The sequence below is a fragment of the Tetrao urogallus genome (assembly GCF_951394365.1).
Source record: "Tetrao urogallus genome assembly, chromosome: 11".
Taxonomy (NCBI): domain Eukaryota; kingdom Metazoa; phylum Chordata; class Aves; order Galliformes; family Phasianidae; genus Tetrao; species Tetrao urogallus.
This window is the reverse complement of record NC_136824.1, coordinates 2036050-2292803: the sequence shown is the minus strand read 5'-3', so window position 1 is coordinate 2292803 and position 256754 is coordinate 2036050. Positions and strand designations below refer to the sequence as shown.

The 256754-nt window shown below is 41.7% G+C and overlaps 2 protein-coding genes across 3 annotated transcripts; one reads left to right on the top strand and one right to left on the bottom strand.

Annotated features, from left to right (window-relative positions):
* Positions 1–18369: 18369 nt before the first annotated feature.
* RAB11A (RAB11A, member RAS oncogene family) lies at positions 18370–32855 on the top strand (the record flags this gene model as incomplete). Its single annotated transcript, XM_079540653.1, has 5 exons — positions 18370–18409; positions 25192–25387; positions 26310–26503; positions 27463–27543; positions 32716–32855. The coding sequence occupies 5 exons, from the start codon at positions 18370–18372 to the stop codon at positions 32853–32855; spliced, it is 651 nt and encodes a 216-aa protein (XP_079396779.1).
* Positions 32856–38979: 6124 nt separating this feature from the next.
* MEGF11 (multiple EGF like domains 11) lies at positions 38980–226491 on the bottom strand (the record flags this gene model as incomplete). 2 transcript variants are annotated; one of them, XM_079540713.1, is made up of 24 exons in its annotated part: positions 38980–39140; positions 39232–39438; positions 43915–43971; positions 48777–48843; positions 54438–54556; positions 60515–60748; positions 60892–61020; positions 63377–63505; positions 64215–64343; positions 66604–66732; positions 69913–70047; positions 72615–72761; positions 85844–85946; positions 86352–86515; positions 87943–88063; positions 107586–107760; positions 114377–114589; positions 120205–120341; positions 124790–124910; positions 126230–126476; positions 203999–204091; positions 222824–222924; positions 223824–223925; positions 226376–226491. In XM_079540713.1, 24 exons carry the CDS (start codon positions 226489–226491, stop codon positions 38980–38982), a joined length of 3336 nt encoding a protein of 1111 aa, XP_079396839.1. The 2 variants fall into 2 exon arrangements, with proteins under 2 accessions (XP_079396839.1, XP_079396840.1); XM_079540714.1 differs by lacking the exons at positions 48777–48843; positions 54438–54556.
* Positions 226492–256754: the final 30263 nt, after the last annotated feature.

Genomic DNA, 256754 nt, shown 5'->3' with positions numbered 1-256754 from the left:
AGCCAACCGCTGCCGAGGAGTTATTAAATACTCCCGCTCCTCGGCCAACAACCCCGCTGCGTGCAGACATCATGACGGGACAGAACTGAAATGTCAGGGCTGATGTCCAGCGTGCCACGTTAATCCAGCTGGAAGTCAGCCGCGTTCTGCGAGCCGAGGATAAACTTACAACAAAAACACGACCGAGCGGCACCTGCCCGAGCCACGCGGGAGCCCTACCTGGAGCCGCGCGCCTCAGGACAAGGCAGCTCCCGGCCGTAACGTGGCAGCGCGAGGGGATCCCGCCTCACCGCGGCCGAGCGGCGCGGCCCGAGGCCCGCAGGCCGGGCCGGGGGCTCCGCTGGGCCCCAGATCGCCTTGGGGGTCGGGAGGGAGAGGAGAAAGTTTTCCTCCCTCTCGCCGCAGCCCGACGGAAAGTTACCGAGGCGCGGAAGGAGAGGGGGCGCGAAGAGCAGCCCGCCCCTCAGCCCCCCCGCCCCCCGCCTCCCGCCTCCCGCCGCAGCCCCGCGCGAGGGGCGGCCCCGAGCTCGCGCTGCTCGGCGCGGCCCACGCGGGGCCCCTCATCCCGCCGAACCCTGCGGAACTCCTTCCCCGCCGCCCCGGCCCCAAATATCTGCTCGGAGAATCCCCCCCCCCGTCCCCGCACCCCCCGCGCCCACAGCTCGGCGCTCCCCCCGGCCCTCACCTCACACGGGGCCGCGCTCCTGGGGGCAGGGGAACGGCCGCCGGCGCTTCCCGCCCCCCAGCGCCAAGCAGCGGGCGGGGAAGGGGAAAAGCGCTCGGTCCCCGCGCCCTTATCTCATCCTAGCGGAGCCCGGCTCGCCTCCGCCGCCTCCCGCCGTGTGGGCGGCTCAGGCGGGATCCCCCCTCCCCTCCGCGCCGCCTCCTGGCGCCGCCATCTTGGCTGTCACGGGGGCGGGGGGAGGCGGGCGCCGGCTCGTGATCGCGGGAGGAGGTCGGTTCCCCCTACTCGGCACCGCCCGCCGCCCCTCGGGCGGGCACGGCGCCGGGGCCGAGCCGGGAGGTTCGGCTCGCCTCGGGACCGCCGCGGAGGAGGGCGGCTCCGTGTGACGGAGCGGGCCCGCAGCCGGGCGCCTCGTCTCGGCTGTCCGCGCTACCCTAATTTCAACCCCCGCTCCTTCCCTGAGCTGTGGGGGTCCACAGGAACCGCGGATGGGCGGAACCCCTCCAGCACAGCCCGAAATACGACGCACCGTTTGCGCAGAGCTCTCCTCCCCACTCGGTCCCACAGCTTCTCCCTCTCCGGCGCCTTTAAATTAACCAGAAACCCATCTGTGGCCCAAAGAACCCAGCCTCGCTCACCTGTGGTGCCCGCCGGCGGGGCGGGGGTACCTGGAAAAAACAGGACGGGTTCTGTGGATTCCCCGCAGGCCTGATGTAACCCACACCACGTTGTTGCATCAAAGGCTGTGAAAGAACCTGAGACAAAAATAACCTTTGAAGAAGGCGCAGCTCAGATTAGTGCAGCGCGTCAAGATGTTGCTGAGCACAACAAAAAGCCCTCTGCCTGCACTGGAACACGGGGGTGCTGCTTTCCTGGCATCCGAGACGGGCTGTGCTCTTGTTTCCAAATGTTGCACCGATGTGCTATTTTTGCAGTGATGTTTAGGGATAGGCTCCAACCGTGCAATTTTGGCTTGGAGTTCAAGCTTCCCTCAGTTAGGGATATTTGGCTCAGAGGGTTTTGATGTGGCTTGTTACAAAGTCAGATACAGTTCTGAATTCGGGCTGCAAGTGCTGAAGTGTGTTCAAACTTACTGTATAGATCTAACTCATCCCTCTTGAAAATCTGGCTGGAAAGGAGAACACGAAAATTAAGAAGTGCAAAACATTAATTTTTTCCCCCTACTTTTTAACTAATATGACCTTTTATAGCAGCAATGCTGCTCCTCCTACGCGCCGTGTAGGAAACGGAGTGGCTGACACGACCCAGGCAGAGGCACCCGTGTGCGAGCCTGCACACGCAGACACAGCTTTTGTGCTGCCAGGTTTGATTTTTGTGTGCTGAGTCTGACTCTTGTTTGATCAACAGCGCACTGCCTGAGGATTGTGGCAACCTCTCTCCCAGGCTGGGACTGCAAGAACACTGCCCGTTTCTTGTACTGCTTCATAAAATGCATTTATTGCCACACTCATGGACATTTTATCTCTCAACGATATTCGGTGGAGTAAATAAAGAAAATAAGTACGTAGTACCTGGGTATTTGCAGCAAGCTGGGCTGTATTTTGAAAAGAATCCTTGAATTCTGCAGCCATCTGTTAGAAAAATTTCTACATCCTATGATCATTTTGGATGGATTCTAATCCTGGAAGTGCTTTCAAATAATTAGCAATAATAAAGTCCATCTTTTAGCTTGTGTCAGTAACTTTGATATTTAGCATATTTTGTGCTCTTTTCCCTTGTTTATTTTTCAAACAGGTGTAATGTTTAGATCTTTGGTGTTTAGATTCAAGGATGGATTTTATCTTCCATTCTAAGGTAGGAACAGACCCACCAGAGCATTTTTTCAGCTCTTAAGTATTGTTTCAGCTGCCTGTAAACTGACACAAAGTCACTGCACTGACCGTGAATAGTTCAAATAGTTTTGGAGTTTAGGTTCCATGAGAATACTCTTGTCAGATGCTAACGGAAACTTTAATTTTACAGAAGTACCATTCTTAAACTTACCGTGTCAGTTTTTACACTTTTCAGATCACATAATAGGTAACTTTTATGTATGTATCTTTGATTTCCAGTTAATTTATGGCCCAACCTGTTTATTTCCTTCCACCAATTCTGTACTCTAGGGACTTATCTATATTTAATTATATTTTGTGCCAGCGTCAGCAAATTGGAGCCAGGGATGCAGACCTTACCTTGCAACTCCTGATACAAACACCAAACAAAATAGTTTCTCCCAGTCCCACCATCACAGCTACCCACACTGCTTATCTCTGTCCTGTCCTTCTTGTTCTTCCATCTCCTTCTCCCCTGGTTCCACCAACCCTCTTTTGCTTTCTACCTGCTCTCTCTCTCTGTTGGCTGTGGCACACTTTCATCCCCAGGTCCCCACCAGCACATGTAATTGTAGTGCTCCATTTCATTACTGGCTTGTCACTACCTCTATCAAGCCACGTCTCCTATCTTATATCTAACTGCAAAGCTTTCCTCCATAGCTTGTCATCAGTTGTCCACATCAAGACTCAAGTAATGCCACGTGTGAAAGGGTCTGTGAGCAATAATGACTGTAGTGCTGTATTTGCTTCTGAATAAAGAGCAACATCAGTGAATAGTGTTACTGTACAGGCAGAGACATTCACTGCATGCGCAGTTCCTGCAGGCTCGCTGCACAGAAATGGGTCTATATGTTAGTCAAACAAAGCCTTTCTCTAAAATATTGTTCATGGGAACACTGGGGATCTCAAGGCAGAGATCTCTGCACACACATGGAGACTGACCCAGAGATCATTAAGTCAGTAGAAGCGTTCCTATTAATTGCAGTCAGTGTTGGATCAGATTCTTAGCATGCATTGGAAGTCAATTGAATGAGTCAACCACCATGTGTATTGCAGGTGGGCAGCACTGTGATGCTCAACATGGTGTCCTCTCAAGTATGGGGTGAAGAGCTGTCAGTTGGATTTAGCTTCCCCAGGGGGACTTGCAGGGCTTCTGTGGACTGGCAACCACAGAGCCATTTTTTCCCATGTTGCAACCCCCAAATTTCTAGCTTGTAGTAATGAAGTTATTTTCAAAGCCTGGTTTTGTTTATTTTAAGTGCTTTTTACACATGGGTAAACTGAAGCAAGGCAGAGGACAAGCGACAGATGGTCAGAGACAGTGCCAGGAATGGAATCGAGAATTTCTCTGTCCTAGGACATGGTTTTAACAGACTTTGTCTTGGGACTGTGAGATCTGACTGCTTATAATTCATGAGGCTTCAAGAGTGCTCAGAAAAAAAAAATAATTAAAAGCTATTATTATTCCACTATTTCCTGGCAGAAACTGGCTTCCATAGGCAAAACTATTTCAGCTACTTAAGTAAGCAATCCAGGACTTAATTTGCCCGTTTTCTTACCAATTTTATTCATTTTGAATTCATTTGGCTGTGCTGTGTGCTCTGCTCACTCACATCTTCATGGAGGAAGAATGAGACTCCAAAAGAACCCAAGAGAATGTCCTCCAAAAAGACATGGCACATCTGTAGCATTGGCAAAAATAACTATAAATGTAATGATAGTGGGTAAGTATAAACCATGTAACTGGCAAAGCAACAGTCTGCATTTCAGAGGATGGATTGTCTTACCCTGTCCAGTAACCCACTTTATGACACAGTAATAGATCTACATCCAGAGGCTTATGCAATGAAATGGAGCCTTTGGCAAGCTGGAATCACACTGGAAGCAGCATTTTTTATCTATTTATTATTATTTTTTTTTAATATATGCTTATTTGAAAATCTGGATTCTATCCCTTCTGACATAGAGAGACTGTCCCTGCCTGCAATGATTAAGCTCTAGGACAGATTATGAAATAATAATGTATTTAAATGTTATGATGCAGCACTACAATGGTGCAGTTATCCTTCCTTTTACTGCTTCAAGTATAGTCCTTCCGAAAAGCTTTTGCACTCCAGGGAAACTAATGGTTATAAATTATAAAAGAGGCAATAGAATATCATGCATGTATGCAAAAAAGAAGACTCAGACCCTTCTCTAGATAAAGTACTTAGTGAAGCAGATAGAAATATGGGGAAATGAAGCAAACACGGGGCCTGATCCAGCGGCCACTGAGCTCAGCAGAAGCACTGCAGGGGGGTTCCTTAGGAATCAGAATCAATGTGTGTCATGAACTGCAATTCGCAAAATGCAAACAGAGAATTTTGTCGTATATGAGCAAGGATAAAGTCTAACTGCAGTGTGTAGGCATTCCACCTGGATAAAACAAGCAGATTTTTTTCTCCAGCAGGTAGATTTTCTCAGCAAGGGTTTATTGCCCACTGTTTATGTGAGAATTTGCATTCCCAAAAGCTCAGAAATGCTGGGAAGCAAAAAGGAAAGAAAACTTTCCCAAAGAGGAGACCCAAATGTTTCTAAATACTTTCCATATATTAAAAAAAAAAAAAAAAGAAAAAAAAAAGATGCAAACTCATCATCTTTTCAGTTTTCAGTGGTGCTTTTCTTCCTCAGAATTTCAAAGCGTGCATCTGAAGATGTAGGACTGTGCATCATAAAGCAGTTAACATCAAGCTTTGCTGTGTTGCTGCGTGTTGGGTATCAAGCAAGTGATGCCACACCTCCTCTCCTGTAATTAGTAGGCAAATAAATATGTACAGCTGGAGTGTATTTTTGGAGTGGCTCTTCCTGTAGACAACAGAAGCTCTTAAACAAATATTTGCAGCAGATTTTTAAAGAATAGAACAGCAGAAATGTTGCTTGAGGATGGCCCGAGTCCTAATGCACATCCCTACAACAACCTGTTGTCCAGTGCAGCACTAAGTATCGCTCTCATCATTAAAGCACGGTAACAAAAGCTTCTCTTTGTGGAGTAATAGCAGGAAGGAAATTATGCGTGCAGATTTGCCAGCAAAAATAACAGTCTCAGGCTGTAAACAAACGCACTAATATTGCTGTTTTGTTGCTATTTTCAGCAGCTCCTGTACCTCAGGAGTGAGAGTAAAGACCCGACAGTTATCACTGCTGTTCATGCATCAGCCTTAGAGGTTTCCCTTGGACTCGTGCTCCTTGGCCCAGCTGGAGGCAATTTCTACAAATAGCAGTCTTTTCCCTGAATCAGTCCGATTCATCTCCCAGAGTCATTCCACACGATGCTGTGATGCTGTGGGTACCTCCTCTTACACTGGATTTAAAACCACTTTTGATTACTCCCCATCTCAGCTCCTTATCTTTTTTTTGCATTTAGGTTTACTTTCAAGTCTAGACCAAGCAATTGCATTCCATGCACCCAAAGAGGCCCCGCTGCCTACTTCAGGCCCTCATGTAGTCCTGCTGTTTAAATTTTTAGTGTTCTGTTCTAAGGATCAGTCATAGCATGATGGTTTAAGTGAAGTATATCTGCCAGTTAGCCACTTCTCAGGGGTACAATTAGCCTTAATTAATATTTGTAGAGATTCTTGAGAGAAACAGCTACAGAAGTGCAAAGTATTATAATTAACTTAAAACCATTTCATCTTTGAGTAACGGACTAACAACATGTAAGATGAGATTCTGCAAGAACTACTGATTTATTTGCTTCACAGACAAATGTTCTGAAATCTCAGATTCCATTTGCTACTTCCTGTGCATGATGCATGTTGAATTTTATTACTCTTCCATATCCTTTGATACATTGAAGCACGTAGTTTCCTTTGGTAGAGGAAACACTGTCTGACATATGGAAGTCACGTTAAAATAAACCAAACCACCAAAATTACAAAGTTAATAAACTCAGAAACAATCCACATCAGCATTTGCCTTTAATTTGTTAAGTATTTAAGCCATAAGACCCGTAATTAATGTTATGGAATCATTTCCATATTCATTTATAAGGCATCTCAATTACATAAATACTTATTATCTGGAAATTAATCCAGATCATTAAAATTCAGAAAGCTGACAAGTCAGATTGACATCTGTCAAGATGCACTCAGGAGAGATTTTGTATCCTCTATCTGACACTGTTCCATGAGAAAAGCTTTGCTCCTGACCAGGCTTCAACAGTACTCCACTTTGGAAATAAGAGCAGTGCTTCATTCAAACAACATCAGCAAACAGAGCAGTTCGTTTGTGCACTGAGCAAACATCAGGTCACTCTTTCACTAACTGCCATGCAGAGTTTCCAGGAAAATGCATCAGATACAGCTGCAACTGAAAATCTGGCCCAAATTAAAGCTGATGTTCTTGTAGCACAGCTCTGCTGCTTTTCTGAAACTCTACAGCCCTTCAAAATGCTTCTATCAAAGTACCTAAAATTCTTTCAGTGCTTTCAATACTTTCAAAATGGTGCACCTACTCAGAAAACACCTTATGCAGAATGAAGGAAAAAGTAGCACTTCAGCATTTCATTTGCAAGCTAGAGCCATCATTGCTGAATTATTAGCTAGAGAGTCATGGGTATTTAAAAAATGTGTCCTGATTGACTGAAAGAATGCATCTTAGGCCGTGCTGTCAGTGAATTTGTCATACAAGACAGAGAGCTTTCATTATTAGACTTTTTTCTAGGTAGAAATAAAACCAATTTTTCAAAAGCTACAGCTAGTTCAGAACATACCAAATAATATTGCAACTGCGCTAGTCATTCAGACCTGTCTCTTTTTCAGCAGAAGATGCCTTGAAGGCTAAGTGCAAGCCCACCAGACGAAGGAGTTACGCCATAATCTACTCTATCTGGATGACTGTATGACAAATTCCCAGAGTGGAAGTTGGCTCAAGTACTGACTCATGAGGGTTTCATCTCAGTACAGATATTTTTAGTGTCTGTTATTTCACCTTGGGTACTTTTAAAATCTGTATCACTGTCCAACACCTCTCCTAATTATCTGAAATTCTTTTCTTCTGTAACTGCTTTGGAATGTTCCCATATATTAGTACAACTACTGACCCTGTTCTGTTGGGCTCTAATTATACTCATCTACCCATTCAATTAGGTAAGCATGTACTTGCTCAAAATGTGAGCAACTGCTCAGAAACAGAGGTAAACAGAGAAAAACAATGAATCTTAGCGATGACTCACCGAGGATACAGGTCACATCGTGCTTCTGCCCTTTTCTGAGTTCGCCCAGGGTTTGGTCCAGCACACCCAGTTTACCCTCAGCAGACCCCTCATGCATGCAGAACTCTTGAGTCCTCCTGTTTGAATCCATCTGCCATAATAGCTCTGCCACCTTCAGCACGAACAGCCTGGAGCTAACAAAAGACATGAGAGAGACCACAAATTAAAGTACCTTGACAAAAAAAACCCAAACAAACAGAACTTCTTTGCTTAATCCACACTACTCCAACTCATCTGCTTACATCTCCAAATCGATCTGCTAACAGCCGAGGAGTGCGAGTGACACATCTGATCCATATCCTTCATACTGCGTGGAGCTCTGCATGACAGCGCCAGCAGAGGGAATTGAGGATTCATTAGTGACTGCTTAATCACCCCCTCCAAAAAGTATGGCCAAATGTTGATGCAATGTAAATAATTCACTTAACCATGTTTGAGTTTGACTCACAGTGGCAGCATTAAACTATCTTAATACATGGCAAATTCTTTAAATCACTGCCTGTTTTGTAATATAAAAAAGAATACTTCTAGTATAAATAATGGGTTGGAGGAAATGTCCTTGGCAAGTCAATTTGTTCCATGCTGCTGATGGTTCCTGTTAGTGACAAGGATTATTTCAAGAAGGAGACAATGGAAAACAGATGCGAAAGCGTTTACCAGAAGGACAGGGAATGGCAGCTCTTCCAAAATGTCAAGCGTGCAGGCTAGAGTCAATTTAAAAGAGAATTAATTATTTAAACTGAATTAATTTGACCACAATGAAGCGCTGTTAAGCCATCTCATCTATCCACTTTTCCACTATGTCATCCTTTACAGTCTAATTCTAAACATTGCTCCTTATTTTTGAATGCTTCACCTGAAAATTCCCTTACCCAGTCACAGAAGCAATATCTAGCTTTTTGAGTATGTTTACTGCATCCAATCCCAGAACTCACCCTAAGAACTGTGCTCACCTCCAAGTGATACTGACAGGATATGCTGCTCTTCTTTCTTGTGTACTGGGAAGAACCAGCAAAACATGAACGTGCTGAGGCCAAACTAATGTCTTCACTCAGCTGTCATATAAGGCACCACAGAAATGTATCCCAGCAGATCCTAGACAGTCTAGTTGGAAGGTCCCTTCCAACCCTAAGGATTCCTTGATTCTATGATACTAATTTACTTTTGTTTTAAAGTAAAGACTACAAACACCATCAAGCATGGCACACAACTACAGTTCAGCTGGTGTAACCCTCCCAGCTGGAAGGGCAGGGCTGAATGAGGAGCAACAATTCAGTAATAATATTTAATGATTCCTTACGGAGCAGCAATAATGTACTATTTCTTTAATTATTTTGTGCACTGCCGCTTTCTTTTGAGAGGGCTGTGATGACTGTGTGTGCAGAAAACTTTGAGGCAGTTCTTAGAAACCATAATTTTTTGCTTGATCATTCATAACCAGATACGTAAAGAGCCATTCACGTTATCGCTCTTGCGCAGCTTGTATTAGCTCTCCATAGTTACACTTGGCACAACAAGCACAAAGAAGAAGTGTCTTTGCAGGGCTGATAAGCAGACAGGAAATAAGGGAACATCTGCTACAGCTTTCGATGGTTTTGCCTTTAGCTACTGCTGAAAAACTTCAGGCTCTGCATTCCATGTCCTTCTCCCTTGGCCTTTGACACCAGCAGCTGCTGAACAGAAGATATAAATTGCAATACCTACAGAACGGGAAGGACATTATTTTCCAAAGGGCTACTGGGATACTTAAGGGATGTTTCTCTTTCCACGTTGTGATCACAGGGAGCACTGGATAGCAAAACTGCAGATGAAGTTTTCTCCTTATGGTCAACCACTTCCTAATTTGCCATTTTTTTTTTTCCTAATGCTGTGTTTTCCTTTGCAAAACTGCTTTGTTTTGCTCTGTTTTAAACACCAAAAACAATTGCACCATATACTAAATAGTAATTATAATCATCATCAGCACTGTAAGAAAACCATGTGCTTCCCTGAATCAGAAGTGGAGTTGCCAGCCCAGGCAATCTGTCTTCTTGTGGAAGAACAGCATTTCTATAGCACGAGCAGACCAGGAACAGAGTTACACAAAAATAAATATCAAACAACTGACAGCCAGCTATTCCTTTGTTTAAAGAAAGAGCTGCTGAACAGTGTTTTCTAAAAATGGGCTCAGCCATACACTGCAGATTCCCCACTTGTGCTCCAGATAGTTCAGCAGTTCCACCTACATCATAGTTTTGTTTGCGTGGAAAACTACAAACAGAACGACTGACAGCATGACATCTCTTAGAGCACCTACGCCCATGTACTGTAGATCATCTTTGGTACTTCCTCAGAAATTGTACGTTTCCCTAGGAAATTACAACAGCTGTGATGAAATCACTTTCATCTGTATATGGCAGAAGCTTTGGGTCTGACACGAGGAAATGAGAATGGGTAATGAGTAACAACCAGAAAGATGAAGACACTACTCCAGAGTTCCGTAAGTGTGACCAGGAGGAAAATTTTGCCCAGAAACTCTACGTTCTGTGCTTTGGATTTATATGCAGTTTTAACATGCTCTATTCTTAAACTGCAGATGGATGCTGCTTTGCCAGAAAATAAATGATGTACTGGGATGGCTTCAACCATTTTCAGGAACCATGCTGACACTCACAATAAAGAAACATCAAGTAACTTTCCTAGTGAGATCATAAAAGCTGTGACACTGATCAAAGCACCAGAATGCAAGGTGGTTACTTCATCCCCAGCACAAGATGCTGCCTCATATCTGGGACCAGGAGCTCACTTAGCAGAGATATTCAAACAGTCTGCAAGTAGAGCATATCACGTAGTATATTGAAATAGTTAAACATGGAAAAATCCACGAAGAGAGTCAATTTAAACCCTTGAGGCTGGTAAATGACTGGGTTATTATTGCTTAACAGTAATAGTGGTAGCTTGTTTTATTACAGCCCTACCATAATCCTATCCACTCCACGCACACAGAACAGCAGATTGCACTTCTTCTGAAAAGTGTACCCTCGAATTAATAGGAAAAAAACAAAATGAAAACTACACAATTAATTGGTACTAGTGGCAAATATCTTCATAACTGTGATTTTGGAGGGGTTGGTTGTGTTAAAACAGCAACAAAAAACGTAGCTGGACACGGAATAAACCTGTATAAAAAAGGAATGGCTATTCTATTTGCCTGATCATAATGCTATAGTTTTCTATATTTCACAGAGCACAATTTTTTCAACTGTATTCCTATCAGAATAATTAAATATCTGTCTTGAGCTGTGTGCACATTGCAGCTAACCAGCTTGGAAACATGCCAAACTGTGGAGTAATCTTTAGAAGAATTGCAGAATCAATACATCAATTCCCATTAATTCAGTGTCAGAGGAAACAAATGTGTACCTCTCTGAAGCGTGTGTGTTCCCCACAGAGGCTTTCTAAAATAGGCATCTTCTGTCTGCCTGCCTTCCCTGTGCCCTCCAAACATCAGAAAGCAGAGTCACAAGAGGGGGAAAATTGGTCTGGCTCCAAAATCCAATTAAGGCAGTTTTAGTAACCCTGTCTCCTGACCAAGTTGTGCACAAACTCTTGCCCAAATCCAAGTCATCCCAAACTACCCCTCCACTGCTCTGGGTTCCCTGTTGCACCCCATGGCTGAGAACATCTAGGCCAGCTGTGAAGGACTTCCTGTCAAAGCCATAAGGCATAATTTTGCACAGTGATGAGAATAGTCATATTAATGAATAATCATAATTGATAGCGCATTTTAAACCAGTTCCATAAAACTTGCTGTGCTCCAAACAATCATTTTGCACAGTTTGCTTTCTGCACAGCTGGCTAGTGAGAAAAATTTTGTCCCAGAAGGTTTGCAGAAGCACATGAAACACAATGTCAGGATCCCAAAGGTGCATGTACTCACAGAGCTGAGAGTGCAACTGTCTGACAGCAGCTATCCAAAGAACAGGATCCAAAGAGCAGGAAAGAGGCAGTGGGTGATGAGATCAGCCCCTGTGGAAGGAGACTCCTGCTTGGAATATCAACACATCTTTTCAGTCTCTCTTATTTTGTCTATTTGTGCTTTTATCAAATTTTCAGTTTGCTTCTTCAGCTACGGGACCAGATGGCTTCCATGCATAATGCACTGAATCATGGCAAGGCTTGAGGCATTTGTTATGTATAACAGCAAACACACGCGCTGGGCCAGGTTACTCTCTTTCACAGTCAGCATATGGTGCAGGCTGCCTATGGATGGCATTGCAGCAGGTAGCTATATATACAGGCAGTCAGAAGATTGGAGTATCTCTTCTTCTTGCAGGTTGTCAGGAAAATGACTGTCAGACCTTCGAAACAAATAGCAAGAAATAGAGGCAGTCATGCAGCACATGGCATAGGACAGATGCTCAGCACTTCCCGTGATGTGCAATGCCTGATGGCAAGGAATCCTGATGGGCCAAGGACACGAGGCTGTTCCTCCCCTCTGATTTCCCCTTTCAGCCTGTGATTAAGCTGCTGCTGACACTTGTCTGGTGTCTATTTGCAAAGCCAATCGCTGTGGGCAGTATTTCTGTAAAGAAGATTAAACTCATTGTTTGAGAACGTCTTTGTCCCTGGCATTTTTTGAATGGAAAACAAACCTGATTTTCTCTTCACATACCTCATGTAGATTTGAAGTAAATTGAAGATGCGGCACCACTCTGAACCTAGAGTGAATTAGAGGGGAATTTGCAAATATGGCAAGCAGTGGTTGGCAGACAGCAAGCCTATGGGGTTTACACAGCCAGTGTATGATCTGTGCTTCAGTGACAAGTCTGAGAAAATCAGCTTGTAGTCATCCCTCACTGATACATTGCAAATACCCATTTCTGAGGACTGAAAGAAGTGCAATGAATGATGCTTTCTATATAGCTACAGAGATGACTGCTTCAGAGAAGTCGAGATTGCTGTGCTGAGGTGCAAGCACCAGATCTCAAGGTGGCTGAGGGAAGTCCCGAACAGCACAACCTGGTACACTGCATGTGCTGCAGGTTGCACAACAGAGAAACAGCTTTACAATGCGCTCCACCCCAAGTATTTCTGGGATGAGAAAACTATCCTTTGGCTGCCTTACAGCTTGCTTTTCTTGGTATATATCTGCCATGCCCTCTGTGTTGGAAGTGCCAGGACACCTCGTGAGCGGGTGCTGTGCTGGCCTTCACAGCCAGGCGCGAGTGCTGGCAGGCAGCAGGACTCATCAGGGACTGGAACGGTGACCAGGAATGTCAAAATTGCAGCCTGTGCAGAGCGGCTCTGATTAAGGACACATTTTGCCATCACCTTTAAGGTCAGAGTTGGGCTCACTTTAGCAATCCTATAAATAGCAGCCCAAGGTTGATCTAGGAGAGGCTCGGATAGATCTTGGTTAGCATTCCCAGGAGAGGAAGGTAGATTCTTTTCCTATTTCTTTGCAGCCTATAACCTTGAGCTGGTCTCTGTGGGAAACATCGGCAGCATTTGCCAAAAGTGCTACTGCTGTGTGCCAGATGCCCTGCTGTCACACGACCCATACGTGTGCATTGCTTCAACCTGGAAACCCAGACCTAATTTCACTAAAGACTCAAGCTAATTTCTCACTGGCAAAATCAGGACAAAAATAAATAAATAAATAGACAGATAGCTAGATAAATAAATAAATAGAAGTTGAGCCTAATTACTTGTAAGCAGTAGGACACCTAGTGGATTTGTAGGGAATATCTCTGGGATTCTGTGCAACGCTTTGTCATTTTCTTGGCAAAATCAGTTACGAACATATTTATGGAGGAATCACTGAAATATTCAGACTTCTGTTTAATAAATTAATCTATCTAGCTTTATGGTCTTCAGTTTGCTCGCAGAAATTATTGCGCCCTATGAAAAAACAATGAGTGTTGTGTGAATGGCTTGAAAAAAAAATAATTATGGGGAACTGGACGGTTCCCAAGATAGGGGAGCAGGAGGACGGGTGTTTTGCCAGATCAAAGCCATCCCAGTTGTTCCATCTGACAGCTCTCTAATGATCTCAATGAGCAAAGTTTTAGAGCCGCAGCCTGGCTCCCTGGATAATTGCAGAGCTTCACAACAAACATTGCCATGCTGAGCACAGCCAGCCTGCTCTGCTGGTGCTTTCAGCAGTGAATGGACCAGTCACAGAAGTCAAGCTGCCTCCTTCCTTCTCTGGGGCTGACTGTTTGAATCAGAATTAGAAAATGATGAGCAATGCGATGATGACACTGTGTTTATCTGGTAGCGATGCGCCTGTTAAATATATCATCAGCAGGTAGATTTTGGCCTTTGATAAGGAATAAAATCCTGTGCAGGTCTAGTAAGAGTAAGATTTTGAGCGTGTCTCAGAAATTATATCTTGGCTAGCAGTTATCCTGGGGCTGCCAGTACTATCTTGCTAATTTGTCTCTGGAGACAGACATAGACTAGGAGATGTGTGCTGAGTCCAAAATGAATGCAGGAAACTGATGACTTCATTTTCAAAGTCATCATAAGAAACACCAAGTCATCGAGTCTGTTGCACTCAATTTCTCTTCTCAAAGGCTGCAGGAGATATTCTGTTCTGCTTATTGTAATATTGGCCTAACAAAAATGCTGCCAGAAGATAGTTAATTTTTCTAGAAGTGCTCCATTCCCACTCTTTTTTCAGTGCGATGCAGATCTCTGGAACCAGGATGAGGTTTGACTCTGGATATGTCCATGCTTAGCTCAAGATCCTTTGTTATTCCATCTCCAGGGCTAGGAAAAAGAAAAGACTGATACAGAGGTTTTTGATTGGGCCCATTTCTTCTTATTCAAGCTGTAGAACTACAAAAAAGAATAGAATATATGCTGGAATTCAAGTGAATAATCATCAGAAAAATCGACTCCATGCATTTTTATTGTTACTTCATCTATCATGCAATTACCTGAGAAACTGAACTCCTTGCACATCATAAACCGCTTAATTTGGTTGAGGGTCTTAAAAAGAGGGGCTTTTTAAAATTATTTCTGTTGATATGTTTTATACTTGAAGCTTTTTCTTCTGACATGTCAAGCTAAGGGTAGTGAGTGCTAAGAGTTTGCTTTCCTCTAATTCAGCAGCTGGATTGGAAAGCTTGAATTATCTTTGCATAATTGCAATGATTTGTGGCTTGTTAGAAAATGGCAAAGTATTGATTGGATTTTCCCCTCAGGAAATATTTCTCCTCTGATAGAACAGAGGAGGTTGTGGGGCTTCGCTTTTGTCCTTCCTGTGTTCTGCCCAGGGAAACTGGTGGCTCCTTCCATCTGGAAAATGGGAATTTTGGTCAAAACAGCCCTTCAAGGACAAGCTTGAGATCTTTCACTGCACTCTACAAAGCGATGGACTTTGCAAACTGCACATGGGAAAGAATGAGGCAGAAGACTGCGACCACATTACATCCATCCTTTTTTCCTTCTCCTTTCATGTCAAATCCAACTGCAGAAAGACCTGGACTTTGTGGGAACGCTACAAACATTGAATACAGTGGTAAAATTTCTCTTGATTTTTTTTCACCCAGGATTTCTCTTGGGGTCTGACGAACTGATGATAAGCAAGAAAAGGGAGGATGAAGGGAGGGTGTGAGGAAAGAATCAGATGCACGGTGCCTGGAGCTCAGCCACTGTGAGCTGAGAGCCCAACATACATTGGTACTGCCAAGGCAAGATCTGGGGCTTTTTTTGGCAGCTGCTCCATGAATTTCCAGAATAGAGCCATAAATATGCAGTTATGAGCATGACCTCTTCTTCTTTGCTATATTGAACGTCCAAGGGCCAGCTGAGTATCATTCTTTGTCTCTGCTCCAGTTGCTTGGAACGTGCTGCCTCCACAAATGGTTGCATCCAAGCACAAACTGAAGAATTATGAAAGAGCATTAATTCAAGGTTAGCAATGAATTTAGTGTTCCCGCAAGGATGACACTAATGGCAATTAATGCAGCAGAAATGTGAGAAAAGTCATTCAGCACCGACATTAAAAGCTGTCAGGCCCAGAGCACACAGTCCACTGTTATTTCAGGCCTGACCTCTGCCTTTGGCCATGTTTCAGTGGTGCAGGAGGTATCCCAGGCTATCCCATAACTGCAGCAGCATGTTCTGGGAGGGGGCACAAGGGAGAAGTAGAGCAGCCAAGACTGTCTTCACTGACAGTGACGTTTCCTGAGGGTTTGTAGAGTCTCATCCTCAGCTTGCCTAAACAGGAACAAAATTAACCCAGGACTGAAAAGAATATAAGACTTAAATCCTCATACATTGCTGTCAGCTGACTCCTGTTTAGATCCGTAGCTCTTTCTGCTGTTTCAGTTTTGCCTCTCAGCACCACGAAGAATGCATTTAATCAAAACAATCAAATGCATTTAAACTGGCTTAGCTGGAAAACAACTCCTACTGCTGCTCATATACCTGTCAATCCGTGGGAATTCGTGTTACATGATGGGAAAAAATGCCTTTTGCTTCTTAATGTCTCTTTGAAGTTCAACAAGTGATAACAGTGCAGTGGTGTAAGGATGGTGATTTTTGGCCCAGCCAGAAGGGGTGTTTTCCTTGCCTTGTGCCCCATTATCTTACACAGGGCGAGCTGGATCCAGCAGAGGAGCATCTGCAATTTGGTGCAAGAGGAAGTAACACACGTATGAAAAACATAAGTAAAGGCTGTTCCCAAGCTGCTAGCTGACAAACAAAACCCAAAACACAGAAACGAGAACAGCTCTTACAGAGGGATAACTAAAAATACTTAACCTGTGTTATTTTTAATTTTTTGAAGCCAGTAGCATCTCTGGGGTGTGAAACTAGGCCTGAGGAACATCGTGTCAAAATTAACATTTTTTTTAATGACAAGGTTCAAAGGAGGACTGCAAATAGGATGTGAGATAGAAGCCTTAACAACGCAGCTATAAATACAGCCAAGCCCCCACGTGTAGAGTATTCATTATTAATCTTAATGCACTACTCAGCACGGTAGATCAGCTTCTGAAAGGGGCAGAAGAGAGAGCAGCACTTACAGACTCCACATCTTGGGTGTTTTGAGTTCATCTGCAGACAAAAAGGGTCAGTCCAGAGGTGCAGGCTGAGCCCAGACCCTGATGCTCCAGCCTACCTTGTCCACTGTGCTGGTGGGGATTCGGTTCCACCCCACGGCCCTTTGTTATTAGCATTTTGTTTTCTTCTCTTGGAAGCTCTGAGGCAGCAGGAAGCATTTGAAAGCGGAAAGGATCAGGTTATGGCTCATTTTCCTCCCAGCAGACAGTCACTGATGCTGTGGGTGCCTGGGGGTTTCTCTCCTCACACAGAAATCATCGCATGGCTGCTGAGTACTGAGATGGCCAACATACTGAGAGCAGAGCGAGGCTTAAGGGCCTTGGTTTCAGCATCTGGGCACCAGGGCTATTTTTATGCTTTTCAAGCTAGGACTGCAGCCCTGGTGCAGGGGAAAGGAGAAGGCCTGGGGCCTGAGGGTGGCAGCAGGGCCGTGGCGGGTGAGGCCTGCGGAGCCCTGCTGTTGTCCTGTACAAACCCTGAGGGCACAAACCCTCCTGGGGCTGCACTCGTCTGCTTCACAGCTTTAAGTTCCCCTTTGGCAGGTCTCATTTCCCTCCAGATGACCTCAACTAAATGCAAATACGTACAGATGCATGTTTTTAGCTGCTTCTGCTTCCATACCCCTCATTCTGAGGGTAGCTTTGCTTTTTCCATACTCTCCTTTGACTCTACTGCAGACAAATGCTCCAGTCTTTTCCCTTCCCCTCAGCTGTTACAGCTTTGCACCTGATGGTCCCAGAGGCCATTTTGTGCCTCATGAGCTCAAATATTTCGCTGCTATCTCCTGCAAGAGCAGTGCCATCCCACCATGTTGACCACCATTACAGAATCTCACAGAATCATAGGCTCGAATACTGCTCATGTCCTGGGTTGTGGGCAGATCTGTGGGACCCGGGTGGCATTCTATAACCCACTCCAAACTGAGACCACCCTGTGGAAGCAATCCCTTGTTTTGCACCATTGTGAGAAGGATGCCCATGGGAAAAAATGCAGCCAAGAGAATACAAGGGGCGTTACACTGTGTACGCGAGGGAACCTCAGAAGGGAAGGGAGGCAGGAATACTTTGAGCCATAGTTAGAATAACTATAACGTATAGAAGGAAAAAAAAAAACGGACAGGAAAAACAAAAATCCTAGGTTCCACCGAGATTTGAACTCGGATCGCTGGATTCAGAGTCCAGAGTGCTAACCATTACACCATGGAACCGCGGTAGCAGAGGCTTTACCCGGCCGCCTCTAGTCCTTACTCCGCAGCACTTCGCGCTCCCACCGCAGCCGGTCCTGGAGCTGTGACCACTCGGTGGGACCAGCGGTGCCCGGGAGGACTCGGCTGTACCGGGCCGAGCTCGCAGCCCGTCCTACCGGCAGCACCGTCCCTTTAAGGCCGGGCGGGGCGGGAGGACGGAAGCAGCTCTGCGGCGCTGCCCCGGAAGGACCCGGCCGTGGGCGGGCAGAGTGCGGAAGCGTTGAGGCGGCTGTAGGGAGGGGTCCGGCACCCGCTCCCGTCCCCGGCCCCGTCCTCGGCCTCCGCCGCGCCTCGCACCATGGGCAACCGCGACGACGAGTACGATTATCTCTTCAAAGGTAACGCCCGCGTCCCCGCGCTGCCCGCGGGTCACCTTCGTGGCTCCGGACCTCACGGCCTCCGAACGGCGGGTGGGGAGCGCGGCGCGGGCTGACGGCCCCGGGCGGGCTGAGGGCCGCGGCCTTCCTCGGGATCCGAGCGGGCGGAGCGGCGCCCCGCTGGGTGCTGTGGAGCCCGGAGCCGGGGGCTGAGCTGTCCGGCCGTCTCACGTCGGGGGATGATGCAGCTAATTTAACGCGGGGCGCGGGTTGCGTCCCGCTGCGTTACAGCCCCGCGGTGCTGAAGCTGCGGGCAGCGGCCGGGCGCCGCGAGGCTGCGGTGCTGCCGTTCCTGTGCTGCTTTTGTGGTGAGGTTCAGGAATTGGGTCTTTGAGGCACAGTGGAAATAGTCGCTTATGGCAGGGAAGCGGGGTGTCGGGTTTGGAACGTCGCTCGCTATCTTATAATGGTGAGAGACTGTAAGCTTGCCGTGGTGAAGCTTGGGTGTCTTGAAGGAAAGCTGTATTCCAATCTGTACCCTTAAGCTCCCGTAATAACTTCGAGGAATTACAGTTTCCGTTGTCTGTTTTGTCCAGATTTGATTAGAAGACCTTGGCCTGTAAGTCAGTTGCTTGCACTGTTAAAGGTGAAGCCAGGAAGCATGAAGTAGTGCCTGCTTGCCCAGCTGACCGCCAGCGTCATCGCCGTCAGCAGTTTGTTTTGGAGCCTGAGGTGTACAGGTTATTGATCGCGTTTTCTTACCTGTACTGGCAGAACTGTGTAAATAAACTTATAATTAATGCTTTGATAGTGATGGGAGTGTCAGCGACACAGAGCTTTGTGGGAGAGGTGTTGCCTTTCCTTAAGCCTGCTTCTTGATAACTGTGAAATAATACAGTCGGGATTCATTTGTGTAGCGGGGGAAAAAAATCAAAGCTAAGTTAATTGATGGCCATTCCTAAAGCTTTTCCTGTTAGACTAACGTGTGGAAGCTGCTGCAGGGAATGCTAGGAAAACGGTCTTGTGGAGATGAGTGATTCAAGTCCTCCAAAGGTAAAGCAGATCACAGGAACTCCATGCAGAGTCGCATAGCTGGGATTAATGTGGCATCTGAAACAACGTATCCAAAAATGTAGAATAACAAAAATTGTGGAAACAGTTCTGAGGACCCAGAGGAGGAGGTGTTGCCGAGCAGTTACCGCTCTGGAATGAGCTGGGAATTACTGAGCGCTTGTCGGAAATCGCTGTCTTGTTACCAGGCACTGCCCCAAAAGACAAATAGTAAAAGTCCTTGGAAGAGGAAATGAGAACGTGGGTATCATTCCATCAGTGAGCATGAGACATGAGTCCTCTGGGGACTGCAGGGACGTGTGGGCAGCACAGGTGTACCGGTTTTGAAAGGAACATTGTAGAACTAAAAAAATGCAGGACATCAAAACAATCAGTAGAGTGACCCAAACTGAAGTGATGCTTAACTTTATCAAAACTAAAAGCAAAGAGCAACGTTGGCAAATAGGGAAAGAATATCTATTGTTTGTCATAATGTCTCTGAATATTTTTACTGCTGCTTTTATTGAGCAGAGGCCTAAAATAAAAGGATATAAAGTCTCCCAGTCTGCATGCGAACTTTGGAGTGGTTCGTTGCTGTAGGCAAAAAGCATGCATGGATTTGAAAGGCTGCAAAAACTCCCAGAGGAAGAACATGCTGTGTACCTGGGTGAACTGCTTACAGTGTTGTGTCTGGGGTCACTGCTGCTTGAAGATGGGGGCTTGCTACACAGAGGTTGGCCTGTTTGTTCTTTTACTCCCTGCTTCTCAGACATCTCTTCTTGCTGTCAGACTGGTCTATCAGGATGCTCAATCCAGGCAGGCAGTTCTTTGAGGTTCATAGGCTTGAAGGGATATTGTTGCTGGGACTAACTTCAGGTTTTGATGTGCTATGAAAGAATCCAGGCATATTCTCTAGTCTAGCTGTCTCTTACTGCTCTTGAATTAAACTGCTTTTAGTGTGTTTGTGTGAGGCCTGTTCTTGTGTTCTCTGTTCTTGTGCTGTCAGCCACTGACAGCAGCTCCATGGCGAGATCCAGCTGCTGGTGGTGTTAATGGGAGCCCAAACCTGTGCAGCTGCAGTTTAATCCCAGTAGCTGTCATGCTGCCCCTTGCCTGGCTCCACTGCAGCAGCACAGTGTGTGCCCAAACCTAATAGGTCTGGCTTAAGTCAATTTTTGGTAACTTCTTTGTGTCCAGCTATACACGTCTGTGTGTCTTTCCGTGCTAAACCAGTTGGTTTCGTGGAGAGCTGTGTCTGCTAGCACCACGTTTTAGAAAACCCAGGTCTGTGAAGCTGACTCCATAAAATTCTTGCTCCAATTTTAACGGGAAGAAAAAATAGTGTTGACAGGAGGCTTAAATTATTGAGTAATATCCTTACTGAAGTGCTGCAACTTTTAACTCTTTTTGATTAATGTATTTACAGTTAATGAGTAGATACCAAAGCAACCCTCGCTCCTGGAATATGTCTTCTGTGTTTTTCACAGACAAAGCTCAGGAGGATTAGATTTGTACCCTGACCATCTGGAACTTTGGATTTGAGGTCAGCCTTCTTGTTTCCGAATGCAGACCTGGCTTGCAGTGGCATTCAGCTGATTGGTGGAAAAACTCCTGTTTCAGCTATCTGCTTCCTTGTTTGCGTCATGTTTATTACTCCAGCCTTTTCCTTTGCTGAAGGAAACTAAATCAGTATAGAGTTGTTGTTTTAGACTTCGGACAATGCGTTTTTTTTTTTTTTTCTTGAGTGTTTTTGTCTGCAGGGAAGCGCAGTTGCATGGCAGATAGTGATTTTTCCAATGGTAGTGAACCCTGTACCTTCACTCTTAGATGTGGAGGCATTTTGGGGCTGAACAGACCTTGCGTTGCTGTTATGCTGTGCTTGTGTTTTGGGTGGTGTGTAGTATTTGTGGGTAATAGATGACCCCTACCCTAAGGTGCCCTTGAAGCATATGACGTTGCTCTTTGAGACAGGAGCTGGATGATTACAGGTGAGGAGGAGACTGATGTAAGATATGATCACATTAGCTTTGTCACCAGCTGGCTGGAAGATGTAGAATCGGGTCATCTAATTCTCATTCCCTTTAAACCCCCATTTAAGCGGGCTGGAAGAGCTGTTCAGCAGGGTCTTGTGGGTGTCATAACATGTGTCCAGGCTCTTTGTTTATCTGCCTCTTAGTAGCAGAGCTTGGTGCAGACAGAAGTGTTTTCAGACATTGTAATCCCTGACGTGTTTGAAATGGTGTAATATGCCACTTGTGTAATAACCTTACTGCATCCAGAAGAAGCTAGCAGTGCTGGACTTTCTATTTTCAACCTGATTAGGTTGTCAATAGTGTATTTTATGAGCTAGTTGAAATTCTTAGAAAATAAGCTTCAATTAGAGGTTTAACAGAAATAAAAATTGAGTGAGAGTTGGAATGTTGGTGAAAAATTAATACGTCTCTAAATGGCTTTTCAAGCAAGGAAATTGAATTCTTATTTTGGTCTTCTACAGAAATAAAACTGGAATTACAGGATGAAATTCATACATTTGCATGGACTGCCTCATTCTTTTTGTCCACCAAATACTTTGTCTTAAACAGTTGCAGTGCTAAGTGCTGTAGGTAGTAAAAGCATCATTTCCAAAAGCTCGTGGTTGCTCACAGTGAGCTGCCACATCACTAAAGCAGCAACAAGGAGCTGCCTGGCAGTAGTCAGCTGGGGTGGGGGATCCCTTCTGCTGCCTCTTGGGTTATTCCCAGGCTGTGCCAGTACTGGTGCAAAGAAGGTTGTGATGGAGTTTCTCAAGGCTGAACTTGTTTAAATGTTTCCCATAAACTTTAGTCCTTCCAGTGCCGAGGGAGTTGAGGAATTTGCTGACGGTGTGAAGGTGAGTGGTGCAGAAGATCTTCCAATACTACTCTGACTTCCTGTGTGGTGATGAGGATGACAGCTCTCTGAATGAAGCAGGATTTGGAATGCTAGGCTTGGGGGCTTGCAGGAATTCACTGAAGTAAGAGCTGACAGACAGAAAGTTTGGGCAGCTCGGTCTGATGGGCAGAGCCACTGTGGTGGTGTGGTCAGGAACAGACCATTTCAGCACAGGCCATTTCTAGTAGAGATGGCAGGATTAAAATCCCTGTGTACGTCACCACTGAGGTCTCACCTGGGACGATGCATGTGGTTGCTCTCACTGCTTGGAAGAGAACTTGTAGGGAAGATGTTTGGGGAAATGCACCATCTGTTTATAAGGATATATTTGATAAGTTGGCTTATTGAGGTGGTAGAATGAAGCTGAGAAGATGCAGCTGCTTTTTGTAAATATGTGAAACAGCATAAACACCGCTGGGAGAAGAAACTAATAAGCTAATGGGCAGTGCTGGCACACAAACACTGCTACCAGCTGACCGCTAATTTCTTCTGAAAATTAGAAGGCAATTTCTAACCATTAAGAGTGAATTTCTGGAAGAGAAGCCCAGTAAAAGTGTATGTGCAGGAACAATTAGCTTTGATGTGGAATTAGATATCATCATTTCTTTCTCGAACTGTTCGCCTGTGATAGTTAGGCTCAGGCATTCAGGGTCATTCCTGCTGCATTTCTCTGCTGAGAATATAATATATGGGAACGTTGAGGTGGTTTGATAAGGAAAGCAAAATAAAAATTAATGTAATCTGAGTGATGGTTAATGCTGTTTTAGTTCATCGTTGCATTCAAAGAATGATAGCTCAGGCTGGTGGAAATACAGAACGTGTGAGGAACCTTAGGTACCACTGACACTGCAAGCTGTTCCTGTGGCTGTGCTCAATGCAAGCTGCAGTGGCCCAATTAAGTAGAGGAAATAGCTGGCTTCAAGGAGGAAAGTCAAATATTTCCCCTTTTAATTGAGACACGTTAATCTGGCACTGGAGAGCACTCAGGCATAAGCAGTGTGATACTTAGACAAGGTGAGGAAAAAACGTGGCAGGGGGAACTGCCCGAGCTGTCTTTGGAAATGTGCACTGACCAAGAGAAACATTTGTGAGGGCAGGAGGTAGCAGGGATGGGATACAGCTTCTGCAACACAGTGATGTGTGTGGAGACTGCTTTCCTCATCTGGAGAAGTTTTCAGCCCAGTTGTCCCAGTGTACACAAACATGATGTCATCCAAAACTCTGGTCTAAACCTGCTGAAAGAGTATTGAAGATCTCATTTGCCAATGGAGAAGGAAACCTGTGGCAATTTGCCTGGTGGTGATGATGTAATTAGGTACCCTGACCTCTGCACTAACTTTATTACCCTTTGGCATCCTCTGTGCCAGGAAAGCTGCTCAGCTGTGTCAGGGCAGCTGACACTGAACCCTGCTGACCTGTCATGTGGGAAAACAGATCCTGTTTGCATTCAATGTACGTGCATGCCACTTGCATGCACTGTGGGTCCTCCTAAGAGAAGTGTTAAAGCTGCTCTGTGCTTTCTGCAGCCTCAGAAGCATGGCAGGCTGCTCGCTGAGTCAGCTGCCAGAGGGGGCTGCAACGTAAGACTACTGGAAGCTGGTGTTTGCTGCAATGCTCACTCTATGGAGAGAACTTAGTAGCTGCTTCTCAGCTCATACAGTCAGGGAAAACCCCGTTTGTCAGAACTGTGCGTTATGTAAATAGGGAACAGTGTCCAGAACTCTGCTGTGTGATGCAGCAAACAGTGGGAGGTTTTATGCTGCTAGACTGTCTCACTCCAGAGCTCAGTGGACTCATTCGTCTGTTGTACCACACAGCATATTTAACGCTGTGTTGCAACTTCTTAAAGCTGAAATGATGTCTATTACTGTGCAAACACTTGCTTTTTTTTTTGTTTTTTTTTCTCAAAACAAGTAGAGCCATGCTGTTTTCTTTGTCACCCATGGCTCTTCTGCTTGTATGGGCTTTGAAGCGCAGCCTTTCTTCTCAAGGATCTTATTCCTCCTTTTCCTTCTGTTATCTGTTCTTATGATCAGGGCAGAGGAGCATCCCAAGGGGCTGCTGTGTGATGTGACTCAGGTGGCCTTGCGTTACACCCAGCAAATGAACTTCCTGCACCTTTGCAGCCAGTTCCCTCTGCACTGGTGTGGCAGTGGGGTGGGCTGGGAAGGGCAGCAGATGGTGCCTGTAGTCCTGAGCCACAGCCGTACCCCAGAGCAGCACTGTGGAGCAGCGTTGATCTGAGCCTCAGCAGCAATGAGCGACTGCTGAGGAGTGTGCTGTGCCCAGGCAGCCTTTCAAGCTGTCCATCATGGTGACAGTGGTCTTGTGACTTCTGTATGTTCTGATTTCTTTTTTTCTTTTTTCTTTTTCTGTGCTAGTGGGGAACCTTCTTCCTGCAAGGGTGTGAGGGGTGTAGAGTGAAGGCAGCCTGCTGCCTGCTCTGTGTGCTGGAGTTATGCTTCAGCACAACACTTGCATGGTTTTTCATTTGTTTTAGTTGTAGCGTTGTCGCAAGGATGTGAAATCCAAATTGTCTCTGAGTTTTGTGCTTTGCCATGTGTGTTTTTCCTGGAGGAGGAATGTGATTCAGTGCAAAGCAAAGGAGACTGAATTGTAACTGCTAAAAACCAAGTCTGAAGTCTGTTTGAAATGCTGGTGAGTGTGACAGCTCTGGTCCTCTGGAAATCTCAAGGCTTGGAAACAGACCCCTGACACGAGGGGTGGTTTTGCTATTCTTTTTCTCTGGTTTTATTCTGGAAATCAAATATATTCATTGCAGGTGGTTGTCAGTAGATAATCTATATCTGGGATGTGATTCCAATGTCATTTCTGTCTTCTAGTTGTCCTTATTGGAGACTCTGGAGTAGGCAAGAGTAACCTCCTGTCTCGATTCACTCGCAATGAGTTTAACTTGGAAAGCAAAAGCACCATTGGAGTAGAATTTGCAACAAGAAGCATTCAAGTTGATGGGAAGACAATAAAGGCTCAGATATGGGACACAGCAGGGCAGGAGCGATACCGAGCTATAACATCAGCGTAAGTGGCAGCTTATATGGCTGGAGAGAAGCTTTGGCTGAGGAGGGTGAGCTTGGGGCCCTTCTGATTCCTCAAACTGCAAGCAGGATGGATTTTCTCTTATAATGTCCACATACAATATGGGGGAAGGAAGCTCAAATGTTATTCTGTCCTGAAGCTTGACACAGTATGAACAGATTTACTTCTCAGTGCTCTCATGATATGTAACTGGAGGCGTTTCTGAGCTGTGAGAGACTTATTTAAATGCAAGCCATTGATGAAATAACAACGGTACTGATGGAGGTTTTATCAGTGGTAACCTACGACCAGAACGCCTCCTGTATCAGTAGGGAGGCACTGCTCACTTTGTGTGTTTGTTTAATTGAAAAAGCAGCACAGCAAAAGCTAGATTTGAGTAAAACTGGAGGTAATTGTGGGGTGGGAAAGCACAACTGAATGTTTTTTTCTTTTTGAATATGTAACCGTGCCTCTCCCTGGTCTGACAGTAAACCAATTAGGGCATTTCACAAAGAGAACAGATCAAGTTATTATTTTTTTTTTTTCAAATGATCCAATGAGTCATTGCAAAGTCTTCCTGCTGCTCTGGGCTGTGCCCGTGCTGCACCCACAGTGGTGGGTGGGGAGCCTTTCAGGAGTGGGTCAGAGGCTGAAGGTGACAGAAGCTTCCCATAGACTACAGTGCTTCATTTTTGAGGTGCAGGGTGACCCACCAGACCCTGGATGCTGTTGTTGTCATGGATTAACCCTGGTCTGGATGCTGTATTTCAGCTTCTTCAAGTCCCATGTGTCATGCTTTGTATTATTATTATTATTATTTTTAATATAACTGTCTTTGCAGTAGTGGGAAACAGCTATTACTCAGTATCTTGTCACTTTCAATTGTGTTTCTTGCTGGTTCTCTAACACATCTCTTCACCCACAGGTACTATCGAGGTGCTGTAGGGGCATTGCTGGTTTATGACATTGCTAAGCACCTTACTTATGAGAATGTAGAGAGATGGTTGAAAGAGCTGAGAGACCACGCAGACAGCAATATTGTAATCATGCTTGTGGGAAACAAGAGTGACTTGCGCCACCTGAGAGCAGTCCCTACAGATGAGGCCAGAGCTTTTGCAGGTTGGTGAACTCAAAATAATTGCCTAATGCAAACTGTCCAGACTTTGCCTACCTGATGTGAAATACATGAGTGTACAGGTAGGAGGGAAAAGACTTAGTGCCACGTACTGCTTTATGCCTTTCTTCATTCAGTTAAAAATGTTCTGCAGAACCTGCATGCTGATAGACTCTCAAGAATCTGCCAGGGGCACTTGAAGACAGTTTTAAACCAGATTTAGTTCCATGCCTATGCATTGCTTTTCTTGTAGAAGCTGTGCTGGTGGGTTTAAGTTTCATGCATGGTGGCAGCCTTGTGTCTGTGTAATATCTGAACTATATCAGCTGAGCTGGAGCCCCATACAGATGCTGGTATCTGAACAGATGTACATTAAGCGACCTTCTTGGCTCTTAATACATAATTAAGATATGTGAAAAGTAATTCTAGAGATTATTCTGTTTGTGTATATCTTGCCTTGTTTTAGGACAGATTTCTTTAATTGTGGAGGGAAGCTGGGTTTTGTTCTTTAAGGCTTGCTGTAGCTGCTTGTGCAGAGTGAGGATACCTGCCTGCAGGTAAAGGACTGCTGTTCCCTCATAAGGCTTGCCCTGTTAGACAAGCTGCCATGTCCTATTGGGAGGTGGAAAAACTTGACAAGGTAAAAAAAAAAGTCCAGGAAGTTTCCTTTCACATTTCTTGAGAGTGCAAGAAATTCTCACTTTCAGTGATGCTCAGTGTAACACAGGTAACACAGCACTGTCCTCATCCCTGTGCCTGATAATAACTCTAAATTGCATTGCTGCTGTTAGCTGGCCTTGCTTTCAGATCATAAAGGGGAAAATCCTACAACTTCTAATGTGTTTTCTTAGCACTAATGCATCTATCTCATCAGCAGCACCACATACTTTGTCTGGTACAAAAGTTCTTCTGGATGGGAGATAAACTTTATACACCTCTAATTATGGTATTTCTGTCCATGCAGAGAAGAATGGTTTGTCATTTATCGAGACATCTGCTTTAGACTCTACAAATGTGGAAGCAGCTTTCCAGACTATTCTGACAGGTGAGTCACCTAATACTTGGTTTGGAGGAGGAAGGGCAGAATGCTGCTCTGATACACAGCGAATAGGCATTTATTTGCCTATAAAGTTTGTAAAAGTTAGCAATTTAATCATTCCTCACAGCTGTAGTACTCAGACACTGCTTTTGAAGTGTCATAGTTGATAGACCAGCATAGGACTCAGGAATGAGTCTTACTCACTTTGCTCTACCCTGGGTTTCCAGTCAGCCTGGTTTATGTGCTTCACTTTCCCATTTGTGGAACTGGGAGTGCCTGTGAGAAGAGAATTGTCCCATGTCCACCTCCAGACAAAATGGCTGTTGTCAGATGAGAAGGCAATCTAGCTTGTTTCCATCAGTAATGGTGAGCATAACACTGCCAAGAGAAAAGTGCCAAAAGAATGAAGCAGTGCTGGTAGTCTGAGAGACAGCAACTCCTGAGTGCAGGTTGGTTGCTGTCAGTGCATGTAATAGCCCTGGCTGGACTTCTGGACTTTGAGGCACGTGACAGCAGTGACTGCTGCAGTTTTTATGCTCAGTTGATGAGGAACTTCCTTTTTGTTTAACTCCTTTGATAAGTGTAACTTCTCACTTGTGACACTGGCAAGTAGTTAGATTAGATTTTTTTCTTTTTGGCAAGTAATGGATACTTTCTTTCACAAACACATAAAGGACACCTTAGCCATATTGCGGTGGAGGAGGTAGCTAGGAAACTATTACTGTAATAAATAAAACTTCTGGAGCGTTTTCTTCAGTTGTTTTGAAATGTGTTATGAATACCCTTGCAGTAGGGGGTGGGGAGAGAGATCTAACTGCCCTCAGCCCCTTCTTGGACCACTGTGTGCCTTAGCAGCAATGGCTGGTGTGCTGCATGCTGTGGGCTGCTGCCTTATTTCTGCAGGTCTGTGTGATGCTCAGATACAATAAACTGCTGTTGCCATGGGGAAGCAGTTTTCCTGTTGGGCACACACTAGGCTGTTTCCTTCTCTCTCTGCTTGCATGCTTTCAACAGCACTTTTTATTCCAGAAGTTATCTTGGATTCTAGTTAGTGGAGGTTTGATTTTTCTGGTTTTATTTCTCTGTGAAGGAGAGCAGTCTGTAATGGGAGAACAAGTGATTAAGATTAACCCTCAGTGGACTCTGACAGATTGTTGGGGCTGTTGCTTTCTCACAAACATCAGAGCACCCTGTGTTGCTGTGACAGTGTTTTGGGTAAAGAACTCTTGGGTGTGTGGACAGAATTCTTGCTGAGGAATGGCTGGTTCAGCTGAGCTAGAAGAAACACTTCTGATTAGTGGGCACGTGGCTTTCTCCAGACGTAGACTCCTGTTTCAGGGAGATAAAGATGAAGTAAATAATGCATTAGCAGCAGGTTACCTCCATCTCTGCAGTAACTGGCATGCAAAGGATCAATGTTCTGCTGATAAACTTCTTGATAACACTTCACAGCTGGCTATTTGTGTTAATGATTTGCTTTTAAAGGAAGAGGTGAGCAGCCATCTGAGGAATGTGGTTTTCAGAGTGACCTTGCAGAATCATGGATAGTCTGTATGTGTGTGGCTAGGTTGCTTCCAAACGTAATACTAGAGGGAGTAATACTGGCTGTCATTTGAAGAAGAAGGTTGATAAAGCCAACAGGCTTTGCCACAGGCTGTGTGTGGAGGAGGCTGTCAGAAGGGGCAGGGCATGCTGCTGCACCAGCTCAGCTAGTATTTTCCATGCTGGGAGGAGTCCTGCAAAGCCATCTCAGGCTGCTCTCAGTGGCTCTCAGCTGCTTAAATCTTTCCTGGACAGGGAACTGTCTTGACTGAGATCTGGAGCAAAACTCCTTTCTCAGCCTTTCTCAGTCCTGCTGAAGGTAATCTGGTTGGGACAGTGATGGAAACTCCGAAGAGTGCTTTCAGTTGGAGTTATACCAGGTTGATGTTAAGCTTATTCACACCTAGATTCTCAGATGAAGCCACCTTGAGTAGATGGCTTTGGGTGTAGGAAATATGAATCTGTTATAGTTAGCACAGTGTTAAGTGAGTGTGTGGTCTGCTGTTGTTACAGGTGGTAGCAGAGAGAGAGAGCTTTCCTTTTGTCTGGCTGTATTATAATTTCCCAGAGAAGGGCAGTGGGAGGGAGGAATTAAATCTTAAATCTAATAGGCTTCCTCTCCTGTTGTCTGTACCAGGTAAGTTCTGGGGAGCTTTTCCTTCTGTGGCTTAGAATAATGGTCCTTATCCAAGCTCCTCAGTTGTAAGATGTCTAGACTTCAAGGGCTAATTCCTGTGCACACAAAGCTGCTTTGTATTATTTGGCAAATATGAGAGACTGGTGTTTTAATCCTATCCCCTGTGAGCATTCACAGCAGGATAAAGCATCCTTAAAGTAAACTGGAGTCAGCCTCCACTCCCTGCCTCATTCAGTGCTGTCTCTGTTCCTGTTCTGCATTCTTCTGTGGTTTCATCTCTAAGGAATCCCATCTCCAAGGCAACAACATCACAGAGTACAGACATTAAGAACATTTCATAAGAAGAGGGATTTCCTCTTTTTGTTAGTTTTGTACACCTGGAAGTGAATGAAACAGTAGCCCTGGTTGAGCAGACAAGGACTGGGCAAATAGACAGCAGTTGTTTTTTTTTTTTTTTCTTTTTCCCCAGCTCTTATAGCACAAGGCCAGTCTCACATGGTTACCAATTATGCAGAGAAGCATTCTGCTGAATGTGCTCTTAGTTAGGTCTCATTCAGTTACTGAGCAGAGCATGAAGTGTAGCATCTTCATTAAAAAGTACACATCTTCATTAGCTGGGCATTCCTCAGTACAGACCAGTTTCAGTGTAGGCTTTGCCTCTGGGCATTTTGCTGCAGGAAGAGCAGGTTTAAGCTGTTCCCACCTCCTCCATCACACCAACACAACTATGTGTGGTGAAGGAGTGCAGCTGTAGTGTAGGGCAAAGTAGTTTTTAACCATTTAGGCTTTGATCTAGAGCAGTATCCTGTGTCTGTACAAAGGCTTGCATAGCAGAGGAGGAAGAAGTGGCAATGAGCAGAAGTGGAGCTGCTACGAGTTGACTAAGCAGCACTGCTGCTAGATGTTCTAGCAGGGCAGGGAGTGAGGATCAGTTGGAAATGCACTCCCCACAGCCGGAAGAGAGAGACCCTTATCAGCAAAAAAAAATCAGCAATGTTGTTTTTAAGACTGTTAAACAACCCTGAAGATCTTTGAGTGCTTTGAAATGAGGGTGTTATGCAGAGGACACTGCATGTGGGGTAGGGGTGGAGGAATTGTGTGACAGCTCATGTTAGACAACGGTATGAACTTATTCAGGAACTTCCATGGAAAACAATTGCTGCTTCTAAGTGTATGAGCAGGTATGTGGAGCAGAGAACTCGTCCTGAAGAATGCAGTGCAGATCTCTTCCAGCTGTGCTCCCTCCACCTCTGCACGTGTGCCCTGTGCTGAGCATTGCTGCCTGGCCTGCCATGGGGCAAAGCTGGTCTTTATTTACAGATCCCCATGTGAGCCCTCAGGTAGCTTTAAAGGTCTGTTGTACATTTTCCTCAAACTTGTGAAATTGTTCATATGTCATGGAAAGAATAGGGAACTTCACAACTGGTGAAATCAGAAAATCCTGCTTTGTGTCTACAGTTTGTTTGGTTGCATCAGTGACCTGATCCTAACTGAATGCATACGTAAGGTCCAGCTTTCTGAGCAGTCTATCCCTATCTGAGTTTGAGCCCTCTCTTTAAGGCCCAAGAAATAGATTCTTTTACAGTGCAGCTTGCAAAGGGTGAACTTCCTTCTATAGACAATAGATACAGCACAGTATCTGTGAGAAATTACCACTTGGTCAGCAGTTACATAGATGTGTGCAGCCCTGCTCTCACTCCTTCTGGGGAGCACTCAGGCATTTGTGTTGGCAGCTTAAATCAACTCAAGCTTGTTGCATCAAGGGCAAGATTTGCAGGCCTTGTTTATCAGGAACCCTTTTTAGCTCCTCAGTACCATCAGTTCTCACCATAAAAGCAGGCACAGAGCTGTGTGACCAGCCCTTGGCAGCAAATAGGACTTCTCTACACGAGGTTACTCAGTTTCCAGTACTGAAATGATGTCAGGATGTGCACCCAGCAGCAGCTCATTAAATTCTGAACAAAGGCTACTCAGTAACGATGAATCTCTGGTGGGAAAGATGCAACTTGGTCTGGGGTCAGACGAGGTGCTTGGACCATCATTTTCCAGGGACTTTAGACCTACAAAAGAATTTGAACCTTTGTTGTGTTTCACCCAAGTTATTTGTGAGCAGCGTTCTGCTCTGCTCTGCTCTGCAGACACCCTCTTCTCGTGTGACCTGAGCTTATCTGGAGAGCCCCAGCAGGCCATGCTGCAGCATGCAAATGGTGTGGGCAGTGCTGCGTGCTTGGTGCCAGCACACCGTTCTGTTGTGTAAAGCAGATGGGATGTTGTCATTTCAGGGTAGGCTTTTTGCTGAAGCTGGAACGCTTTTAATTGTTTTGTTAATGAGGCTTAGCAGGTATTTATTATTTTTTTCAGTGGTTTATAACTTGAATTTGCAAGTGAGCTCCCAGTATTCTATTTTTGGTGTCCTTTATTTCCTTCCTGGGTGAAGTGCTGCACGTCACACTTCTGTGCGCATGCTGAAGGGAGTGGCTTTGTACCTGCTCTCAGTGTGTGTACAGCAGGTACTGTTGGCCACAAATCCCAGGAACCTGGCAGAGCTTTCAGTGCAGGTGTGCACCTGGTGGTGGTAGGAAAGGCAGAGCAGTTTATCCTGTGCTCTCTGATTTCTGCTGGGTTCTTTGTTTGTAATGAGTCTTCTCTGAAGTCCTGAAGCTGATCTGCACTAACACACTGTTCTGAGAGCCACGAGAACAATCAGAAGGAATTGATGGCATACACAGTAGATCCTGCATCTTTACTGAGAGTCAGGAACTATTTTTTTTTTTATTGCTTTTGGTAAAGCAGTTGTGAAGAAATGTGTTTTGTGAAGATGGTTCATATTTTAATTTATAAATACAGAAGATCTCATTGAACTTCTTGTGAAAGCTGCTGTGCTTATCATTGCAGAAGTATGGGAAATCTTTGCTTTCTGCAGTTTTTGGCTTCCCCAGTGTTTGCTTTCTGATGATGCTCTGCATGCACGTAACGATGGGCTCTTTCTCATCTTCCAGAGATCTATCGTATTGTTTCCCAGAAGCAAATGTCCGACAGACGTGAGAATGATATGTCTCCAAGCAACAACGTGGTTCCCATTCATGTCCCTCCAACCACTGAAAACAAACCAAAGATGCAGTGCTGTCAGAATATATAAGAATTGTTCATTCTTTCCTAAAAGGCTGTGTATATTCCCCAGGTCCAAGATTTAAATATATTTGTAATTCTTGTGGTTACTTTCTTGTGTTCAGTTATTGCTTATTCCTTCTGAATTTCTCCATGTCTTAAACATCTTGATTTCTGTGTTTATAATCTCTTGCTTCTCTGTGGCTGCAGTATTTTCCCAACGCTGACTTGTCAGTTTTGGTTCAGTAAATTGTTTGGAGCTGAACTGATCTCTTTGCAGCGTGATGCCCGCTAGTCAGAACACAGACACATTTAGTGAGCACTTGAAGATATAATTCTGCTCCTTGCAAAACAATTATTGTTGGGTTAACTAGGAGAATATCTCTGGGCAGGATAATCTGTCTTTGTCTTAAGGTGTTGTATACTGCATCTAAAGCTTGATAGAATGCCTGTTGCTCTGAAGTGCAATTTTAATGTAAAGTTAAATGTCTTTGGCTACATCTTCAGATTGCCAAGAGGAGATCTTGCTATAGAATATTCTGGGGGAGGTGGGGGGTGAGAATTTCTCACAAACAAGCAGCAGGGTTCTTGCTACCGGTGAATGAGCTTTTGTGGTTTGGCACCTGCTGCAGGGGGCTGCGGTGCAGGCAGGGCTGCTGCAGGTGCTGGTGGGACTCACGTGAGCTGCCTTCGTGAAGGAGGCAGAAGGAGAAGCAGCGTGTGTCACTGAGGGTCACTGGAACATGCAGTGTGTTTTTGTGCTGCCCGAGGCTCAGCCTCCACAGTGCCAGTGCTGTCAGGGCTTGAGGATGCCTTTTTTCTTACATGATGCACAGACTTGAAGGATGTTGTCACACATTGCCTATCACATACCAATACATGCCACACATGCTAAGATACTCAGATGCTCAATTTGATCAGCAACTGCTACAACCTGGTCTTAGTCTTCAGTTCTGTTTCATCCAGTATTTTTAAACGATTCCAGTGGTTTGGTACATGTTCTGTAACAAGAACATATGGAGTATTTACTGGATGCAATCATTCAGTGGTTGTCACTCAGCACAACTCATCAGTTCAATTAGTTAGTTCAGGGATACATGAACTGTGCCTTCTGTCGCTGTACTCTGAAACCACTGCATATCACACAGCACGTGCTATCCCCAGCCATGCCATTAATGTTGAGATGTGGGGGCTATCAGCACTGAATTTCTACTGGATTTAAAAGAACTGTTTGTATAAATGCCAGCAGTTATCTGTACAATTAGAGGAAGTAATTGTCTGTAGGGGACATTTCTCAAACTCTGATATGACCCACCTAGAACATCTGGATTTGGGTAGGCACTACCAGCTGCATTTCTTACCCAACCTTTCTGTCTTGCGGTGCTCATGATGTGTAAGGCACACGGAAGGCATTGCTGTAGTTGGTCACTTTTTTTTTTTTTTCCCTTAAATCCATTTTCTCCTCCTAATATTAGTTCTGAAGATGCTATTTTGATCTGTTTGTAAATTACTTTGTATTTTATGCATGTACTGTAACTTGATTCATTATTTTTTTAGATTGATTTAAAATATATTCATCCATGATTCTAATAAAGAATTACAGGGGACAACTCAATATGGTGTTGGGTGCACTTTTTGGGAGAAGCGGGATTTGACTTTAATGTTTTTACTTGCTAGTAAATTTCTTGGAACTGAGAGGAGACACCAAAGTGGAAGTACTTCCAGAAGAGGAACTGAAAGGGCCACATACTGGGACCAGCTCTGCAGCTTCTAGGGGCTGATGCAGTTCGTGGCAATTTGTCTGCTTTGGAAAGCTTTTATGGTGTGAAAAATGAGGACTCTTTCTTGTCAAATCCCTGAATAGCTTTTACAAACCTCATTTTTTCCACATTACAACCAGTAAGAAAATCGTGTGGAATGACAGACTGCTGCCACCTACAGCAAATTACTTCAGCTGTTTGATCCCACCTTGTTGCCTTCTGCTGAAGGAGTGGTGCCATAGGAGCCAGCCTGCTGAGCATTGCGAGTTCTGGAAGTCATGCCAAGAGCACGTGGCAGCACTGAATCCTTCTGTCTGAAGCAGCCTTTAGGGCCTTGGCATTGCCAGAGTCAGAAGGTATAAAACGGGGACCATCTTCTCTTTTCTGTTCTCAGAGCACTGTGGCCAGGCACCAGTGTATTTTACAATTGCATTCATTACTGTGGCAGCCAAGCCATAAATCTGCCAGCTGGAAATGCAGGGTGAGTTTCGCTTTGCTTCCTTTTCTGATTCACTTAGCCTGACTCAGCTGTCACGTCAAGCTTGGATTTCTTATGGCTTTATGCAAGAAGCTTCCTTCTGCAGTAAATCTGAATGCAGCAGAGTCTGCTGGAATGCAAGCCCCAGCTCTGCCCCGTGCAAAGTCAGTGTGGGCACGCACTTCCTCCTCCACTGTGTAACAAGCAGCATTGCGTTGTGGTCCTGGGCAGCTGTGCAATGGCTGTGTGCTCTTAGGCAATGTAAAAACTTATTTTCATCAGGACTTTACAAGCAGTAATCACAAAACAGGCCTTAGACAGAAATGCCTTGCAAAAACTGATTTTGTAATTATGAACTGCTGCAATAGGGAATCCAGAATTTTCATGCAATAGTTTGTAATGGCTTTGCAAGCTATACTGCCTTCTACAGCAAAATCACATGGTATGTGTACAGGGCTGTAACTTCTTAGCCACTAAAGCCTTTGCCTGCTGTCCTGTGCTTTGGTAAACCTTTTCCTAATGGCTGTAGGGCTGTGGCTGGTGCTGAGCTGTGAGACACGGCTGGGCTCAGGGAAAAGCTCACAGGGAACTTCTGGAGAGACAGCACAAAGCATTGGTCTGGATGCTGACCTAATGGTATTGTTCTCACTCAGCTGCTGGTTAATCATCTCTGCTGTAATTGGTGTTCCTTCTGTGCTGAAGTGTCTCTTCTCTGCTAATAGGAGGTGACTGATCATAATAGATACAGCTTTTGAGCCCTGAAATGAGCTGTCTGAGTTTGTGGGATCTCCTGCATAATGCTGCAAAATTGGATTTTCTCACCAAGAGCTTTTGCTCTCATTTACATATCTGAAAGTCCTGACCTTAACAATTCTGAAGCTGTTTGGTGGGAATCTGTGGTTCCTGTGTGATGGCAGTTGAAATTCTGACACTGGAGCAGAAAGTACGTGGCAGTGCTCTGATGTAAAGACATTTTTATTAAGCCGGAATTACTCATTCCATCAGTTCAAACCTGATGAGTTTCCAGACTTAAATAGCTTATTGAGTGTGGTTTGTCAAATAAGAGGATTACATGCTGGGCTTTAGTTAACAGGATCTTTAGAAATATGAAGCACAAATATTGAAAAAGCTTCAATAAGTATGTAGCTGTCTGCTGCATTGCCCCAGCGTCATCAATTCCAAAGGTGTTTCTGCTGCAAATTTGTGCTTGTGATTTATTGATTGGCTCCTCGGGAACAGTCGGATGCTGAGATGGCTTTGGTTTGCCTGGTCCTGGGGTCGCTGCTGCCCTGTGTCCTCCTGTGCCCACCAAAAGCACTGCAACCTGCTGGCGTCACTGCGTGCCACTGGGACACGGCTGAGAGGCACTGCGTAAACAGCAGAGAGACGTGGAGCTGTCATCGCCTTGTTTCTGCCTCACTGAGGTCTTCCTCAGACCTGCAAAGGTTCAGCTGCTGCAGACAGGAGCTACGGGAAGAGCTGTACAAAAGATGCGTACCGTGCCTGCTGCATTTGTTTTAAAGCTGGGCTTTACTCAAAGCGAGCTCAAAATTTCAGTCTGAATTATGTCATTATCTTATTTTGAGAAGTTCTGCAACAGAAAAACAGCTTCTGGCTTGCAAGGTGCCTCTGAGGTTTTCCATGAAGACATGGTGAGCCCCTCTGTAACCAGCAGTGTCGCATGGAGCGCTCAACCTGAGCGTGGGCTGGGAGTTTTGGTCTGCCAATGAGTAAGTTTGAGAAAGACACACTGAGAGAAATTGGATTTATTTTGTACAAGGTGGAATACCTTTGCACAGTGAACAAATATATTACAAATCTGTCTTGCCTTAAAAAAGTATTGCCATTTTGATGCCTATTTCCTAAGCTAATGCTAATAATATACAGAAGGTACTTCCTTTGTTGTTTTTTCTTTTTCTTTTTTTTTTCCTGTTAAGCTCTATGCACATCGTTGCATTTGAATTGAAAATCCAGCTTTGAAAAAAAAAACAAAAACAAAATTCTGAGCCTCATCTTTGCTCTCTCATCTCAATGTTGACAGCAACACACAGACCCTGGTCAGGCTGGCAGCTGAGACTGCTTGTGCTAGATGGCAAGATAGGTCTCTAACCAGAGGATTCCTCATCAAACTGCATTTCTCTTGGTATTTTTGAGGTAAGTCTTTCCACTCGTGTATGCAAAATATACCCTTCCTGGCCCTACAAAATAAGTGCCTAATTACATCTCATATAAGGCTTTCCTGGAAAATAAAACTACTATTGCTCATCAGTCATTGCCCCCATGCACACATGCAGCATTCATGTAAATACTTTGGAGTTATCCTGAAACATGAAAATCTGCTCTTCTGCAAGCCTGGGGGGGGATCTCTGGGCTCAGCTCAGCTGTCTGGATCTCTTGGATTGCACGTAGGGGTTCAGAGCTGGCCCTGCCATCCTGGTGCTGCCAGGGTGCTGTGGGGTACGGTGCTGCCCTAGCCGAGGTGCTCCGATGCCTCTGTCACATGGAGCTGGCTCTGAGCTGCTGGCTCTGAGCTGCTGTCTCCATGGCAGCAGGGTCCTCATACCAGTCCCCTAGGTCAGCAGCTTCCACTGGTGGTCAGATGTAGAGCAAACAGCTTGGTGTTGGCTTGGTTCTCTTCTGCTTCCATCAGGCTGGTGAATGTGCAACAGAATTTTTTTAATCTTTAAAAGGCAACTTGCTACTTCCACGTTTGCCTAGTAAAATTACATACTTAGAATCAATACTACTTCATGCTCAAAATCTACAAGGAACTGCTTAACGGCAAGTATTCTACTTTCTAGGTCAATAAAGATTACAAAAAAAAAATCATGGTGGCTTAGTCCAAAGCTTTACCATAGGTCAACCCCTTGATAACTGTTTTACAAACAGCTGCTGAAAAAAAGAAACCCATTTTCAGCTCAATGTAATGGCATGTCAGGTAAAATCATCAACAGATAAAGTTGCACTACATGGTAATGCACATCAAATTAAAGGGTGTCATGTAGGACGTGCTGCCAGGTGCATCGTGGTGACGTGGTCTGCAAGTGATGAAGCCAATGCATCCTACTGGTAGGAAACTGAACCAGGGCTGGTCTGTGCAAACCTGCAGTGTCCCAGGATGCAGGTGAAGGTGTGTCTGTTTGCACCACCCAAAAAAGCTGTGCATTTATCTAATGAAAAAGAAAGTGTACAAGGAAAATTAAAGCATAGCTGTACTGAAATATTTCGCGCTTGTTCCAAGTGCAGAGAGCTGGGTATGGGACTCATTGCTTAAACTTCAATCGTTGACAAAGATCACTGGGCATTGGCCAAAGTGTTACATTTTAAAAATGCATTGGTATTCCTGTACTCCAGGACTCTGGTACTGAATGAAAGGTGAACAGAGCATTAATTACCAAGCATGATCTGCACAGGATGCCCATGGCGATGGCAGTAAATGAGGTTTCCAGACAGTGAAACAAGCAGCTTTCCTACTCTCATTCAGAAAAATGTCCATTTCCATGACAGAGATATAAACTGTATTCCAGCGTTCCTAACATTACAAGGTTTTCTGATGCAATTGGTAGAGATGTATGCATGTCTCTAGGTCCTCCTACTCAGTGTGTTGTGTTTTATTTTACAGCAAAGCCAGGGTTAGAATACACATGGCAGAGAGCTTTTGCCTGAAGCAAGTGGACACCTTCCAGGGGCGATGCACTCCAGCGACATCTGGAGAAGGTTCTCATTAGTTCTTGTGATCCATATAAAAAAAAGTCTTTTTAAATAACATCATGCAGCAGCAGCTGGCCCAAGCTGATGTTTAGCTACGTTAGGTCCTTGCAGCCTAAAGTCACGTCAGCATCCTGCAGTGCAGAAAAGGATTGTCTTCTCTTTGCTTTCTCAGAGTTTGTGTTTGCAGCACAGTGAAGTCCATCCCTTTAAGACTGCTTGTCCCAAGATGGCCCGTGCGTTGGGCTGTGCCTTACAGGGAGGAGGTCGTAGTGACTAGGAATGTGACTGTTCCTAGGCAGGTCGTATGGACTTTGGAGGTAACTGGCACTCCGGGCACGGACATCTTGGACCACGCTGATGGTGGGCTCTGGGAAAGCAAGGGAAAGCGGTTGCAGTACCCAGCAGCACTGAGGTAAACCCCAACTGTTAACAGATGAGAGGCGGCACTTCCCACTTACCAACTTCGTAGATGTTTTTGTTGGCTGTCGATGAAGTGGGCATTTCTGAGTATGGGGAGTCCCTGTGACCAGGCGATTTCATTTCCACGTAGCTGCTCTCGGAGTGTTTGCATGTTAAGATGGGGGGATCTTTAATGGTGGCATATGGGTTTTCACTGCTGTTCAGAGAACAAGTGCTGGAGCTGCACACAGATTCCTTCATATAATCTGCAAAACAAGATGGGGGTGGGACTGTTAACTTCCTTGGGTGGGCTGCAGCTCAACCTCTGGAGGAGGGGCAGGGCGGGCAGATGGGGGCATGGGGAAGGAAGATCCTCGAAGCATCCAGCACAGACACCCAATGCTTGTGCTCTGGGTGCATCCAAACCATTGCATCCACAATTCCCTTAGCAGGAAAGAAAAACCTGCTCGAAACCAAAGGTTTTGCTGCGAAAGGTCCTAGTTGTCATTTACTGCAGTAGTTAATTTTTGGTGGCAATCTTTTCCTCCCTCTCCCATTCCTAAGGAGCTCTGCTGTAACCTGCAGCCCATGCATGCAGCTGTGGGTCGGATCCATCAGCATCTGTGTCCCAGGGGCTTTGAGTACGTCAAATGCCATCTGTTTGAAAGCAAGACATTTCCAGAAGGCGTAGAACTGCATCAGCACAGCGTATGCACTGTGTCCCCTGAGAGCTCTGTTCCTGGGGCTTCCCAGCACTAGGAGAACCTGGTTTGTTTGTATTCTCTTCTGCCATTAAGACTGGAAGGAGGCAGCTCCTGCTAGTGGGGAACACTTGGGTTTCCACAGGGGGATAAGCCTCCGTCTGAACCTTGCTTTTGCTTTTTTTTTCCCCCACTGCTGTAGTAATCTACTGGTTCTCTCCCTGGGCTGGAAGAAGGAGATGGGGATGGAGGAGCAGGGAGAGCAAGGCTGGTGCACAGTGGCACCACTGGTGTCCCCCTGTTGGTGACCCTGGCTGGGTGTGCCAGCCTGCTGCAAGGTACAGTGCCAGTCTTGCTTCACATAATAAAAAGAAACAGAACAGAGAATAAATAGGTCTTAACATTGACATTTAAGAACGTGCCATTGCTGCTGTGTGCATCCTGCTGGGCAGTGCCATTAATTTAGAATTAGAGCGATGCAATGAAAGATGAGGCATTTTCTTGTGCTGGGTTACAGTACAAAGGCAGATCCTGGTATATATGAAATACTCCCGGTGAAATAGCGGGACTTGCAAAATAGCTGCAATCCCAGTTGCCCCCGCTGTCTAGTATGGGAGACAAAAAGAGAAATTCAGGTTAAGAAATAGACAGACAACAAGATATCGCTTCTCCTATAAAAACCTCATCTCTGTGCTTCTCCTCCCCATCCTGTTAACTCACTTGCCAGTTTGCATCACCAGTGTGACCTGGAGCTGTGTCTGTACGTGTCCCTCAGTCCCCGTGGGGGCTGGTGCTGAGCAGGTTCCCTTAAGCCAGGGCTCAGGTCATGCCCTGCAGTGAGCCTCTGCATTTCTCTCCTCTGACTTCAGCAATACAAACCAATCTCTGGGCTCCTCATCTCTCAGGGTCAGGGAAGCAGCCCGGTTGGACTCATATGTGAGGGCTGGCAGAGGCCCCGACACCAGTGCAATGTTTATGGAGTAATTAAAATTTAGAAGCTTGTTGTCTGACATCAGCCTGGATGAGATCTAACAATGCCTTCACAGTAAAGCAAGCCTGGTGCATCCCAGCAACCCGCAGCCACTGGCACAAGGCTTGGCCAGCAACGTGATCCCAGTAAAGGCAGTTTGGTGAAAGCCTGACCTCTCCTTTTAGCAATGAAGCAACCCTGCAAGACCAAAGGCTTTTGTGCATGAATGATCTCAGGATTACTAGCTTTTGATACATATATGACTTAAATCAAGATGCCACGCAGTCTAGGACCCACTAGTGTTCAAAAGTGGGGAGACAGCAAAGACTAACAAATTCTATAATGAAATGAAAATCTTTAGGCTAAAAATACCTATACTATACACTGTATGTTCTGGTCCCCACGAGCTCCCCGAGGCATTGGTGCAGGCACCACCAGGACTCAGCCTGGATATGTGATCTGGTTCCATCCAGCTAGCTACTTTTATCTTCCTGAGCCAGTACTGACACCACTGCTACATCCCACGCAGACGGGACCAGCAAAACAGCACATGGGCTTGCTGCAATCACTTGGGCAGTCCTGAAATCTGCCTTTTCCCATAGGCAGCGCTGCCACGAACCGATGCCCACTGACGTAAGTGGGAGTTTTGTGTCTGTCCAGGGATTAGGCCCTTTGCTCAGATATGGTATAATTTACAGAGCACCAGAGCACATTGGGTAACACGCTGTACACCAGGGAGCCATTAACCCACAGGACATTATGCACAGGATCGCAAGGAATTTAACTCTGAAGGATATGGCAGCCTCTGACTTACTTTGTTATTGAGGTAATTTGGGGATAATTAAAAAGTCTGGCATCACTTGTCAGATTTCATTTCACAGATTAATTTAACTCGTCTCAAACGTACTGAGCCATCCCTAGTCCAGCCGCCCTGGGGCTGTGCATGGGTGCTGGACTCTGCTGTGCCCACACCATCCCCAGCTCAGCACCCTGCCTGCTGCGGGAGAAAGGGTTCCTGTGGCTTTGAGGTCCCATCTTTGGGTTGCCTGCATACCCATCACACACCTTTCAAGGAGATCTTATTCTCGTTATTCAGCATCTACATGTCCCTCCCATAGACCGGTTTACTCTGTTCTGCTCTGAATATCCTCTGGCATGCTAATGACAAGCCTCATACCTACTTTCATGTTCAAAGTGCTAAGGACATATGATGTACACAGGTAAAACATGCTCTCCTACTATTCAATCACATTTATGGCTGTTTCCATTTCCCTGGCTAACCTCACTGCTGCCAGGACAGCAACGCAGAGAGAGCTCCGCTCTGCTTCAGGCGAGCATGACACAGTTGTGTTCCCATACAACAAGCAAACAACCCGCACTAAGTGATGCCCCGAGCCTCTGCATGCATCAGTGATCCAAACTGCTGGGGTTTCACTGGGAATCGCACAAAGGGAACTTACTTCCTTAAAATGCCAGTGCCTGAGGTCACATTATCCCACCAGTGCATCAGCATTCACGATAAAATAAATAAATAAATGATTGAAAAGGAGTCGGCTGTAAAGAACAGCTGGAAATGGCAGCACTGGGCACCACACACAGGGAAGAAACTGCTCTCAAAACGCAGTGACAGCTCAGCTGCTGTCACACCACAGCACCAGGCATGGGGTGGCACGGTGGCTCCCAGCCCTTCGCTACCCCGAGGGGTCCCTGCATCCCACCAGCCTTTCTGATGTGGCTTCTGGTCCTGAGTTCTGAATTCATTAAGGAGACAGACATGGAAAGAAAACTGCTCAGATCCTGGATAATAAACACAGTATGTCACAGTAGAAATTGCATTTCACAGCTCTCTCCTGCTGTACTTTCCTCTGTCACATGGATACATCCTCTGCATCACTATGCCCTAGGTGGGATGTCTGACTGTTCAAAGCAGCTTTCTAACCTTCTAAATACAGTAATTTAGTTTAAACTAATCTCGAAATTAATAGCTCCATGTAAAGAGAACAACTAACTAGGCAATAAAAATTTTCCTTTTTTCAGAAGCAGTGAAATGAGTGGACTGAGCTGGATATACACGTATAACCCTCTTAATATTTTAAATTCGGCTTTGTCAAGAAGGACCTGCCCATGGAGCACTGGTTGCCTTCAGTGTATTGTAAAGCCCCGTTCTACCAAATATTAAATCGCCTTATTTTATAGAGAGCAGCCACAAGGCGCTCAGTGCTCCCAGGCCTGGCTGTCAGCATCCATCACTGCCCTTACCAGCTTTGTATTCAGCAGCATTGCTGTCAGTGCAGATACAGGCTTCGCCCTATGGCAGCTCAGCCCCTCGGAGCAGTGAGCTGGGCCTGGCTGAGCCCAACTGGCAGCACTGGAATCAGGCAGCCAGGCCAGGACCCAACCTGAGGCACAGGGCAGGAGCGGAGGTGCTTGCAGCCCATGCTGTGCCAAGAGTTGTAGTTCATGCACAGCTGAATGTTTTAAATGTGCAAGTCTGAAGGACAACCAAAATCTAAAGTCACTGAGCCTTTCTACATGACTCACACACGATCCCTTTTTAGAACAGCCCTAGAGTCAGAGCCCATTAATTGCTTCATGCCAGTGTGACTGGTTAATGAACTGAGTGAGGTCTTTTCTCAGGCTCTGCTATAAATCTCTGCAAAGGCCGTATAGCAGGGTCAGCTGTTTCTCTAGGCAGCTGAGAGCCTTACGGAGCTGCAACCTAGCAGACCAACACACCAATCCATCAGCAGCAACTGCCACCAGGAAGCCCTGTAGGATGGCTGCTTGGCCCTACAAGAGCTTCCCCTCCACTGGCACATCCTGTTCCCGCAGCAAACCCGCCTTGTTTCCTAAGATGCTTTGCCAGGGCAGGAGTCCCCATCCTGGGAAAGACTCACATCCATGACTCAGATCCCAGACAGCCACGTGGGCGCACGCTGTGGGTAATTGCTCTGTCCCTCTCTGCCTCTGCAGAGCCGTTCACCCGGGCGCCCAGGTCTCCTATCTCACCTCTTCTACGACACCCTTCTCAAACTCTTTGCCAGGGTGGCTGCAGGCACTGGATACCATACCTTTGAAGCTTTTTTCCATTATGTATGTGTTCTGACGTCTATCCATCCCACAAGCACCTGCATAAAAATGATATATAATGGAAAAGAAATAAATATTTATGTAAATTGGATTGCTTTGACTACTGAGCAGCATATAGTCTTTCTTCTAAATTGTACATCAAGGCCCTCGTCTAGGGAGGCTCTTAAGCACATCCTCGGCAGTAAGCACGCACTCAGCTTCAGTGGGGATTCTGTGCATGCCTAAAATTATGCATATGCTTAAGAGCTTCTCTGGAGACAGGGTACTGCTCATTACCAAGAACTGCTATCCATCAGGAGAACAGGAAAAAAACCCATATATTCATTACTGAAACACTAGGTTAGATGGATAAAGGGAGCCTAAAAGAAAGTCTTTCAAACCTGAGCCTGCAAGTCATGTTGCATTACTCTCTAATTTTTGGCTTACTTTTACTTGTACAATACATTATTTAATTCACAGTCTAAGACTCTAAGCTGTGTACCATCTTTCTAAATTATTCTATATGACTTTGTTATAAGTTTGCAAGGTTTAGCATCAGCTGTGACAACAGTTCCTAAGTGACAAGAGCAGCCTGAAAATGCAGAACTGAGTGGAGAGCTGAAAGCAAGCACTTCTGCCTTACATGATTCCACAAGAACTTGTTAGTGCTTGCAGAGGTAGAAAGGGGTGGGAACCTTCTCTGTTTTTGCTACTGACATTTATCCTGAACATCCATCAGTTCAAAAGGAAAAGCTAACATAAGCCCTTTAATTCTTTTCAACTAGAGTCCAGTATTCCTCTCTGATTAGCAAAATCAACACAAATTTGGTTGCCTTTGTGGCTGACAGAATCCCAGTCAAGCAGTGCAGTTACGCTGGTAAAAGCGTGTCCCAGAGGTCTCCCAGCTAGCTGTCCTTGGGGGATTAATGGGAAGATTCCCATGGTTAGAGCAAGGACCGTGCAGGCTGTGACTTGTCCACTCCATGTATGAGAACCACCTGATCCGAGCATCCTTGTCAGATCTTTACAGACACGTTTCCTTTGTGATCATCAAGATGCTGATGGATGGAGCCCCGGGGCAGCGAGGAAGCAGCAGTACGGTGAGGACCTGAAGGCTCAGAGAGGAAGAACTCCACCGTTAGCACATATTTCACCAACTCTGATCCACTCTGAGTCGTGCTGGAAATGGCAGGCACTGGCTGGACTTCTGCAGCAGCAGAGGTCACTGTGCTGCACACACAGATGTGAGACCCCATGAGAAGGAGGGCTGCTGCAGCAACACCGGGCTGATCTGACACAGCTGGCTTCTGGTTCAGAGCTGGGGAACAGCAGTACTTGTCTGCAGCAAGCAGCACACTGCCACACTTCAGCTCAGCTCTCATTTGCTCCAGTGCAGCAGTAGAAAATAAGCACACACTTGCTGGGAAAGGTGCACGCAGAATTGGTGCTGCGCTGCGTTGGCTGCAGGACCCCGTCAGCCCTTCTTGGCTTCTTCCCTTTACATCTGCCTGTAATCATTGCTTGTGCTTCTTGTAACCCATCTCTGCGTATTCACTGCATTCTCCCAGTGAACGATGGATACGTTATTTTGTAAACTGCAAAAGTAAGGAACGTGGAAAAGACCTAAATAAATGAGGAATCTGGAACGTAGGAAGGTTTAGGATTAAGTCTGAAGCTAAACTGTGTGCTGGGCTGAAATCAGAGTCCTGTCTGGAAATATTCTTCCACACCTCACAGCTTAGAGAAAACGCAGAGTCAGCTCTGAATCACATTGTGGCTTTGGTCCTTGGAATACATGCAGCTTGAGTCACTTCAGATGTGCAGCAAATCGCACATTCAGTGTCTGCACTGAGGGCTACTGTTAAAAAACACCACAAAAAACATTTCTGTCTGCAGCCCACTGCATCCAACACACAAGCTAATGAGCATAACAACCTTTCCTAAGCCCAGTAGATGTTTTAAGATTTTTTACTTGCTTAGAATAGGAGCTGGAAGCCTCAATTGCTTAATGCAGACTGGACTCTGGCAAGAGGAGATTTAACCGTGGGGCAAATAATTCCAGTTCTGCAACAAGAGACAGCAAAGAGAAAATGCAGACAAGCCATTCCTTGAAACTAGTAGGACTGGACTGCATTAAACAGCAGCAACACAAAGCAGAGGTGACAGAGCTGCCTCTCCTTGGCACCACTGAGTCTCCCAGCACTGAGCTCTAAGCACACAGCCACGAGAGCTGCAGGCACACAGCAAGTTAGGTCAGAAATGTGCTCATCACAAGACTCTGGCTCCACTTAACCGATAAAATTATCTCACTGAAAAAGCCTGACAAGCTGATATTTGAAGCTCATTAGCAAATGTGCCAGCAGTAAAAATACAGACTTTGGTCTGCTCCTCACATCTCCTGGCTGTAAAGGATGCAAGCCTGGTGAATGAAGCTCTGCAGAACTGAGACAGAACTTCTGCAGACTGATAAGGTCCACTGATAGGGATGCAGAGAGGATATATCTGTGCATACATATACTTATATATAGCATATATGCATAGGCTTGCATAGGCATACATAAGGCTCCTGTTTTCCTACACAATTTCTGCCTGTTGTGCTCCGTTGCTATCACAGGGAACACAGGATGACTTAGACAGGAGCAGCACTGGATCCTCAGTTGTTCCTTTGGCCCCAAGCCCACTCACTACTATCTCTCTTTTTCTCTGCAATTAAAATCTCAGGGAATGACCCCTGGCTCAGCAAAGGCCAATGATGCAAACTGAACAATCAGAGGGTGTTTTCCAAAGCTGTAAAACTGCAGCCTATAAGAGGGAAGAGAGCAGAGAGGGGTTAATTAAAGCACCCCTATCTCCTTTATCTGTGTGATCGCCCTTACACGGGCAAATGAACAGCACACAGCATTTCCAGAGAGCGCTCCTTTGGTCCTCTTACACACAGATATAGAAGCATTACTTGGAAATGAGGCATTACAGTGCACAGCATGCAGAAAAGAGCACAACAGCACCTCTCAGCTGGTCGGTAGCTGCCTGCTGCTGCTGCACCAAATGGGATCCTGGCTTCTCCTGAACAAGGTAGTGATTTCTCCTTGGGAGCAGCAATTCCTCCGGCTCTCCCTGAGCTGCAAGATCAAAGGGAAGCCCAAGCCTGGATCCAGCGTGGTACTGAGAAGCAAAGTTTTCCCCATCAGCACAGTTCCTGCGTCCTTACGTGCAGCATGAACACAGCCACGTCCTTTGGAAAGTGGTCGTACAAGGGTGCCCAAAATAAAGGTGGTGTCATTCTGGGCAGGTCGGGGCTGCACCCAGCCCTGAGCAGTGTTTGATCAGAAATGCATTTCAGAGGTAAAAAAAAGCCAAAAAAACCACAAAAAAACAAACCACCTATTTTACCCAAATTTAGCAATGCACAATGCCTGCTATTCCAAATGGAATCTGGAGCATCTGTGCAGTACAAGCTGATGGTGGGATGAGTTTTTGGTACAACTGCACAAGATGTGGCTTAAAGCTGCCAAGATCTCCTATTTGACTTCATTAGGCTTCACTTACATTTGGAATTATAAACACAGAATATAAGTTTTTCCACTTTCATCTGAAAATTGCACACAAATGGAATCTGCCATTTCTACTGCACAGAAGCAACAGTGCAAGATGAAAATGCATTATTTTACAGTTTCGTGCAAAAATGGTTTTGCTCTAAAGAAGAACTCAATGCTATGAAACATAGCATAAGCAAACAAATTCTGATACTGAAAGGGAAAAAAATTCTCGTTTTTATCAGTTAATGGAAAACAGACATTTTTGTGAAAAAAAAAATGGAAGAAAGTATATCAAAATAACATATCTGGGTTGCAAAACGCTATGGAAAAAGTTGTGACTGTTGTTTGCTGTAGATCACTTCACTATTTATCACCTCTATGTTGTTCTTAGTGCAAAAGCATTTAGCATCACATCAGCTATTGAGAAAGCACAGGGATGGAGGACAAATGCAGCACTCCGAGTGCAGGACACAGCTAGATAAAGATAAATAAAGCCAGTGAGAAAAGCAGGAAGGTGGCAAAAGAAAAACCGACTGGAGGAACATGTGGAAGTCCTCACCACCCCCAGCTCTCCATGCTACAAACAGATAAGCACAGCAGCAGTTCTGCAGACTATTAGAAAGAAGAAAACATAAATGAATGATAGCAATGGAAAAGGTTTTGCACTGAAGCTCGACAGCTTTGTGATTTTCCTGATGCAGGGAAAAGCTGCTCTTTGGGCAGGGCACAGCGCGTGGCCACGGCGCCCCGACACGATGTGATGAACTGATGTGAGTGCCTCTGCCTCGTGAGCTGAGATAGCTGGCCTTAAAAACCCCATGATACCACTTAACCCTGCGTTTTCCCTCACACTGTGCATTCCCACTAAGATATTAGCAATCAGTAAAGGAGAGGGCAAGTGCTTTTTGCCAAAGACAAACTAAAATTTCAAGGGCTCAGACAGGAAAACAAACAGCATCCAAAGCACTAATTTTACCTAGTTTTGGGGTAAGAGCTGCTGAAATCCCTGTTTGAAAGGGAGGGTAGGGAGAGCAAACTCAGGGCAATTGAACTTCACTCCTTAAAAACACATTTATAGAGCAGATAGACAGCAATTCAACCTGGGAAGGGAGATGAGAGCGAATATCGACTCTGCTTTCCCAATCCATGGTTTGTGGTAAAGAAAACAATGTTTAAATCTCAATTTTTCAGTACTGGCAATTCTGGTATTGAAATTAAAGACAACACCAGTATTTTTCATTATTGTCAACGTCCTCACAAACGGCTGATTGGGTTTGGTGTTGCTCTGAAGCCAACTACAATGATTAAATTGTTTAAAAATTACTGACCTAGTTCATTCAGATAGCTGTAGGGTCTCCAGTCTGCAGTTTCTCTGTCAAGGATTTTGTTACTCAGCTGTTCAAAAAGTATGATAATGAGTTAATGCTGAAATCAACACACAGTTCCCACCCAAGACTTCAGTGCACTGATGTCACAAATCTAAAAGGGAGATGGACGTTGCCCTGGCCTCACCATTTCAGATCCTTATCTGTATGAAGTCTGATAGTTGCTCACTAGCATTAGGGAAAATCACAAAGGAAAGTCACTTCACCAGGCAATGAACACAGCATGCTGGAAAACACGGGGCTTCCTCGGGGAGCCACAAATCACACAGGTACCCGTGCACACGGAGTGACACGTGGGCAGCCCCAGAACGACAGATGGAGATGGATGCACCAAACCACCAACACAGCATGCAGACAGGCGCTGGGACTGTAATACATCTGTGTACTCAGTTACAAGAGAAACAACAGCTAGCAGATTCCTCTCAATTCAAGGAAAATAACGGCGGCACAACGTGTGCCCAGCTGGCAGGATGGGCACGGCGAGGCGGCGCTGGCTGCAGGAGCTGCTGCAGGGCTCGGGATGTGCCAGCACAGCCTCAATTTTCCTGTAGGAAAATCCTCACTTGAGGTCATGCTTAAACACAACGCTGAGGGCACATGGTGCCTGCCTGAGGGATGGGGATTCTGCACAGCCATTAAGGCAGTCAGTGCTCCTGTGGGATCTCTGCAAGAGTACAGCGCTTCGGGTCAGCAAATCCCAGCAATGAGGGGCTGCAGAAGCTGCTGCGTTCCACCTTGAAATCTTTCCCTTGAAAGCCACCCCTGTGAAACTACAGCTCAGGAAGTGTCAATTCAAGGGCAGATCCCAGCCCTCTTCTGAAGAGCTGAAGTCACAAAGCCCTCATTGCTCTCCGCAGCATTTCATTTTTCCTGATCTCTCATTAATTTCTGCTTAGCTTTCATACTGGGCTTTAAGACCAAGGACAAAAAAAATACCGCTGATGTTTTGACATCTACTGTGAGACGAAATCCCAGCTGGCACCCAGCACCCACTGCCCCCAGAGCAAGCATCACCCACCTGCGCAGCCCTGCTTGCAGCCACCCCAGTGCAGGGCAATGTGCTGCGATGTACGAGGAGAAACGGCTGCTGTCAGCCCTGGGATTCAGGCAGTGATGTGCTGAGGACCTCCCAGTGAGTTCCTCTATCAATGCTGAGGGGCACGAGGACCAGCAGGCCCTGCTCAGCCCGACATCCATCTGTGAGGTTCTGCTGAGGATGAGCCTGCAAAGCCCTGCAGACTCTTTTATCACCAGGGAAAGCATCTGCAAATGCTGCGCTCCACCAGGAGCACTACATTTAGGACAGCAACACTTTTATGTGTGTATATATATATATATATAATATATATATATATTACAAGCTGCATACTGACATTTTGAAGCTTTTATCCCATCTCAGAAACTGGATTTCATCAGCAGAAAGATCTGTAGCAATCAGAGGCGAAAGCCTGACCTTGCTGACTGAATTCTGGATGCAGAAAGCAGCCTGATGCGTGTTCACACCACGCGTAATGCACAGCGAGTTGTGCAGGCATGGCAGAAACCACTGTACAGACACAGGAGACAGCACGGACAGATGGTGTGAATACACACACACACACACACACAGTGTTGGGTCTCTCTACAAGCAAGTGCACAGTGTGCTGGGAACTACTCAGCTGAAACTTTGCAAAACTCAGTTATATCATTTGGAAAGCACGTAGCTGTTATTTGGGAAGCACGTAGCTGTGCTCCAGGTGGGCAGGACAAAGGTTCAGGACACACAATGGGGTGAATACTCCAACCACACACACATGTATTCACACACACAAAGATGGATTCCTACCAGCCCATGGGGTCTGAACAGCGCACAGCTCAGTGCCACCCAAAGGTTCTGGCTGGCAGACATACAGCTACTGAGCCCCTGCAGTCCGTGGGACTGGAGGCACACAGTCACAGCAGGACCCTCTGAGCCCACACTCAAACCCCACTACAGTAACCTGCAGCACTGCTGGTACAATCACTGCCTGCGAGGAGCAGCAGCCCAACCTTGCTCCTGGTGCTCCCTGGCAAGGACAAAGGAACACAGACAGGAAGGCACAGACAGCAGCAGGGCACAGGGCAGGGAGCAGCACTGCCAGCCCTGTGTTTGTGTGGTGTGAAGCCCTCAGCCACAGAGCCCACGGCTGCTCCTCTTTGTTTTGTAACTTGCAGCAATCACATGAATGCCAACTTTCATTCCAGCTGCACCATTTAGATCACATTTATTAAAGTCTTCAAGTTTCTATTAAAAGCCTTGTTTGCACAGGGTTTATAAATCAGCTTGCAAACCCAGAATTTGGCATGAAGAGCTATGGGCTAGAATTGATTTTTTTTAATGAAATGATCTGGGGACACTTCTAAGTTTTTCAGAATGCGGTAATTATGAAGAAATGTGATTATAGCTGTCTCTTTGTGCTCCTATCAGTTCTTAGCACGCTATAATTTGCTAACATTTTTTCCCCAAGATGGAAGAGACTTCAATTTGTGAACCAAAATTACTTTCCTAGAGGAAAAAAAACATTTCATAGTAAATTTGCTCACTAAAAATCCAAGCATGTAACTTTAGCAACTTGGTTAAAACTACCTCATACCTTGCAAATCTTCCTTTAGATCAATGAGATACTTACAGGAATAAAGCAGGGCTGTTATCTGTGCCTCAGAGCTGGCTGGATAGATCACAGAAAGGAGCTGAGCACCACTGGTCCACACTCAGCTTTTCTAAGGAATCTACAGTAATCAAGCAACTAAATGTGGGCACCAACTCCATCGTATCCTCCCAAAAAACAGCTGGTAAGTGCTTTCCATCAGCTGCCAGCGATTGGCTGCAGGTGTCTGTGTTTCTCAGCTTTAGAGGGCCTTCCCCAGCACTGTGTTTGCAGTCTTCTTTCCCTGGATGGGCTTCAGTCAGAGCTACTTTACAATGTTTCTGGTGGCTGAGTTCATTACCAGTTGGGTGATAACCAGTAAGTCCATTTCCAGCGACCTCTGTTTTGCTATTTCTAAGTTTAGAACTTCCTTTAATAGAAGCGAATCTGCTGGCTTTAAACATTTGCTCAGGACACCTAACAGCAATTGATTTTTATGATGTCTGCAGAAGCCAGCAACACGTGGGCTCTGGCTGCGATGTTCTTCTCATTGGGTAGGGTGGAATTAAGAGCTCTGTGAAACACTGAGGTGAGCACACCCCATCTGCTCTTGGCACAGCTGTGCAGCAGCTTCCCTGCCCCGTCTGCACTGGGATGCAGGAGCCTCTCCTCCTCCTCAAGCCATGACACAGCCCAGACCCTGACTATGTGTTAGGGAACAGCTTTGATCACTGGGCACCTGAGTCTGGCTGTCTTTCACTGCAGACATCCTGGCACGTAATTACTTAGATAACACATCAAGCTCCGTTTTAACAGGTTTCTTTGTCCCCTTAGCTTTACTGGGAAGCTGTTCCAAAATCTCACTGATCTGATGTTAGAAATCTCACTCCCAGCCTCGATGCATTCATGGCCAGTTGATCCTCATTTGTTCTTGTGCCAACTCTGCTATCTAACTTAAATAGCTCTTCTCCCTCCTACTGTTTACCCCGATGCATTTATAGATGGCAATCACACTCCCTCTCAGCATTCATTTTGCTAGATAAAAGAAGTCTCTCTTCATACACTCCCCCTTATCCTCCCACCTGCTTTTGCCTGCATGTGTTCCAGCACCAGCACTCCCCTGCACACACTCCAACACCTCTGCTCCTACTTGTCTCAGCAGCTTTAAGTTTTACTGTAAGGACACGGGCAGCATCCCAAACAGTGGCCAACTGCCTGGCAGAGGGGAAATGGAGGTGAGACCCTTCCAGCCTGGAGGGGTTGTGCAGGGTGCCCTGCTGAGCAGGGTTGGGCAGCAGGATGGAAAACAGAAAGGTGGCCCTCCAAGCATAGGGAGGAGAGCACACCCAGGACTCTGCCTCAGCACTTCAGAGGATTCCTCTGACATTTTTGTTCATTTTGCATCTGCACCGCTTCCCGTGTGACCCCAGCTGGCACAGGAAAGAAATGAATCCTCCAAGCACAACTTGTGCACATTTTCCTGCAGAAAGTGGAAATGGCACCAGACAAACTGATTAGGAAATGAAACTCGTTACTGCAGCCATTAGGGGCTTTATATGCTCTTTTGTCTTACTTGGCTGGAGAACAGCAAGACAGGAGCTGCATATTTTTGGCCATCCTCCGCTACTCAGCACTGCAAAGCTTTCTCATGAATAAGTTAGATGCTGGGGGATGTAAAGGAGTAGTCAGGGCATACATTTTGATAAGTGCCCTAAAAATACCAGATCCATTTTTTTCCTTCTTTTCCAATGCCAGGACAACCTGCTGATCAACTACGAGAGGCAGCACTGCCGCAAGGCGGGCAGCTTTCACACTTGTCCAGATGTACCACTGGGTTTCATAGCTCTTTGGCAGCTAAATATTTGAAATTGCTGTGTGATCAGATAGCGCTGCGGGCTGGGAAATCAAGAGAGGTGCTTGCTTTGACCTTTTCCAACTTCACTGAAATTAGTGCAGTAGGATTAGTGGTCCAACTCCACACTCACGGTGTTCATCCTGAATCTGACATTATGAGCATTTGCACTTCCAACCTGGGGAGCAAAGCTGCACGATGCAAGGGGACCATCCACCTCAGAAAACATATTTACACATCTGTCTAAACTTTTCTCTGTGAAATCTCTAGAGCCAGCTTTGTTATTACAGTTTAATGAGATTGGTTTTTTTAGAACCCAGAAATGTCCAACAAGAGTACAAATGGAAATATTTTTGCATGCCCTGTTTCATTACATGGTGTCTTTTTGGCACCAGTTTTGTTCCCGTGGCTTCCCAGTGACCACAGCTACATTTGGATGAAGCCAATGCAGCCAGCAAGCACCATCATTTTTAAAGCTGCAGCCTTAACAAAATCAACTGCATTTCTTTTTTCTTCTGCTCCCTACCCTTCGCCTCACCTTGGCTTATTAAGTGTCCAATGGAAGAGCTGCCTTACTATTTACCACATCTCAGTCTATTGCTGAAGTGGTGAATTCAGTGTAATCCATGAGTGGCCCCAGGGAATCAATCGCACACGCAGGGATGTCCTCCTAGATGCCTGAGATTTCCAATCTGAAGAGCTCTGCTGAGAGCATGAAGGGACAGCACAGCTCTGAGCACCTCAGATGAAAACTGTGCTCACCCCCAGCACCTTCCCACATCTCTCTTGGTGCCAACAGCAAATCTGTGTGTCTGCTGATTTGGGAAATGATGATTTAGCCAAGTTAGATTCCTGACTTAATGCTTCATTGATTTGCTTTCATTATATTAATGAAGAATCACAATTATCTGGTTCTTTACCTTTCCTGAGATGCAAACATAGCCTATAGTTGCTTAGGAAGCAAGGCTTATTGACCATGGGCTGACGCTCCCATCAGAGGGCACAGAGATTACACAGACACACACAGGGAAGGCAGACCCTGTTGTGTCCATCAGAGGCACCATGCCAGCATCCAGCAGGCATTGCTTCGCTTTATTTCCTTGAACTGATAAGAACAGTACTGCAGTGGGGTGGGATCATATCTACCTTACTGGAGCTGCTCCCATCCAGATTACGGGGAAAGAAGCGCGAAGTCACACCGCATGAGAGAGTGTGGTAGCTTGGGTTGGAAAAGCAGTGCACACTGCTGCTACCTTGAGATACATCTGGGAAGAAAACAATCATCACAAATACTTTGGAAGCTGTAACGATTCTTCAGAAACTGAAAACACACGAGAGACAGTGAAGTTGAGAAACCCGATGAGCGCTGTGTCAGTGCTGTGTGCTATGCAGCATCTCCAGGTGAAACGTATTCTGCACATCATGGGGTGAAGCGTTGCAGTATTAGCATCAAGTATAAGATAAAAAAGCAACATAATTATGTGGCACAGCACTGTTCTTTTGAAGAACTTAGAGAAAGAAATAAAAATTCCTGACAATCCACCTGTGCTGTGCAGAAGGGAAGAAATGCAAAGCTCAGCGAATGGATGTTTAGTTTACAGCAGCTTCTTCCCTGGTTTAAGCACATGTAGGAGCCACTGGTGATAATAATCCTTTTAGCTATGAAGCAGAACTTTTTGTTCCAGGGTGTTATAAATCAATGTGCTATAGCTGTACCAAGAAGTCAAAAACACTTCCTATAGCTTGTTGTGCAAAGGCACAGAGAAAAAGTCGGGCAGTTACACCGTTACACACAGACCTCCTCAGCTATTTCCTTTCTTCAACTCGGCAACACGTTTACCAAACGAAGCAGTTTACCAGGAAACACATCATATCTCCACAGGTGGTTCTAAGGAAAGCATCACTGCCAGGCTGGCTTCAGCGTGACAACAGACAGACACATATTTCAAAGCTGCGCCAGAAGAAAGAGTGAAAAATCCAAACAACTCAAAACCACATCAATCACCACGCCCTGTAAGAAGTAAATACGTGGATTAGTTTTAATGAGCAGGGCTTCAACGGCAGAAGGGAGGTCAGCCCCAGAAAGGCATGCAGACGCAGAGGGCAGCTGCCAGTGGAGCTGGTGGGGAAGGGCACTGCCTGCAGGAGCCGCCTCCTCTGCCCTCTGCTCCTCTCACTCTGTACCTGCATTCCTGTGGCCGTGCACTTCGCTTTGCTGACATCTGGTGGAGATCTCGATTTAGCTTAATTTACTGCGAAATATCCCATTTCAAATAAGAGGTTTTAGCTGCAGGGTGTCTATTATGTAAGTGCTGGGGGAGGGACCTGCACGTGTGTGTGCAAATCTGACCCGGCATCTTTCTGCTGGAACATGCAGTGTGATTTTTGAGGTCACTGCAAAACCTTTTGGTCCTGGTTGTGTTCTGAGGATATTGCCAGCAAAGGCTCTCAGATCAGCACATGCTTCCGGGACTCAAACATTTTCATGTAGCTTCTTTTGGCTTGCCACCAATAACTTTCTGCCCAGCACAGCAGCTGGGGAGATGAGACAACCTGCCAGGGCTCTGCCACCTCCTCCCCCTTAACTCCATGATATGTGCAATAGTTACATACAAACAGCTGCTGCTGGGGGTCTGCAAATGAAGGCTGGGTCTGGGACCCAAAGACAGCTGCTCACACAGCCTTCAGCCTGCCCACGAGGTACTGTCTGCTCACTGGGGAGCACAGCTCCAACCCATGTTTTTCTGCTCTGCAGGTGAGTGTTCGAGCCTGAGCTCTCAGCGCTGCCTTCCCCTTCCCTTATCTGCTGTGCCCTCTCTCAGCTGCAAGGATCAGCCTGAAGAGAAGGAGGTCTGGCTCGCTGCTCTGCTGCCAGATAAGAGGTGCACACTGATGCTGCTGAGGCAGCTGACGCCTTACAAGTTCACACCCAGCTTATCTGGCCATAGCGCTTGTGCACCCGAAATGAGCTGAAGGAAAAGCCTCCCAGACTGCCCTGCTATTTAGCACTGTGCTGAATTAATGAATCTGAGCTCGTACACAAGTCTGCATCGCCAGAAATCTTGTCTTCCTTCATTGCATGCAGCCCCATATACTCAGAATTACTCCTTCTACACAGTTCCATTTGGCTGATACTTAAGTACCCACACAGGTTGATTTACCTTGATAGCACAGTCCATTTTCTACACATTTATTCATGAAGCTCTTACAACCACTGCCTGAAAATACATCAAATTCAAATCTAATGCTATCCCAGTACAAAAAAAAAAAAAAAAAAAAAAAAAAAAGAAAGAAAAACCTCTTCCCAAAGATGAGAATTTCATTCTACCCTGAATAGTGCACTGACTTAAATGGCTAAAAAGACAAAAAAAAGACAAAAAAAAAAAAAAAAAAAAAAAAGAACAATTTAAATTAAAACAAAATAAAAACAACCCCAAAGGTTATGTCAATGTTAGCATGGAGAGATCCATGCTGTGCAGGGCCCCATGGAGGCACAGTCCCACTGTGAGCCCCGGCTGCGCAGTGCTGGAAGGCACAGAGATCTGGATGGGAGCCAGAATGCTCCATCCCTTGAAGGACTGTGAGCCACGGCTGTGCGGTGACACAGAGAGCAATGATCCACATCCTGCAGTGGGAGGACAGGGGGGCATGGAAACGGGGAGTGAGCACTGCAGTAAATAGAACAGAGAGCTCGAGCTGCAAACTGGCATTGCTTTCTTCTTCCTCTCAGTTGGCTTCTTTGTGTGGATCTTCTCCACTCACTGAGTGTCAGTGGGGCAGCTGAAGGCTCAGGATGCTGTACTTGCATTGAGCTTTGCCCAGTTTTTGGCTCTCAGCATAGGAATCGCCCCTATCATAAAGTCTGTTATGACTCTGAGAAGACCTCCATCGTCACTTCAGCCCATAACCACACCTCTGTGCAAGTCCTGAGAAGAAATCTCTGCTGCTCTCCAGCACTACTGCATCATTTTCCCTTCTGTCCCTATGTCCTTGAGTTAACGATCCATGCTTTAAAATCCTCTATTGGATGCAATATATCATTCCCATGCTGGGAGCACTGTTCTGCTTTCAGGTTTATTGGGGACAGCCTGCTCTTAGATCCATGTGCAGTGGGTCAGCTTCCCAACATGGGTGGTTCTCCTTCCCACCAGTAGCTGTTAAGTGTGTTCTGCTGCCACATCCTTCATCCCCAGATACTGAATGGTCAGAGGGCTGCCCAGGGGCTTTCCTTTCCTATAATCTCCCTCACATATATGCACGCATTATCAGCATCTGCAGAGCTAAAGACACACAGACCCAAAACATCCTGCAGACACAGGTTATTGATTACAGCCTCCAGGAGCTACTGATCTGCACGTATGATACTCTATGACAGTGACACCACCACCCACACAACAGCAATGGTGGGTCAGGTTAACCACAGACCCATGTGGGGCTGGATTCTGCAATCACTGCTCAGGAGGAATTCCTGCCAAAGTCCATAGGTTTGCAAAAGATTGTATTCACTGCATGAGTGTATCTGCAGAGTATTCATTCTGTCCTTAATCCACACACGAGACTCCAGGCAAAAATCTCTGATGTATTCATTTAATGCTGCTACTCTCCTTCAGTGTCCTGCAATGCACAAATGCTCGTGCATGCCCACACATGTTGTTCTTGCCATCCAGCCGTGCTACATTCTCCATTTTTTATCTCTGATCTTGTCTCGGTTTTCATCCAGTTTTCTGATCAATGGAAGTGAAAGGCTGAAAACAGCACTGGCAAGGCCAAAGCTGGGAAGGTGCCCAATGGGTAGGAATTTTTGTAGAGCCACTGGAGCAGCATCAGAATTTGGCAAGGAGTTTGTGCAGAATCTGGAAATCTCCTCCTGAAAGATGACAACCAGAAACAGTGCTGATACCTGTAGACATGTTATAATGAGATGAAGATGCAGCATGGCTTCTAACTTCTCAGACTTCCTCTGCAAGAAACACAGCAGTTTGTCATGGGAGAGGCAGGAATGGATGGCTGACTCCTCAGCTGCGGCTTCTTGAGAGACAAAGTTTCTATTGCATGTAGCAACAGATTGCACAAAGACAAACCGAAAGGCCCAGCCTCAGCACACCCATCATTGAATGAGATGAACATGATGGAAACAGGACCAGTAGAGAACCTGGCACTTCAGCACTTTTACAAACTGAGCTGATACAGAGCAGCAATGCCAGCAAGAATTAACTGCAGTGCTGTGCCCAGAGCCCAGAAGAGGATCCCAGGTTCAGTGGAGCTGCAGGATGTGATCCCTCAAACATTTGTGATGTATCCAGGAACTCATCCGTCCCCAAGTGTTCTTTGCTTAAGTGTTGTGTGACAGCAGGAACACCTGAAAGGAATGTGAAGGACATCATACAGGAGGTTCTGTGCCTACAGAGGCATAACCAGCAGGACTGTGCTGGGCTCCAGCATCTTCAAATGTAAAGACTTTGTAGCTGAGGAGGAAAGTCATCTGTCTATCTTCAATCTGAAGGGTGAGAACTTCCTTTCACAGCATTGCCTTTCTTCAGACTTCTTGCAGAGCGTGAGACTGGGATGCCATCAGATCGACTGGGAAATCTCCATTCATGGTAAAGTACGGAGAAAAAACAAGGCTGTCTGGAAGGAGAAGCTCAGTGACTGCAGTCAGGAACTCCCAGCCTCAGCAATATGCCTTATTTGCAAATTTCTAAGTTGTGCCTCTTCAACACGCTGGGTTACACATCCATTGACTAGAAGAGCTCACAAATAAATTATGTGAAACAGGCTTTGTAAATAAAAGGATAAAGTGTCAACATGAACGAAATGGATGGCTGAAAAGTTCAGAACAATTTCCCGTGCCAACAGCTGTGATTTGCTCTCTTGGAACTTGGAGCCCTGCTGTTGCTGAGATGTGCCACGGTTCTCTTTTGCAAGTTCATGGTCTGGCTCTTCAAATGATGTAGAAATGACAAATTTCAGGCCAAATCATACTGGCAACCAGCTAAGGATCAGATGAGCCCTCTTTGGCACCGTTTTCATAAATTTCTTACCCAAATCAGCAGCTTAAGCAAGAGTCTGCAAAGCTAACATTCAAAAATAAGGCAATGAGAGGAGGTCCAAGGCTGATTTTTTTTTCCTCTCATCTTGTAGCTGTGAGAAGAAGGAATGTTCCAGTATAAACCCGAGTGATCTAAAAATGAGTTTAGGCAGCAGTGTTTGGCAGACAGTAACATCTGCTTGGTGGGAGAGCCTCCTTCCAGGTGCACCCAGGGCAGAGAGGCGCAGAATGCAGCCATGCCACTCCAGGACAGCACAGAGGGCAAACCAGGGGCAAGAGGCTGGGCCTTGTGCATCCTGACTATAAAGCAGAAAGAAAAAGGCAATGCAGAGCTGAGAAAGCAGAGGTGCTGGGTCAACTTCTGCCTGTCTCAGGAGCTGGTATTTACTAGGATTTAAAATTCCAGCCTTACAGCCATCCAAAGGGAGATGCAGCAAAGAGCAGACAGAGAACAGCAAGTGCTGAGCAGATCCTCACTGGAGACAGGCTGGAGGAAACAAGAAGGAAGCAAAACCACCTCCCACCTGGCTTCCTACCTGAGATCGGCCACTGAGGAATGAAGAATAACAGCAATGAAGTTTAGCCAATCTGTTAAGATAAACTGATCTCCAGACCAGAAACAGAAGATGGAAAGAAGTGAGAAATCAATCAGTGCAACTTTTTTTTTTTTTTTTTTTTTTTTTTTAAACTTAAATAACCTCCCCCTTCCTCGCTCCTGCTTTTATCAGCTCCAGGGAAGAAAATTGACACCAGCTGTTTCAACGGCAGGGGTTGGTCTGCACCCAGAAGGGACAACAGACAGCAGGGCTCAAATCAGAAACAGCAACACAGACAAAAGTAAAACCTTAATACTAATCCAGTCAACTCCATTCCTCACCAAAAGTCATCTGAAGGTTTCACAGAGGAAAAATAGGACTTCATATATTCCATGCAGCATATTTCACATCTAGGTCTATCCACTGTCTTGTAAGTAATGTTTCATACATGAAGCAGCTTCAGTCAATTTATGTTGTATTTGCTTTCCTGTCTCTGCTAAGTGATCATGGTATTCGGAGCAAGAATAGAAGCATCATTATTTCTGACACTCAGTAGCATGTTATACATCACAGGAGCTTGATTTCCTCAACATACAGGAATACGAGTCAGTATTCGATTAACATAAAAAGACCCTTACCAGAAAGTGAGTAATCTGTATTAGTCATCCTCATGGCTGGAGTGTAAGATACACTTGGCATGTCATGGCCCTTCTCCTTCTGTTTCCGTCGATACCACACAAACAGTGCCAGCAAGACCATAATAATTAGAAGGAGAATAATAATTCCAATGATTGCTCCCACTGAGTGCCTCTCTGATCCAAGAGCTGGACTAATTTTAGTATAGGGGTTTAATTCTTCCATCATAAGAGCCGCTGTTAAAAGTAATTCATAACACACTGTAAATTGAATCGCGCAATTCATTTCTGAGATTTTTAAGTACATCATTGTTAACAAAAACAAAACAAAGAGGGACAGAGGGAGAGAGAGAGATTTTACAGATAGAATTGCACTGTACCTTGATCACATCTGATTCCTTTGAAGCCCGGACTGCAGTAGCAAGTACCTGTGACATGGTCACATGTAGCATTATTCATGCACTCACAGAGTTGTTTGCAACCATAACCAAATGTTCCTGGTGAGCACTCTGGGAAGCCAAAGAAAAGATTGGAAAGAATCCTGACTTTCTGGAGGAAGAAGGTGAGATCCTCGCCATGGAAATTCAGCAGAAAATCACCCTTGTCTCACTAGGATAACTCCCCAAGGTTGCATTGCTACTTGAAGCAAGAGACAAATGGATGTGGTGTACAATTTGTGGTACAACGTATTAAGCTGTAACTTTCCTTCAGGAAAAGCCACACAAGACTTCTCAAGGATGAAACCAACAGCACACGCACACTTGAAAAGCCTTGATATATATTACAGGTGTATGGAATTTAACAGGGCATGATCTCAGAAGCTATAGAAAATATCTTGAAAGAGCATAGCATATGCACATTCTTTTCCTGGGGGGACTGCAAATAGAAGTTTTAATGTACTTTCACATGAACACAGCAGACTTTTACCAAACAAATTCTGCATACTTTCATATTTATCCCCAATAGTGCTAGAAGACTAATATCGCATTGGAGATGGACTTACAGAACTGAGCATCTGAATGATTCGATTTGCTCCGTTTCTGCATTAGGATTCCTAACATGGAAGGAATTTCTATCCTGTTTCTGTCAGAGACAAAATGATTGAATGTCCAACTGAGAAATTTATTCATACAATTACTATGATGGGCTATTATGATAACTCCGTAGACAGCTTACTAAATTTCTCGAGGCAACATTCAACAACAAATTGAAAGAAGCAACTTCTGTCATATCCTTGTTATTTCTGGAGGGAGGGCATCACGGAATGCATGCACACTTGCTATGATCTGGGAGAACATGTGGCTTCTTGAGTGTCACTGCCACATTTTGCACAGGGTGACAATACCTTCCCAGTGCCAGTCTGTAAGCAAATTCCAGTTACCTAACGTTAATATGAAGTGATGAACATTAGCCTGTATCTTTTTAAGGAGTATAGCCTAAATTTTTGGACTGCACCGCAGAAACGATGTTTGCACTTTGGCATTTCATCTGTAGCGTGGTGCAACTGCCCATCCAGGGATTCTGAGAAGGAAGGAGTCTTAATACAGACATATTAGACCTAATACTTTTAAATAGTAGAAAAGCAAATAACTGAATGCATTAGTAGTTTGGATAGAAAATAAAATCTCAAGCTTTGTAGAAAGGTCAAATTAGCAACGTCGTTTCTTGCATAAAACCTTGTGTTGTGATTCAGTTCTACTATGAAACTTCACACTTCCCTATTTATTCATAGGTAAAGGTGCACACGAATTCACAGTAAGTTGGCTGCTCACAGAATTACAGCGGTGCCGTCCGTAATCCCCACGAGCATGCAGATTTGATCCTGAGACACACACTTGGATGAATGTTAAGTATGTGCAAATGGAAAAGATGTTCATGAATTGAGTTATATGTCCTAATGCACTCATAAAGATCTGTGCAGTAAGCTGCAGGGAAGCTCTGAGGTAGGCCTTTGACTTGCAAAGTTAGCAGGAATGTTTAATTGCATTACCTACTGCCAAAAAAAGAAGAAAAAAATATATCTGTGGAATTAATGCCCTGGTAAGGTGAGATAGATTTCATCCTGTATTTAGAATCCAAGTTAATGCATGAAAATTTTCTTTTGATTTACTATACTGGACAAACAAGTAATTTTTCAACTGCAGCATATACAGTTTCCACAGCCCTAAATCTTTATCCTTAAAAGAAACCATTTGGCACAGTGTGCTAAATATGCCAGCGAGACGCTGACAACAATTACTGTAAGATATGCAAGCACTCTTGCAAGGTAATTGAAGTTCATTGTTAAACACTTGCTCACTATTCAAGTTAACTGCAATCCTTCCAAAAATGACAAGCAGCTTTTGTTTCCTTGATCTGTTTTCAATGTACACATGAATCTTTATTTGGTCCGCATCTACAGTGTAACAACTTTGTCATGGAAACCTCAACTTTCCTTGGAAGTCAGAGAGTGGAATGACTCTTTTTGAACTCTTCTGTCTTCCTTCATGCTTGGGGAAACCCAATGCTGTTGCACTCAATAGTGTTAGTAAGGCATGATGCAGTTTGGGGTTCCTATCAATCAGGTACAAGTAAAGTGGTTTGGGAAGGCTGCCTCCACTCAGTGCTGGCTGTGAGACAGGCTTTGATCCCACCTAACTTCATGCTGTGAGAGGAAAGGCCCAATCTGCAGTGGATTCACCGTACTTCACTGCCCTAAAACAGACCGGCTGGCTTTTCAGAGATGCCTTCCTTTCCCTACATATGATGCAAGGTGCCTGATTGAGGCTGACAGACACGCGCACCTCAGTCCACAGCTCATTTTTGCAAAGGATTCTGAACTCTTCCCCACAAGAAATGGCAAAATGAAGTCATGCTGCTACTTACTTTGCTCACACTGTTTGCCTGTGAATCCAGTCCTGCACGTGCACTGCCCAGTGACGTGGTCACAGTCTGCTCCGTTCTGACACTGACACACGTTGGCACAGTTTTTTCCATAGAAAGCAGCTGGGCAACCTTTCAGGAAGAAGAGTAAGGAAAGATGAAGAAATGAACTGAAACACAAACTCAAATATGTTAACAGCATAAAATAAATGAGCCTATAAATCTATGGATTTTCAGCCTGTGTATATCTAACAACATGTATTTGATGATCTAAATGCAGAGCTACCACAGCAGCCGATTTTCTCGCAGTAGTGTTTCTCCTGTCTTACAGAACTGCCTTTTAAGCACTTAAGAAGAATAAAAACTTCACGCATCCACACAAACTACATTTTCAAGGAGTGAAAGAAGACAGCTGGAAAGAAACTCTGTAAGAGGCCATAGATCAGTTGGTTACTTGCAAGTGGAAGAGCCCTCTCAGAAGGCTCACTGGAACGTGATCTCCCCTTCTGTGCTGATAATTTTGCGCTGGTGAGAGGAGAAATCTCACACATTTTCCTAAAGCTGACAAATGTTTTCCAGGGCTTTACAAAACACGGAAAAGAACGGTACAGATTCTGACAATGAATCAATAACCTAAATGGTCAGACCCTCATTTTTTAGCATGCTGAGGGCATAAAAAGCCTCAAGAAGCTTCAGGACACTTTCCTTGGAGTGACAAAAGTTATCCACTAGCATGAAGCAGGTGGTATAGCAGCAAGAGTGCAATACTTGGAAGAGACACGAGGTAGCAGCACACACTTTGACAGATTCCTTGACAAAATAGCACATCTGAAAGGCTTACGCTGTGTGCAGTAGAGCCCAGTCCAGCCATGAGTACATCTGCATTCTCCATCATAAGGGCTGCACATTGCTCCATTGTGGCAGTTGCATGAATGAAAGCAATCCATGCCCCAAAAACCTGGGGGGCAAGCTATGAAAATAAGAAACATTTATCAGCAGTGATATGGCTTTAGTGCTGTGGGGAACAATGGTAAAGAGAGCCTGCAAGAAGCAGCAAAGGCAGAACATCGTATCGTGGTACTTGGCATCACTGCAGCTATTCCCTCATCACAACCAGTTCTCCCATGCCAACAACTGTTCTGAAAACCCAGAATGCAAGCCTACAACCTCACCCACGCTGCCAAACCTGCATTTCTTCTCCATGTAGGTCTGCTCTGTGAGCAGAGAGTAACCCTGCAATGGGGCTGAGTGCTCCAGCAGTGCTCCCTGCCTCACTGGCACTATTTCTGAAGACAATTCAGACAGGGTTTATAAGATATGGAGGTAATTTAATTTTCTTTTTGATATTCAGAAATTCTTGCATAATAAAGCACAGCTATTCGTGGTTTACTTGTGCTATGCAATCAACTGCTAAAATTACCACATTCATTTGAAGCGCAGAGCACTGCTCAAATTATGTAAAAATGTAAAGAAAACTTCTTTCAGTATGAATTCCCATCCACAAAATCAGATTGCTTTTGTTGATGGGGCCAATATTAAATTAAAACCTCCAGGTCTGTTATATATTTCTGCAAGTACAATATTAATACATTTTCAAAAGTTATTGTAAGCCTCCCTCCAAAACCGAATGCAGTAAGTTACAGTCATTAGTGCTAGACTAAAAGATCCAAAATGATGATAACCCTTCAATATAACAACTATATTTTTGCTTTAAAAAGCACTTTCCATTGCTGCCTATTAAAGGCATGAATTCATAAGGCATGGTTCCCAGGAAACCTGAAAGTAGAGAAACGGTGCCTATTTCCACGCCTGCCACTGGCTGCAATTCTGACGATAAATGCAAGTTTCTGGCACAGGACACACACAGCCAAAGCCAGAATGAATAGCAAAAAACCTGCCGTGACGTAAATCAAACAAAAGGTCCCTGAACTCACACAATGTACAGCTGAGCAGGACTTGGCCTAAAGCGTTCGTGCTACAAGCAACCAGAAATACTTTTGAAAAGGCTTTGTAAGTTAGAGCCGTGGGTCTGCGTGCGTCTCCAGAACTGGCTCTGGAGCCAGAGCTAAAATTATCTCCTTTGTGGCTCCGTCTCTCGGTCATCCCAGGTTAGCTGCTGCGAGGGAGGATCGCTGACAGCTCAGCGCCAGGCTCCGGAGCTGCAGGCCAGGACCCCAGGAGCCGGGTGTGAGGCCAGCTCTGCGCCAGGAGGTTTGCCCTTTCTTTGCAGGAAGGTAACTGAGAAAAGCACCAGGCTCCTGCTCTGCCAGCCCAGAACACCAAGCAGCCATCCCCGCGTCCTCCTGACTCCAAACTGGCAGTTGTTGCTACTCAACTGGCCTGCCTCCCTGAGGGAGAAATCTCATCCTTTCTCAAAGTTAACAGAAACTAACAGTCATTTCTCAATTACATGGCTAAACATAATGAGGAATCTGTGCAGCTTTCTGTCTTTTTTTTTTTTCCTTTTTTTTTTTTTCTTTTGAGTGACAGCAATATTCTGCTCGTGGAAGACACACAATAAAAGTAAAATTACAGCCGTCTGTTTTTATCCAAATCCCACTTTATCACTTGAAGTTTAATATATTTTACTCTGGAATGCTGTCTAATATGCTAGTTGTATCCTGAATATGAAGTAACATTTCTGAATGATATGATATTGCTTCCCTCTGTGATCTATCTTCAATTAAGGGATGCTCTCAGGAAATGACACTTTGGGATCAACAAATGCCAATCTTCCACCTGGGCAATTTTTGAGAATAAAACCCTCCATCCCACCAAGCCCACTTTGACTTTTACAATTAAATTACATTTAATAGAAACATTTCAGTTGCCTAATTTCTCAGTTCTGTGGGCTTGATACATGAAAACATTTACTGGTTAATAATTTCTAATCTAATAAATGAAAGAAAGTGATTTCAAAAAATAAATAAAAGGGAATCCAGATAGAAATTAAAAGGGAGCGTGAAGCTTTCTTTTCTGATAAGAGCTTGTGACCTCTCTTTCCTGTAATAGAAGCCAGTGACTGCTTCTGCAAATTCCAAATGCATATAAACTAATTCAAGCCAAAGCTAACTTAGATTAATTAAAAGAAATAAGCTATAAAGAGAGTAAGGCACTGGCTGCTGTAATACTTCAGGGATTTCCCTAGAAACTGCCTTTAACTTTCCGAAAACACTAAACAGGAAAACATGTTATTCAGAGCAGAGATGGAGAATTAACACTTTGCTCACTCTGGGAGCAGTCCTTCCCTATCCAGCCTGGAAAACACTGGCACGATCCATCGATGGGGTTGCACGTCCCGTTCTCGGTGCACTGGCAGAGCTCAGCACAGTTCTTCCCATATTTTCCACTGGGACACACTGGAAATACAGAAGAGTTTAATGAAGGCTTCATAGTGAGTATTAGGAAGTCACAGGATTCAACATTTAGCAATTAGAGAGAAAAGTAATTATGACATTTTTATTTGCTGCAGACAAGAGGGCAAATTTTTTATGGAAATAAGGAAAAGGCAGAAGAAAGCATTCACATCCGCCGTGTTTGCTTGTTTCCCAGGCATAAAAGCAGTGTGAAAAAGTCATCTTGAAATCCATTTGCCTGCCAGAAAATGAATCTAATACAGCCAGAAGATTATCATTATGGAAGGATGCTGAAAGGAGCAGGTATTGGGGGAGGACGAGGAGAAAAAAGCTGTCGGTCCCCACAGCTAATTGCTGAAGTTGGAAGAAAAGAAACTCTGCTTTTCTTCCAGAATCATCATGTCGCAGCCTGTGCACGGTGACATAAAACTAACAGACAGGTATATCTTCAGCCTCCCACCGAATTATTGGAAATCTTTACCATTAAAGTTGATGGAAAGCTCTGCTCAGCAATGAATGAAATGTTTAATTTCACTGCTCTCATTGGCTGCGTTCCCTGACAAAAACAGATGTATTTTCAAAACAAGATAAAACACACCGTCCATCTCTGCAAAGAGTGTAACAAATGGAACTGGACTTCCATCCTTACAAATAACAACGATGTCAAAAAAGTGATTAAAGCACTCCCTGAATTATGCAACCAGTTTACCACTTCAGCCTCTCTCTCTCGCTCATATGCAGTCTCTGCAGGTGACCTCAATCTGCCCTGATTGCAAATCAGCTGCAGATTGAAATCCTGAGCTGTGACTCATTTGCTTTTTTACAATAGGCCACCTTCCACTCTTAATATGGCACAACCCTAGGAGTAGTGCAAAAACAACAGTGCGTGGTCCAGCTGCAGACTTATCTGTAGGAATGGATAAAATTGGCTTTCGAATGATGTGCTAAACAGAACAGTTCTCTACCTGAAAAGAGATAAAACTAAATACAATATGAAGACACAATGAACAATACACAGACACAAAAAGAAGAAGGAAAGAAAAGGCCTCATATCACAGAAAGAGCAGAAACTAAAAAGATCTGTCAGGTTTTCATATGTGCTACACAATTATTCACTTCCAGTGCTCTATACAGAGCAGTTCAATGCAATAATTTTATTGCATCTTTAAGATGGAGATAGATAACATCGCTTATAGGAAGCCTGGATTTTTTATACATACAAAAAATAGTTCTCAAAAGACTTAAAATAGGAGCTGATTTACACTGCAGTGCAGAATGCTAATGAATCAGGAAAAGATTTGTGATCCAAACATGGACGCTGACAAAGCCAACAGGTCACACTTGATAAAGAAATGCTTCAGTCTGGCACAGCGAGAGCCAGCAGAGGGGTTCCTACCACGTGAGCACCCCTTGTCCTATGAAATAGCATGCAGCCCTCCAGGGTGGCAACACAGAGGGATTACAAAGCCTATCCTGCCCCAGGGGCTGCTCTCATTAGGTGAAGTATCCCAGCCCTGGACTAACACAGGGACTCCCTTGTCAAGTTGTGAGACCCAAATACAAGCACTTCTCAAAATGCTTCAAACATTTCAAACTAAGCTGCAGAGTAAGGACTAACACTGCCTTCCTCAGGACCAATCTGATTGTACGACACAGCCAGAGATGTTAATTAGCAATAAAAGCTCTGAAGTGGGACTGCAATTCCCCGTAGAATGTCAGCTGTGCTCTAGCAGCGATAACATTGTTCTAGCAGCGATAACGTTGTTATCAATCCATCTTGCTACATGATTGGGAAATATATTCATAAAACAGCTGCTTAGTTGTGTGCTGCTTTGAATCTGTAGTACAACCATGTTACCCTGTGCAGTTTCAGAGGTTACAAAGCTCCGTGCACGCACGTGCTGCTGCTTCTGGAGTCGCATCCCTGCTGCCAGAAAAGGGACAGCACAAGGGGATGGAAATTCAGAAGTGAAATCTTTGTTTCACGTTTTTCTAATGGAAAACATTAATTAGCATTTTTCTCTCGACAAAATAAAGTTACATGCTAATTCATTATGACAAACTGCAACACAAATTGATTTTAATTAGGACATGAATATTTTAAAATTAATTTGCCGGGTAGATCAACATTTCAAAGTAAAACCAGAAGTGCTGAACATCTGAACAAAAATAAAATAGAATTTTCTTAAGAGGATAATTAGCCCTGCTTACGCTTTGAAATCTGGTTAACTTTTCATATAAAATGGACAAATTCACTGAAATATGTTCATTTTAATAAATTAATTCGTATAATGTTTAGTTGACTATATGGCATAGGGAAAAGAAAACATGGTTACATTTAATCTGTTTAATGACTTTGCCTAAGTACTGTCTGCAACTTCTAACTTCCCCAAAAGCAGGTCATTAGAAAGTGTCAGTTCAATTTTTACAGGGATGGTGACTTCACAGGGGCAGCGGCCATTAGGAATTATCTCTTTTAAATCTGCAGGCAGAAAATACCCCCAGAGGTATGCAGCAACTCAGGCTCTGCAGAACACTGGAAAGATTTTAGGATAAGACTCAACACGGAGCTTTTGGGTAGAAGTGGACTGCCTTCTAGAGGCAAAGAGTGCAGTGATGGGCACAGGGAGAGCAGAGGTTACCCTTAACCTGTGAACATGAGCTCTTTTCCACTGCCCCTTGATGTTTCTGTCTCCTTGCTCCTGCGTTTGGGTGTTGTGATTTCAGCTGTTCCCACAGTCACGCTCTAGATGTTGTTAATATTGCTGAGGCATTAACTCAGTCCTTGGGTTGGTGTACCTGAGTTGGCCTCCACCTCAAGAAACAGAGCTCCTGCTGAAAGAGCATGTGAAAGTGTCATCAACATTTAGGCTGTGACGGGCTTAGCAGAAAGGAAAATGAAACCACTGGATGGCTGATGTATTTACAGCAGGTGTCTCATTCCATATTCATCTCAACACGGAGCGGCAGACCTGTTTTATTTATGAAAGCAGGATCACATCAGATTTACAAAAGGGTGACTAAGTACCTATTTGCATTTTGCCTCTGAAATAAAGAATTTCTTGTGATCTGAACTGCTGAAACAAGAGAAAAAAGGCAGACGCATTGTGATCAGTCTTGCTACAGAGTCACAGACACAGAGACTTAGGAAAGGTGGGGGTGTGGGGGTCCCAGGCTCCATACCTTGGTTGCAGAGCGCGCCGAAGAATCCTGGCAAGCAGTCGCAGTGCCCGGACACGTGGTGACAGGGACCACTGCTGTGCACGCACTGAGGGCATGGCTGGCTGCAGTGGTGTCCATAGAAGCCAGGGGGACAAACTGAAGATAAAACAAAACAGGCTGTCTCAGGTTTTCAGAAGGTTTCTCACTGCTGAGAGCTTTAGAATTCTCTCTGTCTTGATCTCAAGTGAATAACATTTCTTCATTTCTAAAAACACAAAGTTCCATGAACAGCATAAAATAGGAAGCCTGTTGGATTATCTCATGTTGAGTCTCCCTGGCCATCTCCAGCTAAGGATGTTCACAACACATGGCAATGTAAGACATATCTGATGCCCCGTATCCCATTGGTAGACATGGTTAATACCTGGAAACATCTTCCAAAGCTTTTAACATAGGCAGGAAGAGAAACATTCACACATACACAAAGCATAGAAATCCACCTTACCATTTCCTTAGGAAATTAAGCTAAGAAGTCAAAGGAGTATTGGGAAAATCTCAATATTCTTTCTTCTAAGTAACTACATGAAAAGCTGATTGCTCATTTCTAAACAGATTAGGTGCAAGACCTGTGCTTGTGTAGGACATTCAGTTTATACATGCCATTGCAGGAGCATCTGTCAGTGATGAACAGAATCTAAAATGGTAATTATGGGAACAGCATACAAGAGTGCCTAATTTGCATCAGTAATCACACTGGTTAGCTGAGCAAACTTGTCAAGAACTATGTGCTTAGAACTTGGATTGAAATTACTGTAGAAGCTGTCCATAAGACAGCAGCAAGACTGGAGCCCAATGTCTCTTACAAACACGCACTGTTCCATGTAAGCACATGCAGACTGAAAAGGCCCTCCACTGTCCAAACGTTCACTGCTACAGATAAGAACAAAAGCCTCCATGGAGTTTCATTAGCAGTACAAGTGACTTCATGTGTTTTTCACTCCCACGATTCTCCATCACGGAGCTCTGTCTCAGTGGTTACTGTATCACGTCCACTCTATTTTTTCACCAAATGAGAATTTCCCTCTCGGTCCGTATGCTCACAGCAGGTGTCAGGTTCTTACACCGCTGCACATTCCCAGCTGGAACTCAGCTGACAGGTTTGTTGATGATGCACTTGCTATAAAACAACCTGGATCATTCCTGGAGACATTTCTGCAGGCCTAAGACCGATAAAGCATCCCGGTGTCTCCTGCAATGCTGATTGCACAGACAGAACTACCCGGAGGGGTATTGTCTACAGTGCTGCCATGTACTAAATTCTGCTTCTAAATCACTTTCCAAGAGGGAAATGGGAATGATTCTGAAAGCAAACTTAGCTGAGATGCAGGTAGTCTTGAACTCGAATCCTGCAGAAAAGCTAGCTGAACTCCCTGGCTGTGCATCTACAGAGGGGCATTTCAGCAATACAGAGAGCACAAGCATCCAGAGAAGCCCTCTGCTGTCACCCCCGAGGGATGGAGAATTTCTGCCCATTAGTTTTTCAGCAAATGTCTTCAGAGAGCAGCCTGATTATGGGAGTTTCAAGCTGGGGACGTGGTTTGCCTCTTGTAGCCTGTGTGCCATGAGCTGATAAAACTAAGCAGGCTTTTTTTTCATCTCAGAAAGGCCAGAAACTATTAACTTCTGGACGTTTTGCACTCTTAGGGTTTCAAATTTGTAAAACAATTTCTTCCCCAGTTCCCAGAAGCTCTGAGCACCACATTTCAGCCTTAGAGAGAGGTTTTACAGTTATATAGACGTGCTGAAGCACCTGGAAATTGGGGTTTATAATGGAAATGCTTATAGGCTATTAACTACAGCAGTGCTAGAGGTCATTGTTATAATGGCTTTAAATAAAAACTGTCAGCTACAAATTATTTTTAGAGATGAGTGTGTGCTAGTGTCAAGTGTAACCAGTGAAATCAGGAGGGATATATGAAGTGGGCATGGAGCATATCTTACGGGAAGAACAAGGACTGATGGAAAAAGGGAGAGAGACCCATTTCTTGTTTACATAGGAAGAAGGTTGCATCAGTTTGGATCAGTGAACACGGGTCCCTCAGGGGCAAATACAGCTTTCCAGGTAAAGTAAATGAGAGGATTTTTATCTCCTTGACACATTTTAATATGTAGCAGCAGAGCATCAGACGAGAGATATTTCTGGCTGCCGTGTTTCTTTTTCTGGCATGCAAGAAAACGTCGCCTTGTTATTTTGATAGCCAACACTCATCTACTTGTCATTATGTGATGGGCTGTAGCTGACTCTGCTTAGCAGGTATCCTACAGCTTCTAGTGCATATCTATAGAAGCTTGATTCTACCCACGTCTTGCCAAGTTTGTCATGCGAAGTTGTCGCTCCTTTTTGAAGGACATGGCTTAGTGGGTATGGTGATGGGGGTGATGGGCTGTACTGGCTGATCTTACCGGTCTTTTCCAACCTCAATGATTCTACAGTTCTACAGTTCTGTGATACTCTTAGGCCACACGTGTCCTCTTAGTACTGTGGAAGGCCAGAAGAAACAGAAGGCAACACTCTACCCAGCAGAGCCTTGTCTTCTTGGCCAAAAAGCATTTTTGGGCTAAGCCATCAGCTCACGCCACTCAGAAACCCATGGCTTTGTCTGGTGCCATAGATAACATTCTATCTGCTTTGCTTCTGTCAGCACATCCACGGGAAATCTTACTTCTTTGGCACAGGGGTCCTCTGTAGCCAGGTGCACAGTCACAGGTGCCGTCCTCCGGAGAGCAGGATCCACCATTCTCACAGCTACAGGAGATGGAGCAGTTCGGTCCCCAGCGGCCCTGGGTGCACATATTGTCACAGTGGATGCCTGAAGAACACAACGGCACTCATTAGGTTTCACACAGCTTGCTCTGCTCAAGGAAACGTTTGGGTGGATTGACACCTCGCAGTACATCACAGAGCAAACAAGCGAGTCTGGAAAAAGAAATCGCTATTCTTTTATCTGCTTCATAAAGTGAGAAGTAAGAAAATGCCAAAGAGGTGAGTTCTGTAGGTGTCAGTGAGCTCCTGTGCAATCCTTAGCATCGTTTAAGGAAGCTCTGCATGTCGTCTGAGAGATGAAGGTCAGGAACTGCTTTAAAGTCACAAAGAATCTCAAATAATTGGCCTGGAAATATGCAGTTGATTGAAATCTGATTACTTAACTGTTGTGAACTGGAAGACTGGGAAGAAAAATTTGAGGTTCTGAAAAAAAAAAGAAAAAAGAAAAAAAAAAACGTCTAGTATTTGGTTTCTTGAACATGTGCAAATTCAGTTCTGTGCTGCACATTGCTCACTTCCTGGCTCACGGCACAGTGCTCAGGGTTATTATGCACTTACTCCACATCTACCCAGAGCTCCCTGAGTTCTGTGTTAATGAACCGAGCTCTGATCTAGCAAGCGGCCATATGTGCCATAGACTGATCATCTGCATGTTAAATGGAGGCTGAGACCTGCCAATCTAGCTCCCAGTGACTCCCAGGGTTGTTGTTTGATATTTATCATTATGAAAAGCAAAGCTTGGAAACACTGAAGGAAGCAAACAGCCAGAAAGCTTAACATAAGGCTCTTGGCGTCGTTTCAGCTGGTTTTTGTTTAAACTGGTGACTTTTAAAAACAGCCCTACGCCGTGGCTTGTCACATGGATGTAAGCTCAGGATTTGATCCAGCGCACTGCCACTTGCTCAAGAGACTCCTACTCCTCCGGGATAAGGCATCACCAAACCTGCAATTAGCAGCGCTATCTGCATCATCAAGGGCTTCCTTGGATAGAAAAAATTTTGGAGGATCGTGAGCTAAAAGAGACATTAAGCAGTGCAGCTGCAGGGAGTGGCGTTAGCAGCAGCACACTGAGTTACTGATAACGACAGAAAAAATGAATCACAGACTGGCTTGAAAATTTTCCTAACAACATTAGCACACCGGGTGCTTTACAACTGCTCCACCAAGATTTGATGGCATACACATGCCCTGGCTCGACTTGCAACACGAAGATGTTCTTTATCATCCATGCACATGTCCCCGCTGCATAATGGGATAAATGCAGGCAAGGACCCTGAGAGCCCCAGCCAGAGGCTGGATTAGTGCATGGCTAAGGAGAAACACAATCCCAAGTCATTTCCTACACCTCTGATAACTTCATCTGGATGCTACAGGTAATGGACTGCGTTTGTGAAGCTGCGATCTGTATGGTCACCAAACTTTGAGGATTATTAAATCAGCTGAAAGTCATTATAAACACACTTACAGTGCAGTTTCAAGTTGGTTTTATAAATCTCTGAAGTTAATACAGTAAGAAATACTGCAGAGCCAAAATTTCCCCTTTCTGAAGATTAATCACACAATTATGATGTCCCTTCCTAGAAAATCTAACCAAGTCTAGCAAAAATACAGTTGGAAATGGGGTTTCTAGTAATACGTGGTCATAGTTTTATTTATAAAAAAGCATGGTCTGTGTTATAAAGCTTAATAAAAACCACATTAAAAGACAATAAAAACATAATACAAGCTCAATCACTTAATATTTAAGAAAAGATAACTGAGAAAAAGGAGAGCAAAAAGAGAGGAAGAACATCTGTATTAGTAAAACCAAGAAAACCAGCAGCTTTAGCACAGCCCTCCCTACTCCCTAGGAAATCCCTGCATTATGTGAACAGTAAATGCTGTGTAATACGTAATACATCTGCAGTGCTCTGTAATTAAAAATTAATACAGTAAATTGTAAGTAAATAAATGCATTTCATACTTGTGCATCTTTGTATGATCATTCACAGCTTCTAAAGGCTGATCGCAAGCTCCCAGAAACGAAATTCAGACACAAAGTGGGAAAATGTGCCTCTTTTCCTCCTGACTGCAGTATTAAGAACGCAGCTCTCTTATTGTGAATGAGCTATTTATAAATGGAGACAATTAAGCAGCATTATTTCCTGTCTCTTTCAGCAAAGTTTGGGGAAGAATGACATTGACTCCTTTCTCTGGTAAGGTAGCTGAATTAGGATGCCGTGGCTGTCCCTTGCAGCAGCAAAGTCCTTCCTTCAGTAATGGATAATGAGGGATGTCTTCCCGCTCCTAACGAAGGCAATGAGTCATTGTGGAGCTGATTGTTGTAACAAAATGTAAAGGGAGGGGAAAGGAAACCTTCTAGAAGATGCTGATACCCATTACAGATTGTATTTGTTTAATAATTTTCAGAAGACAACCGAGAAGGGGCCGCAATCAATTTTATTACTTTATATTACTCCAAGTTAATTCTCATGGAAGACTTCATTTTTGGAGGCTCCTACACGCATTGAATTGCAAATGTAAATGAGAAGTTAAAACTGCATCTGGACATGCGTGTCTTACGGAGCTGTGCTAAAAAAAAGCCCCTTAATTTTACAATTCTCAGACTTGGCAGCAGATGAAGGAGGAGTCTGTTCCTCCCTAACTACTGAACAATCGGAGGCAGCGAAGCAGCAAGCTTTCTGAACATAAAACTTTCACCTTTGCTTGGGAACTTGCTGATGAACATTTCTGATAAGCAATTAGTTTTCAATTTCCAGAAATATAAAAAATGCTGAAGTTGACACATCTCGTCTTTATCTCACGTCACATATGCAGATTCCTAACTTACGAACAAATTCCTTGTTTCAAAAGCATGATGTAGAGATTAGAAAGACAACTAGCAGAAGAATAAGCCCCCAAAGCTGCAAGAAGCAGTTCTATACATAAACTCTATTGCCTAGATACCAAGAAATTCTCTCACCGCCTGAGGCTGTGGTTCACAATTGCAGACACTAGCATGAAATTATGCTTCCAAGACCTTCTTAAACAATGTTCTGGGAGTGAAATGTAAGTGAAAATCACTTAACTTACATAAAAATCATAGTTATTCACCCTACATGGGGGCAATGGGCACCATGCAGTAAGCCAGAGCCAAGGCAAGAGCTGGATCCGCTGAGGCTTTGAATCCAGCCTGGAAACAGCAGCCACGATCCCCCCATCCCAGGGTGGACTTGGGGTGCTGCAGACACTCTCAAGCAGGATTTCCAGGTCTATCCTTTCAACTGCTCTATTCACAGAATTTACTCCCACCTGCCCACACCTTCTAACTTTGCACACAATGGGCAAGAAAATTGTACTAAGTGCCTGAATTGCTCTTGTGTATGCTGTGAAAAACACAACCTTCACCCACCACAGCAATCACAACTGCACTCTGTTAAGGAATAACCACATGGGAGAGCAGTTCCACACTGTCTGTGCCTAAAGCTATTTCAGGATAATTTATTACCAAATAAATTGGCCAGCAGTGGCCAAACCACCGCTGCCTCGGATTGGGAATATCTTTGGTGCAGGGATGGGCACCACAGGTGGCTTGTGCGGTGATCACAGAATCAATGAGGTTGGAGAAGAGATCCCCAAGTCCAACCCCAGCCCATCCCCACCATGCCCACCCACCATGTCCCTCAGTGTCACATCTCCATGGCTCTTGGACAACTCCAAGGGACAGTGACTCCACCACTTTCCCTGTTCCAATGCCTTACCACTCTGAAAATAAAATTCTCTGAATATTCCACCTGAAATGCAAAGAGGAAGATGGCATCCTGACTGGCTCTCTGTATTAAAACATACCTATGAAAGCATCAAAGCTAGCATCCACACAACCACCACAAAGAAAAGTGAGAACAAGAAAAAGGAAAAAAAAAAAGCCCACAGCCAAACCACTGGGATATACGGCATCTGCTGTAGAGAGACTTAGTATACTGCTTCCATTAATAATCCTCAATGGCTTCAATGAAAGTTTGTCAAAGTAATGCAGATTTAGTACTGCCTGTAACTATATCACACTGAAGGACTTCAGAAGGTGAATTTTTGGAAAGGCAGACAGAGCAGAATTCCCTTTCTTCCCCCTCCAGCTTACGCGTGCAATTGCTCTCAAGCTTGGGGATTACCTCCCTGGCTCTTAATAAAGCCTGCTATTGTTTGTCTGCCTTGTCTCTGGATAGTTGGAAACTAATGCTCCAAACACAATAGAAGAACAAAATTGGAAGGAATAAATGAGAACCTGTGCCCCACGTTTGACCACAGCAATTCCCATGGCAGCAGTTCCTGCAGCAGGACTGCTGCACTGCCCAGCATCACAGTGTTTTTCAGGGATGGAGGAACGTGGTAAATTACAGAATGTTGGTCCCATCCCCCCATGTACTTTCTATCTACCAGTGTACAACTGTAATTACTTCTCTGAATAAGATCTTCTGCTCTTTTTTTTTTTTTTTTCCTCTCCCCAGTAATCGCAATCTAAAGACAGATGCAGCATCAATTAGCATGACAGGAATGATCTCAGCAGACATTTGAATCCAACACAAACATTGTGCTCTCCTCCACCTGTCTTTCAACATGACATGAAGTCATAATAATCTCTTATCTCTGGCATTTGAATAGCTCTGGAAAGAGTGGATTTTATGCACAAACAGGCACTGGATTTTGGCAGTGCTGTGAGGCCTGAAGTTTGGTTTATCACACTGGCTTTGATTGGGAATGCTGAACTTACTGGTGGTCAACACAGCAATTAGGGGCACAACCTCAACTGCAGCAACACTGCTTCAATAACAGAAAATAGCTTGGCAATTAGAGAGGTGATAATGATGGCAAGGCTATTTTAATGAGGCTGGAAGCAGGGCAGCAAGCACCTGATGGCACTGAAAGGGGTATGGGAATGTATCCTGACTGGGATCTCCAGAATGGGCTGCTCCTTCATGCAGTCCCTCCTCTGTCCATCAGAAAGGTCTGTCCCTTCTGCAGACATCCTTTGGTGGCTGTGCCACACTGAGGTCCCCTGGAAGTCTTGCTTTGGTCTCCTAATTTGTACATTTATTTCTGATAGTGATTTCTGTATTTATATGTTTACCTTCTGTTTAACCTCATTCTCTTCTCTTCCCACAGTACTTACTGCTGTTACGTTTATGTTTCATCTATAAATTCTACTTAAATCAGCATTGTGTTTGAGATTAGATCAGCATGCTTTCCTAAGTGAATACTTTGCTGCTTCAGTCTATAAAAGGTAAAAGAAAATTCGATAAGAACATGAGAATAAAGCTGTCTTATTAGCTCTGGATCAGTTGTTAAGGAGGTGTTATGATAGCATCCGAACACGAGCTCGTAAAGAATCCTTGATGCTCTTCTATCATCTTTTGCATTATAATGTTTATTCCTACCTGAGGCAAACCTCGCAGCACAATTCTTGATAACTCAGCTTTTAAGGATGACGAAGAACTAGAAAATCGGTTTGGGGAGGGCAGCAGATAGAAGAAATCATAAAGGGATCTCCCATAAAATTAAATGGAAACATTAAGAATTGATGGCTGCTCATCCAGTCAGCAAATAAGCTATTTTTGTTTTTTATAGCAAAACTATTCAACAGCAGTAACAGCAGCCGCATTATCTACAAACTTCTGTGCTGTTTCCAAAATACTCTTCTAACTGTAGAAGTTCTTCCAGGCCTGTGCTGTGGAAGCCTTTCAGCCATGCTAAGCATTGCTCACCGGTGGGCTTCAATGGGGCAGCTCCTATGTGAGACACCCATCAGTCTAAAAGAAAGCTCCACAATCTGGCCCTAAATAATGAAGAATAAGCCCTTCCCTGCAGCCGGTGAAATATTCTGAATTGTCTCTTTTCTCATCATTGCATAGGCGATTTATGCACCCATTAATGTAAGTGTTTTTCTGAAAGTAATATACTTGCAGTCTAATGCACCTCTGTGGAGCACTAATCCTACCCCTGTTTTTAATTATCTAGAGAAAACTCCAGATATGAATCACCTAACTCAGGGAATTTATGCAATAAAAGCTTTTGAGGCAAGAACCTACCTCATAAGAAATGGAGTAAGTCAAAATGTTTGCTAAAATTAAGGATCATCCAGTTCCCTTTGCTACAAGATACTCTCCTGGGTGCACTGCTGCAGGAAGAAGAGCTGCCAGGAACAGAAAGGATATTGGAGGAAAAGCACTGACAGGAGGCAACCCCCACCCTGGCTGCCTTCACCTCTAGCACACGTCCTTCCTAATTCTTGCTTCTCAAACTCTGGCCATGATGTCAGGCCAGGGAGGAGCAGGAACCTGGGAAGATGCAAGCAGGCCAAGAGCAGGCGATCAGGAGGGAGCAATCTGGAAGTGGGAAGAAAATGTATTTCCTGCCTTGTAAAGGTTCAATCCCCAGGCCAGGAGGTGGGAACACAGTTTAGCAAGAGCTGTTGTACAACTGGACGTGTGCAAGGCTTCTGTGCTTAACATCATTGCATGAAAGTCCACTTTTTTGCCCTTGTGTAGGAGAAGGAAGAGATTCACTTTTATCACTGCAAACACTTTTCACCGGGAGCATCTGTACACAGCATTTCAGCTTCTTGGCTGTTTATTGAATGATCTCTCCTTTTTCTTCCTTCGCAGACTGCATGCCAGCATCCACTATTTAGTCTGCTGAAATACTCGCAAATAATTTTTTCTCTGCTTCTCGCCCACATTTATTTATAGGTGAATGCATTGTACACACAGCCAAGCTTATATATAGAATGCCTCCATATTAGCATGGAAAACAGCCGAATATCTCCAGCATCAAACTTCATTTTTCAGAACCTGTTAAATTAGTTCAACCCCGGATGCCACCCAAGCTCTATCTTCTCGTATAAATTTAAAAGCTGTCCTTTCAGAAGTGAAAATAAAACCAAAAATAAACACAAAGCTAAATGAACTTGCATCTCTTCTGTATTTCTAAGACTAATGCCGCTTATCATTTGCATGCATGCTTATGTTTAGCAGTAGGCCTGCTGCAGGTTCTAATTATAGTGTAAGGGTCTGATCCAACTCCCACTGAATGAGTGGCAAAAATCCAACTGATTTCATGGAAGGTGAAATATGCACTAAAACTGGCGCAGGACAAACACAACCAAACCCCCCTTAGATGAGAATCTGGAGCCTCCTAGATGCCTGCCAAGGAAGGCGCTGACATAATTTATGTCAGGGCATCAATGATGTCTTTGATAGAACTTCATAATTCATATTTTTGAAAATTAGCCCTCTATCAGCAGGAGCCATACTTAAAGGTTCCTGTCAAAGAGAGAATTTTTAAGCACAGCCTGACATTAAAATCTTATCAACTCACTTGAAATTAAGTCAATGAAAAATTAAAGCTAATTTCTAATAAGCTTATGTTACATTCATAGGCTAAAGGACACTTGTCGAACCCAGAGAGTAAGCACACCTTTTCATATGGAAAAGATTTTCACTTTTCAAAGCTGAGGCCAGAGGAGAGACTAAGCTGCCAGAAGAGAGACTAAACTGCATCATTTTAGACTGACTCTTAACATTTCTAGCTTTTTCTGCCTGTTTAAAGCTAATGTAAGGATACAGAATAATCACAGAAATAAATTATTAATTTAAAAATCTGGGATAAGACTGCCAAAAGTGATAAGTGCAAAATATGGTTTAGATAATGGGATTAGACATCTAGAAAATGCATGTTTAATAGGAAATTACTATTGCTCCATTCTGGTATTTTAGGCTTGGTATTACAAACCAAGGGAGCGTGAGAGAGCACGACTGAAAAGCACGACAGAGCCAACCCCCAGCATTACGGATTGGAACACACTGCAGATCTGCTCTGCTGTGAACCCGTAGGTACATCAAAATCGGTCCTCAATTTTCTCTGGTTTTAAAGGCGTGCAGAAAACTCAGCTACCAATTATAGGAGTGTGTGCTTGGAGATCTATTAATGGCAACGGAATTATTTTGGTTTCAAACTAGTTCAGCTGGGGACAGGATCCGGCTTTAAAACTGTACACTAAATACTGCTGGAAAAGTCAAATTAATATAAACAAAATGTATTTTATGGGAAACTACATAGAAGGTTTTTTTTTTTTTGGTCTTGAAAGATCACCTTCATGCAGAGAACTCAGAAAAAGTGAAGTTAAAAATACTTTAGAGCTCACCGTCAAAGTGGTCACTGTTCCTTTAAAATTCAAAAAGGCCTTCCCTTGAGTAAAGCCTTATCAGTTTTACTGAATTAATGTGTCCACAGGAGGGAAGAAACATGTTTCTGTGTTTGAGTGACAGCGCAGATGTCACTTGCAGCCTGCAAATGCAGAGGCTCATTCCTCAGAGCTCCCCTTATCTGTGACCAGCTGACGCTCCTGACCCCATAAGTCCCCTCATACAATCGTAGGTGCAAATCCCTACAACCTGAGCTTACCACAGCCACTGTGCAGTGCTCCTGGACACGATAACAGACAATTAGGGTTTATGTTGTTGGCAAAGTATGGAGGTTATTGAAGATGTAAAGGACAGTGAAAGATATATTCCCCTTTTGTGTATGCTGCAGCTGCTCTTAGGAGACGAGAGCGAAGCCTGAAGGGGAAAATACTGACATGGTAATGCGATGGATCTTCCTCTGCCACCATATTTAATTTTCACACCATCCAGATTAATTAAGGGAAACCGATGAGGAGTTCCTTTATAATTTACAGTGGGATGCACACTCCTTTACCTTCCGTCCCACATCTACACCATCGCCACATTTCCCCACGCATTCTGGCAATGCTGACCCCTCCTGAACAAACTTAGGTGTTGGGTGATCAGAAAAGCATCAGCTCAGCAGTTCAGTGGGATAACTGAGATAGCATCAGGATGACAGCTCTCCACAGAAACCAGACAGCGATACGAAACAGGAAAGACACAACCCAGGCTCAGATAAGACAGCATCACAGATTAAAGGAATTGAGATAAACAGGTTTTTAAGTGACCCCAACATTTACGGAAGCAGAACATATCCCCCCGCAGACTGCTTCTGACTTAATCCCATTCTAATATCTCAAAGGTTAACAAAACACACGCTGCCACAATTAACTTGAAGCACATCGACTTGTTTCAGGGAAGAAATGAGCTTGCTGTGAGCATTAGCCAGGCCTGAGGCTTTCCCTTCTGTAACGTCTGATGGATTGAGACGTGGGAGGTGGTACTGCGTGAACCAGCACAAAGCTACACGGTGTGAAATGGTTTTGGAATCCATCAGAATGCCATTTGTGGTAAGGATCAAATCAGATGTCATGGGAAAGTCTTCACTCAGAGGTGGTCAGGTGCTGGCACTGCTGCCCAGAGCTGTGGGTGTCCCATCCCTGTGGTGCCTGAGGCCATGGATGGGCCCTGGGCAGCCTGAGCTGGGGGGTGAGGGGTCTCTTCCAACCCAATCATGCTGTGATTCTATGATCCTATGATCAAGCCACTGCCAGCCACTAGCTGTTTAAGCAAGAGGAGCCTGGTTGAGATTTATGACCCTACTGCTGCTACTGAGCACTCTGGAAAGCAGTGAGACCAGACTCACGCCTGCCTCCCTGCTACCTGTTTGCTTCAAAGGACTCCCAGGAAATGCTCTGCCATGCAGCTTTCCTGCACTTCCACCCTTTCTGAGGATTCAGAGTGTGTGAGATCTCTAATTAACCAAATGCAATTAGCACTGAAGCACTCCGTTTTCAAGCATCTTCATTTTAACCTGAATGTACACAAAATAGCACCTCTCCTGAAAATGACTGGTAGCTTTAAGGTATGTGTGCACACATACACACAGCTGCAAGCACAAAAGGAGTATCTATCTAAAATGCATGGCAGATCTGGAGTGGAGAGACCCTTATTAATCTTTAGAAAGCAATCACTCTCATCAGTCAAGACTTGATCCTGCTGGGGGCTACACTTCTCCTCTTTAACCTAGTGATAGACACGTACAAATCTTCTTTTGATTTCAAGGGAAGTATTTATATTCACTATGTTAAGCATGTGAAAGCTGGAAATCTCCCTCACTGCAAGGCTACAGAATCTGACATCCCCTTCCTGGGTAGTAAAAGTCAGCTCTGCACTGTACCAGCAGCTGCAGATCTGAATTTGGCCAATGCTTGAACAAGTTTCACTTCACCTGCACCACACAAGAGCATCTTCCCGTGTGTGGTTTCGGTGCTGTTAGTACAGGTGCTACACTTTCCATGCTGTCTACAAGGCTCTCTGTGATACAGTGTGCCTGTGTGCCTGGCTGGGGGTTTTCAGCAATACCGACACGGTGCAACCAGCTTCAGGCCTGATCCATCTCAGAGTCTAATTTCTGCCTTCAGCTGTGCACGTGCAATTAATTCCCCACTGAACTTAATGGCCAATCTACATGCATGTGTAAGCAGCTTACTGCCAGTGTGCTTATTTTGGTGCTGAGCTGATCTGCACAGCTTTGTAACATCCTGGATGGGACATGGCAATCTCTTCATCATCTTGCACTCTGCCAGGTGTTCTCTGCTCCCAAAACTAGCTTTACTGGGCTGTTAAAACACAGAAGAGTAGGAGAGCAATGCCCTGAATAATAGACTCTGGATGAGTGGCAGTCATAACAGCAGACAAGGGTGGTAGACTGCTATTAATTTATATTGTATGTTACTCTTTTTATTCCTTTTTTTTCTTCTTTTTCCAGACTTCCTCTATGCTCCAACCATCTATCAGTCTCCCAAGGCTTATACCAGTAACATCTTGAAAACTACTTTAAAGAAAATGGGCTCAATCTTCTCCTTGATCTACACGCAGAACACCGACATCAAGGCAGGGAGTCCCACATGTGGGATGAACATACAGAATATGCTGTTTCAGATGAAGTTTTGTGGCCATTAGGATCAGAAAGCCATGTGAGTTCTCTGTCTGTGTGAGTGGGTAGGAAAACCTTCAGATGTTCCATGATGCTGAACTTTTCTGATCTTTTTCAGGCCATGCCTAATTAGTACCAAACTCCGAAAGCACAAATTTAAGCCTGAATTATTTATCACATCATATTTATAAAATATACTGCAAAACACATCATGGGCCAGTTCACAACAACTAGAAATAAGATTAATCTTTTACCAATGCCACACTCCTTCATATGAAAATATAATTATCTAGCTGAAGAGTTTCTGAAATTACATACTTTCAAAGTAGCATGAGCAGAATTTATCCTTGTGTCTCGTGCTAAGCCAAGTGGAAAAAACATTGAATGCAGAATTGGCAAAACACATGTAGGCTCTGTCTGTCTATCAGCATTTCCAGTGCACACCTTCCATGGTTCTGTCAACATCTCAGCTCCAACCTGGTCTCAAATGCTAATGTAATATTTTCCTCACAGAAACGTGATGCTAAAGAAGGGAGCTCCAGAACTGCAGGGACACACTGAAGGTTAAAGTGTTTCATTTGCAGCAAGCGGCCAGCGAGTTAATACACAGCCACCTCACCTAGTACAGAAACCAAAAGAGGGGCACGTCACAGAACTCATTCTTACCTTTAGTTGGAGTAATTTGTAACTGCACTTGAAGTACAATTACAGATATGCATGTGCTGTGAGTGTGGAGTATATGTTCCAAATGCCTTGAGAAAAAGCCAGAACTTCAGTCTGCAAAGTGTATCTGCACTTTCCTCTGAAGTGCTACATACATAAAGATGTGCAATAAACCCATACACTAAATAAATAAATATATATTAATTCTCTGTACTTTTCAAAACCATTTTTGCCCCTCTAAGAAACTCACAGTGACTACAGGAAAACCTATCAACTGTTTTTCTGGTGGTTATAAATAAAGCACAGTACAGTTTTAAAGCCTGACAGATGGATGTGATGGCAAAGAGGCTCAAGGAATGGTGAATGCAGTTCATGAGTGAAGAACACAAGCTGGGGTGGGCTGTAGTGAGCTTACAGGACGTATTTTGTAGTGGGCAGAAAGCCCTTTCCAGGGATGCATGCTCACCATCTTTGAAAAGTAACTCTGTCGTAAAAGAAATTCATATTTTTGCATTTTATTTAATTCAAAAAGGATGTTTTTCATTGTAAAGTAAAAGCTTAATTTCGTTCCTTTTGCCTCATGCTTCTAAGAGCTGGGCTGTACAGTGAGTGATGATCTGTCCATCAGAAATAGAGGAAATGAATTAGTCTAAGGCATAACTGAAGATGTGAGGTAACAGCATTCCTGCTGCTGGCTGCCTGAGCCTGCCTTGCTCCATACATTCTTCCAACTTGTGTTTGTTTGAAAAACAATTGAATTTTCCAAATGAATGCTGTTAATACCAATGCATTTTTGACTAGCAGTGCTGCTGGTGGCTCTGCAGATATAGGCAAGAATATAAGCTTATTTCCCTCTAGGGACTCTCCAGAGAGCTAGGGGGAGATTAACTCGTATTTTAGGCAGCTAAGTGTGAAATATTGGTTGGATCAATAACTTGTCCCCCTCTGCTGTTTATGTCAGCTGTCAAAAGCTAGCAAAGATCAGGATGGAGTCAAGTGCAGGGCTGCTCATACTGAGCTCTCCTACCTGGACTTTCAGACTTCACTCAAGATTTCTCTCTGCCTCTGTGTAATCAAGAGAACTCTTTATCAAACCAGCATTAATCCGCTCTCCATCGCTACCATTCTGTGCAACAGGAAGCATGGGAAAAGGGCATAAAGACAACAGTTTGTGACAAACTGGTTTGTATAATGGAGCAGCTGTAGTGACTCTCAGCATCCAGACGGCACCTATCTGCATCTCGCGTACAACGGCCACAGGATTCATTATGGCACCGAAACCCCTGTGGAAAAGGTCATTCAAGGAGAAAAACACTGCAGGATTTCCATACAATCTGCATCCCTCCCGAGCATTCTCGTTACAGAAGGCTAACATCTGGCTCCAGGTTTGGAGCCATCTTCAACTAATTTGAATACAAATTTAATAAATGCCAATTTCTGTCACCATCACGAGTGATTTTAATGCGGGTAAATTCAGCTGAGCTTGTCTCAGCCTATTACCTAAGAGTTTGCAGTCAGAAATTCAGCGCTATGACTGATGCATTAGCAATAAACAAAGAAACAAACAAACAGAAATATTCCCAAGTTTTATAGAGTTGCTCATTTTACCTGTCCAGCCAGCAAGGCAGCAGCAGTAACCGGTGACGGGATCGCACCCATCTGCGTGGTTACAGTCACAACGTTCACTGCAATTAAGACCATATGTTCCATCCTTCCAAAAATATAAATAAAAAAAAGTCTCTCAGTAATCAGTTTTTTTGCTGTAAAATGTGCAAAATCATCTATCATGTCCCTCTTAATGCTGAGTCGCATTTTTTAAATTAACATACAGAGAAAATAGAAACAACTCAGTGCCTAAAATTTCTACAGAGAACCAAATGAGGAATCACTTTAAAAAATGATGCTCCAGAAAATGCAGATAACGCTGCAATAGCTCTGATAAAATATAGTGCAAAAGGTAATACATCGACTCGATTGCTCAAACCACAATCTGTCATTTATATATGATTTCCTACAGATATCCACAGACAAAATGAGATACTGAGCCTGTGTGATTAGCAGAGCTATGTGGCCTATGGTTTAAAAGGGGATGTGAGACCATCCTGGTTACACTTACAGGGCATGGCTGGTCACAGTAGTCCCCCTGCCAGCCAGGGGAGCACAGACAGAAGCCATCGGCTGGCCTGCAGGCTGCTCCATTTGTGCAGTAACACGTCTGGTTACAGTTAAAACCCCAACTTCCACTTGAACATGGAATAGAGCAATCCACTCCTTGCCATCCTGCAGAAAGTTTGGAGAGAGAAAGATTTAGGCATGTTTGCACAGAAAAAGTAATATTTCTTTACATTACAAGATTTAAAACTCTCTGCAAAGGTGTCATGCATGTTTTCCAGGCAGATCTAGTGCCTTTTTCCTGCACAGCACAGAAAAAAGAGGCAAGAAAGGCGCCTTGTGAACTGCAGCTCTTTGATTCTAGGCGCCAGTTTCCTCCTGATCTTAGGGTAAATTAAGACACCAACCATGGGGTCAAAGATTGGCCCTTTGATTATGACCTCCCAGCTTCCTTTGCCAACATCCATAGGTGGAGAAGGGCAGTGCAGATATCTCTGTGTGGCTGTTTGCCAGGTGGCTGTGTCTGATATCTCTTCAGGAGCTGCTCAGGCAGCAAGAGAGCACAGCAACGTCTGCTGGAGACTTGCTGAATGCAAGTCACTTGCCATTCAATGCTGTTTGTTTCTTTCTTACCTCGTATTTTTTTGAGAAGGCTCTTTAATATAAAGAGGCTATTACACACACACACACACACACACACACACAAAAAGACCAAGACCATCATTTCTAACCATTAAGACTCAAGTCTTAACGACCAACCCCACAATGGCTTTCATTACACTGCAGCTGCATGTAATGGAGTTGAGCAGTAACTCATGGTTTATACGCCCTCATTAAATGGGGCTCTACAGTGATTCATTAATTCATGTTTGAAATGCCAGATTTTACTGCTGTTTGCCTCACTTCTGTTTTAGGGCTTATGCGTGCTATACAGGATAGTTCATGTCGGTGTGCTGGGGGAAGACACCACTGCACATGGAACACCAGAGATTCCATGTTCCGGAGCATGCAAGATCTCCTAAGTGGAAATATGGGTCACTACCAAGCACGTATAGGAATTATGGACATATACGTGGTACAAAAATTGGTGATTCTTGCAATCTCCAGGACAGACAAGACTTCATGTTTCTCCAGACAAAGGACAGCCATGTCCTCAGCTGGGCAGAGGTCACTTGCACATGGGTGAGCCGTCACCATGACCAGAGGATGGCAACCAGCCGGGTGCAGCCCACTGACAGTTCACTGGGCTGAAGGAAGGGCAGGCAGGAGGCTGTTCCTTCTCAAAAAAATCACACTTTAAAACCCCTGTTTGGTGATTGCTTCACATTTCCTTTAGAAAGAAGCTGTGTCCTTGCAGGCACACTTCATTCTGGGGTCTGCTCCTGCAGCACTGCAGTTAAGCCTGGCCCTCGTTCAGGGCAGAGACAAAACATACAGTCAGGCCCTTGTTGAGTTTTGTTCCTGGGGCAGGACTGTGAATTACCAACAGATACAAATAAATAGCGGAGTTACTGACTGCACAGCTGTGCCACGTTAGAAGGGGAGAAGCACTGATGCCAAATTGTAGGCGACTGTTAAATGTGAATTTTGTTTACCTTCTTTGCAAATGCACAGACCATCGACAGGGGAACAGGCACCATCATTTTTGCAATTACAAACTGATGAGCAATTGGTACCGTAGGTTCCTGCCATGCAGGTAATGGTGCAGTCATCTCCCTGCAAACCAGAAAAAACAGAGTCAGCTAAAGAAATCTGAATTCAGGAAATTCCCATCTCTGCACAGGGAGGCTTTCTCTTCTGAAACAGTGAGCAGAGTGTTATGAGTTGATTGCTGAATCTTCAGCACTTTCAGCAGTCACTGCGGCTTCCCGTGATTATGATGCAATTAGTGCTTTGATTGACTTGGAGGAAAGGGACAAGTTTCTGGCGTTCATTCAGCAGGAGGTGTGTAAGTTACAAAAACAAACCTCCTAGAACAGATGTTGGATCATTAAGCAAAACATCACTTATGAAACACTAATCACAAAATAGACAGTCTGAAACCGTGCAAAGATTGTTCTGCATTTCCTGGAAAATATATTCTAAGAACGTGGCTGTTTAAAAGCTAAAGGATCTGCTGCGTGCTCATCTTCCACAGCCTGGCAGAGAGGAAAACTTACATGGCACGTGGATGAGACCTTTGTGGTGCATAGCTGGTATGTACATCTGTTTTCGGCTAATTTGCATGAGATGGTGACACTGGGAAGAATGCTGAACAAGGTGTGATGCACATGTCAGAGAGAGGAAGCACACAGAGCAAAAGATAAAATCAGTCTCTGACCCATTTCTGCTTTAGGTGTGAGGCAAGGGAGGAAAAGGAGGATAAAAGGATAAAAACTTACATGTTACAGAAATATAGAAAATGTCATCAGTAAATTATGGCTGTATGTACTGATTACCTCCTGTGGCTGAAAGCAGAGGTACGTTTCTTTCCCAACGTCGTTCATCTGATGGAACAAGGGAGTTAAAATGTGATACGACCCCTTCAGCCCTGAATATATATACAGACAATATACACTGAGTCCCATCGTCTGGCCAACAAATGTTAGCATATGTAAGGTATTTTTACTCCACTTTCTTCAGTTTGTAGTCTTGACTTCCACAGCACAAATGAGCTCCTATATTTATTTCTCCAGTGAGTTAAAGTGTAATAATTTAGTCTTATGTCAGAGAGAACTACCCTGCTCCAAAGTTAAATAGTAACTACATTGCAAAGTGTGACCTATATCATAGCTCAAGGGAAAAAATACTGGTCAAAATGTATTTTTTGCAGGTGAGAGGCTTTGCTGTGTGATAGGAACATCCATTTTTCAGGAGATAAAAGCGCAAAATGTCAGCTTCCCTATGCCATGGCAAGTACCTCCAGCACCCGTACATCACAGCACCAGACACTGAGATGTTAACAGGAAATAGCAGCAGATTTCTAAGCACCACAAACCCATGTGCTTATTGCAGCAGCTCTGTGTGGCACCAGTAGACTCTTCCTATTTTATACTAAAAACTTCGCTTTAGGGAGAAGTTAATGAAATGGTTAAAATATGGACTGCTCAGAAGTAAATCCTGCGAGCCCCCGATTTTTGAGTGAAAGCAATGTTTGTAAAAGATGCTGTCTTTGACCTTGGTGGAGTAAAACAAGTTCCCCTGGAAAGGACTGGCTCTAAAAGGTGCCGTCTTGACAGCCAGAAAATCTGAAGCACGCTGCCCCTCATTACCCTGCCAGCATGCCTACAGAATGAGCTACAGGAACCCAGCGCGAGCGGGATAGCAGAGGGGCATTCAGCCTCCACGCCTAATCAATCCTAAGCCTTTCTCCTATGTGTGACAATTAGACAGCCAATTAGTGCCACTTAGAAAGCTGTATCTTGTGCGAATGGAACTCCCAACTCATTTCATGTACAGCACAGGACTGCTGGCACTGCTGTAATTTCTATGACAACTGACCCTACCTGGATTTGAACTAGTGATCTAGGAGTAAAAGAAAATGTCTTTGAAAAGGAAAGCGGCTCAGAGTGGTGTGGAATGAACACATTCCCTTGGGAGCCAGATTGACTGAGACAGCAGATCTGAGCCATGGGAGGCACAGAACCAGGGCTTCCAGCTGGCCAGTGGGTTCTGTGGGTGTCCCAGCATGGTGCAGGCAGGAACATCCTGGCCATGGGCACGGCAGGTTCCCCTGTTTCTGTACGCTTACTCTGCACAGAGGACGCGCAGACAGGTGAGACAAGTCATCCATGCAGAAGGAACGGTTCCGTATACAGGATAAGCATCGGGATGTTTCTTCCCAACTCAAAACACATCTGAGTTTTGGCACCTACTTTAATGCACTGTACTTTATGGACTACCTGAGGCTGGTCATTCTGGCTGTCCACCCTATGCCCTCAGCTTGCAAACAAACCTTAACGGACAACATAACTGGCTTAATGAGATTGCTGTCTCTGGGCTCGACAAGTGAGACCTTCAGAACTGTCTGAGTGACAACTGCCAAACATACTTAACTTCTTAATTACATAAGAGGAAAATGCACTTGAACTATAGCACTGGCTCTAAGATTTTATTAATTATAAATGCACACCCTGTTATTAACATTTTGAACTTGATTTGGGAGAATGACCTATGAAATTAAATGCATTCAGGTACCGTTAAAGATATGTAAATTCCACCTCCCTCTCACCACCTGCCCAAGTGAATAATGCTGCAGTATCTGCCTATCCAGCTGTTAATGAGTTATATATTCCATTAAAGTGATTTTAAACGTTGTGCACTGAATCTTCAATCTTGCAATATGGTACTTTATATTTCTATCCTATTTAGTAAAATTAATCAACAGCTGTGCTTCTTAAGTTGATTATTCGTTTTTTTCTATTAAGATTGGGAGGTTAATGAGAGCAGTGAAATGTCTGGATGTGGTATACATGATAGCAAGGAGAAGCTAATTCAATCAAACATATACCCCTGAAAATGTTAAGGCTATATTAAGAAATCCAGCTATAAATAACTTGATATTTCACATCTCTATTTTCCAAGTCAGAATGATCCATATGGACATCACAGACTTTCAACAGCGCTTCACTTCTTTCAGCATTTTTCCTTATCACGTCCAGTTTATCAAAATATATCCCTGATTTATATGTATATATATATATATATATCAGGGATATATGTATATATATATATATATGCCTCCATCTATATTACCTCCTGATTTCAGTGGCCAAATAAGACTCAAATTGAGGAAAAATTCCCATTTACTGGGTGCTGCATCAGGGCCATTTCTAGGAAATGCCCCCCTCCTTGTGTAGAGCAGCATACTCCTGCCCTCTTCTTAGCATCCAAACCCATTGGATGGCATCTCAGCTCAACCAAAGACAAAGTATCCCTTACCTCCACACAATTGCTCGGAAGTTAATAGGAGTGAGCCTTTCCCTGTTGGAAATCCATATCTGATGGGGGTACCCTAACCTGGCAAAGATACAAGTGGGGATCTGTGGTCCCAGTGACCCTAAAAACACAGCTTTAAATCAAAATGAATGGCACCAATAATGTAACTAATGCCACCTCTGTGACCTTTCATAGCTTTAAGTACTTCAGAAATATTAACAAATTGATGCTGAAACTAAATGACAAACTTTTGTGGTATCAGGAGAGGTTTGGGCATACAATTCTTGTTATTGTTAATTCTCCCCTATGCATTGAGGGTTAGGTCCAAGGAACCAAACTCCATTAATAACACAGTCTGCCAGCTCACATCCATCAGCATCAAATATTAATAGACTCATGAGGCCCAGAGCATACATCTTTCCAGATGGCAGTCAATAATATGTCTTGTTTCTGTTCAGGCAGAGGTGAAGATTTTCTTCCTCAGAAATTATTATTGTACAGTATTAGTGGAGCTTAAAGACACACTGCTGCCTTAGGTGTTGGCTGTGTTAACAAGCCCTGGCCACTTCAGAAAGTGTTTCCACTGGATTAATGTTGCCCTAACAACATTACCAGTAAGGATCAGATTGCTTGTTTCTGTTAGACACACACTCCTCCTGCAAACAATGGCCAATTATCTTTAAAATTCTTTTCTGTTCCTCAATAACAAGGCTTGTATGTACTCCTGTACATTTTGGATCGGGCCTTTAAAGCCTTGAAATGCATTATAAAAGGAAAAGGATGGAATTTCAGACTGTAAGAGGAGTTAATAATCCAGCAGTGGTCAACAGCACCCAGCAAAGCCTGCAGCCATGCCTGGTCCCTCTGAAAGTCTGACTCTCTAAGGACATTAAATTAAGAATTTCAGAAGTAGCTGCAATCTACAGGAATAAATTTGCCTTGGAGGGCTAAAAGCTGGTTCCACTGAAGTCAGAGGCAAAACAGAAAATCAATTTCTCAAGGCCTCTGCAATGCAGAAGACTAACAGGACTGCTATTGAACTTGGCGTCAAGTTTGCATGATAAAGACCTCTGCGACAGGTTGGGCTGAGTGTTCTTAAAGTTTAATCTATGGAGGTGCTGCAAACTCTCGGCACCTCTGCAGAGTATTACAGGGGGCTGGCAACAGCAAAAGGCAACACTGGAACTTCTGGTAAACTGGAAAGGGACTCCACCTGGTCCGAGGTTTTAATGTGGTATCTGACCTGCTCTTGCCTTGCCTTGCTCTGTGCCAGGTGAATTAGCACTGCCACCTGCAGCAGGGCGAGCTCAGCGCTTGCAGCTCGCAGTGACGGAATGGAATGGGGACGGGCACAGCTGTATGTATGCGCCCGTAAACAGATCAGAGACCAAAACCAGGCAGGTGCTGTTTGTACCTGATGTCTGTGTGTCCTGATAAGCTGATCTGTATGGACTTAGTACCTGAAAGCACATATTTGTATGTACACATGGAACGTGGCACACCGGTGTGCTGGTACAGCGTCTGTGCACCGGTGCAGGTCACAGATACACTTCTGTATATTTACTTATTTAATTGTGACATTTACCATTAATCCAACATAACTCCACAAACATTCCCTCAAGGTAAACATATGGTATCCAGCAGCACAAACTGGCAGAACAAACTAATTTCCCTAATGGTGTTCCAGTGCAAATTAAATGTGTTTGTCATAAGTGTACTAGCAGCAGTAGGAAACTTTGTACTTTTACTGGTCTTCTCCTCTACCCTCAGCTCAAGCAATTTATTCGTGACCTTACTACAGAGCATCTTTGGTTTTCAGACATAATGATGTCCTCTGGCAGAATTCCTTTCCCCTGTGGGTGTCACTAATTACTCCCTGCAGATGCTATTATTGGTGGCAACGATATAATGCAGCAAAAAGTTTGGGGAGGGATCTTGTGCCCGGAACAAGTCAGGCTTTCAGTTTGCAGGTAATCAGTGTTACTAAGAACTGACAAATGTTCCTTTGCCCATTTCATAACGTTATGTGATGTAGCGGCTCTAGAATCTGATACACATCTAAAATGGCACAATGAAACCACTGATGACCTTATTCAGTCTCCTTTTCCATTCTCCCCTTTCGTGGAAGAAGACAGAGTAAAGCAGAAAGGGAAGGAGCTTTTCTTGTGTTTAAAAAGTGACATTTTAAGTCCCAAGCTCATGACTCACCCAAAGACCCTCTGCAGTCCTGAATGCTGAAGTCCTAAATTAAGTCATTTAATATTTCCAATAGTCAACAGCAAAACTTTTCCCAATCTGCACTTTGGTGGCATCCCAGCCCTCTCTGCATACCATAGGACGTGGGACATGTCAGGAGGGCGAAGCACAGCTACCTTTGGCTGTGGGAAGAACTTACAGGTTCTCTTCCCAAAATCTTCCAGTGATTTACAAACATTTCTACACATGGATGTCAGCATTTTACTTCACCTTGGAATTTGTGCTAATATGGTAATGAACACAGTAAATTTCACAGTAAATGCCAAGTTCAAAATTAGTCATGCTGATAATAATTCTTAAATTTGGTGTTTGATCAGAAGTATCCAGTGAAACATGGACACGAGAAATGCTGGTCATATAGATTAGTAACTAAGAGTATTGTAAACGTTTTATTCGACAGTATTAAAAAGATAAATAAAATAAAATGCATTTTCAATCTTGCTAAAAAGTATACAGAGAGCTGACATGCACACGTGCACAAATCCAGCAGATCTGAATCTGAGGTGCCAACTTCATTTCACTGCTTGTGGCCAAAGCCTTTGTTATGCAGCAGGGGCTGTGAGGGGAGCACAGATTACCTCAAAGGCACTTGTGATTTGTTACTTTCCAATTTTTTTGTACAAAATACGGCTGAATTTGGTGGATTCCTATTTTGCAAACCCAAGAGTCTGTGCCATGGGTTCGATTCTGCCACAGGCTGCTACTGGCATAATACATATTACTGCCTCAGTAAAAAAAACCTGAGTCAGATTCTCTTTTCTGGGCTCCTAAGCCTGGTGTTCCTCCGTTGTGGCTCCTATGTTTTCCATTGCACAGCCCCAAAATTGAGCCAAGGTACAATAACAGTATACTTGGGTTATTTCTGCTTCAAAAATAAAGATTACTCAACCTAGTCTTCCCAGCTGTGTGGGTTTCTGTGCAACAGCTGCTATCCCACTGCCCAGAAGGAACCTCCCACCACACAGAGCAGGACCTGGGAAGCCTTGGGACACAGCTTAGAAAAGGCTTTGAGTGGGATTTGGCCACCTGAGGAATAATTTGTACCTATGGAGAACTTGTGCAGCCTTTCAGCATGGGCACCATGTCTGCATGTGCAGAACTGCAAAGCATCACGGAGTCACAGAATCACTCAGGTTGGAAAAGAACACTAAGAACACCAAGTCCAACCACTGACCATCCCCATCGCACCTTTCCAGGCATAAGAGAGCTTTTCCCTGCATGATCCACATGCAGCAAACCCCCACGGAAAAACTATCAGGCTGTGTGGGCTGGGTCTCATCTTTTGAGGTGGAGGTGTGCAGAACCCTACTGCCCATCTCCTCCAGCATCTCAGCTCCCCAAGCTTGTAAAGCTTGTATATCCAAAAGGAACCATGCCCTGCACAGCAAAACTGCTGTAACACAGCAGTACTCTGTAAGAACAAAGGCAGCAAATCCCACTTTCAAGAGGGTTTGGGCTTTTTTTTTTTTTTTTTTGGTTCCATGAAATGAAGTAAAAACAAACAGAAATAAAGCTTTCATTAAAAAAAATGGATTTTTTCATACTAAACAGCAAGCCTGAGCTGGATTTCTGTCAGTGAGCACTGTAATCCCCCTCAGCACAAGGGAACAGTTTTCTAGTTTGCATTAAATATATGCCCAATATCAGCCAGTTATCTGCAATTAAAATAATCCATTCCTGCTATTCAAGCCACCTAAATATGGGCATTAAAATAAGAAAAAGACTTCAATAAAGAAGCAGGAAGACCCCCACTCTGTAAATCAGTGTAACACTTGCTGGCAAAAAGAAATGGAGACTAACTTTATACAGCACTTGAGTATCTGCCTGGCTCAGTACTTAGACCTTAACTGCAGAGCACTTCAGTGGCAGGGAGGCAATGAATGCAGCCTCATATAATTAAATGTATTCACAAGGAAAGTAGTGTGGAGAGTAAAAAAGATGATCATCAACCTCTGAACAAGATTTTTTAATACAGTCAGCACTTTTCACCTAATAAAATATCACAAAACACATTTATCTGTGAGGGACCTCTCCAAAAATAGAAGATTGGATTTAGACTGGGTGAAACAACTCCTACATCATTTCCTTGGGACATTTCGCCTGGTGAGGCGGTGATACACCTGAGAGGACAGCCTCCCCCAGGCAGTCAGTAATGGAGTACAAGCAATAGAGCCACGCAGAGGACAAAAAACACAGCAGAGGCTAAATCAGATGGGTGCACAGAGCTCGGGCAGCCCCAGCAGCTGGCTGCGTGAGGGCAAGGTGCTAAAACAACTCCTAATTCTGTTCACAGAAGAGCTGTGGAGATTGTTTATGGAAGAGATATTTCAGGGAGAAATGAAAACATCTATAATACATGGGTTTAGATTGAGTTAATAGGAAGATATATTATCAAGGCAGGTCAATCATGTCTGTATCGGGAGGATTACTACTATACATTATGGGGCCAGCTGGATAACCAGGTCCTGTGATAGTTAAAGCAATTTAAATCTGGAATAGGTCCATTTTAGATTTATTCAGGTGAGGCAGGATATTTTAAACTCAGCTCTGGGGAAGTCATATGGAATCAAACATCTGCAGGGCTCATTGCTGCTACCATAATCAACTTTAATCAGCTGCCATTCTAAAATGCTCCAAAAAACATGGGCATATCATTAAATGTCCCAAAAGGTAAAATGACCCAGGCATAATGTGGATTATTTCAAGTTGGTGGAAAATATTTAAATGCATGAGAAACATATACTAGATGTGCTCTTCAAGATGTACTCCACAAACTACTTGTGTCCAAGCCATGGGACAGAACCAGACCTTCAACACTGCAGCTAAAGACAGAAAAAAAGCTGTTTTCTTCTGCTATTTCAGATGGAGAAAGTTGGAGTTAGCATTATGAAAAGGAAAAGGGACAACCCTGACCTGATGCTGCCCCTGCCCGTGCCAGAACCACTCTGGGAGCACAGAGACCTTTGAGCTATGACCATCCTTCACCAGATGTGGCTGCATAGTTACAAATTATGTGGGAGTAAGAAAAAGGAAACTGCTCTGGCTGTTCCATTTTCTGTCTCTCTACCTGTTTAGGACAGATCCTGCTAGAGAACAACAACAGCTCACTTGGCCCTGTTCAGCAGAGGAGCCACAATAAGGTAGCTCAGATCCCCTCATATCACCAGTTAAGGCCAACCATCCGACAAGATTCTGACATGCTAAGTGCAGTTCCATCATTTTCTTTCCCACATGTGGGCAGAATAGATCAGTTTGGAGGCTGACCTGACCAGACAGTGGGCAACTAAGCCATTTCAAAATATGGAGAAGCACTTCAGAGCAGTTCAGAACTGGCTAATTCTGCACCAGTTGTTTTCTGGGAGTACCCTTGTCTGGAAATCAGAGATGGTTCCTGATCTGTCTGAGTGGCATTGTCCAAGATCTGTCCTGTACAATGACTGCGGCCTCCTGGCATTTTTGCAATAGTCAGTTTGGCTCTGGCTGACAAGTCTGAACAACTCTGCAGAAAGGACATTAGCAAAAACAGGGAATAAAAGGTATCATTTATACTTTCAGCTTATATGACATCCTCTGGCAAGAAGATCCACAGTTTAATTATAAATACAAAGGAGAAAAATTATGTTTATTTGTTTGCTTCAAACCACTGCCTGGTTTTAATTGGGAAGTTTCTTATATTGTTATAAATGGCAAACAGGCATTCCTTCTTCCTCCTCCCTGTGATGTAAGGGACCTCTCACATAGCTACCCTTGGTGACCCCTTTTCTAAGCAAAATCATCCCACTCTCTTATTCTCATTTTATGGGAGCCATTTCACAATTTAATTACACATTCTGTGAAAAGCACTATCTTTGTCTTTAAACCTGCTGTGCAATCATTTAATTGCTTGCCCCTTGTTCCCGTGTTATTAGAAATAGTAAATAATCATTCCTTGTTCGTGTTCTATGCACCGTCCACAGTTCCATAGATCTCTATCACATCGCTCCTCAGCCATCTGTTTTCTGAGCCCAGCTCTAGTTTATCGAGTCACTCTTTGTATAGAACCTATTCCATATAAAAGATGATCTTTGTCACCATTTGCTCCTTCCATTATATCCTCCATAAGCAGCAATCAGACAAGCTGTAAGCAGTAATTTGAGATTTAGATACATTATAGATTTATACAATAGCACAAAAATGTTTTTTCTCTCCTGTTTTGTTCTCTTCCCGGTCATTCTAACTATTCTGTCTGGTGCTCTGGGTTGGTTGGTTTGTTGACTGGTGATGAGCACTCATTTGAGTTTTTCAGAAAACCATCCGCTGTGGTTACCTGATCTTTTTCCATGAGTGGTAGTAATTAATTTAGATTTTCACTTTTTGGGTACTTATTTAAAGTTATTTCCCCCTTGTCTATTACTTTGCCTTTTTGAACACCATCTTTCACCTAACCCAGTCACTTAACAGCATGAATCTATTCTGCAAATCTGCCATTAGTGTTTGGCTATGCCAACAATTCAGCACTACACGCAAACTTTCTTTTAGCATTCTTCTATAGCTGTACTATAATAATGTCCAAGCACAGTCTTACATCTAAACTCCCCTCCCATGCTGCCTGCACCGATCAGTGTGGCCACTAGCTGAGACCTGCATCTTTCTGCAGCAGAAGCTGCCAAAGTTCAGCACATCAGTGCGTGCCCGAGCTCCTGTCCATGCAGACTGAATGGACCGAATCCAGGAGGTGTTAAATGTGCTGCATGCAGCAGATATCCTCAGCTGCTCTCTTGCTAAGGGCACTGAAGTGACAGAAGCAGTGCTGTGGGTGGTGAACATGGGCTGATGATGCTGACACCCACAGCTGACATGGGCTCTGAGCTGCATCATCCCCATGTGGAAGGACTAAAGCAAAAAAAAGGGAACCATCTACATAGGTGGAAAAGATGCTTTATGGCATGAAATGAATAACGCTTCATGTCAGCTTTAAGCTAATTAGGTTTGTGATACAGCTTTTGAAAAGCTGGTAAATAACCTGGCAATCACAGACAAGCAGATGAACAGATGTCCTCTTCACATTTTCACACATTTCCTAAAACCAAAAACCAAAAGCAAGAGGCCAGTATCTGTTAGAAGTTCAGTTGCTCTTTGGCATAAAAAGCACACCCAGATTTCCCACTTACACATGCCTGATCTTAAAGGATAAAACTTCACTCATTCTTTTGCAGTGTAGTTAGACAGAAAATAAAATGCAAAGCAAACCAGTGACTTAAATCCTAAACTTAGGTGGCTTTAATAAAGTTCGTTTGCAATTTGAACTACCAAGAGAATCAGCTACCAGCATTTCTATGCATAGATCCACAGATAGTGTGGATAAGGCTATACACATTTATAAGCTTAATAGATGGATAGAGACACTGCTATTGGCAGGCAGTTTATTCCTCTGCAAAATTCAGATCAAATGACTCAGTCTGAACAGGATACTGAGCTCCAGTGACAATGAATGAGGCTACAGAAACAGAAATGCAATTTGACACAGACACATTGCCAATTAAGGATAAAATACAGGAAATATGTCAGCTAATAACAAAGACAGAGACATTTCAGGTTTCTACGTGAAGCTGCTTCCTTTGGACCCACTTATGAAAACTTTGGAATTATTCAGGTAAATAAAACTGCAGCAGAGCCCAGAAGTAAAAGTAAATATAAGAAGAAAGTGGAAGAGACCTGGGACTTGTTTACAGTTCTTATCAAATTATACACACGGTGTGTAACTGAATCAGTTCTCATTAGCAGAGGCAGTCACTGAGACAAATTCCACTCTTGTATATCTGGGACAATCCTATTGGAACTAGCAGTGTTGTTCAGGTAAACTTGGGCTGACAAAGGAGAATTTGAGCTTTCACAGACAATTTCTGGAGCTTACACACTGATAAGAGAGAGTAAGCAAAATGAAATAGAACTAGTTCATAAAATGATCTCAAAAGAATCCACTGATTTCAAAGAAAGGGATGCAGTTTCCACAACTGAGGGAGACCCACTGTGCCTTGTGCACCCTGTGACCTTGCTAAATACACCAGTACAATAGGTCAGCACACAACAGATGCCCTGAAGTGCAAGAAGACCCCTCCCTATGGCTCATGCAGCCAGCTGCTCACATGAGTGCTGTTAGGGTTTAGGAAAACACAGGCTCCTGAACGCTGTGGCTGCCACTGCTCCAGCAGAAATGTCTAATTGGTCAATAAGAGCTCCGGGGGGAGAGAGCCAACAAGCCTAATAGACAGCAAGCACCTGGTTCATTGATATAAAAATCAATAGGGGAGCGGCTTATTTTGAAAGCCTGGGAATACACAGGAGGTCTCCCCATAATGACCTTCCCTGTTGAGTTCTGAATGTAGGATATCTTCTCCTACAGCAGAGCCAGAAGAATCCATTTGTGAGCTGCTATTGAAATACTGGGTTTAGCCCACCAGTTCCATCGCACTGCGGTGCTGCTCATTGTTTCCTAGCCTACATGAAGCAGGGCCATCTCAGAGGCAGACTGACTTTCCAGAAAGGCACCTTCCATTGCACAAAGAAGCAGTACAATCTGGGTTGAATGCAGTGCTTATGAAGGGTGCCACTGTGAAATCTCAAAGTACCCGCACTTTGCCCCTTAGAAAAAGTCCTGTGGGGGATTTTGAAATGGATCACGCAGTCATGCCACCAAGCCTGACCTGAAGCAGTGGTTTGTGAAGGTAAAATGGTAAAATGGCTCAGAGTGCCAGCGAATTTGCCAGTCACTGCTGATAGAAATGGGGTTTGTGATGTACATACTTATCCACAGGGAGCTGGATTGAGACCAAAGTCATTTCATGCAAGCCGCTGCACAGCCAAGAGAAGATAATTTTCAATCTGTACTGACCTGGCCTGGATCAGACCTTGTACCCTAGGGATGCAAAACTCTATAGCCTGAATTTATTCCCTGTGGTCTACAAAAATAAAAGTACAGCTGTTTTATGGACATAAATATATACTGCTGTGTGCATAAACAGGTGGGACAGTTCAGTTGTCATCAGTGAAAAGGGGTACACAACAACTCACATAGGTGAGTACAAGTGATTCCTGCCCATCTCTATTTATGTGAGAATGAACCAAAACACAGGGCACGTGATGTTTTGATGTATGCTAATAAACTCAGAGCTTCCAGCTGCAGCACAGCTGATAGAGAAAAACCTTCCATTCAACTAGATCGTGAGAGTTCTTCCATTTCAAGAAAAAAATTTCCAGCTCACCCTTAATTAGGCTGAATGAAGCAGAAGTGTTTTTTTGCTGCCTGCTTTAGATCTGCTACTTGTTCCACATCCACTTGTGAAGTTTTTCATAAGCTTAAAATTTATCAGATGAGTTTTCAGACTTATCTTCATCTAGAAGCCACCAAGGAAATGCACTTTGCAAGGAGAATACATTCCAAAAGACCAGAACCAAGAAAGGGAGTTCCAGCATGCAGCCACAGTCAGTGCAGGGGATTTGACTGTTATTGTGACTTATATTTCCACAGTTAATAGCATTTTTGTCTTTAGCCACTTTTCAAGCACCACATAAATATCATTTTTAACTCGACCCAACACAGTTTTCCAGGGCACAGTTACATCCTCCATTTTATAACAGAATTTGATGTTTTACCCTGCCTTAATATTCAGTCTTTGCTCAGGCAAATTCCATTCCTTCTTAGGGAATATGATGCATGGTACGTTTACGCAGGGAGGGGATTGTGTTGATTTGGTGTCCATGAGCTCACCTGAGCAGTCTTTGCTAGCTAATGTGTCATAGGGGACCTGACAGAGACAGGTTACTGCAGCGGGATAGGAAAAGCCAGAGGCCTAAGCACATACATCTATGGAAAACAAGGCTTTTTTTAGTTCTGCTTCATATAGGAAAACTTGTGTTGTTTTCATTATTGATTACTAATTATCTCACTCCAAATTACCACCCACGCTCAAACCCACCTGCACAGTATGGATGCCTTCTCCTATACCCACTGCCACTACAACTAGCTATTCTCAATGGCAGTGAAACATTGGATTATGAATAAAATAGGAAACCAGAAGAAGAAAATGCATCTTCCTTGTACGAATAGGTAATTCATGAAATGAGACTGGGCAAACTGTTTTTGTTGCCTGCGATACTCCAGCTAATTGGACAACTGCTGTGCCACAAAACCTTTTCCCCTCCTACAGCAAGTAAAATTTATACTGGTGATTGGTAACAAGAACATCTTGATAAAATGGCTGGATTTATTTTATACCTATAAATGAAAAGGGCTCTTAACAAAGGGGGGTAACTGATATGCTCAGTAAATCAAGGATAAAAGGATGCAGGCTCCATTGAAGATTTTTTCCCCTCGTCTTTTCTTTTGAAACCTTTTTGATGAGGTGCCCTGTTGCTCAGCAATGAGCTTCCACTGAAGCACATTTGGAATTATCTCAAAGAGAAACAGATCATTTAAATGAGTTAAAGCCCCCAAAACAGATTCACTATCTCCAACCTTAGGTTCACTTCTTTATGTTAAGAATTTAGTGAAATTTATAAAATAACTTTATTATTGAACCAGTGACTTACAAGAGAAAGAAGCCTCATTCATTTTTCCTGCTTCTTTCTGAAGTGGTGAAGGATGATACATTTAAAATAAAGATGAAAGCAAATATGTAGAAGAGAGGGAATATTCTGATAAAGTTGTTTTTATCACCTTGAGTGTTTAGAAAACAGCCACAGCCATTGATTCTTTAAATTCCTTCAGACCTACCTGAGATTTTGGTCCTTCAGGGAAAATTCAGCTGAAGATAAGATAAGGTGCTCCATTCTATGTATTCTTTATTCTTTTTTTTATTATTATTCTTTTAGGCAACAGAGAGAATTTTAAAGGTGTAGGACCAGAGAGCAGGTTAATTTTTTTTTTTAATATAGAAGGACAGACTGTTTCTTCTCTCCTGTATGCTTTTTTCAAGGAACAAGGGATGTCCCACAAGGAAACCAGTCATGGCTGGAATACTCAACAGGCTGCACCTTTAAGCTCCCTATGACCTCCATAGGTAAAACAAAATTATAATCTTCCTCATGTCTACAGCAAGGTAAATTGGTCAGTTTACTCATTGGGCAGGCATGGGGCAAAATTAGACTGCTCTGATACTGCATGTATTTGTACTGACGGAGAGATTACCTCTTAGAAAGTTGGCCATGCATTTGCCATGCATTTGAATGGGTTTATAGCAATACAACATACACTTATTTTTACTGAATATTTGAGCAATTGTTCATGATTAAGTTACAGAAGACAACTCAGTCCAATATGCAGGCGTGCACGTGGGAAGTAATTTGTACTCCTGTGGCAGAGAAAATATTACACTGAGGAACTCTGGCACATAGGCAAAGTTTGTATTTATAGACTCAAATTAAGCCTGTGTTTCAGTCTTTGAGTGTACAGATTCTCACTGAGCTCAGCGAGGATATATATACATTAGCACTTACATAAGGATACATTTGAAAGGCAATTTTGATGCAATGTCAACAAAAGATGCAAATGACAAGAGATGTACAGAGCTGGGATTCATCTTGGGAAGTTTTAAGAATCCAAGTGACATTCCAAAAGCTGAAAAATCTAGTAAGAGTTTCTCTCTCCTGCAGTTTCCACCCCTTCCTGCACTGTGAGATACAGGAATCAGCTTTCATGGGATCTACCCAGTATAGTCAAGGAATAGAAAAATGTCAGAATGAATTCTTTCATTTTGGTGATGAAGTGCTAGTAGCTTTGCTTGCCAGCATGCGGGGTTCAATAAAAGCAGACAGGTCTTCAAAAACTAGCAGCATAAATAGATGAACTCTTTAAAGTAATACAAGTTCTGTCACCTAGGTGTGAAATATAGACCTAAGTGCCCATCAAAGTAAAGCTGACCACACATTCCACAGATAAGTGTTAAAGTTTTCTTAGTGTCCCAGGCTGAGAAATTTTTTTACTACGTATCTTCTTGCTACAATAGACAGAATGAAAGCATTTGAAGTTAAACACATTTTTCAAAGGAAGAAAACAAAGCATCCATAAAGAAACAAAGGCATATCATGGAACGAGGTCTCTAGATAGCTCCTGTTCTCAAGAAAGCTGCAATTAGCTGTGCAATGGAGAGGGTGAATCCAGATGTATTTCAATAGCACCTATAATGATTTCAGAAGCTAGAAAGCTGATAGGTATGTGCAGGGGGTTGGTTGTGAGACAGAAGGTCAGGATTCCTGTGGTCTCCTGTCATTCTTAATTCATACTCTCTGGCCTTCTTCAACACATTTATTGAATTATGAGAATAAAATTCAATGAATCAAAAACAAAAGAAGAGAGGACAGGCCAAATCCTGATTTCTTTTGCATTCTTACAGTACAACAGAACTCAGCGGACTTGTAAAAGAGCATCTGAGATCGGAATGTGGAAGGAGGGGGATGTGCAAGTTAGCGTTACTCCTCTCACCGCCCCCATAATTGCATCCCAGGAATTTATTGCAAGGAGTGACTGTTTGCGTGTGGGAGAGAGGATCCAATTTCCACCTGTCCAGAATTTCCCTCTCTGCTTTTTAAGGGTAATCTTTGAGTTGTCCCTGTGCGTGCTTCATCAGATTCCTTTTTGCCACAAATGAGACGGCGCAGAATGGCTTTTCAAAACCACTTTTCAGAAAAGCATTACTGGCAATTCATCACACGAGTACTAAGAGGAAATCCTCAAATGTTTAAAAAATACAAGTTTCAGGGAAGTGCTCTTTTGGCCCTATTGGTATTCTTGGCATGAGGATTCCCTGCAATCATATTAATTAAACAGACACAACCCCTTAACCTCCTGGTACAAGTGAGATGCAGTAAGCACAGTCTTTACAGCAGCATGGGCTCTTTTGCCAGGGCATAAGGGGAGTAGCTCTGGGTGTGCTCTAGGATTTGGGGAAAGATTTTGTTGCATCTCCTTTGCTCCTGTTATCTTAGTTTCATTGTCATGTAGGCTGCCTCCAAAAACTATGTTTTTTTGGCTGAAACAGTGAAAATCATTCTAATTTCTCAGTTTCTTCTTCAGACAAAACTACATGTGGTGTCTGCAGTTAAAATACTGCACTTCCCCAGTGTGAGAGTACACCCAGTTCCACAGTTACAACAGTGCAATTCCCTCGTTTGAGCACAGTCTCATACAAATAACCTGTACAGGTACCCAGTAACACTTTACACCAGTGTAGTTTGTTTTTGGAGCTAGGTATGTACAAGTTTGGATGGCGAGTCTGACCCAACATATTCATTTAAAAAAAAAAAAGAAGACATAAAAGGTTTTGAGATTCTATCCAAAACTGCAAGCTCACCAATACTTAGCCTTGGCATGTGAATTTTTGGAAATGTCAAAGCTAATAAATAATGTATTATTTTCTGAGCTACAATGTACTTTTTCATTTTAAAACTTGAATCTGCTTAGCTTCCAAAAAATTAGGTGCTCAGCACACGTACATTTCAACCTATGGGATGGCTGCCTTTTCACTTAATACATTTAATAAAGGTGACCAGATGCTTTGTGTTTTTCATGGCTTGTTCTGCATCCCAACAAAATGTCCCTGTTTTGGCTGTGATCGCAGATGATTCATTCTGAAACCCAGCCCAGCTGCCCTGACACAACGGAGGCAGGGCACTGTTAAAAGACAAGCCATCTGTGCAAGACAAGTGGGCTGGAGGAGTGCTTTGTCAGGAGGAGACTGTAATTTCTTGGTCACTGTCTTTTCTAGCCATCCAGTAACCCTGAAGTCCTACGGGTCCAATCCCTATGCCTTTGCAATTCTATTTTGCAGTTGCATCCTGCATTCCATTATGCCCTCTTCCTTCTCTCTTAGTAAAAAACACATCACCCTGCTCGTCTATATAAGCTCCCGTGTTTCTATGAAATGTAAGATGCTGATCTCACTATATGCTTTCCAAACATATGTCAAGATTTCTGATCCTGTAGCTGCATCAGCCAAGCTTCATGCTTTAAAAAGCAAGAGGGACTCATTTAGGGCTTTTCTGAATAATTAGCTCTGTCCAGTTCTGCATTAGCATCACTCTATTGTCAGTGCTGCCAGAAGAGACATCCTGCATTCAAGAACAGACACTGCATTTGCTTGCAGGCTAGCTGAATTCAAGGGCAAAATTCTACCCGCAGGCAGAGCTCCCCACTGTCTCAGCAAGAGGCAGGCATACATACTTGAAGGCAAAGCCCAGTCTTGAGCATGGCACTTCAAGCTGGAGTGGGTGCTGACCCACGGCACCTTTCCCACCCTCCCTGTGCCAGTCAGCAGTGCTGATGCCTTTCCCTGCCCACGCAGCAGAGCAGTGGAGCACAACATGGCCGTTGCAGGGCAGGAAGGAAAGGTTCCTGTCAACTCTTCTTTACAGCCTGTGTTCCCTAGCATTTGAAAGAACTATTGCAACTCAAGTCATCTGGCATGCATACAAATGACAAATATGCTTCAGAGGCAATAAATTAGCAATTTCAAGGCTTTACTTCCCCTCATGGACTAATTGCCAGAGATTATAGTATATTACGAGAGAGCAATGATACTAATGCCTAAATATGCTTCAGTGATTATAGAGCTATCCTCAATAACCAAGCTGTTTAAATGTCAATGCAAGAAAGCTCTTTATTATGAGATTAAATATTATTTTGAAGCAATGCAATAGGAATCTCCTTCCCAGGCTTCACGGCTGCAATAACACTGTCTTGGAACTATATATATTGGACAAACAGTGGGTTTTTTAACATGTATACAGTAAAGGGTCCCAAAATATTCTTGTGCTGCATACTTGAACAGCATTCCTGATAAGAAAGAGGATATTGGTACCATTTGATTTTGCATTTGTTACTTACACGCTTCTGCCTTCATCCATTTCTCTATATTAATACCTGTGTGTACCACTGGTGTGCAGACAAGATAAATTCTTGTTTCTATCAGTATAAACAACTGGGGAATTAAACCTCAAAGTTCTTTTATTCCTCTTTTTTTTTTTTTTTTTTTTTTTTGTATTTAAACAGCACTGCTGTCTTGCACACTTTTGACGGTCCTAGCCCTCATGTCTAAATAAGTCTATTTATACCCAACTTGAGAGAACCCCTGGAAATTGGATGGAATCTCCAATATTCAGATTCAGATTTTGACATGGAGCAAAGAACAAAAGTGACTCTAAGCCATAACTCATATAAAAGTAAGGACACAAAATAGAGAAAGACAGCTTCTAGCAAAGCTGTGGCAGAATATCTCCTGAAAATAACTTTTTCCTTTTGGAAGCGTTGCTTCTTAAAGATAACCAGCAGATCTGCTCCATGGCCTGTTCCTGAAGTAAAGTGAAAGAAGTACTTTGCATGTGAACGTAGAGTTGAGTAAACCTGACCAAGAAGTTTACTATCAAGAATTCCATTAGCCCAGCTGCAGCAGGATTGGACGCCTGGATTCACATCCTACCACTTCATATTGCAACCTGGAAATCATTAATTTGGAATTTTATTCTATTCCTCAGGATACTTTCCTTCTGTTGTTTCATCGTGGCTGATTTCTTCAGCCATTTTATATCTCATCTATAAAATATAATGGTTGTTTACCACAGAGTGTCTGAGGTTCGTTCTGATGCTCAGGTAAAAGACACCTGCCATATATATTCAGAAAAGACATAAATTGCTCTATCATTTGTAACATAAAAAAAATCTTCATCTATTAAAATCACAGTGTGACTGACAAGGAACATGCTGAAAGGCCAAGAGAATTCTTTTTCTGCTCTTCTAAGCAGACAATAATCTGACATCTTTTTTGTTACATCTTGACTTAGAATGTAAGATAGGAAATGATGTATTTATGCTTACAACAGTAACGAACTTACAATGCTGATGTTAAATAAATAACCAGCAGTAGTATGTCGACACTGCTCAAAGGAGAATTATATGGACTTACAACGGAAAGGGGAAAAGCAACCTGTGTTTTGCTGCTTTTTGAGAAAATATTATTTGAAATGAGATTAAAATCTTCTTTACTTTTCTGCAGGCGCCTCACGCCATGCCCCATTACCCCCAGCTCCCACTTACCATGTATCCTGGCGCACACGTACACTTCCCAGTGATGCTGTCGCAATCTGCACCATTCTCACATGAGCAGGTCAGCTGGCAGCCTTCGCCATGGTACCCGGGGGGACAGGTCTCATTGCAGTACAGTCCAGCCCAGCCAGCTTTGCAGCTACATTCTCCAGACAACGGATGGCAACTAATGAAGACAAGCAGACATCAGTGAGATGTGAATGCGGAAGAAAAAATAAAGTCTATGAACTGTAGGGACATCTCAGTAGAACATTTCAGGTGCAACGCCAGCAAGAGTTTCACCAAGAGCAGAACAAACCTGAGAACTGCTCAGGATCGTAAACACAAGCAGCCATACCAAACAGGCAATGCAGCCATGGAATATGGAGCCAAGTACCAGTCTGCTGGCTCACCTCCAAACACCTGGGACCTGTCACTGCACCCATTACATTTATGTTTTTGTTCTCAGATCAGCGTGACTTGGGTTACTGACATGAACCACATCACAATTAAGCCCTGTGTATGCCACACTATTTGCGTGAAATACGTTCAGTTAAAGATGTTCACAAAACTTTACAGGAGGGAGAAGTAGAAAGGAAAGTGCTTGGAAGGGAAACGTGTCCTTTGGAAAAATACTTTTGCAGGGAATATTCAGCTATAGTGAACTGAACTGATCACTAACTGAGCCTGAGCAAGAATTTATTCAGGGCAGGAGTCAACAGGAGCCCTGAGACTAAACTTCAGCTGTGCAGGGAAAAGAGTCAGGTTCCTTTGTACGGTGAATAATGAGCATTGCTGCCCACCATGAATCCTCTGGCTTTCATTTCTATTCAGACAATTCCACACTTGTGACAGCTCATAGAGAGAGAAGTAGAAACAAAATTCACGACCATAAGACCAGGCAATGCTTGGTCCCAGTGAAGACATCTTTGGAGGTGAAATCTTGGAATAATTATTCCTTCTGCTACGAAACACTACTCACAATTTTCTCTTCTGTAAACCGAAAGAGCATCTCCCAGGTTCACTTAGGGTACTAACTTTCCCCTGCAGCAGGAAGGGGAGGCTGGAGAAGTGCTGGTGTGGGGATGTGGCTGTGTCTGGGCTGTGGGAAAGGGGAGCAGGGGCTGGGGAGGTGAGGCAGTTGATGAGAAGGTGGGAGAAAAGAGGAGAGGATAGAGAGGGATCTGATCTTTGGCAAAGCAACACATATTGTGGGAGTGCAAGGCTTCACTGAGAGCTCAGAATGCCCCAGGGGTTGCTGCACTTCAAGACTGCACTTCAATAGCGCTGTTTGGCCCTCGGTGTGAGATGAGAAATAATACTGCCACAAGCCAGGTTTTTTTCTATCGTTCTAAGAACAAGAAAGGAGAGAGTTCTGCAAAGTGGTACCTCTCTATGGACCTACCTCCTGCTTTTCTGCTTCACAGAACCTGTTTATTTTCCTTTATGATTATTTATTGCTATAGTTTAGTATTGCGAACATGACTAAATAGGTTTCTTTACACCTATAAAATTAATATCCTTTATGTTAATTTTCAAGGCAGCCTCATCAAATGTAATTTTCAAGAATATTTCTGGCTATTTCTGGTACGAGAGGTTAGTCACATACTGTTGCAGCTAAGAATGATCAAATTTTGTGAGTGTCATGTGTTTCATCATAAATGGTGTTTGACTGAGTAATTAAAACAATTCATCAGCTTAACAAACTACTATATGAAATTCTTCTGACAAAGCAGTCCCTGAAATTATGGTTGTTCACACAGCACCTCTTAACATTTAGATGAAAATAATAAAAGCTCTTCTTTTCCCCTCTGTGTCTATTAATCACCACCTAGTAGGAGGAGAAGCTGAACATTAAAGAAATGTTTTGGAGTGGATTTTTTTTTCTTTGTTTTCACTACTATTGCATGTATCATATGGTTCCATGAGAACTGCAGCTGTTTGCTAAATTAAATCTTTCAAATGTAATATATGACCGTGGCAGTTTGAATCAGTCTATAACAATTCAATTGAAAATGCTATGCTCAGTAAGAATTTCTACTCCCAGCCTGCTTTCTTCATCCAAATAGACAGCTTTTTTTGCATGGGATGCAGGCTATTTATTAAGAACTAACAATCATCCAAACATGCACTAGAATAATCAGTGTGAACCAAAGAGACTTTGCAGAAGAATCTGTGGGAAAAACAGGCATGGACTCCATAACAAGCTCCAGTAAAAGATCATGTTGTGTCCCCTCCATGCCACCTTCTATTTCCTCATAAGGTGATGAGCTAGGAAAACCCCAGTGTGTTTGTGGGTTCCTGCACTCGTGTAATCTTCCCCTCAAAGAAAGGACGGTTTTACCATCTGACAATTGAAGTGCCCAGATGCAGTGCTAACTTGAAGATAGTTGCAATTTAGTTGCTTAACCAAAATTCAGAAGACAGCTGTTCTATTCCTGACTCTGCCAGTGAATCTTGGCCATGTAATTCTGTATTTCATCTTTTCCATCTGTAAAATGACGCCTTTCTTCCTTTGGAAATCCTTTCAAGATCTGCAGTTGAAGTCACTAGATAGTAAGTTTTTATTACTGTTTTCAATATTCTGGTACGTGTGAATTATTCCATTAGTTAAAGTTAGCAGAGTTATGCACCAAATATGATGCAAAATAGTGTATGAACATATATATGCATGAGTTAGGAATGTTTCTCTCCTACCACATGGGTATTCTGTAAACTTTCATTCTGTGTTGTAACTACGTACCCAAACACATAACCATAGGTAGGAAATTGATCTGTTATCCATCCAAACATCTATACATCCAGCCTAGCCAGTGAACTATAAGTTAGCTGCACTGAAATTAATGTTAATGGTAAAGTAGTGTAAGCAAAGAATAGGACATAGAATTAGAAATGTGATTTATGTAATTCCTCCCTTCCTGTTCTGACCATACCTCTCCAGGTCCACAAAACATTTTGTCGGGACAGAAGGTTGCATATGTAAGGTCCATGCCACCAATGAACTGACATTAAAATACACACCTCTTAATGGATGGGCTGGGGCTTTTGGAAGGACCCCAAAAAGCAAACATGCTAACATCTGCTTTCCAACTGCTGTGAGCAGAAAAGAAACCTTAATCTTGAAAGAGTCTGGCAGTATTACGCATTAGTATTTTGCATTGAATCTTAACAATTTTTATTTCTTCAAATCTCTTGGATAACAGTAAGGAGTAGTGTAGAAAACCTAGAATGAGTGCAAGCAGCCAAGTGTTTCTCTGGCAGTGGGCCAAGCAGAGGTGGAAACTGGAAGCTGTCCACAGCACACAACATGAGAAGGAAGTTGTTCCATGGCTGTTGCTGCAGATCAGAAGCTAACCATACGTTCCCTGGCTTTTGAGTCACATTTGCAGTAACAAAAGATTATTATTTTTTATATTCACTAGCTGAACTGAAAAGCAGAAAGTCATTTTTGGCCTTTGAATTTTTTTAAACATCTAATTTTGAGGAAACCAGTTTCCTTTCACTCCAGGGAATTTAACTTTCTTAAGGCAAATTGGGAAAAGAAACACTTCAGACAGTACAGTCTGTTCCAAATTCTGCATTTGCTTTCCACACATCTCTCAGTCAAAACAACTTCTTCCCAGTGAGTTTCTCAATTTTTAGTTTACACACTAGCAGAAGTAATTTCATCTAAGTAAATAGCTGTAATAACCCTTATTTAAGAGCATTTTCTCTCTTTTGGTGTCTACACTGCATTCTGTCTCCCTTACAAACTCCCTCTTGCTTTTAAAGAAGAAGCCAAAGCGAGTCTCTCAATTCAGCACATTTACAGAGCCAACCTCATTCCAGTGCGTTCTTACTTTGGGGGCAGAACTTGTTACTTCCAGATTTTCCAATATTTAGATAATAATCAGACTGGATGATCAGGTTGGTCTCTTCAGATATTAAAATAGATCTGTGGAAATAGGAAAGCTGATAGTGTCCTTCTTAACATTCCTCTCCAGCCTGCTCCTCAAAGGCCCCCGAACTTACTGTTCCAGCTCTGCAATAACCACATCAGATGAGTCAAAACCACTGACAGACAAAAAGCAAGCTTCCCTCACCTTTCAAAGGTTTATAAAATCATCCCGCACTCGTAGGTATCTCAACAAGCAGCCAACAGTTTAAATGGATAAATAGATGGCTGTCAGGAAATGAATCACTTTGGAAGACAAAAATTCAGGGGCGGAGGAGGCTGGGAAGAAAAGTGTTCTGTATGGGACAGGTTAAGCAATCAGTAAAAGATGCGTTCAGAATATGAAGTGCCTTTAGAGAAGGTCATACTCCATCAACTCTGACACTCCTCAGCTCAGAAATTGACAGTGCTCTGAGGAGCTCACTGAAAAGTGGAAAGCTGAAGTACCACGAATGAATGAAAGAACATTTAGAGATCTACAGATTCCTGATATCTCTTTGTTCCATAACAGCAGTGATGAGATGCAGGAAAAAGGGAGATTTTATCAATGGAGAGACTAGACTCATTTATTAAGGGAATAGAGATAAAATCTTAGCAGAGGATGCTGCAAGTGAAGCTGATGAACACATGATGGGACAGAAAGCACAAAAAGTACCTAACAGACAGCAGCCAGGCACAGGTCAGGCACGTGGCATGTAGGAATAACCATACATTGAGAAAAGAGCTGGGAAAGGACTCAATGTCCCACCTGCCTGAATCCTCTTATCCTTCTGATCTCACCTTTCTTCACAGCCAGATGGTGCCAGACTGCTCCTTCAAGGAGACCTTCTGGCAAACCCCCAGAGCAGCTCCCAGGCACTCCTCTGGTCAACCCAGGATGAACCTCAAACCCACAGCCTTCCCTGCTTAAGAGACTCTTAACGAATTGAGCAGTTAGCTGAGAAACAGAAGCCAAGGTCATCCTTGGCCATGGCCTGCAGTCCTTCACTCTGGGAAAAGAGGCGCACACACAGGCTTCTGCAGGCTATGAGAGGAGGGGTGAAGACACACAGTGTCAGCTACCATCTGGAAGCATATTCTTACCCTACAGTACACAAGTAAAAGCTTTCAGTGAGGAGGGTTTGCAGTGTAATTACTGCAGGTCAATGTGGTGCACGCTGGCAGAGCAGTGTGACATACAGGAGTTTAGGACTTAGTTCTCTTTTCTTGAGTCATCTCCTACCCTCAGCACAACATAACACTAACCTTTTGTGTCTAATGCTCAGCTTGTGCCTCAGGGATATTATTTTTTGCAATGGTATCATGATGCACAGAATGCTCTGATGTGATAGAAGCCTGTTGTCTAGAGCTCCCTTTGAGGTGTCAAACACTTTGCATCTTTGCTGTCAAACCCAATAGAGCTGGCAGCTATCTTTCTGTAGAGGACTTGTATGATCAGAATTACAAGGCTTTTAAACAATCCATTGTGAGCTCCAACATTCAGTGAAGCAAAGCCTCACTGCTCACAGTCGAAGTTGAATTCACAAGAAAGATCACCTGTTTATTTCTAAGACAAACAGAGTCTATCTCAAGCACACAAACAGATTTACCTGAAGTGTTTGTGTGTGAGTGTGTGTGCGTGTGCACACAAATTAGGCAGTTTTTCTTGCATACATAATTGAGGAGGGTGTTTATACTTCAGTAAGCTACAACATTGCAAAGTAGGTTTGTCATCATCAGCAAGACAGTCAGGTCTCCAGCCAGCAGGTTTAAAATTGAAGAATGTCCATATCAAGGGCATATTTGCTTGGGCATCACTTATCCCATCCTGCTCCAAAACCAACACAAGCCTGGATTGGCTGTGAATGCTTAACAGTACTGGAATGTTACAAGAGGAAATCAGGTGGGAGCTGAGGGGCCCAGCATCCTGCTGACATGGGAAGGACAGGTGGGCACTCCAGGCCATCAGAAAAGCTCATGGTAGCTGCTGTTTGTGTCCAGGCTCCCTTTGCTGTATGTGAGGAACCTCCAAATGGCAATTCCAACAGTAAGTAAGCAAAGGGAACATAAATTCAATCTATCTCATGTTAGGCGCTCGAGTCTCTTTGTGGCTCTTAATAATGAGAACCTCAAGAATCACATCCTACAAAAAAAAAAAAAAAAAAAAAGAAACAACTACAAAGGGAATAAAACACTGAGACTTGACCTTCTAAGTGAGGCTTACTCCAATTTAGGTACACTTCACTGATATTTTTCTTTCTGAACATTTCACACGTACACAAAGTGAATGAGGAACAAAACCAGGCACCCATGAGGAGAGAGGAGATGTCTATTTTGACAATCTCAGCTTCGTTACAGTTCCACAGACTGACTTGGCGATACTGATTTCAGTCTATTTATACATTGTCCTCAAGTGTTTTCAACAAGGTAATTTGCCACAAGACATGAAATGAAGCAAATCAGGCTTCATTTTGAAAGTCCTCTTGCTGTCTATAGATTTAACATGAAAAAAGAGATGGATTTGAGTGGATTTATATATTTATATATTGATGGATTTGAACATATTTATATATTTTGAACTTCATGGGGACATTATCCATATTACTCTTCAATGCTCCAAAGACCGCAGCTACAGGATAAATCCACATTTCCCACTGTCTCAGATTTTGTAAAACCTGTTTAAATAGTTAATGCTCAATAGCTGGCTGGACTAAAGCTCATGGTTCCAAACCTGAGGTCATTTAAATCAGAAAGTTGTAAAGCAGAGAAATTGTATATGTTCTTAATTAAATCTACAGAGAAAAGGTTGTGGGTATAGCGGGATGATTTTTTTTCCCTAATGCTTTTATTTGAGCAGTCCCTGCACCAGTATATAATATGATGTACTTACCTGAGGGTGTTGGTAATATTGCAAGGGCATCTCTTGTTGCACTTGAGGCCATAAAACCCTTCTGGACACATTCTTTCTTGACAGTGAATCCCTTTAAATCCTGGGTCACACATACATGCTCCATTCACATGGTAACACTTTGCACCGTTTTGGCAGTCACATCTTTGTGTGCACTGAAAACCAAATGTCCCAATTGGACACTCTTCTTGACACCTGCAATGAAACACATGAGACAGGACGTAAACAAACACTGAAGTCTGCTCTGCTTATGACATTTACATGAGAATGTTTTTGTTAGTGAATTAAATATAAAACCACTGCTCTTTTATTAAAGTAATACACTGTAAACTGGAATCACTGGGTGATGTGATATCTTGAGCATGTAAAGAGCTATTAACAGAAAGTGGGTTCATCTCTGTCCAATTATATACTGCAAAATTTGCATTTGTTAATATTACCCGAGTTAACAAAGTGCATTCTTGTTTTTTCAACCTCAGTATTTTCCATGCCTAGACCATAACAAATTCATAGAATCATAGAATCACCAAGGTTGGAAAAGACCTAAAAGATCATCCAGTCCAACCGTTCACCTATTCCCAACAGCTCCCACTAAACCATGTCCCTCAACACAACATCCAGCCTTTCCTTGAACACCCCGGTGACTCCACCACCTCCCTGGGCATCCATTCCAGTGCCTGACCACCCTTTCTGAAAAGTAATACTTCCTGATGTCCAGCCTGAATCTCCCCTGCTGTAGCTTGAAATTCATACAGGCTAAGACACTTTCTGAAAGAAAACATGACTTAATCCTTTCTGTTCACCAGAGAAGATTTTAAAATCTGTCATTCCTCCTAGAGTGACAATGAAGTCCAAAAGGAAATGTGGTCTATTGAGCAATATTAATAAAATGTAGTCCAAGCAAAGGAGAGCTTTGCTTTCCTCTTCTGCACTGCCATTGCACTTGCTTTACAGTAACCAGGAGAAAATATACTCCTTTGTCTTTTGTCTGTATACTGAGCAACTCCAAATTTGCTTTTCATCTCTTACTCCAGGGACACTCAGCATAAAATCTCCAGACAAATCACTTTCACACTCCTTAGCATCGCAGCTCCTCCAAAATTGCCATCATTTTAAAAATTTGATAGAGAAGAAATCTGCAAATACACAGATTGTTTTAAATTACACCTTCCATGTACTGTTTTCTGCTGTTTCCCAACTGGAGACATTGTGAATTCTGCAAGAAAATCTCTTTCGTTGTTCTACAGTTTAAGGTATCATAATATTTCATCCTTTAAAAAGCTCAGCTGAAGTCCTAAAGGAAGCTACTGATTCTCTGCTTGACATAATTCAGAGGTTTCAGAAACTTGCAATGAGTCAGGACTACCGTTTACATGATCCACCGTGAAATACAGATACGCCTTTTCAGTTAATAAAAAAAGAAAAAGAAGTCCAGAAAAGCCCAATTCCCTTATCGCGTGGATGCCAGGTATTGGAAATTGCCTATCAGCATTAATTTAATCCTAAGCATTGATTAAAGTGTATACGGCAAACTCAGTGGATAGAGGCAATTGTTAAATGCCTTTCTGCAGGTCATTTCACAGCTGGCAGGTGAGAGTTAATATAATGATCAGTAATAAAAGATTAATGCATGATGCAAGCCAGGCAAAACTGCAATAAACACAGTCAGTATATAAGGAGAGAATTACTACTGCAGCTTCAGATTACTACATTTTGCTAAAAATAAATGAACAAAGCCAAAGGCTGAGCTGGTGATTTAATTGCAGCAAGCATCAACACAGTTGCTAGTTACACAATCCAGGTTCAGGAGTTCATCTGAGACCCACAGAGAGGAGCCTGTGGCAAACAGGAAGGGAGAGAGCCCAGTGCTGGCTGCTGGCCCTGCTGCTCTCAGGGCAGTTCAGCTGCAAAGGAAACAACCAGCAAAGAATGGGTAACCTCAGGACTGGAACACTTACAGCAAGTGAAATGCAATGAAGAACGTATTAACATGCCTTATGCCTCCATTGCTGTGCACAGCTCTACCAGTTAGCAGGAGAGCACTGTACTCAACGGGATGAATACGTAGTCAATAGTGCACTATATCATTCTATATTTATAGCAGATGAAGCATTACCTAGCAGGGAGAAAAGCATCTGGAAATGAAATATTGACAACCTAATCCATTTACATAATTAGCCTTTTTCTACTAGCAATTTAACCAACTTATTTATTTGGAGATCAAGCAGCTACTGCTAATGAATTTTATACAAAGAATACTAATAACAACTCCTCTGGAACATAAGAATAATCACAGCAGGAATTAGCTTTCTACTTGAACATCTTTCCTTTGCAACATATCAATCTAATGTGTCCATAGCACCATTAACAACCAGATACATTGTTCAATTAAATTACAAAATGAGCTGCTAAGCTCTAGTTATGTTTCTTGTTTAATTTACGTTGGTTTCTGGCTATCTGGGGAGTTTTGTATTATAATATCCACTGAACTTTAATACGTACTATAATTATTTGGGTTTGGATAGGATAATATGGCTGTCACCTGTAGAATTAATGGAAGCAATTTTACAAAATATTAAACATAAGACAGCTTGCTAACAGATGAACTTAGTATATGTACCTACATTTTTTTTCTAGATAATTCCTTTTTGCTGAATAATGCTGTTAAGTTTTTAAGGTTCTGTTTGTTTTCATAACAGTGATCACATTTACGTAGCACAGACAAAGATTAAAAGCCATCCAAAAAACACTAGCCTGCAAATCACTGTTCTGTTTATAAAAGACACAGATACAAACACAACAACAGAAGAATAACTTTGCTCATGCTGTTCTAACAAATGTGGCATTCATTCTGTTAAGACTCACTCTTTAAGCTCTATGGCAGTTCACAAAACAAAGCTGAAACAGTATGTTCACTTTTCCAGTCAGCCATTCAATTCCCCATCCCCAGCTTCTAACTGTGCTCTGCTATTATCCCTTTCCAGTTTGCAAAGCACACATTTGCATGACACGTTCTGTCATTTCAGCACAGAGCTGCCTGCAGTTATTAATAGTGATGGCAATTTATAAGATATTTAGTGTGTTGCCTCTTCCTGGAAAATAGGTGGGGAATAAAGTGTTGCAATTACACTTACACAGACCTTTATGACCATTGCACCGCCACAAATATTTATCCAACTACAAGTTATTATCTCCTGCACAAGACGAACCATGATTTTGTACAGTACTCACTGCCAATTAGAGAGGATAATAGTAGATAGAGTGTTTACCTTTTTATTGTGGTTATTAAAAAATCTGTTATTACTAAGAAATATTTTTCCAGGGCCACGCAGAATTTCAAAGAAAACATTATTTTGTTGTGCAGTGGCATTCTCCTGCTGCACTTGCAATTATGCTGTGACACTGCAATGGTTACATGAGACCCAGAAAATAAAATAGACTGTAAACTCAAATGCTGCTGACTAATCCATCCCATTGTCCGTGCTGTGCAAGCACACAACTCAGGAAAGCAATCTAGATTTCTTTAAGACTTTGTGCCTGCTCCTGCCTCTCTGAAATCAATGGGCAATCTCCCATCTGCAGGCTGCAGCTGCCAGCAAGGCATGTGCACATACACCTGCTCACAACAGCCCTTACAGGCAATGGGCTGTCACAACCCAAGTGATTGCAATGGGCCCAACGTTCACTTCCCTGAATAAAGGCTGAGACAAACATGCCTCAGGCTCCCAAGAACCCAATGGTGGTGATTTCTAGGTTAATGTCAGCTTCACCAGCTCTCAGGACTGTCTTTGCTTTACTTCCCTCTGCTCTCACTTGTTTTTCCATATGGAAAGATAGCAGCAGAAATGGAACCTGCATTTCTGCACTCTGACTTCTCCCTTCACTCCGTCTTTTACTCTCCTGCTCCAGGAGAGGGCAGGTGAGCTACTTCTAAAGGTTTTGCTTGGGTACAGGTTCCCTGGGACAGCTTCTTGCCTTGGCTTCCAGCTGGTCATGCTTTATTTTCTGCCTCCCTGCTTTGCTGTTTTTCCACCTCTCCAGAGTCCTAACATCTACCACTTTTCTCCAAGCCCAGATCTGAAGAGCCCACTCGCCCTTTGCTCAAAATGGTTCCTGGCAGTTCTGCCCTGTAGTGCCTCCTCTACCCCTTCACTTCCTGAGACTCCTCCTCCAGGCCCTCTCTAAAGAAGATGTACTATAAGAACTTCTGCTTTTGGCAAGAGACAGAACTGTGTCTTCTGCTGTCTTTTTGCCATCTCTTTCCCCAGTGGTCCTTTGTCTGCTCTTTTTGCTGGAGTACATCCAAGTGTTGCAGAAAGTATGGCAATTCCATCACTGCTGTTTCCCCATGCCACACTCCTGTAACAGAGCCAGCTCTTCTGCTGCATGTCCTCCCTCGTGGCTGAAGGCTATATTGGCAGCTGAGCAAAGAAGCTGGCTCAGCTACAGGCTGCTGGCTGGAGGCTCCTGACAGCTCTAATGCTGTCGATTCACCTATGGCCAAAAATCAATCTAGGTCTGCAGCAACCAGATGAGGAGACCTCCAGCCAGAGAGCCAGAACTGAGGAACTGAGGATGGCTTGTGACTGAAGTGTGGTCAGCAGTGGAAGTGTTCAGGCTGTACAGCTGCTTCTTCAAGTGGAGTTATCTCCAAAAGTTGAGAAAGCTTCGGTTAGTCATACACAGTGCTCTCACAGTATATCCCAGGGATCTTGAAATCACTTTTTCCAGATGGAGGATGGGGGAAGAGAGATGCACTGATGCCTCCTCTATTACATTAATTTGAAATAATATTTCCACCATATTTAAGCACATACAAACCCTGACATAATCTCCAGAGCCCCTTGCCAATTCCCATTGTCAATAAAATGGATACAAGGAGCATCCACATTTGCTGGGACAGAATGTGGCCTTCTGAACCACAGAGCATATTGAAGGCTGGTCTGTTTGTTTGCTGTAAAGACCTGCTGATTATGCAGTGAGGCAAGAAATAAGAAATTCCTGTTCTCTGCTGCATAGAAGTATAATTTTAGCAAATATCAGCATAGCAGTACTAGCTCATTCTAGCTAGTAACAGAAAGGAAGATACAGGACAAAGGGCTTTAGCATAGGAAACATCAGTGGGCTGTGCCCAGGGTCTCTGTCACCCCAGTGACACAGTTCAATCCCAAGTGAAAGCTGCATGTGAAAGCTTGCTCAGCTACAATTTCCTCACTACCATTAGCCCTACTGGCAGGATTAGGTGGAGGGCTAAGCCAATGCATGTCAAGATCCCACCTTGACTTTGCTGTGTAGTCATTTTGCTAAACCTGTGACACCTCTGAAAAGCAACATTATCATCTTAGACTGATTTGTGGGTGAAGCCATTCGTTTATAAATGTTGAGGATTTATCACCCTTTGTTGGTGCCTGAGATGGATCAGTGCTGCAGCAGCGTAGAGGGGCTGACGGAAACATTAAACTGCTGCATTGCTTACTCTTGAGGATATTAATTTGTATAAATATAGTTCATTTACATATCTTGTAAACATGTAATGCTCTCTATTAAATTTATCACTGTAAATATCTAAATTAAATTTAATCCATTAAATTTTAAAAGTTATATTAAAAAAACAGTGAATGGAAAGCATTGCCAATAAAAGGTAATAACATTGCCACATTTATAATACTTGAACTGCTGCAGAAGGATGAACCTAATAGCAGCAACAGAAACATAACACTGCTTTTTTCAAGACTAAGATTGCTCTAGCAGAGAGATAAATATTGCCAATTCTTGGTTAAAAGTAAAGGCTTTGAGGGTTTGATTCTTACCTGTCTCCAATATAGCCAGGTGTACAAATGCATTTTCCTGTCACGGGATCACAGTGTCCTCCGTTGTGGCACGGACAGTCCTGGCTGCAATTAATTCCAAATGTCCCAGGAGGACATGGCTGTGCACACACCAGCCCCTGGTAAGTTTGCAGAAAGAGCAGTATTTTTAGTGAACAGTCACAATGTAATGAACTCCAATACAAAGGGTGGACATTTATTGTTCTTCTTGCTAAAACTACATCTAAGTGTACTGAAGATATTTTTTTTCTGTTTAAGATGGCCTAAGACAGTCTCAGCTGCTGAAATAAATGTCTGTCTGCCCTACTTCCAGAGGGATTCTCCTCCCCACTGTACAGTCACTGACAGTCCCCCTCCTTGGATCTCCACTGCACACTGTGCTTGGGGCATCAGGATAAACCATGCCCTTTGAATAAAGACAGGGCTTCTTAGGAAAGACCAAAGACAACCAGAGAAGGCTACAAAGCTGCATATGGGCTGGTGATTTTGGGTGAAATAGAGTCTGAGAAGATGCTGGACCTGCCCTGGGTGTCTCAAAGTGAATGTTTGGGAGGAGGGGGATTGTTGGAGAGGCTGCACCGAAAGTAAAGACAAGTCAGTCACTCTTTGTGCACTCTGGCACTGCTCATCAGGAAAAGCAATCAGGGCAGGCCTTTCTCCAGCTGGTTGTTCCCAACACAAAGAATGCTTTCCATGGGTATTGCCTTTGTAGCACTTATCTGCCAAATTCAGCCGGTTTTCCCCCAGGTATCACACAACACCCCCTGCCAAGTGTCAAGGTCTCACAAGGATTTCCTTATAGACTTTCTTAGACGTTGAATGAATTTTTTTGTTTGTTTCTTTTTTTGCTTTTTTGGTTGTTTTTTTTTTTTCTTCTTTCTTTTTTTTTTTTTTTTGTACTTTAATGCAAGCAAACATAAAATCTGAGGCTGGCATCCAGCTAAGTAATTTCAGCCAAAACAATTCTGGCAGTGCAGGGATCTGAGGACAGGGCCCTCTAATGGAAAACTTTTGGCCACTGTAGCAAATAGAGTTGCTGCCAGTGCTGTGCACAGTGCAAAGCATTGGACAGAAATGTTTTTTCTCCCCCTATTATTCTGTTTTAATCTCCCAGAAGTCTTATTTCCCTAACCAAGCCTCAGGGGCTCTGAGTTTTGAAAAGAAACTCATATTAGACAAAACCCATACAAAATATAATACAGGAGCATTAATGGCTGCTGTCAGTCCTTGGGCTCTCCCTCAGCACAGTTTGGAAAGTTTAGCAATATCAACAGCCCCAAAGTGGATAGGCTACTCTTCAGTGCAGTCATTAAGTAGACGCTTCAAGCCTTTCTCAGCCAGTGATAGGTGGCTCCTTGGCTGTAAAATAGACAGGTTGGCCTCAGTTCAAGAACACTCAGATTACAGTGTTAAAAACTTGGTGTCTCCGGGCTTAAGTAATACGCACCACTATATATCTGAAAATGTAAGCATCCATTTATCTTGATAATAAATACTTTCCCTCTTCACATCTCAAATGGAACAGGATTTCTATCAACAAATGATGAGAAAGCAATACTCTTTGATGCATTCCCTTGGAGCCCAGAGAATCTTTAGGCATACTTTTTGCATTAATATGTACTAAGGGAATCCAAAGCATCCCTCTCTGGAGGATCAAATGTCAGACCAATATTTCCTGCTGCTTATACATCTAATCCACAAACTTCACCCCATCAGCAGCTTTTTTTAAGGCCCCGATCACATCAACTTTTGCTTTTGACATTGCATGCTGTATTATTACAATTTTTGCAGCACAGGTAAGAATTTTTCAGATCTCCTGTCTTTTCTTCACCCCTCTGTTCCATGTTAAACATCCATGACAGAAAGAAAACAGGCACAGTCACTTCATTAAGTGCAGTTGTGAATGGGAAAGAAGCAATTAGCAGAATATGTTATACATGGCAACACGATGCAGAGCTTTGAGAATGGGACCTGGGATCAAACAGGGCATGTTGCTGGTGATAAATGTTTTGTCATGCAAGGAAAGACTGCTGCCTCCCTGAGCGTGGAAATCTAGTCCTTCAAAAGTGCTTCTGAGAAGCATTGTAAAAACCTGTATTTTATTTCCCTCCCCACTTCCTGAGAGTGCTTGCAGGATTTAATACTGCAAATGAGAAATACGTATAGAATTAAGGTTGTAAATAGTTGATGAGGCCCTAAAGCAGCCACCCACTAACTCCCAGCCCCCAAAATATGCATAAGTGGAAAAACTCCATCGTTGTAGTGTGCAAGAAGCCACATTTCGTTGACTCATTCACCAGCACTCTCTTGGTAAGAAACCCATGAGACAATGAAATCTCATGGGACACAGTTGGTATAACTTGCTATGCTTCTAGGAGAGTCTGCACTGGGTGGGAGAAATCAGGAGGAAAGGAATATTACCAGTAATGAAAGAACCAGGCTTTGAAGATGGCAGACCCGAGGAAGAACCTAAGAGCCCCAGAACTTCATCCTTTTCACTGCCTACCTTTCCATATCCCATAGCCAACCAAGTCCCTAAGGGAACTGAGCTGCTGTTAATAAATCTACCCGAGGAAAGGATAATAGCCACAGCTCTTCCAGCAGCAATAAAATCCAAGTGGATTTGCACTTCTATAAATCCAGAGAGAATTCTCTACTTCCAATATGATGGTATATTCAATACATACATGTATTCTCAAGCCTGAAAATCAGCAAGTAAAATTCCGGATGTCAAAGACTATCGATGGTGTGAAGTAAAGTGAATGTTCCCATCTCTCGCTCATTTACAGCCCACTTGTGTCTCACTTCACAAACCATTCCAACCAACAAGAGTTAAAACTGTAGCATGAAAAAATATTTTTCTCTTTCTGCGTACCGAATTACCAACTTTTCATTAAAACCCTGGAGAGACACTTTATACTTAAAATCTCAACATTTACAAGCTGAGTGCTTTTACTTATAATTTCAGCTTCTTCCCCCAGAATACTTGATCTCTCTTTTCAATTTTCAGTTAGACTTGTTTCAGACATCAATTGTTAACTCTGGGGTTTCTCTGGGGACCGAGCAGCCAACAAAACAGTTTTCAGGAAAGTCTCTCTTGGACACTAAAAATGCAGAGGAGAAACTCCAAGCTGTAAGGAATGGGTAAGAACTGGTCCAGAATACACGACCACTTTTGTTGTACAGCCCCAGTGCTGTGGTTCTTCTTTAGGATCTATGTTGCATCCTAAAAGACATCTAAAAACTTCCTGCTCTATTCTGACATTCTCTAATCTCTTCAGTGATTTTGTAAATTTGCAAAAATCTAAAAATAAAAAGAGAGAGATAATCCCTGATAAAATACAAGTGAGGAAGAGTACAGAAAAATAGCTCTGATCCTCAAAAATATTGGCATGCAGCTGACAAGGGAGGCAGAAAAATTTACCCTAAAATGACATTTTAATGTAAATCACTTTAGCAATTAGTCCTTAGACAAACAGCTAGAGTGGGCTGACTGGCCCCCAAAATATTTGGTTTGCTTACCTACTGCATTAGTTCCAATACCCTAGGAAAGAACCTCCACCAAATGCCAATTCAGGGCAAGGTGCCATTGTCTTTATTTAGTTTCTGAAAAGTTCTAACTATTTTGTTATTTGAAATGCTTCTTGAGAAGCTAAATGGAGGCACATTTGCTGTACTAATCTAAAGGAACATAAACATCTCTCAGTCCACAGACATTTTAATGGGTATAAGGCCCATAACAGAAGCTACAGTTATATGATGACATCAGGATCTTCCTTGTATTAAAATAAAAAGCCACAGTACTTGCATGCATTAAAATCCAGCAAGATTGCCAAGAAACTAATTGTCCGGTATGGGAAAAATGCCAGGAGACTTAGCACAGCTAAATGGTATGTAGGCCTGTGAGACTTGGCAAACCCCGAGAGAGTTAATTATCACATTATTGATAAAGTTAAGGACTTTAAAAATGTTTGGCCTTGCTTTCTTGACATGGAGGATTAAAGGTTAGGGTAATTTGCTCTCTCCAGGGTAACCTCTGATGCAAGCAAATCTACTGCAATCAAAGGAAATTTTGCCTGAGTAAGGACTGGATGCTGAACTGGTCTTTGTCTCCCTGCGTACATTCCTTCTGCTTTAAAGACACCCTGAGCCACTGCATTCTCCTTGACTTCTCTCTCTCCCTTTCTCCTGAAAGGGAAACCATACGGTGCTTTTGACAATGCTGAGATGGGCTTTGAGCCTTCTGTTCCATGTGACCCATGTGAGGGCAGTGTCTAACAGTGCAGGGATAATTCAAAGAACTGCAGAGACCATTTTTCCTCTCTTCTTCTCCCACGCAGAAGAATAGTTTTAATTTGGTTGTTTAACTCTTTTAAAGTAGCTACTAAACAAAGGCTGGTGGCCTAAATGCTGTGCACACAGAACAAAGGAGTCCCCTGTTTCAGAACGGTGGGATCCTCATGGCAAGAAATAGAATATATATACCATAAGCACGAAGGGTGGGCATCTGCTGAGACAGGAAGCAATTTACTCCCCGTTCCAAGCTCTAAGTGAAGAACTGCCATACCGTCCATCCAGCAGGACAGGAGCACTCCCCAGTGATGTGGTGGCAGACCCCTCCGTTCTGGCATGGGCAGCGCAACTCACACTGAGCTCCGTGGCTCCCGGGGGGACAGCGCTCTTCACAGCTTTGTGAGAGAGGAGAAACAAGAACCAAAGGGGTCATCTGAGAACACACAGTTACATTTGGGAACAAGAGGAAAATCCACAACACGGGTCATAATGAGAGTGAAACTTGAGTAAGCCTCAGCTAGCACTGCCAATTAGCCATTATTCCCATTATTTCTGCTGGGGTTGTTTATGCACCATGGATCCAGGGCTGTAAGGCTGATGCATGTGTGCAATCTTTATGCATACACCAAATTCCACCTATTTCAACAAGACAACTCTCATATCTCTGACAGTACTCTACGTTTTTCTAATATGTGGCTGTTCTCTGATGAGGATGTTCATGCAAGTACTTACTGCTGAGAACAGACATACCAATGTCAATGGGATCAGTCCTAATAGTACGTGTAACATTTAGCAGTGAGTGCTTCCAGGACTGAGGTCATAAGGCTATGAGGAAATCAGGTACTAAACAAAATATTCAAAAAGTATATAACTTATTTATGAGGTTTAATATTGCCTTTATTTTTTACTTCCTTCACGCAGGCCAACAACTGTTATTAGACTGCAGAAATATTAAGTCACCTGTAATAGATCTCCAGCCAAATTCAGTGAGTAAATCATCTTTTCCCTTTAAATAATTTTGAAAAGCATAATTACTTCTGAAACTACTCAAAGATCTCTAATGAGTACTGATGTTACACTGTGGGCAATTTTAAACAAGGAACTATTTCTTGCTGTCCTAAAATTAATATGCAGATTTTGTAAATCCTACTGGTAAACTTTGTGTGGTATTTGGGGATTTAGCTACATGATTCTTGTTAAAGTTAATAGGAATCACACCGCTAAATCCCTCCTCACTACACTAAAAATTTACCCCCTAGATAGTAAGCTCATATAGTTACCAGTAGTGCTTCCTCTGCTAGATAGAAAGCCAAATAAACTGGGGATGGTAAGTCCCATTTGATACTGCACTGGATTGCTAACGAGTAGAAAGCTCAAATGCTTAAAAAAACTGAACTGTAATTTGGGTTGTACTCACACACTGAAATTAGGAACAACTACTGCTGTTGTAGCTACAGTTGCTGGGAAATGTCATGGCGTTTTAAGTTCATTTTAGCAGTAAGTTTTATTTTGGTATGCAGACAGGTATAATTAGCAGCAAATAACACATATTTCCTTTATTTAGCCTCTCTGAAATTCTGTTATCTGACTTCTGCAAAGGAAAGTGCGTAATATAAAGACTGTGCAAATTCTGCTATTTGCTCATTGCATTCATAGCAGCCAAAGCAAAGCCGTTAAACAACGCAGGGTAAAGTAGACCCTTCACTGAACTTACAACACCCCCGTGTATCCAGGAGCGCAGTGACATTCTCCCGTCTCGTGGTCACAGGTCGCTCCGTTGTGACACTGGCACTGGAACTGGCAGCCCTTGCCGTAGCTCCCGGGCTCGCAGAGCTCCTCGCAGCGCCAGCCCTGGTACCCATCTGCACAGACACAGGCACCTGTGATGGGGTTGCAGAGGGCCTCGTTCTGGCACTGGCACCGGTTGCTGCAGTGGGGTCCCCAGTGATCGCTATCGCAACCTGTAAAACATGGAGCAGGACGGTAGGTGTGTGGCACAACCACCCCGCTGCAGCCGTGCGCCTTTGGCAAGTGGGCAAAGAGACGTTAACAGAAAGCAGCATCTTTCTAAAGAGCCCTCAAACCTTCTAAACCCAACCCCTGAGCCAGCAATGCACTTCAGCATGCAAGGAGACAGCAGCATCAGTTATACACCTAGATTTGAGGACTTGTTTAACACCTTTATAGGATCAGAACTTAAATCTTTTAATATCCTGTTTCTTAGTGCCCTTAGATAGCTGGAAGGAATGAATTTATAGTGGAATTAGATGCAGAGGATCACATCCTGACTACAGTGCAGTCAACGGCAGGTAGAACTGCCAAGCAAAACCTGTAGATTTAATAATGTCATCAAATATTGTTTCTTTGCTCTGTTCCCTTGAGATAATAAATATCATCTAAAGAAGGATATCTCCTTTGATGGTGTTGGGTTTCGCTTTCTCCTGGAGTAAAGAGATAGCAGGGCAGAAAACAACACTGGAGTCAGGATTTCTTAACCCAGACTAAGGGATGAAGATATGGAGTGTGTACACCAGGTAATTCAGGTGCCATTAACAGCATGTACCAGCACTAGAGAAGGGCTCCCAAGGCTATAGCAATTGACATGGAGGGCAGATTCTCTACAGAGCGCATTAAGGCACACTGAGAACCATTCACACAGCAATCCTGCCTGATCATATCCAAGATGAGAGGGAAATCAGAGTACAGAAGCAGCTTGATCCTGATTTGCTATAGAAACAGTAATCAGCACCTGCAAAAAACATGTGTAATATTTATGCATATATAGCTCTAAGCAAACAGCCAGGGGTTAAAGCTTCCTCCATAAACGGTCAGGAAAAAAACAAGGTTTTCTTTTCGAGTCCTACACTGCACTTCCCAACCTGTCAGTACAGTGGTGCCTGCTGCTCAAAATGCAGCTACTGGCAGAACTGCTTCTAAAGACTCAGTTGCAGACCACGCTCCCAGTACAGCTGGGACCCAGAGCTGGCTTCAATTATATTGGCAGAAACTCTTCTGCCAGTGTAAAATCCTCTGCCATGCAGGAAATGAGTGTGTAATCCCATCGACATAGCTGTCTTCACAAACTCTTTTACTTGCAAACATGTAAACTAATCCCCAGGTGACACACTGCTTCTTGGAGCTGGATGGCCATTTCTGGACTTAGCAATGCAAATACAAACACCACACAGGCCAGAAGCTCATGTCTGAGAAATTTCAGAGCCCCTTACTTCCACAGCATGTACACAGTGGACAACGGTATTTCTCAGTTAATTCTGGCAAGCTTTTTGTCCTTATTCTTCTTGAGAAGTCAGCCATTGGTCAGTCTGAAGATACTTAGCAGAAAAGGAATAGGAGATTCCACTCAACTAGCACTGCTGATCATCAATTCACAAGTTTGTGCTTCCTGAGCAACAAAGTCAAAGACCAAAGTAAACCCACAAAGAGACAATAGCAGAGCTTCCAGGAGGACCCGCAGGGGTTTGCAGATGCGCATGTGGCTTTGTGTGCTGCAGAAAGCAGTGTGTGCAGCATGCTTCTGTACACAGCCCTGCGAGGCAGTTCACTCCTTTGCCTCATTTCTCCCACTGCCAGGGATGATAGTTTCTCCCTAACATCACTGGGAGCCAAGCAAACAAAATCTTACTCTTTAAAAGTCTTAAATTATTACCGTGAATCTGTGAAAGAGGCGCTCTATCTTTATTTCCCACAGACACTTGGTAAGACTCTGTAAGCCCTCTGGGGCAGGAAGCAAATCTGCTGGAGCTGATGGGGTTTCCCTGCAATTTCCATTCCAGAAATACAGATCTGTTTTCTGCAGAACTTGAAAATCAAGGGATGCAGCTCTGCACCTCCACAAAGGGCAAGCACCTGGAGCTTACAGGCATGGGCAGCTTCCCTTAGAGTGGGGAAGCGAAGTGCAGGAATCAAAGCTGACCCTTCCTGATCCAGGGACGTGATGCTCCCCTCACCTCAGCCAGCCATAGAGCCCTGACAGGCAGCTGCTCTGGGCTGACATAACTCCAAGGGCAATTAACTGGCATAACACAAATAATAACTCTCATTAGAAGACGTGCGCTATTCCTTTGTCTTCCATACTGCAGATAAATACTCCAACTATCAGACTTGCCTGCTTGGTTTGTGTTTTTCACTTTGAAAGGAAGTGAAATGTTTTGTAGGATGGGAAAAATATTTCCCAGCATCAGCTCAAGCATCTCATTTAGCTTTTACAGTGTCTGCCCCAAACACAACTCCATTTGTAAGCCATTTCTTTGAACACTTATTTACTATTTATTTTGGTCACATGCTTGCTTTCTTCCTGCACCAAATTTCATTCCATGATCTAAGCAAGAGGAAGAACAAAATGTTCCAAGAAAGAGCAGAAATTCCTCTAATTGGTTGTAAAATCTTTAAAAAAAAATCAAAAACAAACAAACAAAACAAAACAAAACAAAAAAAAAAAAACCCAACAAATCTGGATAACAGAAGAAGCCTGCAATGACCAGAAAACTAGCTGACAAACACAATTTCCAAAGGCTTCTAAGTACAAGGCATCAGTGAGCACACGTTGCACCATTCAGTATGTTTAGCCCAAAGTAGCTAGCCAAAATGTTTTAATTATCTGTGAAATAAAACAGCTTGGCATACCAGATAGCTTCTAAGAATGTGAATTTCATGGGGATTTATTAGTGAGAGAACATAAAATGAGGATTAAAGTACTTCTGAGTGCTCATGGAAGACACAGAAAAAAACAGAACTAAAAGAAGGGGCTTTTACTGTGTCACATTTACAATGCCTGATACTGCTAGACTCCTTTTTATGTTCCTAAAACTGCAAGCACACTTTGACTGCAGCTCTCTGAACAGTTAAAAACCCAAACCATAGCACTGGTGTACAACCAGGGCTAACATCCCATTTTCTCTCTAGTGATGGGATCATATCAACGCAGTGATGGGTTGCCCCTTCTAGATTTAAGTCTTTACCTCAGATGATAAAGATTTTCTGCTTTAGCTGTCAGTTCAAGCCCTGTGCAGGTCACAATGAGCAAGGCTATTTCATGCAGTATCACTTAATCTACTGCTGATTAATTGCAAAAGGAAATGAGTGAATTTCATTGGCACAGTACTAATGTAAAATCTGTGATAATGAAATATCACGTTCACTTGACTTTACACTGCACTATCCTAACATGAAAATAAGATCTTTGTTGTTCAAAGTTTATCAATTCTTGTTTGTTTTTCCTCTTTTCTTTCCCTCAAGTCTCATTCTGCTGTGACAGAATGTGGGGCTGCAAGTAAGTTTTTTACCTGTGTGATTTCACTGGGGCATTATGTGATATTTATTCTGTGCTAACACATAGATCTGCACCGTGGTAAATAACCTTTGAACCATTCCAAAGATACAGACACAGAGCTGATCAGCTCAATCTGAGTACTTCTTCTTAGGAGTAGTTCCACTGAGCTCAAGAGGACCATGAGACTACTCAAGTGTGTAACTAGCCGTGGGACTGAGGTCTAGTGGTTCCAACTAGAAAATCTATAAACAAAAGAAACCAAAGACTTCAGTACTTGGGACATATTTTTGCAGTGTACATCAATATGGTAAATCCTAGCTGGAGTGGGATGATGATTCCAGCTCCTGAGATACTGGGCCAAGTATTCGCAGTGCCATGGCAGCCATCGTCAGCACCATCTCTCCTGTGCACACATACAAGCCAAGCCCAGCACAGTGTAATCATACCCTTGTTGATAGCCTCTCTGTGCTACCATAATAGAGATAAATAATAATAGCAACAACATGAGAACAGAACACTGATTAAAGCTTACACAAGAGCTACGCTGTAAATGCATACGCCATTAAAAACGTCAAAATGATACAGAGACTTTAACTATACCATCAATAAGAAAAGCAACCTGAGAGTGGTGATGCCAGGAAGGTACAAATGCTCCCTTTAGACCCCATGTGTGTTTGTCAATACCAAGAGAGATGAATCTGGAATAGCCAGCGCCCTCCTGGGAAGCGCTGCATTAAAGGAAGCTGCCACATTTCAGGTCACGTGCTAACAGTGCCTGGCAAACGTGCCAACTTATTCACTTATTCTCCTTCAAAAATATGACTGGAGATTAATTGCCACCAATAAACATGAAAATAACTCTGTAAAGGATGATGCTTGATGCCTAAGAGTAATTACTGCTGTCTGCATTAGGCAGTGTGACAGGTGAAAGATTCATCCCTCCGAGGAAAGGTTGCTCAATACAGCACAAAGTGTTTTCCTCCTCTCCACATCTCTGCCCCCACCCCGGAGCCTCAGTGCATGCTGGAGCGAGGGCTCATTGCAGGAGGTGCTGCATGTGTCCTGCTGCAGTTGTGCACGTTGTTCAGTCACCAGCTTGGTCCTGTAAAATACACAGTGAGGACACACTGGATGTGCTGTGCCCCTCCTGAATGACTACACTCCCCTCCGGGAATGATTAGTGAATTAATTGCTGCACTCTGGGTCTGTCTGGTCTCTCTGCTGCACGACATTTAGGGCAGCAATGGAAGTTGGACATAGATGAAGCAAACACATGAGTTTGGAAACTTAGCAGATAAATAAAATGACTTCCAAGGAAGGCATACTGAGTATTAAGGGACTAAACCCAACAGGAGAATCAGATGTGCTCTTCCAACACTTTTCCATCACAGCATCTTGTTTCTCAGCAGCAGCACAGCCTGTGGTCTTACAGCCTACCTTATTTTGTTTTCACTGGCACAAACCTGTATGTGTACATTCAATAGCTAGTGACCAGAGCTGTACTCCTGGTGTGCACATACAGTGGGATGCTCATCAGAATTCACAGATGAAAACTTTCAGCAGTTGCTTTTCTCAGTCTGGGAACTCAGGACCATATTGCCTGACGGCCATTTTTGGTGAATCCACTCTTTAAAGGAACTTTTTGCACATCTGCAATGAATTAAGCACATACTGTAGCTCATAGTCAACAATCAATGTTCTGGACTGTTTCCAAATTCAGTTTAAGATGTTTAAATGCTACCCTTCAAAAGGCAAACAATAAACAAAGTAAACTTACTAAGCCTAGGAAGAAGAACTTTAAAATGCAGTCTGTTATAATTTTTTTTTGAAATTAGGGATAGAATTATCCTTTGGTATAACTGTAATCCTGTACGACGACTCTGTGAGTACAAATTAAAGTTAAATGCAGCCCAAACTCTATTTTTTCACCTCTAACTCAGTTTTGGAATCTGACTGGGTTTAAAATGGTTGGCCTAGCTAATGAAAACCAGGAAAAGAAACAGCAAAAGCTAAAGCATACGCCTGGATGTACTGAATAAATAATTAAAATAATCAATTAGCTTTTTATTCTCCGTACTTAGCCCAATAGGAAAATCACAGCCCCTGTATCGAGCTGATATCTATTCATGGTACAACCATGATTCATTCTGGCACAGTTCAACACCTTTAGAAACGGAAGCCAAGGCTGCCACAGGTTTGAAACGAGGCTTGTGAGAAGGGAATCCTCTCGCAGTGACATATCACGGGGTTTGGCTCTGAGCCACAATGCATCCCTTGTGCTGGCACTGCACATAATACCCACACACTGCGAAAGGAATCTGCCAGTATATTGTAAAGTTACTTGCTGATCTGCTTGATTCTAAACCAAAAAACTGTTTATCTTGTAAGACTGTTTATCCTCAGACTTTCAACACATGTTTACGGACCGTGGCTGTCCTCAAAATAACCCAGATTTACAGAAATTCCATTCAGAAGTGTTTTTGCAAATACTTAAGAGACCAACATTCAAATACTGGGATTTTGGAAGGAGAAAACACCCTCTATACAACAGACACACCAGTGACTGCAGATGGATTAGGCCACACTGCATAAGCTGCAGCTGATTTTCTGTTTTGTAACGGCATGGAGATACCAATAACCCACCGTGCAGCAAGTTGTCTTCCTCAGGTCTTACAAACAAGACAGGTTCCATAACTGCCATAACAGTAAGTTGGATTTCAGTAAATAAATACTGTATTGAGTGACAATGAGGTTAGAAAAAGTTTTTAATACAGAACCTTGCTGCAAATGCCATTTAGATTCTGCGTGTGGCTCCTGACAAATCCTCTGTTACGCAGAATTTACCGTCTCCAGTTTTGGCTGGAGGGGAAAGGGATATGGGTTTAAATCAGTAAACTAAACTAGCAGGTTTTTTGCTGGCTACAATTCATTTTTTTTATCCTTTCACCAACAATTTGGGACCCTCTCCATACACAAAGCAACACCCTGGCACTCGGCAGAGCTCTGTCCCACACTCAGGGAAGCGCTCATATGCCTCAGTAAGAATCCACCTGTATCTGATCCAGCAATAAAAAATGCAACTTGCAGATACTTGGTGCCATCTCCAGATAATTCTTTAGCTTTAATCCTCAAAGATTTAATCTATATTAAAAGCCATCCATAATTAAAGTCTTTGGGTACTGAGCTGGGCTTCCCTTATGATTGTTCCTAGTAGCAGCCATGGGCCACTGGCTGTTTAATCTCTTCAATAAGCAAGTAGTCCACAGAGAGGATGACAGACATCTCCTGTGAGCCCATTACCCACATGTCAGAGGTTTGTTCTGGTCCATGCTGATGAACCACGTGTCTAGCAGCCTCATGACACTCTTGATGGAATTTTTTGCGTTTTCCATTTGCTTTCTGGGGGAAAGCAAACAAACTACGGAACACCATATATAAATAAAACATTTGACTTATGAAGTTGGTGTCATAAAAAAAACAGAAAATGTCAGATTAAAGGTTGGAAGGGCAGCAGTAATTCAGTGCTTGTGTCTATGAATCACGATATTGTCTTTCCCAGTGTGAGCACAGGCTATTGTCTACAAGCCCTGGCATTTTCTGTTTTCTGAGCTCGTATCTTTGCAGCCCTAAGGTTCCTGCACATGGCTTTCTGTGTGATGGTGTATGCTCTGAACTCACTGGCATTTTTATCTCCAGTGCCAGACTTTCAGTCACAGCATACACTCCTACAACAAAGGAAATACCAGTCTCGATGTTTACATCTCTCAGACCTCCCAGAGAATTTATTTTGCATGTGTAAATAGGCATTTGCAAAACTATCAGCCCAAGTAGAAAAACCCGGAGGTTAATCTGAGGCTGACAGAACTTGCAGACAACCCAGTTTTCCAAGTTTATATATCAGTCTTCATCAGAATGAAAGGAAAAGATGGGAAGGGAACATCAGCTGATTTTCCCCCAAATGGGTAGATTATTACTTTCAGGAGGAAATTAATCTACTTTTATTTTTTTTCTTTCTTTTTTCCTTAGGGACAGGAGGACAGTTTCTCATCCTTCAAGAAAGATGGTACAGATTCTCTCTGAAGTTCATTGTCTGAATCAGATAAGAACCATGTGGCTGATTTAGGTCATGATTTAATCTCCGATGATGATCGCATTAGTCAATGACTCTCCAACATGTGGCACCTAATTCAATCACACCGCTTTCGAGACCCCGCAGTTTATTCAGCATCCTCTCAGGGACCATTTTCTTGTGAAAGTGATCCTTCTTCTCAGAACACCCCCACTGCACTCTGCAGAACAGTCAGCACCCTTACCGGGAGATGCATTTTCTTTCTGGACAAATGAAAACCAAATCACTCCAAGTCAAGGAAAAGTTGAATTATCTGGACATCTGCCTCATCAAATCCCATAATGAACTCAATGTATTTTAGAAGAAACAGCATCTTCTCCTGATAGATAGCAAAGTGTTGTTTTCATAACTTCCAGCATGAGCTATTTTGACAGAGGCTTCAAAAGAAGTGAAAATTGGAACAAAAAAAAAAAAAAAAACCAATCTCTGAGAAGATTTCCTGTCTTTTGCAGAAATTACTGCTCAGCTTAATGAGCCTTTAACTCCACTGACAGTCTCGATGTTACAAGGAATTTAGAATCATGAAACGCTTCATAAGGGAGCGACAACATTCTATACAACACTGGCTGCTTTTCATTATAATTTTCTAGAGAGGATGCTGCATTCTTTAAAAAGTATTGGGTTTTTTTAGTGTCATATTAATGAGAGGCAAAGTCTGTTCTTTAATTAGAATTTTACTGTGGTGAATTAAAAAATACATGGGCAGAGTATCAGGAGCCCAATAAAACTAAATGAAGATAGTATCTTTCCTCCGTCTGAAACCCAGCAGTCTTTGCTCTGGCAAAACTTCCATCAATACTTATTATTGTCTAGGCTGGGCTCGTAATAATAGAATCTGCAAGGAGCTTATTTCCAAATTCTGCCTTCCAACCAGCTAAAACCTCCTCTCTCTCTTTTAATATCTACAATGGATTTGACATTTTCATTGACCATACCATGAAATTTCCCTGTAATGCCTCTGCACAGGAGTACTATCAGTTTTGCCTGCATGAAGGGGTAGAAACACATCTGGAAATGCCTAAAGCACTGCAGAACAGGTGCAGGGAAAGAGCTCAGGCATCCTTTAGCAGCCAAGTGTTGCAGGGGCAATCAGAGAGGCTGCAAAATATTACTCTGAAGTGATTCAAAGCAAACAGCACAGAAATAGAGGGAGGAAATTAGGATCTGTGTCCGGTATGCAAAAGTCAAAAGGTTGTAAAATGCTCCATGCAAGTATTAAGATACTTGCCCTCTCTGTATGGTCTTTAGCTGAGCGCTTAGCAAAGCAGAGATGAGTTCAGAAACAAACCCATTCATTATCTCCATTTATTAGCACAGTTGGCTCTGCTAAAGCTTAGCACAGATCTATGGGGCCATGCTGGTGGCTGCTGTGCTGGATGCCCACCTGCATGGTGCAGGGTAATAGCGTTCAGCACACGAGGAGCCTGCACTGCTCTGACCACTGACATCCCCTTCCCAACTTCTGTGACTGCAGCATGGAGCTGCTCACACGTGACCAAGTGGGACCAACTCCATTTAGCAAAATTCTCAGGGAGAAGTGCTCAGGAGAAGCTCCTTCCCCCCCCCCCCTCCCCCCCCCCCCCACAGTGCATAAACTGAACAGCAGAAGGTCACCCTGCTTATCTGCAGGGTATGCAATATACCTTTACTCACAGTTAAAGTAGTGCTTAAAGAAGAATATCTTTTTGCCACTAGATTAGCCAGAGTATGTTCCTTGTCATTCCCATCCCCACACAGGGATGCACGTGGCTCTTTGCCTTTGACTGTGCAGGTCAACATGCAAATTGACATGAGCAATAAGGCTTGGCCGATGGGTGGATAAAATGGTGCCATCAAGATAAGCATAAGGGAGAATTGCGACAGCAACCAACCCGGCTTCAAATCATACCATACAGATTCACCTTCAAGGGGACGCATAAGCACATCTCTCATGCATAGCATAACACATCACTGCCTCACCAGCCATTTTTAAGGTGGTCAATAAGCATTTAACTTCATTGCATCGATACTGAAACCCAAAGTAAACACTGTGGATTGTGGTACTTGCTTTTATTTCCAGCAGTGCAGCTGGAAAGGAAAAACTGCTTCTTTCCCTGTCCCACAGCCCCATCCCATCCGTACCGCCTGCACAATGCTTTCCAGACAAATAACATCAGCTTAAAGGCTGTTCTGCCCCAGTAAATGAACCTAGGTAAAATCTTATCTTCCCTAGTGAGAATTCTGTTACCTAAGGACTTCAGGAAAGAATTAGAGCAGCAGAAGGCCTGGTGGCCTTTGAAATGTGGGTGTCTTTTATATCTGAAACAGTTCAAAGGCTCACAAAAAGCTATGTGCAGGTACCAACGCAAGCTGCTCGCTGTTCTCTTTTCTTCTAGGCATACTTGAATCTTCACATGGCTCTTTAATGTTACCTAATGTCTTCAAGATATCTTAAATGCATGGCTGTCTTTCTTTTACAATAAACCATTAATAGTAATGTCCCTTTAAGGCACATGAAAAGCAGGAGTTTTTTTTAAAGAAGTGCTGCCCTATGTAACCCAGTAAAAACTAGAATGTTCACTCATCAGAATCACACTGTGAAGACTGGCACAGCCTCTAAAAAATCTATTTAATATATTTATCAACAGAAAATAACAAAGCTTAAACTACTATGAGAAGGGACTGGTAACTGAAATACTGGAATGTAGCCTGTCTTTTCTGTCTTTACTGTCCTGCGGCACCACGATTTTGAATGTTCTGCTAAGAGGTACTCAGAAAGGCAGAAAAATACTGCATAGCTTCAATACCAGGAGTCAAAGCACAGACGGCTCCCAGTGGGCATGGATGGCAAACGACAAACACCAGAGGACCAAAGCAGCACTGGAGGAACGTGCAGTAAAATCCCAGTGTCCTACACAGCACTACAGGCTGCACCACTTGCTCAGGATGCTAATGCTGAGCACAGAGCAGCCACAGGTCTCATAACTACAGCCAGCAGCCTGCACTCACCGCAGAGCTAGGATGCCCCAAAGTGCAGAGCAGAAAATAAAGACTCAGTGCTGACAGCCCTCCTGTAGCTTCCCCTACATACTGTCCTATGGCAGTGCTTCAGTTTCTTACTGGAAAGCCAAGGAAGAAGATACAGACTTATCTCATAAATTATTGAGATCAGATATCTAAAGCTTGATATTTTGTCTTCTGAACATGTTCAAATGCTGTTCACAGAAGCATAAATTAATGCCAGTTTCCAAACCAGAACTTGCTCTAAACTGGGAAATGAAACTTTTTGTTATGATGTTAAACACAGACAATTCTTAAACTGTTTTACATTTTGAAAAACAGGATAATCAAAACTGTTCATCCTCACAATCAGCTCTGGGTTTGCTGAACTGAAATGTTTTGACAAAATCAAAACCATATGGAAGCCAGTGCTCCAGGAACAGTTTCACCATTGCGGATTAGTGCATTAAGCAATCAAATGTCAGGCAGTCAGAAAACAGTAAATCATCATGCTGCATGTGTTTACAAACAATGTGCTCGTGCCTGGAGCACAATCAGCGGGTCAGCTCCCAAGAAACCTGGAAAATCCTGCAGAGGCTCCAGTGCTGCCTCTGCTGTGCTGTGCTCAGGGCTTCAGTCTTGCTTTTAGCAGTCCGAGGAAGTGCCTACGTGAAACAGCTTTATCTCCGGATTAATTTAATCTCTTTCTTAGTGACAACTGTCACTGAAAAGTAAAAAGCAAAACAGACATACGTGCCTTCCTGGCTGGATGGCAGCAGGCAAGCAAACGGGATTTTGCTGGAGAAGAAGACAGCATCTGTGCATTAAGATTTTTAATTGCCAGATTTCCTACAATGTTCAGTTCTCTCCACTTTCCTACTGGCAGCAGAGCTATATTTGAAAAAGCTAAAAGGAAAAAGAAGGATTTCAGATGAAGCAATCATCAAAATTACCCACTGACCACGCTGTACAGTGCCCATCACAAGCATCACAGGCCCATCCAGTGCCCTCTGCGGTCAAGGAACTTCTTCCTGTTGCCTACAATGGTCTTTGATAGAGGTTGGCCACAGCAAGTCAAGTTAGTGCCATCTGCAAAATCACACTGATGCCTAACTTTCCTATTTCTTTTGCTAAGCAAGGTTCTCTGCTCACCGGTGAATAACTGAGCAGAACAAACAGCTCACGCACACACCAAATATTAAATAATCAATGAGAAAGACACGACCCCAAAGCAGACCGTTTTGCTTGCTGATAAACAGGAACCACCCAGGGAAATGTCGAACGCTGCCTGGTGCTGTGTGCGTGGTGGTTGTGGGGTAGGTGGTGGTTTAGGAATGCTGCTGACATCCACACACAAATCTGATGACACAGGAAATTAGCATCCGTTCTTCTCCCCTTCGGAAGAATTTACTAAATATAGCTCACCCTTTTAATATTTAAGGATATCTGCAGAATGTTGTTGTGTTTGAAAGGGTTCTTTCCTGACTGGATTTTCATCATCAGGCTTAGTAATCAAGTTGTTTTATTCAGAACGGATAATTATTAGTTGAATAATTAATTATTCCGAGTGCATTACTAGATAAAATTCAAAGTATGGTGGTGTATGAAAAAGAATATGCAACAATTTCAGTTTTAAGTTGTGCAATAAGATCAAAATGTGCAGGGTTTTTTGGACGTATAATAGAACTGCCTCTATCGACAAAGCCCCACGCAAACACTGCCTAAATCCTCATGGTGCACTTATGAGCTAGAAAATATATTTTATCACCTTCTTATAGATTGGTCTTTTATAGAGTCAGTCAAATTACATTAAACTATAGAGCTATCCAGAAAGTGGCAGCATAGAGATAGAATAGATCCAATTTCTAAAGTCTAAACTTATGTCCAGTTTTGAAAGTCTAAATTTATGTTACACTTCATATTTTTTCTCCACATTTATAATTCTACACTGAATTAAAGATACGAAAAACTATTTTTTATGTATAGAGAGATTAATCTGTAAAGTATTTTTCTCTCTCTCATCAATAACACCAGTTAACGAGGCGAACACTGGTACAGGTAACATCGCTGTGTGCAGACTGAAGGTGAGGCTGGTGCAGGACTCAGACCTTCTGAGGAAGGAGCACCTGCAGCCTGGCCAGCATCGTTTCAGCCAGCCCTACGAGGTGACAGCAAGTGACATTCAGGAGACACCTACACAGCACTGTGACTGCGGCACGCACGAGGAGATCCAGCTGGCTGGAGCCCAGCTCAGCACAAACAATGCCAGCCCCTTCTGCTGCCACCACCCTCTGATTGCAACGGTGGATACAACCCCAATGATTGCTTATTCAGTATAATTAGACTCTAATTAAAGGTGGCTAAAGCAGTAATCACTTGTTCACTTGCTCTAAGTGCCATTCCCCAAGCTTCCTGAGCGGAGACAAACTGAGGCAGGCGGCACAGAGCAAAGGGATGCTGCTGATCTGGGAGACAGCCCCAGCTTGCGCTAGAAAGCCACACAACAGAAACTGAGGAAAGCCTCAAAGTCCTTTATAGGTGCAGCTGATATACAGTAATCCAGCAAAAACATTCCAGTTCATACTATCCCCACTCCTGGCATTTCAGTTCCCAGCTCTACCACGCTCTTTAAGGTACCATGGGACACTCAGACCACATCTTTTTTCTCTGTGCTTACTTCCATTGCCATAAACACTGCCATGGGGTTTTACAGACCTGTGCTGATTTCCTCACTCACCTGGGCTCCAGCAAAACAAAACCCAGCTAAGTGACAGAGTATTCGCTGCAAGACTTTCCGCAGGCTGCAATGGCACCTGATGCGTTTTGTTTGACTGCCATGATCTAGAATTTTCTGCAAATCGAGGGATTCAAAAGGCAGTAAAACCACACACAGAGATACTACTGGAGTTCCTGCAAACATTCACTAATGGAAATTGCTAAGAGTAAAATTAATTAAGTTCATAATGTACCAGAAGGACTCGTCCTTACAGAGAGTTTGTAGCTAGAAAAGTTTGAACGCTTTATTGTTCTGTAACTCGCATATATGCAGACTCTTCTATTTGGCACATCCTTAATTTCTGTCAAACTAACAGAATTCTAACATTTTCTGTCAGGGAGCTGTAAATCTTGAAAAAAAAAAAAGCTTTAAAAAAAAAACTTCAATGTTGACTCATTTCTCTCATTCCTAGCAGATCAGAAATAAGGAAGACTTGAAAGCAACATCATGAGCCCAAGAATTATCCCTGCCTCTTGAAAGGCAGACAAAATTAAACTGGGGATCTGTGCTAAGGTGGTGGAAATTACTAGGTCTATGCACTTGAAAGATTAAGAAGGTGACTTCCCACTGAGACTTGAGAACACAGGTGCACATCATTTTTAAAAATATGCATTTTTAACCTTTTAAATTTGCTAGCAAAGCAAGGAAGTTCTTGAGGAACTGCAGTAAACACGGCAATTCAATCAGCTTCTTCCAGACTACATTTCACAACTTCCCAGTTCTTTAACCCAAGAGGTCAGTCTACTGTGGAAGACACTTTGGCAGACAGCAGTACGGGAGCTAAAAGGAGTCGAAAGCAACACAGAAACTCTTTGTTAGGTACTGCATAACCGAATCTCTTAATTCACTGCAGAGATGGCTCTGGGGCTAACGTTGATGGTCGTTGCTGAAAGCAGTGTCCTGTCCTCTGCTCTTCCTTCTAGGATTTGCAAGAGGATGTGCATAAAAAATTATTTCATTTGAAAATGTTTGGATATCAAGAAAAGGTTCTGCACCAGAGGTTGTGCATGGAACCGGCTGCTGGGGCAGTGATCACAGCCCAAAGCTGCCAGGGCTCAAAGAGCATCTGGGCAATGCTCTCAGTACGGTCTGAGGTTTGGGTGGTCCTGTGTGGAGCCAGGAGTCTCACTCAATGATCCTTATGGATCCCTTCCAACTCAGGATATTCTAAGATTCTGAGATTAAAATGCCTTGTATCATTTTTTAAGTCAAGGCTCTACAATCAACACACTAACAGGAGAGAATGTTATTTTTCAGAAGATTCTAAAACATGCCAACTGAATATAGATTTCAAGGGTTTTGTTTTTTATGCTTTCTCCACTCAAGTGACTTCAGCCTGCTAGACCTGCAGACTCTTAAAAGAGTTTTAAGCTCATAATGCAAATACTCTGAATTTCACTGAAAATCCAAACACCATTTGACTGCCAAGCAATAACAAGCACGCCTCATGCATAAACCAACTAATTCTCTTTTCTAAGCCTCTGGAAAAATAGCAATTGTCTTTCATCTACACCTCAGAAATAAACTTACCGTTAATTTGTACCTGCCCTCCAATTACAGGCAGACCCCTGTGCTGCCTGTTTGCATCTCACTTATGGAAAGAGGCCCCAGCTGAGGAGCAGGACAGCCAAGCTGATGGTCATTCTTTGCACAGGATAAATACTACAGCAAAGACTTCAAAAGAAGGGATGCTAATGAAAATCCTGATCCACAGCCCATGGAAATGAAAGCAAATACACCACTTGCTTTGCAAATGTAGCCCTATAACTTGTTTTGTTCTCAGATTTGTTCTGGCACCAGAACTTCTAGTTCCCACCCAAAATACTGCCAGGTTGAATCTTAGTGGAAAAGATTTGAAACTGTCAATCCAAGTTCTTGTTTTCACAACTCCCAATTATTGTAACATTTTCAATGTGGGAGATCTTTGATCCACCCCACCCAGAGCACAGCTCTGCCCATGCAGCTGCCAGCATCCCCACTTCTGCTCCAGTACCTCTGCCTGAGCTCACTACTTACACCACCTCTGTAAAATGCTTTATTGATGCCAAGGTTCTACAGCTAAGTTTTAAGGCACTCTACAGTGATGCTCGAACATATCCGAAAGATCCTCCGTGGTATCCATATGTTCTCAATTGTCAGTGAGGTCAAAGCTGACAGCTTGCTCAGCCCGCCGAGATAGAACTGTAAGTCTTTGGATTAGGACTTTTAACAACTCTGCTTTTCCTGATGCTTGTGCAAACCCCTCAATCTGTCTTGGCATTTAAACTAAAGACATTTTTATTTGCTGTTGCTTTTGACTGTTCTTAGAAATACACTTCAATAAAATTCTGTTATTGTAAAAAATCCCTTAAAAACCAGCTCAAGGTCTAGAAAAACGACACGAATTCAATCATAGTAACCTTTTTCACTAGCACATTTGGCAACCATACTTTGCTAATTAGCCGTGATTTAAATATTACTGCTGTTAAATCCACAGGCCAGTTAATTTTAACTTCATGGCCCAGGAATGCTTAGCACTGTTTACCTATCAGCATTTCACCACCCTATTGAAGAAGAAAATACTTCCTCCTTGTTTTACTAAGGACTTAGCCAAATCTAATTTATAGCAATCATAATCAAATAGCTGAGGGCTTTTTCTCCCCCTAAATACTTTAAGTTAGACGTAGTGGAGCAGTTAAGATTTTTACTAGGTTTTGATCTTGTATTTTGTGAAGTTTGGAGGAATTATTTCTTACTCTCATGAATTTCTCAGGTTATCCAGTACTTCCTGCACTCTGAAGCAGGGAAAGGTATTCTGGAGAAAAATAAAGCAATTAAAAATGCAATACCAAACGTGCCAGGGCCCGTGGAACGATGTCCCAGTGCAGTTCACAGCAGGCTATTGAAACGCCCCTCTGCAACATCTGTAAGTTGCATTGTGACTTTAGAAACTACCAAGGAGCCTGATGATAGAAGACAGTAGCAAGGTGTTTCTCACACAACCATCTCTTTTAGATCATACAAGTTTGATATTATCAGGAAGTTGGTTTACCAATGATTGGCAAAGGTCCATTAAGCTCTCCAGCGCCACCATCACGAGCCACCCCTCACCTAAACCAGGTCATCCTTCTGCAATCAGATCTTTCACAAGTGTGAAAATGCAGTGAGGAAACATGGCAGCTGGTTGAGCAAAGCATAGGAATGTGTGGGCCTAAAGTATTTCTGCACTTTGATTCTCCTGTTACGAATGTGTGCAAACAGAACAGGAGGAAGAAAGCAAAGGATGGAGAGTATTAGATGGAGAAAAGAAAACACAGCAGGAGGAAAGGAAGAGAAAATACAGGAAAAAACAAAGAGGGAAATACATTAAAAGGCACAGAAGAAAAATAATACATAAATTCCAGAAATAACAGAGACAAACAACTGAAAGAAGGCTTTACATTCCTGCTGTCCTTGCCAAGAGGATCACCAAGGACTCTCTGCATTAGTGCCCCACATAATATGCCCATGAAGATAATGAAGGTCACTGGTTCGTAGGGGGAAGTAGGCAGCAATGGGCAGCCCATTATAACTACCACAGAAATGATCAATTTGTTCATCCTTGTTAACCGAAAGCAGAAAGGGGATGGGCCTGCTTGTGCTCCCCAAGGCCTCCATTCCCAGCCCGCTCTGCTCCTGGTGCCAGGCACAGGCTTCTTGCCTTTCACTCTTTGATAGGCAGGGAATAATGACTGCAATAAAACAAATATCTGCTTCTTGCACACACACACACACATCTAATGTCTGATTTCCTGGGGTATTAGCAGGGTTATACCAGTCAATTTTTAAAACTTAGGATAGCATTAAAAAACTGACAAATGCCACTCGGTCACGTCCACGTTGTCACTGTTATTGAAGCCTCTGGAGAGAGTGTCAAAGAAATAAAGCAAATTTCTTTTTTGCTTAATTTGTGTCAATTGATTTCCTATTTTTAATTAATAATTCTAATTATGATGCAGCAAAATTACCCAACAGACACAACTAGTTTAATCAGCATGTATTGATTGTAACAGTAGAATTATCCCAATGTTCCTGACACCATTGATTTTCTGTTGAGCGAGTATAAGAAAACACAGGCTGGACGGACTCTGCTGTCAGCTAATGGCACTGATGATCCCTGAGCTATGAATTGGTGCTCCTGACCTCACAAATAAAAACACAGACATTATCTACTGCTTCAGCACTTCAGAGAAGCAATCTGGTGATTAAGTTATGATACAAATAAGAGGGTTTTGGCCATAGCGACAGCAAGAAAATCAAGCTAGCGCAGACTGACTTGAAGCAAAAAGCAAACGGTGAGGCAGCTGTCAGGAAAGAGTTTGTAAAACTTAGCCCTCTAACTCATTTGCTTTAAATTCCTAATTTATCTTCATTTTGGACAGCTCCAAAACACCTATTTAACTGCAAACACATGCTTAGATGTGTGTGGTAAGCACTTCCCTGTTCTTTGCAAATAGCTCATTTGGTAAGATGCTCGCAGGGCCAGCAGGATGTACAGGCATTGACACCTTCCTGCATATAGCTAATGCTCACCCTAATGACACTGTTCCCATCAGCATCTCACTGTTGCTTCCTCCACAAGCAGTGCTCTAGGGATGAGAAATAATAGAGAAATTACAGAGAAAGCATGCCATGATCCAAGCTATTATTCAGCCCTTTTTCTAAGTCACTGGGAATTCAGCAATTCTCTGTTCATTAAGTTCCAACTTGTGCAGAAACAATGGAAAAAGCCACCTGGAATGGCACAGAAAAAAATTAACCACTTTCAGTTTGAATGTTACAACTCTGAAAACACAGAAAAACTTTGCAGCAGATCTCTGTGGTGTGCCTTGCACAGCCCTCTGGGGACTGCTGCCTTACTGCAAAGGTACAGCACCTAAACCAGCTGCCATGACATGGGGCCTTCCTACATGGGTGTGGAGCAACCAAGGGCTCTCTTCTGTGATTGCATCAATAAGTGAAGAAATCAAATCCCAAAGAAAACAGCAACTTCTCATAGAAGCCTGGAGTATCTGTGTGCAATGACAGTGATTGTAACAGAGATGAGTTTGAACCAAGCCTCTGGAACCAAGCTGTTCCCAGCTTTGTAGGCAAATGTGCAATGAGAGCTGAATGCTGGACCAAATAGCATTACAGAGTGGACAGGAAAGAACAGTGCAGATGCTGCTGCATAAAGGCAATGGAAAGACGGAGATGTGTCACAGGTTTGACAACAGGAAATATAGCTTACAGGATATTCCCTTACCTGAAGCGCAGGGAGGAACAGCTTGGGACTGGGACCAGTTTTTGGTAAGCAGGGTTTTTAATCTGTTTGGCTCACTGCAGAGTGAAGTACTGTCTGTCAGAAGCTATCTACCAAGTTTTCCCTTATTTGTTGTTTTTTTTCCATGATAGTTGACAATGCAAGCAGATTTAGCAAAAAAGCAACTGTGTTAGAAGTGAATCACAGTAACACAAAAAGTACTATTATTCCTTTAGCCTGTAAATTAATCTTAAACATTTTCTGCTTACTCAAACTATAATGTGTCAGTAACAAACATGATTACACTAGTTAGCTTTTTGGCTAAAATATTTGGAGCAGTAAATTTGATAGATAATTACAGTAACAGTTATTTGTTCTTTGCCAAACCTGCAGCAAGGCATGCCTGCCTGCAGAGTTATGTCTTTTTAAGCACAAAAAGATAAGCAGTACACATCATACACTTTGAATAATGAGAAAGATTTCCTATGGCCAGCATTTCAGAAGTGGAAACAGACTGTGGTTTGATACAAACCATATCTATTTATGTAAAATGGTATTTTAATTGGAGTTACTTATCCCTGTGATATAAACGAGGCAATGAAAAATGATGGATGCACTCTGGTAATTATTGTTATACCACCTTGCAAGCTACAACAAAAAAAAAATCTTTCATGTACATAATGGTTGTTTAAATTTTAATAAGAGACAGAACTGCACTTCAGCAGGCAAAATATTAATGCTACATTTTGGGCAATATTTATATTTAAATATAAACAATATTTAACTGAACAATATGTGAAATGCTGGGTGGATTTATTTAAGTGATAAATCAATCTATTTTTGAAACACACAAAAGAAAGTGAAAAACGTATTAATGAGTTACTTGTCACAGCAGGAAAGTAAAGCATGACACAGCATAAACTCATTGCGTCCCCAAGTATAAAACGTGGTACTATGTATGATGGTATGGATGCAAATGCTCTCATAGCAGTCACTGCTGTTGCTCCTTCATCTCTGCTGAACAGCAAAGGTTAAGAGTGCAAAAACAGTTTCTGTTCATTATCACACAGAATGAATAGCAATATAAATTCTTAATAATTGTTATACCTATGGGGGAAGCGAAGCAATTCTGCTCATTTAAATGAAATGAAAGCTGGGCACCAAAGTCATCCTTCACTTCTTCTCCAGCTACAGAACAATGCCCCCCAGAACGTAAAAAGGCCCCAGTGCTCTCCATCACAGCTATTACAGACTTTCCGGAAAACAGAACAGCCAATAATGCTCAGAGAGACTATTAACAGAGCACAAGTCTTGGACAGTGCAGAGATATCAAATGCAATAGTCCTATTACAGATAAATCCTCTAAAGATAGAAAAAAAAAAACGCAGAACAGTGACTGTCTGTACAATCAACCAATGCATCATTTGTCAGAAAATAAACGTCCAGCTTATCTTGAAAAAAATGCCAAGAAGTTGCTTGTAAGAGAGGAGTGCATTGAATAAAAGACTAAAGCAATCAAGACCTTCTGTGGTTATAATCTCATTTGTGCATTGACAGTATTTCAGTCAATAGGCCGTCATACACTAGCTAGGAGCTGTATTGTAAAAAGGTTTGGACCATCATACCCAATTTCATAGCTGAGGCCATACAAGGTCAGAGAGTGGAATCATTATTCTTAATACGGTGATTGATCAAGCCATAAATCCAGCAAAATTACATTTTACTTTGGTGTCTCCCGCAGAGATTTTTTTTTTCCCCATGCAATTCATATGTATTATTATTTCTAGCAACCAGATCACAGCGTCAGGATAATCAGTGCATATAAAGCATGATCTTGGTTTTATTCAAATGAATTGCAAGTCCTCTCTCTGTTAGGGCAGCAGGGGAAAAGGAAGGGCAGCTGCCAGTTTTCTCAGGGGCTAGTTCATAATCCTCTGTGGTTCTGGATGCAGATTAGCACATCCCAAACATTACTACTAAATAAAGCAAAAGGAGAAGAGGGCCTCTCAGTGAACCCGAATCAAATGTAAGAAACCAAATGAAACCTTCAAATTAACTCATCTGCTTTCGATTTGTATTAGGAAACAACTGCACTGTGGAACAAAGAGAACAGTGCTGCTGACTGGGGAACAGTAGCAGTTGGCCCTAAGTCACAAGAGGAACTTGCTGCACTGCACAGTTCTGCATTGCATTGCAGGCTGCGGGATATAATTGAACTGTTTGGCTTTGGAGTCCCTCTCCATTGTGAATGCAATACTAATGTGCCACACTGAGCTTCCCCAAACAATAACAGGGGTAGGAATAAAGAAACCTGACTGTCCTAGTTCTGCACAAACCTCTCTAACCCAGCTTCATTTAGTCACCTGAAAAGAGGGAAAATACTGCAAGCAGAAGACATCAGCAAATTGTACAACACAGATGAAGGGCATTTTTCTCAAATCCCCAATTTGATCAGCTCAAGATACGTCTCCCCTATATCAGTAATCACCCAGATAGAGGGTTTAGCAACTAACTCTCATTATAGAGATGTTAAGCAGTGATTTTTTAAAAGAGAGAGTTAAGCTGAGAAGAGCTTTTTGACTAGGAGCCAGTGTGCTCAATCAATTAAATCATCATAAGAGAAGAAGAATCAGACCAAGGGGAAAATGTGTGTGCGAGGCTGATCATTAGTACAACTGAACTGTCACCTGAGTGTAGGCTGGACTGTGGCCCCAGAAGTAGATTGATGGATGACTTCTGCTCAGCAGAGAGCAGCCCACAGTGAATTCTGATAAGATCTCAAAATAAATCTTGCAGTATTACAACCTAAGGTGCAGCTGCAGCCTCTGCAGCCTCGCTGTAGCATATAAGCAATGAAGGTCCTCCTGTGCCTCGTTCCTGGGAGATGTTTGCAGTGCTGGTGAAAAGCTAGAAGTGAAACAAGCTTAAGAAGTCCAGAAAGAGTTGGATGATGTTCTGTGGCTCAGAGATGCCCATCTGCTTGTATTTCTAGATGACAACTTCATGCCTACAAGTTAGAGAAAGAAAAACTTCTAGAGAACTTTTGCAATCCAAAGCAAGAAGGCAGTGGTAGGATGCAACAAACGTAGGGATTAAGCTGTCGGCCAGCTGCTCTCTGGGTGCATAGAGACTGCTACCTATTGACCTGCAGAGTACCTGTAAGGAGGAGCTGATGTCAGACAACTTGCTGTGAAAGGTTTCTGTAGCATGAGGAGCTCATTGCATCTTCAGTACTGCGTGCACTTTGGTTTAGGCTCCCTCAGTAGTAGAGAGACAAAGAAACAATTGATCCTCTTAGCAAACAGAGCCAAATCCTAAGCATAGTGGAACACTCCTACTGAATTCAACAAGTGCCCACAAAGGCCTAAGGCAGTGGAGACCTCTGGCTCTCAAGCTACAGTGATGTGACTCTGGAATCAGACCTCAGTGTATAATTCATTAGAAGACATGTGAACTTCCACCATTCCTCATTTAGGAAGGAAGTTTGTGCTGGAAGACATGCTGGGTTCATTCCTGACTATTACAAAGCCAAGGGAATAGCCTTACAAATGAATCTAAAAATCATCGTTTAGCTCCTCTGGGATCTCAAAGACTCACAGATCTGCACTGTTCTGAAAAGGTTTGAGCTGTGAGAGTTTAAAGCTGCCTTTTTGTTACTTTACTGCAAACACAGACATTTATTGGAATAAAAAATTCAAACAGAGCCATTTTTCCTCCAAACTGTGCCCTAGATAAAATTTATACAAGAGTGATTTCTGTCCGGTGTGGACAAGAGCTCCCGTGCTCCCCTTAGTAGTACAGTGCACTCCAAGACCTTGGATAGTGAGCTGGCTTTTTACAGCATGTAAAATCCATAACCCAAAACCATTTATCCAGCTGCCTACTAAACCTCACACTCCTTTAAGATGGGGTGAGAACTAAAAACTTCCTCAAACCATTATAATATTTCTGTTCCAACTCTTAATATTGGTGATGGCTAATGTAAGAACAGAAAGAACAGATCTTATACAAGAAGCTTGTGCTAGTAGTAGTAGCAGCAGGAGAAGCATGAACTCTCAGAGGCCTGTGTCTTCCTTAAGGGCAATAGTGCACATACATCAGCATCCTTAAGCTGCAAGGAGAAAGAATGGTTGGTGCCATGGCAGTGTTCAGGGCAGCAAAGCCTCACGTGAATCTTATCGTGAACAGATAACAATTCAGAGAATTCATATGCACAAAACCAATAGGAATGAGGTTCCTGCTCTTTTCCTCAAAATCATTCTGGATGCTCTTCTGAGGCCTTAGAGCATTTGTGGCTCCCCTCATGCTGCAATCTCACTTCTGAGAGTCATCAGCAGCAGACAAGGGATCATATTTGTTCTTCAACACTTCTTCCCTTAGATAGTCTCCCATGCTGCAGCAGATGAGAAAGTTGGCAGCAGGAAGGCAGCAGGTGTGCAGAATGCTGCTCTCATCATCCCTCATGCTGACTACTGCACCTCATTAGTTATAATAACATTGGTAAACCAGCCAGGGTGGGAGCCCAATACCAGCACACGGCTGCCCAGAACACTCCATTTCTGTCAGTGCTGTAAGAAACAGTGTTTCCTCAAGCAATGCCTGGGTGCCACATAGTGACTAAACCCGGTGGAAGTCTGAGTGCAGCAGGTGCATTAGACATAAGATCAGGTTGAAGTTTCTGGGACGTGACCGATGCTGTGCCATTTAACCTCAGGCTCAGAGGACCGTTTGCCCTGACGATGTGCCAATACTTTCCCCAGCTCCTTCCATTCACCAGCCCTAGCTGTTGTCTCCTGCCTTACCCAGACCTTGCAGTTCTCAGAGCCCAGATTAGCCAAGTGCCTACAAACAGAAGCAGAACCCTCTGCAATAACGACGGCGGTTTGTTCCATTCACTACTACAACACTAGAAACGTTCAAGCAATCTGTCAGGTGGCTTAGATCACTCTGTATGAACGCTGCATCCCTGACAATACTTGCCCTTGTGCCAGTTTTTCTGTTACTCACAAAATTTAACTGCCGTTATTTCATATTTACTTGTAGATCACACGTGTAAATATTGACAGGAGGGAGCCCAAAACCAGAAGCCCACCAAAAATACATTTGATGATTGCTCCACACTGACAGCTGCTTTTTGAAATCTGTCATTTAGCTCAAGTTCAGTTTTCAATGCATGCTGTTGACAGTAGTATAGTGCTAATTTTTAACCAGACTATCTTCAGAACTGAATCAAACATGTTATACAAATGTATTACACCTGCACAGCTAGCTAAATTAAACCAGGAACAAAACCTGTGATCACATCAAAGAATTAAGTCTGCTTTGTGAAGAATAACCAATTTCTTGTGAAAACCTGAGCTTCACCTTAATTCTTATATTTTAATGTTTCATCAACTGAGTCCAATTAGTATCATAATTGTATTGTTTTTCCTCCAGGAGTCAGAAACATCTTTTACAATTGTAAAAAAACCACAAGATTATTATCTTATTTATTTATTTATTATTATAAAGACATTTTCAAAAATTAGAGGATACTGTGGAAGGATAAAGATTGAGAACTTGCAACAGAGGCATCCAGAATAGCAGCTCAGTTGCTGGGCTGGCATATCAAGAGAGCCCAGGGGAAAGAAGGAATATCTGAGTCATCCTCAAAACCTCCCCTTTCCCATGTCTCAAGCACAAATCAAAGAGCTACAGGGAGTTGTTCACATGCTGCTTCCACACAGGCAGAGATTGATTTCAAGCTGCACAGTGTTACACTTGCAGCACGGCTGGTTGGGAGGGACAGGCAGACCTCTGCTCCGAGGGCAAGTCAGAGAATTAATAGCAATGGTTACCGATGCATGCATTAGCAGCAAAGCAGTGACTGCTTTATTCCCCAGCTTACTTTCACTCCAACTTCTTTTTGCAAACAAAGAAGATTAAGATGTAAGCCATTTAGATTTATTTTTAATATTTCTTGATTAAAAGCAGAAGCTTAAATAGCACATAAACAGTGACTTTGATGGTAAGCACAGATAAAGAAGAATAAATAGTTTAATTTGCTTCCCATCTTTCTCAGCTTAGGATTTTGAAGCAGATGTTCATATGCAACCATACAAAAAAAGCCATCTTCAGTCCAACTCTGAGCATACATCACAAGGTTTGGAGAGAAGATGTACAGTGCCCGCTACAGCAGCATGCTTCCTGCCTGCAGCATCACCAGTGCGGCACAATGACCGACACAAAATGCCAGTAAAAAGGAAGAAGAAAGCTTTTAAAAGGAAGAAAATACTTGAAATAACCTATACTCATAAAAACACATAAAAATGGCATTTCAAACATAGATCTAAAAAATGAGAAAAATGAAGAAGTCTTCATTGTGCTATTGTAACAACAGTCTTAAGAGACAAGAAAGCAAGCAATGTTCTAGATGGGCTGATTTCTGGATCAAGTGAGGAGGCCAAGGAGTAGCACATGCAAAGCTGCCAATAACATATAAGTAGGGGAAACAGATTTCTCATACTTCCCAAATTTTAAAGGGCTGAAAAGTAAGATTTTCAAGAGAGTTGTGATTCTTTTCAGTCTGCGTACATATCGAGGAAGGAGAAAGAGCTGAATTGTGGAAACCAAAGCCAGACACGAGGGAGATACCCCAGTAACAAGGAATCAAACAGGAGGATGTGTGATATTTAAACATTCCCTTTAATGTACAACCTGAGAGAACTGATCCACTGCAGCCAGCACTACCAAGCCTTCAGCTCTCCCAGGAAGAGGCAACCACTGGCCAGCAGCACCTCCTGGACTCCCAGATGGAGCCCAGTGCTGGCAGGGAGCTCCGTGGTTAGGAAAGAGCAAAGCACCAGCCTCACTGCTGCCCAGAAGCAGAGCTGGCAGGCATGCAGGCTGACGCAGAGGTGCTTTCAGAGAGTAATTCCTTCTCATCTCATCCACAGAGTCAACACGGGAGGACAGTATCACTGATCCTAACACTTCCTATGGACTTACGATTTTAAAATGCTTTTTATACATTTAATCTCACCTTCTTTTACAGGAACCTCAGGGAGACCCACCCCCCCCCAAAAAAAAGCTTGCCTACTGTTTGTGATGAGGATGGAGGAAGGGGAAGCAGACTGTGGATATTAACAAGTCAAAACATTCCAAGTTGGGATACAAGTCTGGTATGCTTGATGCCAAAGCAAGGCAAGTCCTGAGTTCCTGCCTTTTAAACACCTGCTTGCCTAAGTATGACTTACATGCACACATACACATCCTAATGGATTCCATGAGGACACTGTCTAACAGTTCTCTTTTTAGCTCCAAGTGCCAACAAGTGCCAGAGGAACTTTTCTGTCTCACAGACCCCAAATACACTTCATGATTCCATGTCTTTAGACACAAAAGAGGCCTATTCACAGCAATAGCATTCATCATTATTGCACGTTATAGGCCAAATGCCTCTTCCATGCTTGCATCTCAATACGTTCAGGTTTAATATGACAAATGACAATATTCTAAAACCTCCAAGCTTAGATTTGTATCAGTGGGTCAGCATTTGCCATGCAATAACTGAACATAAGCTGCATGCAAAATATGGTCCTTTGTGCAATAGGGTATTTTTCTCATAGGGCCCAAATCAGAACAAAAAAAAACAATTGCTTGAATTTAATCAGTTGGTGTTAGCTGTCAGTGCAAGAAGTCTTTATGCAGGTATTTATCCAAGCTACAACAAGAATATTGGAATTTATATCCAGGAGACAAGAGAGCACCTTGTCACTCAAGCACAGCTAACAAGGGAATCACTATTTGGTGCAGACATGTAAATGCCAAATCCTTACTCTGGTCATTATTATAAATTCCATTTTCACAACCTCTTATTTTTAGAACGGTATCTTAATTGATTTTTAATTATAAATCCAACGACACTTAGCTACATGTTCTTTATAAATATACCCACATATATGATGCTGAAGGCACAAATACCAATAGTGGAGGTACTACTTTCACACACTGGAGTTGAAAAGAAACTCTGGTGCTCTTATTACCTTGTTTGCATAAAGAAGCAAGACCAAATTCATTCTGGCTATAAGTCGGTGCTGTTCTACCATGGGTGGCTGATGCCAGCTGAATTCATCCTGAGAGTACTAACAGTGCACATCACCAACCCATCAATGCAGAGCTACGCCACTCCTTCCCAGCTGGCACTCAAATGCAGTGGGAAGGTTCAGCAAACACAACAGTCACTGGTCACCAGCCCCAGGATGAGCCAAAACCAGCTGCTAACACATCTCAGCTCCAGGTTGCTAGGCTGGAACTCAATGCTGAAAATAACATACAGTAATTTCACTTATCACAGAATGGCCATGGTTGGAAGGGACCTCAAGGATCATGAATCTCCAACCCCCCTGCCACATGCAGGGCCACCAACCTCCATGTTTAATGCTAAACCAGGCTGCCCAGAGCCCCATCCAACCTGGCCTTGAACACCTCCAAGGACGGGGCACCCACAACCTCTCTGGGCAGCCTGTTCCAGCACCTCACCACTCTCTGGGTAAAGAATTTCCCCCTGATGTCCAACCTAAATCTCCCCTCCCTCAACTTAAAACCATTTCCCCTCGTCCTACACATATCAACCCTTTCAAAGAGTTGATTCCCCTCCTGTTTGTAGGCTCCCTTTAGGTACTGAAGGCTGCAATGAGGCCACCCTGCAGCCTTCTTTTCTCCAGGCTGAACAAGCCCAGCTCCCTCAGCCTGTCCTCATAGGGGAGCTGCTCCAGTCCCCTGATCATCCTAGTGCCCTCCTCTGGACCCTCTCCAACAGCTGCCTGTCTTTTTTGTACTGCAGGCTCCACACTTGGATGCAGTATTCCAGATGGGGCCTCACAAGAGCAGAGTAGAGGGGGACAATCACCTCCCTGTCCCTGCTGGCCACCCCTCTTTTGATGGGCCCCAGGATACCATTTGCAACTTATACAGTGCTTATTATACACATAAGCATTTATACAGTGCTTACTATTTATTATAAAGGACAGAATACAGCACCAAAGCATTATTGAACCTAGCACAAACAACACAGAGATCCTTTAACAAAGGAGATGTGACTAACATGCAGATCAACAGGGGGGTTCAACGGATGATGGCTGCTCAGCAGAAACCAGGCACTGGAAAACCTGAGAGCAGCACCCTCAGATCCCACCCCAAGGCTCTCTGCAGCAGTTATCAGAGGTTTCAAAGCCACTCACTGTTTTAGTGCTCTCTCCAGCAGCTCTGCCAGCACAGCACTGTGCTCCCACAGCCCTCCAAAAGCAGCCATTCCTGACACAGATGAGGACAACAATGGAGGAGGCAAAAATGGAAGCAGGGAGAGGAGTGGGCATGGGGAACAAAGCACAGCAAAAGAAAGGGAAGAGCAGATCTGTACCTGAGCCTCTCCAACAGGTGTGTCATACATACATGGAGCACACCTGGGTGCCCTGCACTGCTCTCACCTGGCCAGGCCCTGAGTAGCCATCTCAGACCACAGCAGAAGGTGCTTCAGCAGCTTCTTATGCTGTCCTTTAACAGCATTTATAGGCATTTGGAAATATCAACAAACCTACTCTACAATAATTATTTCCCTCTTTCCTTTTCAACTGAAGATGCCAGCCTTTACTAAAAGAAAAACCTGCAGCTTTTCACTGGAAATTTTTCTTTCTTTTTTTAACAACGTCAATATTTTTCAGCCAAAACTGTTGTGTTTTTTTTTTTTTTTTTCTCCCTGAAAATTCAATTTCCACATAAAAAGAACATTATGACAGAATTTGTAAATGACTGCTATGGATATACACTACGGAAAACAAAAATTGTAACTTGAAAAATGCCACTTTCTGTGCATTTTTAAAAACACTGTATAGGCTTGTTGGAGCTATCAAGTTAACAACAGGTGAAGGCCTGCACGTTTCTCACACAGACTTGTATTTGCTTACAGAGCACACACAGCTTTAATACGGCCAGGATGTCATACTGTTATTAGCAAGACTGTAATTTCACTAATAGCTGCAGAAGCAGTGGAAAACATTGGAAAAAAAATAGTTTAGTATTCGTCCAATTTCCATCCTTAACAGCTATGGCAGAGGCACAGTGCTTCTGTTGTGGAAGGATCTGATTTCTTTACGTTGTGGAACTCATAAAAACTACAGGACTGGGGAATGACTGTATTGATCCTGGATAAGATTCACTTCTGTGCAGAAATCCAGCACAAGCCTATATATCACATAAATTTTGTCTGAGCCTATACTGGGGAATAAAGTGACACCCAAATCACGCGTTATTGTTATAATAATCCTTTTTCTTAAATATTGCTACTAGTGAGTGCACTTCCTTAAGAGATTTGCAAAATAACACCCATTCTGTAAGCAAGGAGACCGAGACAACGAAGGAGATGTGATTTGCCCAAGGTCACCCAGCAGGGAAGCAGAAGAGCTGGGATGCATCCAGATGCCAGAGCAGAGATCTATCGCCTGTCCATTGCCCTTATATGCACTACAAACACACAGTCGATGACAGCTTCTGCCCCACAAAATATCTGATCTAAAATCTCTCTTGTACAAGCTGCTCCCACGATGGGAAATTTCATCCTAGCTGATGCTAGAATGTATTCATTAAATCATGCCTTTTATTTTAATTTCAATGAAACCTGATTTAATTAAGTGCTGTATACATTCTACACAGACGACTGGCACTCTTTTTATTATTTGCCTACGGTTACGTATTTTACATGCTCTTTTTTCTTTTGGCAGCAGTTTTTGCTCACCCCTACATGCTCCTGTGACAACTGAGGACAAACCTAATCCCACTCCTGCTCTGCAGAGACAGAACTGCTACTGAACGTATCAGGCCATCAGTTCCCATCGCTTAATGAAGCTGGGGTTCAAATTACTGTCATAATGTGAAGTCTGCTAACATATCTTTGCTGACGGTTTAAAACTTCCAGAACAAAGAAATTAAGCAAAACTGAATTGGAAATCTCAGAAGCAGATTTCAGCACACAGCAATGCACACTCAATTCATTGACTTACTAAGAAAAAAATGCAAGTGCTACATTTCATATGTGTCACAAATCCTTAAGTACAAAGTAAGAATTTCTGAGCAGTTTTCTGGGGAAAAATAGCTACACTGAGCAGCAGTACGTGCTGCACTTCTTTGTCTCAGCAAAAGCTGCCTGCAAAATAACATAAGCGGTGGATGTGTTTTAGGGAACTACAAGTATGCTTTAAGATCAATCCATTCCTGAGCATGTACTGATGCTCAAAACAGTAATGGGAAAGCAATCCTGCTAAGGCTTCTTGCAGCAAGGATAAAAATCCTTTATCATCAGCTAGCTCTCTTGTTTTCTGGGGAAATGAGTATATCACTGCACCGGGGACCCAACTTTCACAGCACAGTAAGTTGATCTTTGCCATGTTGTGACAGCCAGCTTAACTCGCTGCAGCAGCAGAAGGCTCCTGCTCCACTGCTTTTTAAAAAGCTTCTCAGCTGTTACTGAAGAAGAGAACTTGCAACCTAGCTTTGGAATATTGCTATGGCTCTCAGCAGTTATATTATGAGTGCAGAAGTTGCTAGGAATCTGGATTCTGCTCGATGCATACACTTCTCAGCATTGCATAACGTCTGTTCTTGGAGCATCTTTCTGTCACCGAAGAAAAGTGCTATAATACTTTCTATGACAGGTGCTATGCAAATTTCATTTGATTGTAAATACATATAGAAATGCTCTGGTTTAGCACTCAGGCAGAAATCGGTGTGCTCAGCACAGCTGTGGGCTGTTTTCTGCGTATGTCCAGTCCCAAGTCTTGTAAAGAATGCTGAGAGCAAACTTCTTAGTGATTCTGTAGGTCTTAAAATTGCTTTTTTAAAGTGTAAGTGCTTTCCTCAACTCAGTTCAGTTGCCTCAGTACCCTTCTGGTGCCCTTTATTATGGATCTTCTCTAGGGGTCAGGCAAAGCCAGTTCTTTGGTCTTCATGACTAACAGTGATTAAGCTTCAAGGTTAAAGCTGTACTTGCTTTGTCTCCTGGATTTTTAGGTCCCTTTTTTTAGCAGTCAGTAATACAACAAAACACAAACTCATAAACCAAGATGAATTTGAATGGATTCATTTCACTGCAGCTACGAAAAGGAGAACATATTTTAAAAAGAAAACAACAGACCTCTGTCGTTTCTTTTTAAGTGAAGATAAGCTCACCTGTAGACCTGGCTGGTTATTTTTTTAATCCGGCCATAGATACTCAGGTGGCCATTTAACACATAATTACCCACTTAATTGCATAACCACGATAATTAATATACATGTTGTAATTACAAGTACACATCCATTTGCACATACAATGCAATGTGCAGCTGATTTTTACCATTCTTAACTGTCAAAACAAAAAGGTTTGCAAATACACGTGAACTGTTGGATTTGATTTCACAGACTATCTGCTCAAAAGCTGAACACTCGTAAAGATCCTCGCCCAGGGAAAGGTGCAATTAGCTTGGTGCTGTGAACAGCTAACGCAAACAAATCCAGGCCCAGCGTTGCTCTGCGTGTGTACAGAATCCTATTGGATCCCATTGTATTGTGTTCAAGACAGATGTAACTACAAAGCTTTGAAAGGATTTTGGAATTCAAGTTGACCTAACAGCAGGCAACAGTGAGAAATCCACTTCTCTCAGCTGGATGAAGTAACAGAAATGCAAGGTATACCAAAATGAACCTATTTGTTATGAAAAGTAAAAGAGATCTGAAGCTGATGTTTTATTTCCAATACCTAAACTGGCAAAGCATTTCAAAAGCTGACATTTATTGATCATGGAGCCTCAAAACAACGCTGGTGAAGTTCCTAAAATTGTTTTTGATAGTAGAAAGATATAACCCATTTACAGACTTGGCTTGTGCAGTGTAACAGCAAGAAAGTGGGATTTTGCTACTACACGGCTTTTTCTTACATATCAGATCACCATATCGAGATGCAGAGTGAATGCTGTGCCTGTTAATGTCAGGCAATCCTTAATCAAGCAGAAATGCCCGCAGCTTTGCCCACATAAGAGTTACAGAATCAGTTAGAGGTCTTCTGGTGCAGATTTGACCCCTGCTCCCTCCCTGCTGCAGTAAAAATCTTGAGCCCTTTTGGCTCATTACTTCCACAACTTGCCAGAGGGTATGTGAGTGCAGTGTTACGGGGCTGCCTTCTTCTCCAACCAAGAGCTGAGGCTTCATCCAATGACTGTACTACCCAACATACAGCAAGAGAAATAATCTGCACCAGTTTCAGGCAAGGATTCCTAGTCCCAGAATGAATTGCTCCCTTTGCCCCCATGTGAAACACCAACTTGCAACTCCTTGCTCAGCCGTTGTCATCATGATTTTTTTTTAATAACAAAAAATAGGTTTCCTTAATGGTGTAAATAGACTATTTGGACTTTTCTTTCTGAACTCTAAAATATGTATTCAATTCTTAATTTGCTTACGTGTCTTTTAATCACATCAACATTGGTGTTCTGTCTTTGTAATGGTAATTGGAAGCACTGATACAAAATCAAGACAAATTAGAAAACATTCAGCAGCGCAGTGACTGGAGTTGTTTTTCACAGCATTTATCATCTCAGTGCTTGTTTTTCAGAATTAAATACCCAACACAATTCTCTTTTTAACGTACAGTATTAGGTGAAAATATTAAACATGTTCCCTGGCAGATGAGGTCTATTTATCAGAGACAACCACGATAAAAGCCACATCCCGCTAAGTTCTCTCCCTGCAATTCACTAAACTACATTATTCAGCATCAGAAGGGAAGGAACAGACATCTGGGGGATTTTCTGCCGGAAGAATCTCAAAAAACCTGGTCACCACCTAGATGTGAACAGACAGAAGACCAAAGCAAAGCAGAGCAGATCGTGCGGGGGAGGCACACAGCATGGCGGTGCTGTCCTCCAACCCGGCGGAGCAGCAGGCAGGGCCCAGCGAGCGAGGAGGGGAGGATGTAAACACTTCTGGTCTGAACGTGGATACAGTGAGTTATCCAGACAGACAGACGAGCTGAATTTGTTTCTCGAAATGAGATTATGTGTAGGCTGACACATACATAAATAAGATTATTTGTAGGTGGAAAAGGGAAGGAGACCAAGACTGGTTTTAAGGAGGAGACAGCCATCGCTGTCAAGCACAGGCAATGAAGAGGGTGGGGGCATTCTGGGGGGGTTTCACCAACAGAGAAGAACTGAGCCAGCCTGAAATTGTGCTGGAGAGACAGCGCATGTAATTCTGTGCCGTGACCAGAAGGCAGCTCTCACATTCATGTTTGTGAAGAGGCCCAAATGTTACCAGAAATCAGAAACCTTTTCTGGAGAGAAGGAAGAGGAGCAATCCAGCAAAAGCAGAAGCAGCCAGTGAATGGCACCATGGGCTTCCAATTTAGGAAATGCCTCAAAGGAAAAATGTGTAAATAAGACAGAAATCTCTAGCCATCTCTCTATCTGCACATATTTTCATAACCATAGGTAAGTAAGGATGCACAACTGTGAGTACTGTCAACACAAATCTATATGCACACGGGCAAGTGCATGCATATGCAAATACACACAAATATACACAATATAAAAAATTACATTACATATATGTATGTATTTAAAATTAGTAAAGTAGACAAATGAAGCATAAAATATATGTTCACCATATTAATATATGGCAAATGTATATGGTTTGGTCTGAACTGAAATGCTCAGATGTTCATACATGCAGTCAGACATGAGATATCTTCTGGATGAAATAAAAAACTTCCTGAAGCCAGTGCAAACATTCCTTCTATGTCAGTGGCTGTTGGATCAGATCCTCTGGGAAATTCAGCAAAGGAGTTCAAAGCACAGTTCCTCTTTTTGATCAGAATTAATAGCTTCCTTTGCATTAAGGGAACTTCAGCAGCAGTTAGGTCGAGTTAAACATGGGCACCTCTGAGTGGGATCTGCTTGTGTACAAAGGCCGTGGGTTAGGCTGAATTTAAAATTCCCGTGAAATGAACAACATTCTTCCAGGTTTTCAGAAAAAGAGGAAGCAAATGTTTAATATTACATCTAGAAACATCCATTACCAGCTGATCTAAATGCAGCATCATCCCCTAGCCATTTGGCTTCGCCCTGAAGCAGTGACTGCTGAAATGTGCTCCTAGCCCCAGCCAGAGGCCTCTTCCCGGATGGGGCTTCAGCCTCCCAGCAGCACTGCATATCAAAGCCAACCCAAAATAACTAAAATCATCCTTCACTGACACACATGTTAACATTTTTGTAATGACAAATGCCACACATTGCTGAGGTTTTTTGATTTCACGTACACTTCATGCTTTATTTATCACAATTTAACAGGCAATAATAATGGGATAATAAATGGGGAAAAATGTTTTTTGTTGTTGTTGTTCAAACTTCTCAGTGTGAGAGAGCAACATGTGTCTAATTTCTGGTATATCCTTGAACAGCCTGAAATGACAGATTGCCCATAATCTGTTATAAAATCTCAGTGCCAGCACATGACAATAGACAGCACCATGGTGTGTCTTGGTTATCTCAAAGGGAATCATTTAATGCTAACCAATAGCAAGAACGTGACCCAGTTCGGAGGGGCCTGGAGAGAGATACATTGCTGGTGGCTCCAGCCATGTGTGGCTTCATGCAGGCACAGTTAAAAGGCAGATTAATAGGCAGTCAGGTGTGAGGAAAAAAGCCAAGGAGCCCTACTGTGGAACACACGGCATTTATCCTATTTTGCAAAGCACTTTACGAATTAACCTAGACTGGTCTTTTTTAAATAGCAAGCTTCCAAAGATTCATACCAGTGTTTCTCCAACCTGATCTGTATTCCAAAACAGTGCTGCTCACATAAATCTCAGTGTTGTTTTTTACTAGAGAGTGAAAGGGAAAAAAGGAAAGCAGCCGTTAAATCAATAAGCTGCATTGCACAGTGCAGTATATGAAAGTAATAGTGCCGTGCTTATCATTTGTGCTGCCACCAACTAATTGCTGTAACTTGCCCTTCATTATCCTCTGTAATATGGTTACAGTAATGAAGAATGACAAATAAAAACAGGTATCCTTCAACTGACCAGTACTGGCTAGCAGGGCCAGTTCTCATTCGAGCAAATATATCTGGATGAATAAGACTTAGCAGATTACACACTGATTTAAAACACTTCATACAAGCAGTGACGGAGAGCTGCCTTAGGAAATATTTTTACAGGTGAGCATTTGGGATCTAGCACAAAAAAGGCTTTATGCTGCTTTTGTACCCACCATGGCCTCCCTTAGCTCTCCCTGCATTTAAGTCATCAATGCTGGCACACAGAAAACCTGATGCCTATGAAACACTTAACACGCCTTATGCCTTCCCTGAATCAGGTCTTCCATGCATTCACACAGCGGAGAGGTGGTCTGATTCTTTTTATGATAAATTAGGTACCCTAACCAATAAAACTGCCTGCACTGATTATCAAGTAGAAACGGGAAAAGAATATTGTGAGTAGGAGAAAAGACTTTGGGCTCTAGAAAGAAAGGATGAAAGTATCTGATCGTTAATGTGTGCCCTATTAAAAAAAAGCCTCTTTTGTTACAGAAAAAAAAGAGGAGCTGTAGAAAATGAATCATCCAATATCCACATTATGGCCACTTGGTGTCTGCTGGTGTTGAGAAGGAGAAGAGGAGCCTCTGAGTCCTCATCTGGCGCTTCTAAATTCTCTGAAAGGGATCAGTTTCCTTCACTGGATATAAAGGATGTGCATAATATCAGAAGGAAGGAGAGCATGGGGAAACCATAATTACAAAGTCTCTGTGTATGCTAAAGATCCTGAAAAATGTCCATGTTCCTATGCTATGGCATATGGACTTTATGAAACACTGCAATGAAATCTCAGATAACTGCACTTATAAATGAGACTTTCAGAATCACGTGGCAGCCTCACATAGAGACGCGTCAGAAGCCAGCACTGATCCCAGCATTCACAAACATCACTAATGTCTGCAACAAAAGACATGCTTGCATGGAGGCATATATATGCATATTCATAGACATCCACAGGTGAAGAAGCATATAAAAAGCATAAAAAAGAACCACTTGTTTTCCAAACTCTTCCAAAACAAATTTGAGCTGTGCAATACAGACCAGCATGACAGCTGTTCTAAACTAATGGCTGTAAGGTGGTTTCCATTCTTGCCCTATGCTGAGCCCTCCTTTAAAATTCTGTATTTCTTTTCTAGCTCCTTCTGCAGATTTTGTTTCTTCCTTTGCTTGTTTTAGGGATGCAGGATGCCCCTTTTATTTTCTGCTTGGGTACAAACTAAGAATCTTTCCATTTACTACAGAATGGTTAATCTGCAGAAACTATTTCTAATAACTAAGGACCACAATAGTACATAAACCAACGTAAATCTAGCAACAACCACAAATCAATGTCTCATTTGTATGAGTTCAAGTGCTCTGCTAGTTAGTGATGTTTTGAATTGTTTTATGATTATTATAACCTATCAGATAGCTAAATCAATCAAATAATTATTGCTGTAGTTCATCAAATATACATCTCTAGATAGATTGTACTTCTGTTGCACTCTACTAAGGAGAAACATTTACTCCATACAAGATTAGTTAGTCTTAATATTCTAGAGACATAGTCAAATGATGCCTTGGAGGCAATAGATTAATATTTTGCATATATTTGAAGAGTTCCTATTTTCCTTAGAAAGAAAGCAATATGAATGATCTGCACACAGTTACGCAGTCAATGGATGTATTGACTGCAGTGTAGTACTCCACGCTGCCTCATACCAGGCATTTACTTCTAGAAAGTCATCCAGAACTTCTTTTGTTTACAACTATGTTGTATCATGCTGAACTTGTTTCTACATTTTAATAAGCTTGTCTTTCAGCAGCTTCTCTGTGTCGATGTCTGTAATTGTCTAAATAGTCACACATTAGCACTGGATACCAGCTTTTCTGCAAGTAATACTAAAAGTAACAACTTGCTTTAGTTTTGCATTAACATTATCAGAAGAGACTGCTTTAAAATACCACTTACAACTGTAATATTAGCACAGTAGAATGATTTAAATTTGCCTGCTTTTGTCTCAGAAATTGTCCTGATGCTGAATTACTTCTAATAGTACATTAACAATAATTCCAGTAATTATCAGGAGCAACGATACGTATTTTCTTCTTCTAAATGAAGGGGTAACATCACAACTGCAGCTCCAAGGACAAAGGCAGTTTATTAAATTCATCACTCCTGGCTTTCAGGGAAGTTATGTGGATGACTTCTACCTATATATCAATTACAAGTTTATTGTACTAATGGCTTGTAGGATTAGAGAATCTGCAAGCTGCAGTTTTACGCAGAGCTCACGACCAAGGCTTCCCTTGCAGTGATTCCCATTACTGCATAATAAAGATGAATGCAACCCAGTGTTGCTCAGAAAGACCGTTAACTAAATGAAGAAAGCAGTTCAGTGAATGTGGAATCTGTATAGGAGCCAAATCGAACTCCCTCTTGTAACTCAGAGATGCAACATTTGGGCAGCTGCCTAAGGAAGGAGAAAGAAGAAAAAGCTTCATTTTCCTGTATGCCATGGTTCCAACATCTAACTAAATCCTTTGTGTGCACTATTCCAGACATCTTAGCCCAAGTACTCTTGATTATAGGTATGTAACTGATAAGCAGGATCTGTTAAACTCATTGTGATTACTTCACAGGTAGGGATATAACACATTCCTACCAAATTCCAGTACGACGCAGTCCAAAGTGAAAGCAAGATAAGAAGAATCCAGAAAAGAACTCATTGGGGTGTCATAATCCTCAGCATGTGTGCATTGAGAGGCACAGATCCAAATGACCTGTACAGACCTACCCAAAGTTTTTCAGAAAACTTAAATTAATTCCTGAAGCAATCAATCCATCAACACATGGGACTGCGTCTCCAGCTCTCCCACTCTTCACTTCTGCTTGCAAAAGATGACTTGCATAATAAGTAGAAACTGCGCTTGCAATGAACTATTTTTTGAGCCTTTAGGATGAATGCAACTTGGCTACCTGGTGGTTATATTCAATAATGTATCAAAAACGTATATGCTCTGACTCTGAGAAACGTGGATTGCTACCCTCTAAACATGAGTTTGTTACACAACCATCAAAAATATACAGGGTAAACGTACCCTCTGCATTGTACAATCAAACAAAAAATCTGGCATTCATGGTTTGTTCCAAATTTGACCCATCTCTCTAGGGAGGGTTGCCAAAGGATGCTGGCATGGGACAGATGAAATGTCAAATCTGAGAAGCTGTTACATTTGGTAACCAGAAGTGAAATTTGGGTCCACATGAGTGCTGCCATTTTCCCACCCCTGGGCCCTCAGTCCCTGAGGCCTGAGCTGTGCTAGAGATGCATTTGTCCCCAGGACTCTGCCTGCTCATAAGCCCTCCTGTCCCCAAGCCATGGACAAATGTCCCAGACTGACCTCAGACACACCTTGTCACCGTAGGTAGAAAGGTCTCCTCAAACAGACTCTCATGAGGAGCAAAGAAAGAAGTGTACAAGAAGATGACAGGCACTGTACATATATCCATAGGAGACTCAAACACTTTGACTGAGCATCTTTTGCATGTTCAGACATGAATGAGATGTAAATATTGCTCAGCACAGGAATAAGACAAGTTTTACATAACAGAGCTTAATAAAGTGTGGCATGGATAAATATCCCAATGTTTAATGCGAATCGATTTATTACAGAGAAGTCTTCTATCAGTGGGGGCAACACCACTCACTGGATTGGAACAAGGACAAGTAATTGCAGATTAGAGTGTATGTTTGCCTGACAGGAGAGAAGGCAGCAAATGTAAACTCATACAGGCCTAGCTGTGTTGTAAGCAGCAAATCAGAAAAGAAAATCGGAAAGAAAGCTGCCAAGCAGTTCCTCAGAACCTATTATTAAACTGGAGAAATATTTTATGTACCTTAGTTTTCCAGTATAATAATCCCGTACTTTAATCAGTTGATAATACTTTTCAATTATAACAGGGCTAAACTTGCAACTTTCTGAAATATATATATTTTTAAATCATAGGTCTTTAGTTCATGATAATCATAGATAATCATAAATCATAGGTTCATGATAATTAGTCTGTGACATCACTCATATTAACATCAAACACATGCTCTAATGCAATACTGCATTGCTTATTGCTACGCTGTGTAATGTAATTCAAGTGCAAAACAAACAAAAAGTCAAGTTGAAGCCTGTCCTTAGATACACTAATTCTCTCCAGTGCGATGGTTATCTCATTGCAGCTCTTACAGGCAAATCTTTTCTGCATCTCAACTGCTGCTTGGCAGTGCAGTTAAGAAAGATGTGGGTGCTCCATTCCTGTAGCTGAGATCACACCCTGCCTGCAAGTGCCTCACCAGATGGTCAGCATATTGCATTTTCCCCTTGGTAACATCCTTTTTTCTCTCTGCATCTGGAACACAAGTAGGAAAATACTTATGTTGTTTCCTATAGTGCTGAGAGTAGGGATGTATCCTCAGCTACTGCACAGAGCGGCTTACTGTGTCTGTGTAGCATTGTGTCTGAAGCTGAGATATATATCTGAATTTCAGATCTGATGTCACCCTCTTGCAGTCTGTTGATTCACCAGTCAGGTAACTACTGTCACTTTGATCAAGAATTGCTGCGAAACAATTGCTTATTTGATCTCAGGCTCTTGAAGTGTTGATTATTCTGTTCCGATGCTGCTTTGAAATGGGCTTTTAACATTCATGACTTCCACCTTAAGATGCTTCTATTAGTTGATCAAAAGGATATCACGACCCTGTTTAAAGCTTCTAGAGCTGTTCCTGCCTATTGTCCCTTAATTAGAGTCACGGTACCCCTGAAGTCCCAAGCAGACACTGCATTCCAGAGAGGCTCGTGTCAGAACAGAAACCCTGAGTCTTACGTAGCTTACTGACGGCTCTACAGCAACTCCTGTGAAGTACCAGCGCTCCACACGAGGTCACAAGTGTGAGCTGATGAGATTGAATTCACTTTATTGCTTCCTTGTTCCGAGAAGCAAAGAAAGTAATAGCTTTCAAAAAATCCTGCTTGCATTAACTGACAATATGTTCTGGATGGAATGGCTTTTTGATTGTAAAATTTTAGCAACAGCTTGAGAGCTTCAAAAAAGCATCATTTTGATATGCACCAAGGATGTGCTTCTTCTAAACACTTTTCAAAAATATTATAAATGGTCCTTGCAGTAATTTAGGAGATCTCTTCTAAGTGTTTTCTATTCCTTCAGAAAACATCATGGGATCACCTGACGTTCTGGAAAGTACGCTATGAAGAAAGCGTGGTGAGTAGCGACTTCAGATGTTATCAGTTTTTAAGCACCAGTGAAACTGAAGAGCCTCCCAACTCAGAGAAACAGAAATCTTGATGTGGAGATGACTGTGCAACTGCTTCATCTCCATGACAAAAATAAGTTGCAGAAGAAAACCTTCTAAAGTTCTTAAGATGATATCGGGAACTTCAGTCTTATTTTCGGAAGTGAAGCTAAGATTAAAAGCTGTACTATTGCTGGCTTTCAACACGTGAAATGTCTGTGCTGCAACTCACTGGATGTATCTGTGCTGGTGCAGCAGAGGCAGTGGTGGGACTGCATATGAGGCACCAGCAAACTCAGCATTGTCTGCCAGAGCAACCTGGCAGAATCAACCAATAACCACATTATGGCCTCTCCAGGAGCAACCTGCAGAAAGCTGTGTCCTGTTTCATCTGTACCACTAACCATGGCATAGCTAAGGAGGTTAAATCTGCTTTGTTTATGTTGGTTTGTATGGTGACCACATGTAGAGATAGAGATTCGTAGTGGAATTCAAGACTTTTCAGAGTTTCTTCCCTGTTACCTTTTGTTCATGTCTCTAGATGAGGTCAGATTCCCCTTCCACTTTTACAGATTTGTAATACTCTCTTTTCTCTCCAGACCAATGTTATACTGTCTATAAACCATTAGCTTCAAGGTGTTACTCCAGAGTAACACTGAAGTGTGATCAGAATACAAACCAGAGGGAACTGCCTGTGAGCACTTTTCTCATCTGTACCATTCTACCATTCCTTCCTTTCCCCTTTTTTCCTCTCTATCTCGTCTAGTTATCCCTCCCAGGCATCTTCCAAATCCCTTTACAGGGTTTAGTATTTAACAAAGAAGCAATGAACCCACAGAATTCTCCTTTCATTACTAGAGGAACTTAATAGCATTTTGCTCTACTCATAAATACGACTTTATCACAGCAACAAAATTGTTCCTGGGGAGGAGTAGAGTGTGTATATTTTATTTATAAGTAACAGAGAATCATTTGTAATGAATGTAACTTTAAGGATGTTAACACCAGCATCTCTATGTAACTAGCACACACATATATTTTGAGAATGGAAAGGAATGCAACTCCATACAATAAAATAAAAATTAAAATAGAAAAACAGCGATGGCCTGTTCACCTACCCACCTCCACAGTACTGCTCCAAACCTTGCAGTTTAGAAGTGCTGCCATACCTGAGGTCATCCCACAAAGCTACCTTTGCCCTCCAAGCAGCCTGCAGACATCCCTGCCTTCATCTCTTCAAAACTACACCTCCACATGTGTTGGGAGAATTGGCCTTTGACCAGCAATGTCATTTCCATGTGCACTGTGAATTAGAAATGTGAACTTCCTGCACTGTAGAAAGAGGAATTCTTGATTTTCAATGGCCTGAACAACACACTAGTTGAGAACAGTAAACTCCTGGCTAAAAGCCCTTACATTCATGATATTTTGCATATTCAAAGTACAACAACACCTGGAGAGCTTGATTTGCTTTGGGGTGTTTAAAACTCCTCTGATCTTTATTCAGAAGGACCCTCAGCACACTTAAATAAAATTTACATTTGCATTTGCCAGGATACGGAAAATTGTCTCAAGAACATGAATCTGCAAAAACTCTCTGCAAAAAAAGCTCTGCAAAACTTAAGTAAAATAATTCTTTTCTGTAAATCTGTCTGAATGAGACAATTTGGTGGTACAAGGTGAAGGGTTTACGTGCACGCATTGCACACGACCTACTTAATTCATATCTGGCTTTTCTACACTATTCTTGCTTTCATCTCAGAACCACTTCACATAAAACCTTCAGATCACCTACTTTATCTCGTAGGGCAGCTAAAGCCTCTGAAGGAACAATGATAAAGGTGCCATATTCCACTATCGGGCTTCAAATGAATTCCTGCTGAAGTCAATGGGATCACACGTAAAAAATCAGTGGTGGATGTGTCCCCAAGCAATAACTTCTCGTCAACCATAGGTTACATTTTTGGTGATGGACATGATTTCTCACTACTGTTGACAATTTTTACATATGTAATTAATTCCCTGAGCTCCCTATTAAAACTTCCTGTGGAGTCTGGCCACAGCCTAGAGGTGGCATTTTTGCTGGAAAAAATTCAACCTATTTGATATGCGTTCTTATCACTTTTTAATAAAATGGGAACTAATCTTGACATCTGAATCAACACACATTTCATCCAAGAAGGACAGAATTGACAGGTTTTGATGGAATGTACTGTTTTTCTATACAGTACATGGAGTGCTTGCATGCCAAGACAGTGTCACTGTATAAAAGCAAAGCAAAACTTGCTTTGTGCTAATAAAGCAGGCAGGACTCCTGAAAGCTAAATGGACACGTAAGATACAGTGACACAGTTCTCTGCTACTGATGATGGTTTAGGTTGTGGATAAAACCAGAGAGCCTACTGTCTATGTCACCAGGATCTGCTGCTCCCAAAAAGCAGTGCACAACTGAAAGGCTTCTCCAAAGTTGATCATAACGACAGCACTTATTCCAGGCAGACACTTACCCATATGCTTAGACTTAAACATGCTTAAAACTATTTCTATTCAGCAGAGCATATGATTAACTTTAATCACGTGTTTGCAGGCTTTCTTGAACTGGGTTTAAGTAATTAGACACAGTGAGCATGGAGAACGGACATAAAAGCAACCATGGAGTTTGAGCCAGCCAAAACTAAGAGTCAGGTCTTCAGGGCCAGGAGGAATGGAATGCCAGCCTAGCGCAGACACTAACAACACAGACTCAGTTTTCCACAAATGGCACAACGGTAATGAAATGTTACAATCTGTTAGTTTAATGCTCTGACTTAATATGACCAGCTGCTTCTCAGGCGGCAGCTCCATACTATAAACAGCCTCTCACGGTCAGGTCCGAAGGAGTAATAAACATGTTTTAAAGAGGGTTCAATATGTAAGTCTTGCTGGTTGGTGTGAATCATTCCCTGGCCCCTGCCTGTCCCTCATCCCACCTCCACACGTCTGCTTGCTTATGAACAGCTAATCTCTGACTTCACAGAAGTATTTGTCAGCTGAAACACTAACTGAGGGTTTATGTGCTTTCTCCACACATCCAAGGAAGATCCTTTTTAATGCATGCTCATGATAATCTTTGGCAACATATCTCCTGGGGAGTCCAGGTGACACAGGGCTGAGTGCTGCTGAACACTCCATGCTGAACGTGCTCAGTGAGTTGCTTTGTCAGCCTGGCCTAAGGATGGAGAGGGGCCAAACCCCCAGAAGTACCAGTACCAAAAGCTGCTGCAGGATGTGAGAGCCTCTGCTCTTTGCATTCCCAGGGAACAAAGAAGAAAGGCATAAAATTTGTCACTCCATCGCTGGAGTTTTCACTGTTGCAAAAATGAAATAGCTGGATATAAGCTGGAGTCATTTAGCAATTAACTGACATTTTAAAAAAACAATTCTTTTGCAACATTCAGGCAATTCTTTTTATTATCTAGTTAATGGTAGCACTTACTGAAGCTAATTTTATGTGTAATAAAACTTCTTTACTATCCTCTCTTCTAAGAGAAGGGGTGCAGAGGACAATTAAAATAAGAAACAGTTTCTTACTCTTTATCATTCATTCATGTGTATATGACACATCACAGGTACCCAAATCATTCTGCTTTCTCTTTCTTGTTTTCTCTTTCTTCCTTTTCTGGCTGTACCTTGCTGTGCTCCTTCATGTCACAGGTCGCCTATCAAATTCTGCTCATTTTTTTCCCGATCACAAATCAATGATGAGGACAACACAGGGTTAGATCCTTGCAAAAAACAGCACTGATGTTGTGCTTGCTGATTCAAGCTCTGCCAGGTCTCCCTTAGGCAGAGCTTGAATGCAGCATGCTCCAAAGCAGCAGAGCTGGGGGCTTTGCTGACCCCACGCACTGCAGGTGAACTGTTGGCCCAAATCACCCTGCTCCTGCCCCTGGGTTCTTGCTGGCTTCTGCCAAGGAGTGGTTGGTTTTTAAGATGAAAGGAAAACGAAGGAGAAGAGGGAGCACTGTGACAGCTAAAGGTGACAAGATGACATGGCTTTAAACTTTTTCAATCAACTGAGTTTTTCAGCTAGGCCAATTCAATTCAAGTGGGTCTGGTTTTCTATCAGTCATTGTTATTAGCTTGGCAATTGTTACATTCAGAGAGAAATAAGCAGACAGATTGATATTTTATATGGCATAGATTTAAAAGCATAAAATTGAGATTTTATAAATCACAGATTTGCAGAGTACACACATTATTTTCTAACATAAATACTGAAGAGCACAACAAACCTGAGCTGGTGCTGTAAAATAACCTTTAAAGCAAGTACAAGGACTTCCCCAGTGGAAAAATTTCAGCCTGTATTAGAGCACTACACTTTTCAGGTGCTTCTCACAGCAGTTCTGCTAGTCTCACCTCCTAGTAAGCAATACTGCATTCTACAGGAGAAGAGCTACAGGTGGAGAGCTACAGGTTTATGGTTTAAAAAGTCATCCATTGACATCCATTGAGGGTCTGTTTGTATCACTTCCCTGTGAGGCTCAAAAGTAGTTGGACTGAGTGGAAATGGCACTTAATAAAACAAACACTTCTATCACTACAAAAGATTATCTGTACAGTGATGGTGAAGAATACTTTGTTCTCTCCTTTTTGTATTTGTTCTAGCTTTGGACAAGCCAAACTCAGCTGTCACTTGCAATGCTGCAAATAAAACAAGCAGGTGTAAATTGACAAAACTCCACACGGGATTGAAAGTGCTAATTTACACCACTTAGGGATCTGAGCCACTGACTAATTTTACTGCTGTTGCTCAGCCACAACCCAAAGCAGGGTTTTTCTCTGTATCTTGCATTTCTGTTTAAATTGAAGCAATTTTATGAATATGTTTAACAATGAGCACCCCAAGGGCAGCTTGGTAAACCAAGTAAGAAAGAGAAGAAAGAATTTATAGATCTGTTTTCCAGACATTACAGTGTATGCTCAATACAGTGATCATGTCTTTATGCATACTATATCCTCACAGTGACAGGGGAACAGACACCTACATTACTACAGAAGTCAAAGGCTCTGAATGAAGCAGTCATTTAAAAAATCCTGAGAGTTGGGCCCAATTGTTTCCCACTCTTTGTAATTACTTTAACTTTCGACATCCGCTTTTCCTGTGAGTAATTCACTAAGCAAATCAATTTTCTCTTTTCCTAGGAGAGATTCTGTCCAACTTCAGAAAAAATATGAATGTGATGGGATATTTCAGATATGTGTTGTTCACCTCAAAACAATGTATTCATTATTTCAGCTGCGTGTACAGACTATATTTACTTCCACCTAATTTTGTATGGATATATATATCCACTTCACCATATATGTGGTGGTGATATCCTTGAAAACTACAGGATGGAACTGGAGAGTCCCAGCCTTTCATATGATACGCAGTACTTCCTCCTTTTCGTGCAAAGACTTGAGATAGCAAATCTTACGTAGAAAACATTGGAAAGCAACTGCAAACTATTTCAGGCAGGAATTCATTACCATCTCAGAGATCCACTGGTGGATTCATGACAACACCAATATCCATAGTACTTCTAGTAACATTGGTACTGTGAGTCTTTGGGACATCTATGGGAGACACAGCGTGGAATACAAAGCCACGGGGCAGAATGGGAGCGTGGAGGCCCACAGCTGGGGCAGCCAGAGGACTGCAGTTCATTCCAAGCTCACTCTGTTGAAGTCTTTTAGATCACGTCATAGGACTGGATGTTCCCTCATGCTAATTCATGGTGGCCTTACAAAGCATTTGCTTCACTTTAATCACATGCATACGCGTATGTAAACTTGGCCTAGGATGTGCTAAACACTCTTCTAAATATGGATGAACTTCTGAGTTGCAGCTTTATCACAGTCATATTCCCACCTTTGTGAAACGCAAGAAGCACTGGGAGGTGGTTTTTGCTTTGCAGTATCATAAAAATACAATGTTCAATCTGGCTTTGTGCCTATTGTACAGGAAATGATCTGAGAGCCTAGCATTTAAAGAGAAGTGGCTGACCTGCTGTGAAAAGTGAATAATGCCCCACATTTTATGCCCTGGTCTGCCTATCAGAGGCCTGCTCTGCGATCTAAGTATTGTTTTTATATTTCTTCTGTATCTTCAGATGAAAGGTGCTAATGTGCCAAACATCATTACTAACTGAAATTCACTGCATAATTGGAATACCTAAGAGCTTGATGTTATCTGAGACACATTGAGAACTGTATTAGGTACACTTTACAAAGAACCTCAACATTTATGTAGCTGAAAGGATACTATAAAAAAATAATCTTTAATTTAAAATTAGAAATGTTAATCAAAGTGTTTGACTGTTGCAGCTATATCAAACCTAAACGTGTGACTTGGCTCTTGGTGAGGATGTTCTTCCATTAGCTGAGCACAGTTTCAGGCTGAAAAACATCCTTACAATTATACATACTTTCTAGTAGTGCAAACTAGAAAGGAAACTCTTAGGAATGAGAATTTAAAGTATATGCTTTCCATCAAGTGATGATTTTTTGTTTCCTTACTTAGTCCTGTGTGTTCTGGACTTTTAGAATACTTCCTGTGAGTGTGTTTAACCTTTATTCATTACTCTCTGGGTTTTCTTACTCATGGAGGGGTCATTAAGTGTTTTTTTCTGTATATGATTTCAGTTTTGCTTCCAACTGTGAAAATAGTAGAAGGTTGGAGGTCTATGCACTGGCTGATAAATTCAGGCCTTAAAACCTCACGGGAAACCTTGTTTGTGGAAGAGCAAACTCTTGCCATGCTAAGTATCTACAGGCATAAGCATATGTTTAGTTCTACAGCTCAGCTTTGTGGCAGGTGTAGCAAAATAAGGAGCAACATAAGCAGACCAATGTTGAACCTCGCCGTTTTTGATGCAATCCAGTGCTTTTGGAAGTTAACAGAAACCCTGCAATAAGTTGATATAAAAAGAGATATAGAAAAAGAATCCACAATAAAGAATGAGATTTTCTATCCCAAAAATGTGGTACACATGGCATTACCTGCCTAGCACATTTTCTATTGGCCAACTATTACATACTTTGTGACAGAGCACAGAATTAACCTGTCCTTGAGACACAGAGTCCCCTCAACACAAGACATGCAGAGGTTTCAATGTTCCCAGCACCAGACTGTATTCTTCATCCGCCCTTCTGCTTCTTCCTGACTAGTTCATTTTCTTTCTTCTTTCCACAGTGTGATCTAACATTTGCCAGCATGCACCAAAAAGAAATTACTGAGCTGCTACTCTACTCTAAAATGCCCGGGCTAAGGAGCATGTACAGTGTATCTTTTTAACTCACAGTGCTGCTCTGATGATTAGTTAGTTAATGCTATGAAGTGGAACGTGAGGGCTTATAGTTACACAAATGCAAGTATCCACTGATTATTATTATACAATGTCAAGCAGAGGGGCAGCTAATAGCACCAAAGCTCCATTATGTACTCCCAAACATGGAGCAGATTCACCAAAGAAAAATCAGAATTCCTACTTCATATCTTCACTAAATCCAGTTAAAATTTATCTATGCTGGGAAACTGTAGAGGACAGTTTCACAACTGGATCACTCTTTAATAGTGTCTTCTAAACGTTGACTTTAAAAATGTCATTTTTCGTTGAGCAAAACTCAGCTGATCCAAATGTTTCAACATTTATGACTGGTAGTAAAATTCATACTGTTAAAACATTGAAGATTTCAATGTTATGCTAATGGAGAGAAGGTGAGCCGGGAAGAGGCATCTGCTTCTTGATAATAATTATCACAGTAATTAAGTTTTGCCATAGCTGTTAAAATAAGAATCCAGTTTTGACATTTATAAGAGTGGCATTATGAAAAGCTGAACTCAGAGTTATCTCTTTATCACACAACTAAAACAATTACAGATGTTCTATTGATGTATGCTGTGGTCCTCTTCTCAACACAATAATTATCTTTTAATGAGCTCACATTAATGTAAATTGGATTCATCAGGAAATAAATTTCACAATGAATATGAGGCACTCTACAGGTAACCTTTCACAAAAGCAATGCAAATACTAACCTCGATCACTTGTGGATTAGAGATAGCCTTTCAGGCTCAAGACGAGACAACTAAAGACAGACCACATTGTTTCTTCACCTTCTGGGCAACTCAAAGTTTCCATGGAAAATAACTGAATTGGTAAAGATTTGTCTTTGGTAAACAGTTTGTTAATAATGCTTATTTCATCTGGTTCTCAATCCCATTAGGCCCTTATTCATCTCACAGAGTCATTTGTGGTGGGATACAAAGACTCCTGTTCTTGAGATATTCCAAGTACGCTGTTTGGCCATAGCTGTGCCCTGCTGCTTCTGCTCTGCTCCATACAGTTCTGCCATGTTCTTAATGTTGAGTTCTCTAAAAATTAAGCTTCACTGGATAATAAATATCCTGCCTCACATCCGCATAAAAATGGAAAAGAAAGAATAAACTAAAATGTATTACCAATATATGAAAACATAATGTTATGGATATATTACCGCAAATAATTCTGGTGCTTGAAGTCATTTGACAATCTCAAGCAAGCCAGGAGGAACAAATGTTGGTAAATCCAACTGCAGGTCCCTGCCTAATGATACTTTTCAATTTGGGAGCTTTCTGTTTCAGTTTCTGAAGAATTAAAAGATCATCAATTTGAAATACAGAGTTTCAAAGCATTCAAAACTCAGTTTCAAAAGATGTCCTGTTGCTCTGAGAAGGACTGATATGGCTAACTGGTTAATGCAAAAAAGCAGTTCTTATAAGCAAAAAAAATGAAGGAAACGACTGTTGCCTGTTCTGGTCATCTTGAGTAGTACAACTTTGAATAGCAGTAGGATATATAAATTGGCCCAATATGTACATGTTGGTCAAGAATCCTACACCTGACAAGGTCTACAATCCAGCAGCAATGTTGAATGCACCATTTATGTGTTTAAACAATTGTTTCACTATTAAAACAAGCTGCAGAACAAGGAATGCCCTCTGAAGGCATCTTCATAGTCTGTCTTCTGGTTCCACAGTTGTCTAATATTGACAACCAAATAAATAACAAGCTGGTTATGGAAGAGGCTGTACAGTTTTTGTGAAGTCTTCAGCCTAGGACCATAATGATTAGTGAAATACAAATGCAGACAAGAAGGTGTGTCTAACATGAGTCACTGGGATAGAACATGATTCTACCCAATTTTCTAAAACTCTTCCCTATTCTTTACACTAAAAACAAACAAACAAACAAAAACAAACAATACCAAAATCAACCAAAAACAAAACCCCCTGAATTAAAAAGCTCAGTTAAAGGTAATGCTGAGCACCAATGCTGAGAATACGGAAGGGAAGCAACTCCCTGCAGAGGTCGGGTAAGCCTTTGCTCAAATTGTAAAGTGATGAATGTCCTGATCGTTCCTACAGTCACTATTAAAGCAAAGGAAAATAAGATGTTGGGCAGCTTGCCAGAGGAAATTCATCCTATCATTATTTGTGTTCTCTTACGGCGTTGGGCTGAACATGATATGCAAAGAGCTAAAATCAGCCTCTGCCACAGAGAGGGGTCTGAGGAGCTGAGGCTGAGATGCAAAGGCGTGAAGGTGACCTGCCCTAATGTACATGAGTTGGTTCCCAAGCTCTGGATGTCAATAATGTTTAGCCAGAGTTCTATGTAGGTTCATGAAGCTTATCCTGAAACCTCTGCACATCAAGAAATGTAAGATGAGATACATGTATATGCACACTACATTCATGCCAACAGACTGCAAATTACTTCAGGTCCATTCTGAGGACTGACATGACTTCACTGGTATACAGCCTCACGGCCTTCTGCAGAGAATGATTTTCTCCTGCTACAGTATTTAGAAGAATATTCATTTAATCACGGTGACTGCATCAGCTCTGTTTAAAATGGCCCACTGAAATTTGTCAGGATATGTATAAATTGAAATGCATGCAAATTGTGTACATACATATACATTCTCACAGATATGGCACAAGTCTCCATTAAAAAACATTCATTTCCTTGCTGCGGAATTTGTCTGCAGATTCTAAATGTCAATATTATCCCCAGTGAGAAGAGAAAGGAGGTTGAAAGGTTGGCAGTTTTAGAAAGCTAATTGCCATCCGTAAATTGGAGTTATGAACACACATTTTTCTTGCAGCAGTGAGGCACAGGAACACTGCAATTTTAGGTCTGGCTGCACGACTCAGAACTTACAGAGCCATGCTTTGTATTACTATGATCATTACAGGAAATGAATTTCTGTTAATGAGAAGGTGCATCAGTAGATTAAAAGATATTCTTAACCGTTTATTAATAACAGACCTTTAGAAAGAGAATGAAGAAAAGTCTCTGTGTAAGACTGTTACAGATCATTCCGTTTTCATCAAGGATTTCACCAATAATAAATGAGTGCTCAGGACTAAAAGACAAGCTTTAAGAAAAGATGTCAGAAAGTGACAGTCTATTTGAAGCAGCAGTGATCACCAATTTGACTCTATATGGCATTTTTGTTGCACATCAAAAACGGATTCATGTTAGTCAGGAACTCCCTCCCCCATCTCCAGTGCTAACCAAAACTGAATGCTGAATTTTTTGGCACTAAGACAAGGTAGTAGATGGAGCATTTTAAAGGTTATGTGTTAGATTTTCATTGATCATCAGCTGTGTGTCTGGGAACAAAACAAAGGCACAGAAATACACTAGTTTGTATCCAAAATGTATATGCCATTCCCTTTAAAAATAGCTCTCTATCAAGACAGTTTCTCAGGGATATTTATTTGGAATCCATCTCGGATCTTCAGTAATTTTTTATACATTGTTCCAGCTTTTTAAATTTGGCTTTCTGAGAAAACTGTCAATAAATATGAGGTCTTTTCCACCAGCAGGTTACCTGTGGAAGACAGCTTTCTGTGAAAGAAGGGAGTAGGGATGTGTTGACAGTCACAGACACCAAGACCATATGCAGCCTAATCTTATCTCTAGCACATACTGTGAACCTCATGAAGTCGATGTAATATTTAAATGCATCTAAGCTGTGCAGTTGTAGAGCCATCAGATCTCTAGCTCCACGTCTCTGCTCCATGCGTATGTTCTCCTTGCTAGGTATTCTGTAATAGTAGATCCTGCAGCGTAAGCACTTCTTGGTAAGAAATGCCAAGAAATTCTACCTGGTGTTTGCAGAGCCATTGGGCATTCAGACAGGAACCTCAGCTGAAAAGATGCCAAACTATAAACACTATTAAGGCAAGATCACTGGCGTAAAGGACTTCTGTTTTCTTCTTGAAATAAGATCCATCTCGCATGCTCACTATGAACCCTTATTAACCCACTGACCAATTTCAACAGCCTTTGGCAGACTGGTAGAGTATCCAGAAATACTACAGTTTTAAGGTTTTAAGAATGACAGTGAGACAGAAAAAGATGATTTTACTGTTGTCCTGAGGAAAAGGATCTTCTTTTTAAGCATCAAAGGATTCCTATGGGGCTAATCAGTTCGAGGGAACCTTTCTATATTTGTCTCCAGATCATACAGTGCGTAGTGCAACCAAGTGCTGGTTCCTGACAGGGGCTGAAAAACTAAATATTAGTGTCAGCATCCCCTAGTTGTCTACCAGTTAGGAACTGCAGAGGCGTGGTATCATCTAATATAGCAGCCTTTCTATAATCATAGAGGGATCACTGCTACAAGTGCAGCCCAGGCACCAAATCTGTCGTTTGCCTCTGCGGAGATTAGAGGTGTGACAAGTGTGATTTGGAGAAACACACCATGATGTTACAATTTCATGCTCAGTTTGCCATGCTTACCATCAAGCAACAGGAAAAAAAAAAGCCCTCAGCTGGTAAACGGAGTAAATTTGCTATGGAAATCACTGAGAGAAGATAAATATAGAGTCCTACAATGTCATTTTTACAGTCAATTTTCTTTCTGTAACTGAAGTTTATATCAAAAGAAGGGAAATTACATAAATATTTCATCTGGACTGTAATAGTACTAAATTAGGTGCTCTAGAGATGATTTATGTCACGTAGATAGGCTGTCAGTGGCAAATATAAGAATTACAGTAACACTGAAACAGAATCCTCCCTTTCATGTACAGTAGTGAGAGCTTATGCAACGTTTAAGTAAACCTTTTCTACAGATATTTAAAGCACTTTCAGCCAAGCAGTCTATTGATGTATTGATGAGTGTATCACAGTAACCATCCCCTCCTCATACACTTCATTTTTAATGAACTGGGGTGCTTTAACATTAAATCTTACGTGAAGTTCATTTAACGCCATCACTTAGGTGAGCACATGTAAGCATTACATAGGAGACAAAATGTCTGTGGTCCTTCACCAGGTCACTGGCCCCACCTGGTGATGGGGTGGTGGGAGGCTTCTGCCAGTCAGGGTTGGATGATTTGCTCCAATCATCAGACTCATTCCCTCTCAAAGCAAGGCATTCTTTTAGGCATTGTCCACCAAGCACACAGCAGAGAAAAGATGAGCCATACAGTTCATCTGTCACCAAAGAAAAGCCATGTTTGCTTCCTTCTTGGTATTCTAGATTAGAAGCATATGAAAAAGGTGGATTTTTCTGTTTGACTTTCCCCTAAGTTATACCTCTACTGACACAATGGGAATGAAAAACTCTTCAAAGATCCCTACTACAAATGTTCTGTTTGGTGAAGCCACCAGCAGATGCAAATCTTTTAAAGCCAATGCCTCCAGCCCCTACAAAGAGACATTTGTGGAGCAGGCTATGAAGGGATAGCAACCAAAGTCCACCTCCAAGTGACCCTAATGGGAGTTAAACTCTTGCTCTGCACTGTGAACCAGGGCTCTAGAGCTGCCCACCCACCCAAAGCCTCAGAGTGCTCTGGAAGTGGACTTTTCCTAGGGATGCAGTGCCCCATGGGGCCATGCTAATGGGTGCTGTTCTGGATGCTCTTCCTTACAACTGTTAACTTCCCTAGAGAAAAAGAAATCAGCTGTGTGTTACCTCTTCAGCAGACAGGACTGCAGTGTGTTCAATCAATCATTATTCAGCAGGAAAAGATAACGTGTTCCGTTACCTGCAGCAAACACACAAATAGAAGCAGAAAAAAGCCCTTCCGAGTGCCCATGACTCAGTAAGGCTATTTTGTGTTCTTTTAAATTCTTAAGTAACGTCTAAAACATCTTTCCCCTATTAGCTGATATAGCAGTAGTGGCAGATGCACAATAAATAATACATTATACAACAGTACTTCAAAGGCCTGAATAGTGCAAGTGCAGTATCTTTCTTAGATTCAGTTTATTTAACGCTTGCCATCAAAAGGGTGTGTGCTACTTATTTATTTATTTTTCAGCTGGGTGCTTTGACTGCACATGGTTCTCGTTTTCATTCTATTGCTTGGTGACCTGGCTGCTCCAGTGAGTGCAAAGGCCATTTGAGAAGTAAAATGGATAGAAATACAGTTATTAATCAGCACAGCTTACTGAAAATGAGCATGCTGCACAGGGCCAAGCCCCAAGGAGAGGAAGAAAGTCATGACATTTCCAGGAATGCCACTGGGAGCTTTGTGGCAAACCCTGAATAATGAGATAAGAAGGAAAAATGAATGTGGCTTGAGTGGCCTGAGGGGTTAAAAAATTGCAGTGCCCTGTGTGGAAAACTTCCAGAGTAACTTAACTGGGTAACTTAACTGCACAGTCATGTCTTAAGAGAGCTCTCACAAAACTCCATTGGTTCTACTTGGTTTCGTCTTCTACTCAGATCTTTACCAGAGTAGCACTCCAGGACCATGGCAGAGGTGAGAAAGCAAAACCATAGAGCCTCACAAACAAGCTGCAGGAAGGAGGCACTGGCTAACAGTGAACTGAGAAAGAGGGACCTACCAGGGCTGTCAGGTCACTGTCTGCTGCTACCAGTGAGAGGCAGGCGAAGAATGATACTTCCCAGAGCAATGGATCTGATCAGATGGCTCAAATCCCTCTGCAGGGGATGCACTTTGTGCTATAAACAAGCCCGTGAAGCAAAGTCATCCAGTGACAGGACATTCGGCTCATAAGCACAGAACGTGGGCTGTGACCATCTGATGCATGACTCCAGTTTTAGAACCACAGCATGCCCTGAGTGAGACGTGCAATTGCTATTGCCATCAGGTGCACATCAGTGCAGTAATTGTTTCTTCAACATCAGTCCCAAGGTGCAATATGTAACCGATGTTGGAATGCAGCCCTTGCATTGCCTGCTGTGAGAGTACATTTCTAAACAACCGGCTGCAATTATACATGAATAACAATTTCGTATTAACAGCCAACTGACTTTACAAATCTCACCTCTACAAGACCATCACGTACTCAAAAGCTCTCAGAGGTTTAAATATATACACATGCATGCAAAAATTGATCCCAGTGCTTTAAAAGGATAATCTGTTCACAACTTCAATGCACAGTAAATTTTTTTTTACTGCATCAACCACACATTGCACTGCAGATTAAAATAAGAATGTTGTAGCATAGCTTACACCACAAGTTATAATAGATTTCTAAGTACTATATGGATATATTTGTCTTTTCTTTTATTTCCTCATAAGTGATGCCATTATGGCTGCCATAACTCATATTTACTCAACTTCTAGGCTGCTGGCAATAGCTCAAAAATGGATTTTGAGAATTTATATCATACACGCATCATGGGAAGGCAACAAAAGAGCACAGGTAAGATTTATTTACATTTAGAGGCGCCATTCATCATGTTCATTTTCATGCTAACCCTGTCTCCCCAAGCAGAAAAGTCAGTCACCTGCCTTGCAAACAAGCTGAGGACTTTACATTCCCATCAAGCCTAACAGGAACTGCTCTGTGACTGTCTGTATAACTTTGGACTTGGTTTTCACAAATAAATTCCCCCAGGAACACTGTTGGACTCCCAGCATATTCACTCCTGAAGCTGAAGGACTGGTTTCTAATTCAATATGCACTGCATGTGGCAGAAGATCTCCTTTCAGCTTCATATACTGGAAATTCATCTAGCAGCACCTAGAGAAGCCAACACTGATCCTGCAAGGAGACCAGCGGAGACACCACTGAAGTCCTTGGAAGTGCATCAGTGGATCTGGACACCAGAGCTGAAACAGCAATACTTGAAGTGACGTTTCACAGAAGTAGCATCACAAGACATTGGCATTCTACTTGTGAAAGTGTCTTGTAAGAGTACAATTGAATTGTTATCCTTTTTGGAGAGTGAGCTTTCAAAGGCAAGGCCTGTTCTCACACCTGGCAGTTGAAAAATGTGCTCACACAACAAGGTAGTGAATACTGCAGGTAAAATGTATGAGCAGTGAGTGCAGGCCCTACCAGCATAGAGGTCTGCAGAATTACAGTCAGCTGTACAAGATACAGACAGGGTGCAAAACCTGAACCCTGCTTCTCCTTTTGTGTGCCACCTTTGTTTGTTAAGTGACAAAGCAGAAAATATTCATTACCTTTGTGTTCCAAGGTGTTTGCTTTAAGACGACTTTCCTTCCACCTATTATAAATGTTCATAAATCCAGAGTGAAATATTCAATAAAAAAAGGAAGATTTGCAGTTACAGAGAGAGCTCAAATAAAGTTCATGGCTTCTAAGTAATGCAGCTTTCAATTACCATACCCTTTTTAAACTGTGAAAGATGTAATGTTAATCAAACATGTAATTTGCAAGTGTTTTTCTTTAGTAAATGTCATGTACAAGTAGATATTTAGGATGTAATGCACAAAGTAATTGCAGATAACTTTCCATGGTAATATTTATTTACATTAGAGCAGACATGAATATTCCTGAAACAGAAAATGAATATTCTACACAAAATCCCAACCCCAGTGAAGTCAATTCCAAAGCTCCCATTGCCTTCCAGGACTAGGATTCCACTCTTTATCAAAGTCAGTTTGTTAACTAACACATCTCCTTATTAAATAAGAGTCGAAAATTAAATTAGCATAATGGAGTTCTACTCAAACTTTCTCCAAGATACAAAAAAGTAACTGCAAATGGTGAAACCTGCCTGGAGACCAGCAGAATGGGGATGCCAGACACAAGCTCTGGAGACAGGTCCTGTTGGGTGACTATAACTGTAATGTGTTATATTTCAGGGTTTGGATGCACACATTCCCAGGATCAAGTTTTCATGGTAGCTCAATGCTCTTCTGTTTTGGCACCTAGATGAGGATTAAAGCTCCTAGAAATTTGTTGAGTCACCCCAGTCCAAATGGCTTACAAGTCAGTCCTCGTCTTGCTGGGGCATCCCTCTCAGTGTTACTGGGTTTAAGCAATGAGTTGCTTTATATGGCTAATTGCAGAATTCAGCTCTACAAAATACTGTATTTCTACTTTCAGTAGAAGAGTGCTCTTTACTTACAACAACTAGAAACTAACTGCTTTACCTAACATGCAGACATTAACAGGAGAACATTTTAAGCTGAAGTGCTGACTGACAGCAATGCAAGAGAACTGGGGAACTATCAAAAATATGAGGAACTGGATGCACCCAGTGCAAAAACAATCTTTACATTCATGGAAGAAGTTACATAGTGCGACATCCTGCACTGTGAACTGCAGACTTCCAAACTGCCTGCAGAGGTCAACTCCTGGGCTGAGTTAATCGTTCAAAAGTGACTGTGAAGTTCTAAATAGGGGCTTTCATCAGAACAAATATTCTTTCAGAAATTTTTTGCCAATGGCACATTTAAAACTTCTGCAACATCCTCTTAGGAAGACTGAAGTCTGTTGTGCTTTCTGCAGTTACATACACATACTCCTCAGCATCCTCACCTTTGCCCTCCCCATCTATTTTCCTAGAAGGCACCTGCAGTTCATTAGCTGCCGAGCATTTATACACCACAACATCCAAAATGGACAACTGAACCCTGGAAGTGAGTGCTGTGAGTTGTTTGAGTGCCAGTCCCACACCGAGGATCACGGCTCCTCTTCTGGCACACAGTGCCCAATGCAGAATGATTGGAACACCATGTCTGACCTCAGACTTCAAGTTGTAGTCAGCAAGCAGGAGGCAACTTAGATACTGTGCACGTCATGTGGCTGAATTCCTAGTGCATCTTACATGGTTCACACTGATATTTTCAGCAAAATAAGCAGAACATCCTTTTTTTCTTACCACAAGCTACAGAATTCACAGCAAGGCAAGATTTACAGTGAGATTTCACAGAGGCTTTTCATTCTCTTCTTTCTTTCAAAACATATTCTACGATGTTTATATTATTTAGAGTAGGAAAAGAGGCCTCTAGACATGTCCACTATTTTTCACCTTTTTAAGTGTAGCTGCTATGCTTGCTTTCATTCCAATTGCCAGCGAATGAGCACCTACAATGGAAGAGTGAGGAATGAGGTGAACGCCGTGTCCTTGGTGCTGAGGGAAGACCGAGTGACCACAGGAATCACAAAGGAGGCTGAACCCCTCCCAGCAAAATTCATGCTGGTACTGTGATTCAAGTATATTGAGCAATTGTTACATCCTGCTAGGTGTAATTAATGCACCAAAATACTTAAATTAAAATGCCATGTAATGTGAAATAACTTCAAGTAAGTAAACTACATAGCAGGCATTCAGTCCTACACGTGTGGAATTTCTACAAGAACCTGACCAACGTATTCTGGACTCTGACAAGTACCCCTTTCACCTTGGCAAGATTTATTAACAAATCGTCACTATCAGGCTGAATTTCATATACTTATGTCTTAGGACACTGCTGGCAGATTATCTGATTTCTCTTACTTGAGCATACTGATGTCTTCACATTTTGCTCAAGTCTCAGTTGTGGTTATTTCCATTACTCAACCACGTTTCGACCCCACATTTATCATTCTCACAGAAAACTGGAAAAATGATCTGTCTGGTTTTGGTGACATCGGTGTCTTACTCCATTTCCAACAAAGCATGACTTGCCCATCTTCATCTCCATCTTACTACACAGCCGAAGAATCTTTTGCTATTTGTTTCAATAGTCTCTGCCAGACGTAACTCAGCTTGACTTTTGGAAAATCTCACTTTATCCCTAACATATCCTGACTTTTAAGACAGTTTTGTCTGTTGAGGTTCCTTTTTGTATTCCTTACAGATCTCTTCTTATTTCTACTATCTTTTCCTTTGATAACTAATACGAACTTGGTTCTGAACTTTCTAGCTATGGATTTCTGGCCCTGCTGATCCCTGACGATTTTTGTAGAACCCGGGCTTTGGGGCATCTATCACATTACATTTCTTCAGGGTTCCAGGCCAACGTAATTTCCAAATGCATTTCCTCAGTTTTGAAGGTTAGTTTTATAGATACGTGATCTTTTGCTTTTTATCTGCCTTAACTTTAAATGAACCAAATGGTTATTATTTAGTCTGAAGTTATTTGCTATGACTCGGGCATTTATTCTATCTTCATTATCTATCAATGCTACATCTGAAATAGTATTTTCCTGGCTCAGTAATCTGATGGCAGAAATATTTACTGTTTCAGTAACATGTGTTATCCAAAATATATAAGAGAAATTAAAGCTTGGAAACGCCACAAGTCCTAGAAATATTTCTCTCCGTAGTAACATTTGACAGGCCTTTACATACAGCCAAGCCAAGCTCTTAACCTGCAAAGCAGACTCCTAGCACAGTACCACTAGAAACTCTTAGCAGCCTTTCTCACAGTGATTTTGACCTAACCAGATGTTGATGGATCTTTATTGTCTTTTATTTCTCTTCAGTTGGTCATAACCCTAGAGCATAATGCTACCCTGTCAGTCTTTTATATATAAACTGCAGCAGAGTGGCTCTATGTATTTTATCATATAATTACAGAATTTTGCACAAGAGCTTATGCTGTCAGACAGTGCTTCTTTGCACTCAGCATGTGATGAAACCTTTAAAATCATCAAGCAAGTCAGAACTGAAGTAGTCTTGCCTTCCAGAAAGTGACTGGGACCTCAAACTATGTCCCTGTGGAGAATCACAACCAGAGCAAATCGGTCAGGTCCTCGGGTGCAGATGAACCACCTTGACTTTTCAGGCTGGGAAATTCAACTTCAGTTTTCCCACTGCAGCCCCACGCATATGGGGAGGAGCCCTCTGATTTGCCCCCCATACAGGCACGTGTCCATGCCCTGCCCTGCAGAGGAGCAGCTGGCTGCAGATTGCACCAAGCCAGAGCTCTCACCTTGCACTGACTGAGCACAGCACAACCCAAAAGAGTTTTAACTTTGATCCCCCAAGGACAAGATGCACAAGTATATGTTTATCAAATTGTATAATATCTTTATGGCTGCATAGTGCAACAGTTTACAAACACAGCAGGAAGGAATATTCAGTTTTTGTGAATGTAAGTAAAGCATTTCCACTACAATTCTGGCAGAGCTGCGTGCACGTGAAATACAAGATCAATCTACCAGAGAGTTTTGACATGCAAGGACTTTATGTTTACACTTTGGCTGATGTTTAGCATGCTGCAGTGCAGCAAACAGAAAAGTGTAGTTGAGCTGTCATGTAAGATAATTGATTTTGACAAGACTACAAGTTAATTCATCACTATTTCGCGACTTATTTGGAAATTCTTTGCATCAGTGTCCCAGAGGACAGCATGTAATCGCTTGTAAGCTGAAATTAGGTCCAGAGTTAAATATCATTAAATCTCAGGTACAGCCAGAGCTCAGCATGTGACTACTAATGCGTTACCTTCCCTATTACATCAAGGACACAACTGTAGCAAAGGTTATGAAGATTATTGCTCAAGTTGCAAATTGCTTACAACTAGAGAATTAAGTTGAGACACATTTCCAGACAACCTACAAATGGGTATAAGAGAAATTCCACTGAATGGATACCTTAAAATCATTAACATCCTCATGTACTCATATTTTCTTGCATTTCTCTTGCATGTACTCACAAAAAAAAAGAAAAAAAAACCCTCCAACCTCTATGTGAAATAAAATAAGGGAAATTATTAGACCCAATCTTTGTACTAATATAATCAAATTAAACCACCATTCATGTTAGCCACTCTAACATTTCATTATAATAGAGTATGAAGGATTGGTAGATATTTTAATACTGCATTGCAAAGAACATATTGTTTGACAGTTTTATTTCAGACCATTAAATATTAATTGCTGAACAAAAGGATGCATAAAAAATTACATTGTACACAAATAATTCAAATCCCTGCAACTAGAAAGAATATTTGCATTCTCATCTCCTTTCAAGTCACAGCTAATAAGAGCATTTTGGCTAGGTTTTGTGTGTCTAGCTACTCATTTCTACCAGAATGGACGCACAAGGGCAGCTAGCATTTGATTTACATACTAAAGTGAAGGTAATGGGCACAGTCCAAATATCACAGACAGCTCTGAAATGGCAATTTAAGAAGCGGCCCTCAGCAATTCTAAAAATTTCAGCCTGAGACCACTGTCTATTTAGGGTCTTTTGGAATGGCATTAAAGGTAACGCATCAATAGATGATGCTGCTCTGATGCAGGCTGCATCTCAGGGCTCCCCACCTACATAAAGAAATACAGGCTGCTCTCTTTCTTGGTGTGATGAAAGCCCTCCCTCAGCTGAAGACAAGGTCAGAGCTGTTTGAGAACTGTTGTGAGTTATGTGTCCTGAAATGGCAGTGGGGAGCAGGCCCTCCACACCCCCAAGCTCTACTTAAAGCAGGCTGCAGAAGCTCCAAGCCCGTTTTTTCCAAAGCACGAACACACTGTTCGCAAGGCCGCCAAATGACTTGTTCATGTATATTTTGATCTCTGACACGCAAAGTAAACTGCTTTACCAGGAGCTAAATTGAAACTTTTCACCAAAATCCATCTTAGTTTTTTGCTAGAACACTACAGTAAGAAGACCTAACATCACTAATTAGTTTTTAATGATCACAAGCAAACAAAAGACACTACTAGGGAGGCACCATGCTCCAGGAGCCCCAGCGCAGTAAGTGGTCAGTCAGCAACTTCATCATCTTCACCTATTCTCAAAACCTGCCAGCACTGGAAATTGGTTTGAACTCAATTTCTAAAGAAATGGAGACCCTGTTCATTTTAATTAGGCTTTCGGAGCTACTGAAAAGCTACTGGAAAGCAGGCTCAGATGGTGACTATGATGCTTCCAAACAACAATCACAGATTTTGCAGGAACAGACCTCTGGCCATTAATAGAATTAAAGTGAATACAACTCTTCTCATGCTTCATAGGCTCTTACCACGTTTTAGTAAATGCCTTATGAGTCACAACACGTCTCCCTCTCTTCCCTCTTCTCCTTCCCCCCCTCTGCTAAAGTTCAAACATAGAAATACATTACTCAAGTCTCCTGGGGTGTCAACTCGGTATCCTTTGCAAACATCGAATTCTCATAAGACAAATGGCATTAAGCAAGTGCTTCTGACTGCCCATCTCTGTTTTCCTCCATATGATATGCAGATCCACAATTACATGCAGGGGCACCACAATGTGACACCAGTGGCACACTTTTGGCAGTTTCTACTTCAACAGTGACTCAGCTAAGAGAGTAAAGCATGCTGAATACTTGGTATGTATGTGCACATCCTGAAAAAGCAGGATATCGTTTTGAAATACATTATATTAATCCTTCTGTGATATCAACACCGCTGTAGACTCTGGGCCAGGCTATCTAAGCAGCCAGAGCACTCTAGAGAACACGAGGCATTAAAACCCTGAATTGCTCTGCTTGAGAAACATTTAGTTGCTTTTCTGCAACATCTTACTGTGGGTAAAACAGTAGGCAGCTCCTTGAAACCCACTCCACCTCCTGCCCAGTGGATAATGCAATCAGGAAGGCAGCTCGCCATGTGGAGCTGGGCGCTCAGGAGGCCTCTCAGCCTCTGGTTTCTCGTGTGGAAGACTTGGGGCATGAGCAAGGGTATCTCTCTCTCTGCTCCACCCAAGAGTTAGGTGGCATTAAGGGCAATATTTCAGGGAAGTAAAGAAAAAGAATGGATAAAATCAGAAAATGAGAGAAAAATGGGATGGAAGGGAGAAGATAGAAAGACAAAAAGAACCAGGGGGACAAAAGGCATTGGAGCCTGGGTCTGGCACAGAACCTCAGCCTGCTGTAGTAGTGGCATGCCCTGACCGGGGCAATTTAGAAACTGGTGATAACCACCATGCCTGACACTAAAACCCAATTTCCTTTCCAGTGAGTTACTCAGGAAAAATCTTAGCCTGTTCTCTGGTCTGCATTTATTTGAGAGATTAAAAAGTTTTAGAAGTATGACATTGTTCATTGTGACTTAGTTTCTTTAATGAGATACAGGGCTGCACTCAACAGCTAAAACAAAGGGACTGATTCATGTTTAATGTGTCCAGAGAATCATCGTGTTGAAAGACTGACATAAAAGGGTGGATGAGTCAGGAGAAACCAGAAAGCCTCATTTAACGTGCCGTTCTGTACTCATGTTAGCTATCAGATGTCCCTTTGTTAACAACAGGGGGCTGCATAGAAAGTATTCTGGTAAGAGATTTTGAGACTTGAAAAGTCTGGAGGCACCATCACCCAGGTGCTACACAAGTTGCCCCGTGTATAACATGAACCAATCCCAAATAGCTGAACATCAGATTTTGGGATTGTATGGGTGATGCCAGCAGGAACCCTGCAAGCAGACAAAGGACATGGAGGTAAAGAGCCCTTTACCTCATTAATTAAACTGGAATCCCGTTACCAGGTTAGACCAGTGCTTGACACCATTTAATCAAGCAGTTATGCACTGATGTTTACATCTCTAGACAAAAGTGAAACAACTAAGTCCAATATATCTGTTTTTTCCCTTAAAAAGAAAAAAAAAAATTAACCCCAGTGTAACTTTCTCTGGACAATTTATTTGTTTCTGGAGTTTAATAGCTTTTACACGTTTACAGAATTCTCATAGCCTTACAGTGCTGACCTGGTGGCCAAGTTTTTGTTCTTTAAATCTTACCAAAACAGTCAATATCTGCAATTCATTTCAGAAGAACAGTGCTTTGCATTAGGAAGTTAATGTACTGATTAATTTACCTAATTACAGTAAACCAAACAATCCTGCAACTGAGGCCAGTCTGTTCACTTACTTAAAAAGTAATTACACACAGCCCCAGAACAGAATCAGCTGCTAGATATCTGAGGGCTGGGTCGTGATAAAATTTTAAACAGTTCTTCTGGTCATGTTTCTGTTTTTCAAGTCTGTCTCTTCTGAAAAACCAGAGACTAGTTTGACATTTAATTTCCATTTCTGTATTGAACCCAGGAAAATACATGGCTCTAGAGGAAGATACTGAGAGCGAGGTAAACATGAGCTAATCAGTCACGGAGTTGCTGGATGGAAATGAGAATGCTTTCTATGTGCAGAATACAGAGCAAATAAAGTTCAGTCTGCGCAGAGAGCTCACACCACATCAATTAACAGCTGAAATCTCACCCAGGAGCTGAAGCTGGGTCCTATTTTGAGATCTTCAATGAAAAGTAAGTACTACAGGGACAGGGCCCTCATAATTCTCCTCACAGCAGTCTGGGCGTCACTGGAGGTGTTCAGTGTACAAACTTACATTAACAAAGTACTTTTGTCACAAAGGTGCTGCCTCCCAGATGGGGCACTCAGAACGTGTCCCTCCCAAATCTCCTTTTAATGGAAGCGTAGAAAGAAATCCTCAATGAAGAAAAATAGAATTTTGAACCTAATTCACTGTAATCCTATGTTGACTTTTCTGAATGTTATGAAACTCTCAATCTCCTATCAAGCTGCATGACTCGTACACCTGTGCTGACCACTGCTTATTTTATTAAAGAAATAGTTCAGTTTCAGGATAGAAATGTGGAAATTCTGTGCTGTGCAGCAAACGCAGGGAACATCTTGATCAAGATTGGTACCCAGCTCTAACACAGAGCTTTATAATTTATATTTAACATTTTATTCTGCCATCCCTATTATTGGATGTGTGAAAGAGTTGCAGAAAAGATAGAATTTGGAATTCTATCTTTATCAAAGCATTGAGTGGCAAGATTTATCTGCAAACTATGAGTGAAGCCATCCTGTAGTTTAATTTGAAGAACTGTCTGGTTAAATGACAACTGGAAGGAGTGCCTAGTCAAAAACCAGTCTTGTTGGGTTAGAAATAATTCATTTTTATGGCTTCTTAAAGAAACAGTAACCAGCAGGAAACATCAGAAATTTGTCTTCTCTAATCTTCAGCTTGAGAGAAACATTTGAAGGTAAGAAACATTTTGGTTCGTTCAAAATTCTCATTTCCACTCAGAGCCCTGCTTACTCTTGAATTAAAATGGCACAAGTTTGATATGAATAGAAGCATTCAGGATAACAAATCACTGATAGTTCTGCCTTAACATCAGGCTGGTTTGTGACCAAGTGAGAATCAATTATCTTTGTATCACTGCTAACTAACATAATAAAACAATTATAGAATTTTCTTCTGACAAATTCAGAAAGGATGAAAAACGATTCCAAGCACCAATATCAAGAGAAGACATTAACTTTCTATATTGATCTTTTTTTTTTTTCCTTCCCAACTTAAAATAATTTCAGTTCAGAAACTGTACTTTAAAGGCTGAAAGATTTGTGCAGGGAATCTAGCAGGGCACAGAACGACTTAGAACAGATTTTTTAGTTCCTATTGAAAACACAGATGGAACTAAAATGTTATTTCAAGAATCAATTTAATTAAAGAAAGAATTAGTACTTAATTCTGAAAGTTGCCCTCAGAAATTACAAAGACAAAGGCAAAAATGATACAACGGAATAACAGCTACATATCTAAAGCCCAAGTAAAAGTAGGAAAAGTAGGCACATTTAAATACTAATGAACCAAGTATTTATTGAAATTATCAGAGGAAGGAAATGATAGCATTTTTAAAAGTGAAAATCTCTAGAATTTGACCAGATGATTCTCATCTTGACTCCTCCTGCTTGTTTCCTCTGAACTGAGCAAAAAGTAAAACCACACAGACCCATTCCTGGGGTTTAAACTGACAAAAGCTGAATTTCTGTTGTCATCTGTAGGCAAATGACATGCAAGTCCAGAATAATTCCAGTTGCGTTGTTCTGCTTTCATAAAATAGTGAGCTAAATGTGATCCAGAGCTCCCAAGAAGCAAAATGTCTTTTACAACAACAGAGGAAATGAAGCAAAAGGGAACGAAAAGTGAAAAAAAACCCAACTATTGATCATGCAGATACAAAATGAAGTTGGGACAAATATTGGTGTTGATTATTTTCTTTCCATTATCCACAATGTGTTTTTCCTCACAACAAAGAAGAAGTGGTTTAATATCACCTATCACTCATATAATGGATGAAGCGTGAAAGATGCCTTCAAGCAAGTTAGCAGCTTGGCTAATTTGTCATAGTCGTACACAAAGAAAAAATGCACCTCTTAATACATTTGAACATATTGCATCCTGGAAGAACAACCCAACATCTGGACATCTATAATACAGTCTGCAACAACATGACTGTATGTCAAAGTAATTAATTAACATCATTTCTTTCTGCCAGTTAGAAAACATGCATTCACTATAGAACACAACATTTGATCTTATTAATTTAATGAGAACATCTATTTCTTCTTTAGAAGTTTTCGTGTAGAAACCTCAAAACACCACACAAAGGTCAGGATCACCGTTTCATAAAATAGTGAAAGAAATGCAAAGAGAGAAAGAGGTGCAAATGGACTGTCTCAGAAACAAAGTTGGGAACAGAACCTCCTTTCTTGAACACAAGAAACTCTTGTATTGAATTCAGCGGTACCCAAAATGCATCCCCTCCAAAGAATTTCCACGTCATTCCAGGATTTCAGAATGAGATTAACCACATAACTCTTTGGATACAGTCACCATTAATAAAGTTCAAATCCCACATATAAGAGGACTCCCACCGGCCTTAGGGATACTTTGACCTGCTGCTTATGTATTCTGTTTTCTATCATAACTAGCAACTCAATAAATCCTCTGCTCTAATTCAGAGATCGCCAAAGTTATGGGAATAAAATAATTCATGGTATCATAGAAATGTACAATAGTTGAGGAGGAAAGGACCCCCGGAGATCACCCAGTCCAAACCCTCTGCTCAAAGCAGGGTAAGCCAGAGCAGTTTGCCAAACTGTCTCCAGCTGAATTTTGACATCTCCAAGGACGGACTCTGTAATCTCTCCAAGCAACCTGTTCCAGCATTTGATCACGCTTACAGCAAAAGATGGCTTTTTAATGCTTAAATGAAACTTTTTATATTTCAGTGATCTCAGTAATCTGTGAATCCATGCACTCTGAAGAGAGCTGGGACCCAGCTGCTGAGGACAAAAGCTAATAAGACTGTCTTACTGATCTGACAGAATGGCGGTCCCTAAGAAACCCAGAACTGGGTTGCTGCAATCAGATGCTATGAATAGCCTAAATGCTAGGAACTTTTTCCCAATACACTCCTGAGTTAGTTGTGACTAAAGCAATTCTTCACCTGAGGATGAAATCAAATCCAAGCCCTGTCTTGAGACTCATAATCCAAATGTAATATAATCCCACCAGTTTTGGAAGGAAGAGATACCACCTTCCCCCAGTATCCCTGAAGCAGAGTCTGGGTGCCATCTTTCAGTAGCTGGAATTTGTCCTAGAGGGCAGATCTAAGATTCATAGAAGTGCATGCACTTTTTTTACAGCTGTCCCAATTAAACTAGTAATCTAAGTGATTATGGAGCACTAGCAGGTTAAGGTAGATGATGATGCAAAATCATATCTCCATAACTGCAAACCTTGCAATCCCTACGGAAAAATGGACTTTCCATGTAAATCCGCATGTTTTTCTGCAAATCTGCCTCCTTCTGCAGTCTGGGCTTCCAAGCCTTGATTTTTATTTAGGAAATTATCACTGCAACCTAAGTAAGACACGATACCAGATTTTGGTCCTAGGCTAAAAACTGCAGTGCAATCAATTTTCTAATACTGTTGCATAGTTAGATCACTGCAGCTTGATACAAAGGGTTCATAAAGGTGAGGTTTAAGCAGACAGTAGCGAAGGTAAGAAATCCTGTTCCTATTCCAAATGTCCATTGCTTCATGTTTTAGCTGATTCTGTTAAAATTTGCATTTTGCAGGGTAATTTCAACCAATCTATCCTGCATTTGACATACATATTTTTAAGCATTCTGGACAGAGTTATATCCCTGCTCGTCTCTGGCTTTTACATAAATAGGCTTTTTATGATAGGCAGGAAAGCTTCTGAAAATGATGAACTGCAGAGACTTTTCTGTTGACTGACCACCCTCCAGGATCAAAGAAGAGTGTTTTATCTCTGCTCTTTCTGGATGATGTCCACAAAGATCTTCCTGATATAAAATAGTCTGAGTAATAATACACACATCATTCCTACCTGACATTTACTGTTGTTTCAAACGGGCCCTAAATCTATCTTGCATAACACACACAAGATAGGAAAGTGACTTCTTTTTACAAAGTAGATATGGACAGGATCTTGTCCCATACATTTTCCTTTTTTTGCCTTTCTTCAGTCCCTTTAAGCATGTCTCTGTGCAGCCGTTGGTCTCATTTTATTTTACTCCACGACCCAGAAACTCAACATGTATTGCTACCACCAGATTTTACTCATCTTTCAGTTCATTGCTCATATTTCTAGAGTTCTTGTCATTACAAAGAAAACGACACCCAGATCTGTGACACTTGGGTCTCTTCCCAGCTTTCCTGACAAATGGCATTTATTGCGTTTTCTTGAACAAGATTCAGGTATTTCAAACTCTTATTTTCAATCCAAAACTTTTAGATATTCTGGGTTAACACTAGCATGTTTTATAAACAAAATCCTGCAGTTTTTCTGGACTAAAGCAAGTCTTTTGGAGCTGTAAAGAAAGGACTGAGGGATGTGCTTATTACAGAGTACACATTCAAGATGTTTAAATGGCATAAAGAAGGGTTAAAACTGGAGATGTAAAATGCTTCCTTGAGTGCAGCAGTACAAGTAACTTTTGACTGTAGAAATTTTCCTTAATGTGCAAAATTTCTGATATTACCCTAACATTTTTGTCAGTAAAAACATAAAAACTGGTGGTTAAAAACTGCACTTTTCTTGCTTGCACTACTTTTCCAGGCCAAGAAAAGGCAGTTTTGGCAGTTGAAAGCTCCATAAGTTCCAGCATCCCACTGCAATATATCTTGTTTAAACATTAAACACTGTTTATTGAAGCTATAGTGCCGATGACTACCATAGAATAGATGTTTACATCCCTGCATAAACACTTTAATGGGTTTCTTTGCCGGTACCAAGAAGACAAATGCCACTTTAGACAGAACACTTCATCTCTAAATCTTTCTTCTGCCTGATTATTGCCGCTAGTTTGCAAGCATCACATTCTTTCTCACTTCACTAATTTTTTTTGCATGATAAAAAGCATTCCTTCAACACCTCAGTTTTTCCTGTTTGAGGCAATACCTGGCACATCAGGGTTTGCCTCCCCTTGATCTTTGCCATTTCTTTTGTTCTCTCAAATTAACAGCAATTTTCACCATTATTGGCCTGGCTGTAGCATCTTCTCTTCCACCACCATTCTATTCTCTCCTCCTTCTACTTTAATTTGAACCAAATTTGTACATTCTTCTCTGTAGAATGAGGCATTCACTGCTCACAAGTCTGAAATGGTCAGTGCCTCGCATGAACACTGAAGTGTTCATTTTCCACAACTACTGCATTTCACCATTCATTTTCTCAGTTCCGTTTATCTGCGCTCTTCCTGTCCCCAGCTGCTTCTGCCTGTTGTCTCACTGTTACTAGGTTTTCCTCTATTCCCCCCACATTCTTCCTCTGTCACACCTCAATCTTTATTTTGTTCTGTGTCAATTCCATGCTTCCATGTGTATCATGTTCCCCTTGTTCTTCCTGGGTTTGGTGTCTGTTCATAACAGTGTGTTTGTAAGTGGTGGCTGTGCTACAGCAATCCCCTCAGAGAGGCAGGTATGGTGCTAGCACACCATCTGCTCATTTTTTTGCTTTGGCCATAACATATTTCCTTATTTTGTATGCTTTTCTGCACAGATAACTAAGGGCTCTCTGCATTCCTTGCCAAAGCTAGATTAGCAGCAAGAGTAAAGTGCTCACCTGTGAGCAGTGGTATGAAGCCCCGCTCCCATCCTTGCATTCACAGTCAGATAGGCTGTAGTTCAGCCCTCTGCTATTTCATTATTTCTCTTCACATCACTGAAGCAAACCAGCTGTTTCAACAAACATTCATTTCACTGAGGACACAAGATATCTTCTCCCGTGGTAAATTCTTTTTCCAAGTTTTATAAGGATTCCAGACAAGTATCAGGGTATCTATTTGAGGGTCTTTTCAGAAGTGTAATTTAACAGAACAAGATTAGTCAGAGAAACATTTTATGAAAACATTTAACTTCAGAAATATGTTATCATACCATACAATAACACAAATGGTGGACGAGAGAAAGAAGGAAAATCCCTTCTGACTTTGATGCTTAATCACTGCCTTTAAAATAGCACTGTAAGTAGGAAGAAGAGCATCTCTATGGAAACACCCCAAGAACACAAACAGGTGAAGGGGTAGCAGGGTCTTTCCCACTTGTATCACACATCTCTGGAGACAGCTACTCAGAACCCAGCAGAAGTCAGAGCCAGCCTCAGGCTCCTCTGCTGCAGCCACCTGTACCAGCTCACAGGGGTTTGCTGATACCTTAGGGCCAACAGTGAGCAGAGCTCTGCCCTCTCCATGCGTTCTTTGAAATGCATCACTCTAGCAAGCACTGAAATAATCAGCTTAGAACCATTACACTTGTTTTTCTGTTAGCAAGCAAAAACCCTGGGAATACTTTTCAATGGGTGCCTAAGCCTGAGACTCCTGCCTGCACTATGACAGAAGGAATTCTGCTCTTTTCTCCAAGTGACAGCACTTTAGCATCCAGGCCATGAAATGATAGCAGTGGTACTTTTAAATTGATCTAAAGTCTGTTCATTTGTGTAGTGCACATTTAAAGCCACATTACTGCAAGATGCTTCAGTAATGAAATTTAACATTAGAAATTCAGTTCATTAAAAAAGATATTTTAGTAGATTCCTTCTTTTATAGCTATTACCCTGTCCAAAGTGAAGAAAACCTCAGTCAAATTAATAAAACTAACAACTCATAACGCATATACTGCTTTAATATAAAGTGTCCTCAGTTCTCAACAATTAGGCAGACAAAAAAAAGTGCATGTCAGCCAAATTCCCCCTTGTATAACCTCAGGAAGACCTGCACCAGAATGCATTAAGCCCATTCAGCACTAGCAACCACATTTCCTTTACTGGAAATTACCCTTGAAGTGTAAACCTGTACTCCCAATTAGAGACAACTCATCAACACAATTGCCTTGGTCACGAACAAAACTTCAACACAGAACCCTGCTTGCTCCCAGCATTCCTATACACACGCCCCTTTCTCTTCTATGAAATCTGAGAATCTCTGCGTGCCCCCCCTCCAAAGCCCTCAGTCCCTAATGATGGGCTACAAGTAAGGTTTTACGCCAAAAAATTTGCACATAACCTCTCTTGTCTTTGGATTCCAGCATGAATTCAGAGTTGGATTCAGAGAGTCAGCAGATTGACTTTCTAGAAGTACAAGGCATGATCCAATTGTCTGACAGTTCAGTTACACAGAATGCAGAATTTCCATCCTGGTCACATACAGCTCATGAGAGGCACGAGAACAAGAAAACGTGAGGTGCTATGCTCAGATGGCCATCAGCTCTGGCCTCCTACTTCCCGTTTGCCCACCAAATGCCTTATATCAATGTATATGTATACCAGAATTACAACTATAGACCTAGCTACAAATGAGAAGCCTGGTTTTAACAGATCATCTGAGTTCTATATGAATATTCGCTCTAGCATATAACTCATTATGGCTCATCTCTTCAACTAAAGCAGACAAACATAGAAAGAACTGGATGATTTAAAAGAGGAGATGATTGTAGTAATATTGCAATAATTACATAATTGTGCAGAATTATTCTGATAACATTATACATTAAAATAATATTTTACACCTGGAGGCTTATCACACTACATACCTGTATTATTTTCCTATCACTTCTCTGCCCTCTGGCACTCACCTATGTGGTAGGTCAAAGCATCACCTCTGTCTAGAACTGGCAGACGTGTTCAGATCAGTGCCCTGCAGATTGTCCTCCTCTGTGGGACACCCAGCATTGAGCTTGGGGCTCTCTTTTTTTTTTTTTTTTTTGGTGAAGCTGAGTTTGGCTTTAACACATTGAAAGAAGGAACTGCCATTGATAAACCTGGATGATACTTCGTAACTCTCTTGGTCCCTAAATGAGATCCTCATCAACCTGATTTCCCCCCTCATCGCTTATGGTCCCATTCAGATAATGACTTAAGCATTTATCTTACATAAAAAACATCAGTTGTTCGTTAATGACTTTAAAAGTACTACTCATACACATGAAGTACATTGCTAGATCACATCTGAAGAGCAACACTGTGAGCAAGGCAGAACTCCAGGGACCGAAGCAGAGTGAGGACAGCTCAATGAAATCTTCAAAATCATTCAAAGGAGGCAGCCTCAAAGGAGAGCTGGAACTGATGGGAGAGAATGATCTGTCACTACATGGGCCTCAGACAAGAGCAGCTGATTCAAGGAAGTCCTTTCCCACCCTGTGACAGTGAAGATGAAGATAAAAAGGAAAAGGACACAGGGTGCTGAATTTCTATTTTTTATCTTCTTTAGTACAACTTTTAGGACAACTGGCAACTGATCTACTCATCATCAATGAATCACACAGCAGAGGTGCAAAAAGCAATTTCTCTCCAAAGTAAATCTTGAATCTACATTTCCCTTTCCAGGATCCACTGTTGGCTTTTACTTGGTCCAGTTACTCTGGGGAAAAGACAAGGCAAATGTAACTCTCACAGCTTTCCATAAGCTCACAGCATCTCCAAAGCAGTTAACTCTTAGAAGCTAAGAGTGTACTACCATGTCTGCTACAGAGAAAGAAGAAAATACCACAACCACGTGAGTAGCAATATTAACAGCTTCAGTGAGAGAAAAACTATTCCCACAGAATGAAAAATGACGGATTAGTCCAGTTTAATGCAGCCAAATTATCTGTGTAAAAATACATAGGCGGGACATGCTGCTGTGCTAACTGTGCTGAACAGCAGCTTGTGTTTATGCTCAGCTCCCTGGTTACAGGCTGTCCTGTGTAGGCTGTCCCAGGAAGTGCAGCTGCTACAGAGATGGCCTCGCACAGACAACCTGACGTGTGAGCCCGAGCATGCGTGGGCTCCACAGCCTGCAGAGGCAGAAATGAGACAGCAGCTGCTTACCTGAGCACACTAGCTCAGAGGTTGAAGGGATTGGGATGTTTAAGGAAGAACAATCTGAAAGAAAGAGATCCATTCTGCTTTGTAATTGATACAAAAGATCCTTGTGTGCACCCTCACTGGAGCTTGCCTTTATACATGTACATCTCTTTGCATGATGCAGCTGTCACTGAATCTGCAAATCATATCAGCATTAAGCTGAAGTTTGAGCTTAGCTTAAGTGAAATGTGTATTAAAAGACCACAGTCTGCTTTTAAACAGATTTTTAGAAATTTTACCTAAACTTAGATTTTGCACTGATGTATGAAATACAAGGGTTCACTGGAAATAGAAACATCTCTCGAATTCTGTCACATTGATGAAGCAGTCCTTGTGATACAAACTTGTTGCAGAGACAAACTCCTACACAGGAAACATGGACAGCCGTCTTTCAAGGACAAGGCCCTGAACCAAAGTAGCACTCCACTCAAGGACTGGAACTGTTGAGGATCCACACCTGTACACACCTCTTCCCAGGGTGCCTTCCCAGTCAGCCCTCCTGTCTTCAGAAGCCAAGGACAAAAACTTTGCTAATGATTCCATCAGATACATCCCTGATCTTAAGTTGAATTTCATTTAATGCTTTGTACACAAGTCACACGCGTCCCAGCATTCCTTTGAGCTTTATGTCTTCTTCAGAAATAGTTCAAAGCATTCTGAGAGTATGGAAGCCAAAAGCAAACCTGCAGAACGCCATGGACCCATTTAAAATACTCACTTTTTCTCCTGAGATTTCTACTATTTCTTTCATAACTTGTCAAGCAACACCCCCTTTCAGATTTAGCACAGTGTCTGCAGTTCTCATTCATCACAAGTTTCAGAACTGAAGCACTCCAGCTGCTCTAGGGCTATATCCTTAAATGTGATCTTGCTGTTAGGTTATACTTGCCTGTTGTTATGACCTTGGCTATTTTTGACAAAATGAAATACTTTCTTACTCTTGATGATCATTTCTACGGAACATTCTTTCCAAAGAAATCTTGTTATACATATGTGTACAGTACTGAGCTGCCCATGCCAGGCAGCAATAGCATAGCCCCCCTCCTCAGGTGGTTGAAGCATAAAGGATGGTTTGGCATTATTATGCCAACATCCATTTTATTGCATTTTGGACAGTACTATATTTTCTGCTGAAACTACTAGGAAAGCAAACATGTTGAAAACCACTTTAGTTTGTCATTACAACTTCTCTGTTTCTTTACTTTGAAATTTCTGAAACTGGCACACACAGTTTTGGAAGGTTCTTGCTTATAATTCAGGGTGCTTGCTCTGAACTTTCCTTTTTCTACCTGTTGTCCACTGTTTGGTGAACCCCATTTTGCAGGAAGATATTGGTGATCTTCCTCACAGTGAAAAATACTTGTTAGAGTAAAAATAAGTCTTTAGTAATGCAGCCTGATGAGCTGTGGCATTGTGGAAGAGAGAAACCTTCTCTATTGGCCTGATGAATTCAATGAGGGTCTTAGACTTCACTGAGATATTTTTAGTTGTTTCTTCAAAATTGACTCAGCAACATCCTCAGACACCTGCTTCATTTAAAGTAGATGAAAAGTTCTGCTCATGTGTCAACTTAAGGACATGCTTAAGTGCTTTCCTGGAATGGGGCCTAAATACTTACAAATACAGATGGTTATTTTCAAGACCCAGAAAAGGCCAGGTAACCACCAACAGTCAATTATATTCCTACCAGAACTTCACACCGGTATATCATACTGTTTGAAGTTAATTGCTTTGAAATAATTGGACAGGTGAGCAGGTAAGTTCACACAGAGCATTTGCCATTTTCCTTTGTATCAAAAAAACCAACAAAACACTGCAGATTGCATGGACATAATGGGCATGATTTTAAACAAATCAAAACCAAGTTGAAAGAGAAGGGAAAAGGTATGTGCTTTTTAAAGACTTTTAATTTTTAACATCATTAAAACCTTGAAAAACTTCTTATTCAAGAGCTTCTTTAGTTAATACCTCATTACTTCTCTTTTTATTGTTATGGTAATCAAGCCTTAATATATTGCAGCTTTATAGCATGAAATCAAGGCTAGGCCTGCAGGCATCAACAGATGTACAACAGCATGCAGTAAAACACAGGTATAGAGGCATGCAGAGCTGAATATGGCACCTTTTTTTTTTTTTTTTTTTTTTATAATTGTTTAGCAATTCATCTGAACTTATTTTAACCTTGACAACAAATGAACTCTAACACACCACCATCAGGACCACAATCAGTCACTGGAAGCTGCACAAAACGGTGAGATTTCTGACCGCTGTCTTACAGGCTGAGTTTTATGAAAGCATGAAATGAAGTCTGAAAAGGATTTTAAATTGTTTGGATGACTACAGGCTGTCGCTGTAACTATTCAAACCATTTAACTGTATATATTCCAGTCAAGGGAGAACAATAACGCAAAGAAACTGGATTTAACATCAAAACCGTGCCTCTCTAGGAAATCTATGCTCAGAGTCAGAATCCACATGCTTTCCTAGCACAGGCACTCTTTGCAGCACACCAAAAGAAGAAAAAAACCCAAACATTTGGACCTGACTTTTGGTTTTGAAGAGACCCTTGGACCTTGTGCTGGAGCTCTGGTTACGTTTGAATGTGAGTCACCAAATCAAATGTGGATACACATAAATTTTAGGAAGCTACACTAGTCTGGTTTGCAGTGTTGAGATACCTCAAGCTGGGTGAGCATCCACAGGCCTTTTCCAGGTTCACAACAATGACACCCAGTGTCAATCAGGCTCCCTTTCTTAATGTCACTTTCAGGAAACAATTACTTCTCTCGTGTGATTTTTTAAATCTAAAGAGAGCGTTTTGCCAAGCAATTGCTTTCCCAGTAAAACAGTTCCAAGTTGCCAACAGTAAAAGCAATATGCCTATGACTTCATGAAATCACTCATACTGAGGTTCACATAGCAAAGCTCGAGGGCCACACACAGAACCTGTGGCTGGGATATAACCAACAGCTTCAGTTTATCTGGAGCACAGCTTTACCAGCCATTCAGAAACACCTAACAAATCACATTTATTTGTCACTGCAGACATGTATCCTTCATACACCTATTCAACATTAATGAAGTAAGAAGAAGAAAGTAGACACAGGTAATAGATTAGTCCAGTAAAAGTGAATATAGTTTTCCAAATTACTGATGGATAAAGGTAAGTCCCAACGTGTGAATCACCATTGTATCTGAATTGTATCAGCATCAGCCAGGAAAAGGCTCTCAGCTTCTCTTGTGGAAATGCTCAGAGCAATGACTGTAAAGAATCCAGCTGATAACTGTTCTATACCTTTTAATTCAAACAAGGTTTCCGAACAGTAAGGAGGCCAGTCATCCAAACTTTTAGTATCAGGCATAAAAGTGAGTAACTCTCACGGCTGCAGTAAAAGCTAACTTCAGTGAGGCCATTCACACTTACAAGCATTACACTTGACAGTGGTGCTTGTCAGATCAGACCTTAGGACAAGAATGCGTGCTGCCCAGCATATAACAAGTGGAATGAAAGACAATGGGCACAATAGTCCAGTGAACACACTAATTATATTAATAAAATGTAAGCTTAAATTTTGAAGCTAATCCTGGGCTATCATTTATAAAAGTTAACAGGGCATATTTAATTTAGGAATTGGCTACTGCTTCTCTTTCCACTGCTGAAATCTCATAAATGAAATATACTGGATTGCTGCCCAGTGCGGAAATAAAAGTTATGAATAATGTTTCTATCTCAATCTTTGTCAGTGCTTTAATATTCCTAATTACTTTAAAAAGCTAAATATTCAATATAGGAAAAACCTTCTTTTTCTTTTTATCTTCACTTGCAAGATTAGTGTAATTTAATATGAGTCACTGGCTAGTTTTAGTTCCCAAGGCCCATTCGTGCTTTGGAATGCTTGTTACTCCTAGTGTGCATGCATGTGTGTGTAACTGAACATGTGATGTATGCCCATGTTATCACAAGGATTTTATTATTTTCTCACTTTAGAAATGCTCTAAGTACCTATGCAGGGTATAAAAACCCACTGCCTGTTAGGTTGATCGTTATCTATCGCCAAAAATAACCAAAGGATAAAATAATTATCTGAGACACTACATTATTTTACAATTAAAAGAACTATTTTTCTCAAGATAGCAGTATTGTTCTAGATAGATATGTAGTAAATTATGCCTTACAAGTTTTTCCCTTGTCTACGTGTCAGGTCATCCCAAATGGTTACATGGCTTTTCTTTCTGCTCCCCTTCCTATCATAGTTGCCTTTCCTGCTGTAAGTGGGGAGATAGCAGCAAAGCTGCAGACAGAAGACAGGCAACCAGAGAACATTCTGTCCCATTGGCTTTAGCCTCTGTAGGTGTTCCCCCAGTCAAATTGAACTCTTGTTCACTTCTGATGCCGACCTTTACCTGTTATCTTTTTGCCTGGTAATGATGTCTCTTTCTTAAGATCAGAATCAATTTGCAAGGAAGGGAGAGACTAACAGCAAAATAAAATGTTTGTTCATTAACTGACTATAAAGATCTTTGTATATGAGCTTTACTTACTTGCCTAATACATAGAATTCAATTAACAAGCTTATTTCTGTTATGTCAGTAATTGACTGGACCAATTTTACATCCATCTCTGATGTTTTTACCAGAAAGAATGCTCGCTGTCTCACTCTAACATGAACTAGTCATGTAGACTTAAACTTACCTTTGTCAATTAAGAAACTTCGATATGAAAATCTTCTCCAACTGAAAGAACTGAAAGCCTAAAGTGTGAATTGATTTTCTAGTAAACAGTATAGAACTCCCATCTGTCCCATTTTCCCACCTTGCGCAGTACAGATAATTCAGGGTGTGGATTCAAGTCAGAAGGAAGAATCTGAGCTGCATGAAGAGTCAATGGTAAAACTCCCACTGGCTTCCATTGGGCAAGTATTCTGTCTAGAAAATACCCCAACTACTACACAAAATTCTTAATGAAGAATTTGAAGTAGAAAGATTGAAGAAAAAAAAACGATAATAGAGGTATAGTATCTACATTGGTATTCCAATTACAGGATAGAAAGCATTAAGAGCATCCTTCACTGCATTTAACATTTCTTCATGAGAACAAGAGAAAAATCGAAAGTCACTACTGTAGGAAAGGGTAATATCACACATTAATCACTGCAAAACAACCAACTGACAAGCTTCAATTTCCATTTAAAGCATCCAATTTCTAAGGCCACTGCTTTGTTTCCTACAATTTTTAATAGCAGTATATATCTTTATTACATTTTTGTAATCTTTACTCACCACTAGAGCAGTCAGTGCCTCCCCATCCTGGTTCACAATGACAAGTGTCAGGAGAAACACATCTTCCATGCACACACTCCTCTGTGCAGAGTGCTGTTAAGAAGAAATAATACACAGTTTTGTAAATATATTAAGCTGTTGGTAAACATCCACTGAACTATGCCTTAGAGAGCAATATTTTGTTTAAAAATATTCAACAAAGAAAACAAACAAAAAATAATTACTTGTAAGATTTAATTAATACTAAGTGACCAAAATAAAATATAGTTCTCTAGACAGCAATAAACTCATTTGTCAGTTCAGCTCTTTGTAATGAAAAACTCTAACACCAGAAATTACTTTGGTTAGCAGTTTTGCTTCATAATAAAATTTTTAACAAACTGACACTTAGGATTATTATAATTACAGAATACTAGTTTCCTTTATTGCATTCAAGTTGTTCCAGTTCATGAAAGAAAATGGAACTCCAAAGACCCAAAAACAGATTTGTGCAAAACAGCTTGAGGAAAAGGAATAATTTTACTACACAAAGTGTGTAAGTGCAGGCTTGTGTTCTCGAGGTCATCAAGTTTTCCATAACTGAAGTATTCTCTACCATATTTGTCCACTTTTGGGTTACTGAAAGATCAGTAAGAAATCAGTAAGATCAGTAAGAAAGATCCTCAAACTATGAAAACGCAGCTGGTGTCTCACTTGCCAGTTAACCTAGGGACACACATAGGAGAATTTCTTTTTCTTCTTCCCTTGTAGGAATAGTTCATGGTTTTAAGATATTTTTTCTCCTGTGCTGCTGGGGTGTATAATTTACTTTCCAGTTTATGCCTGTCACAAACAAACAAACTTGGGCAACACTGAATACCTACTTTAAAAGCAGATCCTTACTTAGTGCCCTATTTCTATTTCACCACTCAGGACATTGCCAGAAGCTTTGTGTGAAAGTGATTTTAACCTGATGGTAAATTTGAAACATAATTTTCATCTAAACTAACATGTATAAGCACTTAATGAACATGGTGCAGCAGCAATTTGATCACTACATTGAAAGAGCTTTACTGTTTGCACATCCTGTGTTTTTATACCAGATGGGAAATGTGGGTACTGTACTTAGTTAACCAAGAACACCCAGGTACCAGCTACCCCACTGAAAACACATTTTCCACCACTGTCTTGAAAATTTAAGCAGTTTCTGCTGTGCTTGACATCCTATTTGGACTATCAGATTGGAGCACATCTTGGAGCACTCAGCCTGGCATCAAAGCCAACAGAAACATTTTGCTGCCTATTCTATGTTCGGGTCCTTGGAGACCAAACCCAACAACATATTCACAATATATTTAAGTCCAACTTTAAATGATGTGTGATCTTTCAATAATCCCACTGGACAGATCTTCCTGCTCTTTATCCATCAAGTCACATGTGACCACTGATGAGGATACTGCCCTGTTACAACTGCAAGAGCTTAGTCATTTCTTTTTTAGGTTCACTAGATGTCAGAACTGAAATTTATTCTTATTTCATATCTTGTGTTTAGACAGTATTGCAGAGAGCATGAAATATTGATAGCTAATTCTCTAGTCACTAATTGTCCTAATCTTTTGTGCATTTATTTCGCTTGAGTTAGAGTTTCAGAAGACAGTGAGGCATCCTAGCCTACAGATGTAAGATGAAATTCAAGACAGCATATTAGAAAAACAGCATTTTTCCATAAAGAAATCCCAGCCTTCATGCAGTCACTGAGAAGTGACTGGTTACCTACGACAAGGAGCAGTTCACACAAATGACAGCCACAAATGTATGTGTTGCTACTAAAAGCACATTGTGCAGAAAGGTACCCGACATGCTGGGATATGGCTACTTAGAAAGCTGTGCTTCACGTAGCTTCACCTAAGAACACATTTTGCACTGATGTAACTCTTAACACATAAGTTTTACTAGAGTTAAGGAAATCAAAACTGAGATTTTTTCTGTTCCCTTTATAGGCATTTACATTAATCAATCGTCCTTCCATGTAAAACGTGCAACAGGTCAGCTCTCAACAGCATGAAAGCTGATGGTGGACTATTACTTTTCCAAATGACAAAACACCTGCTAATTACTGGTATAAATTTAGCTGATTTAGCCACAAAGACATACTACACCTTAACTTGTTAAAATAAATATGAAATACTAATAGCTAATTGAGATAATAAACCTCACTTAATTATTTGTCTATAGACAGAAGTGCTGACTTCTTTAATAACACTCCAGTCTCTTGGGAAGTGTGCTATGTGAGACTTGTAAGCAGGACTCAAGATGCTGCTCCTCCTCTAAAGCAGCCCATGTGAAACACACAGTTTTTGCATCTTTGTTTTCTAGGCATTTTGAAGTCCATTGTACTTGAAGATGACAATGTTTAGAGAGCAATTAGAGAGTTAAGAAAGGTAAAGACAATCCTTGGAACTCTGCGTGATCTCACCTCTGCTTTGTAACTTGCTAAGCAAGCAACCATGAACTTACTAGAATGCATTCATTTAAAGCTGTGAAATTACACAGGACTAATCCTATAAATGGGGTCACAGAAATCCCCCTTATTAAAAAAAGTGAAGCTTTTATATGTCACTTTGTGTGAGGAGACAAATAATCAGACTCACGCATTGCCTGCCTCAAATCAGGCCTATAAAGGTCCACATAAAGGTCACATTTGGGTATCATTCTATATTTTATCACGGCAAATAAAATTTGAAATTTCCCTTATAGAAGGGAAGTCTTGTCTTTCTCTAATCTTTAGAGTTTAAATTAATTTTTCATTCTATTAACATTCAGCATAATAGGATACGATGGTCCCCAAGGCATTCTTCATAATATACTTTATGCAGTGGTTTGCAAATGATCTTACTAGTTAATGGAACTATAAAAATTACTTGCACATAAAGGTCAAGAAAAATAAGGATAAGTATATATACTTTTTGGTACTGCCCTGCTCAACATACAGCTAAAAGCCCCTGGAGTAAAGAAAACTTACACTAATGCAAGGAATATAATTCCTCCCAGTATGAAAGCCCAAGCAGCTCATCTTTTGGAATTCCAGACTTTTTATGTCTGCATTTTCCCTCGACCAATTCTCTTGAACAATCCAGCACCTCATTGATCAATTTATTATTAGCATTCTTGGCATGAGTTTAAGATCAGTTTGTAGTTTGATTCAGCCTGGTAATAAAATGACCTACATCAAAGCCCTGCCAAAATGCCATCTTTGCAGCAATGCGTTTAGCATGAGTTATTTGACCATATTCAAGGTCACACAGCAACTGCTCCTTATCATGGAAAAAAGTCAACAAAAGGCTTCTGTAACAATTCATTTGATGCTTATCACCTCCTTTATAATTATAAACAGTGGGATTTTTTTAATACATAAGGTCAGTACTCAGAGAAATAGACCTAAAGATTAAATTCCTTTCAAACCTGAAATGACCACATAGATTTCTCTAACAATAGCACTTATTTTTTAATTGTTTTCCTGAATTTGGACTCGGTATATTAAACATCCATGTCCCCAAGCAGCATCCCCAGCAGGATGCTGTTACTGAGTAGTACACTGCTAAGTGGGGCAGCCTCTTCTGCCTAGAGAAAGGAGCATTTCTTTTCATTGCAGAGCTACTTGAAGTGGCACCACAGTGAGTTTCTCCCAGACAAAAGCAGCCATAGCCCAGGGATCCAGAGCTATTCTGTCTTCCTTGGTGCTGCATTCTTTTGTGTGGACCCAACCTAGGTTTAATTCTGGGGTTTAATTCTGTTGATTAACCTTGTCTTACACACCCTGTTACACCCTGCTCATCACTACTTTATCAACATGTTGACTTCTTGTACTCATGGCTAACACCTGCTACAATTGCCTTCTTAGGCTCTTGTCAGGAGTGGAAGTACACTTAGAGAAGAGTTTCATTCCAGTGGATGAAGTATTGAGTTTTAATTCTGGGAAAGTTTTTTTTTTAGCTCGTCCAAAAATATAACTTCTGTATTTTTTGCACAAAACTATGAGTAAGAAAATGGATCTTGTGCTTGTGATGGAAGTGCTACATTTGCAGTGGTCATTAGAACCTGGAGAAATTCACAACCACTGCCCCAACAAAGTCCCATCCCTCTTCCGCCTGTAGGACTTCATTTCACAGACAACCAAAATATCTTCAAAACAAGGTCCACAGGAACACTTGCTAGAAAGCAGAAAACAGGCTTTGTGACCTGCACTCATAGCAGCATGTGTTGCTAAAGAAGCCTGCTGGAGCATTCTGTACAAGCCTGAGTATCTGAAGCTCTGCAGGCTTTCTGCCCAGGGATTGTAGTCTAGTAAGGAGGCGACAGAAAGTAGAAATAACTGTTGCTACCTTATAATAATGGAAAACACTGCAAAAATGAAGATACAGATGCTACAGTGTGAGAGCAAAGCCAGAGAGAAACTCAAGATGCTCTCCCATAACTATGCAGAAAGAACTGCTCTGTTGTGATCATGCACGTGCCCAGAGGACTCTGTGCAGTGACTGCAAGTTCTTCAAAACATTTTCCTTTTCTCTGCCCTGCTTCAGGCAGACTGCCAGATTTTCTTCATTACAAACCGATCTCATCCAAACTCTGACCATTTTTTCTTTGTTGTGCACCAAAGGAAAGCCTGCATTTTTTTCTATGCTGCTGGTATGTAACTTCAGGTCACCTAACCAGTTTCACAGTAGTTGGACTCCAGAAAGCAGACATTTAATGGAAGAAGTGATGTTTTCCTTCGCAATTTAATATGTGTCCCTGGATCAGTTTGGGCCATCGCAGCGCATTCTTCTAGTCTCCAGTGCCACTTTTAGGGGAAAGAACAATTTTGTCAGTGAAATAGCAGTTATCTCATGGCCAGCAGTTTCAGATAATACAGAGAGGTCAAAGAAGATGAAAAAGGATGTTTGCCCCTTTATCCTTTATGAATCTGTTCACTCAGGGCCACTCTGGTGCTTCCATTTTAATGTACTGGCCTGAATCCAGGTTGTGCGGAGTCTAAGATATCAGCTCCATTAGATAAGCCTGTAGTCAGCTTTTGGCTAGGTTCTCTTAGGATGTGCTTAGAAAAGTGAGGTTTGATAGCAGAAGAAGGATGGCTACAGCTAATGCTAGGAAGGTTTCCCATATTTTTAGATTACTGCTTATTTGTGGAACAGAAGATTCTCCCATTAAATCACTGACTTTCTATCAGGAATCATGCTGATTAGATTGCTTCCTGGATAATTTTTTCCACAAAGTGGGATAATTGTTCTCAATATTGCTTAATGTTTATTTCTGTGGTTATCACTCAGGATTCATTTATTAATTTATCACCTTGGATAGCAATTTAATGCAGGATTAGCAACCTCAATAGATGAAGACATGAAAAGATGTCAAGGACTGCCTAGCTTTGAGGAATTTATTGTTTCAGTGTATACTAACCCTTATTTTTCATCTCCTTCTTGGTACCTAACGACAGCACCAATAAAAAAAAATACAAAAACAAGGAGATCAATGTAAGCAAAGGAAAGATGAAATTGATGTAGATCATATAACAGCAATGGGTCATAAGATCAACTCCTTTTCCAGTAGCTGTAATACTATTACATTTTTTGGCAGATTTGGAGTTAGAGACTACATATTTATGCAATCCAAACAGAATCTATGGTCTTTCTTGCTCAGGAGATGGGGAGGCTCTGACCATTGCCTTAGTGAGATATTGATCTGTTCAGGAGAACAGCTACGTTGTGTTATCCTCAGTCTTGTCACTCTGCCAAAGCTTATGGAGCACGCTGTGCCAGAGATGACTTGTGAATGGCTAAACTAAAAGAATTGAGGACATTCATTTTGAGGATTTTGTCTTCTCTCAGGAGCAGAATCTGACATACGTCACTGTCATCGTTGACAAAATATCAGTAAATCCCTACATGAATCTGCTGGGAGGTGAAGATTTGTTAATAAGCACAAAACTTACATCAGTTTCAGCCCATTTTCTATTACTAGACAAATGGCAACCTGTGGCTCTAATGAGAAGGTTAAAGCGGGGACTCTGATACACATGTCATGGCTGAGTGTTTCAGGCAGATGATACAAGTTTATAGATCCTGATATAACTTCAGCCAGACTGCACATTTCAGACTCTCTGGTACTCCACAGAAGGACTACTTACATTTTACTGATTACTGGAGGATCTGGCACTGATGAGAATTCAGTTTAGTCCTCATTGCAACTATTGCCGGCAGTAGGCCTTTCTCTAGCGAGTGGCTAGGGAAGCACACTGTGCCAGGGGAAGGTCAGAGTAGAAAAAAGACAGCCTGTACTTCCAAGTGCCTGAGAAAACCAGTGGAGCACTTTTAGAATTGCAGTATGGGCCCAAAAAACAGTGGAGCTGGAGCAGAACATCCGTGAGAAAGGAACAGCATAACGTCAGTGTTCATGAAACAGTGCCAGTGACAGTAATAGTGAAAGTTAGAGTCCTGCAAAGGGAGAGGTCAATGGGAGCCACACATTTAACAGACTCTGTGTCATTTGGATGCCCCATAGGTTTCACTTGCTCTGGTAGAGAAAGGGAATGGGAGATAGTACTTACCATTCTACAATGTCTGAATAAGAACTGAAAAGTAGCCTCCTAATAGCAGCAAATGTCAGAAGAGCAGAACTGGGGTCAGTACGCTGAACTACTTTGTATCTTTGGCTGTGCGAATAACAGAAGAGCTCTGCAATACTGGCAAGCATGAAAAGGGAGTTGTGGGAAGGCACTGCAGGACTCTGATCTTTGAAGTGCACCTGCACTGCAAAAGGGACAGCTTGCAAGGCTGGGTAAAAGCAACACAAATCCATAGATGTGCAGACAAAATAACAAATGAAGCTCTGGCAAGAAGAATGTGGGCAAAGACACTAAGAAGTGAAGTTTAAGAAACTAACCAAATTCTGCAATGAAGGCAAAACATCTTTAGACTGCGTGATCTCTACAGGTCCCTTCAAGCACCCACAGTTCTGTAATTCTGCTGCCTCATTTCAGCAGATATATGACTAGTGTCTAATACAAAGGCAAGACCCCAAAATCAGAGATGACAGTCCATGCAGGGGATACAAGCAACAAGGCTGGAATGGTGGGCTGAAGAGAGAAATTCTACCTTCAAGTTAACTCTCGACTGCTTTAAGGTAAGTCATACACCCAACCTACCGACCATGTCTAGGGCTCGGTCTTTCTCACTGCCACAACAGAAAGTGGATCTCAGCACATAAAGAACTCCTAAGAGATCAATTAGCTATTGGTAATTGTTGATCATTTCAGGCCCGAGACTGATTTTTTGCATTTTCTGCCACTGCTTCAACTAGAAACAATCATTGCTTTCTACCATGTTGAGGGGAAAGACTTGTGCTGAGATCAATTCTTCTAATCAACATTTTAATACAATATTATTCTGTGGGATAATTTTCAGCATTTAACTTCTTCTAGTAAATGATTTCCCATTGCCTCACTGCAGGGTTTAAAACAATCATTACCACTGGTTCAAACTGTTAATGAGGTTAAGAGAGATCCTGAATCAGCAGAGCAGAATCTATGACCCAGGAAAGCTTTTCCCTTCTTGCGTCCTCTGTCTACTCCTTCCATTTTTTAGGTAAATTGACCAGCTCTCTCCAGCAATTTGTAGGAAGCACATTTGCACTAGTTAATTTTCTGCTGAAACTTGATTCATCCAACCAGCAAACTTTATGCAAATCTGTGCTTTACGTTGCTCAAATTGTGCTTTATATTGCACCCTCAGTAACATAACAGCACTACTGTCTTCCTCCAAGAAACACAGAAATATTAACATCCACTCCTAGGCATCGTCTTTTTCTCTCTATATGATCTGATAGACCTCACTGCACCAAAACCAAATGCGATCACAAGTATTTGCCAGAGGAGGCCCCAGCTCTGTCATTCTGTTCCCGACCTCAGGTAAATTTCTTCTTTTTCTGTAGTCAGAGGAAGTGAAATTCTTGATGGGTCGGAGAAAAGGGAAAAACTTGTACCTAACTGAAATGCCTCGTCCTTTCAGCTTTTGCACTAACAGATGGAGAAACAGCCAAACCTACTCACAGAGAGTAACCTGATCTGTCAACCTGGGCCTGAAGAGCCCGCTCAATAACCGAGCTGTCTTGCCTTGTTCTCGGGAAACCACCTCAGAATTACAGCACTCGCATCCCTTGCTACAGATTAATCACTCAGGGCAGTAAGAGAATTTATTTGTGTGCAATTTCCACCATATTCCAGTTTCAGTTTGTTTTTGAATCTCGTAGCATCGCTGCTTGTCCATCGTTCTCTGATTACTGACTCGCCCTGAAATGTGGGCCTTATGGCAAGAAAATTTTATTTTCTGTCAGTAAATGACACAGCTCCACTGCTGATTGATTTTCATAGGCTGAGGATATGCGCTGCGTGTAAGATTGAGCATGGCTGCATCAAAAATGTTTTTCTAACGGATCAAAACTAGATCAAGATGTCTGGACCGCACGGTACTTTGTGCAACCTTTGCTGAGCAATACAACATCGAGTAAAACAAAATCGCACCAATTCCCCTAGATGAATTTTAGTCTATAGCACATTGAATAAACCATTGATTTTTCCACACAAATTCTTTCTTCATTCTTACTCCAAATTTCATCAAGCCAATCCAACAAAAATCCTTTTCTTTGTTTCTCACAAAAATAGGTTGAATATGGAGAAATTTCTGAAGGCAAACCTGTCACTGAGACCGGGCGATTTTTTGGCATGGGCCCTAGAGGGCCAATGCATTTCAGATTTCATTTCATATCAAGCTGCACTCTGAAAATGAAGGTCACCCTGATGAAATCAAGAATAGAAGTATATTCTGTTTGAAGATCATGTTAATGTATGAGCAACGCTAGCATTACTGGGGATGGAATATTTAAATGCAAACACTTTTCACTTTTCTCACATTTCAAAAGGAACCACAGTAATGTGTTTCATAGCAACTTATTGAAAGAACTGCAAAAAAAGACCCCAGGAACAAATTATTGTATAACTGTGGGGACTGATTCTTATCTGAAGCCACTAATTCAAACTTTCTGTAACCAACTCTGGGTTGCAGGAAGTCAACTGATTAAGACTAAAGTCCAACTTCTTAGTAATGCCTAATTGTATAGAGAAATTTTCTATTAATGGGACATGGCAAAACACACTCTCCTGTTCTTGTGATTCATGCTACTACCTGAGAATAGAAGACAGGCATAGAAAATAAAAACTTTTACCTACACAGTCAGAAGCTGTTTCAAGCTGCCCACTCTTTACTATAAGGTAAAAACTGCATGGAATTTTTATGGCATTTATGTTTATAGAAAACTACTCCACAATATTTGGGGAAGGATAATCATTATGAAAAATTTCAATGACGTTTTTAAAAGGAATTCTGTTTAAAATGTGTATTTCCAGAAGAGTGACATGTGAATGTAAGTGGGGAGATATCAAATTCTGAGGTACAAATCCATGACTTATACTTCAGTGAGCTTGCATATGCACAACATTGCTGTAACTGAAAGCGTACTTATGTTACTTGTTATACTGAATATCTAGTTTAATTTCTTTAAAAGTATGCTTATAATGTGCTTCATACACACTTTCTTATTTCTTAACCAGAAAAAGTCTCTATATTTGGTTCAATTTACACACTTAAGTTGTAAGCTTTTTCAAGGAAGACTATCTTTTCATGGCTTTGCACACATTTCTAAGCATTACAGCAATACAAGTAAATCACAGTATTCAGAAAAGAAAAATCTTGATAAAAAGAAGGAAGGTTTTGGGATTAAATAGATTGAAAAAGTCTCTTGACTTATTGCACCAGAGAGCAAGTTTTGCAGAAGCAAATACTTGTGTTACAAATACTGAAGATAAATTATTTAAAAATGCTTCACGATCATATCTGCAACGGTCTGGAGTTTCATGAAAAAATTCCCTGAGGAGCCTTAAACACATTTATTGAAGTGAAAAGCATGTGCAACAACACACAAATATAAAGCGGGATGCTATAATCCTGTAACAGAAAGAAAAATAGATGTCTACGAAAACAGTCAAAGAGTATCTGGTTCCAGAGGAAGTAGCTGTGGGTGGATCTTTCTTAGAAGAGTTCTCTCTGATTAGCCTTTTTGATGTTTGATTAATAATCTTACCCTGTACTGGATTATGAAGTGTTACCTGATGCTTTCGAAACTATCACCCAACCTAATCATCTTACTGTGGTGAGAACCAGAACCAAACTGACTTGCCAACTGACTCTCTTGCAAACTGAAAACTACCACTAATGTGTACTTGGAGCACCCTGAGTTCACCACCAGCCCTTTCACTTTAACACACTTTTTTATTTCCCATGCAGAACTCTTGCTGTTTTGCTTCATTATTCACCCACTTTACTAAAATTCCTCATGCAAATGTCTCAGGAAGTTGCTTCGCTGTATAAAGTTAAAGAAAGAATTAGCACATCCATGTGCACCCATACAAAAGCACAACTCAGTCTGCAGATAAGCTGTTAATTCAACAGTGACAGCTGACATTTATTGTTGTTGAGGTGTTAACACTGCTCAGAAATGGTGCATGCCCACTCTTCTCAGCTCTAAGTTGATGGAAGCTGTATCATTCATCACCGCTGAAAGGCAGGGTCCTCATGCAAAAATTCTGTTTCAATAGGAACAAGTGAGCTCTAAAGTCACACACGTGCATCATTTGGCACCTTCATATTTTTTACACATTAGCTCTAGATTATACACGTTGCAGAGTTGAAAGCTTTTTTTTTTTTTAAATTTTCCATATGTGATTACTTTCTACAACTTGTGAAGACTTGCTTGGTAATAGTACCATCAACTTGCATTAAGCTACGAGTTGCTGGCCTATTTTTATAGGCTATCATATATTCATCAGAAATGGATGCAGCTGCAAAAGTGTTGGGAAGTCCATGGAATATTGCATGACTATCCTACCATGAGACACAGAACACATGCCACACAGGACAAAGGTGACTGGGAATGAGAAGAACTACAACTGCCTGATCACCCATCCAGTAAAGCCATTCCCAGCATTTAAGAAATCAGTATTAATAAACTCAACTAACTTGGTACGGTTTCAAATGGCAGCTCATATAGTATTATTCCTAAAGTGAATGTCACTTGTATTTTTAGAAGGGACTGCTAAGAAGAAACAGTAGCTACAGATACATTCCAAAAGTTCACAAGAGGGACGTACATGTTATGCGCAGGAAGATGCTGAAAGCAGAACACCTAGGCCTGAGGTGCATTTCTTGGTCCAAATTTCATCAGTGAAGTGCTTCCTGCCTCATTCCTGTTGCAGAGGAGATGGAGAATAGCTGAACTATAGTAACTGCACCCAGCTAGCCAAACACTTCCTCCTGCCTGCACAGGCTGACATATTTAGGGCATCCCTGGCTGCTATAAATGGTTGAGAGAACAGAGGGTGGCAGGAGCAAGGCCACAAACCCTCTGCCAGCCCAGACAACTGCCAGCACTGGCTCAGCCTCTCCAATGTTCTGAAATGAAAAGAATTTGAAAAGAGTGGATCACACCAGCTTTGAATGTATTCTCCTGTCACTATTAAAATCAAGAGGTAGAAAGACCAAAAAAACCCATAAGGCAATTTCAGGCATTCCTGTAGTTATACTGGTACATTCTCATTTAGAGTTTCAGTCTTACAAGATGCCTACCTAAGTTTTCCCCTAGAAATGGGGAAAAGGGGTGACTGTAACTGGATCTGGCCTATGGTATGGTGGCCGTTTTCTTCAGTCAACAGGGAGCTTGTCCTAGAGCTGTCCCAGCACTCAACCAGCAGGTTCCCATGTGACTAGAACTGTTGTTTTATAGGCTCTGGGATGGGCCTATAAAACCCTCTGGGAAGGGAGGGTTGCAGCCAGAGGAAACTACAGTGCTGCTATCACAGGTTTTGTAAGTAGAGACACAGAAACTCTTTCTGAAGGCCATCTTGATTTAGACAACATTATTTCCTCTCCATCTTTCTCCCTCTCCTACCTTACTAGGCTTTCAAACTTCTTCAGAGCATGAGGAAATAAACCTAGTAAATAGGAGAAGAATGTAGAGGAGTGGTTAAGAAAACAACTTCAGTTTTAAACTTTATTTTCACTTCACACACCTGTCATCTTTCTGACTCTGTATTTCAGTAAGTTAACTCATCTCACCATTTGTCTGGATTCCTAATGAGCTTCTAACTCTTTTGGAGGGAAAAATCTTCTGGAGTTCTGTAGCAAATGCCCTGTAGGTAAATGTGCTGAACAACAGCTCACTCATGTTTGGGATGGGCAGGATTTTGTTTTTGCAAGCCTATACTAGAGAATGGACAACCACCAAAGGAAGGTCTGAGCTGGCGTGGATTAGAACCAGCGCCCTGTCTAGATGAGTGCAAACTAACATTAACGACACTGAAGTGCATTAAAGCAGGAGGAGGAGGAAGGGATTTTAAAAGGGAATAGAGACATTGAAGTGACTGAGGATGTTCACTTCCACACAGTGGATCTGTGCTGAATTTAAAGCAGCAGGGGCCCAAACTGTCTTTGCTAAAAGTGGGCAAATGAAGGTACAAAACTTTATCCTGCATAGTTTTTTCTTTGAATTCAACAATGAATTCATATCTGTGATTCTTACGTCTTTTTTTCCAACCCTGTTGAAGCTTCCAGGCATCTAGGCTATTAACATGAATACTATTGAGTACCCCAGATCCAGAGCCTCCTTTTGTATATTCCCTGCATCCTTTCATCCAGTCAAACTGAGATTGCCCATAGCAGCCAGAAAACCTTTTCTACTGCTACTCTAGCAACAGTCTGGATCTTTTTCTAAGTATAATGCTTGCATAATTTTTCTTCTCATATTTATTAAGCCCCCTGAGACATTATATAGCTTCAGCACAGTTTCCTTTCCGCCTTTATGCTGTTCTCATTTCCCTGCATGAACATTTTGTTTCTCCTGCTTCTACTGCATTTGTTCCAGAAGTCCTGCCCTTATTTCATTACTACGCTCCACCAGCATCTTTGCAAATCCATCAGCATCCAGAAGCTGACTGCAAATACAAAATGATGGATGGGAGATGAGAATTGATTTTTTCACCTTCCCATCAAAGAGGTCTTCCTGTTTTCTTTAGGCTGAATAGTAACCCTGGTGTCTCTACGCCACAAGATGAACAGATCTACTAATATGGCGAGTCTCCCTCTTCCTCCTCACACACACCAGTCTCCCAGGATGTTCAGAATGAATAAGCAAAGGCCTCTAATGTTCGCAGAGCCATGTTCTGTAAAAATGGTATATTGAGCCATGGTATATAGCCCCTGGGTCTGCAGTATGGCAGCACATGCTGAGTGCAGACAGTTCTATTGCACGCTCCTTCTGTTGCTTTCTAATCAACCCACCTGCTCCTTCAATAGAAAACAGGGATTCCTCCCAGCCACCACACGGTGGTAAGGCTGCTGATCCTGCTGCTACTACCATGACCTGAAGCTGAATCTTGTGCAAATTTCCCCTCTGACAAGAACACAAGATCCAAATTATTTTCCCCATATTCTTATCTGGAAAAAACCATATGGAATCATCTCAAATGCACAGAAAAGGAGGAATTTCAGAGCATCTCCTACTGTCATTTCAATTTTATAATTAATAACACTATGCAGAATGGCCTTCCACACCATTTTCCCGCATTCATACATCTCAAATCAGAAAGAAAAAGGGAGAATGTCCCCTGATACAAAGTATCTATGTACTGCTATATCATTTGCCCTTAATTTATGTTGCATTATTGATGTACAGAATGCTGTACTTGAATAATGTAACAGTAAGGCTTTTGCAGAAAGCACAAGCACCAGCTTTAATGTGTGTCTGTAAAGATAAGAAAAATATATTTCCTAAGTCCAGCAGATTTCAAATAATAAATTTTCACGTTACAGGAACGCTGGCCAAAAGGAATTTAAAGGAGAGGTGAGAAGGAGAGGAGCGGGGGTGGACATTTCTTCCAAAATGTTAATGAGCTACTGCCTCATAAAGTGATAATAACCAACAAATCTGAGATATGCACAAACATTATGAATATTCAGGAAGTTTAAGATGCTGATTCAACATTTGCTACGAGTGTACAACTTTTGCACTGCTCACATAAGCTATTATTTGTCTTTTCATCATAAGTACACTTGACTGCAGTGTCGGTGTGTTGCTGCAGCATATGCATTGAATTGCAAGTATTGTAATTCATCCAGATGGCAGGAAGCTTTGGAATTGTTACTTCTATGGTACAGATGTTTAACAGTGCAGCCATATGGCTCCAACAAGGCAGCCTTTTCAGAGATCACAAAAACTACACGAGGCGTGCAACCTTGTAAATATGATTTGAGTCTGAGCGAATGCGAACGTTGGCATTGCTGTGATATAAAGCACACACTGTACCTGCAGACAGAACTTATGAAATGTTATTTCAAAGGAATCAGGTCTGATATTTGCATAATTTCACCAATCAGATATTAAAACAAACTCTTCATTTGTTTTTGACATTTATGAAAGGCATCAGGTACAAGTTAGCTGGAAAGATGGCCAAACAACCTCATGCAAACCTGACAGCATCCTCAAACCTCTGGTCTGGGTGAACTACCACAGTAGGTGAGAAATTAAGATTCAACCACTGAGACCAAGCATTTCTCTACACAAAGATTTGTCAAAGTCAAAAAGCCCTTAATGATGGCTGTGGCAATTGTAACGTGGAAACCTGAGTGTTGAGAAACAATCTGAGATCAATAAGACCTTGGTCAAGAAAGGAAAGAACCATGAAATGGTCAATTTATAACTCTACTGAATACTGTCAGCTTTGAATGATGGGTAAATGACAGCAAATAAGATTGTTAAATCACTAATCTCGTCTTTATTAAATCCTGTCACATCGTGTAGATTTATATACTACAGGGAAAGAGTAAGGCCTGACAACGACAAATAAAACTCTTAAAGATGAAAATGTATCAATCTATAAAAAAAAGGTAAATTCTCAACTTTCAACTTGGTAGTTGCTTTTTTTCTTTCCTGTCAAAAAAATCAGAGAAAAGCAGATGCTTTTTTTCCTTCTTCCCGATTCTTGGGTCTCTGACCCTTTGTTACCTAGCATAAACTTCTCTTTTATATAATCTGCAGAGCAAGAATAAGATTAAACTGGATAGGCTGAAAAAAGCACTGGTCTCTCAGACAAAAAGACATCCATTTAGTACAGAGGGGATCTTTCCACATGACATATTCTTAAAGGGAAGTAGTCGGTTATGATCCACTCAGAGAGCAAAATAATGAAAGAGCCATGTGATGTTCCTGCAGTGCTTTCTTGTGGCTTTTGTTTTCATTCTTTGAGGAGGAAAGTATTCAGAGATGTTATATCACAGATACTAATTGAGACAATAATCTTAAAATGTCTGTGCAAAAAACTTGAAGGGTAGTTGAAGTCTGAGGTTGTTTTAAAAAAGATTTTCTGCAGTTTATGCATTTGCTCTGCCAAAAGCTTACCTTAGCAAACATAGTATAGTAAATCAGGGTTACTCTGATTTATTGCCCAGCGTGTGCTGTTTGTTTTCAGGGACAGTTCAGTGAGAAGCTGCGTCACATACAAGCACATTCACAGATATGGAATTGTTCTGCAAAACTATCAGAATGGTGGCAAGCATTCCTAAGATATTGATGGAAAAATGCTGATGGGTGTTTTTAGTATTCTTCAGGTGATATTTTTTGAATACCATTACAATACAAAATTATTCCAAGCCTTTCGCAGGCACAAAGAAGACAATTTCATACAGCAAAATTTTTTAGACTGAGTAGTTCAGGCTAGATGTATAGCATATCCCTCAAAAATTTTAATGATTTCATCTTTTGCCCAAATTCCACATTTTTGGAAGTGGTAGCATATGAAGATACAAAAAAAGGGAAAGCCACCAAGGAAAGAATGGTAAAGCAAGAAGTAAGGAGGGCAGAATCGATTAATCTGAACGGGCTGGGTTGGAAGAAGCCTTTAGGGACCAGCTAGTCCAGCCCTCTTGCAAAGGGCAGGCACACCTCTCGCTACATCAAGGCCACATCCAACCTGGTCCTGAACACTTCCAGGGATGAAGCATTCACAGCTTCTCTAGGCAGCCTGCACCCCTGCCTCACTTCTTCTCAGAGTGAATAATTTCTTCTTTGTATCCAATCTCACTTATATTAGACCTAATCCATTAAGAAAGTCCCAACTGGAGGACACAGAAAAAAAAAAAAAAACACCGTATCACTGACATTCCTTTAAAAAATAGTAAATGAGAAAGGAAAAGATCAAAACTGTAGCTACAAGCCTGCTTTAAAACCAAAGGAGGAGACATTAATAGAGATTTAAACCCAGCCTTCAATAGTCTAAACATGTCATTGTTAATTACATAGCTATTTAACTTCTGCAAGAAATAAGGGCTGATATTAATGAAAGAAGAACCAATTAGCCTCTAATCTACACACTGTTTTTTAATCAAAACTTTCTTTTGATCATCAGACTCACTGCGGGATGTACTCTCTTCCTCATGTTGTAGTGGCTTCCACGATTGCTAATGGAATAGATTTTAAAGGGCTGACTGAGCAAGGAGAACTTTCTCTGCAGGGCTGAAGGTTCCTTTTGCTTGTGTCAGTGGGGCTTACTGGAAGTACTTTCATCTCCAAACCACGTTGCCCCATAACTGGACAGCCAACTGGGAAGATTCTGATAATGTCTCCTGACCTCTCTCCTGCACAGCTGCCATCAAAAGAGCAAGCACTGACCGTGTCTAGAGTAACGAGGGACAAGGGTACTAGATTTCCTTATCAGGAAAGCACAGAAAAATACCAGTTTAAAAAAAGAAAAGGGAAAGGGAAATTAAGGAAAGAGGCAAAAGCAGAGAGGTGCCACAAGGAACGAAAATGAAATTAACTGTTGACTGCAAAGAATGAGGAATGGGAGAATTTCCTTGTTGGGGCAGGAACATATCATGAAAAAAGATACAAAACTAATGGGACGAGCATATCATGTGCCTGAAAGAAAGGGACGAGATGGGAAAAGGGAAGATCACTTCAGCTAAACACCGTTGTGCCTTCAAACTGCTGGCTGTGGGGCCAGAGTGTCTTCAGGGCTTTTTTTTTTTGTTACTGTGGCTTCTTGTAGTATTAAAACAACAACACCAAGTATCTACTAGCAATCAGGATGGAGAACTTCTTTCATTTCCTTCCCAGCTGCACACACTGATCAGATCTTCCAGGAAGGAGAATAAATAGAGAATGTCCCTGACACGAACTCTGTCTGTATAAACATGAAGATAATGAAATTTAAGAACCTGACTCCTGCACATGTGATAACAGAGAGAATGTAGGCGTAGTCTGCACTCAAACACAAAATTCCTGGTCTGATCAGAAAACTACTCTCTGTTCTGCATTAGCAAACCTTTGGTGTACACCGTATGCCAGGCAACAGCAGTAAGAGAACTCTCTCAGTACTATTCCTGAGGAAAAAGAACATTTTAAAATAATTTTTAATATCCTGCAAGCCTTCTCAGAAAGTCTATAGAGTTCTACCCTTGTTGCAGACAGTATGGCAATTAGAAAAAAATAGATCAATAGATTGCAGAGAGAAAAGTAAAAATAAATACGATCTGTGCCAGATAGGATATTGAGACTCAAGGTTAAAGTTGGCAATAATAGCATGTGCAATAGCTGCTGAAATGATACAGACACCTGGGAAATTTAAAGGTAAGTGCATATTTAGCAGAGGGGGGATTTTAGCAAAGGCCTTGGGCTCCTTTCAGTGTTTTATAGGAGTTGAGTCACAGTGCTCTGCATTTCGAAAGATCGAATTATTCCTCTGTCTGCGAAATAACAGTAATTCCGATGCCTTATGAATTACCAAGAACTGGTAATTTCGTGCAATTCAAAGCCCCTTTTCATTAATTGATTGCCATAATGGTAATTCCAAATGACATTAGGGCCTGTTCATGTTTTTGAGGTGCTTAAATACTACAAGTGCAATATAGGTACCTGCTGTAGTTTCCATGGAAATAAATAGGAGGCATTACTTTCGTGGCAATCTGCTTAAATCTGTCTACAGAACTTGCATTCTGATACTTAACAAAAACTTGCCTTTTTCTTGCATCATCATAATCCCATTTTAACAAGATGGAGACAAGAGATCCCCTCCAAATACACCCTTAATGGACACAACATTTTTAATTAACAAAGATCCATTTCCCTTTTGTCACTCTCATACTGACCTAACAGACTCCAAGGTTTTTGTTTACTTCTGCAGTGTAATCAGAACAATGCTTTTCTGATTTTTATGAAATTTTCTACAGAGTAGAATCATTCTCAGCAACCATATGAAGCACTGTGAGTTTTAACTGCTCTTAGCTAAAGTAAGAACTTTGAAAGTTAAGAAGTGCTAACTTTATGCCTCTTAAACTATGCAGCAGTTCATTCCTGAGAGTGCTCTCAGTTCCACTAATCCTTTAACATTAGTGCATACTTAGATAAATGACTCCCCAAAGTAAGGTCTGAATCAGGAAAGCACTCAGGAACTTGATTAACTCTATCCCCAGTGATTTCAGCCAAAAACGTTACTAAGGTGCTTGAAATGCACACAGTGGAAATGTTCTCTACCTGCAGTTCTGACTGAAACCAGTGAGACCTGAAAGTTCTGAGCAGCTCTGAGAGTCAGTCCCCAATATAACTACTGCAATACATCTTTAAGTTGTCCACGCTCCCTCCAGAACACTCCTTCTAACTGACACATCTGGATCAAATCTATGTACATACGGATGCAGTAGTCTCCACTTTCATAATATCCAGGACAGCACTGAGATCTGCGCCGGTACATCGTTCTGAGTCCTCTTCGATACGCCGTTTTATAACTTATTCTAAATTGCGAGACAGAAAGCCATTTGACAATATTGAAAATCAATGCTCACTGTTGGAATTATATTTGTGTTAAATTATACTAAGGATAGCATTCAATAATTATTTTAAAATGCATGAGAGCTTTCAATATTAATAGCCACAATAAAAAAAAAAAAAAAGATCAATACTTGTTTTGAAACTTGAAATATAAGTTGTGTTATGAACACAGTACTCACAACAGTCAATCACTGCAGCCTTTCCTAGGACTGCTATCTTAAAACACCATGCCTGTGTCAAATTATGGGCAAGGAGTTTCTTTAACAATAAACAATTCATTTCTGTGTATGAGCAAGGTCAGCTATCATCACGGAATCACAGAACTGCCCAGGTTGGAGTAAACAGAATTTTCTATGGAGACCACCTATTCAGCATGCTACATAAGAAATAACCACAACGAAAACTGCTCTTGATTACACAAAACATGAATTTAACCCCAAAATGATGATTTTTATTTTTTTTTTAGCTTTCTAACCCTTCCAAGGTCTTAGTGCCCTGAAAAAAGACACTGTAATCTCAATTCAGTACTTAAAGCATGCTTTCCCTAACAGAATCTGCAATGAACAGATACTGAAAGGAGTGAAGCTTTCTGTAGCTTTTCTAGAGTTACTCACAGCATTAGCAATGAAGCCTGAGAACGACACATACCATTATTGTGCTCATGGACCACACTGTGTGATTAGACATGCAAAAATCTCTCTACCTCAAACAATGTTGTGGAATGCCAAAAAGCCTGGTTAATGCACCAAAATACATCTTTCAGCACATATCTCTACTAGAATGCCATCACAGCTTGAGAAAACAAGAAGCTACATGAAAAGATGAAAAGCCAAAATTAAAATATCTGGGGATCAGCTCTTACCTGTGTCTAGTGCACTTGAACCAGTTCAGTATGTCAGTACATCTTGTATAATAGATCTGATCAAAAGGATGAGCATAGGATTCCTGTACTGTCACAGCATAGCTAGAAGCAAAGAAAGAAAGTGAAAGACGGTTCACTGCAACATGAAAAGCTTCAGCTCCCTGAATATGCTGCTCATCTAATTCCAGTATGAGAAATAATTAAATCAATGGTCTTAGAAATTTCAGGCCTTATCCAGAACTGGAAAAGGGTTTCCTTAAACCACAGCTCTTACTTAAAGTTTTGGAAACGCTTCTAACTTGGGCTCTGTAACTGAACTAGGCATAGAGATTTCAGCCTGAGTCATAAAACTCTCCCTTCTGGAAAAGAAGCAAATGTTATTAAACTTCACATTTGTTTTAAAAGATGAAAAGGGCATTTGGTTAACTAGGCAGTACATATTCTAAAAGAGAAAAGCATTGTGCTTTTAAAATGTCTCAGTTGCATACCAGTCTAGGATTGTTAATTTTTGCTTGTATTAAACAATGGTAATAAGTGCTCATATTAACAAAACACTGCTGTGTTTTACCAGCATGATGGGACCCTTTCACTTCTTTTTTTTATGAAGACTCATTACTTCAAATGCTGGTTGCACCAGTCAAATTGGATGATTTGTAAGAGGCTCAAGGGCCTTTGAAATGCATAAATTTAATCTTTTTAATCTGTAACAGAAGTTCAGAACTAACTGAAGACTCTGTGATCATGAGTTAACTGGTATCTAGATTTAGAACTCTTTGAGATATGTGATTATGCATGATTGTACAAATGAAAAGACATTAGCAAAAACTGAGCAAAGTGATAAGGAATCCCAGAGCTCCAACAATACGAAGAATTCAGCAATCTCCTTCCCCAGACATAGCAGATTTATGCACCAGGTACTGCATTAATTACTATGAATACAGTTAAAGTTTCCGGAACAGACACATGACTTGGGAACGCAGATCTAACCAACACAGAACGTTGTATTGCTCTACAGTAAATGTGTACACTGCTGAAGAGATGCAGAATCTCAGGTTCCTATCTGAAAACAAGCTCTGCTTTATCTTAGAGAATCACACTAGAATCTTTCTAGGCACGGTCGAGACCCAAGAATCAGACCCTCCAAGTCATTCATTGTATCGACTGCCTTAATCATCCAAGCAATTTCCTTCCCATCGATGGGACTGCTGGTGTGATTCAGCCCATGAGACTGCACCCTAAAGGGAACACCGGAGTATTTGCTTGTTGGGTCTCACTGGCTTGAAATCAACGACTGGGCTCTTACTGCCCTGCTTGTCAGTCCCTTTCTAGGCAAGCCAAGATTGAACTAGATGCTGCTTCTGTCCTTTGTCACAATTTGTTGGTTTTGACAGCAGGGCTTTTTACAAATACTAACGCCAAAATGTAAAATATTTATATTGTTTGTTATTAATGTAAGACATTCTTGATCATTACTTTATGATCCTTTCTTTGTTATCCCACTATTGCTCTAATAATCTTTTCCCTTTGATTTATTAACATCTAAGTAACAAAGTCATCTTGGTCAGTACAACCAATCAATTTTGGTATTTAATTTTTGTTTCTCCTTGATTGGGTCTCCAGGTTGCTGACTTTCTTCAGACAAAATCAATATTTTATTCCTGTGCTCTGAATGCACTTCACCTCACAATACAGACTGCACAATCCTATTCCTCAACATGCTTAGCCTTTGCTTTGCAGCTCCATTACCTACAAACAGTTAATTCTCTAGTGAAGGCTTCTAAAATCGAAACATAGAGCCATTAAAGTATGCTTCCATTTTTGCTCGTTAAGGGGTTTATTTTGCCAAAATGTACAGTAATTCACATCTATGTGGAACTAAACCACAGAACAGAATAGAAAATAAAGCAAATTGAACTTAAGAGCACAGCAACTTCAGCCTCTTCAAACAGACCCTGCATGAACGTGAACCCTATCAAAGCTAGAGGGTTTCTGAGTACTTGTAAGAACTCTCCTGCACAGATCCACTTTTAGGACAAGGACACTAACAATAGAACAGAATTATCAGAGCCTTTAATTCTTGGTGCTTTCATGAAGGTACTCTTTGATACTGGCATGAAATTGGCAGATAAAGTCACAAAGTTCAGGACATACTGTATAAACCTGCATGTTGCAACAGGAAGGGCTTAAAACTTAGACAAAGTCTGTAATAGCTTTGCTCAGCAACAACCAGAAAAGATGCAAGACAGAACAAGGTCACCATTTCACTGGGTCTCTTCAAGATACATGAAAAAAAGGTTAGTGCAGTCCTGCAGCTGAAGCTATGGAGGAGGAAAGCACAGCCAAGCAGATAGGCAATACAAGGATTTACCCTAGGTATGGAACCTGTTCCTTCAGGATGGTGGAAATCCACAAAGGAACTCAGCATTGCTGTTTCTGTCACACAGACCCACATGCTTCCATGAGGCAGAGAAGTATTTAGCTCTTATTTTGACTTTTAAATGTACATATCTGAAATGCCTAGTCAAACAAAACACTGCCATGTTTTAGATTACCTTTCCCAATGACTACAAACATTCGGATCATCTGGGTTTAGGGACAGAGCAGTTTTGAGCAGAAAAGACAGAAAAAGCCCTTTTAGAATCCACCAGAAAAGCAATTGAGCCATCATTGTTGTACCTAGATAAAGAAAAGAAAGTATGGTCATTAGAGAGAATATTGAGAAAACATCTTTCTAGGTGATTTCATTCTTGCTTTTGTGCAAATCCAGATACTATGTGACTTGATGATTGAGCTACCCAAAGAATGATAGCACTATCAGCTCTTCCAAAGAATCTCTCTGATACTGATGTTCTTTATGGCTGTCTATCTGTACTGACAAAATAAATATCTGAGGTGTTAAAACAATCTGTTCTCCCATCAGCTTATAGGCAAATGGAAGACTATCCGAATGCTCCTTTGATTTATTTAAATGTGGTTTAACATGAGCCAATGCAGTAAGCTAGATCTGAGACACCTGCTTATTACGTGACTGAATGAAAAATCAATTCGTTTTTCAACTTTCAGATGGAAGATTATTTAGAATGATGGAGGTCAAAGTACTGGGTCACATTATACAAAACATTACACACGAAATAACAATAGTTGTGTCGAAGCTGGAAATAGATTGCATAAACTTCATCAAGTGTCATCTCTTCATCATGTTTCAGTTCAAGTATTAAAAGCAGACAAATAAATCTTATTCTCATCTGGGCCTTTGAATCCAAAGTGGTGGTGTATGCCTAGAGGTTCCCAATGACATCAGTCAAAAAACAAAATAAATAGGAAATAAGAAGCTGCTTCTAATTGTAACTGCACTTAGCAGATTAACTGGGTTAATCTGTTAAATCAGTAACAAATATTTTTGAATTTCCATTACAGACATCTTCTACAGACATAACCCACCATTCAAATCAAAAGTCCCATAAATTAGTGTTATTCCTGGCAACAAGATTGACCTAAAAATAGATTGAATCTTCATACGATCGTCTGAAAAACGCATGGCTCATTGCTTCGTGGTCCAGAACAGCAAAAGGGATGTTAAGGGGTTTGCTCTGCATGCACTGATATACAGCCCAGCATAAAGGAGTCGTCACAAAGCAGAATGAACAGCAGAGGAATTGCCAGGAAATCTTATATGAAATCACCTTGTGATTCAAAGCCATCTTAGCTAGTTCAAGGACACCCACTGCCTTTAGTGATTTGAAGTCAAGTTCCCAATGGGAGTAATAGCTCATCTTTTAAATTATTCCTAGAGCTGTGTTAAACCCAAATATAGTCTTAAGCCATGTAAGTCATATTAATGCTAATTAACATGATTTAATGTTAAAGTTCCTCACAAATTAAATTTAAGCCTGTGCATGACCATTCTCTACCTGCAAGCTGTTTCAAAGCCTCACAACATCAGTGCAAAAGCTTGCTCTGGAAATTATGAGGGCTGACAAGAAAAGGACATGATATATATTTCTGTCCATCAGAGAGACATTTGCTACACTTGTCCTAGACACCAATTCCCCATGGAGAAGTGTCTTGAACAGCTTACCTGCAGGTGCCCGTGGGACAAAAGACTAATAAGTTCTATGTTTAAAACCTGACAGTTTAGAACTTGTTTGAAAGTATGATTGAACTTTCTTTTAAATTTACATGTACTAATACACGTGAACTATCAAGTATCAGGCTCAAGAAAATGACAGTGCTTTAACAAAATTATCTTAAAAAGACACCTCTGAACATATCACATTAGCTACCATTTGAATACTACCAAATTACAGAGGACAAGCTCTACTGGGCACTGTATTTATAGGTTGCAATTTACCTCCTTTGTTCATTCTTTACACTTTTGATACATGGCAACGCTGAACAAATAAGACTAATAGAAAGAATGCTTCCAATCAGCAGCAGTGGTCAAAGGAAGAGCCAGGCTAACCTGCGTAAGGAAATGCAGTCTTTAAGAGAGGTTTTTTCTCAATCAAAAGCAAGTTTTGTGCTCATTTGGTAACTGCTTAAGAACATCAAGGGTTCATTCCTAGCCTAAAGGCAGATGGCCAGCCTGCCTTCTACCAAAGAAGACTGAGCTTTTTCTCATTTAACTAAAGCAGCCTTGTATTTTTATAATTTTATAATGAATTTTATAATTGTCAGAGATCTTAATTTGCTTTCAAGTAAATAATGTATCAGTTCAGTTTTTCAATCAAACATCCTAAGAGTTATGACTAGCACTCAGAGTATGTGTTTAGAATGCATTTGACTTTCAAAATTGTTTTCCAAACTTTTAATGATAATGCTATTTTATTATCTGTTTGTAGATTAACTGCTTTATGCAATTTATTTCCTAACCCTGTAAGTCAGATCATACATCAGAAACACCCAGCTCTCCAAATACAGCAGAACCTCATTTATCTCAAGTGTCTCTTTTTCTAACTCAAATGAAATATTTCACTTTGATCACTTTTAATAGAAAAGACCTTATACCAAAATGGAATGGTTGCTATTACAGGTTTCCAAATAACACTCTAAAAATAGGAACTCACATTTTAAAAACTAACATCAAAAAAGAATCCAGTTATGACATGTAATCTGATTTTGTTTCAGCTTTTATTGCTCGGTGCAATATACACTACATTCCTGCACTGCATTTAAAGTTTGGAGTATATTCCCCAAGGAGGCAGCATCAGCATTCCAGAGGGACAATGCCTGTAACTTCATTAAAGTTATAGCCAAATTAGATGAACATTTCCAGGCTCTGCTGCTGCCACTCTCTTGAGGACAGGCAGCCTCCTGAGGTGAACAGGAAAATAAATGACACGTAGGTCCTCTGTGCAATCTTTAAGCAGACTCCAACTTTTTGTCTCTCCAGGTCTGCTTATTGTTTTCAGCAATGAAATAAGTCAATGAGGTACAATTTGGCAAGAAAAGATGTCTTTATATCCAAAACATAACCTGGGCATTTCTTATGAGTGTCTCAATCTCTGTTAATGGTAACTGATTAGATCAGGTATCTGTTACTCATTAAACCATTTTCACATGCCTTGCTTCTTTTTGAATGGATTTCAGTACTTCAGACACAATATTGATACAAGTCACTGCTTCCCTCACCAAAGACAGGAAACTCATTCTCCCTTTAACCCACTAATCCTAGCTATAGAATAAAACAGGAGGTTGCAAGCCTGTGATTTATTTGTCTCCAGATTTGTTTTACAGAGACCTGTGCTGGAGTTTGCAAAGAGACTGGAAGATGTGGCTGTCCATTTAATTTGTACTAAGAACATGAGAATATGGACAAAAACAGGTTGTTACAGTCTTTCACTGCTTATGTAACACAGCAGAGGATGATGGCACCTCTCAGGATTGAAAGCTAAATGCAAAGAAAATAAGACCAGAAGGAATCTTTGCTGGGTGAAACAAACATCCTTTAAAATCTAGATGATGAGGTCCTGGCTTTGGTAATGCTCTTGTGAAAGGGAACTAATTTATTTTAAATGGCTGAGTGGAAAAATAAACAAACAAATTAAAAAAAATACAGATTAAATTTCTCCTTTGCTTTCCTGGCTGAGATGAGAAAATTTAACTAAAAATGACAATTAGAGTATTTCCTGTTCAGGGGAAATAGCGATGAAACATGTCATTTTGGCATTTCTGTCATAGAACTTGAAATTCAAACAGAATTTCCATTCCATGATTAAGTTCTAAACTTAGTGTTTTTGTCTCAGTTTGGGTCAAAAAAAGTTCTGAACAAGGTAAAAAAAATAATTTGGCACCCAGCTGTAATTAGAGAAAATATTTACAGAAGCGTCTTTCAGTAGTAAACAATATTCCTGGATCTGTTTATATTTGTGAAGATCATACTCTATGTGTCTAGATGTTTATACAGGCAGCAACACAATAATACAGTGCATTTTACAAAGAGCCGTGTGAAGAAGTCTTACCTCAAAGTGCTAAAAATTCCTAATGGCTCCTATTTTTGCAGACTAATAGTGCATGAAGACACATCATATTAACAGGACAGCAGAGGAAAGCTCTTCAGAAGTTGCTTGGCGTTCTGGAGAATCAATAAGAAAAAAAAAGAAAACAGAGTCAAAGAAAGCGTGTTTGGAGGATTGAAAACAAATTATGACAAAATGAGACAAAGCACTGTAAATATTTCCATATCATAAAATAACTGTGCTGCATCACACATTGCTTTCAGCCAATAGCAAGTGTTCAGGAAGGAGTAAAGAAAATGGAAAACAGAAAGAAATACTTCCCTCCTACACTCTTCTCGTCTCGCAATTTGCAGCTTTGTTGGCTTCCTCAGCCACAAGTGGTATCTTTATGTTTAATAACCTCTGATGGATTCTCATCCAATCATTTGTCTAATGATTTCAATCTGCTAAAATGAAAGTTTCAGTACACTTATTTTACATGTCAGTGTCAACAACATCCTGTGACATCTCTGATATCAGCTGTGTTCTATATGAAATGTGTCCTTGCTTTTCTGCCTGCCGCCTCAATTTCATTTGACAGCTTCTTCTCTGTTAGAAATGTTCGACTTCCAGACTTGGATTCCAATCATTTCCAATCATAATAACAACATTTTATTTACAAATAGATTTTTTCTTTTCCATATACCAACAGAGAAGTTGAAAAATTTTGATGACAAACCTTCCAAAGCCTTCTGGAAATCTGTCTGGATGTTCCTGACACACATCTATTTATTTCAAAGAGCTTTAACAATTTAAGAAGCTACATAACGGCATGTTGACTGTTTGTATTTATCAAGAGCTTCCCTAATTCAGTTCTCAATTACAATTTCTACCAAATAGAAAAGCCTAGGTGTATCAAAATTGAAATGTATGCTAGTATTTTTATATGAGCTATTAAAGAAAATGCAAGAGAACAGTTAAGGCAACAACAACAAGTTGGATTTCACTGAAGAAGCATTAAAGTGACTGAGAGTTTGCTGATTACACTATTTTTGTCTCTAACTAGTAGCAAGCTTCCAACAAGCTGCCCTCTGCGGCATTCCTCCTTCTCATCCCATCTGAAATTTTCATGATAGTTTAGGCGAGGGATCATTTAAACACACACTTCATTTGGCTCTACATCAAATTTTGTTAGAAACAAGCTGTTATGAAAGCTAAATGGGGCCATGAGTTTCAATAGTGATCAGGAATTTTTGGATGTCTCCACTTGTGATTAATAAGTTAAGGTATCATATAGGGGATGAATAATATGAAGTGCTCTGCATGTATGCTAGGGAACAGGCTGTAACAACATGCAGTCAAGAACTAAGCCACTCAAACCCACTAGAAGTCATTGCCATGACCAAAAGAAATATTGTTGAAGACAGGTCGATGTCTTGTTCTGTTTCTAATTACAAATTAACGTTGTTTTGAGAAGATAAACGCTTCCAGGAAGGGTCAGGTTCTCAATATGAAAGCACCAACAATGTGATTCTTCTCATCATTCAAGCACAGAGGGATTCAAGGGGTTGAGCTGGCAGAAACAACAGCCTATACACTGGTTTGCTGGGTTCCCTTTGGTGACATCTTACACAATGAATGCAGGAAGACAGCAGGTAAGAATCTGCCTGGGTTAACAACAGATGACACTTCAGTTGGCAGGTCTTCCTAGTACCTTCTAGGGTAGGTACAGAAGTTGCTACCATACACAAACAGCTTCGATACCATTTACAGACACAAGTCTCCTGTCACCTGGAAGTGACACTGACATGGGAAGAAACACAACTGACAAGGACAGCATGGCTACATGGTATAAGCTGGAAACAGAGAAGAGGTAAAAAGCCAGGATCTTTCTTACCTTACACATGAGATCATACAATGAATGCAGGCTTGTCACATGTAGTGACAATAAATGTAAGTAGGAACCCTAACATTTCAGCATACAACTATTCTACCCTCCCTGTGAAGGTTATCCTGCTGCTGAACAAAAATGGGATGGAAACAAACTGAACAACTAAATGGCATTTTTCTTTAATTAGTATGAATAAAAGCAAATTTAGAGGTTTCAGCTCTTCATAGTAAAGTTACCAAGGGAAAGTTAGAAAAGCTGTAACCAGAGGCCTGTCTGCTCAGCCTCAGCAACACCCACACCACCACACTGCGCAGTGAAGGAGGGGCTGTTCAGTACAAACAAGGGAACCACTTCAATTTCCAAAGATGGGCTTTTAAGGATTGGATAAACACACCAGGCTCCTTAATTGATAGAGTGCCCTGATGACTTTCCCTTCTATGCTTTGAATCACAGCATCTCAGTTTTCCAAAACTGGGTAGGGGGTTGATTTTAACAGCAACTGAGCACACAGGTTTCTTAAGTTGCTGTAGATTTCTGAACTTTAAGGTATATCAGCATGAGTTTTAAGTGCTACAGTAAACATTACTACAGTTACATCCACATCTTACAAAATCTGAAAGGCTGCTTTGGTGCTAAGCTCTCATAAGCTGACCTCCACCAGAGTCACTGGGAGCTTGGCTAGAGAACAAAACAGGAATAAATAAGGAAGTAAGCTCTTCTTGATCTACCAAACTTTATTTTTGGAAGCTCAGGATTGCTCTTTCAGTGCTCCCAGAGGAAAAGTGGGTCAAAGTACCAAAGCTGTGCCACTAGGCTAGCAGCACAGGTTTAGTTTAGTTATAGCTGATGAAATATGTTTACAAAGGAAAGGCTGGAGCATGCATTTAGGATATGAAGTCGAGTAGGACGGGGTGGCTAAATTTCACCCGGGTTCTGCAATCAGCATGCAGTGCTTTCAGCATCCAGTAGGCTCCGAACCTTCAGAGGCACTTAAACTCTGAACAAAATACTCAGAAACCTGTGGTGAAATGTAGGGCATATGAGTTCTCAACACAGACAGAAGAGAACTGACCAACCTGCCGGGTGCTCGAAAAAAAGCATTCTGCAAACTGAAAATTGATTGTGCACGGGAGCGGTGAGGTACGTACACAGCTGACATTACCTGTCTGCTGGTGACATCAACAGCAACTCACAAATACAGACATTCTGCTCTATCAGTACCTACACAAATATGCACGCACACTTGTGCAAAGCCCAGGCACCAAAAGCTATTACTCATTAAAATACTAAATTTCTTTCTCTTATGTAATTGATAATCAATAATCCATCAGAAATACAATGAAAACATTGTGTTAACAACACCTAAAAACACTGCTGAAATAGTGCACATCCAGATAATTGCTGGCTCCCTTTCAGGAAGGTCAGCTAGGAAAAATATTGCCTGTGATTTTCTGCCCATAATTCTGTACTTGTAATCAACCACCAGTGTAAAATTGGAAGGCAGCCCTTTGAACATTTGTCCCTTTTAGTTGTTATGCCAGACTCAAGACCACTGAAATGTCAGCGTCCCTTCTAGAGCTTAAGCCCTGTCCAAGCACTGCCAGTCAGACAGGACTGGGAGATGGCAGATACTCTACCCGCATTTTCTGCCAAAAGGAAACTGGCAGGCTTCAGAAGCAAATTTCAGGTATCCTGCAGTATCTCATCAGGAAAATTCCTCCAGCAAGCTAGGAAATTCTGGGGCAGTCATCTCTGGGCCTCCTCAGTTAAATCATGGTAAACAATGGTAGGCAGAAAAAGCCACTTCACATCTTTGTCTTCTTAACCCCCCTGCCCCGATCTCACCGTGAGGCTGTTTCCTAAGGACAGGGGAAGCCTCTCCATGCTGCAGTGTCCCCCATGCAGATTCTCATCTTTTTGCACAGTGGAATTTTTAAAGCTGCTGACACTGTATGGGGAGTAACATTCCCCAGTGACTTAACAGTGTATTTATATTCACTATGACATGCATATTTCGGGTATTCCTTAACATACATTACTTCTGAAGAGAAAGAGGAAAGTAAGCTGACACATCTACCAGCTGCTCTCCAGAGAACTCAGGTTGGCTTGCTTACATTTAGCCACCCACCTCATCCCTGTTCAGCATGCCAAATACTGCAACATATGCTTCCTTACACAATTAGAGCAACAAAGGCCTCGTGCCCCAAGAACACTCAGGATAAATGAAGCAATCTGTTATCTGCACGCCCAGGTGAGGAATAATACTTTAATAGTATTTCACTAAAAAAGCATTTCTTCCAACAGAATTTTCTTATCCCATTTAAAGAAGGCACGTGAAGTTGACAAGAGTAACAAAAAATGAAACATAAGGATGTCCAACATATACACGGTGAAATAAATTAAGTATGATTCTGGGAAAGTGCTGCGAAAGTCAAAATAAAAAGTGGTTTGAAAACGTAGAATATCCTCTGTGGTTATATTTTAAAGAATTATTTCTATTTGTCAAGAGCAATCGGTCGCTTCTTTTTGTCTTCATTTATCTCTGAGGAAAATAAAATGAAACAAACAGTAAAAAAGTCCCAAGTACAGCGAACAGCTGAGCCAGGGATGAATTAAGTAACACTGATTGATGGCTGGTGATGTACAGCACTGCTATTACATCCCAACGCTGCATCTCGTATTTCATTTAAAGGCCCATCTCTTCTTTTCCAGAAACAGTGCAGTATTTATGAGAGAAGGTTGATTTGCAAGCCTTGGAGCTGCACCGAGAATCCAGATTCAGTTTTTCCAATCTGGCTTTAAAGTTGGCGAATACCTTGAACTTTGAAGGTAGCAATCCAAATAAAATGAAACTGAACACCGGAATAAAATGAACATTGAAACTAAACATGTATTTTCAAGAAATGCTGCAGGCAGGGCAGAGCTTTTTATCTTCAGTTTCTTCATAAGACAGTAAGGAAGTAATGCTTGTCTCCTCTTCATTTATACCTTTACTAACCCCACTGGTCCAACAGCATATATCTTCGTCTGCTCTCCTCTGGGTTTTCCCAGTACTTTATTCTCTGTGGCATTTTTTGTTACAGCGGCACTCAGATGCTCTCTTCCTTCATTCAATTTTCCTCTGAGCCTCTTGAAATCTTAATCTAAAGTTTTTTAGCTTCATAGCTATTAAAAATATTGAGTGGCCCACAGAGAATATAACTTTTTCTATCAAAGTCCACTAAATATAAGATGAACATTAAATCAATTTTTAGATTTCTAATGGCTTAAAAATGAGAGAGCCTACTTAAAACTTGCCGGTTTTTCTAGAAATAGGAGAGGTTTCCTCAGAAGCTGCAATAGTCTTTTGTACTTCGCTGTGCTTCTTACCGGGCACATCTGGAACCACTATCAATACTGCAGGAATGGTATTTGGTTCAATCACGTTGAAGCTTCAAGTTAGGAGCCCACATAATTTCTCTGATTTACAGAGCATGCACACACCTGCTTATCTGAGAACCAGCTGATTACTTACGTGCTTAGAAATAGCTATAAGTGCTTAGTTTTAGGCACCCAACAGGCTGAACAGATCTGCCCTTCTCTAGGGCACAGCGCTGATGTAGTGGAAGAGGTCACGGTTTGTGAACAAGGGCCTTGCAGTTACTGCTGGTCTTTGCTACAAGAAGGCATGCCTCAATTATTTGCTTCATAACCACCCTCCAGCTGGTCACATGTTAGCAAGGCACCAAGCACTGGTCTCCCAATATGCCTGGAAAGTAAGCCCAAGATGCATATCGAAATGTAAAGTCAGGTTTATGGCCTAGCAAAGTCCTGACTCCATGCCAGACATACACCAAGCCTCTTCCCATGCCATCTATGGTCTCACATCAGGCACTTCAAGAAGCAAAACGTCTCTGCAGTCTGGACTTAGACATGCAACTGTTGACCACCCACCAATGGCAGCAGACCTTCAAGACAGACAATGTCAGCTTCATTCAGCTACACAGCAGCTCTTAGCAGCACCTTCACCAAGTCTCACAGGTTGAGACAGGCAATAGCAGCGTCTGCAAATGTTCTCTTCCACAATATCCAAGTCTTTGTCTTCTTGGCCTGTTTAGACCAAACTCCCACAGCAGATGCAGACATTCCCCAAAATATCCCTACCTTTCCAGGAACCATCACAGAATTTTTAAGAGATGCTCAAATACTCTGACCACTAGAGTAATAACTGGAGAGATAAATGAGAACGTGACCTCAGTCTTACTTAATTTTACATCACTATGCAAAGCTCTTGATTCTGCTGCCTCCATGACCTACTTTATCTATTGTTTATTCCTTTCTTTTTTCCAGGAAACTGTTCATTAAGGATAAGAGCACCTGGCTTACAGTAACAAGGGCACTGTGCAAAATATCTGTCATAAAACTGAAAGAGGAACATTCATTAATCCACCGGGCAGAGCAAAGCCACATAGAACCGAGGGGCTGCAGGACTATCTTAGGCAAAGCGAATATAAGTACAGAAGTCTCTACTGGTGTACATGGCTGAAATCCACTGAGTTCACTGTGCCAGGATGTACCTGGAGAGAATTTGGACCTACCAGCACAGTCATCAAACGCAGACGGTACTGCAGTTATTCAGGTTAGAGATTTTCCTTCTGGCAGAAAAAAAATAGCTAGAAACATCACTGTGAACCAAAACAGATCTGAATAACTGCTGCACGGAACCAACTCTGCTGCCTCTTTCCCCTTTGCATAAATTTGGCACTGAAAACTTATTTAACTACTTTGAGGAAAAAAAGGTAGAAGAAAAATTATAAAAGAGTGAAAATTTATGGGCTTATTTTAGGGCTTAACTTCTATCATTTTACAGCCACACTAATTAAGTTTTTTTTCATGAGTTAAGACAAGTACAGCTTTCTCTCTGTACTCTTGCCTCATCAACATCATACATGTACCATCTGCTACGTCCTCTTACTGAGTCCCTTCTATGGCTTGCTCTCAGATGCACAGCACTCATTTGGTTAAGGAGAACACTTTTCTACAAGTGCTATATTAACCCCTGTGCAACTGCACAAAAATGGGATCTTAAGAATTGCTAATACAATGTAATGCAAGCTGAAGGGAGCCTACACCCTGTGTTGAGATTACGTGAATCAGTATCACTTACGTGAATCCTGCTACACAAAACAAACAGAAGTTCTCCTCTCTTAAAAACAGGCACACAACCTAGGAGTGGGCAGGAAACTGAAGTGAGTTCCCCATTTCCTCTCTTTTTTTTTTTTTCTTCATAAAAATGTTTAAGCTTTAGTGGAAACAACACTGGCGATTGAACCTTCTTGCCACTCGTTAGAATGTCATCCAGCTGCCCATTACCCTTCCATTCTAACCACCTTTTCCTCTCCCTCCAGTCTTTCATACACAGTACTGTTTCCATTCCATGGTATTGCTGATTTGGCATTATCCCTCCTTTCAAATATGGAGAAATTAAACCACAGCTTAACTTTTCCTCAACTAAAGCTTCACATGATTTAATATTGCTATATCTGCAACACACAAAGCGTGTACATAATTCCCTGGGACATAATAATCATTGTCCAATTAAACAACAGCCAGCCACAAGATGAATAAAGCACCAAAATATCTCAATAAATCATTAATTGCTGTTTTACACCCTGGACCGTTCAAATAAATCATGAGTTGCTCCTTTTGTTGATTCCTCAGGGCTGTGTTGATAATACACCTTGCAATATCCTTTCAATTTTCTTCCACACCCATTAATGGATAGGAAGATAGACTTCTATTGCACATCAAGATGGAATGCACAGAGCTTGAATTTCCCCAAAACACTTGTGCTTTCAGGCTTGTTCTTGCTGCCTGGTTCTGAACCCTTCTAGGAGAGTGGGCTGCAAGACAAAAAAGCATGTCAAAAAACAGAAGGACTTTTGGCCTTCTGTTCTCTACCCTGAAATTTATTTACCTTGTTCTACCTTACAGCATTCTTACTTCAGTACATGTTTCAAAAAGAATCTCTTTGAAGTGAAGTAAAAGGAGAAATCTAGTCTTGCAACCCAAGCATGAGAGCAAGAATCAAGAGATTAGCTCTCAGATATTAGAGGGACAAAAGAGAGCAGCAGAACAGAACAAGGCAGCAGTGTGTACCGAGTGCACTTGTTAACTGCAGGCCATGCATACCTTTCAACCTGTCCTTGCCTCTTTTCTCCAACCCCCCCCTCCTTCCCCCCATAACCCTCTCATTACTAACTGGCATTCAGAAAAGATTACACACATGCAAAATGTAATGATGAACTGAATTTTAGTTATTTTCAGTGACTTGAGCAGACCAGTCCAACCTACTGAGGAATAAAAACCCCTCCTCCTATACCAGGCTAGTTAACAAATGCCAGTGAGACATGGGCATGTGGTAGGTTTCGCTTAGTTGTTTGTTTGTCTCAACTTGGATCCCACCCACCAGGCCAATTATTCATTTTTCAGACTGTTTCTTTTGATTTGCAAGCCGACAAGTCGAACATCGGGTGGGAGTAGGAATGAGTAGGAGGAAACCAGAGCAGGAGGAATTCTTCTAATGATATTAAAGTTGAAAATTGGACGTTGGTTTGAAAATTGGATGTTGATTTTAAAAAATGATAGTAAACAATTCTCTTTTTTTTTTTTCCCCCAGACATTTAAAAAATCCAAAAACTGGCAGGGTTTTATATCTGTCTGTAAGCTCCTAGTCAGGATTTGGTCACAATATCCTCTTAATTGCGTTCCAGTGAAAATAAGAACAAAAAGGCCAGCTGGAAATACAGAGATCACTTTAGTTCTAAAGGATGTTCACACTTTACAATTTACACAAAATATTTACTGGTAACATATCACCTGATTAGCATGAATTAAGAGTGCGTGGAAATTTCATGCAACTGAATGGGCTAATTACATACACAGACACATACTTTAAAAACCAGGCTTTTCACATTCTTAAGTATAAGCAATTAGGAGTAACATTTCAAAATTATGTTACTGCTCTAAATTCCTTTTCACTCTGCTTACATCTGAGGTTGTTCCTGTTTCTCTAACCAGCAGTTGTTATAACCAAATATTCACCTGCTGATTGAAAAATTAAAAAATTGCCCCGTAAGAAATTCAAATTTTGAAGGCCTGACTATGATTAACTTTCAAGAAGGTCAGAAAAACTCATAAACAAACAAACAAAAAAAGTTATTGAGATCCATGGGAAATTCTGCATTAGGTCTCCTAATTAAAATCAACTATGCCATATTATTTCCATTTTTCAAATGTATCCACCTACAGATCTAAAATCTATTGAGAATGATTAAAATCAGAAGTAAAAAAGTCCCCAACCTCTTTTCTTTTTCATGTGTGCATTTTCTCAAAGTCCATTAAAATATCACCTTTGGAAACAGATGCACAAGCAGGCCCAAAAATGATCTTTGCAAGCAAGATGCTCAGAACTGCCAAGAACTCTTCTTGTGCAAAGTCCCCCCAGCAGGCTCTGCTACGTCCGCTCCGTATCACACGTAATTAGGATTTTTCAGACCATAAAATCAATAATATAATTAGTAAATGGCATGTTATTTCACAGAATCTTGCTACAACTTATCTGTCTTTGATCAAGCAGAGCTGACTGCTAATGACATTTAATGTTAATTAAGGAGAAGACGTGATAAAAAGTTCTTTGGAGAATTATCTAATTACGTACCATAAAAAATGAGGTATGCAATATCTGTAATACATGTTTACATCACTGATTATTGTTTAGGAAGCTCTAAGAAGACATCAGGATTACGAGTCAGCTTTGGCCACACTTTGCCCTGCATCCTGCAGAAATAATTCCTTAGCTGGGATGTGCACAACAGCTGGCCCAGTTTATTAATGAGTTATGTCCCATTTCTAATGAGTACCAAAGCACAGGTAAATTCTTCCTCAGCTGTAGGACAGCACCAACAGAATATTTTATGAAATTCACTTTTCTTCTGACACTGAATGATGGACAGCCAACCATCACAACTGAAGCTACTGACAAAGTAAATAATGGAACCTGCAGAGATTAAGCAGGGATTTCAAAGGAATTACTACAACCCTTAGAGAAAAACAGTTACAGAAGGCAAAAATATTTTCTAATCTCATAGGAGTGAGACTTTTTGCTACCAATCACTTCGACTGCCTGAACCCCAAGTATTGAGGAACATTTATATTTAAAAATATTACAATTTGATGTAAGACGACCAAGTAATTTTTCATGATTGTCAGGCACATGGAGAAGCATGAAAGGTAATTTTTCACTATTGAGAGATACTGTGGAATTCACGAACATTGTTTGATATGTCTTTTCCTAAAGTAGAAAGGAAGGATAGAATAAACACATTAGTATTAACAGCATAGGCCAGCTACTATAGTTAATGTCACGTCAGTTAGCTCTCATTTCCCAGTACGTTCTGGATTTGATAGTAATGCTCTTGCTTAATATTAGCTATGTATAGTAAATGAACTCCCTAAGTCCTGTGAGACTATTCTAATGCCTGAAGTTACAGAGAGAAAGAGAATAAATGTTTCCAGAATCTGAGTATACATCTCAACTGCAACAACTTTGTCATTTTTGACAGATGTGTAAAAAATAAACACTCCTCACATTGTTTTACTTTTCTCTCTAAGAAGCATACCAAATAGCATAATAATATCCTGAATTTTTAAATGTTCTTAGACAGCTCCATCAGTTGCACCTCGAACATGCCCTGCTGTCACAGCATACTCTTATCAGCTCAAGCAGGGAGCACTGCACGTGCAGGCACTGAGGGCCTCACCCACCTCGAACCCTGCGCTGAACTGAGAGACACAGAAAGAAAAACCTTGCTGAATCTCTCACAGTTGAGTTTAAAACATGAAGGGTAAAAGTGCTGAGGGCAGGATGCTGGCAAAATAGGTGCCACTTGTACTTACCCCAGATGTGATGGAGCTGGCATGCTGTTCAATACAAAGTGATTAATGATTGCTTGCAATCAGCCCTAGAAATCAATTGGCATTGAGTGACATAATGATTCTATGACATCACGTAGCTTCCCATCTGATGCTTGTTCTTGGACACATTTCTCCTCATGTTGCCATTTTTGGCACTGTGAGTGGGCTCATAAAGATGATGGGGTTTCTGATGTTCATGAATAAACAACTTTTCACATGAGAGAGGTTTCTATTTTTTTCTGCCAGATTTATTTTTTCAGTTCACTTGTGACCCCTCCATCACCACTCTGTGGCACATCAAATTCAACTACAGGAGCACTGCGCAGGAGAAGTCATGTATATAAGACTGGCTCTTTATTTCAGCTATTAATTATGATAATTACAGAAAAATCACGTAAATGAGGAAGAGGAAAGGAAGTTCTACTGCTGCACTGGAAAATGATATATTTACCACACATCTTTTGAGCCACATAAAAATCTTTCTCTTAATTGCAGCTGTTCCATTGTTGCATGACCAGGCCATTACTTCATCATTATTTTTGGTATTAGCAATAACAAGTTTTTCTAGGGAGATTACTGTAAAATTATTAATGTTTCAAAATGACCCACAATGCCACTGTCAAGTGCATTTAAGCTGCTGTCAAAAAAAAAAAAAAGAAAAAAAAAGAAATTTAAAAAAAAAAAAAAGAGTGGCCACAGGAATCAAGGAATGAAGGGCAGATTCCTTGAACTCTGTTTGCATGTGATAGGTTTCTCCTTCCTTAATTACCTTAGTGGCCTTCCTTGCATTTATTCGAGCTTAATTTAATTTCATTTGAATAAAGGTGACAGCAACAATATATAACATTCTAAATGAATTCTCAGCACCACTTTGTACAATGGCATTGGCATCCGTATATCTGTACTGAAGAAGTCCTAGAACAATATTGCACTTCATATTGGCAGCTCACAGAATCCAGCAACCAATAAATGTAACCAGATCCCTCTTTCCTCTGTCAAATCCAAATAATGAAGCTCTAGCTTATAACAGAAGCTCACATTGTTAGTCCCTGTGTATGCCTTTGCATTGCTTTATGACAGTTCATGCTACTGCTCCAGTCTACACGATCATCCAGCTTTTCTGGTATTACAGTCCCATTCATCTTGGTACTGAGGAGCTCATTAGCCTCCTAGATTGCAATAAGAGGTAGCACAAAGAAAGAACGGCCAAGAATGTTGATGCCTCGTAGCTTTCCTAGATGTAGATTACAGAACAAGCGAGCCAAGCCTCACTGCAGTTTTTGGAAGTGCAATAAAGTCATCCAGTGGATAACATCAAACAGATCAAATCTGAAACGTGGATTCCAGATTCAAGTGTTCAAATCACCAGATTATTCTTAATCACAGTAATTAGCCTTTTATCACCAAATCTTTATAACTAGAAAACAGAATCTCTGGATTCCACATTCATAATTATTACAGGCAAAAGAGTGTTTCTTCACAAGTAGTTAGTTAGATGCTCATAATTGAGCGAGTAGCGAAAGCAGGACTGATAAATCTGCTCCCTATTATTATCTGCTTCCAATTCAGTGAAATCTTATTTGCAGTTTGCTTTGGTAGAAGGTGCGTGAGTAAAAACAACAGAAAATAATTTGTGCATGAGAAACAGGTTGTGTAAATATTCACAGTTCTTTGGCTGTGTTTATAATGTGTGGTTTTAGTATGTGTATGCACAGCACAGAATGCGAGTGACCACAGCACAGGCATCACCCTATGGGCTAGCATACAAGGCACCAGTTGACTCTTTTGAAGTAAGCAGTAGCTTAAGTCTTACTACAAGACAGAGCAACATCAAAACTGTCAGAGCAATTTTCCACATCAGTAGTTTAACACCTGAACTATTGCTTATTTTTGCAGCTGAGCTATTTCCGATTTCTGTCTGTTCTATTCTGAATCAACACCAGTTCTGAGATATGTCATAAACAACGTTTGTCTAAAAGAGCCAAACATACCATCGAGGCAGAGACTTAATGAGGAAACAGCAGCTTCTTCAAAAGAAAAGAAAAAAAAAAAAGCTGGTTCATTTTCTGTAAACATCTGGGTTGTAAATAACTGTAGCCTTCACAGACAGTATGACGTTAGACTGCTTCTGACTTAATGTCCTTAAAAAGTTATTAATTTGAATTTGTTGCTACCATGATTTCCAGCTTTGCATATGTATAGAACCTTTAAAATCTGATACCAGCCATCTCAAGAAGGTGGCAGAGATGTCAACATTCTTATCTTCTACTTTCTACAGGAACAACTGGGTAAGCACCCCCACTGTGCATGCGTCCCCTGAAGGGAGGTTGTGACCAGATGGGGGTTGGCCTCTTCTCCCGTTTAACTGGCAATAGGACGAGATGGAATGGCCTCAAGTTGCACCAGGAGAGGTTCAGGTTGGATAGTAAGAAAAATTTCTTCTCCAGAAGAGTGGTCAGGTGCTGCAACAGGCTGCCCAGGGAGGTGGTGGAGATGTTCAAGGAACATTTAGATGCTGCACTGAGGGACATGGCTTAGTGAGGAAATGCTGGTGGCAGTGGGGTGGTGGGACTGGGTGATCTTGGAGGTCTTCTCTAGCCTAGGTGTTTCTATAATTCTGTAACTGTGGTTCTAAGAAGAATCTTCCAGAACCTAAGTGAACTGCTGTTGTAGGGAAGACAAAGCTGGATTATAATTTTCTGGAAAATACTCTTGAAACACTTCCTAATTCTTAGTCACACTTTTCTACTTTAGGTTTTTCTTGAGGCTATTTTGGTTCTTAACTGCATTTTCATGAAACTGTCTTTAAAGAACCAAGCAAAATCATCTTTACTGTTACCAACTCTTCAGGGCCCAGTTAAAGGCAGACAAGGGAGAAAGGCAGTGAGCTGCTGACATCTCACTACAAAGCCACCGTATGCAGAGGAGACAGCTTTCCACATCCTGTAAGGATGAAGATAGCTCTCCACAGCCCATAAGTGGTGCACACAAAAGAATGAAACCCCAGCTCCAGCAAAAATACTTGAATACTTGCAACCACAAAGCTACTTTCATTAAGGCAAAGAAAGCATCAACTGCCAATCCAATATCTAATAAAACGTACTCTTACAGAGAGCCAAAGCCTTCTCATTACTGATATGGAAAACACACGCCTTAACCTTGCAGCAAGTGGGTTCTGACAATGAATCCTAAGGATGCTGCGTGTCGCAATTTGTTTGCAAAATATTATGCACAAAGTACAGCTACAATAGTGACAATATGACTGTTTTCTTTTATCTTACTAATAAGGAATCCCGTAGAGCACCGAAGATGGCAAGCCCACATATATGAACTGCTTCTCTTTCAGATGTGGGTGGGAAGCCAAAAAGTTATTAGGCAGTAGGCCAGCAGGAGGAAACAGGGAAAGATAATGAATGAGAGTGGAGGTAATTGTAGCACTTATTTGGATTAGATGCAGATCACCAATGAACTGTTTTGCCACTTGTTTTCTCCTAAGGGAAATCTGACTTTCCCAGCTTTAATTTAATCATGGGAAAAATACGTCAAGTATTGATTATAACTAGAAACTAAAGTCTTCTACAAGCATGTACACATTAACACTATCACTCAGACATGACCTGGAAGAAAACCTCTATTTGCCTTTCTTCAGCCTGATTCCCACTTCTTCCAACAGACTGTCTTAATACAGAACAACATGTTCAAACTTGTAAACATCAGATTTGGTGATGAAAATGTCCACAAGGGAATTTGTTAAAACCATTAAATTTATGTTGCTTGTGACACTGAGCATAACTAAAAGCCATGTCTCCCAACGATGGAAGCAGAACACAATAACATCTCTGAGGAAGTACTGTATATCAGCACTGATTTCCATTTATTGCAGTTTGAAATAATATTCCAGTAGAGACTAGAAGTAGAATTTGGCAGATGCACTTATGAAATCCCTGAAATGGCGCTGTTTGTTTGTGGCCTTTGAGAAGTAAAAGGAAAGAATCAAGTGTTACATCTAGAATATATCAGATTGCAAAGGATGAAAATTAAATTAATGGATGGAAAAATTCTAAAAACGTCCTTCTGGCATTTTCTCCATTCCTGCTTTGCTGAGGCCATACTCTGCCTTTGGTCTGTTCCAGATTGTATCAATGTCACATTTTGAAACTCATCAGTATTGTGGAAAGGCAAGGCATAGTTTCAATTCTCTGAGACAATTCTTCCTCAAGATTTCAAAAATTTTCCATTCTCTACTGAAACAAATCACTACTTTTTAGGGGAGAAATAATAGCAGATGTTTTGCTACGCCCCTGTTTTATAGTATTATGTACTGTATAATAGTCTCCATACTAAGGAAAGAAGATCAAAAGCCCGATCTAAATCAAGAAAAGAAACCTGAAGAAGCAGAATTCAATCTACGTAAGTTGCCCCGTAGCTCTCTAACAGAACAGCTGATCTGTTGTCTTTTGGTTTCGTCCTTCATGCTTCTCAGTGCCATGTCCTTGCAGTGTATAACCCTCCTATATGTTCTGGGTTCTTTCTTACAAAACCATTATTTCTACGATGATCATTTTTAAATGCAGAGACATTGACATTTTCGTAATGCTGTTGTGTTTTGCAGATCACATCCTATGTGGGTTCCTTCGCTGTCATTTTTTATTATTATTTTTTTTTACTTTATCTACATCCCTATGTAGATGTATGTCATGAAAGATTCCAGTACCAAATTTAAAGGGAACCATTCCAACTCCAGAATTGCATTCGACAGAACAGAATGCAAACATGGGAGATCTCTTTGCTTCACTGCAGATATTCCACGTCTTACCAATTCTAGTCAGACTCGGTCCATTTTCTGCACACAGGTTCTCCCTAATCTATTTGAATGAGGAAAAAACAGAGATTAACAGCATTATGCCTAAATCTGAGGTTGTGATCTGTGATTCTGTGATCTCTATATGCACTAGCAGATGCTTTCCAAGCCTTAGCAACAGCTAAAAGGCAGAAGAGACTTTCAGCTAATACTGAAAATATAAACCCAAATATAAACAGCCTGAAGAGTTTATGAACTCACAGACTGCAACCACAGGCATTCTCCCTGCTGATTTCAGTTCCTACAAGGTGCACAATCTGCAGACTCCCATTCTGACCATGCTGCAATCAACAGACAGTGCTAGCACTGCCCAGAAGCACATCCCAGTCTGAGCTTACTGTCAAAAAAAGCAGACTAGAATCTCTCCAACTATTACTACAGATTCCTCAGTTTCTTTAGTGAGTCTGAAATTCAGACACTGCACCTAGAGTGGTGGCCTGCACTGGCACAGATTTTATTATGCAGTTCATAAATCTAAGAAGTCTTTGTATCCTTCTGTCTTCTGGACAAGAAACACCACTGCCATCAGCCTGCTGCATTTCTTCCTCTGCTGCACGGAATTTACCTTTCTGCTTGATCTTGGAAGGCCCAGCAATATTGGCCCTTCCCAAAGCTATTCTGAGCTTCTCACTTCACACTCTATCCTTTCTTTGAATCTAAATGTAATCTACATAGTTCCTAAGAGCCTCTTTATTACCCAAGGTTGTTCTATTTCTTATCAAGCACACTGGTTATCAAGAACAGTCCCAAAATGCTGCCCCAAGGAGACAGAATGACAAACAGCCAGAGTCGTATATTCCGATGCTCTCAGGCATACAACTTGCTGAAGCCTCCTGGAATAACAAACATCCTTTTTTTTTTCCCCTTGACCACCACTCCAGTCACTTACACAAGAAAAGACTACAGAAAGTTCCTGAATATTCTGCTCATGTTTTCAGGGTAAGTTACTAAGTAATGACATTGTTAGAGCATTTAATGCTACTGCTTCGCTGCTCCTCTAGCACCTGTCCAGCTAATGCCTGACAGGAGAAGATAAATACATTTATAATACACAGCAAAGTGAATAACAAAGAGTATATATAGTTGTCTCTGACATAGCTGACAAGTCATAGCTGGCAGCTTTAATCAGCTCCCAGCTGAGCCTGGGAAATTGGAGGGAACAGAGCACTGACCTTTCTGATGAATTTCTGAAGGGAAGGTTAAAGTTCTGTTTACTTTTTTAATACGAAGATGTATCAAGTTCAAAGACCTTCGGGTAAAAGCAGGATTCTTGTGCAAGAGGACTGCGCATCCTATTTAGCAAAGTAATTATTGGTTTATCTAAAACTGATTCTTCAAATAAAGAGATACGATGTAAAGTTACGTAGGTGAAAATGCTTGTAAGATGGAACACACAAATCACTGCCAGATGCTGAAAATGCACCAGATAGGATTTTCATGTCTCCAATGTGAAAAATGCAAAAAAGTACAAGTTAATTTTACAGGTCAGTTGTTCTTAATACTCCTTTTTTTTTTTTCTTCCTTATTGCAACAGATATTCAACACTCGTTTTGCATTAGAGCAGTTTGATTTTCACGTTTGTTTGTTCAACTGGTACCAGAAAAACAAATGCAACTAATGACCAATACTAATGACTAATGATAGCAACAGACATTTCAATATAAATGATGTATAAAATATCACCTTTAGTCGTTTTAGAAACTACTGAACATCTTCCACCCTCTTAAAATGATTCTAGAGAGATCTAGAAGCACTTTTTCATATCCTTCACCATATGAACTACGTGCCCTGCAGCCACCACCCAAACCAATGCCACAGGGAGCTCTGGTCTTCTAAAAAGCCAAAGCTGTTTTCTGGTGAATGACATCGCATCACAGCAATATTCTGCTCATACTGCTAGGTCAAATGTCATTCCATATGAACGGCTGATACAGACCTTGCAAGAAGCTAGGAAGATTGGTGGCTTTTAAATAAAGACCAAGGCAAGTTTTGCAGTAAACAAACTGCAAACCTTCTGCTTTTTATAACCCAGTTTACCCATCGCTCTCTGCCCACTAACTTCTAAAAAATGAACCCATAGCTTTAAATCACCACCACACATCTACTCACACAGCTCAGGAATTGTTTGCTGAGCTAGTTGCTATACAAGTCACGGTGCAAATTTTCAAACAGCACTGAATGAACTTTAGTATTGATTTTTTCCAGAAGACCATAGGATACACCTGAATGCCCATCAAAAACACCTGCACAAGTGAACTCATTCCATATTCTAGTGTTTTACATACCTGCTATTTAACAACTTCTACTCGATTCCAGTGGCAGATATTTGATTACTGTCTGTCCTGTTTACACTCATTGCTCATGTAGTGTTGTATGAACATTAGATACACCTGTACATGAGCAATGCATATAGCTAAACATAAGCATGATATAACAGGCTCCTTACAGTTTACACCGGTGGAATTGTTCAATTGGGCCATTTGTTCAAGGGGAAGATGACAAATAAACTCACTGACATGGGATTGTTTCCTCAAAATGGAAAGGTACTTGCCAGTGCGACTGCATCTTTTCTGTTCTGTGACCTATTCAGTTGAGAAATGTTTCAAAGACGTGCATTAATGTAAGGAAACAAATTGTTCATGCTTCCCTTGGAAATAAGACTGTGCTGTAAACTTAAACTGAGCAGACAAGAGGACAAGGAGGTAAAAGCACGTGCTAACTAAAGTAAAATTCCTGCTGCTCTCAGAGAAAGACACGATTTCCTTGGCAGAAAACAGCAAGAGTGAAATATGTCCTTATTGCAGGCATGAGACAACCCACAGATAACTAAAAAGTTTTTATAAATTGAGATGGATGATAATTCTGTAGGTGCTTCCTTCCACTCCTGCACGCCAGCACAAGAAATTGACGGTGAATATAAAAGCTGCATTAGCCAAAACATAGACATTTCCAAATTACTTTGTTGCCATTTCACATCTATATCCTCATCTAGATGGAGTTACATTCATGAAAATGTACAAACAATATTATTAATTTTATTGTGGAATATCAATCAAAGTCATTTCCACCACTTAAAGCATAATAAAAATCAACAGGTTGATTTTGCACCAATAAATGGTGTAGCTGCTTTGGACACAATATTTCAGAATTTTCCTTGAAAAATCAATTTATGTTTTAAATAAATGTTGTTGAAAATCCATTCAGAACTATGCAGTGTTAATTGGACGTGCAAGCTGTTAGATGCTCTCCTAACTCAGAACATCACATAATATCCTCCTTGCTTGTCTAAGATTGTGAGGAGATTTCTTGGATTGTTTTAAAGCTTTGGCATAACCTCTGCTGCTGCACTTGCAGAACGGTCTCATGGTCTAATACATTATTTTCACCAAATTCATGCTGGAATAACCGCACTGACTGGAAGAGAGCTTTTTTTTTTTTTTTTTTTTTTTTTTTTTTTTAGTGAAATCAGAATCAGTCTCCTGAATCTGAATGTATGATGTATAGGTCACCTCATTTTTTGCATGGAGAGTGTATTATATATATCACTCTAGTGGCAGACTCAGGGAACAAAAGCAGTAAAATATTTCCTCGGGGTAACATATAGCTCCCAGGAGTCATAAAGCCTGAAGCAAAAGGTTATTTTACCCAAGACATACATTGTGTATTTTATTATTCTTGGGGGGAACGCAGCATTGTTGTTCTAATATGCTGATATTCCAGTACCCAGGACTTCATGCCACCTGCCCTTGCAGACCTTGGATGCAAAACGTCCTTAATGACACCAATAGGAAGAAAGGGAAGTGAAACAGAAAAGTCAGGATGCCAGTGCAGAACCATTTCATGTCTAGCGAAGCAAAGTAAGGAATGATGGATATAGATAATTACCTGCAATTTGTATCTGAGGCAATCTTTCAGACAAAACACTGCATAATGTTTCATAAAGTCCAAGGTGAGATTCCAGGTGGTGGTAATTAATAGTAGGCAAAGCAGTTACTAGCCTTGCCCTTTGGGGAATGGAACTGACAAGTGCTGGTCAGCATTTCGGGGATATCTGTGTCACCATAAAGCTGGATGACCTGTCTGGTAGTATGGCTTTCAGCCTTCCTCAAGGCAGCAACCCAAGGCCTCTTTCTGCTTGAAGAGCACAAATAGCAAGGAAGAAAAAGGATAACACACTAACTGAGAAGAAATTTAAGGAAAGAGTAGGAGAATAACAACATAGAATATTAGTGGGCTTACCTTGACAAGAAAATCTAAGTGGATGGCAGTTGTCTATAAAAACACAGCACTGTTATTGAGAATAAACACTGGGAAACTCAGCAGAAAGGAGGCACACGCTGTCCATATGACTTCCAGTAAGATAATGATTTCCTATTTGTATATACTTCTAAATCTGTATTTAGAAGTACAGTAAGAATCCCAGCTGTGCTAATTATCTGCTGCACCAGGTACTGTATAGGTATGCACAAAGAGGCTAATAGCTACTAATTTTCCCATTAAAAAAATCTGTTGGAATATTGACACATTCTCTTACAACGCCTAAACATAACAAATTCTGACATTTGCATCTGCTTCCATTCTTTGGATGCTGTGCATAGGAAACGACAGTTAAGTGTTTTCAAAGGGAAGCCTGAGGACTGGAGCTGAGCAGCTTGGTGAACCTGACTCATTACAGCTGGGGGACCCAATCAGGAGCACACGATTTATGGCACTGCTGACAGAGTGCATTCTAATATTCCCATTGATTCCAAACTTGAGGAGGCTAAGAGGAAAACATTTACAAGCACGATTCAGTGCTCGTGCTCATATACTCACCATGTGCTATAGCTTAACAGATCTCAAGGGATGTCGTGATGCTTTTGTCTCATCAAAAGTAAAGAGGAAGAATCCAAGTGCTGTAACAACTTTTTCCCATCTAGGGAATTTTTACACAAAAATCTTTCAGGCCAGAGGAAAAAATAAAGGCTTGGATACTTCAGCCTTGAAAGTGTCCCATTAACGTATTTCCAACCTCTCCTTGTACTGAATGACTCGCATACAAATCTAACAACACTGGATTTTGCTGCTTCTGGACGCGTATGCAGACTTTCTCCCTCTCTTTTTCAATGAAAGTAATGGAAGAACTAAATTTTTGGCTCTCTTTGGTTTTGAAGTTTTCTCACTGCAGCCTGAAGAGCTTTTGACAGAGGCTCAATGGTACACCAAACACAGAAACTACAGTCAAGTTAGACACAGCAAAACAAGAACTCGAGACAGGAAATCATACAGGGCCACAGAAGCTGAATGGCAGAAGAATTTGATACAACACAAAGAAAGGGAGCTGACTTAGGGCATAATCCAGCTGCGTAGGGCATAATCCATTGCTTATCCAGAATGACTTGTTTATATATTCTCATCTTACACAGCAACATTGCTCATTTTTGGGGCGCTGGATATGACAGCAGACACCCATAATTATTATTTGTATGATGTAGTGCACAACACTACAGCAGGGATGGACAATTCTTGCCTTGTGCAGTACCACATAAATGCAGCCAGCGAAAATTCCCGTGTCAGATCAACATGCCTTACTTGAAATGACTAATTCTATTTACACCTACGTAACAGAGATAAAAGGCTATCTGCACTGGTGATTTTAATAGGATCGCACTGCTCTCCTTTGCCCAGACCCAAGGAATGTAATTTTCAATCAGGGGGTAAAATAATTTAAAATTAAAAAAGAAAGGCAAGATGCTTCCTCAACTTGTTGCATCTGCTTTCAATAGCCAAGAGCAACTGAGGGCAGCTCAGTGCTGCAGAAACAAGAACACTGATCTCTTCTGTGTGTTACTGTGAATACGAAGCACTGAAAGCAAGGACATCTTCAGCTCTCAGTGAGAGCACTTTTTTTGTTGAAATATCATTCCTCACTGTTTGGAATGAAACCCATTATTACCAATTAACCTGCTGTGAACCCATATCACTGGCTGAATTGAGCATAATTATTCATCCATAGTAATAGCTAAAGTAAATTCTGGCAATCTCTGCTAACATTGACTTCTCCTTTGGGAGAATTTTCAAAGATGCCATGTCCTTGGTTATGTTTTTAAAACCATTCTTTTTCTGTTAAGCTGCAAGTGAAAATGTATCATTATGACTCATTTCTCCTTGTTTTGTAATGTTGCTTTCTATTTCCTTGCACAAACATCTATTACTAATTCTATTACCAACTGAAAACTTATCTCTGCATGTTCAGGAACCTGATTTTTGCCAAAGAAAGTTTTAGCATTGGTAGCCCATGTAGGTTGTCTAAAAATAAATTTTTTAATTAGTTATTACTTTTCATAGCTTTTTAACCACACAGACTGATGAACCACAGCCCTGTGAGCAAACGCAGGCATAAATCTTGGTTTGAATTTATTTCAGGTTGTCAAATGTAATTTACTAAGAGAACTTCTGCCAAAAAAGAATCCAGAGGCAAACCTAAGTTGTCATCTTAAATTAAGTGTGGTTCCTTTTTGTTAATCTTTCCACATAAAAGGTTGTAAAGTAGTGCATTAAAGATGCAGCAGTCCTCCTTCCTATTAAAAAGGTGGAAACGCAGAATAAAGACAGAATGTTTCTCTAGGTGAAGGAGCATGTGCTCTAGACAATTAAGTAAGTGTCCCCATCTCTCTGAGAACTAGTTTTCTGATTCTTCTTAGGCCACATACAATGTGGGAAACGTACAACCTGAATGTAGAAGATGAAGAATAGTAACGTGTCTGCATTACCTTAATGTTGGGTTTTTTTCCTGCAAAAGAGAGTTACTTAGAGGGATAAGTAATACTTACTGCAATAGGCCAAATGGCTGCCGAATACATCACATCCTCTCCAGACCGAACTGGAACTGTAAAACTCATTTCTTTAAGGACAGACTGGATTTTGGCTCTTAGTCAATAATCGTTTTACTTTCACAGTCAAGAAAGTGAAGCATTACACCACCTCAAAAACTTTTGGTTCTTTGTATTGGTACCCTTCTTCTCACCATAGTAAGTCTGCTCTTGTCTTTGAGTCCCGAGACTTTTTCCCCTGTGGGTTGTTATCTTCCCCACATCAGCTATGCCCGCCTCATCTACTGTCACCTCTTCATGTTTTCAGTAGAACATCCCTCTGTATAAAAATGCCAGAACCAACCCACAAAGCTAATAATACATTTCAAATCTTTCAGACCTGTTTACAAATTTAAGACCAAGGCAACATGTAATAGCAAGGAAAATCTCCTGGCATACACTCAGAGCAGGAAGTACCACAGCAACTGCACACAAACAAGCCAACCCATATTTGAAGTGTGAGAAACAAGCAGTGCGTGCACGGAAATGCGAGCGTTGCAGTCACAGGTTTATTTGCCACTGTATGGCAGAGCTGAAGCATTCCTAAGAGATGGATTTCTAAAACAGCAACACCACGACTTCCACCAGCTGATCTGCTCATGTGGCCAAAGCCTGCACGTGTTTGTGAAGTAAGGCAGTGCTTAGGAACAGATTGCTCACACAAACATACCTTAGAACTTTAGGTGAGATAAATATCACTCTGTTTTATTTTCTGTCTTCCAACACCCAGCTTTCTCTTGCATTTTCACAATAGCGAGCATTCAACGTGGCAGTATCCACAGACATATTAATACATACAAACCGAAAAGCCACAAATTAGTTTGACAGTCCTCTCGGTAATACATTACCATGCCCCACTGCATTCAGATGATGCAAACTTAAAGAGAAATAATTACATTCTAAAGTAAGTGACTGAATATGATTTAATGCAATTTTCCTCTAATAACACCACTTTCACAGAGATGAGGATATATGACTTTTTGTTAGCCCAGCAATTAAATATATTGCTTCTCACAAAATAACTGGAAGAGAACAAGGCTTACTGGTTTCACATGGATCATGTTTCCCGTTAGGCCTTTATGCTGCACCTTAGCACACTTGATTATTTTCTGTGAAAGTGAGACTTTCATTTAAGCACAACCCAGAACCACTACAGCTTCTCCCAAAAGCCTCCCTGCCCCCTAAACTAACTCAGAGAGCCCATTTTCAAGTGTAGAATTTAGGGACTGTGAGCCAAAAGGGAGCATGGATAGCCTGCAGCAATGCTGCAATTTGCCATTCAAATTGGGTATGTGCATATTGTACATGACTAGTTAAAACCTAATTAATCTGCAAGCTTGTGCACCTCACTTGTGCATACCACTGAGGTGAATTTGAGCACAGTTGGGCTGGATGCTCCCTTATCCCTTATAGAGCCTTTCTCTGTGCTCAGTTCTCAGGTTTGGAACTGGTCTCAGAATTCCTGAGGGCTGAAGACACTTCTGACAGCCTGTGAAAGGTAATTAAGAAGCACCACATTGCCCATCATTTGGCTTATATTCACTTACGTCCATATCTAAACTTGAAAAAGTCCATAAGTAACAAACCGAGCTCGTTATGCTATTTGTAAAGGCTTCTACCTACACAGCCCAACTTTCAGCTGAAATTCATGTAATATGCTTTTTAAGGTCCACAAGTCTGTTTTTGTTTTGTTTTGTATTTAGTACGGCTGCAGTGTCTCCTTTTCTGTTCAGGAACCTTTGATCTCTGTGTAGGAGCCAGGGTTTCTGTTCATAAATACAGGATCTATTTACATCTTTTCTGTGGGCACAGTTTTCACTGACATCACCAGTGTGTGTGGAAAGCGAAGGCAAGACTCTTCTCTCTCCAGCAGCCTAAAGGCTGGAGCAAAACAAGATAGAGACACGGGCACTCTGGTTTTAGTCAGATTTATAAGCACCTCTCCTATACCCTTGGCACTTTGCATAGATTAAAAGACAATATTCTATACAACCAATTAAGATCTTATCATATTAATTGAACTGCCATTATAACATTACCACAAGCCATCTAAGTAATCACTATATGATAACTCTTTATAACCCAGTTCATTGACCTACCAAATGCCCGCAGAAAAGGCAGGTTTGGCACTATGCCCTGAGAGCTCAGACTCTGACGGATAATTCCTGAAACAAGAGACTTTTTCCACCTAAATTAGGTACCTCCTGTTTATCTGTATTTACTTATATTAGGAGGAGTCAGATAGGCTTTTTGTTTTTGATGACATTTTGTTTAAGTAATATCTAGAAAATGAAATGAATTACAAGAAATCAGAAAGAGCAAAAAGGTAAAGATAGGGCTGCTGCATTGGTAGGTATGTAATTATCCGTCATCTGAGATGAAGAAGATGACTGCGTTAAAGCCTAGAATCCAGGCTTCCATTTAGGAAAGGAAAAAGCCAAGTACAGGACACTGATCTGAATCAGGGCCTCGACTTTTGATCCATCCCACTCAAGCCAAGCACTTCAGTCACTGGTTTTGTCTTCAATATTTTTTTCTCATGTTAAGTCTTGTATTCTAAGAATCACTGTTTTCCCCTTTCACCACTCAATTCCCAAGCAGCTCTAACAAGCTGAACACTTTCCTACGTGATGTTAAACCTTTCCTCTTTTTTTCCTTTCACTTCCTTCAGCTGTAATGTATCTTTGGACAAAAGCATGTAGTTGTCCCAGCTACTTCTGTCACAGCTTAGCCTTAGACATCTCGAACAAAATGACCCTCAAAAGTCGCTTCATGTGCTTTGAAAAATGATAGCTGACATAATGAAACTAAAAGATATCAAATATCTGGATACTGATATCAGAAGTCTATCAGGTGAAGTATTTTAAATCACTGATTAGTGTACATTCTTTTGATTTTTGGTGCCACTAAGTAGCATCTAAAAAAAAAAAAAGGAGGCTTTCAAACAAACTTCAGCTGATGGCTTGAAGATTGCTAGAAATTACTTACAGTTGTCTTGCAAGGTTCCTGGGAAAATCCCTGGAGCTGAGACAGTCTGACTCAACCTGTAAATGCTCTGTCAGAATTCACTGCCGCAAATATTTCAGTACCTTCCTTCAGCTTTGCCCCAACCTCACATACCAACTGCACAGTTTTTAGATCTTCTTAGCACGCTGAACCAATGATGTCACTATTTGTAATAAACACCACAAACGTACAACTAAAAAATTTCAGGACATCTGTGTGGGACCACAACCAAGTATGAACACATTTTGAATGCCACTGAATGATAAGAAAAATGACCACTGCATTTGTCTCTGTTGGTGCCTCACTTTTACAATATACATAAAATGACCATTGGCTGAATTCTTATTTATGCAGTACAGAATCTTAGGTGCTAGTCAAAGGTTGTTTCATTTACAACCTTAAGTCTGGTCCATTGATTTCAGGTCAAGTGCTCTTGCTGAATAAGCTGCTCTTTTACAAAAGTGACACGCAGGAGACTTCACCAATAACTACGATCTATAAAGTCACTGTAATAATGCTACACTGTGATGTAAATATCTGGTTTTCCCTAATATAACAAAGATCAAACTGCTCAGATAATCGGCTTCTTCCTACCCACTCCTAACTGTAACAGCTTCTCCAGCCTGTCTCCATTTTTTCTGTTATTGCCTGTTTCCCTTTTCCTACATCCAGCACTACTGCTCTGCTCTCTGCCTTGCACAGTCAGCCTGTTCAACTCATTAACATCACAGAAAACTGGACACTTTTCTGTTTCCCTGGAACATACTATTTTCTCCGTGCTCTATCATACGTATCACCTACACCTATATCATACTGCAAGAAAAGCACAGATTTCACAAGCCTGGTTGCATTTTTCTTGAATAGGGAAACTATTTTTTTCCAGCACAGCTCTCTCTAAAAGGCAGAACAATGCCTGTAATTCCTACAGTA